Here is a 221,991-nt window from a genome sequence, read left to right on the forward strand (position 1 = left end):
CTTTCTTTCCCTCTCCTTCCTTCCTTCTTTCTCCCTTTCTATCTCTCCTGCTCCCTCTTTTCTTCCTTCCCATCTTTCTTCCTCTCCCTCATTCTTATTCTTCCTTTCTTCCTCATTCTTATTCTCCAAACCCCGGGATGTTCTAGCGCCCGTTTACTCAACGGGCTGAATTACACTAGTTATTAATAAAATGGTTGGTGTCACAGTGGCCGGAGCGGGCTACTTCAGAGTAACGACTCTACACAGCTCTGCATTTTATTCTTTTAATGGTGCTGCGTATTTACAGTGCTGAAGTCATTGCTATATACACGGAGCTAGGTGTTCAGTCGGGTTCAGAACCTCCGAATGGCTTTTGGCGCGTCTTTCTCCAACACAAAAGCTTTGGCAGACCCATCCTCTTTCCCCTCCTCTTTCTGCGTAATTCCGGAGTTGGGGGGATGGGTCTCCCCCCCTTATTTGCCCCTTCCTGTCCCACCTGGTACCCTGGCTCCTCTACCTTGCCTGAGCCTCGGACACGACTTCCTGCTTCCCCACTGGAATCGGAACTCTCTCTGCTTTCCCCTGTGCTCGGGGATGGGCTTGAACTCAGGAGGGGAGGGACTTCGCGATATCCCCTGTCCCTCACAGTTGGTGTTGTTGTTGTTGTTGTTGACTGTCAGGTCTTTGACCACAATAGAGACTGGTTGGTTGGTGGCGGTTGCCAAGGCTGAATTGGCAAAGTTAACAGTCAAAATAGGAGAACCAAACTGTAAGGGGGAGGGCTTATAGAGAACCTCCCCCCCTCATCAGAAGCAGCCCGTCTCCCAGTAGTCATGAGAGCGAAGGGTCTGATGGAGGGAGTCAGGAAGCGGAGAGGGAGTGCCAGGGCTCTGGCAACATCCAAGAGCCCCTGCTCCATAGGCAGGAAGAGAGGGAGGCGGAAAGAGAGGACAGGAATCGGTTAGACAGAAGACCCGTTCCCCCCCCACACACACACCGGAATTGAGGAGGAGGAGGAAAGGGAGGCGCTTCTCAGTCCCGAGGCTTTTATGTTGGTCCAGAACGCGAAAGGCGCCAGTGCAGGAATCTGACTCGAGCGGGTAGACATGGAATCAGCAGTTAGCTACACTGTAAATAATGTGCACCAATAAAAACGTCTGAAAGACAAGCATGTGGAAGGTTGTTACTCAAGAGTAGTCAATACTACCCTGACACAAACGATTATTGCCTTGTGGAAGGAGAGAAGCCTTTTTCGGTCTATTTAAGGAAATATTGCAGTTTGATTAACTCGCAGACAGGATTAGAAATGAGAGCAACAGAATAAATTTGAGATTATAGTATTGAGAAGGACGTGTGCAGCAGAGGGGAAGAAATTAAATCACTGTGGAAAATGGGGTGGGAGTCAGAAAAAAGATTAATTTATTATTTGGTGATAAATGTTAAATCTTTGAAAACTTAATTTAAAAATTATAAAAAATTAAACAAAATACTAAACATTGAAAACTTCCTTATACAGATCTGCCTTCAATGTCTTCGAAAAGTTGTGTAGTTATTTATTTCCTTGACTTCTGCTAGGAGGGTGCCACCACCGAGAAGGCCCTGATTCCTTGAAACCTGACTTCTGGCATGGCGAGAACCACCAGGAGAGCCTCAGAAAAAGGCAGCGTATAAATATAGATATAGCAAAAATGGTAAATACAGAGCACGATTTATTAGTAGTAGTATTTGTATTCATTGCTTGCCCAAGTTCCCAGGGCAGGTTGCAACATTTAAGAACGAAATTAAAACAATGGAAACAGCAGAGTCCAGGGACACACAAAACAATGAGATGTTTCATAGGTTGCTGGGTTAATCTCCTTTGGGTGAGTAAAATCCGGGTGCCTTCCCTCGAAATAAATCCCTGCCTGTGCCAGGATATTGACAGGGTGGCCCTGGGCATGTTCCCACCTCTCCTCCTTTCTCTCTCTCTGTCCTTTTTCACATGGTTATTGCAAGGAGAAAACAGACTCAGCTAATCCCAGGTGCCTAATCTGTAACCGCAAATTCTTCCAAAGGATGGGTGGTGATTTCCCAGTCAAGGCCCTCGTAGCAGGAAAGCAGGAAATTGGAACAAGGAGAAGGGTGGGGAGAAGCGCAACTTCCCTGTCGCTCCTTATCTCCCATGGAGCAACTCTAGCCTCTCTCCTTCCGCCTTGGCACATGTGCAGCAATTTGTAGGAATTTCAGGAAAGAGCCTGCAGCACCCGGATCAGGCCCGAATGAGTCCCATCGAATCCAGCATCCCCATCAACTGCATGCCTCTTCTAGGAAGCAGGCAAGCAGGACCATCTGAATGCAACAGCCATGGTCACCGGGGGGAGCAGGGTTTCCTCTGGGGTAGCCCCTCAATTGGTGGAAGCCACCTTTATATAGATATAGATCCAGCACCGATATAATAAGCAGATCCTGCTGGATCAGGCCAATGGCTTACTAGCAGTACATGTGAAAAGGATTGAGGGGTCTTGGTGGACCACAAGCCTAACAGTGTGATGCAGCAGCAAAAAAAGCTAACACTATTCTAGGCTGCATCAATAGAAGTTTAGCATCCACATCAAGGGAAGTCATAGTCCCGGTCTTTTCTGCCTTGGTCAGACCCCACCTGGAATCCTGTTTCCAATTCTGGGCACCACAATTTAAGAATGTTGATAAGCTGGAAGGTGGGCAGAGGAAGGCAACTAAGGTGATCAAGGGTCTGGAAGCCAAGTCTGATGAGGAACAGTTGAAGGAGATGGATCTGTTTAGCCTGGGAAAGAGGAAACTTCAAATGTATGAAGGGGTGTCACCTGGAGGATGGAGAAAGCTTGCTCCGGAGTGTAGTACTTGAACCCATGGCTTTTAGTTACAAGAAAGGAGAGTCTGACTAAACATCAGGAAGAACTTTCTGACATGAAGAGCTTTTCTACCACGGAAAGGAGGTGGTGGACTCCCCTTCCTTGGATATTTATAAGCAAAGGTTGGATGGCCATCTGTCACTAGATGACCCTCAGGTCCCTTTCAACTCTACAATTCTATGATTCTATGACTAGTCTCTTTGCCACTAAAAAAAAAACAGAGGCTCTGTGCAATGCATGCCTCCGTGGAGGAAAGCACCTCTGAGTTAAATAGGACTTACTCCTGAGTAAGCATGCAGAGGGTTTTGCAGCCTGTCTTCTTCTCTGCTCCCCCTCCCCTCCCTTCCACCATTTCCCAGGTGGTTTTTTTAAAAAACCTGGCTTTTGTGCTGCATACAGTATTTAAATTTCTTTCCTATCTCCAGGGCAATCTCCCCAAAGATTATGGATTGCATCGCTTATGCAAAAACACAGAAGAAAGCAAAACAAAGGGTGCTGTCATTAGTCTGACATGGAGCCAAATCTCCCAGAACAAAGGTTATGTTGCCTTTTTCATCTCCAAAGGTGTTCAGTGTCCCTTGCCACATCATTCTGCAGGGAAAAAGAGGTGGGGGGGGGCTTCCTTGATTGCTGCATCAGGCAGAAGGAGCACTTGGGGGCCAAATCAAACTCCTGAAATTTGCAGCCCTGAATTTCGGAAGCCCTGAAATTTGCAGAAGTGCAGTTAAAACAGAAAACACCTCTAAACCTTTCTCTCTGTCTCTCAACAACGAACAAAATCCCTCTGAACTGAACATGTCTGCTTATGATGGATTTGGAGCAGGATTTGCTCCCAGAGCAAGAAATTTGGTGGGGTTTTCTTGATTTATATATTTTTCCACATTATTATTTTTTATTAATTTTCCAAATTATTGCAAATCAAACCAATTTGATTTAATTTAATACAATTTCTTAAAATCGGGTTTCCTGATCCTGGTTCCAAACATATAATCCCCATTTATTCACATAGCTACATCGCTCAGAGTCCAGTTGACATCCTTCACTTGCCGTTAAACCATTCTTCTAGCTCGCCACTTTCCCCACCTTACAAACAGCACCTCCGTTGCATCTTATAAATAAGCAATCCATTTCATGTGTGTAGTCCTTCATATACATTGTTGTTCCAGACCTGGTGTGCTGGGAGAGTTAATGACTATCTTCCATTGTCCTATTCTTTGCAGTGTTTATCAGGATGGGACAAGGTCACATTCTGTTCCTTCTGCTGTTCACCAACTAGCGTACAGTGGTACCTCGCTAGACGAATGTTGTCAAGATTCTCATATGTGTGTGTGTATATATATATATATATATATATATATATATATATATATATAGGTTTTCTAATATTACAAAAAGAGATAACAAAAAACAGAAAAAAGAATACATAAAAAGGAATAATTCAAAACTTGAAGAAGAAGAAGAAGAAGAAGAAGAAGAAGAAGAAGAAGAAGAAGAAGAAAGAGAGAGGGGAAAAAAACAAAGAGTAATACACATCAAAATCTCATTTGGGGATCCTTATTCTTCTACCTTAACAATACCCCTTAACCAAATTTGCTCCCCTATGAATTCTTGACCCTGTTTGACTTCCTCCTCCCCCCCCACGTTTCTATTTATAACTAACATTGGCACTCTCTAATTCATTCCTCTATTCTTGATTCTAATCCACCTATTACATTACTATTCCAATTCTATTTTACATACAAATATAAAATAATTTTAAAAACTACTTAGAATCTAGAATCTATAATCACTATTTAACATATAATCATTTCTCTCCTTATATTTAACTTCTCGCCTCTTCAGCCTCTTATACTTCCCCCTCCCTTGTTTCTTTAACCTTATAATTTTTCTCTAAATATAACTTAAACTTCTTCCAATCGTCTTCCACTGTCTCCTCCACTGTCAAGATTCTCAAGCTTCGAAGAAAACATTCAGATCCCTTCAAAGAGCCAAGCCCAGTCCTTTCGGCAGCCTCTTAGCATATGCCAATCCAGGAGCGCCTCTTGATTAAGGTCAATTGTCCGAATTATGGAGGAACCAACCACAAATTATGTCGGAGATGGAGGGACACCCTCCCAGGTCGTACCCGCTGTGCCTTTCAAGTTGGCAGGTACGGACTTGAGTGGCACAGCGGGATGTCGCAAGCTCCCTAGACCCCACTGAGGAACATTGCCAGGGGTTTTGCCTCATAAATCCTGGCTTCCCCTGCCTGAACCTCCTCGCTGCCCAAGCTATCACCATTGAGTTCGTGACATGACCGGAAAGCCTCATTGATTTATATTTACTTGTTGTATATCATTATTGCATTGCCATCTGTTGTTGTTGTTTAGTCGTTTAGTTGTGTCCGACTCTTCGTGACCCCATGGACCATAGCACGCCAGGCGCTCCTGTCTTCCACTGCCTCCCGCAGTTTGGTCAAACTCATGTCCGTAGCTTCGAGAACACTGTCCAACCATCTCGTCCTCTGTTGTCCCCTTCTCCTAGTGCCCTCAATCTTTCCCAACATCAGGGTCTTTTCCAGGGAGTCTTCTCTTCTCATGAGGTGGCCAAAGTTTTGGAGCCTCAGCTTCACGATCTGTCCTTCCAGTGAGCACTCAGGGCTGATTTCCTTCAGAATGGAAAGGTTTGATCTTCTTGCAGTCCATGGGACTCTCAAGAGTCTCCTCCAGCACCATAATTCAAAAGCATCCATTCTTCGGCGATCAGCCTTCTTTATGGTCCAGCTCTCACTTCCATACATCACTACTAGGAAAACCATAGCTTTAACTACACGGACCTTTGTAGGCAAGGTGATGTCTCTGCTTTTTAAGATGCTGTCTAGGTTTGTCATTGCTTTTCTCCCAAGAAGCAGGCGTCTTTTAATTTCGTGACTGCTGTTATCATCTGCATTGTCATCTATATCACACTTTTCCCTTTTCTAAGGAGCTCAAGCGTGGTTCTCCCCCTCCTCATTTAATCGCCACAACAACCCAGAGACATCGGTTGGGCCGAGAGGCAGCGATCGGCCCCCAAGATCACATCCATCAGGAAGGATAATGGCCTCTTGGGGAAAGTCACATTATTCTTTTCTTAATTTTATTAAGTATCATGTCCCCAAATGCCTTTGCCTTAATGGAAGATCCACCACATGTGATATAATGACCCCTCAGTGGCCTTACATTTCCAATACTTATTTGATACTTTTTTGTACATTTTTGTACATTTCTTTGGGGGTAAATACCATTTATAAAGCGTCTTGTAATAGTTTTTTTAAAAGCCATAACACGCTATAAATTTCATTCCTATTTTCCCAAGCTTTTCCCAGGCAGCCATATCTATATACTTAGCTAACTTAACTATTACTATAATATTACTATTACTATACTTAGCTAACTTAACCATTGTTATTTCAAAATTGTCATGCTTCGTTTCCCATGCAAGCAGCAACTTGCACATTTCAGAAATTAATTTCTCATCCTTTTCACCTAAACCTGTTTCAGAGTTGGAACTTTGCTCAGCAAATCCATTCTTTAAATCCCCATTATCAATTTCATTTAACTGAGGATATTAGAACCACCAAGTTTTGCACTTCATCAAACTTTCTAAGCTTATGTTTGTTCCCCCCTTCCAAACTGACTCCGAAAATCACCCTTCAAAGGTTACGACAGAAAACATTTGTGACTAATCTGGGCAAACACATTCTTGTGTGACCCACTTCCATCATTCATCAGCCACCCAGAAATAATAAGAATAAGAATAATTTTATTTTCACCCCACTTATCTGACTGGGTTTAAAACCAAATGTCAGATTGTTCCAGCTTAATGGAGTTAGTTTGGGGAAAGTTTTTTTAAAAAAGAAGAAGCAAAAAGAACAAAACCCAAAATGATTTCTCGCCCACGTATCTTTCCCCATATGTTTTCAGTGTGGGATTAAGCACTCTTCCCCCTAGGATTTTTCCGGGGGAGTCCCCAGGACAGTTTTCTGCACGTTCCTTCCTTCTGCAGTCTTCAGACTGACATCTCTGGAGGTGGAGACGACTCCCACCTCGCTCAACTTGATGTCTCCCCAAGTAAAGGCTTATCCTTTTTCACACACTCTCTCTCTTTGTTTCCGCAAAGTTAAGGATGCAAAAGCAAACAGGGACTTTCGTCTGGAGATGTTGGCTTTTGCGGCCAACTCCCAAATGCCACCCATAGCTGCCAAGTTCTCCCTTTTTTTAAGGGAAATTCCCTTATGCTGAATAGGCTTCCTCGCGAGAAAAGGGAAAACTTGGCAGCTATGATGCCACCCCGGGGTGAAAACCTGCATGCAAAATGGGTAACTGGGTCAAAACAAAGGGGTTCTGTGGAGCAGCTGACAAGGGCCTCATCCTACTTCATCCTGAGGCCACAGCAACCGATACGCTGACAGCAAGCAGGCAACTCTCCAGAAGAAAATATCCCCCTCCCCAACCCAATGAGAAGTTTGGTGTCTATTTTCCAGCTTTGCCGAGTATGTTCATCTGGAGAGTATGGCGTCTGGGCAGTGGCATAGCAGGGGTTGCCAGAGCCTGGAGAAAGGAAATTATTCATAGAATCATAGAATGGTAGAGCTGGAAGGGACCCCGAGGGTCATCTAGTCCAACCCCCTGCAATGCAGGAATCCTGCCCACAGCCATCCCTGAGGTGGGCTCGAATCACCAACAGCTAGATGCACTTTCCACCAGCTCTGATGGGTGTTTCATTCCAAACTCCAGAGAGAGAGAGTCCCAGCTGTCAGGAGAGGAGACTGCTGTTCTAAGCAGCCCTTTAATTTTTATTTATTAGATTTATTAGATTCCAAGTGAGTGGCATACAAAAGGCAAACAGGTTAAGTTGCTAATGATATACAGTAACGGGCAAAGGACTTTGGACATAATATACAGATGGTAGATTGGGAAAGGTTATGGAAATCGGATTTCTTCTTCAATACCTTTATTGGCATACAGAAATCAGATTTGAAACTCATGGTGTGTTCTACATTGAAAGAAAATTACCGGTATATGAAAATGATGTACTGGTGGTATTTGACTCCTACAAAGTTAGTAAAAATGTATAAAGGTAAAGGACCCCTGACTGTTAAGTCCAGTCGCGAACGACTCTGGGGTTGTGGCACTCATCTCGCTTTACTGGCCGAGGGAACTGACGTTTGTCCACAGACAGTTTTTCTGGGTCATGTGGCCAGCAGGACTAAGCAGCTTCTGGCGAAACCAGAGCAGTGCACGGAAACACCGCTTACCTTCTGTCACGGTCCGGTCAGCGGGCGGTTGAAGCCCTGGCTGAGGACGTCAGGACCAGAGGCAAGATGGTGGTGTAGAAGCAGGAACAGGTGCAGGGCTGAGGGTCCAGCAGCCGGCAGTCGCGGGGTCAAGGAGCAAGGCGGAGGCAAAGGTCTGGGAGTCAAGGAGCAAGGCGGAGGCAAGGTGAAGGTCCAAGGAGCAAGGTGAAGGCTCAAGAAACAAGAAGCAAGGCGAAGGTCCAGGGGTCAAGGAGCAAGGCGGAGGCGAGGCAAGGGTCCAAGGAGCAAGGCATCGGCAAGGCAAGGATCCAAGGAGCAAGAGGCCAGATACAACAAGGCAGGGATAGCGTTGCTGTGGCAAAGAGCTGAAGGAAAATGCTGAGCTTTTATCCCTCCCAGCTCCTGCCACCAGGTGCAGTGAGGTATCAAGTGGCCTCACCTGAGTGGCCACTCCTTGCTTCTCCAGCACAAGCTGAGGCAGGCCCCAGTCCTGCAAAGCACTACAGGCCCCCGAGCCTGGCTCCTGCCCATACTCCTGACACCTTCCTGCTGACCTATTTATCTACTTGCACTTTGACGCGCTTTCGAACTGCTAGGTTGGCAGGAGCTGGGACCAAGCAACGGGAGCTCACCCCGTCGTGGGGATTCGAACCAACGACCTTCCAATTGGCAGCGCCACCCACATCCCAAAAATGTAGAAGACAAGTTCAAATATCTGTTGGAAATGTAAAGAAAAAGACCTTTTTCTTTTATCACATATGGTGGACCTTTTATCACATATGGTGGACCTGTAAGGTAATAAAAGCTGGTATATAATATGATATATTTGATATATGATACTGTATTTTTCGCTCCATAAGACGCACTTTTTTCCTCCTAAAAAGTAAGAGGAAATGTCTGTACATCTTATGGAGCGAATGCGTGGTCCCTGGAGCGGAATTGCCCAGGGGCAAAAGGCAGATCGTGCCTTTTTTTTTTAGAAAGAGCTAAAGGCTAACAAGAGGGAAAGAGAGTGTTGAAAGGACCCGCTCAGCAGCTGACTGCAAGAGATCGGGGAGGGAGATAAGGGAGTTAGCTCCCTTCCCGGCCCGCCCAGGCCCCTTGCCCAGGCCTCAATTGTTGTCTGCAGAGAGAGGCTGCTTGTTTTCCCAGCGACATGTGACTGGCTGATTAGATTATCTGTCTGGAAACTGTAAAAATGGGTCCCTTTCCTTTCCTAGAGAAGCTGCAGAACTGTGAGTTGAACCCCATAAAAACAGGATTTTTTCCCTTTGCAAGGTAAGCTCAACAACTTTGAGCTGATCCTCATACATGAAGCTTTCCCCCTTTGCAAAAAAGATGCACAACTGTGAGCTGACACCCCCCCCCCAAAAAAACGGGGCTTTTCCCATTTGCAAAAAGAGCTGCACAACTTTGAGCTGATCCTCAAAAAATGGAGGTTTCCCCCTTTGCAAAAGAAGCTTCCTCAAATATTTAGGGGGGGGGGGCAAAGGCACCTAGGCCTCTAGGAGTGGCTGCTATGCCTAGGACAATTCAAGAAAGCAAAATATTTTTTTCTTGTTTTCCTATTCTAAAAGAACTAGGTGCGTCCTATGGTCAGACACGTCCTACGGAGCGAAAAATACGATATATGATATATAATGAAATTAAGAAAATCTTTAAAGTAACTTTTGTTTAAAAAGCAGAAGCTTTTTTATTAGGAATTACAGGTACCGACATTCTAAAGGAGCAGGAAAGACTGTTATTGACCCAAAGTTGGAAAGAGGACAAGGTCCCTACCAGAGAAGAATGGCAAACCAAATTGATGGGCTACGCCAAGATGGCAAAGCTGACTGGAAAACTCAGAAACCAAGAGGATAAAAACTTTATAAAAAAGAATGGAAAAAAATTATAAATTATCTAGGAGACCACTGTAAGCAGATGGAAACAAGAGCAGAATGTTGACATACTTGTAGTGTAAAAAACATTATGGATAATGTGGTTTGATATAAAAACTGGAGTACAGACTAATATGCAGTTGTAGATGTTTAAAATAAGACTCCATGGATGGGGTGGGGGGAAGTCGTGAGATTCAGAGAATGTCCACATACAGTATGACTTTATTGATGTGTGTTTATTTGTATTCTTTATTTGTAAAACTAATGTAAAAAAAAAGAAAAGATTTATTAGATTCCAAGTGAGCAATAGTAATGTTTCTATCCCACTTTTGACCTATTGCATCCCCAACACAGCTGAGGTAGACTGCTCCTCAATGTGGAGGTTCTACTGCTCTCGGGCGGCTCTTGGTAGCTTGGCCTTCCTCCTTCCACACACCCCACGGGGGGCAAGCAAACCTTCTCCATCTGGCCAGAACATACCAGAGAGTAAATCCTATTAAACTCAGTGGGGCTAAGTTCTGAGTAAAAATGCTCTGGGTTGCAGTGTAAGGCTGCCCAGTTACTCGAGAGTAAGCTGCATTGAATGCAGTGGATAAATGCTGACATTGGTCATCTTGAGCCAAGAAAAAAGATGCAAGGGAAGGGACCAAATGAATTAAGATTTCAGCTTGAGTCCCTGTCTGGGGAAAAGGTGGGAAATAATAATAATAATAATAATAATAATAATAATAATAATAATAATAATAATAATAATACCAGAGAGTAAAAATGCTTCCGGTTGCAGTGTAAAGCTGCACAATCTTTATACCCAATTACTTGGTTGTAAGCTCCAATGACTACAGTGGGACTTACTTCTGAGTAGGCAGAGTGAGGCTCCATTTACAATAAAGGAATAAACCCTCCCCGTGCTTCCTAAGAAATGGCTGGCTGCAGAATGACTTGCAATGAAAGACTTTAAAGTGGATGGGTGAGCTTTTCCGTCACAATTATAGGAAACTTCACCATTTCCTTCATTTGGTGCAGGAATTTTATTTTCAGTATAAACAGGACTCCGTTTTAGCTCCTGCACACACCACTTTTAATTATTCTCCAAGATGGGGAGGGAAAAAGGAAAGCGGGACATTCCGGGATCAAATCAGGAACCGGGAGGTCTTCTGTAATTCTGGGACTGTCCCTGGAAAAGCAGGGCCCTTGAAGGGTCTGCATGAGACCCTATAACTTCAGTTTTGCTGATTAAAGCCCCACATTGGGTGAAACATTCCAGTGTTGCAGGGGGTTGGACTAGATGACCCTCATGACCCCTTCCAGCTATACAATTCTACGATTCTGTATGCTCTATTAGTACAGAACCTCCAGGCTGAGGGGCAGTCTATCTCTCTGTTGCGGGGTGCAAAAGTCAGAAGGCATCTGCTGATGTTCGGCGAGTTCATCTTCCGTTTCCATCATTCATTTCTCAGGTTAGAAATAAATAAAGAGATCTTCATCCTGCTGAGAGTCAGAGGGCCCTGCTCCTGCCTCTAACTACCTGGCCCAAGGCGGGCCCTGGCAGGCTTCATAAGGACTGCTGCCGCAGCTCAGCAAAAAGGACTCCTTGTTTTAAATGGTTTTTAAATGGTTTTTATATCCTTTTAAATTCTTCTCTCTCTCTCTCTCTCGCTCTCTCTATCTTTTCTTTTTGTCTTTCTTTTTTTTATAATCTATTTTTATTAATTTTCCAATTAAAACACGATTATATCACATTCATTATTTCAAATTATACAAATACATATCAATTAAACCGAATATTATGCCAAATCATATAATATTTTCTGGAGTTCCCATGCTTCAAAAATTTGGGGATTCCTCGCACCCGTCTACTGCCGTCTTTTTCTAAAGTCCAAATCTTCTCTCAAAATCCAAAATAATCCCGATCATTCCCCACCAGTCACTAAAATATTTTCTTCTTTCATCCGATTTTTTTCACAGCTGCTGAAATAAGTATCAAACGAGAGTTCACATATATTCTTTCTCCTGTGTGAGTTTTAATCGTCCTGCCCCCCCCCATATATCTTCTGTCCGGAATGTCCTGTTGCGTCAGCCTTTCAACACGGAGCAGCGCCATCTTAAAAAGCTTAGATCACTTTCACCCTCAGCAGCACAAATTCCTTGGCAGTAAACAGAGCTTCTTCCCCTCCTTCCGAAGCATGTCCATGAATACGCCTAATTATCTTCTTTAATCATGGAGATCCCGCTCTGCAAGTTGGCGTCCAGGAGATCCGACATTTCATGAGTGCTCTCAGCCCAGGCCCCCCCCCCCCACTCCTTGAACAGTCGGAGTGGGTTTGGGGGCATCGCGGGCCCGCGGGCCCTCTCCGTAACCCCCGGAGAGGTAAGGGGGTTGCCTTTAACTCCCCTGGCAACCGCCGAATTCCTCATGAAGGTCGGAGGGATGGAACAAGGGTCAGCCATTCCTGCAGGCGGAAGCGGAACTCTCTTTTCTTTTTGTCTTTCAACGGTTTTTAACTGGGTTGCAAGGGGACTTGGTGGCAGGGAATTGCAGTTGTCATATCAGCCAGTCCTCGGGTCTGCGACTGCTGCTGTTGAATGCCAGGTACGCCCAGAAGAAAATCTCCCTCATCCATGATCTGATTATGGATGAGGAGGCTGATCTGGCCTGTATCACTGAAACAGGGTGGAGTGTGGGTCTCACCCAGCTATGCCCACCTGGGTATTCACTCAGTGCAGCCGCAGGCCAGACTCGAGGGTCGAGGAGGGGGAGTTGCTGCGGTCTAGAGAGAATCTCTCTCTATCTCCTGGCTCTCTGTCCAGTTGGGGCTCCCCACCTGTGGAAACGCTCTCCCCAGGAAAGTTCACCTGTGCCTAGATTATAGGTAAAAAAAAAGGTAAAGGACCCCTGGATGGTTAAGTCCAGTCAAAGGCAACTATGGGATTGCGGCGCTCATCTCGCTTTCAGGCCGAGGGAGTCGCCGTTTGTCCACAGACAGTTTTCTGGGTCATGTGGCAAGCAGGATTAGCCCGCTTCTGGCGCAACGGGACGCCATGACGGAAACCAGAGCGCATGGAAATGTCATTTACCTTCCCGCTGTAGCAGTACCTATTTATCTACTTGCACTTCGTGCTTTCGAACTCCTAGGTTGGCAGGAGCTGGGACCGAGCAATGGGAGCTCACACCATGGCGGGGATTCGAACCGGCGCCGACCTTCCGATCGGCAAGCCCAAGGGGCTCAGTGGTTTGGACCACAGCGCCACTTGTCTTCATAGAATCATAGAGTTGGAAGAGACCACAAGGGCCATCCAGTCCAACCCCCTGCCAAGCAGGAAACACCATCAAAGCATTCTTGACATATGGCTGTCAAGCCTCTGCTTAAAGACCTCCAAAGAAGGAGACTCCACCACACTCCTTGGTAGCAAATTCCACTGCCGAACAGCTCTTACTGTCAGGAAGTTCTTCCTAATGTTTAGGTGGAATCTTCTTTCTTGAAGTTTGAATCCATTGTTCCGTGTCCGCTTCTCTGGAGCAGCAGAAAACAACCTTTCTCCCTCCTCCATATGACATCCTTTCATATATTTGAACATGGCTATCATATCACCCCTTAACCTTCTCTTCTCCAGGCTAAACATACCCAGCTCCCTAAGCCGTTCCTCATAAGGCATCGTTTCCAGGCCTTTGACCATTTTGGTTGCCCTCTTCTGGACACATTCCAGCTTGTCAGTATCCTTCTTGAACTGTGGTGCCCAGATCTTCATTATACACCTTTAAGTGCCAGGCTAAACTGTTCCTTTTTAACCAGGCCTTTGGTTGATCTGATTGACATCCTCTGCTCTGTTTAAAATGTGGCTCTTTTTTTTGCAAGGGGGGTGGGGATACTGGGTTGTTTTTATTTTGATTATATATATGTTGTGATTTTTATGTTGGTCTTTTCTGTGAACCGCCCTGAGACCTCTGGGTATAGGGCAGTATATAATTCAATAAAAGTATAATAATAATAATAATAATAATAATAATAATAATAATAATAATCTGCTCCTCCCCTCGCCCTTCCCTGCCTCGATTGTGGTCCTCAGCACCTTCTCTGGCAGCAGCGGCAGGAAATGGCTCACAGGCCTCTGAAATTCTCTGAAAACAGGAAATGGGGTCAGGTGCTTTTGACGTACCAGCAAATCTCATCTCCGAAACCAGACGTTCGGAGGTTGGCCTGCGCCATCTCTGAGCTCCCTCAAAGGAAGCTTAGCACCCAGCTCTGGCCCCAGACACTCCTGGGATCCCTGGGAGGACTTTCCTATGAGATCTCCCAGAAAGGTAAGAGGAAGAGACACCAACCAAAGAGAGATGGCAGTTATATAATGAATGGATTGTGCTGAAATGGCGAACTTGGCTGCTAAACAAATGGAAAATCACAGAATGGTAGAATTGGAAGGGCCCCCGAGGGTCATCTAGCCCAACCCCCTGTAATGCAGGAATTGCAGCCAAATCCTGGAAACTGTAGTTTGTATAGGGTGCTGAGAGTTGCCAGGAGACCCCATTCCTCCTCACAGAGCTACAAGAGTGGTTTGGCAGTCAAACCTTGCAGCTAACACATCTCTCAGCGCCCTGGACAAACTACACTTCCAGGATTATCTGGAGAGAAGACATGTAGGAGGTCCCAGGTTCGAATCTCCCATGCCATCTCCAGGTGGGACTGGGAATGTCCCCTCACCAGGACCCTCGAGAGTTGCCACTGCCAGTAAGTGCAGAGAGTACTGAGCTTGGCAGGTGAATAACCATAAGGACTAGCATTTTACTTTGGTTTTTGAAAGGACCAGTGCAGGACTGCACAAGGCTGTTCCAATACAAGTGGAAAGGTCTCTCTCGGGAGGTTGTGGACTTTCCTTCCTTGGGGGTCTTTAAGCAGAGGTTGGATGGCCATCTGTCCAGGATGAGATCCCTCCATTGCAGGGGATTGGACTAGATCAGGCTTCCCCAAACTCAGCCCTCCAGATGTTTAGGAACTACAATTCCCATCTTCCCTGACCACTGGTCCTATTAGCTAGGGATGGTGGGAGTTGTAGTCCCAAAACATCTGGAGGGCTGAGTTTGGGGAAGCCTGTACTGGCTGAGCCTTGGGGTCCACCATTCTAGGATTCTAAGGCAGCTCTTGAAGTGCCCAAACAGCAGACCTGCCGGCTTCTGCGCAAAATGATGATTTGTATCGCTGTTAGCAGAAAACAGCACTTGCCTTCTACCGGGGGCGGAGAGCAAGTGGGGGCATGGCTGGCGCCCCCTGGGGGGACTTGACGCATGCCCCGGGGGGCGTGGCACACCGCCCGTGAGGATGTGACACATTCTGGAGGCGTGTCGGGCTGCCTGTGGGGGCGGCACGTTTCCGGGGGGCGCCGCGATGGCACCCTACCGGACTAGTGATGCCAGGGGCGGTCCACTCCCTCCGCCCTCCTGTTTATCTGCCAGGGCAGCCAGCCCACCTTCCTCCCTTTTGCAACCTAGTGGCAATCAGAACAGGAACCAGTGATATCCTAGCTTTCTGTCGCTCGTGGGAATTTGTATTATTTCATTGGCATCCGTCTCCAGAGACCATAAAGTGGGTCTCCAAAGGTGATCCTTATTAGTTGTGTTTATCTCCTACCTTTGCATCAAATGTGCTCAAGGTGGTGGGTGTGGTTCTCCTCCCTCTCTTGCAGTGACCCTGCAAGGTAGGCTAGGCTGAGAGAAGCGGGGACCAGCCCCCAAGGTCATTCATGGGCATTGCGTTCTCCCTGCCTATGCCCTGTTTCGCCAGAGTCGCACATGTCCTAGTTATCTCCTCCTTGGACTACTGCCATGCACTCTACGTGGGGCCACCTTTGAAGACGACTCGGAAACAACAACTAATCCAGAATGTGGCTGCCAGACTGGAGACTGGAAGCAGCTGCCAGGATCCTATAACTCCAGTCCTAAAGGATCTTCACGGGCTCCCAGTACATTTCTGAGCTGCAAGAAGTAAGGTTACAGGGAACCAGGCAGAGGGCCTTCTCGGTAGTGGCACCCGCTCTGTGGAACGCCCTCCCATCACATGTCAAGGAGATGTGTTTTTATTACAGTATGTCAAAAGCCACCTAGAGTGGCTGGAACAACCTGTTCAGTTGGGTGGGGTATAAGTAATACAGTTGTTGTTGTTGTTGTTGTTGTTGTTGTTGTTGTTTTGAGGTGCTTCTTTGTGTGCCTCCTCCATGAGAGGGTGGCAACGCCAGAAGGAGCCTTTCCTACAGTGTCTCCCCCCTTGTGGAATGCTCTCCCCAGGGAAGCTTGCTTGGCACCAGTCAAAAATATTGCTCTGAAACCAGGCCTTGGGATGATCAATATTCGGTGTTTGGGGGCCGGGGGGCCGGGGGGCGGTAGTACAGTAGTTTGCTTTTGTTTTATTATGTTCCTATTTTGCGATTTTATGAACCACTCTGTGATCTTCGGATGCAAGGTGGTATTCTAATTTAAAAACAAACAAACAGACAAACAGATAATTGGGTTCCCTTTCTCAGTATATTTTGCCGTTCTTCCAAGCCACACCAATAAGAATCAGAACAAGAACTTCTTGTTTTGATTCTTATTTTTGTGTATAACAACAAGTTCTTCCAAGCCAAGCATCTGCTTCCAGTCTTAGCCCTTGGACAAAGTAGCAGAGATTTCATTTTATTGGCTTCCGGGTTCAGCGCCAGCGCCGATCGGCGGGGTTTCGTCTCGTCTCCGAGACGGCCCGTCTCTGCTAGGAGTGGGGAGGGCAGCGAGAGCGACGCTGCGCCCCTTAGAACCTCGGGAAGGGCGTCCCGGGGGCAATTTGCTCGGCACAGACCCAATCCGGACTCCCCAACTCTTCGGTTAGCTCTAATAAGAGCTCCGGAGCGAGGAGGGTAGAAGTCGCGGGGGCCATTTTGAGCGGCAACGTTATTCTAGCAGGGAGAAGCTTCAAGCCGAAGGCGGAGAGCGCTGGATTCTTCCGAAAATAAAACGATTGGAAAAGACTGTAAGTAACCTCACGATTTGGATCTGGGAGAGAGGGGAGAAAAGAGGAAGCCACCCCCCCCCACGGCAACAAAGAGACAGTAAATAGAAACCCGAAGCCATAAACAGAAGATTTGTAATTCAAAAGGATCCCTCAAAGGCATCAAAGAGAATCTCCCCTTTGATGCAGGGTGAAAAGGGGAGAGAGACTGTGGTTTATGACTGCCCTGCAGCAAGAGGTAAAGGCTAAGAAAAACCTTTCTTTCCCTCGGGAGCCGGCAGCCCAGACAACCCAGTGAGTTGATCAGGATTTATAAGTCAATTTTTATTTCACTTTGTATTTCTGGACTTTGTGGAATTTCTTTTTTGGTTTAAGTGCTTGGGAAATGTGAGTTCGAACTTTATTGTTAACAAGACTTGAAGAATGCAGCCAGCTTGCTAAAATGGAGTCGAGAAAATAAACTGTGATCATATTCCACCCCACGTGACAAGTTTTGACCTTGGCAGGATTGAATTATGTCAACAAAAAAGTGTTCCCCTGAGTTCCAGCGGTCTGTTTTGACCTTAATGTGGGAAACAAGAATAGAGCTATGTCAAGAGGAGACACGACGGCAAGAGTTACAGCAAAAATTTCAGATGGTGATGGCGGAATATGATTTTTTAGGAGATGAAGCTTTTGACACTGAAAAAGATGAATGTGAGAATGACAATGATGATGACTGTGATTTGGAAGGAAAAGATGAAGATGAGGACTGTGATGATTCAACACAAAATGAAACACACCACGAAAAAAATGATGACTCTACTCTACAAAAAGTTGGATGGAGTGCCCTGCTTTTGAGGGGGGCACGATTGGTATTATTGGAACTCCAGAACGCCCACAGGGAAGAAGGAAAAAATATGCAGAGAAGAGAAGAAATCCAGGGGTCCTGTATGGTGGCCTGGATGGCAAAAGACTGTAAACAGGGGGTGGGGTGAAGGGAAAGTGATGTTGTGATTATAAGGATGGATTAACAGGTTTATAACTGGTCTGCTGATTTTGGAATTTGCTGGATTGGGGGGGTGGAGCCGGTAATCGGGGATGTAAGGTTAAATTGAGAATAGTTATAGTTTTAAAAGTGAATGGATTTTGGAAATTGTGAAAATATGGAGGCTTATAGAGGGAGAAAAAATTAGGCACGGGAAGAGAAAATGGGAGTTTGATTTTTCAGTGATTTGAATATTAGATGAAAATGTTAACAATTGATTTATAAGTTGTATAAGATACAAAGGTGTATTTTTATAAAGTAAGAAACTGTTGCAGATGATAAAAAAGGGATGAAAACCGGGGAAGGGGGGGGAGGGGAAGCCCACAAAATATGGTTTTACAACTATGAATGTAAGAAAAAATTTTCTGTTTTGTATTGTTTTTTTTCTTTTTTTTGCCCTTTCTTTTTTCCCTTTTTTCCTATTTCTATTTTTCTCTTTTTTTGGTATGATAATAGATGGTTGGATGGATGTCCTCCTGCGTACTGCCCTGGTTTGCTGGAGCTCCCTGGTGGCAGGGGGGGGCTTTGGGGTCAGGGGAGGGGGAGGAGGACAGAAATCCAAGCATAAAATGGACCATCTCTGACTGTTCACATACATGGGATACTTCTGTGGCAGGGGAGGACCCATGTGGGTGGGTAGGAAGGAGGTGGAAAAGGGGTTTAAGTATGTACCGTTTTTTTGTTTTTTTGTATTTTGTAAAATTAATAAAAAGTATGTTCAAAAAAAAAAAGAGATTTCATTTTATTTTTTTATTTCATTAATATTCACGTATTTACTGCTTAATGACAGAACGGGCTTGAAAGTGATTTGCAACGATAAAATAAAATAAAATCACAAATGAAACATAAATATCCTGAATTAAACTACACAACAGAACAATCCTATTAGAATACCAAGATAAATCCACAGTTTTAAAAATGCAAGGAACGGCCCACCCCCAACCCATAAAAACCACACAGGAGGTAAAACTTGAGACACGTTTCAAGAGACGAAGGGAATGCCTGGGGGGTGCCAAGACAGAGAACCCCGCAGGCATTTCAGATCCCGTAAGGCTGGTGCCGCCTGGGAGATGTCATAGAATCATAGAATCGTAGAGTTGGAAGAGACCACAAGGGCCATCCAGTCCAACCCCCTGCCGAGCAGGAAACACCATCAAAGCGTTCTTGACATATGCCTATCAAGCCTCTGCTTAAAGACCTCCAAAGAAGGAGATTCCACCACACTCCTTGGTAGCAAATTCCACTGCCGAACAGCTCTTACTGTCAGGAAGTTCTTCCTAATGTTTAGGTGGAATCTTCTTTCTTGTAGTTTGAATCCATTGCTCCGTGTCCGCTTCTCTGGAGCAGCAGAAAACAACCTTTCTCCCTCCTCTATATGACATCCTTTTATATATTTGAACATGGCTATCATATCACCCCTTAACTTATGTTATGCTGCCTATTCCTTATTACAAAAACGAAAGCTCATACCAATGACAAACTTAGTTGGTCTCTAAGGTGCTACTGGAAGGATTTTATTTTATTGTTTCGACTACGTCAGACCAACACGGCTACCTACCTGTAACTAAAATCTTAGGGAGACTGTTGGTTCTTGCCAAGCCACATCATTCCAAGTTGGGATCCTGACGAAGACATTGCATGTACAGTATTTGAAAAGCTGGCATTAATGATTGAAGTTCGTCCGTTTCCCCAAATTAAGAGCTTGAAAGGAATTCTCAATAAATTGATTGCAAAAGTTTTGGGTTTGATTGTAGTATCCTCCTCAGTGGGTCGTGCAGACAGCTGTTCTGAATAATGCTTTTCATAGGGATGAGTTTATGGGAGCCGAAGAGAAAGTTGGGTGGAACACTGATTTCACTTCACCTCTGCACAGGATCTGAGCTTGAATTGTGACTGAGAACTGGGGGGGGGGGTTGTGTTGTCGCCTCCGACAGGTCTCAGCAATGCCTCCCGTCAAGGAAGAAGAAACCCCCTTGATCGGCAACAGAAGCAGCAACCTCTCCTTCTCCCAGACAGTAGGCCTCCAGGTATATCTCTACCACCAGCTGAACGTGGCACAATCGGCCTCGGATTCAGCCGGCACCCTAAACTTCACCTTAGGGGAGTACACGGCGGAGGAGCTCTGCATCGCAGCAGCCAAAGCATGTGGTGAGTTTGAAAACTTCTCACTTTCCACCAGCTCTGATGGGTGTCTCATTCCAAAACGCGGAGAGAGTCTCTCAGCCATCAGGAGACTATCTCTTAAACAGCCCCTTTATTGTTATTTTTTAGATTTATTAGATTCCGAGCGAGCAACAGTAATATTACTCTCCCACTTTGACATTTCCACATGCACCAGTATCAAAATCTGCGGGGAAACACAGATTCGGAAACCCACCCTTGCTAACACCTGCCTTCTTCTTCACCAGGAATCCTTCCCGTCTGCCATTCCCTCTTTGCGCTGGCCAGAGAGGACCTCTCGGGGTGGTATGCGCCCAGTCATGTCTTCACCGTGGACGAGTCCTTCACCCAAGCGCTCCTCTACCGGATCAGGTAAGGGACAGCTGTCGAAACTCAACTATGCTAACTGACCCACCAGCGTTGCTGCCCTCCTGATATTTCAGACTACAACTCCCATCACCCACCAACCCATATGGCCATATTGAACTACAACTCCCAACAGCCCCCAACCAATATGGCCACCTGGAACTACAACTCCCATCAGCCCTGGCCAAAACACCTTCCCAACCTCCCCACAAAAGATCCTTGTTTTCTCCATGCAGATTTTTCTTCCCCGACTGGTTTGGGTCCTGGAAATCCTTCCGCTGTGGGCTGGCCAGCGACCAAGTCAGTCCGGTGCTCGATTACCCAACCATAGACTACCTCTTTGCCCAAGTGAGTACAACTCCTTCTCCTAGATTCGGGGCGGGAGCGGCAACCTGTAGGGTCTCGAGGTGACAAATTTGCAGCAACCACTTTCCCCAAAGGCAAGGCAACTGGGATTCCTGGGAAATGGGCATGAAATTTACGGGGACCTTGGGAACGTTTCTTTCCCATGGACCCCTTCCTCCTCACAGTCCCGCAGCGATTTCATCAGCGGTCGAGAGGAGATATCCCTGACCATGGAGAACCAGGAGACCTGCCTCGGCCTTGCTGTGCTAGACATGTTGCGGATGTCCAAGGAGAGGAAACGGAGCCTGGAGGAGATCTTCCGAAGTATCAGGTAAGAAGGAGAGGAAGCTCTCCCAGCAACTAGACTGCGGCAGCTAGACTGGTGACTGGGAGCAGCCTCCAACATCACATCACACTGGTCTACATTGACCTACATTGGCTCCGAGCACAATTCAAAGTGTTGGTGCTGACCTTGAAAGCCCTAAACGGCCTTGGTCCAGTATACTTAAAGGAGTGTCTCCACCCCCACCGTTCTGCCCGGACACTGAGGTCCAGCGCCGAGGGCCTTCTGGCGGTTCCCTCACTGCGAGAAGCCAAGTTACAGGGAACCAGGCAGAGGGCCTTCTCGGTAGTGGCACCCGCCCTGTGGAACGCCCTCCCACCAGATGTCAAAGAGAAAAACAGCTACCAGACTTTTAGAAGACATCTGAAGGCAGCCCTTTTTAGTGAAGCTTTTAATGTTTAATGGATTGTATTTTAATATTCTGTTGGAAGCCGCCCAGAGTGGGTGGTGTATAAATAATATATTATTATTATTATTATTATTATTATTATTATTATTACCAGGTCAGGGGAGGAGGGATCCATAAAGAGTGGTGGACTGTTTCGCCCGTTGTGGCCAAACCTGGAAGAGGGGGGAAGCTGCCTCATTCTGAGCCAGACCACTAGAACCGTAGAGTTGTAGGGACATCTAGTCCAACCCCCTGCAAAGAATCCCTGACAGGGAGCCATCCAACCTCTGCTTAAAGACCTCCAATAAGGGAGAGTCCACCCCCTCCTGGGGGTGACCTTTCCCCTGTTGAACAGCTCTAAATGTCGGAAAGTTCTTCTTGATGTTGAGTTGGAATCTCCTTGGAACTTGAACCCAGTGATTCAGGTCCTTCCCTCCAGAGCAGCGGGAGAAAAGAAGCTAGATATTTGAAGATGGCTCTCCTATCTCCTCTCAGTCTCCTCTTTTCCAGGCTAAACATCCCCAATTCCTTCAACCGTTCCTCATCAGTCTTCGTTTCTAGGCCCTTGATCATCTTGATCGCTCTCCTCTGCACACCTTCCAGCTTGTCAATCTCCTTCTTAAACTGAGGTGCCCAGAACTGTACTCCACGTAAGGTCTGGCCAAGGCAGCATAGAGTAATATGATAATAGGATCGGGACATTAGACTTCAAGAAAGATGAACCCCGTGAGCTGAAGCTATGGCTTTGGATGTGTGCTGCTAGCGCTGAGCTGCCTGTTAAGCTGAGCTTTGCAAGAGGTCAGCTGCAAACCCAGCTCCTTCAGCCGTTTCTGGAGCATCTCCTCCAGTCAGCACCCACGCACCTGCCCCTCTCGTCTTTCTGTTCCAGCTATAAGTTGTGCCTCCCAGAACAGATGCGTCTCCAGCTCCAGGCGCAGAACTTTGTCACCCGGAAGCGGATCCGGCGCCAGTTTCGGCAGTTGCTGCACAAGGTCAGCAGCCTGCAGACCGAAGTCCACTTTCTCAAGCTGAAGTACCTCATGGAGCTGAAGGGCCTGCAGGGGGCCACCACCGAGGAGACCTTCCAGGCTTGGGTCCCTGCGCAGGCAGCGGCAGGATCTGCCTGGACCATCCACGTCTCCTGCGAAAAAGGGATCTTGACAAGTCACAGTGGTGCCAAGGTGAGGTCAGACTGAATTGGGTACCCTCAGAGGCCATCTAGTCTGACCCCAGGCTCCAAACAGGGTTCTCACAGCGACACCTTTCTCGACCCTGCCCCAACCCCCTTCCTAAGGCCTTCAGCGCTAAGCACACTCTACCTCCCAGCCCGATCCAAGGCAATAACTCCACTGACTGCACACAGATTTCCCACACTGTTGCTGCCAGGCGAAGGGAGGCCCAGCTTGTAGCCTGTAAGGCATAGTGGTTAGAGCGCTGCACTAGGACCCGAGAGAGCAGGGTTTGAATCCCCACTCAGTTACTCAGGGGACCTCTGGCCAATTGCTGGCTCTCGGCCCTACCTACCTCACAGGGGCGTCATGGGGGCTCAATGAGGACTAGGCTTCCCCCCCCCCAACTCATTTAGTCCCCACATCAGCCCTGCGAGGTGGGATAAGCCAAGGTGGGATAAGACCGGCGCTCAAACAAGCTTCAGGGGTGAGTTGGGGGATTCAAACCCTGGACTGCCCCAGGTTGTAGTCCAGTGCTCTAACCACTACACCATTCTGCCTCTCGATGGTGACAAACCCCATGCGCAGAGCCCACCTGTCTCCTCAAGGTGAGTGTAACCAGATATATCTCTCCTTTTTGGCGCATGTGCCCCCTTGCAATCCTTCAGGAAACCCACCTCTTCTGCGACTTCTCCGAAATCGCCGACATCACCATCAAGCAATCCGTCCGTGATGGGCAACCTGCAAAGAGCCGCCTGGTCAGCATGACGAAGACAGACAGCCGGGTGCTGGTAGGTGAACCACCATGTTGCTTTTACTCACCATGGAATTAGAATTGTGACATTGGAAGGGACCCCCAAAGGTCATCCAGCCCAACCCCCTGCACTATGTTCATCGTGGGCTCATTTATGACAGGGAAGGGGCGAGCTTCTCTAGCATGTAGAAGGTCCTGGGTTCAATCCCCAATGGCATCTCTGGACAGGAGTGGGAATATTGCTGCCAGTCAGTGCAGACAATACTGAATTAGATGAACTCTGCACAAGGAAGCTTCATTCAGCCTTATATTCAGATCATGAGGACTGCAATCTTGCTTCCTTGTTAAGGAAAGGACCATAGCTGAATGCCAGAGCACTCGCTTGGCATGCAGAAGGTTCACCATTCCTTATTCCTAAATTATTCCCCCCAAAAAAACATATTTTTAAGACCCCTTCCCTTATTTGCAAAAAAAAAAAGTTTGACCCACAAAATGGCCAGTGCATTTTGGAATGGCTTGCTTTGCCAGAGAAGTGGCAAAATCACAAATTTTATACTGAAAAATTTGGCTGCGTGGCATTTCAGGAAGCACAAAAAATCCATCTTGGAAATGCCAATGTGGCTGAACTTTCCTTTTGTCTGTCTGTCCGTTGAAAGGTGGACATTGTGATTTTGCCTCTTTTCCGGCAGGAGATGGAGTTTGGCAGCCTGGCAGATGCCTTGTCGTTTGTCTCCCTGGTCGACGGATACTTCCGCCTGACGGTCGATGCTCAGCACTATTTCTGCAGGGAGGTCGCCCCCGCGAGGCTTCTAGAAGACCTGGAAAACCAGTGCCACGGACCCATCACGTGAGCCACAGACAACCCGCAGAGTGGGGGGGGGGTGATCATAGAGTCATAGAATTGGAAGGAACCCTGAAGGGTCATCCAGTCCAACCCCCAGCAACGTGCGGCTCGAACCCACAACCCTGAGATGAGGAGTTTTCTGCTGTAACAACTGAGCTACCCCAGCTTAGAAGGAATAGATTTCAACCCCCAGTAGCAGGTGGGACTCTGCACCAACAGGAGGAGGAAGGACATGGCGTCAGGCAATGCTGGGCTGGCGATGTTTCAGGTCGTTCCTTCTAAGACGCAGACTGCAAACCGCATGACTCTCTTCCTTCCTCCGAGGGTGTCGTGAAAAAGTCTGTGGTCCACTCGCCCAGAATTATAAAGTCTTCCAAAAGGCACCTCAAGACTGGGGCCAAAATTGGGCAGGACCTGCTTTCGAATCAACTAGCAGGGCTATTAATAGAATTATAGAATGGTAGAGTCGGAAGGGGTCCCCACGGCCATCCAGTCCAACCCGCCGCACTGTCCTCTGAAACACCCCCTCGAGGCAATTTATTGCACTCATCATTTTATTTGTACACTGCCTTTCCACTGTTCAAACTGTGCTCAAGGCGGTTTACGAAACTGCAGTTATTCTTTATTAAATTTGCTATCCGCTCCTTCTTGCCCAGGGCGATCCAAAGCAAACTCCACATACAGACATTAAAACCAAGGAGGGGGGGGGAATGCATTTAAAAAATCGCTCCCACATCTCAAAAGCCACATATCGTTAAAGGTTTTTATTCATAAGAATGTCGGAAGAGCCTGCAAGATCAGGCCAATTGCACCCTATTCCCCAGTGGGATCCAGGTAGTCTGCTTCTGGGCCTAGAAGCTCCCTAAGAACCCCAGAATAGTCAAAGGAATTATAGAATTCGAATTATAGAATTGGGCTTGGCGATCTGAAGGTCGGTGGTTCGAATCTCTGCGACGGGGTGAGCTCCCGTTGTTCGGTCCCTGCTCCTGCCCACCTAGCAGTTCGAAAGCACGTCAAAGTGCAAATAGGGAAGGGAAGGTAAACGGGAAGGTAAACGGTGTTTCCATGTGCTGCTCTGGTTCGCCAGAAGCGGCTTTGTCTCGCTGGCCACATGACCCAGAAAAACTGTCTGCGGACAAACACTGGTTCCCTTGGCCTGTAAAGCGAGATGAGCGCCGCAACCCCAGAGTCATTCACGACTGGACTTAACTGTCAGGGGTCCTTTACCTTTACATTTACCTTTAGAGCTGCAAGGGACCCTGAGGATCCGGTAGTCCAACCTCCTGCAGACCAGGAATAGGCAGTTGTCCCTTTCGGGGATTAAACCCACAGCCCTGGCTCTCACCAATGGAGGCCCAACATCCTCTTCTTGCAGGGAGCAACTCGACGCTCCCAAGGGAATCCTGCCCCCAAAGGAAACCTGTAATGGGGTGGGGGCCACTGCACCCAAGTGCGGCTCTGCATTTGCCGCCTTGAAAAGGAAACACACACATATATATATACACACTCAATAAATGAATAAATAGAAACCCTGAATTTTGTGTCAAATGTGGGGAGGAGGTTTCGCCGCCCAGCTTTCAAACGGGCGAACCAACAGAATTTCCTGCCACTAGATCCCAGCTTCACATGATGCCGATTATTTTAATCTATGCCTACGTTGAATTTTGAATTGCAGGTCAGAATTCGCCCAAAACAGACTGAAAACGTCTCAGAACGAAGGCGTAGAACACGTCCTTCGACGGAGCCCAGAAGATTTTGACAGTTACCTGCTCACCATCTGCATCAAGGTTAGGAGCCCCGCTTGCTTAGCCTGCTCCCACGGGTGAGGTTTGGGGTGCATATATTGTTTGGCACTTAGCGGCACCCATAGAGGGGGCATGGGTGATGACCACAAGCCAGATAGCCTCTTTGTAAAGTTTGAAATAAAAAAAGGACTGGAAGAAACTTTTCCTTGTCCTTATACTTTCCTGGGCAACCAGCTGGGAGCCGCTGGCCACACCCTGACATGTTCACAATTACACTGACCTGCATGTGCAAGCTGCCTTTACACATCCACTTGTGTGAATTCATGCGTGCCAGTTGAGATCTACAGGTTAGAATCGTAGAATTGTGGCATTGGACCCCAAGGGTCATCTAGTCCAACCCGCTGCAATGCAGGTAGGAATCTTTCGCCCAATGTGGAGCTCGAACCCACAACCCTGAGATTAAGAGTCTCATATCGTGTGCACTGACCGTATGCTACTTGAGCACTACGTGCGCATAGCCATAAAAGTGTGCACAGCTCCAACGAGAACGCCCCTCTGAACATGGAGAGCATGGGGAAGGGCACTCTGCATATGCTCCATTGCAGCCCATCTGTAGAGGTGGGGGGGCCCCACTCTGCTCTGTCCTGAATGCACAACCCCAGAAGGGAGTCTGGGTCTGCCTCAGAGTACCCACTGAAATACAAGAGGGTTATCTGTCCCCCTGACCCATTCCTCAAAGGACAGAGACCTGCCTCCACTCTGACTCCCCCATCATTGGAGGCAGACTCAGAAAACTCTGGGGAGTCAACAGATGCATACTTTTTAAAAGCCTGCATCATTTGGAGCTTGGATCTAGTGGCAGAGAGTTCTGCTGGTTCACCCATCTGAAAGCTGAGTGACTTGGGTCACTTGCCATCAACGGGCATCACTTGCCATTGAAACTCATTCCAAAAAGTAACCCAAAGCAACATTTGCAAACATTGCAAATCCTTTTGCAACTTCTGTTGCACCCTAATTTTGGAAGCAATTACCGTTTTTACAAAAACCTTTTTTCTCCCCCTTGCTCCCCGCCCTGCCCTGCCCCACTGCCTGGGGTCACCCCGCTTCCCCAAACCCCACAGACGGACATCGGCAAGGACTTCAAAAGTCTCTTGATTCAGAAGGGCAGCGATGGCACCTTCTCCACTGCTGGGGTAGCCAAGAAATTCTGCAGCCTCCGGGAGATGCTGGGTGTCTGCCAGCGCTTTAGCCTCCAGGCCGACGGGGCCGCCATCCAGCTGGGCCCACAGCGCCCCCCACAGCCCAAAGGTAGGCCCTGCAAAGAGAAATCATGACATTGTACAGCCAGCAGCCCCATAGATCCTGCCCTCTTCCATTTTCCTGAGGCCCCATCCTGCCATAGGATGCCCCAAATCTTCCTGACCCCATGTTTTGTTCCTTCTGCCTCTGTTTCTCTGTAGAAAAATCCAACCTCTTGATCGTCCGGGGGGGCACCTGCCACCAGCTGCCCAGCTCGCCATCCGCCTCACGGAGGGCCGTCAACCAGATGGTGTTCCCAAAAATCCAGGCGGAGAATCTGGTGCAGGTAAGAGGGAGAAAGATGGACTTACGGGCCGTGTGTCTAAAACACATAAATCTGCCTGCAACTCTCCGCACAAAAAGCTCATACCAATGACAAACTTAGTTGGTCTCTAAGGTGCTACTGGAAGGAATTTTTAAATTTTGTTGCACAAAAAATAATAATCCTGGGAACTGCAAAGTTGGGAGGAACCCCAAGGGTCATCCAGCCCAACCCCCTGCAATGCAGGAACACACAGTCAGCTCAAGAATCTCTGGCAGGTGGCCAACTGACCTCAAACCTCTATTTTTGGGGTGCTGGTGGAAACCTGCCTGCCTGCTTTGTGATGGATCATTTCTCCCTTCATTAAAGTCACAAGCGCAGTCAAGGATAAGCTTTTCCTTGTCAGTTGGCAACCCCCAGCGGCCTTCTTTCTGCACCCTGGCAGTGCCCAATCTTCTTTCCCCCTCGGCAGTGTGAGAATCTGGGGCAAGGGACCTTCACCAGGATCTACCGGGGCTTCAAGCGAGATCCCAAGGAAAGCAGAGAGGAGGAGGAGGAAGAGGAAGAAGATGACTCGAGGAGTCGCCAGATGGAAGTGGCCATGAAAGTCTTGGATGCGGCCCACTGCAGCTGGGCTGAGGTGAGGCCAAGGTGGCGGAAGCGGTGGAGTCCTGGGAAGTCGGGAGGTGGAGAAGCTGAGCCAGACATACGAAGCTGCAGAGTCAGGTCCTCGGGTCCATCTAGTTCAGTATTGTCTGCACTGACCGGCAGCAACAGGGCATCAGGCTGGGGTCTCTCCTAGATGCCAGTGTGAATGTGAAATATCAAAAGGAGAGGTGAATTGGGGTTTCTTGGGAGGTCACATCCTGCACTTTCCAAAGCATATCCTGCACTACTGTCCAGAAGGGCAGAACAACTCCCAAACACGTGTTAAATCTGTAGTGATTCCGTCGCATTTCCAACAATGGATTTTTCTCTTTTGGGGGTAAAACACTTTGATTGAAAGTTGTTTTGTTTTAACATATTAAACACTGAAACAATCCTTACAGTTGTGCAGAAAAGAGAAAAGGGGAAAGGAATAGAGGAAGTGTAACTGAAAATACCCTTTACCACAATTAGGTCGTGCATCTCTCGTCATTTGTCTGAACAGTACATAGAAAGGCAGGCTTCCTTCTCTACCTCTCTTCCCAATCTCCCACCCTGAGAAAACCTTCTTGCAGGTACCTCCCACCTCTACCTGTGCCCTTCCTGTGCGTGTCCCTCCTTAATTCAAAATAAAGGAATCTTAATAAAAAAATAAAAATCACCCCCAAGGGTCATCTAGTCTGACCCCCTGCAAGGAAGGAATCACAGCTGAAGAATCCCTGCCCTGGTGGCCATCCAACCTCTGCTTAAAAACCTCCAAGGAAGGAGATCCTGTCACCTCCTTCGGAGGTAATAGAATCATAGGGTTGTGGGTTTGCAAGCAAGGGCACCCCAAGGGTCATCTAGCCCAACCCCCTGCAATGCAGCAGTCTCAACTAAATTGTCCGTGACGGGTAGCCATCTCAGGCTGGGGCCTTCTGTACGGACAGCAGCTGCTCTGTCCCTGAGCTGCACTCTGTCCTCAGGAGCAGAGCCACTCTGGCAAATCACATTCAGTGGGGAGCAGATGTCATTTCGCAAGTGTCCACGAGGTGGCGCTGCCTCTGCGGGGGGAAAAACCCTCCAGGTGCGCAAAGATCGCGGAGAGGCGCGGAGGGAGGGAGGGAGGGAGGGAGGGAGGGTGGATGGATGAGCAGCATCTGGTTTTGAGCGCGGTTGCTCTCCTCTCCGCAGCCCTTCCTCGAAGCGGCCAGCATGCTGGGCCAGCTGTCGCACAAGCACCTGGTTCTGCTCCATGGAGTCTGCGTGGGAGAAGAAAGTGAGTCTCCTGCACCCCTCCCCCCGACCCCATATCCCCACCCCACCCCACCCCACCCCAAGTCTGCACACAGGACTCCTCGACTTGCTTTGCACGTCTGTATTGGCCCTCCAATCTGTGTCACCAACCTCCACTTTTCCCCAAAGGTACAAAAGCTACGCAATTCAGAGGTGGGGTGGGGCTGGGGGTTGATTTGCATGCCGGATTGAAAGAATTAAAGGGGGGAAGAGTAGGATGGGCCTAGAAATCGCCTGGCGCCTGGATCAGGCCCGGGGGGGGGGCATCTAGCCCAGCCTCCTCACAGCAGTAAAATGCCCCATAGAACCTAGGAATTGAGATAGACTGCTTCTGAACCTGGAGGTTCCATAAGAGCCTAAGAAGAGACTGCTAGATGAGGCCGGCGGAGGCCCTCCTAGTGCAGCATCCAGGAGCCGACTAGGGGCCCTGTAAAGGGAAGAAGCCCACAAGGAGGACCTGAGCAAAACTCTTCCACTAGGGAGCCCCAAGAGTGGTGCACAGAGGTGTAGAAGTCGCAAGGGACTACGAGGGTCATCTAGTCCAACCCGCTAGAAGATAGCGAGCCATGGAGAGGAGAGCCCGTTTGTCATGCTGGCTTGTGGTCATCACTAGATCTTCAGGAGAGGGAGAGGATGTCAGTCTTCCCAGGCGGGCACCCTCAAGGTCAGGGGTAGGCAACCTAAGGCCCGGGGGCCGGATGCGGCCCAATCGCCTTCTCAATCCGGCCCACGGACAGTCTGGGAATCAGCGTGTTTTTACATGAGTAGAATGTGTGCTTTTATTTAAAATGCATCTCTGGGTTAAATGTGGGGCATAGGAATTTGTTCATCCCCCCCCCTATATATATATATATATATATATATATATATATATATATATATATATAGTCCGACCCACCACATGGTCTGAGGGATGGTGGACCGGCCCACGGCTGAAAAAGGTTGCTGACCCCCTGCTCAAACTCCCATCATCAGAACATTCGGAGCACATTCAACCAGCTGGTCAGCACTGGCTGGCAGCTGCTCTCTGGGGCTTTGGGGCAGGAGACATTCCCATGGGGACTGAAGCTGGTACCTTCCTCCATGATCCTCAGACATTCCTTTAAAAAATAAAGGTTCTAGTCCTCATGGGTTATTATAGTAAGGAGCGTAGGAAGCAGCCTTTTGCAATCTCAGACTCCTCGAGTGCAGTATAGTCCATACTGACTGACAGACGCTGGGACCTCCTGCATGCAGAGCAGGTGCTCTACCCACTAGTTGCCAGTTCCGCATAGCTCATCAGTTTTTCTTGCCATTGTTCTTTCGTTGGGACTTCCTCATTCTTCCATCCTTGTGCTAACGAGACTCTTGCCGCTGTTGTAGCATACATAAATAAATTCTTTGTTTTCCTTGGCAAGTCTTGTCCTAAAATCCCTAACAAAAATGCTTCTGGTTTTTTTTGCAAATGAATCAATAAAATCTTAAATAAATAAATAAAAAGTTTTTTTAAAAAAAAATATATGTCATTTTAAACATTTTTTTCAGTTCATTATATAGCATCTCCCTTTTTTTGGACTTCTCCACATTTCCACTACGTATGATAAAAAGTACCTTCTTTTTCTTTACATTTCCAACATTTATTTAACCCAGTTTTGTACATTTTTTTGCCATTTTTACTGGTGTAATGTACCACGATCTGACCGCTTTCCTTCCCCGCAGGTGTCATGGTGCAGGAGTATGTCAGGTGCGGTGCATTAGACAGCTACCTGCGCAGGAACCAGGCGAGTGGGAAAGTGACGGCCACCTGGAAGCTGCATGTCGCCAGGCAACTGGCCTATGTCCTCACCTTCCTGGTAGGTCCCTCGGTGGAGAAGAGGTGGCTCGGTGGGTAGAGAACGGGGCTCTGAATCTCGGGGTTGGGGGTTCAAATCCCACGTCGGGTGAAAGATTCCTGCCTTGCAGGGGGTTGGGCTAGATGTTCCCTGGGGTACCTCTCAACTCTACAAGTCTATGAATTTAGCCTGCCAGTCAGAGCTTAGGGTCCCTTTGCCGGACCAAACAGGGCTTTCCCCCTCCTGTGTCATTAAGAAGGCAGGAGTGGAGCATTCTGTTGGTCAGAGTGTGGCACTGATAATTCCAAGTTTGCAGGTTCAAATGGTTAAGAGTGGGCGCCGAAAAGAGGTGCTTTGAAGATGTCAAGAGGCAGGGAGTTCCACCGTTTGGGTGGTGGTTGCATGCATATCCTTGGTTTTTCTCTCCCGGCCCCAGGAGGACAAAGACATGGTGCACGGGAATGTCTCTGCCAAAAAGGTCCTGCTGGCAAGGGAGGGGGACGCTGCCAGCGGGTGCCTCCCCTTTATCAAACTCAGCGACCCAGGAGTCAATGTCGCCGTCCTCCCCAAAGACTGTGAGTGGCTGAGTCTCCTTCCTCCTGTCCGTCCTTCTCCCACTGCACTCACAAGAGACGTTGGGGCAGCGGCTCCCAAAAGTTGGGGGGGTGCCCTGTCTCCTTGGCCCCCTAACCCTACCCTAGAAAAAACATCATTCTGATTTAATTAAAAACACATTTATTTTAAATAATATTTAAACACTTTATTTAAGGGACGCGGGTGGCGCTGTGGGTTAAACCACAGAGTCTAGGGCTTGCCGATCAGAAGGTCGGCGGTTTGAATCCCTGCAACGGGGTGAGCTCCCATTGCTCGGTCCCAACTCCTGCCAACCTAACAGTTCGAAAGCACGTCAAAGTGCAAGTAGATAAATAGGTACTGCTCCGGCGGGAAGGTAAACGCCGTTTCCGTGTGCTGCTCTGTTTCGCCAGAAGCGGCTTTGTCATGCTGGCCACATGACCCGGAAGCTGTCTGCGGACAAACGCCAGCTCCCTCGGCCTATAGAGCGAGATGAGCGTCGCAACCCCAGAGTCAGTCACGACTGGACCTAATGGTCAGGGGTCCCTTTACCTTTACCTAAACACTTTAGTTATTTATTTCTCTGGTTTGCTTTTGCTTTAATTTTGCTTTTACTTTTAATTAAATAATAATAATAATTTTAAGTTGACATGCTGCTGGATTGCAGGGGAACCTCCAGGCTGTTGTAGAAAAAAGACAAAAGAAAATTTATGACGATTTCAAACATGCAGAAATTTTAAACTGCAGTAGACTGTAGACTGAAACAAATTGCCCGTTTCTGCTCGCCAAGGCTGGCCAGAGCACTTTCATGCGAGGAGACACCCTGAGATCTCTGAGGAACCTGTTCATTTCTCTCTTTCTCTATCTCCCATCCCAGTGCTGACCGACCGTATCCCATGGGTGGCCCCGGAATGCCTGGAGGATCCCAAGAACCTGGCGCCCGAGTCGGACAAGTGGGGCTTCGGCGCCACCTTGTGGGAGATCTTTAATGGCGGGAACATGCCCATGAGGCTGATGGAACCGGAACGGGTAAATTCCCCAAGTGACATCGCCACAATGTATTATTAATAATATCATCAATATTATTATTATTATTTGTACAGTGGTACCTCGGTTTATGAACACAATTGGTTCCGGAAGTCTGTTCATACACTGAAGCGTTCATAAACTGAAGCGAACTTTCCCATTGAAAGTAATGGAAAGTGGATTAATCCGTTCCAGACGGGTCCGCGGAGTACTCAACCTGAAGCGTACTTAACCCGAAGCATGGGTGTAATTGGTTCCGGAAGTCTGTTCATAAACTGAAGCGTTCATAAACTGAAGCGAACATTGAAAGTAATGGAAAGTGAATTAATCCGTTCCAGATGGGTCCACAGCATTCATAAACCGAAAATTTGTAAACCGAGGTGTTCATAAACCGAGGTTCTACTGTATACCACTTTATATTTATATAATATCTCAAAGCGGTTTTCAAAACATTAAAGTAAAACAATCCAGAATACAGTAAAACAAATTTAAGGAAAATCTTTCAGATTGTTCTCTAAGTGACATTTGGCTTTCCTCAGTCACCAATCCGGTATCCAGAGATTATATGCACTGCAGGGGTTGAACTAAATGACCCGTAGGGCCCCTTCAAATTCTACGATTCTATGGTAAATCGCTTCAGGGTTCAGTAAACCAATTGATATTTCGGCTCCTGCAGGAGGGGTTTAATATGTCTTCTTTGCGCCCTGCTCTGCAGCTGACCTCTTGCAAAGCTCGGCCTAATGGGCATCTGAGCTCTTGCAACACACATCCCAAGCAATAATTCTGGCTCAAAGGGGTCCACGGTAAGGAAGAAGGAACAGCACAGCAGCCACAGATTTAGCTGAATAAAATAGTTGTGCTTCCTGCAGTAATTTATACCCTACCCACCTGGCTGGGTTTCCCCAATCACTCTGGGCAGCTCCCAACAGACTAGTAAAAACACAATAAAACATCAAAAATAAAAACGTGGGGGGTAGGACTAGATGACCCTTGGGGTCTGTGGTTTGATGGCTCTATGAACTCCTCTTTCTTCTTGCAGAAGCTCAAGTTCTACCAGGACCGGCAGCAGCTCCCCGCTCTCAAATGGGCAGAGCTGGCCAACCTAGTGGCTCCATGCCTGGATTACGACCCTCGGAGGCGCCCCGCTTTCCGCAGCATCCTTCGCGACCTCAACGAGATCATCACTTCGGGTGAGTCCCAGCGGCTTAGAAGTGCTGTGCAAAAGTATGAAATGTTTTGTGAAGAAGTAAAAGTGGAATTGACTTAGGTGGTCTGGGTCTCAAAGCAGGGGTTACAGCAGCAAAATGGAGTCGGGTCCAGAGCTGCAATCACAATTACAAAAGTACAAAATCTAAATTCAAAAATGGTGTCTGTGTCGTCAACTTGGAAGCGTGGCAACGAGAGAGAGAGAGAGAGAGAGAGAGAGAGAGAGAGAGAGATGCCCAGGTAGGAAGGAAGGATGAAGCACTACAGCTTCCTGCCAAGGCAGACAAAGGAAGTGATCTCACAGAGTTGTCTCTCTAGCAATTTTGACTCTGTGAGCCTAGGCTCATCTGGCAAAACACGAATTGTTGGTTTGGCGGCAAGTAGTGACATACCAGAGGGACCCAGGTGGCGCTGTGGTTAAACCACTGAGCCTAGGGCTTGCTGATCAGAAGGTCGGCGGTTCGAATCCCTGTGACGGGGTGAGCTCCCATTGCTTGGTCCCAGCTCCTGCCAACCTAGCAGTTCGAAAGCACGTCAAAGTGCAAGTAGATAAATAGGAACCGCTACAGTGGGAAGGTAAACGGCGTTTCCATGTGCTGCTCTGGTTTGCCAGAAGCGGCTTTGTCATGCTGGCCACATGACCTGGAAGCTATACGCCGGCTCCCTCGGCCAATAATGCGAGATGAGCGCGCAACCCCAGAGTCGGTCACGACTGGACCTAATGGTCAGGGGTCCCTTTACCTTTACCTAGTGACATACCAAGCTACCTTTGGCCCCCTGTATCACCCACACTGACTGGCAGCAGCAGCTCCCTGCTGCCTTTTGCCCCACCTGGAGATGCTGCAGGGGGTTGAGGCCACGCAGCTGTCCGCCGCGGAGCAGTGGCCCTCAACTTCTCCTTCCCCCAGATTACGAGCTCCTTTCGGACCTCCCGACTGGCAACACCCCCGGAGGCTACGTGGATGTCTCGCTGTGGCAGGATCCCACCCTCTTTGAGGAGCGCCACCTGAAATACATCTCCGTGCTTGGCAAGGTAGGTGGGGTGCAGAGGGCGGGATCTGCAGTGCAGAGGCCTTTGGAGAAGACCGGGAGCTGAATCCCAAAATCATTGAATTGGAAGGAGTTCCCCCCCAAAGATCATCTAGCCCAACCCCCTGAAACTCAGGAATCCCAACATACAGCCATCCATCCTATTTGAAACCACACCAGACCCTAATGTGCTTTGCAAATGTGTGAGCAGTTTCATTGCCGCATGAATGGATTTGGGCAAAGACTTTGGGAGGAATGGATTTGTGAGTGAGTTGGAAGTCGACCTCCACACATCGACCCAATAAAACAATTACCTCCCCCCCTCTCCCCTTCCCCCTCCCATCCTTGTCTTTTTCTCCTTTCTCACCCATTTCCCCCCATCCCTTTCCCCTTTATTCCCATCGTTTTGGTTATATCATGTATTATGCTCTATTAAAAAGGGGGGGGGCAAGAGTAAATAAAGAAGAAAATAGTGAAAAAGAAAGAGGGCCTATCCATTTTTTCCTATATTAATTTCTTTTCCTAACAGACTTCCTGCCAATTCCTGATGTATTTCTTTAGACTTAGGCGAACGTATTTAACCCAGTATAGTTCTCTAATCTAATACGTTCTTCCCTCTTAATGTATCAAAGTTCATTGTTTGATTTTAAATTTTTTCCTTCCAAATCTTCAAATTCATTCGAATGTTACCAAATACAGTGCACCTTTACTGTATTTTTGAACGTATAATTTTCACTTTACCCATTTTTCTGAAAATGTTTGTTGCGATTTGCCTCTCAAGTTATTTGTTAATAGTGCCATTTCTGCCAATTCTTGCATTTTGCTCTGCCAATCAACTAGTGTGGGTGCCTCGGTCTCCTTCCATCCTTTACCAGGGGTGCTGCAGTCGCATATAGAAATAGTTCTTTCATGGAAGTTGGGATCTCTTTTCCAACAATACTTAATAGAAACGCCTCTGGCTTTTGGGGGAAAGTTGTTTCTAAAAAATTTTTAATTTCGTCATGAATTTGGTTCCAATATATTTTGATCTTCCTACAAGTCCACCTTTTAATTAAGAGCATTTGCACCCCGAAACAGCTCCCAAAGAGGCTTACATCCAATCACAGTTAAGGCGAGTCAGTCCCTGCCATCGAAAAATCGCACGACATGCAAGGAAAAAGGGAGGAGGAGGGAGGAGGGGGTGAATGAAACTCCAGTTCTCAGGCAGCATGATGAGAGTCTCTAAAACTAGGCATGGCCTGGAGACAGTGGCTAGAGGAAAGTTTTTTGGGGGGTGTTCTCTACAAACCCCGTATTTGATGTATCGATGGCTTGGTTTGTGGGGTGCTGCAAAGCGCGCAACAACATGCAAAACAACTGCAGAACTTTGGCACGCGTTTGGAGGGGACCCCGAATTTGGGGGTTCGGAGTTCGTTCTCCTGTTCTCGTATCCTTAAATCTGTGCGTTGCCGTGGGCAGGGGAATTTCGGGAGCGTGGAGCTGTGCCGGTACGACCCGCTGGGCGACAGCACCGGGGAGCTGGTGGCTGTCAAGCGGCTGCAGCAAAGCACCTCGGAGCACCGGGCCGACTTTGAGCGGGAGATCGCCATCCTGCGCTCGCTGCATCACGACTTCGTGGTCGCCTACCGGGGCGTCTGCTGCAACCGAGGTGACCCCTTGGGGTGGGTCTGGGAGGGAGAGGGACACCGGCTTGCTTGGGAAAGGTTCAGAAGAGGGCGGTGCAGTGCCACCCCTGCGAGGAAGTTGGCAGCACTTGGGGCTTTTGAGTTTGGAGGCAAAGTGAGGGAGAGGTGGCATGGTCTTAGAGGTATAATAGAATCATAGAACATAGACTGGGACCCGGGGGTCATCCAGTCTATCCCCCTCCAATGCAGGAATCTTTTGCCCAACACGGGGCTCAGTTCCACGACCCTGAGATTAAAATTAAGCCCCATGTTGGGCAAAAGATTCCTGAATTGCAGTGGGTTGGACTAGATTTCCTGCATGGTCCTTTCAAACTCTATGATTCTATGATTTAAGCGTATTGCGCTCTCCTGGCTGAGCTTTCATGAAATCATAGAATTAATGGGGCTCGAACCCATGACCCTGAGATTCAGAGTCTTGACCCACTGAGCCAGAAGGGTTTATAAAATGATGCCTGGCCTGGAGAAAGCAGAGAGGGGAAAGTTTCCTTGCCTCTCGTAACCCTGGATCCTGTCGATTCCCCCCTTTTCTTCCAAGGCCACAAGTGACATTGTTCGGCTCCCCCAAAATTAGCACAAACCTTTTGTGTCTCCCCCCCAACTTCAGGCCGAAATTCTCTCCGGTTGGTCATGGAGTACCTGCCCAACGGGTGCCTGCGGAACTACCTGCAGAAGAACAGAGAGAGGCTGGACTTCAGGAAACTCCTCCTCTATGCTTGGCAGGTCTGCAAGGTGAGACTTGGCTCCCTGCTGGGACGAGGGACCTCCTTTGCAATGTCGCCTTTTGACATCTTTGAGATAATATCCGCGTTCCCTGTTAATTCTGCTGCTTTGGATGCAAACTTGGCTTTCTTCATCAATGTGTTGCTCCGGGCTGTTTCATTTGATGTTTTAATGTAAGTTTGAGATTTTGTTCTTAAAATTATAAAGCGATAGAGAGGTGAAATGAATACTAATACTACAAATAATAATAATAGCATTTAACAAAGAGAAATGTAAAGTACTATGCTTGGGCAAAAAAAATGAAAGGCACAATTACAGGATGGGTGACACCTGGCTTGAGAGCAGTACATGTGAAAAGGATCTAGGAGTCTTGGTAGACCACAAAGTTGACATGAGTCAACAGTGTGATGCAGCAGCTTAAAAAGCCAATGCAATTCTGGGCTGCATCAATAGGAGTATAGCATCTAGATCTAGGGAAGTAATAGTACCACTGTATTCTGCTCTGGTCAGACTTCACCTGGAGTACTGTGTCCAGTTCTGGGCACCACAGTTCAAGAAGGATACTGACAAGCTGGAACGTGTCCAGAAGAGGGCAACCAAAATGGTCAAAGGCCTGGAAACAATGCCTTATGAGGAACGGCTTAGGGAGCTGGGTATGTTTAGCCTGGAGAAGAGAAGGTTAAGGGGTGATATGATAGCCATGTTCAAATATATAAAAGGATGTCATATAGAGGAGGGTGAAAGGTTGTTTTCTGCTGCTCCAGAGAAGCGGACACAGAGCAATGGATTCAAGCTACAAGAAAGAAGATTCCGCCTAAACATTAGGAAGAACTTCCTGACAGTAAGAGCTGTTAGGCAGTGGAATTTGCTACCAAGGAGTGTGGTGGAGTCTCCTTCTTTGGAGGTCTTTAAGCAGAGGCTTGACAGGCATATGTCAAGAATGCTTTGATGGTGTTTCCTGCTCGGCAGGGGGTTGGACTGGATGGCCCTTGTGGTCTCTTCCAACTCTATGAAGCTATGATTCTAACCCGTAGCCTTTCGAACATTAAAAAATAATAATTCTGGAGTGGAAAGGGGGTCATAGAGCTCATCTATCCTAACCCCGCTGCTGAACCACAACTTCCCTTGCAGGTGGGCTGTCCATGCCACCAGCAGAAGAGCCTACCCCTCCCCCTCCTGATGGTGCTCCTTCCACCACTGCCTTGCCGGGGTTGGACTAGATGACCCTCAGGGTCCCCTCCAACTCCACAATTCTCTGATTCTGTGATTGACTCCTGATTGATCTCGAGGAGCTTCTCAAAGTGAAATCCACTCGCTGGACGTTTCTACCTCTTAGCTGTCATCCGGCCTCTGAAGCCAAATTCATATTTATTTATTGTCTATTGTAGAATCGTACAGTTGGAAGGGACCCCCCAAGGGTCATCCAGCCCACCCCCCTGCAATGCAGGAACCGCAGCTAAAGAATGAGGGAAAGGCAGAGTTGGAAGGGAAACTGAGGGTCATCTAGCCCCCCCACACACACACACCGCCCAATGCACCTTTTTCTCCGAGGAGCTCAAGACAGCAAGCCTGGTTCTCCTACCCCTCCTCATTTTACCCCTGTGAGGTGGGTCAGGCTGAGAGGTGTGGCGACTGGCTCCCAAGGTGAGCTTGTGGCTGAGTGAGGATTTCAACCCAGGTCCCTCCCAGGTCCAAGTCCAGTACTATATAACCACTGCGCCAGACTTATAGACAAATTTTAAAAATATGTGTGCACTCACCGTCCTCTAAGCAGTTTGCAGAAATAACCCTTTTGCCAAAGGAAGATGCAGAGATGTTTGGGTGAGTGGGATGAATCCTGGGGAGCAGGGCCGAATCCTGACACTCACCTTTGTCCCTGCAGGGCATGGATTACCTGGGTTCTCAGCGCTATATCCACCGGGATTTGGCCACCCGGAATATCCTTGTGGAGAACGAGAACCACGTCAAGATCGGAGACTTTGGCTTGGCCAAGATCCTTCCGCAGGACAAGGAGTATTATGTTGTGCGGGAGCCGGGCCAAAGCCCCATCTTCTGGTACGGAGGGGCGGGAGATCAATGGGTCGGCATGTTGAAGGGCAGCGGGGATCAAAATGTTTTCATTCTCCTCCCAACAGTGGCCTGAGATGTGCTGCAGAGTTGGAAGAGACCCTGGGGGTCATCCAGACCAACCCCCTGTCCATGCTTTTCAATGGGTCCACCCTGAATAGGTCTTGGTCTGGGGAAATGGGGTTGGTGTCTCCACAGACGTCCCCTATGGCAATGCCAGGTAGGGCTGGGAATGCACCTCATCAGAAAACCCTGGAGAGGCACTGCTGCCAGTCAGTGTAGATCAGGCATCCCCAAAATGCGGCCCTCCAGATGTTTTGGCCTACAACTCCCATGATCCCTAGCTAACAGGACCAGTGGTCGGGGAAGATGGGAATTGTAGTCCAAAACATCTGGAGGGCCGAAGTTTGGGGGTGCCTGGTGTAGATGTCAGGAGTGAGGCACAAATCGTGCCAAGCCAGTTGGAGTGAACTGGTTTTTTTTTTTTTAGCAAAAAACGGCTCTGCAGGGGTGTCAGGCCTAATGAGCAGAGCAGCCTCATCTCTGGTAGGTCTTGCCCCATGAAATCAGTTGTCAAGTCCAAAAGTTCCCAACTCCCCACAGCCGTCTAAATCCACCCCCACCTCTGCCCCAGAGTTTCCCCCAAGCAATCGGAGACTAAGCCAACCTCTCCTTTGCCCTTTGCATGTCTCTCCTGGTTCTGGGAGACCAGCGGGGAGGGGAGCTGGTCGCAGCAGGAGGGGGAGACCCCCATCGCTCTTCCCCAGCCAGACTCCTCTCTGCCTCTTGGCCTCCCTCCTCTCCTGCTGCAGCTTCTGATTCTGCACTTCTCTCTGCCACAGACTCTCCCTGCTCACTAAACCTTGTTGCCACTTCCCTGGCTTCTCCCTCTGACCCCTCATTGTCATCCCACCACCACTCCCTGGGCTCTGTGCCTTCTTTCCCTGGAGGTTCCTCAGCCAGTTCCTCTCACCATACCTCTGCATCCAGCCAGTCCATGCAACTGCCTTAATGTCTTCCTCTCCCAGGTATTTCCCCAGCAATCTGAGACTGTGCCTGAGTGCAGCCAACCTCTCCTCTGCCCTCTTCATGCTTCTCCTGATTCTGGGTGACTAATGATCTGCCTCAATCCAAGGCAGCTTCCTCGGTGTAGATGAGTCCCTTGTCTATAATCATGAGGACCAGCCTCTGTTTTTAAGGCCCATGAATGGGTGTCTCCCCTGGTCTCCCCAGGTACGCACCAGAATCACTGTCCGACAACGTCTTCTCCCAGGAGTCGGACGTCTGGAGTTTTGGGGTTGTCCTTTATGAGCTTTTCACCTACGGGAGCAAAAGCTGCAGCCCCTCAGAGGTGAGTGTGTGTGTGTGTGTGTGTGTGTGTGCGCGCGCGCGCGCACGCAACTATTTAAGAACTCAAAAAGAGGTTGCTGGATTCGGCCAGTGGCTCGCCCAGCCCAGTCGTCTGTCCTTGCAATGGACAAATACATCTAATAACTTGGCAATCCAGATAGACTGCTCCTGGTCCTGGAGGCTCCATCAGAATGTTCCAGGTCATCGTTTTATCATATGTGGTAGACATGCCAATTGGCCAAGGGAAATTGGGAGGGGGTGTGTGTTTAAAGGTCTTTTGCAAAAAGACTGCAACCTTTCTTTTAGGTCCCCAGAGGTTTTATTTTTATTTTTTTAAGCCTGTTTCTTCATGCAACAAAACTGATGGAATATGCAGAAATGGCACGTTTTAACTAGTAAAATAAGAGATTTGCATATTATTTGAAGAAACATTGCAAGCAAATTGAAAGCTAGCAGGATTAGAGTAAATTCAGCAGCGTACAATTAAGTTGTGAGATAATGAGAAGGAATTAATATGGAGTAAATAGAACATCCAGCAGCTGAGCATAACTATAATGAACCATAGAAGGCATCTCTGCCTCCGGTGGCAATGAGTTCCATAGTTTAACGGAGGAGGGCTTTCTTTTAGCTGCCCTGAATCTCCCAGTGTTGAATGCCCACTACTTCTATATATATCATATCATACTACACGTGACCCTGGCCTTGTCCTCTGCCTTCTCCCACACCCTCCCACCTAGGAGTTTCTCCGAATGTTGGGGCACAGTAAACCCCCCATGATCGTTTGCCAACTCTTGGAGCTCCTGAAGCAGAGCAAGAGGCTCCCGTCGCCCCCCAACTGCCCGGCTGAGGTGAGTCCACAAGCAGAGGGCGATGGATCCGTTCTCATGCCTAAGGTTTGAGGAGGGGCTGGTCTAGATGTCCTCATGGGGTTCCTCCTTCAAGCCTGTGCCTTCTACCCGATTATCTCTGGGGTGGGATTTAGACCAAGTAGGGGCAGGCACTGAGTCCTTCAGTCTCCTTGAGTTAATGGCTCTAAGTGACGTCTCCCCTCCCCAAGAAGCCTGGGAACTAGGGTGATGACTTTTTTACAACCTCATTTCCCTGTATCATAATTTGCTGAGCTTTCATTAAAGATTAGATAAAATCTTACCAGTACTTTCAAAGAGATTTGATAAAAAACAAAACCTCACGCACAAAATGATTTAAAAAAAATTATCAGTTTTTTGACCATTTTTGAAGTCACTGTAAGCAGATATAAAATTGAACCCAAGCTTTAGAGCAGGCATCCCCAAATTGCGCCCCCCCCCAGATGTTTTGGCCTACAACTCCCATGATCCCTAGCTAACAGGACCAGGGGTCAGGGAAGATGGGAATTGTAGTCCAAAACATCTGGAGGGCCGAAGTTTGGGGATGCCTGCTTTAGAGTCACATATATACAACATTATATAGGCTCATCAAACACACAAGGAAGCTTTTTTTAGCTGCAGTAACAGTATAGACGCCGCTAGAGGATGATGTTTTGCTACCTCTCCTGTAGGTTCTTTTCCCAGCATGCCCGGCAGGGTCTGCTGGCTGAGTTTTGAGGTCCCAAAAAGGGGCTTTTACCTTGCGCAGGTGTGACATTTGTATAGCCTATGTTGCTAAGAACACTCCCCATTGTGGAATGTGGTGTTGTGTCCAAATTTGATACGAAATATATATATATATTTTGTATAAAAATATACGAGGGACCCAGGTGGCGCTGTGGGTTAAACCACTGAGCCTAGGGCTTGCTGATCAGAAGGTCAGTGGTTCGAATCCCTGTGGTGGGGTGAGCTCCCATTGCTCGGTCCCAGCTCCTGCCAACCTACTTGCAAAATGCAAGTAGATAAATAGGAACCGCTACAGCGGGAAGGTAAACGGCGTTTCCGTGTGCTGCTCTGGTTCGCCAGAAGTGGCTTTGTCATGCTGGCCACATGACCTGGAAGCTATACGCCGGCTCCCTCGGCCAATAATGCGAGATGAGCACGCAACCTCAGAGTTGGTCATGACTGGACCTAATGGTCAGGGGTCCCTTTACCTTTACCTTGTACTGCAGAGTTATTGAGATGAGGTTAGAGTTGTTGGAGTGAGTCTGGAGATTGTTACTGGTGAGAGAGCTGTACATGCGTTGCTTTGCTTTTTTGCTCTGCTGTACATAATAAAGCAACTATTTTAAGTTACTCTTCGTCAAATTTCTGTTCTTGATCCAGTGCACCGAGGCTGCACAGTCTTGCAGGGTGTCCGCTGCGGGGATCGGTATAAAGATCCACCAGTAGTGGTGACCTTCCTCTTCAGAAGGTCTGCTGAGAGACATCTCTAATGCCTTGGAGATTGGGGCACGTGTAAAGCGAGAGATCACGGAGAGGCAGCATGGCAGAGTGGTTAGAATTCTGGACTGGGGCCCGGAAGAGGCCAGGGTTCAAATCCCCCTGATGCCGCCATTAATGCTCACCAAGTGTGGCCGTGGGAGCCAATCGCCACATTCTCTTAGCCTGGTCTACCTCGCAGGGTCATTATGAGAATCAGGATGGGAGAAAGAGTAAAAGGCGAACAAGCTGGGTCCCTGGGCTTGACGCGGTGCGGCGCGGTGCGGCTGGGGCTGGGGCTGCTGCCAGCTCCTGCCGGCTGCTGCGGCTTCGCGCGCCGCCCGCTGAGCCCACTGCTGGGTCCCTGGGCTTGACGCGGTGCGGCGCGGCGCGGCTGGGTCTGCTGCCGGCTCCTGCCGGCTGCTGCGGCTTCGCGCGCCGCCCGCTGAGCCCACTGCTGGGTCCCTGGGCTTGACGCGGGGCGGGGCGGCTGGGGCTGGGGCTGCTGCCGGCTGCTGCCGGATGCTGCGGCTTCGCGCGCCGCCCACTGCTGGGTCCCTGGGCTTCGCGCACCGCCCGCTGAGCCCACTGCTGGGTCCCTGGGCTTGACGCGGCGCGGCGCGGCTGGGTCTGCTGCCGGCTCCTGCCGGCTGCTGCGGCTTCGCGCACCGCCCGCTGCCGGGTCCTGGGGCCCGTTCAGCCGGAGCTCGGCGCGTCGCTGTGCTGGGTCTCCTGGTGGGCTGGGGCTCGGCGCGGCACACGCTGCTGCATTTGCCGGCTCCCGCTGGGTCTGGTAGGTACCGGTACCCCCAAGACGTCTTATTTTCGGGGGATGTCTTATATTTTTTGCTTGTAAAAGATCGTGCCATGGCTTATTATAGAGGCACGTCTTATTTTAGGAGAAACACGGTAAATAAAGGATTTATGGAGCGGGGAGGAAAGCCACACCAAACATTGGCACAGAGTGGAATCACACCCGGTTCTGACCTCCGTCCTCCTCTCCCTCTTCCTTGAGGTTTATGCACTGATGCAATCCTGCTGGTCCTTCTCCCCGGCCCAGAGGCCTCCGTTCTGCAAGCTGGCACCCCAAATTGAAGCCCTGAGGAGCGGCCGCTGCAAAGTGCGGGGCTAGCAGGTGAGGAAGACTGGCCGGGAAATTGAATCTCTTAAAATCCAATTTCCGATGCACAAGCAAAACCACATGGCCAAAAGCCAAATGAAACTTTGGAGAGCCTGCCCCTTCTTCCGAGGGGCAGACGGCTCTTGCCCCTGAAGTTCTTCCCAATGTTGAGTCGGGATCTCTCTTCCTGTTGTTTGAATCCAGGGATCCTGTGTCCCAGGACTGACCTTCTCTTCTGCAGAGTCTGGACCTTGAACCCAGGACTTCATTCCACCCCGCTTCCCATGCTGGGCGCTTTGGGGGTGGCAAAAGGGGGGGCTTTCCTCCGCCTCTCCCTCTCATTGCTAAAGGATCTTTTTCTTTCCTTCTTTATGGCTGCAGAAATTAATAAAATTCTTTAAAAGTCAAAAATAAATAAACCCAAGCCTGCCGCATTTCTCTTTCCTCATCGTCTCCAGGACCGAAGAGCACGCAGAACTGAACGGCTGTGAGATTTTGTTTTAAAGAATAAATGAAAAAAATTACAGTGGTACCTCGGGTTAAGAACTTAATTTGTTCTTAACCTGAACCTGTTCTTAACCTGAGGTACCACTTTAGCTAATGGGGCCTCCCGCTGCCGCCGCCATGCAATTTCTGTTCTCATCCTGAAGCAAAGTTCTTAACCCGAGGTACCCTAACCTGGGTTAGCGGAGTCTGTAACCTGAAGTGTTTGTAACCTGAAGCGTTTGTAACCCGAGGTGCCACTGTAATTGAGGACAGACGCTGTCATTTCTTCAGTTGAAATGGAGACAGATTAAAGGGCGAGCAGGTGGATGTGGCCCTCAAATCTCACCAGAAGGCCCTCAGAATGATCCCCAGGCCACACACCCGCCTCCCTAGGCCACACACCTTCTCCATGGCCACACCTCTCTCCAGGGAAGTGAGTGGGGGTCGTCCACCTGGGAAAGGAGCCCATCTGGGAGAAGGAAAAGCCTTACCCTAAATGTCCACTGCCTTGCGGGATATTTCAGGAGAATAAAAGTGTAAACCCTGCAGAAATCTGGAGAGGAGTCCCTAAGGCATTTGGATGGTGCCTTGTACGCCCAACGTCTTGCTCTGCTTTCCTTTTTTACGCCATCAGTGAGGCCAGGGGGGGTCCTCATTGTCTGGGCAGCCCAGGACCCACAGACACACGACCCTGCGCCAAGGAGAGGTCACTTGGGTGCTGCTAGTGAAGCATTTTGACTTCACCCCCCGAAGGCACACTCCGTTGCACCTCAGAAAGAGAGCAATGGCCAAGATCAAACGAGTCTGTGGTACATATTGAGCAACAGAACCAGTGAAGGCGGTGAAGGTCCTGTGTGAGTGCCTGGAGGCGGTTGGAGGTTGGATGGCGGCTAACAGATTGAGGTTGAATCCTGACAAGACAGAAGTACTGTTTGTGGGAGACAGGAGGCGGGCAGGTGTGGGGGACTCCCTGGTCCTGAATGGGGTAACTGTGCCCCTGAAGGACCAGGTGCGCAGCCTGGGAGTCATTTTGGACTCACAGCTGTCCATGGAGGCGCAGGTCAATTCTGTGTCCAGGGCAGCTGTCTATCAGCTCCATCTGGTATGCAGGCTGAGACCCTACCTGCTGGCGGACTGTCTCGCCAGAGTGGTGCATGCTGTGGTTATCTCCCGCTTGGATTACTGCAATGCGCTCTATGTGGGGCTACCTTTGACCCAGAAACTGCAACTAATCCAGAATGCGGCAGCTAGACTGGTGACTGGGAGCGGCCGCTGGGACCACATAACTCCAGTCCTGAGAGATCTACATTGGCTCCCAGTACGTTTCCAAGCACAATTCAAAGTGTTGGTGTTGACCTTTAAAGCTCTAAACGCCCTTGGTCCTGTATACCTGAAGGAGCGTCTCCACCCCCACCGTTGAGCCCGGACACTGAGATCCAGCACCGAGGGCCTTCTGGCGGTTCCCTCATTGCGAGAAGTGAGGTTACAGGGAACCAGACAGAGGGCCTTCTCGGAGGCACCCACCTTGTGGAACGCCCTCCCACCAGATGTCAAAAAGAAAAACAACTACCAGACTTTTAGAGGACATCTGAAGGCAGCCCTGTTTAGGGAAGCTTTTAATCTTTAAGAAATTAGTGTATTTTAATATTTCTGTTGGAAGCCGCCCAGAGTGGCTGGGGAAACCCAGCCAGATGGGCGGGGTATAAATAATATATTATTATTATTATTATTATTATTATTATTATTATTATTATTATTATTATTATGTAAGGAAACTATGTGATGGTTTGCTCGTAATTATGACGATCATTCCTGGCTCTGGAACAATGGCAGTTCCTGTAAGGCATCGCACACCCTGCTTATCTGGCCTTTCCAAAGGCCGTCCTGCTTTAGCATCTGTCGATCAAGCAGGAGGATAAAGGCCAAAGGAAGCAATTATGTAAGCAAGGGTGAGCACAGCACCTGAATGCAAATCCAGGCAGGAACCGGTGCAAATCATAGCATTCTAGAGTTGGAAGGGGGTTCCCCACCCCAATCCTATGAGGAAGGCTAGGCTGAGAGAGAAAAGAGAGAGACTCCAACCACCTAGGAGGTCCTCACTGAGCGTCACAGCTGAGTGGTGGGATTCAAACCCTCGTCCCTCCTAGGTCCCGGTCCTACACACTAACCACTACACCGCCACTGCCTTTCTTCGTTTGCTGACATGGGAACAAAATATCACCCCCACCAGCCTTAGGGCTGCTCACCACCCCAATGCCACTTCACCAAGCCGGAACTCAAGGGCGCCATTTGCCCAACCCAAACCACAGCTGCCTCTTTTCCACAAGGAGGGCAGAATCATAGAATCTTAGAGTTGGAAGATAAAGGAGTTTTGGGGTTCCTGAGCGCAGCACGTCCTACCAGGAAGACCCCAGAGGAGTGTTGCATTGTGGGGCGTCAGGATTGTCAAAGCTGCTACAGTTTCAATGTTCAATTCTTTATTGCCATCCCTTTTGCAAAGGTTTTCCCCCTTCAAAGAAGTCAAGCCAGTCAAAGTGAAGCCAGCTGCACCGAGCCGTCTGTTTGGCTTACACTGAAGGGCTAAGGGCGAAGAATAAATTACCCCAACAAGCCCCCCACCCACCCACCCATAGCTGCCGCAGCCCCTCAAATACAGAAACACACACCCTTCCTGCGGTTCTCTGTCCAGGGGAGAAGAGTTTGAGAGAGTGGGAAATCCCTCCAGGAAACATTGCCCTCTGCTGCAGGAGACGAGTTCGAGAGAGGAGCAAATCCTGCAAGGAAAAGGGCATCCTCCATCACAGTTTCTCCCATTTGCACACACATCCAAAATCCCCACCCCCCACCCCAGGCCTCAGAGGTTTGGGAGAACAACTTTCTTCCCGCAGATCAAGTCCGGTTGATGAATGGCATCCCACATCACCAACATCTCATAAGGAACAAATCGGTGGACCAGGAGCAGCTCCTTGTAATAGCAGGGGTCGAAGGACTCGAGCTTGGAGGAGGGCACGCGCACCCCCACCGTGCGGATGCCCATGTGCGAGGCGGGCGCCAGTCCCGCCCTCTCCAAGCACATGCCCAGGTAGACGTCGTCGATGGGGAACAGCTCGATGCCCAGGGATTTTTGGTAGATGGTCCGCGAGGTGAAGCCGGACATGAGGAGCCCACCGCCGCCGCAATAGGGCGGGTACGACTTGGAGGTGGTCACCTGCTCGGGGACGTAATACTTGCTCCACTTCTCGCGGATGGGGCCCACATTGGTGATCAGCTGCCCCACAAAGAGATGCTCATCGCCCGCACCCGGGATGCCGAGAAGGTAGCGCACCATGTTGTCCGTGTTGGCGAAGACGTCGTCGTCCCCGTTGAAGACGAACCGCACGCCCGGGCAGCGAGCCTCCATCCAGGCGTGGAAGAGGACCTGCTTGAGTGTCAAGTTGAAGAAGCTGTCCTGGAAGCCCCACTGTAGGATGTCCCCATGCTCCTCCGTCTCCAGCTTCAGCAGCTGGCCAAGCTTGCGGGCATCGCGGGCATTCCCCGGGACCCCCGCCAGGAAGACCCTGCGGATGTGGACGCCCTCAAATGTCCGCTCACGGCCCCAGGTTTTGCGGATGATCTCACGGCGCTCATAGTTACCAGGAGAGGACTTGATGGCCAGCAGGAGGAAGACCTCGTGCGAGAACTCGGGGCGCCCGCATTTCTTCGGCAAGTCCAGGAGCAGCGGGAACGCCTTGCAGTGCTTGTAGCGCAAAAAGTCCTGGATGTGGCCCGGCAGCTCGGCAAAGCCAGGGACACTGGCCACGGAGACGTTCTCGCGGCACTCGGCAGCGGGGTTGCGCCAGGGCTGGGTGGTGGCAGCAGACGTGGATGGACTTGGGGTGGCGGCTCTGGGCTCCATCGAGACAGCAGGGTCCTCGTCTGTCTGGAGGAGAAAGAAGAGCCCCATGAAGCCCACCACACCCAAGACGGCAGCTTCCACCTTGTAGCACCAACGTCGCGACATTTCCACCTGGGAGAGAAGGGGAGAACAGAGTGGGTGAGAGGCACACGAGGTGTCAGAGGTGCTGATGTGGCTACTCTAGAGTAACGACTCCTCGCAGCATAGTCTTTTTAGACTTTTATTGAGTGCTGATTATTTACACTGGTCAGAACGATCTATATACATGCTTACGGTGAGGTGTCAGAACCTCCGAATGGAGATTGGCGTGTTTTCTTCCAGCAAAGAAGCTTTGGGAGACCCAACCTCTTCCCCCCACGTTTGCGTCTCAATTCCGGAGTTGGGGGAATTGGCCTTCCCCCCCGTGCTCACACCTTCCTGTCCCACCTGGGGCATGGGCTCCGCAACCTTGCCTGAGCCTCGGACACCACTTCCTGACTCTCCGCTGGAGGCAGAGCTCTCCCTGCTCTCCCCAGCGCTTGGGGATGGGCTGGAACTTAAGATGGGAGGGACTTCCCTGTATCCCTTGTCCCTCACACGAGGGATTCCTGTGTTTCAGGGGTTGGGCTGAATGACCCTGGGGGTCCCTTCCAACCCTACAGCTCAGGGAATGAGGTAGATTCTCTCTCACACACATACGCCCACCTAAGACTGATCCAGACATGAACCAGGAGTAAACCACACCATGCAAATAGGAGTTGACTCTTTTCTAGCCAAAACAGGATCTGCACAGGGTGTCAAGCCTAGTGAGCACAGCAACTATTCCCCAGTAGTTCTTACCCCCATGAAGCAGTCGCAGAGACTGAAAGTCCCCGCCTGCCCATAGCCAGCTAAGTCCCCTCCTCTCCAGGGTTTTCCCCAAGCAATTGGAGACTGCACCTACGAGCAGCCAACCTTTCCTCCACCCTTTTCATGCCTCTTCTGGTTCTGGGAGACAAAGAGGGGACACAGAAGGAAGAGACCCTTGTTCCTCTCCTGCCTCAGATTCTGGACTTCTCTCTGCCACCAACTCTCTCCGCTCACTAAGCTGTGTTACCTCTTCTGCTTCTCGTACCACACTCCTTTCCATCTTCTCCTTCCAGCCATTCATCATCGTCCCACCTCCAACCCCTTGTTCCTGAGCCTTCTTCCTATGGGGGTTCCTTTGGGTGTCCCCAGCCGTTTCCTCCCACCTCAGTCCCCTCCTCTTCAGGACTTTCCCCAAGCAATCTGAGGCTACGCCTGGGTGCAGCCAACCACGCTCTTTATCCCTCTTCTGGTTCTGGCAGACCAGCGGGGAGGGGAGTTGGTCACAACAGGAGGGGGCGATACCCGTGACTCTTCCCCAGCCAGACTCCTCTCAGCCTCTTGGCCTCCTTCCTCTCCAGAAACCTCTTCTGCCTCTGATTCTGGACTTCTCTCTGCCACAGCCTCTCCCTGCTCACTAAACCCTGTTGCCTCTTCAGCTTCCACCACCTCCTCCTCCCATTCTTCTCCCCCATCGTCTTCCCACCACCAATCCCCTGGCTGTGAGCCTCTTTCTCTGTGCCCAACCAGCCCATGAAAGCAGGACCATCCAAATGTCCTTATGGCTGGCTGCCTGCACTTTGTCTTAGGGACTCAGTGGCCCTATAGACGCTATGGGGTGCCAAACCCCAGCAGCCTTCATCACGGCCAATGCTCAGGGATGATGAATACCATCCAAAGATCCTAGTCCTCATGTTTACCATAAAAAGGGTGACCAGTGGGGAACTGCACCTGATGATCGGATTAAGTTGACAGTATTTCCTTGGACTTTGCTATTTTAACTCATGTGCAACTACTCATTCCACATGCTTATTTTACGGTTCTGCTTTTCCTCTTTTAATTTTTGCCTGTTAAAATTGAGATAGGGCTGAAAAGTGGAAACATAGCTGGATGGTACTGTGCTACAGTTAGAAAATTGGGGGGGGGGTCAGCAGGGGACAAAGAAGGGAGAGTGGTGGCCAGGTGGCGAAAGAGTGGGAATAGGGTGAGAAGCAACAATGGGTTATTTTCTGATTGATTAAGATGGTCCGAAACTGGAACGTTTTATGGAGCTGGTTGATACACCTGGGAGATCCGGAGTCCAGGGGAAGGGGGGTAGAATTAGATAAAAGTGGTTAAAGGTTATTATGATAGAAGAAATGGAAAAATGTTGATGAATGTATGGAAAAACTTTGGAGTATAAATTGTGAGGCTAAAGGAAAAATTAGAGATGGACGGGAAAATAAATTTAGATTTGGATTAATTAATGAATTATAGGTTGAGGACAGTCGATGTTGTTTTTTCCTTTGTGTAGATTAGAATTGGTTGTGAAATAATGGAAAAATTGTGTTAGAATGATTTAAGATGATAAAGGAAAATTGCTTAATTTAGATTTAATAAATGGATCCGGGGGGGGGGGGGAATCGAGGAAGTCCACAATGTCAAGTTAATGTAAGAATTTATTATGTTTTATTTTTGCTTTTTTGCGTTTGTTTTTGTATTGAAATGTTTGAAAATCAATAAATATTATTTGGGGTGGGAATTTAATTTTTGCCTGTTGTTGCAATCCTCCTCTCTGTTTTATATACATTATAAAAAGAAAATTGTAATAATAAACTTTACCCCAAAGGGTGTGTGTGTGTTCAGCAACACACAGAAGAGGACAGGCTGCTCACTATTGATGGAACCCATCCCAGTTTTGGAAGAGCAAACATTCGAAACTAGCACTAGCTTAACCCCGGGGCAGTTTCCATACAGTAAGGAGGAAATGCTGGGAAGGGAGCAGGAGGAGGAAGAAGTAGCCTATCGGTGTCCTGGAGCAACCAGGGCTCCATCCAGAGGGAAGACTCTGTGCAAATGGGAGCCTCGAGCACCTTGGTTTGTTGATCCTAGCAAAGCAACATAATAGTCTTATTTGTACCCCGCCCAACTGACTGCAGATGGTGACAGCAGTCACGAAATTAAAAGACGCCTGCTTCTTGGGAGAAAAGCAATGACAAACCTAGACAGCTTCTTAAAAAGCAGAGACATCACCTTGCCTACAAAGGTCCGTATAGTTAAAGCTATGGTTTTCCCAGTAGTGATGTATAGAAGTGAGAGCTGGACCATAAAGAAGGCTGATCACCGAAGAATGGATGCTTTTGAATTATGGTGCTGGAGGAGACTCTTGAGAGTCCCATGGACTGCTAGAAGATCAAATCTATCCATTCTTAAGGAAATCAGCCCTGAGTGCTCACTGGAAGGACAGATCGTGAAGCTGAGGCGCCAATGCTTTGGCCACCTCATGAGAAGAGAAGACTCCCTGGAAAAGACCCTGATGTTGGGAAAGAATGAGGGCCCAAGGAGAAGGGGATGACAGAGGACGAGATGGTTGGACAGTGTTCTCGAAGCTACCAACATGAGTTTGACCAAACTGCGGGAGGCAGTGCAAGACACGACTAAACGACTAAACAAACAAACAAAACAACTGACTGCATTGCCCCACCCACTCTGGACGGCTTCCAGCATATACAAATATATATATATATATATATATATATATATATATATATATATATATATATATATATATATAGGGTGCTTTTTGTTCCAACGAACCTTTCCCCACAACCGCTTACCCGATTGTCCTCAAATTTGCCCACAACATCGGGACCCCATTTCTGAAGAAGTGTGCATGCACACGAAAGCTCATACCTATGACAAACTTAGTTGGTCTCTAAGGTGCTACTGGAAGGATTTTTTGATTTTGATCGAGACCCCATGTGAGAGTGTCTCTATCCACTTACATTGTCCATACACACACCTAGGACAGGTAGAAACCTGGATTTGTATACCCCAAAATTGCCCCCTCCAGTGGACATCCTACAAACAACATCCAACATACTGCCAAAATCCCGCCCACTCCCCATCCACCCCGCCAAACGAAATCAAACATACATCCAAAATCCCGCCCACTGGCAAAATAACGGCCACTCTCCACCCCACCACAGCCCACCCCGGAGAACAGACCTCTGCCAGGGACCAGGCCACCCCAACAGTAGCCCACTCCCAAAGGACCCCCTCCCGCCATGGAGGTACCTACCCCAGAGATCCCCCCACTCCCCAGAGATGCCCCCCTAGGTCTTGGTCTTCACCATCCTACCCGATCCACAATCCGTGCCCTCCACTTATATCTCGCCCAATCCACGATCCCCACCCTCCACGGAGATCTCCCTACCGACACGAAACAGCCCAGTGGAGCCTACAGGGGAGTCTGAAGGGGGACTCTGAGGGCCCATTTCACAGACTGACCCACAGTGGGGCCTACAGGGGAGTCTGAAGGGGGACTTTGAGGGCCCATTTCACAGACTAAGCCAGGGGTCATCAAACTTTTTCAGCAGGGGGCCGGTCCACTGTCCCTCAGACCTTGTGGGGGGGGCGGATTATATTTTGGAAAAAAAATATTAACGAATTCCTATGCCCCACCAAATAACCCAGAGATGCATTTAAATAAAAGGACACATTCTACTCATGTAAAAACACCAGGCAGGCCCCACGAATACCCCTGAGATGCATTTTAAATAAAAGGACACATTCTACTCATGTAAAAACATGCTGATTCCCCGGGCCGGATTTAGAAGGCGAATGGGCCGCATCCGGCCCCCGGGCCTTAGTTTGGGCACCCCTGCACTAAGCCAAAGTGGGCCCTATAGGGGAGTCCGAAGGGGGACTCTGAGGTCCCATTTAGGACCTACAGGGACTCTGAGGGCCCATTTCACAGACTAAACCACAGTGGGGCCTCCAGGGGGTCTGAAGGGGGACTCTGAGGGCCCATTTAGGGCCTACAGGGGGGTCTGAAGGGAGACTCTGAGGGCCCATTTCACAGACTAATCCACAGCAACGCGTGGCAGGGTCAGCTAGTAATAATAATAATAATAATAATAATAATAATAATAATACATCACGCATTAACAAACCTTCCCCATACAGGGCTGCCTTCGGAAAGCCTCGTGCTCCACTTCCCACTCTGCATGTGAACAAAGGTGTTCTTGTGCAATTGAAGAAGTCCATCAAGGAAGGATGTGAAGCCGCAAGCAAATAAGTTGGCTTCCCTGACCTGCAGAGTGCAGAGGACACTCTAGCCTTTCGTGGCACGAAATAGGCAGACTGCGGAGGGGAGTCCTGTCCGTCTACTTAAAAGAATCATAATTTAAATCATTTTATTATTTCTACCCAGTCCATCTGGCTGGGTTGCCCCAGCTGCTCTCTATGTGAGATGCCTCCATGAAATGGCTTAGAGCAGGAGGTGCTCTTGTCAGGGGGGGGCCCTACACAACAAGGGACCAGGGTTGAGTGGGCAGAGCTTGGCGTGTAGAAAGGTCCCAGGCTCAATCCCAACTGGCAGCATCTCCAGGTGCTTTATTTTAAAATTATTTATTTAATAAAATTGTATAACAGCCTTCATCCAAAGATCATGGGGCAGATCACAACATAAAAATACAAAACAAGAACACAAAATACTGGGATATTAATCTGCCAAAGGCCTGGGAAAAGAGGAACGTCTTTGCCAGGCACCTTGTGGAGAACATTCCACAAGAAGAAGAAGAAGAGTTTGGATTTGATATACCGCTTTATCACTACCCGAAGGAGTCTCAAAGAGGCTAACATTCTCCTTTCCCTTCCTCTCCCACAACAAACACTCTGTGAGGTGAGTGGCGCTGACAGACTTCAAAGAAGTGTGACTAGCCCAAGGTCACCCAGCAGCTGCATGTGGAGGAGCGGAGACGCGAACCCGGTTCCCCAGATTACGAGTCTACCGCTCTTAACCACTACACCACACCGGAGCCGCTGCAGAAAAGGCCCTGTTCTCATGCTGCCACCCTCCAGACCTGTCTTGGAGGAGGCGCACAAACACTGCCCTTGGATAATGATCTCAGGATGGCTTATATGGGGAAAGGCAATCTAGTATTGCTCTCCTGAGCAAATGCCAGTATCCTGGAAGAAGCAAAGATCACCCGTGTCGAAGCAATGATTCTTCAACATCAACTTCGTTGAAATGGTCATGTTGTGTGGTTGCCTGATTATCGTCTTCCAAAGCAACTGCTCTATTCTGAACTCAAGAATGGAAAGCGAAATACCGGTGGACAACAAATGAGATTTAAAGATGCTCTCAAGGCAAATCTAAAAAAAATGTAGTATAAACACCGACAACTGGGAAACACTGGCCTGTGAGCACTCCAGTTGGAGAACAGCCTTTACCAAAGGTGTCCTGGGCTTTGAAGACAGTTGAACTCAGGACGCAAGGGAGAAACGTGCTAAGAGGAAGGCACGCTTGGCAAATCCACACCGTGATCAACTCTTGCCTGGAAACCAATGTCCCCACTGTGGAAGGACGCGTGGATCCAGAATTGGCCTCCACAGTCACTTGCGGACTCATTGTTAAAACCGTGTTTATGGAAGACAATCTTACTTGGCTATGAGGGAAAGAAGAAGAAGAAGAAGAAGAAGAAGAAGAAGAAGAAGAAGGAGGAGGAGGAGGAGGAGGAGGAGGAGGAGGAGGAGGAGGAGGAGGAGGAGGAGGAGGAGGAGGAGGAGGAGGAGGAGGAGGAGGCCGTCTTAAGGTCATCGGGCCCCCTTGCAGGGATCCCTTGGGTGCCTCCCCCACTCTTAAAAAAAGGAAACCTCTTACCTGGCATGCCGGGCAGCGGGGGCGGCGGGAGCCTCACGGCGGCCCCCGCACCTTACAGCGGGGCCGCGCTGTGCCATAGGCTGCCCACCTGTCCGATGCCGGATTGAATGGAGGAGGGGGCGCCGCTGCTCCGTGCGGCCTTCCTCCCTTCTCCCAGCGGGCCGGGGTCCCTGGGCAGGCGACTCCGGCGCTTGCTGGGTCCACGACCGTTTCCTTCCCGCCAACAGGGCGCTGGGTTTCATTGGTAGAGGTGATGCCATGTGGCGTCACCTCTACCAATGAAACACAGCGCCAGGGTGAGGGATGACCCTGGCGTTGCAGAGCGGAACAGGGTCCTAGTGCCCCCGTTCCGCTCGCTTACCTCCCTGCTCTCCCGGCGCGGCTGGTGGAGGGAAAAGGGAGGCCGCCGTGCAGCTCCCCCACTTGCCCCATAGGGCCCCCTGATCGCCCAGGCGCCCTGGCGCAATGCGCCACTAGAGTCAATGGGCGAGCTGGGCCTGAAGAAGATGAAGGAAGATGAAGAAGAGAAGACTTGGCTACGAGGGATAGAAGAAGAAGAAGAAGAAGAAGAAGAAGAAGAAGAAGAAGAAGAAGAAGAAGAAGAAGAAGAAGAAGAAGAAGAAGAAGAAGAAGAAGAAGAAGACGCTGTTCTGAGCCATTTTAGGTGTTACAGATCAAAAGCAGCACTTTGAATTAGGCAGCTCCTAATGTCAAGAGAAAATAACGGCAACATATCTGCAAAGGCAGAATATTAAAAGCATGATAAAACATCAGACATTAAAAACTTCCCTAAACAGAGTTGCCTTTAGATGTCTTCTAAAAGTCAAAGAGTTGTTCATTTACTTGACATCTGATGGGAGGGTGTTCCACAGGGCGAGCGCCACTACCGAGAAGGCCCTCTGCCTGGTTCCCTGCAACTTCACTTCTTGCAATGAGGGAATCGCCAGAAGAACCTTGGAGGTGGACCTCAGTGTCTGGACTGAACGATGGGGGTGGAGACACTCCTTCGCGTATACTGGGCCAAGGACGTTTACGGTTGTACAGGTTAGCACCAACACTTTGAATTGTGCTCAGAAACGTACTGGGAGCCAATGTAGGTCTTTCAGGACCGGTGTAATATGGTCCTGGCAGCCACTCCCAGTCACCAGTCTAGCTGCCACATTTTGGATTACAGTAGATGTAGTTTCCGGGTCACCTTCCAAGGTAGCCCCACGGAGATCGCATTGCAGTAGTCCAGAGCATGCACCACTCTGGCGAGACAGTCTACGGGCAAGGAGGGTCTCCACCTGCATACCAGATGAAGCTGGTAGACAGCCGCCCTGGACACAGAATTGACCTGCACCTCCATGGACAGCTGTGAGTCCAAAATGACTCCCAGGCTGCGCATCTTCAGGGGCACAGTTACCCCATTGAGGACCAGGGGAGTCTTCCACCCCCGCCCACCCCCGCCCACCCCCTGTCCCCCCAAAACGGTACTTCTGTCAGGATCCAACCTCAATCTGTTTGCCACATTCCATCCTCCAACCGCCTCCAGGCACCCACACAAGGGTCCCTCCCTCTATGAGCCTAACTCACAAACAAAATACAATAATGCTGTAATACTGATTGCAACACCATTCTTTGTAGCCCTGAACTGTGTGTTGATGGAGGGGGATAGCTTTAGCAGGAGACTCTTACTCTCAGGGTCATGGGTTTGAGCCCCACCTTGGCCACTGCAGGGGGTTGGTCTAGATGACACTCGGGGTCCTTTCCAACTCTACAATTAAATTTTTAAAAAACAACACCATCACAGCAGGCTTGTCCCTTTGCACCTTGAGGGTCTCTCCTCTTCATCTAGGCAAGCTCTGGCCTGTAAACACCCTGCCTGACTCTCAGGGCCGTCATAAGCATATCTGGCGCCCTGGCGCCATGGTGCGAAGGGCCCTCCGGTGCCCCCCCCTCGCCCCGTTTCCCAGCGCGGCTGTCTGGCAGGCACAGCACGGCTGCAGCAGGTGCAGCAGCGCGGCACCCCCTTGGCGGCCCGGCGCCCTGGCGCATTGCGCCACCCAGCCTTGCCTTAGGGCCGGCCCTGCTGACTCTCCAAGGCACCTGAAGGACTAAGTCAGTTTCGCACATGACAATGGTTAAGTCTCCCATCATTTCCTTTTCTCTGACCTGCGGTTATAATTATTCCCAGATCCTCTTCCTCCTTCCCAGCCAAGACTCGGTCTCTCTCTCTCTCTCTCTCTCTCTCTGTCTGTCTCTCTCTCTGCATCAATAGGAGTATAGCATCTAGATCTAGGGAAGTAATAGTACCACTGTATTCTGCTCTGGTCAGACCTCACCTGCAGTACTGTGTCCAGTTCTGGGCACCACAGTTCAAGAAGGATACTGACAAGCTGGAACGTGTCCAGAAGAGGGCAACCAAAATGGTCAAAGGCCTGGAAAGAATGCCTTATGAGGAACGGCTTAGGTAGCTGGGTATGTTTAGCCTGGAGAAGAGAAGGTTAAGGGGTGATATGATAGCCATGTTCAAATATATAAAAGGATGTCAGATAGAGGAGGGAGAAAGGTTGTTTTCTGCTGCTCCAGAGAAGCGGACACGGAGCAATGGATTCAAACTTCAAGAAAGAAGATTCCACCTAAACATTAGGAAGAACTTCCTGACAGTAAGAGCTGTTCGGCAGTGGAATTTGCTACCAAGGAGTGTGGTGGAGTCTCCTTCTTTGGAGGTCTTTAAGCAGAGGCTTGACAGACATATGTCAAGAATGCTTTGATGGTGTTTCCTGCTCGGCAGGGGGTTGGACTGGATGGTCCTTGTGGTCTCTTCCAACTCTATGATTCTATTATTCTATTATTCTCTTTGTCTCTCTCTCTGTGTGTGTGTGTGTGTGTGTGTGTGTGTGTGTGTGTGTGTGTTGTGGCAACAAGTCCCACAGAGCCACTGGTGCCAAGCGCTTGTTATCTCCCTGTTTGCTTTCTCCAAGCCACAGGCTCCAATTAAAGGAGTTCCCAACCTACCCCTTATCTGGCAGTACGCCTCAGCAAACAATTTGCGCAGCAAACCAGTCCAGAGACGTTTCAAAGTGCAAAGGCAGCAAGGAACAGATACCCAAAATGCAAAAGAAAAAAGAAAAGAAACTTTAAAAATCATTTCAGGGTGGTGAAATGGAGTCGTAGAATTGGAGGGTTGGAAGGGATCCCCGAGGGTCATCCAATCCAACCCTCTGCAGTGCAGGAAGCACAGCTAGAGAATCCCTGTCAGGTGCACCCCCCCCCCCCGATCTCTGCTTAGAAACCTCCCAACGCTGCCTTTCATGGGAGTCCACTCTGCCATTGAAGGACTCTTACCCTCAGGAACTTCTTCCTGATGAGAAGCCGGAATCTCCTTCCTCACCCTTTGAATCTGCCAGTTTGGATCCTGCCCTCTGGAGCAGCAGGAAACAAGCCAGTTGCATCTTTGACTTCAGCAGCTCTTTGGTCTGTTTTGGAGAAAGGAACTCCCTGCACCCTGCGGCAAATTTAATTCCTCGGTTCCAAATACTGTACTGAACCTTCCTCTTCTCGTCTGTCCTCCTGTTTTGCTCCAGAGTACAAAGTCCTACCTAGAGACTTGCACCTGGCCTCCGCTTGCACCCAAAGCCATTGCTTCCGCTCTCACTTCCCTTTCTAGCTATTTTGGGGTCTGTTTTGCAACCTCCTAGTCCAGTCTGACACTTTCCGGAAGCCATTAATAACTCGGTTTCCTGCATCGACTTTGCAAAGGCACAGACAGACCCCAGACCAGTTGGGAAATGCTCGCTTTGATATATTTATCCCAGCGTGCTTCACTGATCAAAACACAGGGAGCTGCGTCATTTACCAGTCGAGGGGGGGATGGACTAGATGACCCTGCAGTGGCTTCCCAGCAGGTTTTCGGGATTGCACCTGAGGATTTCTGCAGGAGCCAAGTTTCTAGACCTGAGTCAACAGTGTGATGTAGCAGCTAAAAAACCCAATGCAATTATGGGCTGCATCAATAGGAGTATAGCATCTAGATCAAGGGAAGTAATAGTACCACTGTATTCTGCTCTGGTCAGACCTCACCTGGAGTACTGTGTCCAGTTCTGGGCACCACACTTCAAGAAGGATACAGACAAGCTGGAACGTGTCCAGAAGAGGGCAACGAAAATGGTCAAAGGCCTGGAAACGATGCCTTATGAGGAACGGCTTAGGGAGCTGGGCATGTTTAGCCTGGAGAAGAGAAGGTTAAGGGGTGATATGATAGCCATGTTCAAATATATTAAAGGATGTCATATAGAGGAGGGAGAAAGGTTGTTTTCTGCTGCTCCAGAGAAGCGGACACGGAGCAATGGATTCAAACTACAAGAAAGAAGATTCCACCTAAACATTAGGAAGAACTTCCTGACAGTAAGAGCTGTTCGACAGTGGAATTTGCTGCCAGGAAGAGTGGTGGAGTCTCCTTCTTTGGAGGTCTTTAAGCAGAGGCTTGACAGCCATCTTTCAGGAATGCTTTGATGGTGTTTCCTGCTTGGCAGGGGGTTGGACTGGATGGCCCTTGTGGTCTCTTCCAACTCTATGATTCTATAGACCTCATGCTTTCGGGGGGAAAAGGATGGGTTTGAATGGAACGCCAGAAGTTGCTTTGCACTGAGTCAGACCAGCCTAATGAGCAGCTCTCCCCAGTAGGTCTTGCCCCAATGAGGCAGTTGGAGACCCTCCAAGGGTCCCAGTTTCCCAGGGATAGTTCTGGAACTACAGAAGCTGTCCCAGTTTCCCTCTTGACCCCAGAATGTCCCGCTTTCCCTCTTTCCTCCATGTCTCAGAGAACAATTAAAAGCTGTCTGCATGTAGGTGCATAAACAGAGCCCTGTTTATCCGGAAAATAAAATCCCTGCCTATAATTTTGAAGGCAATGGTCACCAATCTGCTTCAAAGTCTTTCCTTGTAATGCTTCCACAGCCAGCCATTTCTCAGAAACGCAGGTACTGTAGTGTCTCTTCCTTATTTATAATGTTATAAGAATTTTAAGGTCTTAGAAATGTTCATAAATGTACAAGGCAAACACGTACATAAATATATAAACCAATGACTGAAAACAGTACATTAAAAGTCCTGAAACCATTTTGTCCCTCCCAAATTAACCTCGTATTTCTCTGCGAGGTCGAAGGAAAATGGAAAGCCTCCCCATTGTTTTTTCCGTTCACAAATCCTGTCTTAAGGGCATGTCTGTGTATGAATAGGGTGAGCCTGTGACCTGGCTCAGTATTTATCATTACAAAAAGACTGGCCAGGCTCCCCAGGTAATCCAATAAAGTGACCATTAACAGGTACCGTAACCTGCTAGACAGGAGATAAACTACGCACTCAGATTTCTGTTGTAGGACGCCCCTTCTGTGATGTATGTATGATATATGGAGGGGTGGTCTTGCGCTCCAGGGCAGGGAATTTCAAAATGTCTATATAAGGGCAGGCACACCTTTGTTCTGGGTCCTCCTCTTTTCTCCTGCGTGAGAGGGGGCACCCTGTTGCATCAGTTCAATAAAGATCAAGCTTACTAGCTGCTTTGCTTCTCAGTTTTCTCCGGTTGGCCTCTGTTATTTTCTCCTACTGATGGAGAACCTACAAAGGACTCTATAAGGGCTCTTGTGTACCCCATAAGGGAATAAGGGCAAATTTTGTTTATTACAGTAACAGCAAGAGCTTATCGACAGTGGAGCAGACTCCCACGAGAAGAGGTGGGCTCTCCTTTCTTGGAGGCTGGGTGGCCATCTGTCTGAGATTCCTGCATTGCAGGGGGTTGGACTGGATGACCCTCAGGGTCCCTTCCAACTCCACATTTCTACGATTCTCCCTGTTAACAATTCCTGCATTGCAGGGGGTTGGATGAGATGATCCTCAGAGTTCCTTCCAACTCTACACTTGATTCAATACACCAGTCTTCTCAGGGGCTGAAGATCCCTAAGAACTGAGGAATCCAGATAGACTGTCACGGGACCTGGAGGTTCCGAAAGAAGAGCTGGATTGCTAGATCAGACCCAAAAATCAGCATTCTGTTCTCATCGGTGCCCTGCAAGAAGGATTCCAGCAAAAGTGCCCTCTCCCCTCCTGGGGATGCCAGGCACATTGCCACTGACTGTGGAGCACAGCCCCCCTGACTAGCAGCCATCAATAGCCCTCTCCTCCTCCATGAATTTGGCCAATCCTCTTTTAAAGCCATGCAAGTTGGTGGCCACTCCTGCGGCAGGGAGTTCCACAGCTTACTCTGAGCACCTGTGAGAGCAGGAGCTGGCCTGATCCCATCAGGTTCTTCTCCTGTCACCGGTGGAATGTTGCAGGGCTGCAACAAAACCAGAGCCCGCGTCAAGAAAGGGACCCCACCTCAAGTCACATTCCAAGCACACCCACCCCACAGCATTCGCCTTTGCATTGCACACAAAACTGGCCCCAATAAAAATACAGCCCAGGACATTCTGCTAGTTCAGAATGCAGCTAAGCTGGTTTCTTTGCAGGTGGAAATTGCCACAAGCCTCTTTGCACTCAACCCAAGGTGGCCAAACATGAGGCGAGGTCCACCCAGGGCAGTCCTGTGTGGAGAGGAGGCCAGCCGTTTCACACAGAATCGTCAAATTGGAAGGGGTCCCCGAGGGTCATCTAGCCCAACCCCCTGCAATGCAGGAATCTATCAGCCAACATGGGACTCAAACCCATGACCCTGTTGTATAGTTCTGATAATCTAGCTGTGAATCCTAGTTGTGAACTGGTTCTCAAAGTCACGCTCAGAGTGAGCGACTAGCCCCTAAGGCATCACCCAATGAGCTCTGTGGGGCTGAGCAGGGAGATTCGGACCCTGGTCCCTCCCTGGTCCTAGTCCAGCACTCTAACCACTGCGCCACCACTGCCTCCACAAATCTCAGCTAGATATGAACCATGGCAGGGGGTTGGGCTGGATGACCCCTGGGGTCCCTTCCATCTCTACTGTTCCACGAATGGTCTAGCTCAGCAGAAGGTAGCTTTGGCTACATCAACCTGTCCTGTTTAAATCTTTTGGGTAGCCAAATTCAGGGCGACCGCTATTCAGAGTAGACTCACCGAAACCAGAGCAAGCTCAGTGAGCCACACCAGCTGATTTTGGCAGGTTCTGCTCCGCGTGAGATGCCACCTCTGGAGGAAGAAGTGACTTTTTTATTTTGCAAACGGGACCAAAAAACCATTTCCAGAGAAAATACGAATAAATCTGTCCTCTGGGGAGGTTGCCAGAGCGCAGAGCCACGACTGGTTCTGCCACCCAGACAGTCCCCGGGAGACAACAGTTTCTCAACGGGGGACCAGAAATGCCTGTAGGGCGAGTCGCTCTTTTGCAAGCAGGCCCCAGGGCACGACAGGCCATAATAATTTGCCGAAATCTGCCCCAAATGAACAGTGAGTCACCGGAGGCTGAGCTTGGGTGCTCGATCTCCAGTGAACTTGGAGATCTCACAGGACCTGAAATCCAGGGGTCTGGGGGGACCCCAAGTTTAGCGGGAGCCAAAAAGGTGGTGAAGCAGCCCACCTAGTACAGCATCCTGTCCTCACAAGGACTGGGGAATTGAGATAGAACCCTGGAGGTTCTATAAGAGTACAAGAACACTGCTGGATCAGGGAAATGGCCCGTCTAGTCCAGCATTCTGTTCTCACAAATACCCATAAGGACCGAGGACTCACGATAGACTTCCTCTGGACCTGGAGGCTCCATTAGCACATACGAAGAGCCTGGCTGCTGGATCTGGCCAGTGACCCACTTAGTCCAGCATTCTGTTCTCATAGCAGCTGAATCATAGAATCATAGAATCGTAGAGTTGGAAGAGACCACAAGGGCCATCCAGTCCAACCCTGCCGAGCAGGAAACACCATCAAAGCATTCTTGACATATGCCTGTCAAGCCTCTGCTTAAAGACCTCCAAAGAAGGAGACTCCACCACACTCCTTGGTAGCAAATTCCACTGCCGAACAGCTCTTACTGTCAGGAAGTTCTTCCTAATGTTTAGGTGGAATCTTCTTTCTTGTAGTTTGAATCCATTGCTCCGTGTCCGCTTCTCTGGAGCAGCAGAAAACAACCTTTCTCCCTCCTCTATATGGTTGCCCTCTTCTGGACACGTTCCAGCTTGTCAGTATCCTTCTTGAACTGTGGTGCCCAGAACTGGACACAGTACTCCAGGTGAGGTCTGACCAGAGCAGAATACAGTGGTACTATTACTTCCCTTGATCTAGATGCTATACTCCTATTGATGCAGCCCAGAATTGCATTGGCTTCTTTAGCTGACCTATTGCCACTTTTCGGAAACCCCATAAGCAGGATTTGAGTGCAAGAGCAACTCCCCCCTCCTGCGGTTTCCTTCAACTGGTGTCCAGGAGCATTGATACCTCGGACTCCGGAGGGCAGAGGAGCATGAAAAATAAAACACGCCAATGCTATTCTGGGCTGTTGCAGCTTAGAAATTTGATTTATTCACGTATTTAGGCCTGGATTTAGATGGAGGGAGTGCAAACCTGACAGCCTGGTCGTCTCATGAGGGGTTTGTTCCCCACTAGAGACCAAAGCATCTCCAGAGGGGAAATGTCAGGTTCTGCACTTACACTTACACAAAAGCACCGCGACAACTCCCTGAAACGAGATGTAGTGTGAAGACTGTTGTATATTTTGGTGTTTTATATACCCTGTTTCTCATATTTTAAGACATACCCATAAAATAAGCCATAGCAGGATTTTTAAGCATTCAAGGAATATAAGCCATACCCCGAAAATAAGACATAGTGATAGGCGCAGCAGCAATGCCGGCCACGGCAGGAGGAGGAGGAGGAGGAAAAAAATAAGACATCCCTTGAAAATAAGCCATAGTGTGTTTTTTTGAGGAAAAAATAAATATAAGACATGTCTTATAATATGAGAAACACGGTATATATATATATATATATATATATATATATATATATATATATATATATATATAATATAATTGTTCATAAAGATCCACATGAATGTACAGGCACATGTCTGAAGCAGCACAGGAAGACAGGCCTGACTGACACCATTTTGACTCTCTCTGACCAGAATCTCACTCACATTTCCACATGGCTGTCAACCTGGGAGCCATAATCCTGTAAGCCGGAGGTTCTGCCAACTGGACATTTCCCCATAAATGGTGCCAGACTACTAGCCATCTCATTCACAATGGAAGACTCCTCCGAACAAAAGATAGTGATCAACTTTTAGGAAACTGTTAATTTCTCTTTGTGTTTAGGAATTCACACCTGGGAGGGGTAAGAGGAGGACTAGGAGAGGTGTCAAAGGTGCTCAGATCTCTACCTTGAACCCTCCCTTTTTGTGAGGTATTGATTATGTAGCTGTGATGTAGGAATGATGTATTTTGGGGGTGTTTCTTGGTGATGGGAAAACTGATAAAAGTGGAGGTTCTCTTTTGTTCTGGGTTCCTTCCTTGTTCTCCTGCGTGAGGAGAAGGACCCTGTTGCAGCAGCAAAAATAAAAGGCTTTGCTTCTCAAAATTCTCTGTTATATTCTCCGACCGATGGAGAACCCCATAAGGGCAGATTTTTGCTTATTTCAAAGACAACTTAAAACTAATGACTATTCAAAACTATATAAAAGTATCCCGCACTTAAGTAAATAAGAAAGAAAATAAACTTATTCTAAGTGACCTATAAATCAAATCACCTGACGAGATGCCGGCTATATACTGTACTCTCGTTTCCCTGGAAATATCTTCCTCAGAAGGAAAAAGCTTTTTAGTTTGGTTTTTTTTTTAAAAAAAAATATCTTAATGTTTAAACTAACTCAGACTAGAGTAATGAACTCCACAAAAGGTTGAATAAAACAGAGCAGTCGGGGAAATTTTCCCAAAGAAAGCTGAAATGGTTCGTTTCTCCCAGAGGATACATTGTATTTCCAAGTCGAAGACGAGCCGAAAATTCTGAATCCTTAGCAACTTGTGAGAGAAGCTGCAAAGGACAATGGCTTTACCCAGCAGGCTCCAGTACAGGAAAAGACTCAGGAGCTTGGTCTCTCAGTGAGACGACAATAAGCTAAAAACAAAAGGCTCAAATAAGATCTGGCTCTGGGAGGGAAAGAAGAAGAATGAGGGGAAAAGAAAAGGGGGACAGGAATGGGAACAATTGAAGGAGAGGGGAAGAGTGTGTTTGGTATTGGAGTGGGCAAGAGAAGGAGTGGGGTGAAAGACACATAGAATTATTAAATAAGGCTTGGAGAAAATGGTATGAAAATGGATTGTTACAAGGAACTGGTCGGGGTTTACAGGGGATTGCTAACCGGGGAAGGGAGGGGGTAGTAATAATAATAATAATAATAATAATAATAATAATAATAATAATAATAATAATAATTTCTTTTTGGCAGGTGAGTAATAAAGATTAAGGATAATTGGGAATTTTTTAAAGGAAATTTAAAGGCTATGGGGTTTTTATAGACAGAATATTTTCTTCTTCTTTTTTCTTTTTAAGGGAATTTGATATGATATAAAAAATTAGTTGATTACGTGAAGATTAAGACTGTATTATTAGAGAAATATGTTAAATTGTGAAGATTGCTAAAGCTGGGATTAAAACGGACTTGGGAAGGGAGGAACGGGGAAGTTGATGAAGATAGGAAGAATGTTTAGATAAGATTGAAATTTATTTTTCTTTTTTTCTTTTTCTTCTTCTTTATTTTGGTGGTGTGTTTTTTTTAAGCAACGCTTTCCTTTTTTTGTGCTCTATGTAAGATAAAAATCTATGTTATTAGATTATGAGAGATGTATAAAGCTGGAAAATCTTCAATAAAAATTATTTTAAAAAAGAAATAAAAAAGAAAGAAAGCTGAAATTGTTTTAACGGAAGGTTAGATAACCTCCAAAGATTATTAATCAACAAAAAACATCTTCTTGCAAGATTCAACTAATGGCTGTGCAAGTTTACTAAAGCCAAGGTGTTCTAATCTAGTGGACATATCTCAAAGTTTAAACCACAAGCTGCATCAGCCTTCTAAAGTAAAGGTGTTCAAACAAACCTAACTCTGACAAACATAATCTAAGAAGGATGTTGACAAGCTGGAAGGTGTGCAGAGGAGGGCGACCAAGATGATCAAGGTTCAGGAAACCAAGCCTTATGAGGAATGGTTGAAGGAGCTGGGTATGTTTATCTTGGGAAAGAGGAGGCTGGGAGGAGATATAAGAGCCATCTTCAAACATCTAAAGCAGGCATAGGCAACCTTGGCTCTCCAGATGTTTCGGAACTACAACTCCCATGATCCCTAGCTAACAGGGCCAGTGGTCAAGGATCATGGGAGTTATAGTTCCAAAACATCTGGAGAGCCAAGGTTGCCTATGCTTGATCTAAAGGGCTGTCATATGGAAGATGGAGCAAGCTTGGTTTCTCCTGCTCCAGAGAGTAGGACTTGAGCCCATGGCTTCGAGTGACAAGAAAGGAGCAGCTCTCCATGGTTTTAGTCCAACCTGGAGATGCCCTCAAAGGATTGACCTCGGGTCCCCCTGCATGCGGAGTGAATGTTCTGCTGAACTACAGTCCTCCCTAGAAATGAAGAAAGATTCTAGTCCTCTTGGTTCCCAACAAAAGGATGGCATAAATAGGAATACCGGACGCTGTTGAGTTTCCCAGCTTGGGAATGTCCACACCGACTGGCAGCAGATCTCTGGGGTTTGGGGAAGGGTGCCTCTTCCAGCCCTACCTGGAGACACTGTGGGGTTCAAATCCCCCCCCACTCAGCCATGAAAGGTCTGGCCTGGGGAGCCACCCATGTGGCCTCTCAGTCTAGCCTACCCCGAAGGATTGTTGTACAGTTCACATGTAGAGAGAGAGAGAGCCACATTCCCCCTTCTCGCTGGCTGGGATCTTTGGAACTCCCTGCCTCAGGAAAACAGCCCAGATCCTTCCTGGCTGAAGATTTCCTTGTTCCAACAGTCTTTGGGGAACTGACTCCTTTTAATGAAAAGGTTGCTGCTGTTTCTATCGTACATTTAAAACAGATTTTATAGATATATATAGTCTTATTTCTATCGATGTTTAACTGCTTTTCAATTACCCCCCCCAAAAAAATGTGGTTCTTGTTTTTATATGTCAGCTGCCTTGAGTCCCTTTCACGTGGGGTATAAATAAATACATAAGAATAAATGAAAGCTTCATCTGGAACAGTCTGCCTCTTCTAGCTCTTCCAAACTACAACTCCCAGAGGCCCCAGCGGCACGGAGGACATCAATCCCTGCAGGGCTGATCACGGCTGTGCCTGTTTACTGCTCAGTATAGCTCTTCATTATTATTATTTGATTATTTAATTTTTATACCATTTAACTCTTGCCGGTTCTTTATTCTTTTTATAAAAACACCTTCATCCAGAAATAGCGTTTAACGGCTGCAAAGATTTATAATAGCTAAAAAGCAAACACTAAGATTGTAAAGCAATAGCTAAATGCTAAGGTTATAATAGCTTAAAAGTGCGTAAGATTATAACAGATAAAAACTGGAAGGGGGGGGGGAAGCACATGCTCCACTACACCAGAATGGGTTGAGAAAAAATTGGAAACTTTGAGTAAGATACAGTAATTAATTACAACAAGCCCCACGTGTTAATGGGGAGGAAATAGATTTGATTATTATTATTATTTTGGCAATGTTTTGGATCAACAAGCTCAGGGACAAAGTTCAGCTTGATGCCGCATTGAAACTGCTGTGACCATATTACTTTATCATGGGTTGGTTGTGCTTATCTGAAGAATAATTCCATGCATGTACAGACACACATCCTAATTCTAATTGGGGGGGTTTGCCCACCCACCCCCCAATAAAAGCACCAACGCTTCTGAATGGACTCACTCACCCAGAGCCTGAGCCTTCTCTCCGCCTTGCAGGACTCCGGCAAAGAGTCCGTCTGCCTCGCGCACCTGGTAGCCTGACTCACCTGGGCAGGTAAGGGGGCGGGGCCAGGCACGGGCTTGAAGGCACACCCACGCCCAGAGCAAGGTCTGCTCCAAGTGCCCCCCAAAAGGAGGGGGGGAAGCAGAGCGAGGTCCTGCCTGGCTTTCTGGAAGGAGAGCCTGATAAGATTACAGGTGTGTGTTTGAGCGAGAGAGAAAAGAGGAATAATCTCAAGGGCGTGGAGGAAGGTAACCAAATCTCCTAGGCAACACCTGTGCGGCTTACCAGTAATTTTCCCTCGTTTGGACCCACAGGGTCCAATTTTGTCTTCTCCCCACCCCGTTTGGGAAAAATAATAGCATTGTAGTAGTAAATAAATGAATCAGAGAGTTGGAAGAGACCCCGAGGGTCATCTAGCCCAGGCATCGGCCCTGCAGATGTTTTGGGACTACAACACCCACCATCCCTATCTAACAGGACCAGTGGTCAGGGATGATGGGAATTGTAGTCCCAATCTAGTCCAACCCCCTGGAATGCAGGAATCTCAGATAAGGCAGCTGCTTAGAGCGCAGTGCTGACAACGGGCAAGGTTGCAGGTTGGATCCCCAGCGCATGGGAAAGCTGCCTATTCCTGCCTTGCAGGGGGTTGGACTGGATGACCCTCGGGTCCCTTCCAACTCTACAGTTCTACGATTCTCTGACAGTATTCATGTTTATCATGTTTTTTTAATCATGTTTTTATTACTGGTGCAAAGTGATGTACACCAGCATCTTTTGATAAAAGGGTACAGTATATAAATGGAATAAATAATAATAATGTTGCAACAATATGTAGCAAATAGTGTTATGCATCAAACATCATTGCTTCCCAGGCCAAAAAAAGGGGGGGATAAAGGGGGGAAAGAAACAGACTTTTTAAATGATTATTTCATACAATTAATCTGCCGGTTGGTTGTAAAGGGAAAGCGGTTTGCAAGGAAGATGAAATGATGATGTTATCACTAAAAATTTAATCTGGCTAATTAAACCATCTGTTGCCTTTTAGACGGGGTGGGGTGGAGTGTTGTCTTCATTTGTTACTTTGCTATGTAATTTACTGTTTTTATATTGTATGCCGCCCTGTGATCCTCAGATGAACAGCAGTATATAAATGTCATAAATAATAATAATTTAAAACCTGCAGAAAGTGTGCAAACCACAATAGATTAAAACTTTAGAAAGAACACATACTGTATTTTAATTGCTGCGAGAGTACAATTGGCAGGACATGGGGATCAGAATCATGACAAGGACTAACAATGGTACGATGCAATTTGGCAAACAGCATTATTGGGGAAAGTGACTAAAAAATCAGCAGCAGCAAGGAATTAAGATAAAATTGTGAGTGGTTAACTTCTACTCGGGAACAAAAGTCTGTAATTACGTGTCTGTTGGCAATTCATGGAGGCTTTGTAAAGAATCACAGAATCATAGAATTGCAGAGATGGTAGGAACCCTGAGGGTCATCCGGTCCACCCCCCTGCAATGCAGGAATCTTTGGCCCAAAGCGGGGCCCGAACCCATGACCCTGAGATTGAGCCTCCTGCTCTACCCACTGAGCTATCCCAGACTCTGTTCCACTTGCCTGCGCAGTGACTGAGCTCGGGTAACCACAATTACAAAATATATTATTTGAGCGACCTCAAGGCTGAGAAAGTCGAAGAGATGGCTATTCTTTGAAACTGATTTATGACTTGGCTCATCTGAGAATAAAATTGTATATGTTTAAAATGTTGAAACTTAATAAAAAAAAATTGGGGGGGGGAGAACTAGGAGGGGTCACAGCAGATTCACAATGACCATAACACATTGCAGACCTGGGTGCAAGCTAACAAAATGAATTTCAGTCGGGACAGATGTCAGGTTTGGCACATGGGCAGGAAGAACCAGATGCACAAATATAGGAAGGGGGACACCTGGCTTACTAGCAGGACCTGTGAAAAGGATCTCGAGGTCTTAGTGGAGCACAAGCTGAACATGAGTCTACAGGGTGATGCAGCAGCAGAAAAAGTGAGCGCTCTTCTAGGATGTATAAAGAGAAGCCTAGTGTTCAGATCAAGGGAAGAAACAGAACTAATCTCTTCTGCTTTAGCCAGACCACACCTGGAGTCCTGTGCCCAATTCTGGGTGCCACAATTTAAGAAGGGTGCTGGCAAACTGGAAATGTATGCAGAGGAGGTCTGTATGCCAGCAAGAGCTTTTCTACCATGTAAAAGAGGTGGCGGCGGACTCTCCTTCCTTTTATAAGCGGAGGTTGTTTGACCATCTGCCAGGGATGCTTTAGCGGAGATTCCTGTTTTGCAGGGGGTTGGACTGGATGACCCTTGGGGTCCCTCCCAACCCTACCCTATGATTCTATGACCTCAGAAGGTGTTGGACAGTTAATTGGAGAGTTTTGAAACTGGTAGGATGACCATGGTATAGTTGCGATTCTGGCCCTTCAGTGGGTTGGGCTAGATGACTCCCGGGTGCCCCTTCCAACGCTGTTTCTAGGAGAACAGCACCTGCAGCTATACCCAGTTTGCTGTTCCCCAGGCATGATGAACGCCTTCTGCAGCGGCCGTGTCCCCATCCCTGAGCAAACGGTCAGGGACTCTGACCAGACTTTCCTGTTCAACCTGCTGGCTTATTTGCAGACACCCTGTTTGCTTTGGATGCCCTCTCCATCTCTCTCTCTCTCACACACACACCCCTTTCTTCCTTCTCCCCTTCCACCATCGTCTTGCACAACCTGCAGACGTGCAATGAAGCTGAGCGTTGTGAAATTCAGGACAGATAAAAGGAAGCAACAGAGCTTGAACGGTACCCTGCCAAAGGATACAGCAATGGCCAGCAACTTCATAGCAAATTCATGGCTATGGGTGGCTGTGCTTTGCCTCCACAGTTGAAATGCTTCTGGGTGGCAGTTGCAGGAAACCACAGGAGAGGATGGTCTTGTGTTTGAATCCTGTTTGCAGGTTTCCCGTAATAGGAATCTGCTTGGCCACTGTGAGAACAGGATATTGGATGATGATGATGATGATTTACTAGGCATGATCCAGCTGTTGTTGTTTAGTCGTTTAGTCGTATCCGACTCTTCGTGACCCCATGGACCAGAGCACGCCAGGCACTCCTGTCTTCCACTGCCTCCCGCAGTTTGGTCAAACTCATGTTCGTAGCTTCGAGAACACTGTCCAACCATCTCGTCCTCTGTCGTCCCCTTCTCCTAGTGCCCTCAATCTTTCCCAACATTAGGGTCTTTTCCAGGGAGTCTTCTCTTCTCATGAGGTGGCCAAAGTATTGGAGCCTCAGCTTCACGATCTGTCCTTCCAGACAGATAAGCTATGAGCTATGCCATGCAGGGCCACCCAAGATGGACAGGTCATAGTGGAGAGTTTTGACTAAACGTGATCCACCTGGAGAAGGAACTGGCAAGCCACTCCAGTATCCCTGCCAAGAAAACTCCATGGACAAAGACAACAGGCATGATCCAGGAGCCCTTTCTTATGTTCCAACAATTTTAAAAAATGAAAAAGCACTGTTATATTACCAAGCATTAATATACAGTTGTGTATATTCTTATCCTAATGTGCATATAATTGTCAATAACCTGTTTTTCTTTTTTTCTATCCTCATTCACTCTTTTTCTTCTCTTTTTATACAGTAAATGAAATTCTTCTAATAAAATATTAATAATAAAAACATCCCAACTATCTATCTATCTATCTATCTATCTATCTATCTATCTATCTATCTATCATCTATCTATCTATCTATCTATCTATCTATCTATCTATCTATCTATCTATCTATCATCTATCTTTATTATTATTATTATTACGCCTGATCCACTGCCTCTTGTGGCAGAGTGTTCCAGTTTATCTAAGAAGCTCATCTTCTCCTGTCTCAAATATCCCAATGTTCAGCTTCACCTGCTTGTCCGAGAGTTCTAATGAGAAAAAGAAGAAAACTTCCAGTGGGAGGGAGTTCCGCAGTCCAGCTAAGCACCGGGTGACAAAGGAACTTCATTTTCTGCGTCCGGAATTTGCCAGCGTGGAATCTGCTTATGCTGTCAATGTGTTTCGGAGAAAGATTTTAGGAAACTTTAAAAACCAGCACACACAAAGTCGTTTTATTAGAAAAACAAGTGGTTTTTTATTATTAAAAGAGCAACTTTTCCAACAGCAATTGTCTCCCCCACCCTTATTTTTTTCTTCTTCAACCTTAGCAGCTTGGAAAATGAGAGAGCGCCCACCTCCCGACTTCTGGGCATCTGACGCAGCTTAGGAATGAAAGATGGAGCATACAAAATAACAATAAAAAATAATATGGAGAGATTTGTGGTGCAAAATCCCTTCCGCCTTGAACTGCGCACTCCTCGATTCTTCCATTCCCGGGGTGGCTGCTTCTCTCACCCCAACTCCAGTGTTTTAAAATCCAGGCAAAAAATAATAATTTAAAAACACGCAAACATCTCCTTCCTGTCGCAAGACACACTTTTGGAACAAACCGGAGGCGACTGCTGGGACGGGGTCTGATCAGGAGCCGGCAAGATAAATCCCTGGGAAAGGAGATAAAGGAGGGGACGTGGTTTCCTCGTGTTTTCATTCCCCCATTCCAGGGGCTTCTTGGAAGGCAGGAGGACTCTCCTTCGCTGGTGGCTTTTAAGCCGGCGTTGGGGGGGGGCTGTCTGTCAGGGTTCTCTAGCTGGGGGTCCTGTGCTGCAGGGGCTGGACTGGATGACCTCCATGGGCCCTCCCAGTTCTACAGCCCTGCTTCTCTAGCTGGGATTCCTGCCTTGCAGCGGGCCAGACTAGATGACCGCCAGTGCCCCCTCCCAACTCTGCCAGCCCCCCATTCCTACTACCTGTGGCGAACCTCTTCTTGACCAGCGACATGCGGTACCCGCTGCCCACCAGCTCCACATCTGCCCCGGAAAGGGTGCTCCCCTCGCTGGTGAACTGGGCTGCCACCGGGCTGGGCTTGCTGGGACCAGTCAGGGGTTCCCAGCTGGCCAGGAGGCGGCCGGATGCTGCAGAGAAAAGAGCAGAGAAGAGATGGACCCAAGGGAGGAGACGGTGCCCATCAGATTCCAGAGAGCTGCTGCTGCTGCTGCTTCCCCGCACAGGGGGGCGGGCAAGAGGAAGAAGAGCCATCCTAGCATCGGCGCCACCCCGTTGGCCACCTCACCTGGGTGCCCTTGGGTGCCAGGGAGGTCCAGGAGCCGCCACAGCAATCGCTTCTCCTCCAGGTTCCTGCAAGAGGGGAGAGAAAGAGAGAAGCTGGTTTGGCCATTTCTACATTTTGCTGCATCGCCTGCAGAAAGAACTCCGTTGGTGAGAGCCTGGTGTTGATGACGCCAGGGCCGCAGGTTCAATCCCCGTAAGGGACAACTGCCTATTCCTGCACTGCAGGGAGTTGGACTGGATGACCCTCAGGGCCCCTTCCAACTCTACCATTCTAGGATTTCTACCCCCTTAGGGACGTCCCTGGGAATGGCTTTGACTGGCCAGGTGAAGCAGGTGAGGGGAGCCGAAGGGTCTCAGACCCCCAGTGAGTTAGGGGCTTCCCCTGCGTGTGAAGACAGGCTCCAGCAGACGGAGTGGGCGAGACCAAGAGGGGGGGGGTCCCCAACGGTCAAGAAGGCGGTTTCTGTTTGTGCTGCTGTAATGGTGCTGGTTGCTTCCTCACGAGTAATCCTCTCCAAACTCTGTGGCTGGTTTTTACAGAGCTTTGTTATATACATATGTACAAGACAGAGCAACAAAAAGCATGACCGTTTTATCCCGAATCAGAATCCGGAAGCGCCGCCCTTCGGGACTTCCGCCAACAGAACATGCTCGGCGTTCTAAATCTCCTCCTCCTCTCTGTGCGCCTCTTTTCACCCCTCCGCTGTTGGGGTGATAGGGCTGGTGGAGAACCCTCCCCACTGGAACTGCCAAGCTGGGGAGCCAGTACTATCTCCTCTGGCACCTCCCCTTCCTCAGCTCTCTGGTCTGACCCTCCAATGCTCCCCTCTGAGGACCTTCCCTCCTCAGCATCCTCAAGGCTCTGCACCGCTTCCTGAGGGTCAGCACCACCTCCTGTGGACGGCTCCTAAGCCCTGCCCTCCTGGGCTCCTACTGCACCAGAGAGCCCCTGTCCCCACTTCCTGGAATCTCCGCTGACCCGCTGGTGGTCCCCTGACAGCTGTCCACCTGGGAAGGAAGGAAAACCTTGACCCTCAACCTCCGCAGAGACATCACCTTGCCGACAAAGGTCCGTGTAGTTAAAGCTATGGTTTTCCCAGTAGTGATGGATGGAAGTGAGAGCTGGACCATAAAGAAGGCTGATCGCCAAAGAATTGATGCTTTTGAATTGTGGTGCTGGAGGAGACTCTTGAGAGTCCCATGGACTGCAAGAAGATCAAACCTATCCATTCTTAAGGAAATCAGCCCTGAGTGCTCCCTGGAAGGACAGATCGTGAAGCTGAGGCTCCAATACTTTGGCCACCTCATGAGAAGAGAAGAATCCTTGGAAAAGACCCTGATGTTGGGAAAGATGGAGGGCACTAGGAGAAGGGGACGACAGAGGATGAGATGGTTGGACAGTGTTCTCGAAGCTACGAACATGAGTTTGACCAAACTGCGGGAGACAGGAGTGCCTGGCGTGCTCTGGTTCATGAGGTCACGAAGAGTCGGACACGACTAAATGACTAAACAACAACAACAAAACCTCCGCTGGCTTGTGGGAGAAGAAAAGGCTCAGGAGCAAATCTGGAGTGGAGTCCCTAACTCACCTTCCAGCAATTGCATCTCACCTTCCAGCAATTTCTGCAGCCAACATCTTGCTCTCACGGAATAAAAAAAAAATAGGAGAGTTGGGACCCCAACCCCTTGCAATGCAGGAATCTCCTGTAACCCAGGCCGAGAGGGGGCTCTTGCCCCCGGACACACAGCCCTGGCTTGCGCCCCAAGGAGGTTACTTGGGTGCTGCTAAGGCAGCTGTTTGCCTTCACCCCCGGAGGCGCACTCCGTTGCTTCTCGAGACAGGCGGATGCCAGCCACAAGACTCCCTTTCCTCTTGGGGAAATGCATCTGCTTGGTTTGGGGGCCAATGAACTGTGGGGGTGCAGAATCCTAGAAGTGCAAGCTTGGAAGGGATACCCAAGGGTCCTCTAGTCCAACGCCCTGCAAGGGAGGAATCTTTCTGCCCAACATGGCTTGAACCCACGACCCTGAGATTAAGCGTCTCATGCTCAAGCAAAAAAGCATGGTATCTGAAAAACGGTTAAAAGCCTTCTTAAAAACAGTGTTGCCTTTTAGCCCTTGTGCAGCTATGATTCCCGGCACCCTTAGCAAACTACAGTTCCCAGTATTCAGGGGCAGAGACTTCTGGTGGAATTGCATTTGCCTTTTTCATTGTGAGAACAGAATGCTGGACTAGACGGGCCATTTCCCTGATCCAGCAGTGTTATTCTACTCTTATAGAACCTCCAGGTCCAGAAGCAGTCTATCTCAATTCCCCAGTCCTTGTGAGGACAGGATGCTGGACTAGGTGGGCTGTTTCACCACCTTTTTGGCTCCCGCTAAACTTGGGGTCCCCCCCAGACCCCTGGATTTCAGGTCCCGTGAGATCTCCAAGTTCACCGGAGATCGAGCACCCAAGCTCAACCCTGCTCCCCAGGCTGCCTCCGGTGACTCACTGTTCATATGGCCTGTCGTGCCCTGGGGCCTGCTTGCAAAAGAGCGACTCGCCCAACAGGCATTTCTGGTCCCCCCTTGAGAAACTGTTGACTCCTGGGGACTGTCTGGGTGGCAGAACCAGTCGTGGCTCTGCGCTGAGATATGGCAACCTCCCCAGAGGACAGATTTATTCCTCCCCAGAGGACAGATTTATTCGTATTTTCTCTGGAAATTGTTTTTTGGTCCCGTTTGCAAAAAAAGTCACTTCTTCCTCCAGAGGTGGCATCTCACTCGGAGCAGAACCTGCCAAAATCAGCTGGCGTGGCTCACTGAGCTTGCTCTGGTTTCGGTGAGTCTACTCTGAATAGCGGTCACCCTGAATTTGGCTACCCAAAAGATTTAAACAGGACAGGTTGATGTAGCCAAAGCTACCTTCTGCTGAGCTAGACCATTCGTGGAACAGTAGAGATGGAAGGGACCCCAGGGGTCATCCAGCCCAACCCCCTGCCATGGTTCATATCTAGCTCAGATTTGTTGAGGCAGTGGTGGTGCAGTGGTTAGAGTGCTGGACTAGGACCAGGGAGGGACCAGGGTCCAAATCTCCCTGCTCAGCCCCATAGAGCTCATTGGGTGATGCCTTAGGGGCCAGTCGCTCACTTTCAGCCTGACTTTGAGAACCAGTTTACAACTAGGAATCGCAGCTAGATTATCAGACCTATACAACTGGAATCTCAGGGTCATGGGTTTGAGTCCCACGTTGGGTGATAGATTCCTGCATTGCAGGGGGTTGAGCTAGATGACCCTCGGGGACCCCTTCCAATTTGATGATTCTGTGTGAAACGGCTGACATCCTCTCCACACAGGACTGCCCTGGGTGGACCTTGCCTCATGTTTGGCCACCTTGGATTGAGTGCAAAGAGGTTTGTGGCAATTTCCACCTGCAAAGAAACCAGCTTAGATGGAAGGGACCCTAGGGGTCATCCAGCCCAACCCCCTGCCATGGTTCATATCTAGCTGAGATTTGTGGAGGCAGCGGTGGCGCAGTGGTTAGAGCGCTGGGCTAGGACCAGGGAGGGACCAGGGTCCGAATCTCATTGGGTGATGCCTTGGGGGCCCGTCGCTCACTCTCAGCCTAGAATACTTTGCAGGGGGGTTGCGACCAAGTGAAGAAGTTGCTCTCCCCTCCTTTACCTCCATATAATTAATTTAAGTACAGGTGAAACTCGGAAAATTAGAATATCGTCGAAAAGTGCATTCATTTCAGTAATGCAACTTATTATTTTTAATTTTTCTTTTAATTTTTACAAATGCTTTCTTTTGAAAATTCCACAGTAATAAAACAAATAGTTACAATAATACAAAAATAAACATTGCTATTACATTTCATTAATTACATTCCATTTATAATTGACCCGCCTAACGACAAATAATTACAATTACAACAAATAAAGGCTTGGCATATCTTGCTTTGCATGTCATGCATCTATCTCATAGATTGGTTTCACCTTTTAAGTTGCATTACTGAAATAAATGCACTTTTTGGCGATATTCTAATTTTCTGAGTTTCACCTGTATATAATTTAATACGAATTTAAAAGTTGGCCTGCTGCGCTTCCAGGATGTTTCTCTTTACTCCCTTACTCGGTGGTGGCGCCTGCCCTGTGGAACACCCTCCCGTCAGATGTCAAGGAAATAAAAGCACTATATGGCTTTTAGAAGACATCTGAAGGCAGCCCTGTTTAAGGAAGCTTTTTATGTTTCATGTTTTATTCTGTTTTTAATATGTTGGGAGCTGCCCAGAGTGACTAGGGAAACCCAGCCAGATGGGTGGGGTATAAATAAATTTGTTGTTGTTGTTGTTGTTGTTGTTGTTGTTACTCACTGCTCAATGTAACAATTAAATAATGATAATGATAAAATGTTAAAATGCACCAAAGTATTTCCTAATTCCATTTCCATACTTAAGATTTCCACTGTTAACATAGGAAATACTTCTCCCAATTCCATTTCAATATATTAACATATTTTAGAATTTTAGCATTCCCCCCCCTTTTTATCCCCTTCTTTGTTTCCCATTGACTTGAGACTTTTATTTAACTGTCACGTATTCCCAAATGTTAAGCAGGGTTCCCCTTCACTTGGTCAGCCCACAAAAATCACGCGTTATAAATCAATATTCCACAAACGCAGCAAGGGTGGAATATTAATTTAATAAATACCGTAGTAATCATGAACTTGTCCGTGAAGCTGGAGGTCTCCCTAAGACAACACCCCCCCCCTGTCCCTAAGAAAACCAGACCCGGATCTCACCATGAAGCGCTCGGCTGCGGCTGGACGTTGGCAGCCGGTTCTTCGATGGGCAGGAGGATCTGGACGTTGCCGAGGGCCGCAGCCGAGGCCAAAGCGCCCGTGTTGTAGCTGTAGTCGATGCGTACCCGCGTGGCCTCAGACCCACATGCCCAGTCCACGGAGAGCTGCAAGGGGGCCCAGCGTGGGCCTTGCTTGGAGTACTGGAGTCGAGGGGCCGGGGGTGGGGGGGGAGAGAGAGAGTCGGAAAGACAATCCTTTCTCTCTCCCTCTTTGGAGAAGGGTCATCCAGCCCACCCCCAGCCATGCAGGAGCCACGGGGGGATCATGGAAAGGTTGAACCAAAAGGGACCCCAGGGGTCATCCAGCCCACCCCCAGCCATGCAGGAGCCATGGGGGGATCATGGAAAGGTTGAACCAAAAGGGACCCCAGGGGTCATCCAGCCCACCCCCGGCCATGCAGGAGCCACGGCTGGTTCCGGACTCCCGGTGGTCTCGGGTTGCTTAGAGAGGATGGGGATCTGGAAGCACTGCAGGGGGGCGGTTCCTGGACGCCCTCCCCTTTCCTCAGCTCTTCCCTCCCCCAACCCAACGACCCGCAGGGCCCGTCTGTTCCACCTGGTATCTGAGGAGGGTGACGTTGTAGTACGGGGCGCCCGGCGCCTGCTCCGCCTGCTTCTGGAGGTGTGTAGTGAGGGCGGCCATGTTGAGCCAGAAGTCCTTGATGTGGGAGTCACTCTGCGAGGCGTCACTTGGGGGGGGGAGGCGGAAGAGAAATTCATCACCACCCAGGAGGTCAGCCTGGTTCTGTGGGGTGCCCCCCACAATCCGAGAGGAGAGGGACCCCCTCCTCTTTGCTCTCCCTCCCTTCTCCAACAAAGCCCTACTCAGAGTAGACCCGCTGGAACAACAGGCCAACTTGGCTCTCCACTGCTTTCGGGGGTCTGGCTCTCTGCCCCACGGATTGAGCTCCCCTCTCTTTCTCCCCCCCCCAACCATGTACAATTCTTGGGGGTCCGCATAGGCCCCCGCAGTGGGTTTGGCGGAGCCCCAGGGAGAAAGCAGAACAGGGCAGCTGGATCCAGCCCTCTGAGCGGAAGGGACAGAACCCTGCCTGGCTTTTCCTTCAGTCGTGCGAATCTGTTCTCTCTCGCACGAAGCTTTGTCTCTCTCTTTCTCACACACTCGCCACTCGCACGGTTTCTCACATGCACACCGTCTCCCACAGGGCACTCTCCGTCCGTCCGCCCTCCCCCACATGGTACCTGAAGAGGAGTTCGGTGTTGGGAAGGAACTGGTCGATGGCGGCCGTGTGGCGCAGGCGGAAGCTGAGGACGGGGGGCGCAGGGGCGCTGCTAAAGACGCGCAGGATCCCCGCCGGGAAGGACATGGTCAGCTCTCCCGTGATCTTGACCAGGCAGCTGCAGGAGAGGCGAGGAAGAGCGGGGCATTATCAGCCCCTGGCCCTATTTGCTCCCCCAAATCCAAGCGCTGTCCGTCCCCTCCCAGGAGCCCCCTTTAAGCTCAAGGAAGGACTACTGCTTGCTTCTGCAAAAGAGCGCCAGCTTGGCTAATGTATTGCAGTGGGAGATCCCACTTCCTCGTACCTACGGGACCGCCTCTCCTGGTATGCCTCGCGGAGGACCTTAAGGTCCACAAACAACAATACTCTGGAGATCCCGAGACATAAGGTGGCTAGATTGGCCTCTACTAGAGCCAGGGCCTTTTCAGTATTGGCCCCAACTTGGTGGAATGCTCTTTCCCAGGAGACCAGGGCCCTGCGGGATTTGTCATCTTTCCGCAGGGCCTGCAAGACAGAGCTGTTCCGCCTGGCCTTTGGGTTGGACTTAGCCTGACCCCTGTGTTTTCCTCCCTCATGGCCTGGATTTATGGACTACTTGAAATGAGGCTGCATTTTAAATTTTAATACTGTATTTTAATCTGTATTTTAATTAATTGTTTTTATGTTTTACTGTTGGTTGGTTTTGTTGGTGTGAGCCGCCCTGAGCCCGGTTTTTGACTGGGGAGGGCGGGGTATAAATAAAATATTATTATTATTATTATTATTATTATTATTATTATTATTCCCCACATCTGCTTGCAAGTCATAGAACAGTAGAGTTGGAAGGGACCCCTGAGGGCCTCGAACCCACGACCCTGAGATTCAGAGCCACATGCTCAACCAACTGAGCAGAGAGATCTGGGCAGAGGCGGAGGGAAGTTCAGCGAAGCTGGCTGGTGTTTCATTGCATTTTAAATATTTTGTTGGGAGCTGGGGAAACCCAGTCGGATGGGCGGCATGCAAATAATAAAATTGTTTTAAAAATTCCTTCCAGCAGCACCTTAAAGACCAACTAAGTTTTTTATTTTGGTATGAGCTTTCGTGTGCATGCACACTTCTTCAAATTGTTGTTGTTGCACGCAAACAGGAAAAGTTTACAGATCTGAATCCGTGGCTGTGCGAGAGAGAAACCACCCATATTCCCTGAGCCCGCGTGCCAAGTAGGACGGAGACCTTAAAAGTCTTGTTTTGCATCAGGTACCCAAGCTGACCTGTCATGAATAGAGGCTGCAAGCTCTCCACCTGGCTTGGGCATCAAGGTCAGGATTGGCTCTGGGAGCCGAGGGGTGATTGCAAAGGATCTTGCGGGAACCGGGACGACTCCGCACGACATCACATGGGGTTGTGGAACAGGTGCCCTGAGTGGCCGTGGCCCCTTCAAAGCTGTTTTGGCACCCCTCATTGGCCTCAGTGGCCACCAACGTCTTCCAAAACAAACCCAGAATTTGTGCCAAAGTTTCATACCCGTTCAGGGCAGTTTCACACCAGTTTGGTGCGAATCGGAAAGTGCCAGGTTTTGGGGTGTTAAGTACGAACACCAGTTTGGTGCGTCCATTACTCAGTTTGGGGGGGCGCGGCAAAAAAATGTGGGACTTGCAGTACAAAACAAGCCTGGAACTTTCGCATCGGTTTGGAGGCGATCCCAAATTTCGGTGCTTAACAGAGTGTTGGCATCGAGAAAAGGGCCCCTGGCCATCAGGTCCAGTCGTGTCCGACTCTGGGGTTGCGGCGCTCATCTTGCTCTATAGGCCGAGGGAGCCAGCGTTTGTCTGCAGACAGCTTCTGGGTCATGTGGCTCGCATGACAAAGCTGCTTCTGGCGAACCAGAGCAGCGCACGGAAACGCCGTTTACCTTCCCGCCGGAGCGGTCCCTATTTATCTACTTGCACTTTGATGTGCTTTCAAACTGCTAGGTGGGCCTAGCTGGGACCGAGCAACGGGAGCTCACCCCGTCGCGGGGATTCGAACCGCCGACCTTCTGATCAGCAAGCCCTAGACTCTGGTTTAACCCACAACGCCACCTGGGTCCCTTTGGCATCGAGAAACAGAGCCTAAAACATCCAGATCTGGTGTGAAAATGGCAATGAGGTGAGGAGTCCCCCCCCTCAAAGACACACCCCACAAACACACACTACTGCACTCCGTCCTTCATTTATTACCTATCTGGGCTGCGACCTTTGAAATAGGCGTGGATGTATTCCGTGAAGGCCGTCGCCACAGGGAGAGCACCCTGCGCACCCAGGACAACGGGAGATGGACCCCGTGAGACGCCTGGCGAGAGAAAGTCCAGCGATCAGGGGGGAAAGGTGACATGAAAGTAACTGCCGGGGAGTGGGAAGCGAGTCCCAAGAAGATCAGGGATATTTGGCTAGGAGGAGCATAGAATCATTGAATGGTAGAACAGGAGGGGACCCCAGGAGTCATCTAGCCCAACCCCCTGCAAGGCAGGTATCCTGGAATTGTAGAGCTGGAGGGTTGTCTAGTTCAACCCTCTGCAAGGCAGGAATCTTTTTGCCCAACCTGAGGCTCGAACCCACAACCCAGAGATTAACCCAGAGTCTCCTTCTCTACCAACTGAGCTATCCTGGGTTGGGTGGGGCAATTAATTGAACATTTTGTTCAAAACGCAGTTAAAACCATTTCGCCAGATTCAACAAAACAAAGGAACTTTATCCGAGGATATCGGCTTTCCAAAGTCAGACAGCCATTCGCACCTGCTGCCCCCTAGCACCCCCCAGGGAATCCCACCCACCCTGAGGGGCGCTAGCACCCACTTTGGCTTAACTGAAGGTGAAAGCACCCCTTTGCGTCAGTCACCCCTTTAGTAATTCTCGTTTTCTCTGTGGTAAGATATTTTGAAGAAGTCGGGTGCCCCCGAAGCATTTCCCATTCCTCCTCCTCCTCCCAGAAACACTCTGCGACTAGTTGTGCAATGGGGTGAGGCCTCCACAAAAGAAAGTCATGCGCCCACATGGACCCAAACCCCACAGCCTTTTCCGCCGGGCACCTACCGAGTCCCGGCTGTGTGGCCATGAAGAAGGCCCGCTCCGTCATTCCAGCCGAACTCTGCGGGGTCGACAAGGCCCAGAGACGCGAGGGGCTGAGCGAGCGGGGCTGAGGGCACAGCGAGAGAGAGGGGCGGCGTGTAAATGATTGAATTATTATGATGCTTATTATTCTTATTAATACTACTACTTCTGACTCTACTTCTGACTCACAATCGCTTCACCAACAACCTGTTCACAATTCTATAGGGCTTATGTTGCATTTGCAATGTTCTCTTTTTTTAAATCTTATTTATTAATTTTTCACAAACTCACACAAAAAAATCTTAACGTATTTTAACATAATCTGTAAATTCCTATCCTCTTCTTCCATGGTTTCCATATTTACCCTTAAATCACCCATGCTCTTCAATGTGTGCAATCTATCCTATTTATCTTAATATATTATTGCTGTTGCTCATAGTTCAAGTCCTGCTTGCGTTCTTATCTCGCTTTAGTAGTTCTTAGTTAATGTAGCCTTAGTTAATGTTTCTCAGCCTCTGGGAGCCAAAAGCAGAATGGACAAATTAGGCCTCAACTCAACTCTGAGAAGGCTTGGATCGTGACGGAACAAGACTTCTACCCCAAACCTCCCCAAATTAACCAACCTGCAGTTTGCTAAATTGGGGGGGGGGGCATTTCTGCACAACAGCACATCCCCCCCAATCGTACGAGGAAACACAAGCATGTGTGCACATGCGGGGTCAAGGGCGGGTGGGGCTCACCGTGTCGCTGCCGGTTGAGACTGCCGAGGGCCGTTTTGCACGGCATCGCCGAGGGGGGGCCACCATCGGGGTCAATCCAGGTGCAGCGGACAGAGGGAGAGAAGCTGCAAGCCAAAGGGGGAGAGAATAGGGGGTTGGTTGGGATAATCAAGGATTGGGATAATCAATGTAAATAAGTGTATCTGACGAAGTGTGCATGCACACGAAAGCTCATACCAAAATAAAAACTTAGTTGGTCTTTAAGGTGCTACTGAAGGAATTTTTTTATTTTGCTTCGACTCAGACCAACACGGCTACCTACCTGTAACAAGTATTTGAGAGAGAGAGAGAGAGAGAGAGAGAGGGGGGGGGGGAAGAGAGCGTTTTGTGGCCATGTGGGAGGATTCGCACCCAGATCTCTCCAGTGCTCTAAATACTGTCTCTCCATCCATCCATCCATTCATTCATCCATCTATCAATCAGTTCCTCCAGCCATCATTTATTACTGTCATCGGGCCATTAAGCAAAGCTCAGACCGCAAAAAAGAAAACGCAGAGGCCAATTGTTAATCGTTAACCATAACGAGGTTGAAAGAGCTGTGCAAGATTTGGCGATTCCGGAAATGAGATTTATTAAGGCCTTCAAGGGAGAAGACGCCCTGGAGGGATCAGCCAGGAAACCACATTGTCAAAGGGGATCAATGGCGGCTGCGCTGATCACCCCGGGGCAAAATCCACAGCAGGAGGAAGCGAGAGAATTTCAAGCTCTGGGCGTTTGCAAAGAGAGCAGCCACACCCTTGAGAGGAACTGAAGCACCTGTGAGGCCCAACCTCTGCTTGACAGCCTCCAAGGAATCCAAGACTCACAGAATTGTGGAATTGTAAGGGACCCCCAAGGGTCATCCAGCCCAACCCCCTGCAATGCAGGAATCACAGCCCCAGAGAGATGACCCTCCAACCTCTGCAGAGAAACCAGATTTTCCTGCACAATCTCCTTTGCTCTTAATGTTTTCCATAAAAATCATGTTTTTTATCATGGACGTTCTGCAATGTGTTTTTAATGTTGGGATCTCCTGATAAAAGGCAGTATCGAATTCAATGAATCAAATAAATGACAGTAATAACATTACAATAATACAGTGAGATGTGGAAAACTAATTTTTTAAACAATAGACAAAAACAGCCACAAAAAGAGAAGGAAAAGCAGGAAGAGAGTGAAGAAAAGGAAAAGAAGGAAAACGGGAAGAAGCAAGACAGAAAGAGAAAAGATTTTCCTTCTGCCGGTTACATAAAAAAAGGTTATTTAAGGCATTCAGTCCAGGGCAACATCCATCTTCTCCACTGTCAAACAACATTTCTTCTCAAACTTTTTCCCCACAAAGTCCAAAAGCAGTTCCCAAATTATTATTATTATTATTATTATTATTATTATTATTATTATTATTAACAACAATAATAAATATTATTATTTTTATTAATAATAACTATTATATTTATTATTAATAATAAATATTATTATTTTTAATAATAATAAAACTTTCCCTTTTTTCCGAGACTCTGGCCAACTTCTTATTTCTGTTGCCTGTAATAAAGCGGCCAATTGATTGATGGATTGACTGATAACCTGGACCTGTCGACCCAGACCTTTCATTCCCCACCTTCTTTTAACCAATTTCTTATCCAGTGATACAAAACGACAAGAAAAAGAGACAACGAAAGTGCAATATACACTAATAAATATATGGTTCTTATTTATACAAATGCATATAGGTTTTCATTCTCCGCTGCAGAGAAAGACGCGTCTCGCACCCAGACCCAAAGGCAACAGACGAGAAGGAACACAACCTGCAGCGTGGATCCTGGGAAGAGGAAATGGCAACTCACCGGGGTCCGATGGCATGTCTGGGGGGGCGCCCTCCAACTCTCTGCCCCGTGGCGCCCAAGGAGACGGGCTGGTGGAGTCTCCGCTGCTAGGGGGTGCTGGGGACGAGGAGGAGGAGGAGGCCGAGTTCGAGGAGAGGCAACTGTCGCGCTCGCCACCCTGCGGGGGACACTCCGCAGCCGACCAGCCCCGCCGACCCCCGGGTGCTGCAGCCTCCAAGAAGGGGTCGGTGAAGGGGGACTCGTGCCGGCCCGGGGGGTTGTTGGGGGGCGCCGGGGTGGGGGGCCAGGCCAAGACGGAGTCGGTCCACTCGGGGAGCTCCTGGGAGTCCGGCTGGGGGAGCCACGGGTCGGGGGTGTCGTCAGCTGGCTGGCAGCAACGGGGTCCATCCTTGGGGGGGCGCTTTCCAGGGGGGCTCTGTGGGGTGCCAGGCCGGGGGCTCCAGAGGCGGGCGTCCGGGGAGGGGCCGGTGGCCAGGTGAGACGGGGAGTCCAGGCCAGAGTCTTCCACGTTCTCGGGGGACGAGGAAGAGAAGGGGGATGGGCTGGAGGCCAAGAGGTAAGAGCGGGGGGCTGCTGGGGGGGGCAGAGAGGCCACAGAAGAACAATAAACAGAGATTGCTATAGCTATAAAAATGGACATAGACACCAATATTGATATAGATAGATAATGATATAGTTATCAATAAAGATAGAGATGTCAATATCAAAATCGATAGGCATCGATATTAGGGTGGGTCATAATTTTTTTAAAAAAATGTTTCCTCCCTTGATCTTATCTCAGTCGTATGGTGTAAACATAATCAAATTTCAAATTTGGGACAAATCGGTTAATATTTAGACCCTGCTCCTACAGATTGAAATTTTGCCTCACTACGAGCGATAAAAACATAGGAATTTGACTCATTTAATTCTCAGTATGTTAAATTGTGAACTAATAAACATAAATTTTAGGTTTTATGTCGAGCAACAATAGTTGCATACTATTATTTTCTGCAATATTTATTTATTTAAGATAAAACATGTTGATAATCTACATGAAAAACCAATGGTTTTGGGAAAAATTATATGGCAAACGGTGTACTAAACAAGTAAACATAAACAATAAAACGCCACTCATATTATGTGTTGCGTCAAAACATCACAGTATGCTTAATTACTTGGTATAAATTGTACTAAACGCTTACATTTTGTGTAGTTAATAAAATTATGCCTTATGCAACATATACATTGTACATGTACACCATATTACATCATGCTAAAAATATGCTTTTATGCATTACACTAAACGTCTATTTTGGTGCAAAGTGCGTCTTTGTCTCTTGTTTTGGGAATTTAGAGCGATTGTTCATTGTTGTTTTGATGGTAGCATCACGTCTTTTCTCTCCAATAACTATCCTAGATGCTCCAGTAACCTCCTTCACTGCACGTTCAACCATTTGCAAATGGCACTTGAATTTTGGAAGGTAATTCATTTTGGAAGGAAACATTTCCGGAAAAAAAAAATTATGACCCAGCCTAGTCGATATATCTATAGGTATATATCAATATTGATAGATAAATAAATAAATATGACATAAGATAGACATATCGATATATCAACATGCCGTAAATATCAGTATAAATCTAGCTATATCTCGCTCCGGATCCACATCACACCTTTAAAGGACATGGCTTTCTGGTCCCCACCCTGCTATTTGTCTACACTTTGGCCACATTTAAAGCCCTGTGACCTCACTTTCAACAGACAGGGCCTCCCACAAAGAATCCTGGGAGCTGTAGTATGTTCATGGCACCTTGCGTTGCTGGGAAAAACCTCTTCCTGCTCACGGAGCTACAATTCCCAAAGTTCTCTGGGCAGAGGGGTTGGCCACGTCCCCTTGATGCAAACTATGAGGACTAGAATCTTACTTTATTTGTAGACAAAGGCATTGCATGCAGAATGTCCCAGATTCATTCATCTGGGAAGGTTTGAGAAAGAGAAGCGGCTTCTCCAAAGAATCCTGGGAGTTATAGTTTGCTAAGGGTGCTGAGTGTCGCTAGGACCCTCTCCCAGAGTGACAACCCCCATTAAAAAGTCAATTCCTTTTCTCAGGGAACTCTGGGAGAGGGGGCAGGGGGTCTCCTGAGAAATATCAGCACTTCACAAACTACAGTGGTGCCTCGCTAGACGAATGCCCTGTAAGATGAATTTTTCGCTTAACGAAGAGATTTTTCGAGCGGAGGTTGCCTTGCTAGACGAATTCGTTTTACGAAAAATTCATCTAGCAAATCATGGTTTCCCATAGGAATGCATTGAAAATCAATTCATGTGTTCCTATGGGCAAAAAAAAATAAATTCAATGCATTCCTATGGGATTTGCTAGACGAATTTTTCGTTATACGAATTGACCCGTGGAACGAATTAAATTCGTCTAGCGAAGCACCACTGTATAGGATTCTTTGGGGGACGCTACAGCTGTTCATAGCATGAAATGAATGTGGCCTGAGTGACATGCAAATCAAGCCCACTGGGCTTCCCGGGAACCATAGTTTGATAAGGGCGCTGGGAGCCGTAGCTCTGCGAGGGTTAAACCGCAGCTGCCAGGATTCTTCACGGGAGGAAGCCAGTTCTTTAAAGTGGCATCACAGCGGTGCACATGTGGCCTTAGAGAGGACCCTGGGGGAATCGCAACATTGTAGAGTCGGAAGGGACCCTAGCGGTCATCTAGCCCACCCCCTTGCAATGCAGGGGTGCTGTCCATCCACTGGGGACCTTTTTTTACCTGAAAACTCCTCGTTTTCAAAGGCTGACTCCAGCGGGGGGCCAAACAGGGCGCTGGCAGGGAGAACATCGGTCTCAGGTTTGCTGTCACAGCTGCAGAAGAAGAAAACGCTGGACTTAAGAGACTCTGATCTGAACAAGGGCAACAAAATTGGCGGAACTGGCCATTTTACAGGTGCCACATCCTAAGTGAGGCCACCATCTTTCAGTGTGCCAGCACCGAGCCTGTGGAACTCCCTGCCTCTTGACACCAGCCAGGCACCTTCACTCCATTCTATTTGGCGCCTGCTGAAGACGCTCACATTTAGACAAGCTTAGAAAGTTTGAATTTGGAGTTTCAGTCCATTCCGTTGTGCCGTTTCCCTTTCTGTATGCCTTTGGATACGGTTGCAAATTTTTCAGCAATGGTATTGTTGTTTTCTCTCTTTTGCAAACTGCTTTCTGTAATCGAGCAGTAATAATAATAATAATAATAATAATAATAATAATAATAATAATAAATGATTTTAAGTTATTTTATGTCATGAACCGCCCTAAGATCTATGGGTATAGGGTGGTTTACAAGGTTAATTAATTAGTCAATTTAATTGTTTTTTGTACCTCCTACATCTGAACAGGGTACAAAAATATTTGTGGGTTTGTTTGTTTGTTTTGGTGTGTGGCAGCTGCCCAGAGTGGCTGGGGCAACTGAGTCAAATGGGCAGCACTGGCCTCAAGTGGAAGGGAGTTCCGCAGACGTTTGCACACAGACACAGATATCAGAGTGCAGAGTGGAGTCTGCTCTCCAAAGACCCCAGAGTTACCTTTTCATACGGGTGCCGAAGAGAGGTGCCTGCGGGTTGCCGGACTTATCACCTGTACAGAGCAAATTGGAAATAAATATTTAGAGAATCGTAGAATTGGAGGGTTGGAGGGCCCACCCCCTAGCCTTCCCCCCCATCTCCCCCTTTTTCTCACCTGGGGCAGGGGCCGTGTCAGAATCCGTCTCGGCTGAGGCCGAGGCAAGTGCTTTCAGGTGCCCTGGAAAAGAATCAAGGAAACCTAAGAATTGCCAGCCAGATGCCCCCAAAGAAAGCACCCACAAGCAGGATCCGAGTGCGAGAGCAACTCTCCTCTCCTGCGGCTCCCGGCAACTGGGATCCAGAAGCATCGCTGGCCCCTGACTGCGCAGGCAGAGCCATCGTGGCTAGGAGCCCTCAATGCCCCCACCCCCTCTTCCATGCACTGGTCCAACCTTCTTTTAAAGCCACGCAGTGGCAGGGAGTTCCGCAGCGGCAACCCTCTCTCCCAACCTCACCCAAAGTGTCCAAGACAGAGCACTCACTGGAAGAATGCCTCTTCATTGTGCACTGCAGAAAGAGGGGAGAAAGGGGAGAGGTCAGGAAGATGCTGTGGCCCCCAGCCCATGCTCATAACCATCGAGATCAGGGGGCAGGCCACCCTGCGCTCCCTACAGTTGGTTGGTTGGTTGCCTTCCTCCCCGGATGGTTTATTTATTCGTTCTGTAAAATTTACACTTAGAAGGCGGGGAGGTTCAAAGCCATTTGTGGAAAGGATAAAGCAATAAAATTCTAGATTACTCTGTTTGAAACCAGGGGACTCTGAGTCAGTTTCCATATCAGGACACCTGGGTCTTTTAGCTCTTCTCATTGCTAGATTCTTCTTAAATCAATGAGATCAGATTTCTAAACAGAGTGATAAAGTGATAAAGTTCTGAAGTCGCAATCTTATTCAGTCCTGGCTGGGCTGCTACAAAGAGGAGTTTCAGCAATAAAATTATCAATCAGGAGAATGGGCAGCCGTAAATCCAGACATTCCTATAGATCCAAACAAAGATTTATTTTTTTCACCCAGGCGTCAAGAAAAAGGGCGGCACCTCAACGACCGACAGAGTTCTTGCTCTGGTTATCTCCCGCTTGGACTACTGCAATGCGCTCTACGTGGGGCTACCTTTGAAGGTGACCCGGAAACTACAACTAATCCAGAATGCGGCAGCTAGACTGGTGACTGGGAGCGGCCGCCGAGACCACATAACACCGGTCTTGAAAGATCTACATTGGCTCCCAGTATGTTTCCGAGCACAATTCAAAGTGTTGGTGCTGACCTTTAAAGCCCTAAACGGCCTCGGTCCTGTATAGCTGAAGGAGCGTCCCCACCCCCACCGTTCAGCCCGGACACTGAGATCCAGCTCCAAGAGCCTTCTGGCGGTTCCCTCGTTGCAAGAAGCCAAGTTGCAGGGAACCAGGCAGAGGACCTTCTCGGTAGTGGCACCCGCCCTGTGGAACGCCCTCCCATCCCATGTCAAAGAGAAAAACAGCTACCAGATTTTTAGAAGAAATCTGAAGGCAGCCCTGTTTAGGGAGGCTTTTAATGTTTAATAGGGCCTTCTCGGTAGCAGCACTCGCCCTGTGGAACGCCCTTCCATCAGATGTCAAGAAAATAAGCAGCTATCCTAATTTTAAAAGACATCTGAAGGCAGCCCTGTTTAGGGAGGCTTTTAATATTTAATGCTGTATTGTTTTAATATTCAATTGGGAGCTGCCCAGAGTGGCTGGGGAGACTCTGCCAGATGGGCGGGGTATAAATAACAAATTATTATTATTATTATTATTATTATTATTATTAAGAGGCGTTACGCAGCAGATGGGGCTCTGGAGGGCGCCACGTTGGCAAGCCCTGATCTAGAAGAAAACCTTTGGCCTCCCAGACACTCTCCCTCAAGCAGGCAGACTTTGTCGACCGGGCGCCCAGCACTCAGTTCTTTAGACCATATCTCCCCATCAGTCCCAGTGAGACACTTGGAGGGCACAGATAACGGCCGCCTGGAAACCACAGTGTCCTGGGAACCATAGCGCACAGAATTCTGGTGCAGAAATTAAAGCTAAAATCTGGATTCAAGGGGAGATGGGCGCCAAGGTCTTTCCGCCAGGCCTGCCACTTCCCATTTCTCCCTCTCTCTCACCCCCACGCTGGGGGGCAGGATGAGGTTCCCCACGGAGGCCTTGAGCTGCTCCACAGCCGCGGCGCTGCTGGCCCGCTCCCGAGGCTGCACTGGCTTGATGCGGATGTAGAACTTGTGGGGCTCCTCATCATCGTAATCCGAGTCGCTGGAGGAGCAGAAGCGGGTGGGGTGTTCGCGTGGGGAGACTGAGTCAAGGGAAACGCCTCAAGGGGGTGGAGCAGGGGAGGGGGCCAAACGGGTGGAAACAGAATCGCAGAAGAGTTGGACGGGACCCTCAAGGGTCATCCAGCCCAACCCATTGCAATGAAGGAATCTTTTGGCCAATGTGGGGCCCTTGAGTTTTTTATTAGATTTTCATAACTTTAACCTATTACAGGTGAAACTCGGAAAATTAGAATATCGCCGAAAATTGCATTTATTTCAGTAATGCAACTTATTATTATTATTTTTATTTTTACAAATGCTTTCTTTTGGAAATTCCACAGTAATAAAACAAATAGTTACAATAATACAAAAATATACAAAAATAAACATTTTGAAAATAAACATTTCATTAATTACATTCCATTTATAATTGACCCGCCTAACAAGAAATAATTACAACAAATAAAGGCTTGACATATCTTGCTTTGCATGTCATGCATCTATCTCATATACTGTATTGGTTTCACCTTTTAAGTTGCATTACTGAAATAAATGCACTTTTCGGCGATATTCTAATTTTCCGAGTTTCACCTGTAATTTCAAATTTCAAATTTGTGATACATGTCTCATAATTTGGCTTCTCACTTTCCCTTATACACATCCCTTGTGCATACTGGATAATATCACACATATTTTGCCTAATACATGGAATCATAGAATTGGAGAGTTGGAAGCCCCCAGGGTCATCTAATCCAGCCCCTTGCAATGCAGGAATCTTTCGCCTAAGGTGGGACTCGAACACGTGGCCCTGAAATTAAGAGTCTCAAGCTCTACCGACTGAGCCATATCGCTCCATTTCATATATTGCCATGTTCCTCCTGTTGCTCAAATTTCAAATCCTGCCTGCAATTTCATTGGGTTATGGTATTTTTTTGCAAATAATCCAAAAATGGCTTCCACTTTTCTGTGAATTTATCGGAGCTATTATGTATATTGTCCCCACTGATGCTTCCCTGGAACAACAGGAACAGTCTTCACCATTGGTCTCTGGAAACCCCACCTCTCCCCCTATTTCTGAGACACTCCCCCCACTCCAAACTAAGGGGCGAACCCCACAAAATCTCATCCTCCCCCCTTATGAGTAAGAAGGCCCTGCAGCCACATATTCCAAAGGATATCGTTCTGATTTGTTTCGGGCCGGACGGTGAACCCTTCCTCGTCCACGTCGGGGAGCTGAGGAGAGAAGAGAAGGAGAAAAAGTTTGGGGTGGGAGCATCCCTTGGGGCAGCATCTCCCTTGGGGTTCAAATACCCCTACCCCCCCCCCCCAAAAAAAATGGAAGGAGAAACCAAGATGTGAAACTTCATGGATTATTTGCTTGCAAAAGATGCATCATTCTCTGATCCGTAAGACTGGAACCCAGGACCCTCTGACTCCCAGAGCCAGCTTGCTGCTCTTTCTTTTTTAAAAACAACAACACAATTCTATTGAAGGAAAAACATTTACTTCTGCTTCATTGACTACGCAAAAGCCTTTGACTGTGTCGACCACAGCAAACTATGGCAAGTTCTTAAAGAAATGGGAGTGCCTGATCACCTCATCTGTCTCCTGAGAAATCTCTATGTGGGACAAGAAGCTACGGTTAGAACTGGATATGGAACAACTGAGTGGTTCAAAATTGGGAAAGGAGTACGACAAGGTTGTATATTGTCTCCCTGCTTATTTAACTTATATGCAGAATTCATCATGCGAAAGGCTGGACTAGATGAATCCCAAGCCGGAATTAAGATTGCCGGAAGAAATATCAACAACCTCAGATATGCAGATGACGCAACCTTGATGGCAGAAAGTGAGGAGGAATTAAAGAACCTTTTAATGAGGGTAAAAGAGGAGAGCGCAAAATATGGTCTGAAGCTCAACATCAAAAAAACTAATATCATGGCCACTGGTCCCATCACCTCCTGGCAAATAGAAGGGGAAGAAATGGAGGCAGTGAGATATTTTACTTTCTTCTGCTCCTTGATCACTGCAGATGGTGACAGCAGTCCCGAAATTAAAAGACGCCTGCTTCTTGGAAGAAAAGCAATGACAAACCTAGACAGCATCTTAAAAAGCAGAGACATCACCTTGCCGATAAAGGTCCGTATAGTTAAAGCTATGGTTTTCCCAGTAGTGATGTATGGAAGTGAGAGCTGGACCATAAAGAAGGCTGATCGCCGAAGAATTGATGCTTTTGAATTATGGTGCTGGAGGAGACTCTTGAGAGTCCCATGGACTGCTAGAAGATCAAACCTATCCATTCTGAAGGAAATCAGCCCTGAGTGCTCCCTGGAAGGACAGATCGTGAAGCTGAGGCTCCAATACTTTGGCCACCTCATGAGAAGAGAAGACTCCCTGGAAAAGACCCTGATGTTGGGAAAGATGGAGGGCACAAGGAGAAGGGGACGACAGAGGACGAGATGGTTGGACAGTGTTCTCGAAGCTACGAACATGAGTTTGACCAAACTGCGGGAGGCAGTGCAAGACAGGAGTGCCTGGCCTGCTATGGTCCATGGGGTCACGAAGAGTCAGACATGACTAAACGACTAAACAACAACAATTTGAAGGCTTTCAACATATTGAGCTGAAACCCAAACACGTTTATTAAAAGGTCATAAAAAGCAATTTAAAAATAGAAGAACGAGAAAGAACCATTGTTTAACAACAACAACAACAACAACAACAACAACTATTATTATTATTATTATTATTATTATTATTATTATTATTATTATTATTCCTGCCAATCCAGCTGGGTTTCCTAAATTTATACCCTAACTGTATTTTTTTTAATATAAAAAAGGTTCTTTTCAAAATCCTTTTAAATAAACAGCAGTTATTCTTTAAGCTCAGTAGCAGTTTTTAGGACCTACCTAGTAAACTGTTTAAACTGATTTTAATTTCCTATAACGCTGCAATCTGCCCTGGGAATTATGGTGAAAGTCAGGTAAGGAACCCAATATATATTTCTCTTTTTATTAAATCAAAATTAATACAGTCTCCGCAAAACAACAACAACATAGCATTAAGGTTAGAAATCAAATAATAATTGAAATTTTTCATTAAATTCTCAAAATGGCCCAAGGTGACTTACAGAGAGATAAGATAGATAAATTTACTAGTTGCTTATTAATTGCCTTCCACAGATACCCCAAGGATTAACACCAAGGAACGAAATAGTGAATTTTGTATTTTTTTAATGGTGGGTAAAGAATCCAAATAAATGACAGCAATAATAATGATTAATTATAGCAAAATAGTGCAGCCCACTAAGGAATTAGCATTGCGATATTCAATTTATCCTGTGCCAATTTTCCAAATTGTTGATTTCTGTCATTTTTTAATTTACTAGCAAGCCCTGTATTTTATATATAAAATTAAATTTCAGAAATGCAGTGTTCTGTATTTCAATATGCTTTGGACGCAGCTCACTGCGGGAAAGCAGCATAGAAATGAACTCAGTCAATCCATCAATCAATTCTCAGGAGTGACAGAACATTCAGTGGCAAGAAAAAAGCAGGAAACGGAATGGAGTAGCTATGGGGAGGGATTGGCCGGCTGGCCGGCTCCTTGAATAGCCCGACACTTTCCTGTGGGTCCTGTTTGCTAATGATAAAAATTACTCACCCCTGACTCGGTGTCTGGAGACTCCCTGGGCAAAAGGAGAGAGGAAGAGAGAGAGAGAGATAAGAGCATGCGCAGACTTGGGGGGTGAGATCGGTCACTATGGTCGGGGAGCAGGAGGAGCAACTCACACAGAGTCCCGCTCCCGTTCTTTGCGGCTCAGGCCAGGGATGCGGAAGGCTTTGCTGCGAGTTCGCTTGGGTCCTGCAAGAAAAGAGAAAGTCCCTCCTTGATGAAGAGTGCTGTGAAACCCAAAAGCTTGCACTTAAAAAATTACAATAATAATAAATTGCCGCAAGCTTTCTAAAGTCCTTTATAAAAGGGTCTCTGGGTGTTATTACATGCCAAAAAATCTGGCGGTTCCTCCAGATCTGGATCTGGGGGGGCTGCCACCCCATGCTCAGACGTACTTGCCTTCCTGCGCAGGAATGATGCTCAGCTCCTCAAAATCCAGCGGTCCTACGTGGAGAGGAAAGAGGGGTCAATAAAGGGGAGGGCAAATGCTAAAGGCATTTAGGTTAAGGCAAGGCAAGCCAACGTTTTACAGGTGAAACTCGGAAAATTAGATATCGTCGAAAATTGCATTTATTTCAGTAATGCAACTTATTATTTTTAGTTTTACAAATGCTTTCTTTTGGAAATTTCACAGTAATAAAACAAATAGTTACAATAATACAAAAATAAACATCGCTATTACATTTCATTAATTACATTCCATTTATAATTGACCCGCCTAATGAGAAATAATTACAATTACAACAAATAAAGGCTTGACATATCTTGCTTTGCATGCCATGCATCTATCTCATATATTGGTTTCACCTTTTAAGTTGCGTTACTGAAATAAATGCACTTTTCGACGATATTCTAATTTTCCGAGTTTCACCTGTATGTTCCCCAAGCCGGAGAAATATCCTCATTTCCCTTTGTTCCCGGTTGCTGGATCTGGGCGAATCCATCTGTTGTGGATTTCCTGAACTGTGGCACCTACATTGCTGGGAGCTGGACTACATGACACTTGGGGGACCCTTCCAACTCCGCAATTCTATTATTCTCCCAGAAATTCAACCCACCCGGCGGATGCCGCCCGGTCCCTTTGCTCTCGGCGAAGTTCCGCAGGAGGGTCTCCACTCCGATGTTCTCCATGTTCTGCTTGAATTCCTCATGGACCTGCGGTTGGGGAGGGGAGACAAGGTTAAAATGAAGATATACACCACAAGGAGTGTGGTGGAGTCTCTTTCTTTGGAGGTCTTTAAGCAGAGGCTTGACAGCCATATGTGAGGAATGCTTTGATGGTGTTTCCTGCTTGGCAGGTGGTTGGACTGGATGGCCCTTGTGGTCTCTTCCAACTCTATGATTCTATGATTCTAAGCTGATAGAATTCATGGAACTGTCTGAGCTGACTGGGAGACCAGGGGGACCAGGGGGAAGAATCGGTGGAAGAAGATTGGAAGAAATTTAAAGTTTATTTAGAAAAGAATTGTGAGATTAGTAATTTTTAGCAAAGGATTTGGAAGTAAAAGGAGGTTGTAGAACAGAGTTAGTTTATTATGTAACCCAGGTGGCGCTGTGGTTAAACCACTGAGCCTAGGGCTTGCTGATCAGAAGGTCGGTGGTTCGAATCCCTGTGACGGGATGAGCTCCCGTTGCTTGGTCCCAGCTCCTGCCAACCTAGCAGTTCGAAAGCACGTCAAAATACATGTAGATAAATAGGAACCGCTACAGCGGGGAGGTAAACGGCGTTTCCGTGTGCTGCTCTGGTTTGCCAGAAGCGGCTTTGTCATGCTGGCCACATGACCTGGAAGCTATACGCCGGCTCCCTCGGCCAATAATGCGAGATGAGCGCGCAACCCCAGAGTCGGTCACGACTGGACCTAACGGTCAGGGGTCCCTTTACCTTTACCTTTAAGATTTAGTGAAGGGTTAATATTGTATTGAATTTTAAGATTTAACTAGAATAGAATTGTATTTTGAGATAGGTATAAGAGATTCACAGTATTGGTAGGGCATTAAGAGTATAAACAGGTTTAGATAATTGATAAATAGATTGGAATTAAGATTTGGTAGTAAAGGAAGTAAGATAATGAAACGTAGTTAGGAGGGAATGGAGGAAGTCGACAAAGATTTGTGATATAAGATTGATTTGATATCTTTTTTTATTGTAATGTTGGTGTTTTATTTTGTTGTGTATATTCTGTTTTCTTTTTCTGTTTTTCTGTTGTGTTTTTATAAAATCAATAAATATATATATATTTTTTAACAAAGAGCGGAGACAAGGTTGAGGTCAGGACGGACCCCCCCCCCACCCTCCCCCAAGCACCCGGGGGGGGGGGTCCCCTGGCCGACTGGCCTCTCACCTGCCCGATCTGGACGTGGGTGTCTTCCACTGAGTGGATGTAGGAGCCAATCAGGACCTTCATCTGCTCCAGATGCGATTCCTCCACCTCCTGCAGGCGCTGGGAGGGAGAGGGCAGAGAGGAGGGAAAGCAGCAATGGGGGGGATTGCAGAGGGGGGGCTAGATGACCCTCAGGGGTCCCTTTCAACTCTACCATTCTATGAGAAAGGTTCGGGAAAGGGCCCCCGAAACCATGCAGGGGACGCAGAGACAAGGAAAGTTGGGGGATTTTGCAAGGCCACAGCAGCGCCTGGCACGGACGTCTTCTGATAGCTCAAACATGGAGGGGAACCACGTAAGAACAGGACCATCTAGTCCAGCCTCCTGTTCTCACAAGGGCCAGATCCCCCAATGTGAAGCCCACAAGCAGGATTCGAACACAACTCTCCCCTCCTGTGGTTTCCAGCAACTGGGACTCAGACTGTGGAGGCAGATCATAGACATCCTGGCCAGGAGCCCTCCAGAGCCCTCTCCTCCTGCGTGAATTTGCCAGATCCTCTTTGAAAGCTATCCAAGCTGGCCATCCTTGCCTCCTCTGGGAGGGAGTTCCACAGTTTAACAGTCCTTCCTTTCACCCTTTCCCAAATCTTCCAACACTCAGCTTCGTTGGACGCACACAAGTTTTCACAGTGGACCCTACATACTTGCAAGAGAGGAGGCGCCCTCCGTACCGGGACTGCCTTCCAGGGACCCCGGGAATAGAAATTCACAGAAATAATTTCTGGTTTTTTCCCCCATAATATGAGAGAAGGGGGACAAGCTTTCTCCCCTCTGTCCATTCCATGCATGATTTCATCAACGTCCGTCTTCCGCGCCTTTTATCTAAACCGAAAAGTCCCCAGTGCTTTCGGAGGTGATTTCCTGAACCCTTTTTCCAACTCTGCAACATCCTTTTTGAGCCAAAGTGACCAGAACCTCACACACCATAGCTGCCAAGTCTCCCGTATTCCCCGGGAAATCCCCGTTTTTCCAGCTGTTCCTAGCTGAAAAAACGGATTTTTTTTGTTTCCCCCCGGTTTATTCTGACGCGGCGGCCATTTTGGAACTGGGCAAAGCAGCATCAAAAGTCACTTCTGAGCATGCTCCGCCCAGTTCCAAAATGGTGGCAGCGCTACTTCCGGTCTGCTACTTCCTCCCGGTCCCTTATTTCTCCGACAGCAACTTGGCAGGTATGTCACACACACACACACAAACACACACACGGCCCTCCAATTGCGGCTGCACCCGGGATCCGTGCGACGGCATCAATGGTGCATTTCCAAGCCCTTTCCAAAGATCTCCCGTCCCCCCTTTGCACCCCCCAAAGCCAGGCAGCCTGAGGCAAGGTGGCTGGTCCCATCCTGCAAGGACTCCGGGTGCAGCGAGAGGAGGAACAAACTGCTGGAAGGATTTGCACCCAGGGGGCCCAGGAGAGGGCCAATCTTGGAGTGGATCACCAGGGCCCATTCACACTCCTGGCCACATTGGGAGGACCCTGGGGTACCCTCCGCCCTCCACCGTCGCCCAGCCCAGCCCCCTATACCACGGCGGAGTCGAGCATCTTCTGCTGAAAGTCATTCCGTGCTTCATTGTACTTCTCCACGGCCCTCCGCAGGGCCTCCACCGCCTTCCGCGACTTCAGTTCAGCCTGCGGACACCATTATTATTATTATTATTATTATTATTATTATTATTATTATTAAAAATTGAACATCCCCTATCCCCCAAAGTCTCTCTTTTTTGGATTAAAAAAACTCTTTATTTATATTTAAATTAAAATACATTCAACACATGATCAAAAACACACGCATACCATACCAACACAAATATATAACTTATAATATTACAAAATCATAAAAGAAAATAATGGTAAAATAATAATACAATCATGAAGTTCTGAAGTTATAAGTAATAATAAACAAAACCATAAGAATTCTCAAAGTTATTTAAGTAGTTAAATAAAAAGAGAGAGGAGGAAAAAAAGGAAAAGGAAATAGAAAAGAGAAGAAGATAAAGAAAAGGAAAAAAGAGAAGAAAAAAAGACAGACAAACGTTCATTCACCTCATCATTCATAAATAAAATAAACCGATACCAATATCCTGTTGATTAATCAATAATCCCAATCCCGTATCTATATTCCTCCCACTAAAGACTTCCACTTAACTCTACCTCAGATTTCTTTAAATATTGTTTTATAATACTGCATTCCCATTAATATATAGCTAACTATATCCCCAAAAGTCTCAGGGTGGTTCACAGGATAAAATAACAATATAAAAATGCAAAATACACAATCAAAATAAAAAACCCAAAAAAACCATTTGCTCAAAAAAAATCGGAATTGGCTAGCGGAATGGGGGAGGGATGCTGCATTCTTTCCATGATTATCTCTGCACTTCTAATTAAATAGCTGAGATTCCTGCACAGCAGGGGGTTGGACTAGATGACCCTTAGGTCCCTTCCAACTCTATGGTTCTATGATCATTCAGCCCGGACACTGAGATCCAGCGCCGAGGGCCTTCTGGCGGTTCCCATACTGCGGGAAATGAGGTTACAGGGAACCAGGCGGAGGGCCGTCTCGGTGGTGGCGCCTGCCTTGTGGAACGCCCTCCCAGCAGATGTCAAGGCAATAAGCAACTATTTTACTTTTAGAAGACAACTGAAGGCAGCCCTGTTTAGGGAAGTTTTTAATGTTTGATGCTGTGCTGTTTTTAATATTCGGTTGGAAGTCGGCCAGATAGGCGGGGTATAAATAAATTATTATTATTATTATTATTATTATTATTAGATGATGATGATGATGATGATGATGATTCTATGGTTCTATGACTGTAACATCCTCAGACCGTGGGGCCTGGCCAGCGGCATCGTTGGAGGACCTTCCTTCTCTTCCCCACCCCATTGCAAAAAAGAATAATCCACATTTGCACCCCAAATTGGGGGGGTTCCCTCCCCACAGAGGGGCATCAGGCACCTTCATCAGGAGACTGAGCTTTTCGCCCTAGCCGTCAGCAAGAGAGATCAGCAGTTCTCCCCAAACTCCCCTTTCCTACCTGTGGACCCCCTGGAAATGGTGGTGGAGGGTGTTAGTGGATCCTCCCCAGCACCTGTTGTAGCAGTTGGCATGGTCTGTGCTGCGATTGTTAACTGTATTTTGGGTTCTTTTTTTAAAAAGTGTTTTCTATATGGGATTGTGGCCACGGCAGCTTCTAGGAGCCACAGGTGGAAGCTGAGTGCGGGGAGGGGGGGTGGGCAAGCTGGGGAAATCACCCCAAGAGGAACAGGAGCTGGCCCCCTCCCCTAAAACCCCAGATAGACAGAAAATTAGTAGAATAGTTCGACAGATGATTAAGAAAAAGAGATGACAGCTAATCAGTAAAGTAGATAATAATCAGTAAAGTAGATAATAGACAGATGATTAATAAGATCAATGACAATTAGTAAAACAGATGATTAATTAGATGAATGATAGATGGTTAGTAAAATACATAGGTGATTAATCAGTAAGAGAGACATATGATAGTAAACGAGGTAGTTAGATGAACATGATTTATTAGTAAGACAGTCTATAGCTAGACAGGCAGAAAGGCATCGATTGACACACAAAGAGAGAGGGATGGAGAGAGGAATCAGCCTCCGGACTGTAAATTGCTTTAACTGATTTTAACATATCAGTTAGAGCAGTGTTTCCCAACCTTGTGCCTCCAGATGTTTTGGGACTACAACTCCCATCATCCCTAGCTAGCAAGACCAGTGGTCAGGAATGATGGGAATTGTAGTCCGAAAACAGCTGGAGGCACAAGGTTGGGAAACACTGAGTTAGAGTGTGTATCTGAAGAAGTGTGCATGCACACAAAAGCTTATACCCAGAATAAACTTACTTAGTCTCTAAGGTGCTACTGGACAACTTTTTTATTTTCTTATTTTTTCAACTGCCTCAGACCAATACGGCTACCTACCTGATTTTAACATAATATTTTAACACTATAATCTGCCCGGGGAACTGAGTGCAAGGAAGGAGTGCCATTTCCCCCCCTTCTCCACACCCACATAGATCCCCTTCCGCAAAATCCACTCAAACGTCTCCGCTTCAGCCACCCAGAGAGCTGAGCCGAACATCCCTCACCTCTGACGACGACCTGGGTGTGCAGGCCCACTCCCCTGTTCACACACCATCTCCCCCCCCCACTTGTCCCCCCCCCCAGGGTCACCTTGTCGATCTCCTTCTGGCTGCCTCCTTCTCTCCGCAAGCGATCCAGCTCTTGGCAGCGGCTGCTGTAAGTCTCCTTGGCTTTTGGGAGGTGCTGAGCGGCTCCTTGCAGGATCTGGACCGCTTCCAGGGTCCCGGCCACCTCATCCTTGGACTGGCGATGGGATGACCAGGGTGGGGTGGGGTGGGGTACACAGAGAATACTTTTGTGGGTCTGCGGGGGGTGGGGTGGGGGTCTGTCAGGGTGATGCCCCGGGGTCCCTTTCCAATTCTTGGGGGTCTTTACCCGGGATCATATTGCACTGAACTGGTCAGGCAGGTTTACCCGCGAGACGTTAGCCGGCCCCCACATCCCCCCAACACGGCCCCCGTTACCTTCTTGTGTGCCCGCAGCTGCTCGTCCCCATAGCGCCCGATCTCCTTGATCAAATCCTGCAGCTTCTTCACCAGCTCCGCGTGGCACAGCGCCAGCTTATCCGATGAGATGCGGAAGACCTCCCAGAGCGGGGCAAAAGTCCTGGGTGGGTTTTGGGGGTGGGGTGGGGGGCGCAGGGGAGAGAAAGGAGGCCAACCGGAAATGTTAATCCACACCCCTGGATTCTGCTTCACTTGCCTTGAGAAAAAACCGCCATCCGGTTCGTTGCCCCCCCCCCCATTTCCGCAATTTTTAGCCGTTTCTGCCCCTTGCATATTTTGTTTTGCTCTGTTCCCCTGCTCCAGGAATGGAAAACATTCTGTGTAAGGAGCTATAAAATACTGCAAATCAAGAAGAAGAAGAAGAAGAAGAAGAAGAAGAAGAAGAAGAAGAAGAAGAAGAAGAAGAAGAAGAAGAAGAAGAAGAAGAAGAAGAAGAAGAAGAAGAAGAAGAAGAAGAAGAAGTTGTTTTACTGTTCTTATATTTTGTTGGAAGCTGCCCAGAATTCCCGGGGCAATTAATTAATTGATTGATTAAATTCATATGCTGCCCATCTGACTGGGTTGCCTCAGCCACTCTGGGCAGCTCCCAACAAAATATTAAGAACACAGCAAAAATTATAGTTATGTACTGCTCTTCATCCTAAAATCTCAGGGCGGTTCACAGAATAAAATACAGGGCAAAAACAAAAAAAATTGGTAATTGGAAGCAAAACAGCAAAACAATACCACCTCCCCCCGGTCAGATGGGCGGCGTACAAATAATAAAACTGTTGTTGTTGTTGTGAATGCTTTTTTTTGGGGGGGGGTCCCTCCCGACTCTGTTTTCTAGGGCTCACCCCAGCTGAGTGCTGTTTCCGGCCATCTTGGACATCTTGGCCATAGACTTGGCATAGGTCTCCTCTACAGCCGCCCTGCAGAGAAGAAAGGAGCAGAAGAGGGAAATGTAAAAATCTTGAAATTGTTGGCCGCAATTTTCTCCGTAACCACTTGACCGATCGTCCTGAAATTTTGACACAAAGATCCAGGCCACTCCCCGAGCGTTGTTGGGGACAAAAAACCCTCAAATTTTGCATCTGGGCAGGTAGAAACCTGGTTTTCCACCAAGTCAAACAGCGCCCTCAAGTGGTGTTATACCCTCCTCCCACCCCCTCCCTTCCTGTGAAATCTAAGCCACACCCACAAAACAAATGACATCATCAACCAAGCAACTGAAACCACCAAGTCGGCCATTATCACAGGCCGCAGCACGCCCTCTGTTTTATGTAGGCCCCTGACAGGCCCGGGGGGGGGGGAAATAACCCGCAGCAACGCACTTGGGGGCACGGCAAGGGGTTTTTACTTTACCATTTAGCACCACTACCCCCCCCCAAATCCACAAGACAAAAATAAATACCATCCTTCAAAACGTCATGAGATATGCCGGTCATGGAGAGGGGGGGCGGACAAACTGAATAGATCATGGATCGGGACACGTGGGGCAGTCACAGGGATCAGCCACAACAACGCGCCACACCCACAAACCCCACCTCCGCCACGAGATCCTGTAAAACAGGAGCCCTTGCAACCACCAAAACAGCCATTCCACCCCAACCCCAAAGCCTCTCCCGGCGGCTGCAGCATTAGGCAGTCGTTCATCATTTCTCCTAACACACACTTGGGGGCACAGCGAGGGGTTTTCGCTTTATAATTTAGTGGGCGTTGTGTCACATGCGAGGCTCCGGCGGCCATTTTAAGTAAGGGCAGTCGTGCCCCTTTTAACCTAGGCTTTACCGTGCTTCTCCGAAAATAAGACACTGTCTTATATTTATTTTTCCTTAACCCCCCCCCCACAGTGGCTTATTTTCAGGGGATGTCTTATTTTTTATTACGCGTCCAGCCTTGCCTCTTCCTTCGGGCCCTCCAGAAATGCACCTATCACTATGTCTTATTTTCGAGGTATGGCTTATATTGCGCAAATGCTTAGAAATCCTGCTATGGCTTATTTTTTAAAAAACAACAACCATGCACTTTCTCTCCCCAGTTTAAGTCCTCAGATATTTGCAGTGGCCACCCCGCACCCCATTTACAATCCCTTACCTTCCCCTTGCCACTTCCTGGGTTTTTTATGGAACTGAACAACTCGGGTGCTTCAGAACGCGCCTTCTGTTGCCAGGCCCTTATAGGGCCTGGGCCAGGTAGATAATGTGGCCCTGTTTTTAACCCTTTTGTTACTTTTTTCATTTTAATGATTGTAAATATGCTGACCGAGGCCCCGTTTAGATCCGGAGGCCCGCGCCAAGTGGCCCATATGACCCCCCTCCTTCTGTCTCGGCCTGTCTGTTGCTACGGGGCTGTGGGGCTTCGCTATTTGACGCCCCCCCCAGTCAGGATTTTTAAAGTAGTTCTCTGTGTCCCAGGGCACATCATCACCCCCGATCCTTAATCTAAATATATAGAAATGTTCACGATGCGTGCGCAGGGGCCAATGTATGGAGATACAGGGGGGAGGGGACAACAGAGGGCTCAGACAAAAGTAAATACTGGGAAATGGAACCCAGAAACTGACATTTCCTTCTCCAAGGGTGGGGGCCAATGTAGGAAGATACCAGGGGTAGGGGCCAACACTCCCCAGGGACAACAGAAGGCTCAGACAAAAGTGCATGCTGGGAAATAGAACCTAGAAGCTGACAGTTCCTTTTCGAAGGGTGGGGGCCAAGGTATGGAGATACAGGGGGGAGGGGCCAACACTCCCCAGGGACAACAGAGGGAAGGGTATCCTACCGAAACACAGGGATGAGCCGGGGTGGAGGGAGGAGGGGCAGGATACGTCATGGATTGGGACAGGGGGGGATCACAGGAAAGAACCACAGCAACGCGTGGCCGGGTCAGCTAGTCATTTATAAAAATTCTACCTCTTCCTCGCTTTTTCGCTGAACCAAAAAGCCCCAACCCTCCCTCCTGGAAGAATTGCTCCCACCATCCCTTGACCATTTATGGCTATTTTCATCTTGACCGCTTCCCCAAAAAGGAACAGGATCGAGTTCTTACAGGGAATCCGATTTTGCTCCTCCGGGAAAACAGAGAACGGGTGGGATTACCTGACATAGCATTGGAGAGCAAAAAATGAAGGGCCTGGTGGGATTTTTTGGCATGCAATTGAAGATGCTTGATGCTGCTTAAAAGGAGAGAGAAACACTGCACAGGCCAGATTCTGCACTCAGAAGCTACCCGCTTATAAACATAACTGGCCATTGATTTGGGTGATTCACCTGTCCAGCTGGCACCTGGGATCAAGAGAGGTGCAGCTCTGCCCCCCAGTGGCCACCGGAGGAGACGAAAAGCCACTTCCTTCCCTCCTGCAAACACACTTTTGCAGATTTAGAAACCCCATCCATTAGGAACAGAGGCTTGCCAAACACAGATTTGGGGTGCTGGTCGGTTAGAAAAAGAGCAAGACCTGAGATTTTTCTCGCTTTGCAATATTTCTCCCCCTTAAAAGAAATCGCATGGGTATGAACAAGCACCTGGCATGAATTTTGCAAAGCTTTCTTTGCTTCTGTTGATTCAGCCCAAGGAAACTTTTATAAATCCGCAACTAGGCTTGGTAAATCCAATGACACTAATATTCTTTTCTCGGGCTAATATTCTTTTCTCGGGCTTATGACGGTTTGCAGGCTGCAGGGGCACGCGAGGGGGAATTGGACAGAGCCCTGCCCCAAGCCATCAGTACCTCTCCCGCACAAAGTCCGCTAGCTCCTTCGCTGAGATCTGGCCATGCTTCATGTTGTGATAGAGGACGTCAAAGCCATGGTTCTTCTCGCCCTGCAGTGAAAAGCAAGAAGGCAAAAATGAGGTGTGGCTCCAAAATAACCAGGGCTGACCTGCCAGGAACCAACATTTCAGGAACCCAAAATACGGCGTTTGATCTGTCTCCCCCCCCCCATCCACACACACACACACACCCCGCAATGGCAACTGTAACCTTGGTTTGAGGAGCCATTTGGCACCTGGCTTATATACCTGAGTTTCTCACCCTGAAACCAGGCGGATTAAATCTGCGGCTTTTAAAACTGTGCATTGCAAAGCTATTGTTTTGTTTGTTATTCTGTGGTGCATTTTTGTAGCACACCATCCAGCAAAGGGCAGCGCAGAAACGTAATTAATAAATGCTCTGTGTTTTCCAACTCCCATCGGCACAGCCACACCCAGAGGGGCGCATCCCTGCACCCGATGCTCAGGAAATGCCAACAAGAGGTTTTTGTCCTTTCTTGGGTAAGAAGCCTCTGCACGGACAGCTGCCCCATTGCCATCCAATGATGTCTGCATGCACATTTTGAAACAGGATAGGGCCCTTTTTTATCGTGAAGTCATGTGGTGAGATGGGGTTGAGCCCAGTCCATACCTGCCAAGTTCCTCTCTGGAAAAAAAAGGGACGGGACCGGAAGTAGCATACCGGAAGTAGCGCGGCGGCCATTTTGGAACTGGGCGGAGCATGCTCAGAAGTGACTTTTGATGCTGCTGTGCCCAGTTCCAAAATGGCCACCGCACCAGAAGTCGCGCTGCAGCCATTTTGGAACTGGGCAGAGCAGCATCAAAAGTCGCTTCTGAGCATGCTCCGCCCAGTTCCAAAATGGCCGCCGCGCCAGAATAAACCGGGGAAAAACAAAAGAAATCCGTTTTTTCGGCTGGGGGCAGCCGGAAAAACGGGGGTTTCCCGGGGGAAACGGGAGACTTGGCAGCTATGGCCCAGTCTTGAGTTGGCTTGTGAGGGAGCAGCAGCCAAAAAAAGCTCATGTCATTTATTAAATCTGTGTGCCACCCTTCATGGGAAGAGCTCAGGGAGGTGCATATTCTAGGCTGCATCCGCAGAAGGATAACGTCCAGGTCAGGGATGTTAACCAGCTGGAATGTGTGCAGAGCTGAGATATCTGCATGCCAAGGGGTTGGACTGGATGACCCTCAGGGTCCCCCACAACTCTATGACTCTATGATATACAGGTGAAACTCGGAAAATTAGAACATTGTCAAAAAGTGCATTTATTTCAGTAACGCAATTTAAAAGGTGAAACCAACATATGAGATGGATGCATGACATGCAAAGCAAGATATGTCAAGCCTTTATTTGTTGTAATTGTAATTATTTGTCATTAGGCGGGTCAATTATAAATGGAATGTAATTACAGTACAGTGGTACCTCGGTTTACAAACACAATTGGTTCCAGAAGTCTGTACTTAACCTGAAGCGTACTTAACCTGAAGCGAACTTTCCCACTGAAAGTAATGGAAAGTGGATTAATCCGTTCCAGACGGTCCGTGGAGTACTTAAACTGAAAGTACTCAAACCGAGGCGTACTTAAACCGAAGTATAACGGTCATGAAATGTAATAGCAATGTTTTGTTGTTGTTGTTTAGTCGTGTCCGACTCTTCGTGACCCCATGGACCATAGCACGCCAGGCACTCCTGTCTTCCACTGCCTCCCGCAGTTGGTCAGACTCATGTTTGTAGCTTCAAGAACACTGTCCAGCCATCTCCTCCTCTGTCGTCCCCTTCTCCTTGTGCCCTCAATCTTTCCCAACATCAGGGTCTTTTCCAGGGAGTCTTCTCTTCTCATGAGGTGGCCAAAGTATTGGAGTCTCAGCTTTAGGATCTGTCCTTCCACTGAGCACTCAGGGCTGATTTCCTTAAGAATGGAGAGGTCTGATCTTCTTGCAGTTCATGGGACTCTCAAGAGTCTCCTCCAGCACCATAATTCAAAAGCATCCATTCTTCGGCGATCAGCCTTCTTTATGGTCCAGCTCTCACTTCCATACATCACTACTGGGAAAAGTAGATGGACCTTTGTCGGCAAGGTGATGTCTCTGCTTTTTAAGATGATGTCTAGGTTTGTCATTGCTTTTCTCCCAAGAAGCAGTTGTCTTTTAATTTCGTGACTGCTGTCACCATCTGTAGTGATCAAGGAGCCCAAGAAAGTAAAATCTCTCACTGCCTCCATTTCTTCCCCTTCTATTTGCCAGGAGGTGATGGGACCAGTGGCCATGATGTTAGTTTTTTTGATGTTGAGCTTCAGACCATATTTTGCACTCTCCTCTTTAAGCCTCATTAAAAGGTTCTTTAATTCCTCCTCACTTTCTGCCATCAAGGTTGTGTCATCTGCATATCTAAGGTTGTTGATATTTCGCAATCTTAATTCTGACTTGGGATTCATCTAGTCCAGCCTTTCGCATGATGAATTCTGCATATAAGTTAAATAAGCAGGGAGACAATATACAACCTTGTCGTACTCCTTTCCCAATTTTGAACCAATCAGTTGTTCCATATCCATTTCTTACTGTAGCTTCTTGTCCCACATAGAGATTTCTCAGGAGACAGATGAGGTGATCAGGCACTCCCATTTCTTTAAGAACTTGCCATAGTTTGCTGTGGTCGACACAGTCAAAGGCTTTTGCATAGTTGATGAAGCAGAAGTAGATGTCTTTCTGGAACTCTCTAGCTTTCTCCATAATCCAGCACAATGTTTATTTTTGTATTATTGTAACTATTTGTTTTATTACTGTGGAATTTCCAAAATAAAGCACTTGTAAAAATTAAAAGGGGGAAAAAAGGTGCGTTCCTGAAATAAATGCAATTTTCGACGATATTCTAATTTTCCGAGTTTCATCTGTACATATAGGGAGAGAGAGAGCTCCCCCAAATCTACCCTCCCTCTCCTTTTAATGCCTAGCTGCCCAACCGGCCTTCTCTCCCCACCCCTCCCCCCCACCCCGGCTCTGTGCGTGGAGCCTGGGTCTCTGGGGGTGGGCTTCCGCTCCCCCCCACCCGTCCCTCGCCAATCACAACCCTTCCCCACCCACCCCCTTGCAGAGCAAATCTCCCTCCTTTGCATTCCTCCTGGGGAGATGGCAAGGTGTGCGTGTCCGCAGTCGCTAGGCAACCCGCCTCCCTGCAGAGGCGGCTTTGGCGTTGATGGCTGAGTGACAAAACAGGTCCTATGCATTCTCTTTCTGCCTCCTTCCATGCCTTTCTGAGCTCTGCAAGGTGGTTGCAAGGCCACGCCCTGCGGCAGGGAGTTCTGGAGGGCACAGAAAGAGAGAAGGCAGGGCGGAAGCCTTCCCAGGATCATGCGAGCGGGACCACTGCTCCGTCGCAACGTGGTGCTGTCGGCGCTGAGCGGTTTAGGCTCAGGGGGACAGCCCCAGCGGCCTTTCCCCTTTAAAAATAAAGCAAGAGCCTAGTCCTCATGGCTTAAAGAGAAGAATCAGAACCTGCCTCGGACTCAGCCAGACCTCTGGGTCTGTTCAGCACAGCAAAGCGGACCTTGACCACCAACAGCAGGTTGTCAGCGTCAGTCATGGATGATTTACTTGAGATACCAGGGGGTTGGACTAGATAGCCCTTGGGGGTCCCTCCCAACTATATCATTCTATGACCCACAGTGGAGATACTGTTGGGGATCGAACCAGGGACCTTCTGCACTCAAAGCAGCTGAGCTGCAATCCATCCCCTTAAAAAACAGAGCGAGTCTCCAGGGCAGAGAAGAGACTGGTTGAAACAGGGAAAGTTTATAGTCCTCATGAATCTGAACAAAGGACTGCAGAGCTGCTGCCGGTCAGTGTAGTCACTACTGGCCTTCCTATTTGAAATCTGCACTTTTATTCAGGCACCCTGGTCTTCCTTTTTAAGGGGAGGGGTGCGACTCAGTGGTTTTGCATAGACGTTGCTGAGCCGGGCAGCTTAGATAACCCAAGCTTTGCTTTCGTTTTGTTCAAATTAAGTGAGGCAGTGTTGCGTAGTGGTTAGAGTGCCGGACTATCACCTGGGAGAGGCCAGAGCTCAAATTACCCCCGCCTGGCTGCAAAGCCTCTCCCAGCCTCTCCTACCTCGCAGGGTCGTCGTGGGGCTCCACAGAGACCTACGAGAAGCCAGGGTTTGGCTTGCTGGGGGAGGGGGGCTGCCCCTGCACCTCTCAGCCTGACCCACCTTGTGGGGTTAGGATCACCGAATCATAGCATCGTGGGGTGGGAAGGGACCCCAGGGATCATCTAGCCCACCCCCTGCCATGTTCTGAGGAATGAATGAGGGAGAGGGGGCCACTTCTGCCCCCTGGGGCTCATTGGGGAGGAGAAAAAGGGGGAAAAGAAAGGCTAGTTTTTAGAAATCCCCTTGAGGCGCAGAAGGAGAGATTTGCTGCCTGTTCCTCCAGCTGTTTTGGAATCTCTCAGCTGCATCTGCGGACAATGGGGCCTGCCACCCTCCCCCCCCCAGGGTGGCATCACCCTGACACCCGCTCTGTTTACTTGCGGCTGGCACTGGGTGTCCCCGGGAGTCACAGAGAGGAGTTGTTGTTTTGTTTTGTTTTGTTTTGCTCACGTTGCTTGGAGGGCCTTTGACCCGTAACACGCCTGAACTCAAACCCAGAGCTTTCGAGTCGGCACGTGGCTTTACTCTGGACGCAGATCCTGCTAAGCAGCAAACAGAGCACCCCCTAGCCCAGTATCCTGCTGCCAATAGGGGACAGGCGCAGGGGAGCTTTCGAGCGGAACAGAAGCTGGGTTTTTTTACTTACTTTTATCTTGTATTTTATTCTATGAACTGCCCCGAGATCTTAGGATGAAGAGCAGCATAGGAAATGAATTAAATAAAATTCAAAAATAAAAGAACCTCCTTCCTTTTCCTGATGCTTAGTCAAAATCTCCTTTCTTGTAAGTTGAAGCCATGGGTTCCAATCCTACCCTCCAGAGCAGGAAGAAGAAGAGAAGAAGAAGAAGAAGAAGAAGAAGAAGAAGAAGAAGAAGAAGAAGAAGAAGAAGAAGAAGAAGGGGAGTAGTAGTAGTAGTTTGGATTTGATATCCCGCTTTATCACTACCTGAAGGAGTCTCAAAGTGGCTCACAATCTCCTTTCCCTTCCTCCCCACAACAAACACTCTGTGAGGTGAGTGGGGCTGAGAGACTTCAGAGAAGTGTGACTAGCCCAAGGTCACCCAGCAGCTGCGTGTGGAGGAGCGGAGACGCGAACCCAGTTCCCCAGATTACGAGCCTACCGCTCTTAACCACTACACCACACTGGCTTGCTCCCTCTTCCATGTGGCAGCCCTTCAGATATTCGAAGATGGCTCTCTCAGCTGCCTCTTTTCCAGGCTAAACATCCCCAGCTCCTTCAACCGTTCCTCATCAGGCTTGGTTTCCAGACCCTGGATCATCTTCCACGGCTGCTGTTGCTGCTCCTGTGAGTTTGGGAAGACCGCTCCCTCCTCCAGCCAACTCCATCAGGCCCAAGGGGCAGGGCCCACGCTCACACATACTCTGAGCAGCTCTCTGCAGCAAGTGGCAAAAATGGTTTAAAATGTTTTAAGTGTTCTTGATCTGCTGCGCCTCGAATGGTGGTTGGTTTTGGGTTTTTTAAAAAAATATTATATTATCTTATTATTTTATTTCTGTTTGGGGTGGGACAAATGTTTAGTCGGGGCGGGGAGTAGTTTAATTTTAGCATAATTGTTTCTTGCTTTCTTTTTACTTTCATTGTTTTGTTACGTTATTGTATAGTTTGTATTTTGCTTTTTAAGGGGAAAGAGTCAGGGCTGCCTGGGAGTGGGTCCCAGCCAACAGAATGGCTGGGACGGGTTCCCGGGGGGGGGTGTGTGTATTGGGACACCCGATCTCAGTGATCACGGGCAGGAGGAGGAGTTACGCTAAGACCAGACCACGTCATGACCAAGGAGGCAGTCTTAGTCGTTGTTTGAGAACTATCCCTGCCTCCGGGTCTTGTCTTGACCGGATGGATACTGGAATCAACAAGGGAAATCCACATGACCTGAAGGTGTTGCTGTGCAATGCCAGGTCAATGATTCATAAGACCACTGCCATCCACGACTTGATCGTGGATGGAGGACTTGACCTGGCATGTGTAACAGAGACTTGGTTGGAAGAAGCAGATGGGCCTGTCCTTGCTGCTGCTTGTCCACCGGGTTTCTCTTACGCACAGCAACCCAGGCCTTGTGAGCGGGGAGGGGGGGCTGCAGTGATTTTTAGGAAGTCATTAGTTTGCACCAGGCGTCCTATTGGGAAGACCCAGTTCTCTCAGTGCATGTTGGGCAATAGGGGCAGTACAGGATTCCTTTTGGTGTACCGACCTCCCCGCTGCACCAAGGATTCCCTGCCTGAGCTGCTTCAGGTCATGGCGGATGTTCTCCTGGAGACACCTAGTTTGGTTGTCTTGGGGAATTTTAACATCCACGCTGACACAAATTTACAAGGGGCCGCTCGGGACTTCATGGAAAGCATGGCCGCCATGGGGCTGTCCCTGAATAAGTTTGGCCCAACTCATAGCCACGGACATGCCTTAGACCTGGTGTTTACCTCTACGGATGTTGGTGATCTGACACTAAGTAAAAGTGAAACAAAATAAGTGCCATGGTCAGATCACTTCCTGGTGCAACTTGACTTCCCCGCGACTCTTCCCCTCTGCAGGGAGGTGGGACCGATTCGGATGGTCCGCCCCTGCCACTTAATGGATCTAATTGGCTTCCAGAGAGTGGTAGGGGATGTTTTATCCCATGTTGATGGCCTTTCAGCCGATTCCCTGGTGGCCCGCTGGAATGCGGAGTTAACCAGGACTATCGACTGTCTGATTCCAAAGCACCCTCTCAGATTGCATGGAGCCCGGACAGCCCCGTGGTTTTCCACGGATCTGAGGGCAATGAAACAACCACTGAGACGGCTAGAGCGCCGGTGGCGGAAAACTCATTCTGAATCAGACCGGACACAGGCTAGAGCTCAACGTCAAGCCTACCAAGTGGCAATGGCGACGGCGAAGAGGACCCTCTTCACCACCTCTATTGCATCTGCAGAAAACAGCAGCAGGAGACTCTTTCAGGTGGTTCGCAATCTATCGGAACCACCTTCGTCACCAGTGCCTGGTAGGGACCCTAAGATCTCCTGCAATGCTTTTGCAAGTTTTTTGCAGATAAAGTCGCTCAGATTCGGAAGGAGGTAGACTCCACCGTGGGAGCAGGGCCGGGGCAGAAGAGTACTAGAGTCCTGTCTAGTCATGTTACATGGGATCAATTCCAATCTGTTACCTCCGAGGATGTGGACAGGCTGCTTGGACGAGTGAAACCGACCATCTGTCTCCTTGACCCTTGCCCATCCTGGCTTATAAAAGCTAGCCGGGAAGGGATGGGCGATGGGCTCCGCGGGGTGGTGAATGCTTCTCTCTATGAGGGAGCCTTCCCACACCCGCTGAAAGAGGCGGTCATTAAACCGCTTCTTAAACAAACATCTTTAGACCCGGCCAATATGGCCAACTATTGCCCAGGCTCAAATCTTCCATTTTTGGGCAAGGTGATCGAGTGGGTGGTTGCTGAACAACTCCAAGCATGCCTGGAGGATGCGGACCATTTGAATCCCTTCCAATTGGGATTCAGGCCTCATCATGGAACTGAAACTGCCTTGGTCGCACTGGTCAATGATCTCTGGCAGGCTAGGGACAAAGGTGAGAGCTGTTTCCTTGTTCTGCTGGCTCTCTCAGCAGCTTTTGACACCATCGACCATAACATCCTTCTGGACCAGGGGTTCCCAACAAAATTTTCTCGAGGACCCCTCATCGAGCCACTATTGTGACAAGGACCCCCATTAATTCCTAATCCTAAAATTAAAAAGTGAGAGCCAAATTAAGAGTCTTTTTATATTTTATATTTATACGTTTTTTACACTTCTTCCTCTTCATCTGTAGACCTTTGTCGTTTTAACGAACCACTTTTTAAACAACGGTCCATTTTTAACTACGCGAACTGTAGCTTCCGCGAAAAACAACGCTTTGTTTACAAACACTACTGTTTTGCAAAGAGGCAGCGCGCGCCAGGGAGGAGGGAGGGAAATGGAGAAGACAGGGTACCTGCGCAGTAGCGCACAAATGAAGCCGATGCGCGCAAAGCATCTTGGGTAGGTGAGCGTTAGTAGAATGCGCGCACTGCCTCTTTGCAAAACAGTAGTGTTTGTAAAGTGCCACCTAACGGCATACAGCAGAACTTCTAGTTTTCTAGTTTTGCGCTAGACTCTGCTCATGCAGGAAGCGGCCAAAACAAAAAATCTGTTATCATACGAAATATATTTAATATATTTTTTATTCTAATAGCATCTTGCGGACCCCTCTGGCATAGCTCGCGGACCCCTGGGGGTCCCCGGACCACCTGTTGGGAACCACTGTTCTGGACCATCTAGAGGGGTTGGGAGCCGGGGGCACTGTCATACAGTGGTTCCGGCTCCTTCCTCCTGGGCCGGGTCCAAAAAGTGGTGGTGGGGGATGAGTGTTCAGACCCCTGGGCTGTCACTTGTGGGGTGCCTCAGGGTTCCGTCCTCTCCCCCATGCTTTTTAATATCTATATGAAGCCACTGGGAGAGATCATCAGGGGGTTTGGGCTGGGTGTTCATCAGTATGCGGACGATACCCATTTCTATCTCTCTCTCAAATCAGAACCAGTGAAGGCAGTGAAGGTCGTGTGTCTGGAGGCGGTTGGAGGATGGATGGCGGCTAACAGATTGAGGTTGAATCCTGACAAGACAGAAGTACTGTTTTGGGGGGACAGGGTGGGCGGGCAGGGGGGGGTTCCCTGGTCCGGAATGGGATAACTGTGCCCCTGAAGGACCAGGTGTGCAGCCTGGAAGTCAATTTGGACTCACAGCTTTCCATGGAGGCTCAGGTCAATTCTGTGTCCAGGGCAGCTGTTTACCAGCTTCATCTGGTATGCAGGCTGAGACCCTATCTGCCTGCAGACTGTCTTGCCAGTGGTGCATGCTCTGGTTATCTCCCGCTTGGACTACTGCAATGCACTCTACGTGGGGCTACCTTTGAAGGTGACCCGGAAACTGCAATTAATCCAGAATGCGGCAGCTAGACTGGTGACTGGGAGCAGCCGCCAGGACCACATAACACTGGTCCTGAGAGATCTACATTGGCTCCCAGTACGTTTCCGAGCATAATTCAAAGTGTTTGGTGCTGACCTTTAAAGCCCTAAACGGCCTCGGTCCTGTATACCTGAAGGAGCGTCTCCACCCCCATCATTCTGCTCGGACACTGAGGTCCAGCGGCGAGGGCCTTCTGGCGGTTCCCTCACTGCGAGAAGTGAGGTTATAGGTAACCAGGCAGAGGGCCTTCTCGGTAGTGGCACCTGCCCTGTGGAATGCCCTTCCAACAGATGTCAAGGAAATAAGCAGCTATCCGATTTTTAAAAGACATCTGAAGGCAGCCCTGTTTAGGGGAGTTTTTAATATTTAATGCTGTATTGCTTTTAACACTCAATTGGGAGCCGCCCAGAGTAGCTGGGGAAACCCAGCCAGATGGGCTGGGTATAAATATATTATTATTATTATTATTATTATTATTATTATTATTATTATTATTATTATTGCACCTAGACATCATTGGATGGCAATGGGGCCAGTCTCTGTGCCATGGCAGCTTTCCCTCAGTGGCAAACAGGATGTCAGAGCTGTCTCCTCCTCCCGTTCTCATTCACCAATCTAAGGTAGACTGGCTCTGTCCATGGAGGCTCCATTTAAGAAACGTAAGGAGAGGCTCCCCAGGAGCAGGACACAGCGTTCCCCCCACAAGTGCCACCCCTCCCCAAACACCCCACACACCCAGGGGTTGTATATGACAATTCCCCCTGAGAAAATATCCCCAGATGCAGAAGTGTGCCTCGACCTCCCTGGACGCAAAAAGCCTGTAGCGTTATTCCCTCTGCTCTACGCCGTGACTCAGATGCATGTTGCTCATTTTCTTCATTTTTGCAGCTCGCTATTTCGCTGTGCTGCTATGACCGGCTCATTCGCCTCCCTTTGGTTGCCCCAGTGTGCAAATAAAAAAATCTGAATTATTTGCACGACGCATTTATCCTGGGAAGGCGTCAATAATTGCAGAGAGAGACGGAAAGAGAAACCGCCTGGGGAAAAGGCACCGGTGTAAACAGATCAGGAGAGAGTTGGCAAAATGAGTTTTCCATGCACATCAGGGAGATTTTCTTACCCAGAAATGCTCCGCGAAATAAGACATGCTGCCAGCCCGGGATGGAAGCCCCCTTCGCCTCAGCTTTTGTAAACCTAGAATGCAAAAGAGATTGGAGGTAACCAGGAAAAATGACACACACAGAGAGAGCACTGGGATGAAGTGGAGATGATGGGAATCGTGGTCCAAAACAACCTCAGGTTGACGAAGGCTGGAATTGGGAGGAAGGCGTGCGAGGAAGGCTCGGGGCATGACAACCCCACCGGCAGCTGCCTCTGCCTTCCCCAGCTCCGCCTCGCTTTGAGCGCCAGAGACAAGCCCCTAGTCCTCGGCAAGGTCTGGGCCTGGAGGCTCCACAAGAAGCTAAGGAGAGCCTGACGGATGTATCAGACCCTTCAAGCTCAGCGTCCTGACCTCGCAGCGGCCAAATACCCCAAGGAACCTGGGGATCCAGATAGACTGCCTCTGGGCCTGGAGCCCCACAAGGAACGAGGCTGCTGAATCAGGTCACTTAGCCCAGCATCCTGTCCTCACTGTGGCCATCCAGGTGCTGCAAAGGGAAACTGAGCAAGCAGGATTCGAACGCAAGAGCATCTCTCCCTTCCTGGGGTTTCCAGCAAGGAAGAAACAGTGGAGGCAGAACAGAACTATTGTGGCTAACAGCCATCAATGGCCTTCTCTGGCTCCATGGATTTGTCCCATCGAATCGTAGAGTTGGAAGGGACTCTGAGGGTCATCCAGCCCAACCCTCTGGAGTGCAGGAATATGCAGCTGTCCCTTACAGGAAACGAACCTGCAACCTTGGGATTATTAACGCCACCCTATCCTCTTTTATCAGGGAGCGTGCAGAGATCTCTCGTGCAAGCTGGGCGGAAGTTCCCTCAGCAAGAGGGCAGGGGGGGGAACATTGCTCCACATTCTCTGCATGCTCAGGCGGGTTGGGCTAGATGACCCTTGGGGCCCCTTCCAACTCTATGATTCTATATTACACTACATTACATTGTATTAATTTCTATTCCGCCCTTTCCCCCAGGCTGGTTCTCAGGGCGGCTTATGACAAATTAAATCAAACATGAATAAGACGGGGGAAAAAACAACCCATGAAAGATCACCATTTAAAAGTAATGTTCTGTTCCATTATTGTTCGCAGTTTGTGATCTATGCAAATGAAAAGCAGCTTGGGAAAATGAAATGAAATGAAATGTGAGAGAATCAAAACAATACTGAACCCCCCCCCCCACAAATCTTTTAAAATCCAGATATTAAAAATGCCACAGCCCTACGAAAAGCCCTTTCCTTAACTGACCTATTGATGGCGTTTCTCCGAGGGGGGGGTTTCCTCCTCCCCCCTCTCCTCATTGGACCCCTACAACAACAACCCAGCGGGGTGAGCAGGGCGGATTCGAACCCTGGTCTCTCCCAGGTCTGACACCCCGAACTGTGACACCCGGGCTGGCTCTCTCGGGAACCCTGGGCTTCCTTACCCACCTTTGGAGAGACAGCACAACTTCTCCTCCCCTCCCTGAAATGCAGACATCCTGCAAAGGCAGTTTCACCCTCCACCGCCGGAGGGAAACAGAAAATAAAGCACAGGAAACGGAAGAATTGCAAGAGAAAATGGCCGTGTTTGTTGTTGCCCTTTAGCAAACTGAGGTTTGAACCTGGGTGCCGGAACCTGAACCCAGTACCCACCCTAGATTTTAAACAGCTGACATTTGCAAACCAGACCACGTGTCACCCCTCCTCTCATGCTAAAAGAGAGAGGACCCAGGCATCCCGCTCTAACCACTCATCTCCCCTCCCCAGTACTGCCAACCTCCATGAGGACCGGTCTCCCGCAAAGTCGGCCCAGGAGTGTGCATTTTGCACAGAAAATCGTCCTGCCACTCACCCTTTGTCGGAGGGAAGTATGGACTCTCCAAAGGCTCATATTCTCAGTTCCTGCACACCAAGGATCTCGCGGGAAAGCACCCTGGGGTGGGGAACACAAGCAAATAAAGGGAGAGCGGAGAGCAGGTGATTTGAACCTAGTTTCAGTTCTGTTTCTGTAATTCTGCAACACCGAAAGCAGAGCAACAGAAAAATCCCTGTGGCGGTTCCAATCTGCCGCCACGCTCCACAACCTCCCTTGCAAATGCAGCTAATTTGTGTGTTTTAACGGCTTCTTGCTAATTACCTTTTTTGCAACAGTGACAAATATCAGCCGCCAGACCCTCAGATAAGCTGGAAAGGGAACTCCCCGGAGGGTGTCCAGAGATTAAATTTAAAAAATGAATAAATGCACATCCTGCAACTGGGTTTCTTTTTTGTTTATGGCATGGGTTAGGGCAATTTAATTTTGGAATTGAAGGATGGTAGAGTTAGAAGGTATCCCCAGGGGTCATCCAGTCCAACCCGCTGCAATGCAGGAATCGCAGCTGAAGAACCCCTGGCAGATGGCCTCCCCCAACCTCTGCTTGAAAACCTCCAAGAAAAGAGAGCCCACTACCTTCTGAAAAAATCCGCCCAACAGATTTTTCTGCCAGGAAGTTCTTCCAAAGCACTGGAAGGGACACCCAAGGGCCATCTAGCCCAACCCTCTCCAAGGCAGGAGTCTGACTGCTGGGATCAGGTCAAAGGGGGACTATCTAGTCCAGTGGCCAAATCCCCTCGGCTGTGCCCCCTTTGGCTCTGATCCCTCTACAGGTGAAACTCGGAAAATTAGAATATCGTCGAAAAGTGCATTTGCTTCAGTAATGCAACTTGTTATTTTTTTTTTATTTTAATTTTTACAAATGCTTTCTTTTGGAAATTCGACAGTAATAAAACAAATAGTTACAATAATAGAAAAATGAACAAAAATAAACATCGCTCTTACATTTCATTAATTACACTCCATTTATAAACTGACCTGCCTAACGACAAATAATTACAATTACAACAAATAAAGACTTGACATATCTTGCTTTGCATGTCATGCATCTATTCAGGCATCCCCAAACTGCGGCCCTCCAGATGTTTTGGCCTGCAACTCCCATGAACCCTAGCTAACAGGACCAGTGGTCAGGGAATATGGGAATTGTAGTCCAAAATATCTGGAGGGCCGCAGTTTGGGGATGCATATATTGGTTTCACCTTTTAAGTTGCATTACTGGAAAAAATGCACTTTTCGACGATATTCTAATTTGCCAAGTTTCACCTGCATCTGGCACTTCTCATGGATCTTCCAGGTTCACAGGCAGTCTATCTGGATTCCTAGGTTCTTAGCGGCATTTGAGCAGGAGGCTGGGCTAGGTGGGCCCCCTTCGAGTCCGATCCAGCAGGCTCTTTCTTATGTGACCCCAGGCCGGTCGCAGAGGTCGCCGCACAAGGAGAAGGAATCGCCCCGGGTGACTCACTTGGCCTTATTGAAATGCCCAAGCGGGTGCCAAACAGGAAGGAGGAAGGAAGGAGGGGTGTTTGTCAATGCCATTTGCTGGAAACCGCAGGAGGGGAGAGCGGCTCTCATGCTCGGATCCGGCATGTGGGTTTCATAGAATCATAGCTGGAAGGGACCCAAGGGCCACCTAGTCCAGGCATCCCCAAACTGCGGCCCTCCAGATGTTTTGGCCTACAACTCCCATGATCCCTAGCTATCAGGACCAGCGGTCGGGGAAGATGGGAATTGTAGTCCAAAACATCTGGAGGGCCGAAGTTTGGGGGTGCCTGATCTAGTCCAACCCCCTGCAAAGGGGCCCCTGGTCGGCCGCTGTGAATCATAGAATCATAGAGTTGGAAGAGACCACAAGGGCCATCCAGTCCAACCCCCTGCCGAGCAGGAAACACCATCAAAGCATTCTTGACATATGCCTGTCAAGCCTCTGCTTAAAGACCTCCAAAGAAGGAGACTCCACCACACTCCTTGGTAGCAAATTCCACTGCCGAACAGCTCTTACTGTCAGGAAGTTCTTCCTAATGTTTAGGTGGAATCTTCTTTCTTGAAGTTTGAATCCATTGCTCCGTGTCCGCTTCTCTGGAGCAGCAGAAAACAACCTTTCTTCCTCCTCTATATGACATCCTTTTATATATTTGAACATGGCTATCATATCACCCCTTAACCTTCTCTTCTCCAGGCTAAACATACCCAGCTCCCTAAGCCGTTCCTCATAAGGCATCGTTTTCAGGCCTTTGACCATTTTGGTTGACCATTTTGGTTGCCCAGTGAGAAGTGGGTGCTGGGCTGGACCCAACTGGGTCTGATCCACCAGTCCAGCTCTTATTATGTCCTCATGGAACCTCCAGGCCTAGAGACAGTCTATCTGCATTCCCAGGTCATATGGGGCATTTCGCCACTATGAGGACAGGAGGCTGAGCTGAGTGGGTCTCCTTTGGGTCTGATCCAGCAGCCTGCCTCTTATTATGGAACTTCCAGGCCCAGAGGCAGTCTATCTGGATCCCTAGGTTTAGTGGGGTATTTGGCCACTGTGAGGCGGACATGATAGGGGTCCCCTTGGGCCTGATCCCACCCCCTCAGCCTCCACATAGGAGTGAGGGTCTGATCCAGTTCCCAATCTGCGATGACGGCGTCTTCAAAAAATGTATTTTAATATGCAGTTTTATTTCACTATCTCGGAGGCGTTGCCATGGAAATGAACAACAGGATCTGTTCCATCAGATCCTCAGGATGCAGATCCGTTTAAAGCAAAGCCATGAAACAAGCAACCCCCAAATGCTCCAGTGACCGTCACCCCAAAGAGAGCGACCCCAAAATAACTACTGGCGCCACCAAGTCCCTCAATTTCGCTGTGATTCCTGCATTGCCGGGGGTTGGACTGGATGACCCTTGGGGTCCCTTCCCACTCTACAATCCTATGTCACTTGTGGTAAGAATGTAAGTTGGTGCGAGATTTCAGGGGTTCAATTTCCACAGGAATGATCATCCTAGAAACTATCATTTGTTGCCCAGAATTAACAGATTGTTTTTTAATCAGGGGTCATCAACCATTTTCAGCTGTGGGTCTACCGTCCCTCAGGGTCTACCGTCCCTCAGACCATTTGGTGGGCCGGACTATATTTTTTTTGGGGGGGGGGGGAATTCCTATGCCCCGCAAATAACCCAGAGATGCATTTTAAATGAAAGCACGCATTCTACTCATGTAAAAACACGCTGATTCCCAGACCATCCGCGGGCCGGATTTAGAAGGCGATTGGGCCACATCCGGCCCCCGGGTCTTAGGTTTTGCCTACCCCTGTTTTTTAATGATACCAATTATCAAAATAATTGGTCTCATCTTCGATCTTGACAGCTCAAAAAGTAATTGCAACTCAGGGGGAAAGAAGCCCAAAATCTTACACAGGACACTTGGTCCCAGTCACTCACAGAGAAAATTAGGCGTAATTTGAGATTTCTATGAGGACTAGAACCCCCCAGGCACTTTCTATATGGTTTTGCATTTCTTTATTACATTGGATAACGCTAATAAAAAGGAATTGGTTGTTTTAACCGATGTGCAATTGGACTTATTCTGCACGCCAGTTTTACAGTTTCCAGTTCAGTTTTCACCTGCGATTACAACAGCTTTATAAAGCGAAATAAGAAAATCCTTACCAATAAAAGAATAGAGGTTGGCACAGTTTAAAAATATATATGTACATTTACTCCAGCCTGTGCTTCTGCAGAGGCAAGACCAGACCTTTGACCGCCCCACTGCAGACAGGGCCTAGCAAACATTGCGCACCTGGGGGGGACAGGTTAAAAAGCCACCTGTTCACACACAAAAAAGATATATATCTGCAGAAATATATTCCATCCAGGTGGCAGAGAGATAAAGAAGACAAAGGTTTCTTCCTTGCAGCAAATTCGGCCTGGGAGAGGTTCCTGCAAAAAATTACCTGTCCAGGTAAGGAGCAGGGAAGGAAAAGAGGTTCGAGGATGCACCTGCGCTCATTTTAAGGTTTGATGTTTTATGGATGCTTTTATATTTTGCAGGAAGCCACCCAGAGTGGCTGGGGAAACTATTATTATTATTATTATTATTATTTCCCCCATTTTGTTCCCCAGAAAGAAGCAACTGGTGCTTGGGCCCCTGGCAGGATGGCTAGCAGAAAATGCACCCCCACCTCTGTCCTCCTGACACCAGTTTTGGCATTTGCAAAGGGCCAAAAGGTGGGCAGGATGAGAAGCCAGTCCTGACCGGGCGCTGCTCATCTCGTGCAATGGAGAAAGGCAGACAAGTTGGCACAGGTCCAAAAACAGAGCAGCAGCATCGTGACCATTTCAGGCCTTTGCAAATGGGATCCTGACCCAGCCTGAACTGCCCCCTCCACACACCCCTTTCTCAGGTGCAGTTGGCCCTCCATCGCTGCCTTATTTTTGCAGGATCTCAACCCATCTGGCTACGCAGCCAGACATGGCTTGGCCACAGACAGCACCCACAGACATTTTTTTTTACACGCACACATACATATATAATTTACACACACACACACACACACACACACACACACACACAAACACTACTCAGGAAAAGCACCTTCCAAAATATTGTTGTTGTTATTATTATCATTATTAAGCTTCCTTCTCCATTATTCATGAGAATGGATACAACACCTTCGCCCAAGCCACAACAACGCATCAGGCAAGTTCATGCAATGCCCTGCAAACATGCAATGGAAAATATATATTACCGTAATTGTTTTTCTCCCAGGGTGGGATTCTGTTTTTTTGCGCTGTGTGTGCTGGGTCATAATCAGAACCAAGAAATTTGGGCGCAGCTTCCCCCACCCCCCAAAAATTAACCCACAGCGTCCGCCTCTTGATAAGGCTAATTAGGGTTTTTCTTTATCTCCCCCACCCCAATTAAATATTGCAAAGAGGGGTCTTGGGGTGTGGTGGCCGGATCCACCCCCGCCACCTCCCAGATCTTTGAAATTCTTGCCTGGGCAGTTTTATTGCAAAGCTGCAGGGCTCCCCCCCCCCCAAAAAATTGCATGGGTGTGCAAAAGGTGGTTGATAATAATACCAGGCGGGGGAGGGTGGGGGGTAAATGCACTGACCTGTTTCCACCCCTCGGCACCCCCGGCACCTGCTCCGCTCCCCTCTTTCGTTTTTGCAAAAAAAAGGGGGGGAGGGAAAAGGGGGGGAGGAGAAAAGGCTGCCCCCCCCGCACTGCAAGGAGGAGTAGGAAAGGGGCGGGGCTCCGATGAAAGGAAAGTGGCTCCTGATTGGCTGCCCCGCCCGCCAGCAAACGCTGCTTCTGGGCTAGCCTCTCCCCCCCATCCCAGCCAACCCGGGCCCAGGAAGCTCATTTGCATATTTAAAGAGGCCGCATCCCTATTCACTGGCTTGTAAACTGTCATTTTTCGGACAGCGGGTAGCGTAGGGAGAGAGGCAAAAAATGCATCTCTGTCCAACTGCACAAAGCCAACAATACAAAAACCCCTCCCCAAGAACTACAAAATAATAGGGACTTAGAAGCATAGAATTGTAGGGTTGGGAGGAACCCTGAGAGTCATGTAGCCCAAACCCCTGCAAGGCAGGAATCTCAGCAATTGTATTGAACCTGACCTATGTGCGAGAGAGGAGGAGCCACCCCATTACAGGCCCTCCAGGAACCACCAAGAAATCATAGAATTGTACAGTTGGAAGGGGTCCCCAAGGGTCATCCAGCCCAACCCCCTGCAATGCATAGCTGTCCCATGTGGGGATCGAACCTGCAACCTTGGTATTGACAGCACCAGGCTCCAACTGAGCTAGCCAGGCTCATAACATGATGGATCTCTCCATCCACACCAGTGGCATAACAACCTATGTGGCTTGCACTTCAGTCCCACATGCAAACACACACACCCCAGTTGGCCTAAGCCAGGACTGAGCCTCGTCTTCCAGAGCTGCATCCCCAAGATAGCAGGTAGCATCCTGCATCCTTGCGAGGCTCAACTCAGCACTGCAGGCCTCGGTTTCAGAAGACGGAAAAGGCCCAAGTTGCAAAAAGCAGGCCAGAAGGAGGAAGCTCAGAAAAACAGCAGGTGCGATTAAAAAAAAGAAACCAACCCACAAAACAAAGAACTTGCTTGGCAGAGGAAGGCAGTTCGTCATCTCCTGTGTGAAACCAGAACTTGTTCTGCTAGGACAATGAATGCCTGTGATGGTCAACAGTGATGCAGTGAAAAGCCCTGGTTTAGATCACAGAATAGAATTGTAGAATTGCAGAATTGAAAGGGACCCCAAGGGCCATCCAGTCGAACCCCCTGCAAGGCAGGAATCTCAGCTAACACATCCCTGACAGATGGCCATTCAACCTCTTCTTAAAGACCTCCAAGGAAGGAGAGTCCTCAACCTTCCACTCTTGAACAGCTCTTACTGTCAGAAAGTTCTTCCTGATGTGGAGCCAGAATCTCTTTTCTTGTACAGTAACTTGAAGCCATAGGTTCAAGTCCTGCCCTCCAGAGCAGCAGAAAACAAGCTTGTTCCCTCTTCCATGTGACAGCCCTCGAGATTAACATACCCAACTCCCTCAACTGCTCATCAGGCTTCGCAATCATCCTCTGCTCACATTCCAGCATGTTAGTTTGGCAATCTCCTCCTTAAATCGTGGTGCCCAGAACTGGACACAGTATTCCAGGTGTGGTCTGATCAAGGCAGAATAGAGTGGCACTATGACTTCCTTTGATGTGGACACTAGACTTCTGTTGATGCAGCCTGGAATAGTGTTAGCTTTTTTTTGCTGCTGCATCGCACTGTTGACTCATGTTCAGCTTGTGGTTCACCAAGACCTCTAGATCCTTTCCCCATGTACTACTGGCAAGCCAGGTGTCCCCCTTCCTATATTTGTGCATCTGGTTCTTCCGGCCCAAGTGCCAAACCTGACATTTGTCCCTACGAAAATTTGTTAGTTTGAGCCCAGGTCTCCAATCATTTTGAATTTTGATTCTGTCTTTTGCAGCATTCCCTCCCCGTTTGGAGCTGTCTGCAGATTCGATGACCATCCTCTCGATTCCTTTGCCCAGGTTGTTTGTAAAGATGACACAATCAAGATCGAGGCAAAGCAGAATTAAATGGGGCAACCTGAAGGCTCCATCGATTAATGGGTTAGATCCGCCTTCTTTCTTTCAGGGTTTTTTATATCTCCAAAGGGCTACCTCCAACTTTTAAAGCTAGCTGGTCTGGAATCAAACACAAGCACACACACCTCCCCAAAGCATTGCTTCTGAACCTGATCCATTTACTCCCGAGGAAGTCCCTATCAATGAACTCAAGAAGCTCCCCCTTCCTTTGCTTAAGCCGGCCTACACAGACAGTAAAGAAGGTAGCGTAGGATGTCTGCACAGGTATGGCAGGTGAGGCAAGTCCCTGGTGGTCCAGCCTGGGGATGCTCTGAAACAGCATCTCTTCCACCCAGGCAGTTGCCATGGCAACAAACTCTCTCCCCCCTCCATCCCTTCTTCCTGCGCAACCAATAGCAACAGAGCTATTAAAGGACACAAATGGGGAAGGGAGAGCCATGGACTCAGTCCAGAGCATCTTCCCTTGGTAGCGGTGGGTGGATTTGATGCCACTTGCAGCTCCCCCTCCCTTGGCAAGAGGTGCAAGAATCATAGGACTGTAGATGGAAGAGACCTCAAGGGTCATCCAGTCCAACCCCCTGCAAGGCAGGAATATTTCTGTCCAACATGGGGCTCCAACCCACCACCCTAAAATTGAGAGCAAGCACCAAAAGAGCCTGCTGGATCAGGCTAATGGTCCATTTTGCCCAGCATCCTGTCTTCACATTGGCCAACAAGCAGGATTCGAACACAAGAGCAGCTCTGCCCTCCTCCAGTTTCCAGCAACTGGGATTCAGAAGAATCGCAAACAGAGCCACCCTGGCTAGTAGCCATCTGCTCCTCCATGAATTTGCCCAAGTTGTGTGTGGCAGAGTGTTCCACAGTTTGATACTGCGCTGAGGGAAGGACTTGATTGTAAGCATCCTGAAAAAAAGAATGCATCAAGAATAAAGTTGTACCAGTAAAGATTGGCTATTAGCTGTGGATAGCTCTCTTTCATGAATTTGGCCAATCCTCTTTTAAAGCCACCCAGGTTGGTAGTCATCACTACTACTACTTCCAAATGGCTACTAACCTCCAAATACCAAAAACCACAGGAGGGGGGGGGAAGAGAAGAGTTGCTATTTTATTCACGGCTGGCTTGTGGGCTTCCCTTTGGGAGCATGTGGGTGGCCAATGTGAGGACAGGATGCCGGACCAGGAGGACCCCCCAATTTTGCCTGATCCAGCTACATCCAGGCCCTTCTAGTGGAACCTCCAGGTCCAGAGGCAATCTACCTCAATTCCCAGGTTCTGAGAGGCATTTGGCCCTGAAAATGTGCAATCAGGCTTTTTCCCTAGGGACACCCGAGCCGCATTCCCCGCTCTCCCACCTCAAAAGCGAATGTTAATTGCAGCTTTGCCCCTTTTCACTCATCCCTTTTTATTATGGGGGCACTGTGGGTTAAACCACAGAGCCTAGGGCTTGCCGATCAGAAGGTCGGTGGTTCGAATCCCTGTGATGGGGTGAGCTCCCATTGTTCGGTCCCTGCTCCTGCCAACCTAGCAGTTCAAAAGCACATCAAAGTGCAAGTAGATAGATACCGCTCCAGCGGGAAAGCAAACAGCGTTTCCGTGTGCTGCTCTGGTTCACCAGAAACAGCTTTGTCATGCTGGCCACGTGACCTGGAAGCTATATACCGGCTCCCTCGGCCAATAATGCGAGATAAGTGCCGCAACCCTAGAGTCGGTCATTACTGGACCTAATGGTCAGGGCTCCCTTTACCTTTAGAATTTTGATGAAATCCTTTTATTGTATATTTTATGTCCACAGGCTGCTATGTCATTATATTTATTGATACGCCAAGGTTGGATGGGCTCCCTGTAGGTTCGCAGGACCTGTCAATTCCAGAAAATGACCAAAACGATTAGACCTGCCCTGCATCCCCACCTTTCGATACTGGGAATCCCCCAAACCTTTTTTCCCATTTGAAGGCAGAGGCGGTATTAGGGAAATGCCAATTACTGCTGTCACATTGATCACCCAATGTGGCCATTGATCACCAAGAGCTGTGCAGGCCTCGGAAAGACAGGGAGAAGGGGGCGGGCCTTGCTGATCTCAACTCCCAGGTCTGCAGGGAAGGAGGTGGCCTTTCTGGTATTTGGGACCTGGGACATTTAAGGCTCCGGACACTTCCACCCTTCCCCTCAGGTTGCATCAGCGGGAGAGAGGTGGGAAGCAGCAAGACTGCCTCCATCGGCTGGGTCAAAGTACCTGCTAGAAACCTAGAGCTGGAAGGGACCCCAAGGGTCATCTAGCCCAACCCCCCCTGAAACGTAGGGACTTCCTGCCCCTGGACTGTGCCAGCCGGCCGTTATCAGAACAAACCCTGTGCCCGAGTTCTGGTTTTTGTTTTCTAGTTTTCATTTTCCTCTTCCCTCCCACTCTTTCCTTGTGGTGCAAAGGATTTGTTTAAAGATGGCAAGCCTGTGAAATGGACCCTTCTCTGCCTGAAGAGCGGAGCTCAAACACCCCAAAGCACTGGTTTCCAATTAGCTACGGTAAGTACTGCAGACCCCGTTTTTCAAATGCCAGGCCACGGACCCCTTACTTTTAAACACTTCAATCTCCCTATGGTCCTTTTTGTTATGTGAATGGTGGTGCAGACCACGCTGGGTGGACTCCCGGGTCTGCAGACCACCTATTGAGAACCGCTGCCCTAAATGAATAAATAAATCCAGCTGCTGTCATTTGGGGCTTTTCCAAGCCGCTGATTAGCTGGCGCTCAGAGGGATCTGCTGCCGAGAGGGACGTGAGCCCACCCTGCAAGGTCCAGAGGAGGATGACAGTCGGAGTTTGACTTGGGGGACACAAACCCACACAGCAGAAGAAAGACACAGCGGCCAGAAAGAAGTCTTAACACCTTTTATCTCTTTTAACCACTAGGGCTTTGCTTTTTCTCAAGAGGTTCCAACACAGTGTTTTGTTTTCTTCACTTCTGCATTCTCGGGTGTGGATGGACACGGCAACTCGTGAGCGGGTCACATGGCTTCGGAGTGTGTCAACGGCTACAAAGGTGAGGGTGAGAGAGAGAAGAGCAGAGAAAAGGGCTCAGCCCCCCCCCAAGTGATGCCCTCCTAAGAGTTGGGGGGCCGGTCGGGCGCTGGCTGCCTCTTCCATCCCATGACCTTTCTGCTCTTCCCAACGGGTTTCCAACTAAGCAGAATATATATATATATATATATATATACATATATAGATATATATGTACGTATAAAGCACTAAAGGTGGTGAAAAACATTCTCAACTTATCCCGCTCCCCACAAAAAACACATTTCATCTAAACCAACCTTGGCCCCCAACCCAGGGTCTTGGGGAGACCCTATAAAACCCCATCAGTGCCCCAAAATATCCCATCAGGGGCACCAGGGTTGGCAAAGACAGTCCTATACACACACCACACAGGATTTGAACACAGTGCCCATCCTGGTTGGGGGGCAGGAGGAGAAAAGGGGGTTTCCTTCTGCTACACTGCACCCCTTGACAGCCTGCTGCTGTGCCTAGCCAGGAAGATGTAAATGTGATCCTATAAATTATGGGGTGGGGTGGGGAGGACGACAAAAAACTTTCAATACATTAACTGTTTTGTATATGGTTGTTTTTTTGTTTGCTTTTTTGTCTTTTTTATAGAAAAAATGCACATTTAAAGGGGGGTGGAGAACCCGCACCTTTTCCTTCCTTTAAAAAAAGAAAAAAGAAACAGAAGTTTAGTGTCACATTTTGCAAGGAGAGAGGGGGCACATTCTGCCACCCCCACCCTGGCGCTCCTTCATACATTAAGGGAGTGAGAAAAACGGAGGTGGTATTTTTAGGGGGGAGAGAGAAGGTTTTTTGGAAAGGGGTGTGCTTTGGCTGGATTTTACAGAGTAGTCTTTGTGGATTAAAGCATCCCGAGATGAACAAGACAGGCCTCGGGATGAAATGCAACACAACACACTGCTGGCTTTCAACATAAAGAGGTAGAAGAAATGGGGGGTGTTTTGAGAGGCGTAAGGGGAAGGTGATCCTCAAGAGAGAGAGAGAGATCAATTCCCGGGGGAATTTTGGCTCCGGACCCCCCAAGAGGAAGCATTGGCTATGGGCCCAACCAGATTTTAAAAGGGTAGGATGGAGAATCGGCCCCAAGGAGGAGATGGGATATTTTTAAGGGAAGGGAGGGCGCTGTTGCAGGGAGCGACCTCAGAAAGCCAAGCAACACAACGCGCGCTCCCCACCCCAGTGGAAATAAGCAGCTCCCTGCCAGGACCCCAAACTGTCGGGAATCGGAGCTGCCTCTTAAAATAAGCAGACACACGCACCACCCCCAAAGACCCTGTTTCACTCTTTAAAAAATGTTTTTTTAAAAAAAGGTCCTGCAGGTAAACTGACCAAGCCTTTCAGAGACCACCCCCCAGGCAGATTTTTCATGGGATCTGCTAGACTTGGCCCTCGTGGCAAGGGGCAAGTTGCATTTTGAGGAGGGGGCCCTGCACTCTGCCCCTTGTCAGAGCAGACTCCACCACCCACCCCAGGCCAGGAATGCTTGGCCATTGGCCTTTTGGGGTGGGGCTGCTGGCCAAACACCACATCTCCCCAAATCCTAAATCTCTGCGCTTGACCAGGGTTAGAAGCTTGGGGGGGTGAGGGGGCGAAACATGCAAACAAACCAGACACAAAGCAGTGTGGGTAAGGTTTGCTGGGGGGGGGGGCTTTGGAAGTGTCTCAGTGTAGGGTGGGGAGTCTCTACCCCTGCCCCCCTCCAGCACCCAGGGAGGTCCCTCTCGTCTCCCATTCCCCCCACAGATGCGCCCCAAGGCGGAGAGGGAGGCTTCAGAACTCCACTTTGCAGGCTGGGAAGGTCTCATCCTGCATGGCCACCATGCTGTTGCTGCCCAGGACGGTGACGCCCAGCGCCTGCTGCCGCTCCAGTGTCTCTGCGTACCACTCATGCATCACCAGGGAGTCAAAGGTGGGGATCAGGGTCACCTGGCAGGGAGGAGGAAGGAAGGAAGGAAGAGGGGTGAGCGTCCGTTGGCCACAGGAGTCTTGGCAAGGCAGCTTCAAACACTCAACCACCCTCCCAAGGCAACAACGCGGCAGTTGCCAAGCATCGGCTTTTGTGTGCAAGCAAGGTTGTAGACCTCGGCGTCGTTGGAAGGGAGCAGTGCTGGAAATCTGCCAGGCACCAGTGCAGAATGAAGCCAATTCAAGCTTCAAGGGAAATATTTCAGATCCTTCTCTCAAAGCACATTTTGCTTTCCCTATATTTGTCTTCCTGTTTAATTTATACAGCTGCCCCAGAGCAGGAGGATTCTAGGAAGGCAGTGAGGGGTGAAAATGTCAGAGTAGGAGCTGGGAGATCAGGGTTCAAATCCCACCTCAACTGTGACCCTGCAAAGATCTCTGGGCATTCAGGTTGGCAACCGACGTCTCCGTCTGGCTGGCCCCTCTGGCTTTCTTAAACGGGTTAGCGGAAGGGCTTATTTCTTGCATTTCTATCCCAAGGAGTCCATGGTTCACCCCCCACCCTCGTCCATTGATCCCTACAACGACCCTATGAGGTAGGTGAACAGGCTGTGACTGACTCCAAGGTCAGTCGCAGCTTCATGATGGAGTGGGGATTCAAACCCTCATCTCCCACATCCTCATCCGACACTCTTAACCACTACAACACACTGCCTTCCTAGAGTCCTTCTTCTATGGGGCAGCTCTATAAATTAAGTCAGTAAATAAATATGGGGAAAGCAAAATTCCCCTTAGAGATCCGAAATATTTCCCTGAAGCTTGAATTTATTTTATTACGGGTTGTTTTATTTTATGTTCCAATGTGTTGTGAATAGCGCTGGCCAATATATTGACATATCGTCCAAAACTGGTTGCAAGTCAATACTGTGTTATTGGTTTCATAATTTTTGACCTGGCAATATATCGTGAATCTTGTGCGTGTTTGCTATACAAAAATCACAATGTAGGGAAAAACGTGAAGCCAGCCGGGCCTCTGCATAGCTCCATCCTTATTTCAGACATTGGGATCTATCAGTATATTGTGATGTTTAGCTGGTGATGTATCCCGATGTTGAAAACCAGATATCGCCCAGCCCTAGTTGTAAACTGCTTTTAGGTTTTTCCTTTAAAATATAAACTGATAAAGAAATGAAAAATGATGTAACAATAATTTTCACTGTTAAAAAAAAGAGAGTCTGGACATTCTGTGGTGGAGAGCACCACCTCAGTTTAAGGTGCCATTTTGCAATTCACTTATATTTCTGAGTTTCTAACCCTAATCCTGAGCCTTGCCCAGCAAGCAAGAGTCGCTGTGTATCCACTGCAGGAGAAAAAAAAGGTTTGCCTTCCCTGGCACAAAAAGAGAAGGCAGCTGCTCTCACCCTGGAGACCAAGAAGGGAGCAGGCAGTGCCTAGCTGCCTCCTGGCACCCTGCATGCCATATTATTAATTCTCTAACCCTGCCAGTGGATGCCGCCCTGGTTTCAGCGGGCATTAAACGAGTCCCGCTAGAGAGCATCCTCGGCATGAGAGGGCCTCGATCCCAGGGAGGTTCCTGGCCGGCAGCACAAGACCCCAGCGGGATCTCCAAGTGTCGAGATGGTCTATGGCGAGCAACCCGCTGGCCCTAACCACCCTGCCCACCTGGGTGTCATGTGCCCAGTGCTGCTTCCCGGTCAGGAGGGCGTCCAAGATCCTCCGCATGACGCCCTCCTTGATGTGGTCCTCGCCGCTGATGACGTAGCACTGTGCCCGAATGTGACGGAAGAAGTCCTCGTCCACCCACTGGGCACTCGCCGAGCCTGGGATGTAGGCCAGCTCCAGGTAGACAGGGGGCCGCACGAAACTGGGTCTGGCACCTGGAGGTGGGAGAAAAATGGGGAATGTTGGCTGCAAGATGGGCATGGAGGGGAGACGCCGGCTGGGAGACACCCCCACCCTCCATTGGATGCAGCACAAACGCAAAGGAACGGCTGCAAAGACAGAATTTAACCCTGCTATTTGCAGACGGGAAAAATGTCTTTTCTTCTCTGCTGCCCATGTGCATCACAACACGGAGCACATGCAGAAAGGGAGAGGACCACTCTGGGGCTCCCACAAGGTCCAAAACACCGAGGTGCTGCTAGGCACTTGCAGAGAACACCGAGATCGAGAACCACTCAAGAGGCCAGGCAGGCTATTTGGCTCCTCACCAAGTACACAGTACACAGTGTACACAGATTTAAAACAATTTGGGTGGGGAGAAAACCTGCCTGATCCGGGCACCCTCCTGGCACTGTGCTTGGGGCTGATGAGATCCATCCCTTCCCTTCCCGTCCCTTCCTCTTCCTACCTGCAGGGCATGCTCTGCCTGCCCCCAAGGATGGCCTGCTGCTTCCCGCCCGCTGTCCGAGGGATGCCCGGTGGTCCCCACTGGCACGGGAGGCAGACAGCTCACTTCGGCTCAGAGCGGGTGTCCGGACTCTCTCCCCGATGCTGGTCGAGGAAGGCTTGATGCGGCTGCTGTTGTGGGCCGCGCCTCTGGGGGCTGAGTCTGCTTTGGGAGGAGCGGAGCCCACCCGGGCCGCTGGCCTCTTGCCCTTGGCTGCCCCTTCTCGGTCAGGGTCCACCATGCAGATGCCCGGCTGAGCGGGGAGCGGGAGGGGGTCCTTCAGGGCGGCCGGAAGAGGGTCGCGAGCCCGCGCCAGGCTCTCGGGGTCGTCGTCCGAGTCCAGCCCACCATCCGCTGTGATGGAAGGGCACTCCTCTGTGGCGGGCGGGATGTCAGAGTCTGAGAGGGTGGGCAGCGACTCGCTGAGTGACGTGGGCGGGGTCTCGTCGGCCAGGGGGTGGGGCTTGCGGCTCCGCAGTCCCTTTTGCTGGCCCCCTAGCGGCTTGGTCAGCTCCTGGGAGAAGTCACTGCTGTTCGACATATCCCGGGGGCTGAAGTTGGCTGAGGGCGAGCGCTCCGACTTGGGGTGCTCAAACTCGCACGGGGACACCAGGCAGAGGTCCACATCATGGGGCGAGTCAGAGCGGCGGGCGCGCCGTGCCAGGGAGTGGCCGTCCAAGCGCTGGGCGTGATGCGGGTGGCAGGGCCGGATGGGCAAGGATAGGCCACCTTTGCCCACGTCCGGCTCTGGGGTGAGTCCCCCCGGGCGGGCGTTTTCTGCTTCCTCCTGGAACTCGCTCACCGGTGGCAGGACCTGCTCAAAGGACATGGAGAGGGACTCATCCACCTCGGTGGAGTGCGGTGAGCCCACTTCGGCCGGCAGTGAGGGTGTGGTGATGGTGGGTGAGACATCCGGGAGGTCATCGCGGTAGAGGCTGGGCGACAGGCATCCTGATGGCTTCTCCTGCGAGGAGCTGGAGTTGTCCCGCGAAACACGGAGCCCGGTGGCAGAACCGTCCGGGCGCCAAGAGTTGGTCAGGGCCACCGGCTCCTCAGCCATGATGATGTCCTCGACGGGAGACTGGTGGAAAGGAGTGTGCCTGGCGCTGGCCGGGCCTGAGCTGGCCGGAGACATCATTTCCAGGGTCTTCTCTTCGGAGCTGCCGCAAGCCTCCTCGCCCTCGGGGTGGAGCCCTGCCTGCGTGCCCGTGGGGGTCTGCTCAAAGTTGACGCTCCGCTCACTCTTGGGGGTCTTAGCCAGTGGCGATGGGGGGCCTGCACCCCTCAGCGGAGAGCTGGCCTCCAGGTGCCGGAAGGGCTGGGGGCTCTCAGGGTCTCCGCCCGTGCACAGCCCGTTCTGGGTTGCCAGCACCCCATTCCCAGGACACTCCAGTGGCGATGGCTCCAGCTCGCTCTCTGCTGTAGTGATGCCCTCGTCTGTCGACTCAGCCCCCAGCGCCTCTGGCCGAGAGCTCTCCCTCGTCCCGTTCTCCGTTGATGACTTGGACCCGTCTGAGAGGCCACCTGCTGCCCCCTTGGCACTGCTGGGCATCTTGACGGGAGCCTCTTTCAAAGTCTGGGCTTTCGGCTTATCCGCCTCCTTCTTGAGGCTGGGTAGGGTCTTTTTGAAGCTGCCCATCTTGGTGGGGGGCCTCTTGACTTCCGCGCTGGCTGACCTCCTCAGCTCCCGACTCGGCTGCCTCACTGCTGCCTTCTCCTCTGCCTTCTCCTCCTTCTTGGCCGATGTCTCCCTCCTGGGGGGATCCGCCTTCGCCTCCCGTTTGGGCACCTTCCCCGGGAGGGCAGCGTCATTCTTTGGCAAGAGTTTTTTTGTGTCCTTCTTGGCCACCGGCTTCTCCTTCAGCTGCTTGGGCCTCACAGCGGAAGATGGCTCCACCTTGGTACGAGTCTCCTTGGCCTGCTCCTCCTCCAGGCTGCCCTTTGAGGTCTCGCTGGGCGCCATGGGGCGCTCTCTGGCACCAGCCGCCTTCGCCTCCCTCCTTTCCTTGGGCTCTGGGAGGCTCAGCTTGGAGCCGGACTTGAGGCTCTCCTGGCTGGCGGTCCTCTTCTGCTGGCTTTGCTTGAGGCTCTCCTGGCTGGCGGTCCTCTTCTGCTGGCTTTGCGGGGTACTGCTTGAGGAGGACCCTGACTCCAGGTCCTTCTGGGTGACCACCGGATGTTTGAGGAACTCCAAGTGCCGGACTTTCTCCAGCCCCTCCAGGATCTTGCTCTGGGGCGTGCAGCCAGGAAACAAGACCCGGACAATCTTCTCTGTGGGGCTGACGGGGTGCCAGACCAGGAGGGCGCAGATGGAGGTCACACAGTGCAGAGGCAGCTCCAGCCCCTGGGGGCAGCCGTTGCCACACCAGTGCTGCATCAGGACCTCCAACTCCTTGCTGCCTTTCACTGGGTTCAGGATGTACATATCTAAGCGCCCGACGCCCATCTTCTGGAAGAGGACAGTGGGCTCCACCTTGGGGCCGCCGTCCCTGCAGAGTGGGCTGGGCTGGATGCCCAGCTTGTCCAGGTAGTGGAGCGCCAAGCGGGCCTCGTCGCAGCTCTTCAGGACGCCCGAGTCACCCGCAATGGCCTTCAGCTTCTTGGAGGCGTTGAGGAAGACGACGCCCAGCTCTGGGGAGATGAGGTTCTTCACAGAGTCCTCGTTTGGCGAACCCTGCGAGGAGGGATCCTCTTCCATCTCGGCCAGCTTCCTCTGCAGCAGGCTGTTGACGCCGGGTAGGCTGTCAGTGCCCACGTGCGTCACCAAGATGGAGTCGATGCGGTCGAGGTGGCACACCAGCTTCCAGAAGGACGAGCGGGGGTTGGAGCCGCCATTGACCAGGATGTTGAAGCCGTTGACGGCAAAGAAGGCCGAGTCGCCCCTGCCGCCAGGGAAGATATAGCAGCATGGGCGGGACAGCTTCAGGAAGCCGACGGTGCTGGGTGGCTCCAGGAGGTCAAAGGGCGACGGGGGGTCTAGCGACTCCGAGAGGTACTCCAGGAACTCCTGCAGGCCCTCCATCTCGGGCAGCACAGGGCCCGGGTTGAAGCGAAGGTCAATGAAGTCCAACAGGTTGTGCTGACCCAGCTGGGAAGCTTTCCATTCCCCAAAGTCCGGGCAAATGACCGTCAGGCTGGTCCTGGCAGATGGGTCTGCAGAGCTGAGCAACTCTCCAACCTGGCAAAAGAGAGAGAGAGAGGTGTCAGTGCACTATGCACCATATACTGTAGTGACCACATAACACTGGTACTAGGATCTTCACTCGCTCCCAATATGTTTCCAAGAACAATTCAAAGTGTTGGTGCTGACTGTTAAAAGTCCTAAATGGCTTCCGCCCTGTATACCTGAGGGAGTGTCTCCATCCCAAATGTCCACCCTGGACACAGAGGTCCAGCTCTGAGGGTTTTCTGGGGGTTCCCTCATTGCAATTATGTGAAGCAACAGGGAGCCAGGCAGAGGGCCATGTCGGTGGTGGCACCCTTCCATCAAACATCAGATGAACAACCATGAAACTTTTTGAAGACATCTGAAGGCAGCCCTATACAGGGAAGTTTTTAATGGTTGATGTTACATTTTATATGTGCTGGAATCCACCCAGAGTGGCTGGGGAAACCCAGGCAGATGGGTGGGGTTAAATAAACAAATAATAGCAGCAACAACAACACCAATCATTTGGGGTCCCTTTTCCAGTCGGCAGAGTCACACAGAAAATTTCTCCATTCAGCTCTTCTATTGGTGAATTCCCACATTGAAATAAACACCTTGCCCCTTCCTGTAGCGTCTCTACCCCCATCATTCAGCCCAGACACTAGGTCCTCCTCCAAGGGTCTTCTGCTGGCTCCCTCACTGTGAGAAGTGAAGTTACAAGGAACCAGGCAGAGAGCCTTCTCAGTAGTCAGTAGTAGCGCCCGCCCTGTGCAACGTTTTCCTGTCAGATGTCAAGGAAATAACTATCTGACTTTTAGAAGACATCTGAAGGCAGCCCTGTATAGGAAGGTTTTTAATGTTTTGCTGTGTTTTTACTATTCTGCTGGGAGCTGCCCAGAGTGGCTGTGGAAATCCAGCCAGATGGACATGGTATAACAACAACAACTACTACTACTACTACTACTATTGTAAGGGGGTGGGCTTACAGGGAGCAGCCACCCCCCATCAAATCCAGCTCCTCGGACAGCTCGGACAGCAGCGGAAGGACAGGAGAAAGGAAGCAGGAAGTGAGCGGAAGGGGCCAGGGCTCAGGCAGCATACAAGAGCCCTTCCTGCAGCCTGGGATATCAGCAAGGAAGGAGGGCCAGTAGAAAGTTCAAGCGGGGAAACAGCAGAGGAGCGTCCTTTCAAATTCACCCCGGCAAACGCAGGGGGAGGAGATTTGGGGTCCCCAAACTACTCTGCTGGGGGAGGAGCCGAAAAGCGCCATTGGGAGAATCTGACAGCAATGAGTAGACATGTTTTCCTGAAGCTCTTGCTTTGCAAATACCGGTAGCTTGCATAATAAAAGCACTAAAGACAAGATGGTTTGGAGTGTCGTTGCTTGAGGGTAGCCAGCAACCTCCGTGACAACTATTAACATCACAACTTATAATAATGATGACTGGGTTGCCCCAGTCACTCTGGGTGGATTCCAGCATACACAAAGGCATAATAAAGCATTGAAAGTAGAAACTTCAGATGTCTTCTAAAGGTTGCATAGTTACTTCTAACGGAAAAGGAAATAAAATGAGCCCCAGAGCATCCTTCTTCCTCTCTGGTCTTCAGGTGTCTGGCCAGAGTAACAGCCTCCACACCAACTGCTTCCTACCCAGTCTGGAAGGATTCATTTAGGGGAGGGTCTTTGCCAGCCCTTTTCCGCTTTTGCCACCCTAACTCATTCAGCACCACTGGCTAACTCCTCCCTGCTGCTCCAGGCTGCTGCTGGGGAGACGTACCTCTTTGTCGGCGAAGATCTGGATGAAGTCTCGCAAGGAGAAAGTGCCCGTCTGCAGGACCAGCTCCCCCGTCTCCTCGATGCAGGGCCCAGCAAAGATCAGCAGCTTATGGCGCGAAGGGTCCGTGACCAGGTTGCAGAGCTGCAGGGCAAGAGAGAAAGTCAGGCCTTGGAGGGAAGGCCCTGGAACCTCAGATTTCCAGCCGCTTGGGGCTTATTTCCAGCCAACCCTCAGTCAACAGAATCATAGAATTGTAGAGTTGGAAGGGACCCTGAGAGTCATCCAGTCCAACCCCCTGCAGTGCCGGAAAAGAGTCTAGAGCCGTATGTTGGGTTTTCCTATTTCCAGGCCCTGGGAATAGTCCACGGACTCTCCAGTGCCATGCAAAGCGGGCCGTTTCGTACAACTGGCGTGGGTGTACCATGTAGGCCCCAAGACCATGAGACCTGTTTCAGAAGCAGGATTTTACCCATTCACGGTCTCTGGAGTTGGGATCTCCACCCCAATTCGCCCAAAGGGGGCCCACCCTCCTCTTCGTGCAATGGCCAAATACCCTCTTAAGAACCCAGGGATCCAGATAGACTGCCTCTGGACCTGGAGGTTCCACAAAAGCCTGGCTGCTGGATCAGGTCAAAGCATCTAGCCCAGCATCCTGTTCTCACAGTGATCAACCCAATGCCCCAAGGGGAGGAAAGCGTAAGCAGGACCCCAGCCCAAGAGCCTTCTGCCCTCCCGCTGCCTCTTCCGGCAACTCGCCTCGTTGTAGATGGATTTGTCGGAAGGGTTCAGCAGCACCAGCGTCTCCAGGAGGTCTCCGCGATGGTGCAGAGCCCGCTGACCTGGGGAGGGAAGACGAGGCGAAAGAGTTGAAAGACCACAGTGTCGTGGTGCTGGAAGGGACCCCCAAGAGCCATCTAGCCCAACCTCCTGCAAGGCATCACAGATTCACATAGCAGCATTGATAGTCACAGCCTGGCTCTCAATGCTTTTCCAAATGAACCCTAGCAATACCATTTGCAGTTGGGTTCCTATTTAGCATATTGGGCAAGCCAACATGACAGCGATGTGGGAAGGAGGATTGGAGTGATCATTCTGTGATATTAGGGCAGTGGACAAAGCTGCATTGTAACTTTTGAATCTGTGTGTGTGTGTGTGTGCGCGCGCGCGTGCATAATGGGATAAATATAATCATATATATATGATTTGCCTTTACGTTAAGGGTTCTTTACATAGATTTGTAGGGGATTGGAAGGGTCCGGAGGGTCATCTAGCCCAACCCGAATCTCAGTTATAGCACCCAGGACACCATATCTCTAGGGAGGGGTCCATCCTGCTACTGAACGGTCCTCACCCTCAGAAAGTTCTTCCTGATGTTTAATGGCGAAGAAAGCAGTGGTTCTGGAGAAGAGGGCTCCCCACTGCGAGGCTCCATCCCCCCAGAAGGTGGCAGTGCAGCACTGCCAGATTCCAGCAAGCCTGGCTGCTGGGTTCTCTCTCTTCCTGCTCCCAATCCTGTGAGATCTCTGGCCGAGAGGCTTCCAAGAAACCCTAACCCTCACAGCACCTGAAGAGGGTTTGTCTGATCCCACAAAGGTCACAGCACAACTATTAAGAGGAGTTTAAAATGGCCCTGGGGGCCATTTTAAGGCTGCTTGAGGCGAGCAATCAATTTGTGGGGCGGCAGTGGCTGAAACTGCAGATGTGGCTCGTCTACCAGGGAAGGGAGTCCATCTCAGAGAAGCAAAACTCTGACCCTAAATCTCTGCTACCTTGCAGGGTATCTTCAGGAGAAGATAAGACTCAAGAGCAAACCCTACACAAATCCGGAATGGAGTCCCTAAGACAGCTGGGATGGCGCCTTGTCCACCTCCTTCCGGCAACTCCTGCAGCCAAGTTGGTGCCCAATGCTCTGCTCTGCCTTCCTTTGGACACCATCAGCCGGGCCGAGATGGGGGTCTTCTCTGGACCCCCAGACACATGGGCCAGGCTCGCGCCTCGGAGAGGTCCTTTCAGTGCTGCTCATGCAGCTGTTGGACTTCACCCCCAGAGACACACTCCACTGTCTCTCGAGACAGACGACCATGTGGCTGCAACTCAGACGCCTGCCTGCAGTATCCCAAAGTGTGGAACTGGAGCCCTGAGATATTTGGCGATCCTGCCAGCTGGGAACTCCAAAAACATTAAACTGTCCCTTGCTGTGAAGGAGGGGAAGGGTCCCATCAGGGTGCTGGGCACTTGGCTGAGAAGCCGCTGGCTCTCTCGATGGACAAAATATCAGGGGCAGCCAAAGGAGCAGGCCCTCGAGGTGATGCTGGGCAACAGCCACTATTGTCCAGAGGGCACCACACCAGAGGTCAGCTGGCAACTTGAGGGGCCTCCACACCCAGAGATTTTTTTCTTTAAAATATTAAACGGCATAAAAATGAAATGAAAAATAATGGTAAACATTCCGTGGTGGCAACAGTTTATGGTGCCATTTGGCAATCAGCTTATATATCAGAGTTTCTGACATTGATACCTGAGCCTTGCCCTGCGAGCAAGGGCCGTTGTGTCTCCAGTGCAGGAGAAAAGCAAGGAGAAAGGAGGCGGATGCTCTTGCCCTGGGGACCAAGAACGGAACAGGTGCTTCCCAGCAGCCCCTGCCAGCCTCCCTGGCCCAGCATTCCAATGTTAATTCAGCATCGGGCGGAGTGGGTGGGCAGAGTCATCTGAGGACACAGCCAGCTCATTCTTGGGGGGGGGGAAGATGCCCACGGGTACTGGCTGAGCCTGCTGTCGACACGCTTGCCTGCCCAAGAGCTCCTTGCTGCCTCCGCAAGAGCAGGGAAGGCATTTGCAGGTGGGGAGGCACTAGTCCACATTGTCCGAGGGACGGGGGAGGTGCCTCTGCTACCTCCTTACCTTTCACAATATCGGAGAAGGTGGCTGAGTGACGGGAGACAAAGAGCTTCAGCTGCTGGTCAAGGTTGCAGGCAGTCAAGTCGATGTCCCAAGAACGGATCCCTGGAGGAGGGGGGGGGAGAGAGAGAAGCAGTGGTGTTAAGCAGACTGCCAAGTGCGGGAGGGCCACTGCAGCCGGAGCCCTTGGCTCCCAAGAGCCAGGGAAGGTGGCTGCCAATGTGCTCCCTCTGGCTAGTCCCTCCAAAATTATGAGCAGGAGAACTTGTTTACTGCATTTATCTCCCACCATTTTCTCCAAGGACTCCATGGTTCGCTCCCCCCTCCGTTAATTCCTACAACGGCCTTGTGAGGTAGGTGAAGAGGCCATGAGTGACTCCAAGGTCACCCAGTGAGCTTCACGACAAGACTGGGGATTCGAACCCTGATCTCCCAGGTCCTCGTCCAACACTCTAACCACTACACCCACTGGCTCCCTAGAGTCCTTCTGCTATGGGGCAGCTCTATAAACTATGTTGGTAAATAAATATGGAGAAAGCCAAATGTCACTTAGAGAAAGACCTGAAATACTCTCCTTGATGCTTGAATTGGTTTGATTCCAGATTGTTTTATTTCATGGTCTAATGTGTTGTCAACCACTTTGAGATTATTTCTTTAAAATATAAAGCCATACAGAAAATAAATGAATAGCAAGAATAATTCCCATTGCAAATAAAGGCGCTCAGGCATTCCATTGTGGCGACTGCAACTGAGGTCTAAGGTGCCATTTGGCAATTAGCTTATGTATCTTGAGGTTCTATCACTGCTCCTTCCCCCGATTTTTACTCCTCTACCGCTTTCCAGATGCCTTGGTTCCTACCTCCTGGGATCTCTTCCCAGTCATCGGAGAACTACTCTTGCTGCTCCATGATAATAAACAGCAGCAACAACAATAACACAGTGGTACCTCGGGTTACGTTACCTTCGGGTAACGTAATTTCGAGTTACGAACACGGCAAATATACTATATACTTCCGGGTTTCAACGCGCACATGCGCTGAAGCGCTCTGGCGCGCCGCGCACGTGCGCAGAAGCAGCACCTCCGGATACGGACTTTTCAGGGCAAGTATGGATCCCCGGGACGAATCAAATTCGTATCTGGAGTGTTCACTGTTATAATAATAATTTATTATTTATACCCCACCCATCTGGCTGGGTTTCCCCAGCCACTGTGGGCTTCCAACAAAAGATTAAAATACAATAATACCATAACCCCCACGTGTTTAGCTGCCGGCCAGAGCTGACAGCTCCCCCTTCCCTCACAGGGACCAGACGGCAAACATCCCAACAGCTTTCTCCCAGTATGGCACAGACATCACATCAGCTCAATTTTGCAAGAGACAGCCGTAAGCATGACGGCAAAGAGGATCTTTCTCCCTCTCCAAAGCGCCTACGGCAGCAAGGCAAAATGAGAAGATCAAGGACCGGCCACAAGAAACCACAAGTTCATTCTTCAGCCCACAGAACAAGGAGGCGAGTTTTGCTTCGCTTGCACTGAGGCCCCCAAATGTCTCTGCCCCCCCCCACAATGACCCGCTAGCTTACATAAGACCAGCGCAGGTGGCGTCAGCTGAGATGCAAGACTGCAGCTCTCAGAAACTGGCCTGGTGCGGCACGTGGGTGTTTGCGCGTCTTCACTGCGGCTGCATGATGCTCGCCGCCTAAGCAGAGTCCAGCACCACCAGCGTGGGGGTTCCTGAGGGCAGAGGCAGCAATGGAGCGAGATCCCAAACGGGGGTGGGGGGGAACCAGAAATGCCGCTGCTGCTGTTTCAAGGGGGCTGGGAAAGACTGAGAATGAGGAGCCCACATACAAAGAGGCCTGTGGGATTCCCCAGCTAGGCAGCAGCAGGAGGAGGTGGTGATTTAAGACTCCGGATAAGTGGCAGTGGGAAACTGGAATCATTTCATCAAGCTCCCCATGGCAGAGTTTTCTGAACACTGAAGTAGTTACTAAGTGTGGTAGGAAAGAGCCCTGCTAAGCACCGGTAACTTGGAAAAGCAGTGCCTCAGTCTTGCTAAATTAAACTAAAATGAATTTAACTGGGTTTTGAATAACTGTGCAATTGTTACTGTATCATTTTATTGGGGTACAGTGGTACCTCCAGTTACGAACTCAATTCGTTCCAGAGGTCCGTTCTTAACCTGAAACTGTTCTTAACTAGAGGTGTGCTTTCGCTAATGGGGCCTCTTGCTGCTGTTGCGCCGCCGGCACACGATTTCTGTTTTCAACTCGAGGTAACTCTTCCAGGTTAGCGGAGTTTGTAACATGAAGCGTTTGTAACTTGAGGTACCACTGTATAATCTTCCTCAGTGGTTTGTGGAAACCGCTACTCTGAATAATGCTTTTTATGGGTTAGGGTAGGTGGCCAAGGGGAGGATCTTTTAGCCTCAAAGGGTTTTGGAACCAGTGTTCAAAACTCCCCAGGTGCCAAACACATTTTGCTACTAGCATGGGTCCAATTGGGACCCCCGTGGAGATCTCTGGGCACCAGACTAACAGATGACATCTCCAGCAGCTCAGCAGAAGAGCTTATTCACTGCACTGATCTCCCATCTTTTTCTCCCAGGAGTCCAAGGTTCACTCCCCCCCCCTCCGTTAATTGAAGATGAAGAGGCTGCAACAGACTCCAAGATCGCCCAGTGAATTTCCTGATGGAGTGGGGATTAGAACTCTGATTGCTCTCACCACTATACCAACCTGCCTTCCTAGAGTCATTCTGCTGTGGGGCAGCTCTATAAATTAAGCTGACTTCAGAGGGCAAAGACAAGTGTTGCAAGCTTATCGCAGAGGGTTACGTGGCAAAGAGACAGGGCGTGCGTTCCTCCAACATCAGCTTCCGTCTGGAGACGGGATCCACGAGTCAGAAAGCCACCAGCTCAGAGTATTATTAGCAAATACTCCTTTGACCAGCCAGTACTGTATTTAAATTAAGCAACTGTTCAGGAAAAAGAGGTTTCCGCTCTCAAAGGTCCCCAATTATCCGCAGCAAGAGGAGCAGCTCAAGTTCCCAGGAAATGTCCCAGTTTCTCAACCTCCTGGAGGTCGGCCTGCAGCTGCTGCATGAGCAGCCAGGAAGAGAGAGCTCTGCTTGCAGACGGGAAGGGCTGCTGCAGGAAGCAACACAACCTCCAACTTCATAAAGCAGGAGACAGTGGAGACCCACTGATCTGATTTTTACCCCACCTTCCTTCCATTAATGCCCCCAACCAAGGCAGGTTAGCCCTTTGGCATACGAGTCTGGCTTTAGCAGAGAGGCGCATCCAGAGCTTGCAGAGCATGGTGCTGATGACACCGAGGTTGTAGGTTTGATCCCTGGTGCATGGGACAGCTGCATATTCCTGCCTTGCAGGGGGTTCGGCTAGATGACCCTCAGGGTTCCTTCCAACTCTACAGTTCTCTTATTCTACTACAAATATGATTTGAAAACTGCATAAGCACTGGAGGCATACCAGTTGCTGGAAGCCACAGGAGGGGAGAGTGCTCTTGTGCTCAGATCCTGCTTATGGGCTTGCAGGAAGAGGTGTCAGGCTGGCTTCTGTTGAGGATAGGATGCTCGACTTGATGGGCCCCCCTTTGGCCTGGTCCAGCAGGCCCTTCTTGCATTCTTAGGACAGATCCACCCTCCACCACAAACACTCTTCCAACTCTATGTTTCTATGATTCACTGTCCCAGAAGGCTGCTGCCTTTAGCCCCTATGGTCAGGGAGCCTCCAACCCGTCAGAGGGTGGGCCTGAGTTCCCCCATTTCTGCTGAAACCATCACCATGTTTCTGCCCTGCCTCCATTATTGGGTTTCACATGGGTGCTGCTTACAGAGGCTCCTTTGGATCAAAGCTGCAGGGTTTTTTTGCAGCTCTGAGCTCTTAAAATGGAAAGAAAGTGAGTGAGACAAAGGATGACCACTCCTATCCCTAACAGCAGGGAGGAGGAGGAGGAGGAGGAGGAGGAGGAGGAGGAGGAGGAGGAGGAGGAGAGTCTGAGGCTCTCTTGAAGTGTCCCCCTTCCACACCAACTGGGACTCTTTTCCTTTATTAAAAAGGGGAAGGGAAAAAAGCACCACTGATCTCAGAGGTCAGCTGCAGCTGCTTCCTGTTTGGTGTCCGGTCAGAGGAAGCCTGGCAACGCAGCAGAGAAGGCCGAGGTGGCCCCTGCAGGGTTTTTCAAACAGAGCACGGGGCAGGCAGCCTCTCGTCTGAACAGAGGCCACATTCCCCAGGGAACATCTACCAGCGGCCACATGCTGGTGGTGGACCTGGCTGAACCAACTATGGGGGTGGGGTGCACCCTTTTATCTCTTTCTTCAGCTGCCCCCTTTCCTTAAGGACATCAAGAGCTGCCTTATACTGGGATGCTTTAGATGTAATCCCTGCATTGCAGGGGGTTGGGCTAGATGACCCTTGGGAACGCTTCCAACTCTTCAATTCTAGGTTCGTGCAGCTCCGTGCAGTCTGCCCTGACTGGCAGCAGCTCTGCAGGCTTCGAAATGAGGCCAAAGGTAGTCCTAGGCTCTCTATCCAGCAAAAACCAGGGCTTGAGTATGGGACCAGGCTGGCCCCATAGGTGTTGGAACAGCGCTAGACAGTGGCATGTTAAAGGTTTAAATAAAACCTTCTTTCATTAAAATGCTGATTTGTAAAACAATGATCCACTCCAGTTAAAAGAAATGGGGGCAGGCCCACAAATTTTCCACAGAACCAAGGAGTCCACTTCCCAAACTCTGATTCCCTCCTACCCTGCGGACATAGAGCAACTTTTTTTATTAAAAATTTTTTAAATTTGTATACCGTTCTTCATTCGCAGACCTCAGGGCGGTTCACCACATAAAAATATAATGTAAAAGCACAAAACACATTATTATTATCCTTGCTCATTGCACACACACAGTTGGCGAAGAGCGACTCCAACTACCAATGTCCACTTTGGGCAACTTTTCCCTGTAGCTGTTTTGGACTACAATTCCCATCAGCATCCAGGCTCATGGAGAGCAGTGTGGTGTAGTGGTTAGGAGACTGGGAGACACCTGGCAGACTGGGGTTTGAATCCCCAAAAAATATGGAGAAAGCTGAATGTCACCTAGGGAAGGATCTGAAATATTTTCCTTGAAGCTTGAATTTGTTTTGTTGTGGACTGTTTCATTTGATGCTTTAATGTGTTGTAAACCGCTTTGAGATTCTTTTCTTAAAAATAGAAAGCAGTATAGAACAACAACAACATTAATAATAATATCCTGCTTGTGGGGTAGGGATTGTGGCTAGACATTCCATTATGGCGGCCATAACCTAGGTTTAAGGTGCCATTTGGCAATTAACGTATACAGTATCTGAGTTTCTCACACTGCACTCTGGTCCTGCTTCCCATGAGGGGGTGGGGCGTCTCTGGTTGTCCACTGGGGGGGCAGGAGGCTGTCTGCATGGGCTCCCTTTGGTCTGACCCTGCTGCACCCAGGTTATTCTTACATTCACATAGCTCTGAATTCAGGAAGGCAGCCTTCACCAACACATCCCTTGGAGCAGAATTGAGCTGGGCACAACCCTGGCAAATGGAACGTTTCTGTCCATGGCCAGAGCTTCTCGGGGACCCAATCCCTCCATGCGACCAGACACGGAGCCACTGCAGCAAACAGCGCCTTTCATCCCAGCAGCCTAACAGGTGTGCTTGGCTCCCACCCTACAATGCACCTTGCAGAAGAGGCTGGGCCACACCCTTGAACAAAATGCAGGCCCTGCAGGTATGGCGAGGCACAGCAGGAGCAATTAAGAGCAATTAGCACTCGGAGGGCAATTAGGAGAAGGGATCCTGCCAGGATCCTTCAAATGCCACTTGCCTTTCTGCCTGGGTTTCACTTGCCAACTGGAACTCTGCCCCCCTGAACCCCAGGGCACAGCGACGCAGCATCCGTTGCAAAGACTTGAGTGACTCCAGTGACAAAGGCATGACACTTCTTCGCCTGGAACCCTCCAGCGGGGGGGGGGGGGGAGCCAGTCTTTTGGGGCAAAGGGGCCACATTCTGAATTTTTAGCTACTTACAAGGGCAGCACTGGTCCCAGAACAACTGCAGCCTCACACAACAAAGAGTGTGGAGTCCCGGTGAAGCTTTCCTCATCATTGGGTCATTGGTAGAGGGAATGGTGCCTAGATCCTCTGTGGTAACCGTAATCTGGGTTTAAGGTACTTTATGATCCAGAGCAGAGGAGGAAGGCCAAACAGAGATGGGGAAGGCTTGCTCTGCCTTCTGGGCCAGGGGGTGGCCCAGAGGTCTTGTGCTTTTGAAGGGGGTGCCACACACCCAAAACAGCTATTTTAGAGCCATGTTCTCGTCCGTCCTCACTTTGCTACCTCCCCCGCACAGCCCTCCCCAGACCAAGCCACCCCACATGCTTCAGATTCCTCTCCCCATTTCACTCCCGGCTCCTTCGCTCTCTTCCCGGCTCCCTCAACCAAGCAACAAATCAACCCTGCTCCCTTTGCAAACACACACAGCTTCTTAGCTCTGCCCCCCCCCCCCAAAAAAGTGCAATTTCTTAGGAGCCAAATATACACTCCTTTTTTTAAAAAAGAGAAAACTGACAAAAGCTGCACTCTCTCTCTCTGGGTTTTTACGCTCCTACAAAGTCCCCTGAGGTATTTAAATCCAAGCACAACTCATGCTCAAACATCTGTTATGTTCTCCTTGCTGCATGGAATGAGCCCTGAATGGAAAGTGCTCAAATCAAACGCTTTCAAAATGGAAGAAGCATCAACAGAGAGCAACATAACATTCACATGTGGCTGCGCGCTCGCATCTTATTTTTCATTTCACTCACTCCCGCCCATGTTTACTTGGAAGCAAGTTCCACCAATCCCAAAGGGACCTACCCTCAAGCGTGAACACAAGAGGACAACCTTATTTTTTTACATGGGCAATATGGAAGAAAGCTCTTGAAAAACCAACAAGAAGATACGGGAATTGTGGTAAGCCTGGATGGACAATTGTCTTCCTACATGAAATTATTTTAATTTTAAAACAAAAACACACACAACTTGCCAGTCTAGCCTAGCAAACCCCACATTCTGCTTTTACAGACAGCATATGATGAGGATACAATTAATTTCATTTTTGATTGCTGCAAGCCTCTTGCTTGGGAAAACTTTGCTACCTAACGTGAATTGGGGAGGAGGAGGTTTTGTAAGCGAATAAAAATCCATCTCAAACAGAGAAAGAGGGAGAGCTTATGTACAAGACATAATAAAAATCTGAACAGAACTGCCTTCCGCTGCTCTTCTGTTTTATGTTTTCAGCTTATTTTGCTTGTTGACTTTTGCATTAAGTTTATAAAGGCAGAGCTCAGTGGCAGAGAGACTGCCTTGGAAGCAGGAGGCCCCACATTCAAGCCCCAGTGGCATCTACAGGAAGGGATGGGAGGGATTCCTGCCTGAATCCCTGATGATACAATACTGCCAGTCAGTGCAGGCAATACTAATTTATGTGGACTAAGGGTATGACTCCATAGAAATCAGCTCCCCATCTAGCCCTCTCTCCCTCCAAGGAGCGCAAGGTAGTGGATATAGTTCTCGCCCTGCCCCTTTCATCCACACAACAACCCTGTGAGGTAGGTCAGGCTGAGAGATGGGGTGACTGGGCCAAGGTCATCATTTCAGGCTGAGCAGCTATTTGAACTGTGGTTTCCACGTCCTGGTCCAGCACTCTTTACTGCTCTGAAGTTACCACAGAGCTCTAGCTACATGCCTGTGAGCCAGCATTGTTAGAAACTCATATATATAAACTACTCTCCAAAGGGCATCTCAAACAGAGGTTGCAGTTGCTGCAACAGAATGTCTAGGGCTCTAGGCACCATCTTTTTGCAATGGCAAAAATGGAAGATCAGGGTTCAAATCCCCTCTCCATCCTGAAGCTCCCTGGGGGACCTTAGGTTGGTCACAGCCTCTTCACCTACCTTGCAGGGTCGTTGTAGGGATTAAGGGAGGTGGGGGTGAACCATGCACTCCTTGCAGAAAAAGGTGGGAGAGCAATGCAGTAGATAAGCTTTTCTGCTGACCTGCTTAAGAAAATTGAAGTGGCAGCCAGATTGAAATGCCAGGATACAAATTCAATAAATACTTAACAAAACACTAAGTTGCATCCAACAAATCAGTCCTACTCAAATGGGCCAAGTCAGTCACCTCCATTCTTCCCAATGGGCCTCCTCTTTATCCTCCTTCTCCCTGTATGGCTAACTTTAGATATAAAAAATAAATAATAAAATAATAAATAATTAAAAAATCCTTCCAGTAGCACCTTTGAGATCATCTAAGTTTGTCATAGGTATGAGCTTTCGTGTGCATAAAAAGCAGAGACATCACCTTGCCGACAAAGGTCCGTATAGTTAAAGCTATGGTTTTCCCAGTAGTGATGTATGGAAGTGAGAGTTGGACCATAAAGAAGGCTGATCGCCGAAGAATTGATGCTTTTGAATTATGGTGCTGGAGGAGACTCTTGAGAGTCCCATGGACTGCAAGAAGATCAAACCTATCCATTCTTAAGGAAATCAGCCCTGAGTGCTCCCTGGAAGGACGGATCGTGAAGCTGAGGCTTCAATACTTTGCCCACCTCATGAGAAGAGAAGAATCCTTGGAAAAGACCCTGATGTTGGGAAAGATGGAGGGCACTAGGAGAAGGGGACGACAGAGGACAAGATGGTTGGACAGTGTTCTCGAAGCTACGAACATGTGTTTGACCAAACTGCGGGAGGCAGTGCAAGACAGGAGTGCCTGGCGTGCTATGGTCCATGGGGTCACGAAGAGTCGGACACGACTAAACGACTAAACAACAACAACAACAAGTTTGTCATAGGTATGAGCTTTCGTGTGCATGCACACTTCTTCAGATAACAAAAGCTCATACCTATGACAAACTTAGTTGGTCTCTAAGGTGCTACTGGAAGGATTTTTTAATTTTGTTTTGACTGCGTCAGACCAACACGGCTACCTATCTGTATTTAGATATACAGTACAACCCTTAATGTCAAAACCTTTCCAATAAGTAAGTGTCAGTGTTATGCTGAGAGGAACGAGAATCATACTGGTATTATGATGATCCAATATTGCTTTACTTTCTGTATATGTATATACTGCCCGAGACAGAAAATGCATTTGTAGAAAACTATATCTATACCTACACACACACACACACACACACACACACACACACACACACATATATATATATATATATATATATATATATATACTTGGCTGAAGAGAAAACAAATGTATAAACATACACACAAATAAATACAAATACTAATAAACACACAAGTTCAGATACATAACAGCAGGGAGACCCAGTTATCTGATGGAAAAAGGCGGTACACATATCACACACACCCCAAATTGGTTTAGGAGAGAATATGGATTGGGGCCCCTCCCCCCACTTCCCGGCCCCTCCCCCCACTTCCGCTTCCCCCTCACCGTCTCGCACGGCCCTCAGGACCGCCGTGCGGAGCCCCTCTCGTCCTCCGCCGGCGCCGAAGACGACCACGAGGGAGAAGCGGGCCTCGGCTGTGGCTGAGGCGGCGGCAGCAGCGGGGGTCGCCAGAGGGGCTCCCCCCCCTCCTCCTCCAACGGCCGCTGCTCCCGCCGCCATCTTGTAAGGCGCCCCTCGGAGGCGACCGTTAGCGACGCCCACCGACGCCCCACCCTCGAAGGCGCACGCCGCGCCTACCAGGTCCCGCCAATGAGAGGAGCGCAGAGGCGTGGCCTGGAGGGAGGGGGCGGGGACGGCGGGAGCCCCGGGGCTGCACTGAACATGCGCGGAAGGGTCACATCTGCGCTGAGTGTGGGAAGGAGGGGCGCCTCCTGAGCATGTGCAGAGTGCAGGAGAGAGCAACCAAAGGAACGCAGGTGTGGGGAAGAAGAGGGCAGCATCTGAGCATATGCAAAGTATAATGCATCGCCTGAGCATGTACAGAGTGCATTGCTTTCCCTTGAGCTCGTGAAGAGCTGCCAAATGGGGGTGAATATTCCTTTCCACGCTGAGAGGGGACTAGGGAAAGGAAGAGCCCCTGAACATATATGAAGCTGCCAAGGGCATGGAGCGCTTTCTGAGCATATGCAGAGTGCTTTCTTAATTGAAAAGAGTGTTCTTTTTTAAAGGAAGGTGCCGTGGTGTAAAATGACAAAAGTTGCATCCTACATTGGTCATACTCAGAGTAGAACCACTGAACTCAACAGCTATGACTCACTTCAATCCACTAATTTCAATAGGTCTACTCTGAGTAAACTGACTGTAACCCACCGACTACTTCTAGGAACCCTGATCTCCTAAACACGTGCAGAGAATGGGTGCCCCTGAGCATGTGCAGAGGCCCTAACAATGGAGCAGACCCAAATTGCTTTTCTGCAAAGTGGACCGAAGAAAAACTTCCTCGCCGAGCTGAGTGTGCTGTAGGATCAGGCCCTTTCTCTCTGCAGGAGACCACCCAGACTCCCTGCCTTTAGGGCCTCGCCCAATCAGATTCCTCCTCAGGCTATTAAAACCCTCCCTAGTGAGTAGCAGCTGAGAGGAGCATTTGGTTTTGTGAAATCCCCTGGAAAATGTCTTTTTGGGGTTTGGGGGTTTTGCTCCTCCTTTTGGGGGGGTCCCTGGTGGGTCCCTCTGATGCTGCGGGGTCTTTTTGGGAAGTCACTTTGCCCACCTGCGACGAGAAGAGCCTCACTTTCCTCCTGCTGCCCCAACCGAAGGTTTCCTCATCTCTAATAAGGCTGCTGGGTAAGTAAGGGGGCGGGAATTCAGCTTTTTTTCAAATAAAGAAGAATTTTAAGCCCACTTTTTCAAGAATCCCACAAACTGGGGGCGGGACCTACCTGGTTGGTCTGAGCTTCTTGCAAGGTCTGGACTCTGGACAACAACAATGGTGTAAAAATGTATTTATTGGTATTATATATTAGTGATTATAGAGCAGTGGTTCCCAAACCTTTTGGAGACCTCCTGTCCCCTTACTCCCCTAATTCCCCCCCCCCAGGGCCCTCCTCCCTATAAAAAAAGCATTATCCCAATAGTACTATGTGCCACAAAGTGCAAAATGGTAACCATTAACTAAAAAATCCAACTGAAACTGCTTAGTCTAATTCACCAAAAATTAGGGGTCCTTAGCTGTGATTCCTGCGCTGCAGGGGGTTGGGATGGATGACCCTTGGGGTCCTGGCTCTCCAACAAGTTATTAGTTTGGTACTGTGTCCTTTGCTTTCCCATCCTTCAGGGCTTTTTAAAGCCTCCTTGGGAACTAGCCGCTTCACTGCGATTGGGGACAGATGGAGGCAATATTTGGCTTGCTCAGAGGAGCATCACTGGAACCAATGGTCCTAAATTGGTTGTTCCCGTTTTCCAAATATTTGAGGAGGTTCTCTGTGCATCTGCATGCAGGAGCGAGTGTCTGTTAATTCCAGTGGGGTTGCTCTTGAGTAGGGCTTGGTTTGCACATTTATGACTTGAATGTAATAAATATCAGCAATGCAAATAAAACACCTGGAGGGAAAGAGTCCCAGGTGTCTACTCAGAAGTAAATCCTGCTAAGCTTAGTGGTGCTTTCTCCCAAGTAAGTTGGGTTTGCAACCTGACCATGAGGACTAGAACCCAGGAACCTATTTAAAATAATAATAATAATAATTAATATATTACTTATACCCCGCCCATCTGGCTGGGTTTCCCCAGCCACTCTGGGCGGCTTCCAACCAAATATTAAAAACAATACAGCATCAAACATTAAAAACGTCCCTAAACAGGGCTGCCTTCAGTTGTCTTTTAAAAGTAAAATAGTTGCTTATTGCCTTGACATCCACTGGGAGGGCATTCCACAGGGTGGGCACCACTACCAAGAAGGCCCTCTGCCTGGTTCCCTGTAACCTCACTTCTCACAGCGAGGGAACCGCCAGAAGGCCCTCGGCACTGGATCTCAGTGGATCTCAGTAGAAAAACAACAACTGTCCCTTTGAACCTCCGTTGAAGCATTTATTCTCTACAGTAAATTATTTCTCATATATTATTATTATTATTATTATTAAATCTTAATGAGAGGACCACTCTCTTCCTCGCCGTGGGAGGGTCTGTATTTCTCTAGGGACCCCCACCCCAAGAAATACAGGACCCCCCCTACCCTGGGCAACAAAGCTAAGGAAGCAACACCCCCCCATTGGCCACTAGGAAATCCCAAAATCCACTCATTTGTTATTTCCTGTTTTGGGGTATCTTAAAATAAGCTAGCAAGCTTCTGGGTTCTGCAGAGTTCATCAGGCTCGATTGTAAAGCAAACCTATAGATTGCGGGTTGGGGTAATAATTTGTGAAACGACAACCTGTTTGGCGAAAGCTTCTTCTCTCCTCCCCCAAATAAGATCCCAAAGGTAACCCCCATCTCCTGAAGAACGACTCTACCTGTGGGACATCTGCCTTCCCCAACCCGGATGGCTCTGTAGTGGTGAGGGTGGCCTTTGATGGGTGTTACACCAGAGCGCAGGTAAGGTATCGGCTTGCACGCCTGCCCTCGCCCCACCATCCATCTAGTAACGTGTACAGTACATAATTATTTGGCCCCGAACAACAACCCTGCGAAGTAGGACAGACTGAGAAAGGGGGACCTGTGTTGTGATTGCCCAGTGAGCTTTGTGGCTGGGCAGGAGGAGTGCTTGATTAAGTAACTCTACTCCGTTTAAAGCACATTCCTTCCCCGCCCCCGCCCCCCACCCCAACGAAAATACTGGGAACTGTAGTTTGAGGGCACTGGGAACTGTAACTCTCTGGGGGTAAACAATACAGCTGGGAAACAATACAGCATGGTTCTTCTGCTTGATGGTTGGTAAAGCGTTAAGACTCTTAATCTCAGGGTTGTGGGTTCAAGGCCCACGTTGGGCAAAAGGTTCCTGGATGACCCTCCGGGGACCCCTTCTAACTCTGATTCTATAAAGCTAGAAAAAATGAAATCGTGACGCCAACATCTTCTCCCAACTAGGATTCCCGCTACCGGACGACAGTCCACATTGAAGGCCTTGCGGTGGATGGACGGATGACCTCCTACAAAGAGGAGCTGAGCTGCCCCGAACCTCTCCTAGGTACCCCCTGAAAGGGCTTTCTTTCTTTGGGGTCTCTGGGGGCGAGTCCTCCTGGGGGCCAGAGGCTTCCTGACCCTGCTGGAGCTGCAGTGCCGGGGGGTCATTCCCCTGCCTTCAGGCAGAAGACCGTGCCACGGACGTAAAGTGTCACAGTTCCTGCCCCCAAAGAATCCTGGGAACTGTAGTTCATAGAATCATAGAGTTGGAAGAGACCACAAGGGCCATCCAGCCCAACCCCCTGCCAAGCAGGAAACACCATCAAAGCATTCTTGACATATGGCTGTCAAGCCTCTGCTTAAAGACCTCCAAAGGAGGAGACTCCACCACACTCCTTGGTAGCAAATTCCACTGCCGAACAGCTCTTACTGTCAGGAAGTTCTTCCTAATGTTTAGATGGAAGGGTTCAAGGGTGCTGAACATTGCCAGGACCTATTCCCCGCCCTGAGGGGTTCAGCAGTCAGGCCCTCTTTGTGGGGAGCTCTGGGAATGGTGTTCTAGGAGGAGGCGAGAGGCCTCCTAACAAATCTCAGCACCCTGAAGGAGCTACAGCTCCCAGGATTATTTCAGGGAAGCCTGGAAACTCCTAAAAACCGTACTACGTATTCAGTCAGGCCTGTGCCACGTGATTTTTTTTTGGGGGGGGGTATTTTGCTGGTGCTTCTACTACGTTTTCTGTTGTTTTTTTGTACACAACACAAAGTGCCGCTTGATAATATTCAAAATAACACACACAACCCTCACTCTATTCTTCCAAGGAGTGTGGTGGAGTCTCCTTCTTTCGAGGTCTTTAAGCAGAGGCTTGACAGGCATATGTCAAGAATGCTTTGATGGTGTTTCCTGCTTGGCACGGGGTTGGACTGGATGGCCCTTGTAGTCTCTTCCAACTCTACGATTCTATGATTCTATGATTCTCAAAGTGCAGCTTTCAAATATCCAAACAAACCAAATGGCTGGCTCCCTTTCCCCCTCAACCTGGTGCCCTATGGATGCTGTGCTACTCCCAGCAGCCGCCCCCTGCCCCAGCCGTGGGTCCTCGTGCTCCTCCTCCACCGGCCTCCAGCTGCGCTGACTGCCGGGCCCACCGTCCAGTCTATTGCGCCGCCTGTGGCTTTGTAGTCCACTGCCTCTGCAGTCTGCTGCCTGAGGCTGGGCTGAGTTCCCGTGGGGCAGGTGAGCTCATAAAGGGGGCCAGGGGTTGCCGTGGGAGAAGCCTGCCCTGATTGGGGGCCAGGGGGTGACTTGCTAGAGGAAAAGCCCCCTGGCCCCATTCCTCCCTTGTGGTCTTGGCCAGGATGTTCCTCCTGGACCTCTTGGCTACTGTCCTGCTGGCCCAGGGGCCTTGGGGGGCTCTGGCCTTTGCTCCAAAGATGGGATACATGGACAAGTGGGGAACCCTTGCAGACCGCCAGGTGCTGGATTGGGGTAAGGCTTCGCCCACAGAATCACCCGCCTGCCAGGTTGGCAAAAGCCGCCAAGCGAAAAACTAGCTGGGGAGTTTTCAAGTTTCTAGTCCTTTGTGAGTTCAGGAGTGCCATCGTTTGCCTTGAAGGCGCCCCAAAAGAGCTGGAGAGAGGGACTTTGGGTTTGGCATGGGGTCGCCACCAAAAGCAACAACCCTGTCTCCTTGAAACGAGGCTCTGAATCTCCAGGTCACAGGTTTGAGCGAAAGATTGGGCGAAAGATTCCTGCGTTGCAGGGGTTGAATTGGGTGGCCCTCAGGGTCCCTTCCAACTCAACAGTTCTGTGATAATGGGATTGTGCTGTAAATAAGCCATCCTGTGCCCCACCATAGCTTGGAGTTTAATGAAATATTTCTCCTTATTGCTAATTATTTTTTTTATTGATTTTCCGTAATTTTAAACAAATTATCACCAGATTAGTAAAAATGTAATACAAATTTAAGAGCTGACTTCTCCCCAGTTTTTTGTTCTTTTTTTCCTTCCTTCTGTTGCTGCTCCAGATCCAACAGCTTTTGCAACTTCCATTTCAAAATCCACTCATCCCTTCTCCCTGCGCATTGCCTGTAACGTGCCATTTTCTGCCAACTTTCATATCCTGCCCTCAAAATAGTTGAGTCAATCCTCTTTTATCTATCTGTAGTAGTCATGTAATAGACGCGGGTGGCGCTGCGGTCTAAACCACTGAGCTAAGGGTGGCGGGGTGAGCTCCCATTGCTCTGTCCCTGCTCCTGCCAACCTAGCAGTTCGAAAGCACATCAAAGTACAAGTAGATAAATAGGTACCGCTCCGGCGGGAAGGTAAATGGCGTTTCTGTGCGCTGCTCTGGTTCGCCAGAAGCGGCTTTGTCATGCTGGCCACATGACCTGGAAGCTATACGCCGGCTCCCTCAGCCAGTAAAGCGAGATGAGCACCGCAACCCCAGAGTCGTTTGCGACTGGACTTAACTGTCAGGGGGTCCTTTACCTTTACCTTTTTAATAGTCATTACGTCCATTTTAAATCATTTGCCTCCCACACCTCTGTCTGGGGCACCGCTCTGCCTGAGAAAGCCAGATCCTTCGGAGTTTAATGAAATATATTGAGTTTTGTTTTTTAGGTTCTGCCAAATGCATCCAGTAGGCAGGGGTGGATGGTGTCTTTCTCATTTTATTTTATTTTATTTTATTTTTTGCAAGAGAGACTCTGGGGGTCTTTGTGGAAGCAATTGTAAGAGACAAACTCTGTTTGCCTCGCTGGCTTTGAGCTGCAAGACGCCCCGAGATGGCGAAACCCAAACGGCTGCCAATTGCCGCTGGAGCCTTGCGAAATGAGCAAGCTTTTTCAAAAGGGCGCCCCAGATCCGGGAAACGCAGCATGGCTGCAGCACCTGGTTTAGCCACCTGCCCCTTGGGTAGGGGGCACACATTCTCCTCAAATGCCCTTTTAAGATATGTTGTCGGGGGAATTGTGGGTTGGTTCTTATATTTTATTTTTTATTAATCAATTCATTGAATTCGTATCGCACCCTGTACCTGCAGGTCTCATTTTATGCATTTTACTCTTTTATCTTGTGGTTTTATCGTATGAACCACCCGAGACCTGCAGGGATAAAGCAGTGTACAAATTTAATTAATAAATAACAACAACCAAACTCATCTTAAAAATAAAATAAAAAACCCAGAAGGTTGACCTTTCACCTGTAATGCCACCTGCCTCGACTTAGCGAAATCTCCCTCTCTCCTTCCAGCTCTGGATACCCCAAGCGCCAGCCACTGCTCGTCCGTCCCGGCCCCCGACAGGCTCCCCTGCGGCCCCCGCCAAGTGCAGCAGGCGGAGTGTGTGGGCCTGGGCTGCTGCTACAACCCGACAGAGTGGAGGGTGCCTTGCTATTATGCCAACAAAGGTGCGTTGGGTTTGGGGGTCCTGCTGAGTTGGGAAAGCTTTCCCCTCTCTCTTGCGACACTTGAACTTGCAGCTGTGCAAGGAGGAGGAATTTCCTGGTGGCCATCGCAGCCTCCTGTGGCAGGGAGTTTCACAGTTCAACTTTGTGCTGCTTGAATAAGTCCTTTCTTTTACCTGTCCCGAATCTTCCTTGGACGTCCCTCTCGTCTTTGCTCCAAGGCCTTTCCCTCCTCCAGCAATTTATCCAGCTGCTGGGGAGGGGAGAGTCCTGCTCTTACACTCTGGTCCTTATAGCCCATTTTTCATCGGGGCATCAGGCTGACCCATGTGGGGGCAGGAGGCAGTACTAGATGGCCCCCCTTGGGCCTGATCCAGCAGTGGCTCTTCTTCCCTTAAGCTTGGCAACCATCGTTTCCTCCTGTGGCAGTGAGTTCCACAGTTTGCGTTGCTTGAAGAAGACCTTTGAATCTTCCAGCGTCCAGCTTCCTTGTCCAGCCACGAGTTCTAGTGTTGCAATAGAAAGGGAGGAAATATATTCTCTGTCTGCTGCATAAATGTATAATGTTTTGTCGTTGTATAAACTGGTGGTGCTGTGGGCTAAACCACTGAGCCTAGGGCTTGCTGATCAAAAGGTCGGCGGTTCGAATCCCTGTGACAGGGTGAGCTCCCGTTGCTTGGTCCCAGCTCCTGCCAACCTAGCAGTTCGAAAGCACATCAAAATGCAAGTAGATAAATAGGAACCGCTATAGCGGGAAGGTAAACGGCGTTTCCATGTGCTGCTCTGGTTTGCCAGAAGTGGCTTTGTCATGCTGGCCACATGACCTGGAAGTTATACGCTGGCTCCCTCGGCCAATAACGCGAGATGAGCGCGCAACCCCAGAGTCGGTCACGACTGGACCTAATGGTCAGGGGTCCCTTTACCTTTACCTTTTACCTCCCTTTTGCTTACATTTCCAGCAAGGGCCTGATTCTGATTGATTCTGAACGTTCCCTTCCTCTCTCTTACTGTTCTGCCCGCCAGTGACTGCCCACTGCACCCCGGACGGCCACTTCTCAATTGTGCTCTCCCGCAATGTCACAAGCCCCCCCCTCCGCTTGGACTCTGTGCGCCTGGCCAGCGGTCAGGGGGAGCGCTGCGCCCCGGCCTCCAGGAACAACGGCTTCGTCTTCTTCCAGTTCCCGCTGTCTGCCTGCGGGACCACCTTCAAGGTAACGGGGTGGGGAGACACACGGGTGTTGCCACCCAGCCAGGATAACCTTGCGTGGATTGCTCCTCCGCTTCTCTGTGTGGGCAGAGATGCTTTGGGGAGCAGGGGAAGGCGCTGCTGCGCTGCTTCCCTAAAACGAAAGGAAGCTTCTAGTCCTCATGGATTTGGGGGGGGGAGAGATTTAAACAGGGACTTGGGAGGCTGTGGGGTACAGAATCAGACCCTTGGCTCACCTGGCCAATGAAGCCACTATTTTGCAAAGTTACAAATCCAGCCGCTAATTATAATAATAATTTATTAAGTGTACCCCACCAATCTAACTGGCTTATTCTTATGCATTTAATTTCTATACTGCTTTATATATTAAAGAGAAAAATCTCGAAGCGGTTTACAACACATGAAAACATCAAAAAGGAACAACCCAGAACGAAACAAACTCATGTTGTTCACCACCCTGAGATCTATGGGTTTAGGGCGGTATACAAATGTATATAATACTGAAATTCCCACTTGCCCCGGCCACTCGGGGCAGCTTCCAACAGAATAGAATAGGCATCCCCAAACTGCGGCCCTCCAGATGTTTTGGCCTACAACTCCCATGATCCCTAGCTAGCAGGACTAGTGGTCGGGGAAGATGGGAATTGTAGTCCAAAACATCTGGAGGGCCGAAGTAAGAAACCTCACAGATTGAAAGCCTCCCTGCCCAGGGCTGCCTTCCGATGTTTTCTGAATGTCCTATGGCTGTTCATCTCTGATAAAACAGGAGGGTGACCGCAGGAAAGCAGGCGTGTCTATAGGCGGCCGGATCTTTTTTGGCGGCTGGGGAAAGGGCTGTGTTTATATGTAGTCCCTACCCTGCAGGGAGGGTTTCCCCCCACGAATGGCGTTCCTTTCTCTGCCCAGGAATCTGGCAGCCGGCATGTGTACGAGAATGAGCTGGTGGCAGATAGGCAGGTCCTGGCGTCCCCGTCTGGCTCCATCACCCGCGACAGCAACTTCAGGTAAGAGGCGGGGAAGCCGGTGCGGCAGAACAATCGGGAGGGCAAGGGCCGGAGTCGAGGGCCAGAGGGCCTGCCTGGCATGCAGAACGCTTGGCGCTCCTTATTCCTGCATCCTTCCTTTGGAGCAATGAGGACTAGAGCCTTCAATAATAATAAATAAATAAAAATACGAAAACACCAATAACTTCCTTGCCCTCTGGCAGGCTGACCGTGCGCTGCAGCTACTCTGCAGAGGATTCTCTCCCGGTTAGCATCCAGATTGCCACTCCGCCTGCGCCAGCCGGGGTCGCCGAGCAAGGACCCCTCACCCTGGAGATGAGGCTGGCTCGAGGTGAGTGGGCTGGTTTTGGGGGGCTGGAGTGGGGAGCCCCAATAAAGCACCATTGGCTCTCATGAGGTCTCTGCTGCCCCTGTGCCGGGAGAGGGTCTTGGCTCAGAGATGTGGCGGCAAACTCAGAAGTTTTCCTCTTCCCTCCCTCTCCCTCTTTCCTTGTGTGCTGCACTTTGGGGGCGGGTGAGATCATAAGCTTGCAAGTAGGGACTATCTTGATCTTATGGCATACCTGTTTTTATTTTTATTTCTATTCCACCTTTCCACAGTTCAAACCATGCTCCAGGTGGCTTAGAATGTGAGACAAATAACTGCAGCATAACAAAAGTAGTCATAATTGATAAATCAAAAAATGCACAACCAAGCTGAACAATTTCTAGCAGCCCTGGGAGGCTTTTTGGCTGAAGAATGGGGTGTGTAAATATATTCAAAAGGGCAGGGTCTTGCTTCTAAAACTGCACCACCTTCTAAGATTATACCAGAATCTAATAATTATGGAATTATCCAGCCAGTTTTTAAAGCCTCCAAACAGATAGGCACAATACAATCTCAGATAAAATCTGTGAAACTTTAAAATCAATTTCTTACCCCTGCCATAAATTTAAAGTCAGGAGGAAAGGGTTGACCCCTGGTTGGCTGGGGAGCAGAGTGCCCTATCTGCCCTCTGCTGGTGGGACAGGATCCTTCCTCCTGGTCTTGAAAGTAAAGTGCACATAAGAGCTGGATCAGGCCCAAGGGGGCCCATCCTGTTCCCTCAGGGACCAAATGCCCCAGAGAACTTGGGAGTCTAGATAGACTGTCTCTGGAGCTGGACTTCCTGAAACTTCCATCTTCCCTGGATGCCCATGAGTTCGGGTCTCTCCAGAGGAGGAGAAGGAAACCTTTTCTCCATCCAGTAATTTTTCCAACTTCTCTTTCCCTCCCCAGATGCCAAGTATTCCTCCTATTACTCCGGCCCAGACTACCCCGTGGTGAAGGTCCTGCGAGCCCCGGTCCACGTCGAAGTGCGTCTCCTTGCCAGGAGGGATCCAGCCCTAGTCCTGGTCTTGCATGACTGCTGGGCCACCCCCAGCACAAACCCCTTGCAGAAACCACAGTGGCTACTGCTGCAGGATGGGTCAGTGCTGGCTGGGCACAGGGGTGGAGACTTGCAGGGTAACGGAAATGGGCGCAGGGGTGTTTGTGGCGAGCCAGCTTGGTTTTCCAGAAAGACTCCAGCTTCTAGTTAATAATAACAACAACAACAACAACATTTTATTATTTATACCCCACCCATCCATCTGGGTTTCCCCAGTCACTCTGGGCAGCTCCCAAAAGATTAAAAGCAGAATAAAATATGACACCTTAAAAAACGTCCCTAAACAGGGCTGCCTTCAGATGTCTTCTAAAAGTCAGATACAGGTGAAACTTGGAAAATTAGAATATCGTCGAAAATTGCATTTATTTCAGTAATGCAACTTTTTATTTTTTATTTTTCTTTGATTTTTTTTTTTACAGATGCTTTCTTTTGGAAATTCCACAGCAATAAAACAAATAGTTACAATAATACAAAAATAAACATTGCTATTACATTTCATTAATTACATTCCATTTATAATTGGCCCGCCTCACAACAAATAATTACAATAACAACAAATAAAGGCTTGACATATCTTGCTTTGCATGTCATGCATCTATCTCATATATTGGTTTCACCTTTTAAATTGCGTTACCGAAATAAATGCACTTTTCGACGATATTCTAATTTTCCGAGTTTCACCTGTACTTGCTTAATTCCTTGACATCTGGTGGGAGGGCAGGCACCACTACTGAGAAGACCCTCTGCCTGGTTCCCTGTAACCTCATTTCTCGCAGTGAGGGAATCAGCAGAAGACCCTCAGAGGAGGACCTCAGTGTCTGGGCTGAACAAAGCGGGTGGAGGCGCTCCTTCAGGTATACTGGGCCAAGGACTTTTAGAGCAGGCATAGGCAAACTTGGCCCTCCATATGTTTTGGGACTACAACTCCCATCATCCCTGACCACTGGGCCTGTTAGCTAGGGATGATGGGAGTTGTAGTCCCAAAACATCTGGAGGGCCGAGTTTGCCTATGCCTGGTTTAGGGCTTTAAAGGTCAGCATCAACACTTTGAGAACTAGCAGCTCAGCTTCCTTTCCATGAAACCTCAGGCCAAAAGGGTCTCATGGTGGCCTATCCAGCGGCTTTCTGGTTGTGCTGACTACCCAACCCTCTTGCTAAGTATAATTTTTATACTTATTGTTTTATTTTAGTATTGTTTGATTCCCTCTGAAATGGAGAATGCCTGGCTGTGCATTGCTGGAGACTTTTCCATGGGGCAATATTAAGGTCTCTGAGCTCCTAAATGGGTTGATAATCAGCTTTGGTTGTTCTCGGCAGGCTAATCCCTGAGTGTTTAACCTTTGATCGCAGGGGAGGCTGTGGATCAGCGCTAGAAACTCAGATATATAAGCTAATCACCAAACGGCACCTGAAACATAAGTTGTGGTCACCACAGCGGAATGTCTACGCACCTTTTTTCCTGTGGAATTTATTATTATTTAGAAAACTTGCTATTTATCTCTTTGCCCAGTTTTCTAGTCTTCTGCTGGTAGTACCACATAAAGATGGCCTAGTTGTTCATACTGAATCCTTACATTGCGTCTCCAAAACCCATTGTAGTGTTCTGGCGGTTCCCTCATTGCGAGAAGTGAGGTTACAGGGAACCAGGCAGAGGGCCTTCTCGGTAGTGGCACCCGTCCTGTGGAACGCCCTCCCAGCAGATGTCAAGGCAATAAGTAACTATTTTACTTTTAGAAGACAACTGAAGGGGGCCCTGTTTAGGGAAGTTTTTAATGTTTGATGCTGTACTGTTTTTAATATTCGGTTGGAAGTCGGCCAGAGTGGTTGGGGAAACCCAGCCAGATGGGCGGGGTATAAATAATAAATTGTTGTTGTTGTTGTTGTTGTTATATTGCAAATTCATAATCTATTATGATTCTTAATCCTGTTTTATATTTTAAAGGGGAAAAAATCTCAAAGTGATTTGCAGCACACTAGATCATCATATAAAACTATCCAGAATGAAACAAATTCAGGCTTCAAGGAAAATATTTCAGATCCTTCTCTCAGGGACATTTTGCTTTCCCCATATTTATTTACTGACTTAATTTATAGAACTCCCCCCCCCTAGCAGAAGGACTCTAGGAAGCCAGTGTGGTGTAGTGGTTAGAGTGTTGGATGAGGACCTGGGAGATCAGGGTTCGAATCCCCACTCCGACATGTAGCTCACTGGGGGAACTTGGCCTCAGTTGTGGCCTGTTCACCTCCTTTGCAGGGTCCTTATAGGGATTAACTGAGTGAACCAGGGACTCCCTGGAGGAACAAAATGGGATATAAATGCAATCAGTGAGCTCTTCTGTTGATCTGCTTAAGAAAGCCGGAGGAGCCAACCAGAGGGAGATGCCAGTCGCCAACCTGGCGCCCAGAGATCTCCACAGGGTCGCAATTGGACCCACATCAGTTGCAAAACGCGCCTTGCGCCTGGGGGGTTTTCTAGCACTGCTGGAAGTGTGGTACCTGGAATCTTTTCCGCCAGGCTGCAACGAAGGCGAGACAAAAGTTTTGACCTCAGTCCTGTTGGAAAGTTATTTCTGAGGAGATGCTGAGCCGATGTCTGACGGAACGACAGTATTGCGATGCACTTTGGGGGTTTCTGCTCAAAAGTTCTGCGAGGAAAGTTTTGGGCGACGTCCGATGGGCCTCGAGGCGGAAGGAGTCCCCGTTCTGATGTGACCAGTCTCTTCCAGCCACGCAATCTTAAGACCGCCAATCCCTCTTGCTCTGCTTCAGGTGCCCCTACAAGGGAGACAACTACCGGACGCGGGTGGTGCCCATCAGGGAGGACTCTGGGCTGCCCTTTCCGACGCACTACCAGCGCTTTGTGGTCAGCACTTTCACCTTTGTGGAAGGAGCTTCCCAGCAGATTCTCTCTGGGCAGGTAAGGTCTTCCACAGTGGCGCCGGGTTGGGGGTGGTGGAGCTGACTGTCCCTGCAAGGCGAGATCTAGGGTTTGGTGTGTGTATGTATGTATGTATGTATGTACGTGTATGTATGTATGCACACACACACACACACATGTGAGAAATCTGAGGCAATTTGCACTTAAAGCCCAGCCTGCTGGAGTGGCATTCCCTGGCCACTCTGTTGAACTTTGGATCTTTCCAGATCCTGCAATGCACTTTTCTGGCCAAAGATGCCAAATTGCAAAAAGTGGGGGTGAAGTGTGTTACCGCCAAATGATTTCTCAGAGGGTGTGGAGGGCCCCACCCTTGGTTAATTTTGGCAGGAGAAGATGGTCAGTGTAGTGGGGAAAGGAGGGCAATAATAAGATTTCCTTTTCATTTTTATTCCGCCCATCTGACAGCTGCCCCAGCCACTCTGGGCAGCTCCCAACAATACAGTGCATCAAAAACACAATCTGAGGAGCATTTAAACATTTCAGTATAGTATAAAAAAAATTAATGTATTTGCACAATATGGAAAGATATCTTTTTGGAATGAGAGCAAGAGCAATCGAGATACCGAGGGCAATCCTGGCTGTGTTTCCTAATGCATTTCTTGTCGGCAAAAAAAGAAAAAGTGTAAATTTATATTCTTAAAGTGTCGCCAGAGGAAAGACATTTGGGAACCGCTGCATTAAGGGGAAGCAGTTTTGCAAAACTGCGTCCATTAGGAGATGGTTACAGGTAGGTAGCCGTGTTGGTCTGGATCGAAGTAAAATAAAAAAAATTCCTTCAGTAGCACCTTAAAGACCAACTAAGTTTTTATTTTGGTATGAGCTTTCGTGTGCATGCACACTCATGCACACGAAAGCTCATACCAAAATAAAAACTTAGTTGGTCTTTAAGGTGCTACTGAAGGAATTTTTTTAATTTTACTTCCATTAGGAGAATTTTGCTTTCTAAAATACTCTGTTTTAAGTTGTTGGAAGCTGCCCAAAATTATCATTATTAATATGCCCCAAAATGGAAATTTATTTTCCTTTTGCTGGGGGGGGGGATGTGCCTCTGCACCTCAGAACTGAACTGCTCAACAGAAAACTTTGTGCAGGTGTTTATGAGGCTTCTAAAAATGGGTGTGGGCCACACTTGGAGCTCTCTTGCAGTTGCCCCATTTGCCAAGGGTCTGTGGGGCAGAGGTGTGGGGTCTGGTGTTTTTGCAGGAGTCGTTCAGCTCTGCACACGACCCCAAGAGGGGGGGCCGGGAGACTCGTTTGGAACTTGCCTCAGTTTCCCCCTGGAGCTGCCCCTAAACCATCTCTCTCTCTCTCTCTCCCTCTCCCCCCCCCCTTCCCCAATCTAGGTCTACTTCCACTGCAGCGTTTCTGCTTGTGCCCCATCCGCCCTTGAGAGCTGCAACATTTCTTGCAACACAAATCCTCCTGGCAGGAGTGAGTCCCCGTTTATTTCTGAGGCTGTGGGGGGATTTGGGGGGGGGGCAGTGCCAGGCCACGTAGTGGGGGATCTTTGCATGGCTGTCATTCAGGTGCTTTCCCCCACCCTGAAACACCCCCCCCCCAAAATGTGTTTCTCCCACCTCCAGGTCGCAGAGCATCGTCTGGGGAGCACCGTTCCCCTGAGAAGTGGCTGACCCTTGTGACATCGGATGGCCCAGTGGACTTCTTTCACAAGGACGCAAACATGGTCATTCACGAAGGTAACACGGGAGGCAGGTTTTTTTGGAGGGGTGCTACAAAAAGCTTTTACTTGGATAGGCTATCAGCAGCCCCTCTGGGAAAAAGAATAAAATAATATTCTATATAAAAAAGGACACGAGATCTCAGGGGAGAGATCTCAGAAGTGGAGTCTCCAGCCCTATAAACCGCCTCGGGTCATGTCGAGGCATTCCTAGCCTTCGCTTTGCATGTGCTCAGGAATTAAGTGACATTCTCTGTGGGGCTAGATGCCCAATTCAGCAAGAAGAACAGGGTGTCTCTATCCGGAGGCTGCGTTTTTCCTGCGCAAACGTCACATGAGTAAGCAGATTCCTCTTAAAACATCCTTTCACACACCCCTAGTTGACATCATTTCACGTAGAGACCACTGATCAATAGCATTGATCCACGATAGTGTTCTCAAAGCTACCAACATGAGTTTGACCAAACTGCGGGAGGCAGTGGAAGACAGGAGCGCCTGGCGTGCCATGGTCCATGGGGTCACGAAGAGGCGGACACGACTAAACGACTAAACAACACAACAACGACATTACAGGAGAGTAAAATTTTTATTTTATAAGGAATCATTCTCCCAACGCAGGGCTCAAACCAACAATCTGGAGTATTCTGTTTTGAATCTTCTATTTCGTCATTATTCTTTTTGACGTACTTCTTTTTATCATGAATGTGTTTGTATTTTGGTGCTCAATATGTTAAAAACCTCCAATGAACTTTTTATAAAGAAAAAAATTGTTTGCCCAACACATGACTCGAACCCACAACCCTGGGATTAAGAGCCTTGCACCCTACCAACTGAAGTTTTTAAGCTGCTGAATGTGTCTGCAGCCTGAATCTCTCTCTTAACCCTGCCTCTTTGGGGTACCTGTTAATTCTACATTTCTCTTGTTTCTCTTAGCATCCCCCAAATCCCTCTACCCTTCAGCCTTGATGCAGTGGGACAACATCCTCTTCCTGGTGGCTGGCCTGGTGGCCGTTCTGACCGTGGGGATGTTCTCAGTCATCGCCCTGAAGAAGCACCAGGCGGCGCAGGGAGGCCAAAACCTTCCTTATGCATGAGAAGAAATAAAATTGAGAGAGAAAAGGTAGCAACCCAGCTTGGCTTCTGTCTTCCTTGGGCATTGGCCAGCAAGCCTCCCTGCCTGTCCCACTTGACCCCACAGCGTCTGGGCAGCCTATCCGCCTCTTCAGCCTTTTGCCTTACAGGCTATTTTGTCATAAGAATCAAGGGACCCCCAGGGGTCATCCAGTCCAACCCCCTGCAATGCAGGAATCTCAACTAAAGCATCCAAGATAGATGGCCATCCAACCTCTGCTTCAAAGGAGAGGCCACAAGCTTTGTTTTTTGGCAGAACTACCTCTGGCCTTTATAACTCTCACCCTTTTAGATATCAGTCCTTTTTTGCCTTCTTCAAATGGGGACCCCCAAATTGTCTGCTCCCCACCCCACCAGCACAGAAAACAAATAAACCAGCACTGCCTGAAACTCTTTTTTTTATTATTTTCTCAGGCTATTAAAAAGAAACAACACCCCATTTTTTGCCCTGAACTCAGCAGGTCACAATTGTGCTTGGAGGATGGGGAAATCTTTGGCTGTTCCCTGCTGGGGGGATTGGAGATGCTCCCCAAAATTTCCACCCCTTGGAGCAGGGGGAGAGAAGCTTTTAATGCAGATAAATCGCTTCATCCCTGGAATGGATGCATAAAGAGTCGGCCTCGTTTTTTGATGCCCTCTCTCGTTTGCATCCGAATCCGCAGCAGACTTTGTCACTCTGAGAGCAGAAGATTTTCAGGGGAAGCTGATCCCGGCAATTAGAAGTACTGTATTCCTAATTGGGACATTTGCTCCTCAGGTTCTGTGTTGCCCGCACTGGCTGGCACCAGCTCTCTGGCATTGCCCTGGCCTGCCTGGAGATGCTGCTGTTGGGCATGGAAGCTGGAAACCTTCTGCATGCAGAGCAGCTGTTCTAGCACAGAACTATGCTCCTGAAATAAGTGAAATGGGATTCTAGTCCTCATGACGACAAAGGGATGGTCTAAACTGGAGCTGAGGAAGTGGCCTTATGGGCTGGATGACCCCAGTGGGTCCCTTCCAGCTCTACGATTCTATTTAAGTGGCATTTGGGTGGCCTACCCTTCAGGGATGTTGTTGCTGTCCCCTCCTGCATTGAGCTTTATTTTTAAGGGGAGGGGTTCAGTCCAGCAGGGGGGTAGCATCTGTCTTGCCTACAGAAGGTCTCGGGTTCAACTCTCTACAGCATTGTCAGGTTAGGCCCACAGCACCCCTAGTCTGAAACCCCGGAGAGCTGCTGCTGCTGCCAGTCAGTGTAAGCCAGGGGTGGCCAACTTCCAAGAGACTGCGATCTACTCACAGAGTTTAAAAAGTGGCAGTGATCTACCCCCCTTTTTGGGGTTCAGGTCAAAGTTGTGGAGCTTTTTTCTAAGAAGGAAAGCCCTGGTTTTTTTGGGGGGGGGGGTTTCACGTAAAAGTTGTTGAGCTTCTTTAGGGAAGAAAGTGACGTTGAGCTTTTCAGACGTCCAGTGATCTACCGGTAGATCACGATCTACCTGTTGGACATGCCTAGTGTAGGCAATAGCTAAATGGACTCCCCCAACGGCCTTTCTCTGTGTAATGAACCTTTCTGACTTTCCACATTCCATTCATGGGTCACATCAAGACTCGAGTGCTGCAGTTGCCCCAGCTGCTGGTTTGGCTTATGGGGGGAGCAAAGGCTTCCTTTCCTCCAAAAACTTTTCTCCCCACCCCACCCCGCCCCCGTTCCGTTTCCTCTTCGTCACAAGCACTTCAGGATGTGCAGATTGCACGATGTCCCCCAAGGGCAGCTGCACAGCCGGCCAATGCGTGCCCCTTTCCGGACGGCACAGGACTCCCCGGCATCACACTGCAAGGTAGGAGAAAGAGAGAGAGGCGGAATCAGAGTTGGAAGGGACCCTGAGGGTCCTCTAGTCCAACCCCCTGCAATGCAGGGATATGCAGCTGTTCCTGGAAAAGTCTGGGTGATGTTGGGGGGTAGGTGTGTTGTGGCACGAGAGGGGTGTCCCCCACCCACTGCATCAATGGGGCTGGGGAATATCTGGTTTATTCTGGCATTGCAGGGGGTTGGACTAGGTGACCTGCAGGCTCCCTTCCAACATCAGCAGCTGATGGTGGACCTGCAGAAAGGCGAAAGGCTATTAGGAAATGATTTATAATGAGTTTTTTAAAATGTTAAAGTGGTGATTCCCAAGAAACCTGAGGCTTCTTTTTTGTTAGACCAGAGCTTCCAATGGAATTCTTTAATAATAATAATAATAATAATGATAATAATAATAATAATAATAATAATAATAATAATAATAATTTATTATTTATACCCTGCCCATCTGGCTGAGTTTCCCCAGCCACTCTGAGCAGCTTCCAACAGAAAAATAAAATAAAATAATCGATTAAACATTAAAAGCCTCCGATTAAACATTAAAAGCCTCCCTAAACAGGGCTGCCTTTAGATGTCTTCTAAAAATCTGGTAGCTGTTTTTCTCTTTGACATCTGGTGGGAGGATATTCCACAGGGCGGGCGCCACTACCAAGAAGGCCCTCTGCCTGGTTCCCTGCAACTTGGCCTCTCGCAACGAGGGAACCGCCAGAAGGCCTTCAGTACTGGACCTCAATGTCCGGGGAGAACGATGGGAGACGCTCCATTAATCTTTAATCTGTTTATGTACCATGTTACGATGGCAGTAAGGATACATGCAAAAATGGAAAGGAGGCAGTCCCAACAAAAGAAAATTGGCTTATGAAGCGGATAGAATATGCTGAGATGGCTACTAGACTAACTCTGAGAATTAAAGAATGAGAAAAAATTCCTTGAAGAATGGAAATATTTTGTAGAATATTTGAAAAAAAATATGGTTATGTTAAAACATATGCAGGATTTAAAGTATAGCAACAGATGAGAATTGGTGGTTAAATGATTTAGAATTAACACATATAAGGGGTAAAATAGAAGTAGTATAGGAGCATAAAGCTTCTAAATTACATTTTACCCATCATATATATTATAGAAAAAAAACACCATGGAAAGCTGGATCTTCTCCCAAAGATGTCCAGCAGGGCAGTGGAGGCATAATAATTCAGGACAATTCATAATGCAAGGGGGAAGTATGCAAGTCTGAGAATACTTACGGAGGGCACCCAGCCCAGCTTTTTCTCGATGGACGGCAGCTGGTGGTTCTTCAGCTTTTCCAGAACCTCTTTCAGGGCTCCGATCTGCAGAGCGAAAGGGGGGCAGCATCACTCAGAGAAGGGTAAAACAGGCCCCCCCCACCCGACCCCTAAGGAGCTGAAGGGGTGCAGAGGAGCTGAAGATTCGGAAGGGACATCCAAAAATTGCAGAGTGGGAAGGGACTTCCAAGGGTCATCCAGCCCAACCCCCTGCAATGCCGGAATCTTTTGCCCAACACGGGACTGGAACCTGCAACCCTGAGATTCGGGGTCTCTTGCTCTCCCAGCTGAGCCCCCCTACTCTGAGCAACTTACCCTCCCTCTTCCTCCCCACCACCAAGGATCACTTTCCCAACTTACCATCTCCCTTTCCTCCTGGCTCTCCTCGGCACCCACACCGGCCCCCCGGAGTCCCACAGCCTCTTCTCTGGCCCCCAAAAGCAAGAGGATGGAGAACCCTATGCAGAGGATGGGGAGCTTGGAGCTGGCCATAGTGCTGAATCAGGACCCGACTGCCTTCTCCTCCTGGCCAGCAGAGAAGGTTTTATAACCCTGGCTGAGATTTCCATGCCTCTTGCAAAAAAAACCCATTGGTGTGTCTGGTTCTGTATTCCCACCCCCCTACATTTTTTGGGGGGGGGCTTGTCTTGGGAAGAGGTGTGGGTGGACCTTGCATTTTGGAGACAGACCTCAATGCCAACCCCATGTCACCCAATTTGCACCCACAGGAGAATTGCCCCTGCGGGTGCCATGAATTTTTCAAGCAGCCGTGTTGACTCAAAGGAGATAATTACAAAAGTTTCCCCCAGGAGGTTTGGCAGGGTGTAATTGAAAGCCAAGAGGCACCCTCTTCCTCCACCCCCAAACACGCACACAATGGGGTCATTTTGAAGGGTTTCCAACTGCGTCATGGCCGGGTCACCCAATATCCTAAAGTAAATAAATATCCATCAAGGGGAATTAGAGTCCACAGAGAAATGGGATCGTGGTGAGGTTTTTTCTCCACCCACCCCAAATGCAATAAATTAGATCGTGCTGTGAGTTTGAAGGAGGCCTAAAAACCTCCAGCCTCACTCAGGGGCCAAGCCAGTCCATTTTAATCACTCCAGCGGTATTTGTCTGCCACGGGTCCACTAAAATCAGGAAGCACCGTATAAATGTGTTAAAGTAGTAAAATTAAGGATCGAAAAACAGGATCAAAAAATATTCTTATACGCAACTGCAGCCACAAGAATATTAATAGCCACATATTGGAAGAGACAAGATATACCAAAAATTGATGAGTGGCAGGGAAAATTATTTGGGTATGTAGATTTAGCAAAATTAACCAATTCGATTAGAGGCGGCAGTAAACAAAATGTTGAACAAAATTAAATGGTTGTAAAGTGATGAAGCGAAACAAAATTAGGTAGGGCGATGGCAAATAATCCGTTGTTTACCACACTGAAATGGTGTAAAAACCGAGAAGTATCTAGAGGCATCCCCAAACTTTGGCCCTCCAGATGTTTTGGACTACAATTCCCATCAGCCCTGACCACTGGTCCTGTTAGCTAGGGATCATGGGAGTTGTAGGCCAAAACATCTGGAGGGCCGCAGTTTGGGGATGCCTGCTTTAGTTGAATTAGGGGACACCTAGCGGGCTCTAGCCGAGAGAAGAGGGAATCTTCTAAAGGGGTCTAGTGAGTTCCGCGTCACTAAACTGAGCCGCCCACTATTAGTTTACCTTCTTATTTACATTTAGAAGACATTGAGGGCTGCCTAAATGGATATAAGAAACTGGTTCCAAAAAGGTAAGTTAAGTGATTTCTGTAGAAAATTAAATTTTAAAGGGTAAAGACCTGACTCAGAAGTACAATGGGAGAGGACAGACTGACTGGGTTGTGTTTGATGAGCGTCCATCGGAAATTCTTCAAGGAAAATCAGGACCGGATTGAAACGAAAGTTTTGAACACGTTTTCTTCAAACCCAAGAAAAATGATATTAGTATAAGACATGTAACTAGAATATATATATATATAATTCAAGCAAATAATTGTAATAACTACCGTAATAAAGCACTGCTATGATTATATATAATTTTCTTAAAATTTTGGTTTCATTCGCCTTTTCCGTGCTGAAATGTCACAACCTGAATGACCATGGCTTGCCTCCCCCCCCCCCCCGCCTAGTTTTGATCCTGGGTACACCCCTGAATAAAACATCAAACATTAAAAAACTTCCCTATAAAACTTTCCTTCGCATAACTCCAGACCCTCCAATATTTCTCCAATGAAAATAGGAACGTCAGCCACATGCTCTTGAATCCCAGGAATTGCCGGGGGGGGGGGGATTAATGTCTCCTGACTGCATGCAAAGTTTAATCCCTGAGCAGGTTAAACCCTGAAGGGGCGGCTGAGCAGCAGGAAAAGAGTGAGGAGTGATCTTAGAGGATTTCTCTCCATTCGGAAGGCTTCATAGAATCACAAAATTGTAGAGTTGGAAGGGACCTCAAGGGTCATCCAGCCCAACCCCCTTGCCATGCAGGAATCTCAGCTAAAGCATTCAGGACAGAGGGACATCTGCTTAAAAACCTCCAGGTAAGGAGAGCCCAAAACTTCCCTTCATCCTGGCTCAGGTTGTCGGGGCAGCGGCAGGATGGCTGGCTGCCCACGGTGGCGTGTGCGAGTCCAGACTGAGGGCATGAGGCAAACGGAAGGGCAGGCAGGTGACTGGTAGAGGGGGTGCTGCATGTACGAACATGAGCAGGGCTTGCTGGATCAGGCCAAAGGGGACCTATCTGGCCCAGCCTCCTGCTCTCACAGGGACCAAATGCACCAAAGGACTGAGGAATGTGGATAGATTGCCTCTGGACCTGGAGGCTCCATAAGTGCCTGGCTGCTGGCAGTGTGATGCTGCAGCAAAAAAAGGTGAATATTGTGTGTCCAGTAACTGGCTGACTGACTGAACCCAAAGGGTGCTCATCAATGGCTCCTCTTCATCCTGGAGAGTAGTGACTAGTGGGGTGCCACAGGGTTCTGTCTTGGGCCCAGTCTTATTCAACATCTTTATAAATGACTTGGATGATGGGCTTGAGGGCATCCTGAGCAAGTTTGCAGATGACTCCAAATTGGGAGGGGTGGCTAATACCCCAGAGGACAGGATCACACTTCAAAATGACCTTAACAGATTAGACAACTGGGCCAAAGCAAACAAGATGAATTTTAACAAGGAGAAATGTAAAGTACTACACTTGGGCAAAAAAAAAAAAAATGAAAGGCACAAATACAGGATGGGTGACACCTGGCTTGAGAGCAGTACATGTGAAAAGGATCTAGGAGTCTTGGTAGACCACAAACTTGACATGAGTCAGCAGTGTGATGCAGCAGCTAAAAAAGCCAATGCAATTCTGGGCTGCATCAATAGGAGTACAGCATCTAGATCAAGGGAAGGAATAGTACCACTGTATTCTGCTCTGGTCAGACCTCACCTGGAGTACTGTGTCCAGTTCTGGGCACCACAGTTCAAGAAGGATACTGACAAGCTGGAACGTGTCTAGAAGAGGGCAACCAAAATGGTCAAAGGCCTGGAAATGATGCCTTATGAGGAACGGCTTAGGGAGCTGGGTATGTTTAGCCTGGAGAAGAGAAGGTTAAGGGGTGATATGATAGCCATGTTCAAATATATGAAGGGATGTCATATGGAGGAAGGAGAAAAATTGTTTTCTGCTGCTCCAGAGAAGCGGACACGGAGCAATGGATTCAAACTTCAAGAAAGAAGATTCCACCTAAACATTAGGAAGAACTTCCTGACAGTAAGAGCTGTTCGGCAGTGGAATTTGCTACCAAGGAGTGTGGTGGAGTCTCCTTCTTTGGAGGTCTTTAAGCAGAGGCTTGACAGGCATATGTCAAGAATGCTTTGATGGTTTCCTGCTCGGCAGGGGGTTGGACTGGATGGCCCTTGTGGTCTCTTCCAACTCTATGATTCTATGATTCAGTTATGGCTGCCACAATGGAAGAAGGATGTTGACAACCTGGAAACATGTGAAGAGGAGGATGACCTACCTGTAGATGATCAAGGGTCTAGAAACCAGGCCTTATGAGGAACGGTTGAAGGAGCTGAGGAGAATGAAAGGAGATATGGCAGCCATCTTCAAATATCTCAAGGGCTGTCACATGGAAGAGGAAGCAAGCTTGCTTTCTCCTGCTCTGAAGGGTAGGACTCGAACCCATGGCTTCAAGTGTCAAGAAAAGGGATTCTGTCTAAACATTCGGAAGAAACTTTCTGAATTTATGAGCTGTTTGACAGTGGGGAGGTTGTGGGCTCTCCTTCCTTGGAGGTTTTTGAACAGAGGTTGGGTAGGCATCTGTCATGGATGCTTGAGCTGAGATTCTTGCATTGTAGGGGGTTGGACTGGATGACCCTCAGGGTGCCTTCTAGCTCTACGATTCTACGAAAAACAGGATACTGAGATTGTGTATGCATGCACACACTGTACATTCAAAGCAGACGCCTTCTCCCAAAGAATCCTGGCAACTTATTACCACACCACAACCTTCTGCAAAGTCCCTGGAAATCTAGACCCAAAATATATGCACTCACCAAGACTATGTCTACCTGAAGCCCAGATGTGGCAGAGGGAGGCCAATGAAGACTTGCTTTGATGTAAATTTTATGTTGATTTTTTTATGGGGTGATGTCTCTCATGGATTCACTGTCACCAATAGATATATTTCTAGAAATAGTTGCAATTCCTGCATTGCAGGGGGTTGGACTAGATGGCCCTTGGGGATCCCTTCCAACTCTACAATCCTAAGATTCTATAATTTTTTAAATATGGATTTTTTAAAGCCATTGATGTCTTTACTCTGAAGTCTCTTCAAGAGATCACACAGGAAGCAATTCGCAAATGGAATCAGATTAACAGTGCTTCTTTTTTAAGAATGGCAACTTAAGCAATTTAAACTGATTTATTAACGAACAAACATGGGCTGTTCGAGACTCGTGCCTTACATGGAAAAAAACACCAGGCATACATTGTACATTTAAAATGGCTGGGCCAAAAGAGGCTAAGAGGGCAGGATCAGGCCTCCCTGATTCAAATGCCAAGCGCAAACACTTTGCTACTGCCAAGACATTTATTTGGTTCTGTTTGAAGGAACTGGCACCCTGCTTTTCAGAGATAAAAATCCTCAGAATTTACCCTTTCCTTCAATATATTTTTTAAAATATATATATATGTAAAAACAGTAACTCGGGGGGGGCAGTTACAGGTGCTGCTTTATATTAAACTACAGCAATGCAGCTGCATCTTCAGAGGGTGCAGGATCTGGATCCTCCCCACGCCACAGGTGAGGATGCTGGGGCCGTTGCTGTGGCAACCAGCATCTTCACTCCACAGGGGAGCCTTGCCCTGTCTCTTCTGGTTGCCATAGCAACCAGGGAGGAGAGCATCATTTGAGCCATAGCAGTGACAGCGAAGGACAGAGAGGGCAACCGTTGCTTCTCTTTCCGGGAGCTGCCAGTAGCACAAGGTCGCAGTCCGTTCACAAGGGCAACCCAGGCCAGGAGTAGGGAAAAGGGCCTTTGCACTCAAATCCTGTTAGTGGCTTTCCCTGTGGGGCATCTGGGCAGCCCCAGCGAGAAGGGGATCCTGGCCTGATGCAGCAGCCGGGCTCTTCTTATGGAACCTCCAGGTCCAGAGGCAGTCTATCTGGACCCCCTTGGTTTTCATTGATCTATGTGGGGTTTTTTGTCTGTTTGGCTGGCTGGTTCTTTGGATTGCCCTGGCCAAGAGAAAGCAACTAGCTGGTTCAATTAACAACAACAACCACAACAACTGCCTGGCTTTAATAATTATTTTGACTGCGTATTGTAGTTTATTCTGCCTCCTGCATTTCGTTTTTTCACAGAATCGTAGAACGATAGAGTTGGGAGGGAACCCTGGTGGTCATCTAGTCCAACCCCCTGCAATGCAGGAACCTCAACTAAAGCATCCATTTGCACTCCTGTCTGTTTGTATATCAAGTAGGTTATGCTTAAAATACGTTTGCAAGTTGCAAATGGGTGGGGTGGGGGGGGTACTATTATCTATAATGCATGTTAAATCTTGCTCCATCTGAGGAAACTGTTTGCTGCTAGAGAATCTCGTGAGCTTGTCATGCCGATGTGGTGGACTTGCCCACTAGTAAGGGATTTCTGGGGAAATATTTATAATGAATTAAAGAGAGTGTTGAAAAACACATTTGTTAAGAAACCAGAATCCTTTCTATTGGGTATACTTGGAAAAGAAATTCCCAAGAAAGATGTAAGCTTTTTTCTGTATGCCACGACAGCGGCAAGAGTATTATTAGCTAAGAACTGGAAAACTCAAGAGATGGCAACAGTGGAAGATTGGCAAATGAAAATGATGGATTATATGGAACTTGCTGAGCTGACCGGGAGACTGCGTGACCGGGGAGAAGGAGCGGCAGAAGAAGATTTGAAAGATTTTAAAGTGTATTTTTAAAAGTATGGTAAAATTGAATATTGAGAGTAGATTTAGAAGTGTATAGAAACTGCAGGTTTGAGAACTATGTTAAATAAGTTGTTAGAGTGAGAGAGTTGAAATCGGAAGGAGTTTAAAATAATGAATTGGAAATTGCTAAAGATGAAGAGAAATGAACTGCAGATAGGGGGAATTCGGGGAAGTCCCCTTTTAGAATGTTAAAAGAAAATGATTTATTGTATCTTAGTATTCTTTGTTTTTATTTTCTTTGTATTGTCTATTTTATAGTGTTTTATGTTTGTCTTATGTATTGTTGGTTGTGTTTAATTGTAAAATGAATAAAAGTCATTTTTAAAAAAAATGTAATGCCAATTTTAAACAGCGAGGTGGCAGCAGCCGGCTATTTTTCCAGCCCTTGGGCTCTTGAGAACAATCATCCCATGGAGGTCTTGATCTTGAAGGTTCCCCAGTAATCAACCTTCAGTAAATCTGAGAATAAGGACGTCCGAAGAGCCTGGAGCAGCTGGATCAGGTCAAGGGGGGCCCAGCACCCTGTTCTCGTTTCTTAGACCAGATGGGGCGGGAGATTGCCTGCTCTGGATGGGGCTACACTTCCTCTGAAAGAGCAGGTTCGTAGCTTGGCAGTCCTCCTGGATCCGTTCCTGTCGCTCGAGACTCAGGTGGCCTCCGTGGCCCGGCGTGCCTTCCATCACCTTCGGCTGGTGGCCCAGCTACGCCCCTATCTGGACAGTATTTTTTATTAAAGATCTCTTGAATTACAAAGGTGTGTGCAGTGTCTCTCATATTTTTGCAAATCAGTTTCATTTGTTAAGAAGAAAGAGGGAAAACGAGGTAGATAGGGGGTGGGAGGGTGGATGGGGGTGGGATTAGGTGACGATGTTTCTGTTTTGCTTAATATATGTAGGGCTTGATGTCAGCTTTGTTTGTGTTGGTACTCCTTTATTCGCTTGTGTTCTTTTGGTGGCGAGAGAGATTGGGGTTGGCCAAGGGTGTGGTTGTTCATTTGTGATTGGCTATGATGGTCTTTGTTTTCATGTGTGAGTGGGGTGGGTGGGTATTTGGGGGTCAGCTCAGGTTAGCCATACTGATTTGTATGCTGGTGGTAAATTTTTGTCCTTATCTTGTTGGGCTGTTTACAGGTAGGTAGCCGTGTTGGTCTGAGTTGAAACAAAATAAAAAAATTCCTTCAGTAGCACCTTAAAGACCAACTAAGTTTTTATTTTGGTATGAGCTTTCGTGTACATGCACACTTCATCAGATACCAAATATCATCAGATACCAAATGATGAAGTGTGCATGCACACGAAAGCTCATACCAAAATAAAAACTTAGTTGGTCTTTAAGGTGCTACTGAAGGAATTTTTTTATTTTGTTGGGCTGTGTGTGTGATAAAGGGGAACTATACCGGGGTGAAGGCATCCTCTTCCCATTTGCCCCCGTGCCAGTTTCAGCTTGTTGGTTAGTTTTTCTAGTAAGGCTGTTTCCCCTACTATTTGGTACCATTGGTCCATGCTTACTCCTGACAGGTCTCTCCAATGTCTGGTTATGACGTTTCTGGTTGCTGAAAGTAGGTGGGTTATGAGGTCTTTGTGGTATAAATGAGCATTATCACCTTGGAAGATGTTTAGTAGGGCCAATTCTGGGGTAATTTCTATTACTTGTTCGGTTATTTTACATATTTCTCGTATGGTTGTTGTCCAGAACAATTGGATTTGGAGGCATTCCCACCACATGTGGAGGTATGTACCTATGGAAGTGCACCCTCTCCAGCATTTTGGTGAGGTTCCTGGGCGTATCAGCGCTAGCTTTATTGGTGTTAGGTACCACCTGTAGGCGAGTTTTAGGGTGAGTTCTTTCCTTTTCATTGATATGGATTTAAAGGGGGGTTTAGACCACATTCTGGTCCATTGGGTAGGGTTGATTTCATATCCTGTGTCATCCTCCCATTGTCTTTTTATTGTGTCTAGTGGGTTACGTAGGGCTTCCTCTGAAGATGGTTCGGAAACTTCAGCTAGTGCAGAATTCAGCAGCCAGGTTGCTCACCGGGACAAGACTGTTTGCTGTTTGAGCATATTACACCCATCCTGGTCCGACTGCACTGGCTGCCAATTAGTTTCCTGATTCAAAGTGCTAGTTTTGACCTCTGAAGCCTTAAGAGGTTCAAGACCACAATACCTCAAGGAGTGTCTCTCCCCATATAAACAGACACTGAGATCATTTTCTGAGGCCCTTCTTAATGTGCATCCTCCATGAGAGGTCCAGAGGGTGGCATTTGAGAACGGGTCCTTTCCTGTGGTGGCTCCCTGTTTGTGGAACACTCTCCCCAAGGCACCAGCTGAAATGATTCCTCTTCTTCCAGGGTTTTGGCTGATTAACATCCGGTGCCTTTTTAAAATGTGTTTGGGGGGGGGGCTTATTGGTTGTTCTTGTTTTTATTATTTCTGTAGGTTTTTTTTTAACCTTGTATTTTCATGTTGTGACTGAGGCACCCTGAGATCTTCAGAGGGTGGTATACAAATTTAATAAATAATTATAACAATAGGTAAAGGTAAAAGGACCCCTGACAGTTAAGTCCAGTCACAGATGACTCTGGGGTTGCGGCGTTCATTTCGCTTTACAGGCCGAGGGAGCCAGCGTTTGTCTGCAGACAGTTTTTCCGGGTCACATGGCCAGCAGGACTAAGCCACTTCTGGCGCAACGGAACACCGGAACCAGAGCAGTGCATGGAAACGCCGTTTACCTTCCCGCTGGAGCAGTACATATTTAGCTACTTGCACTAGCGTGCTTTCGAACTGCTAGGTTGGCAGGAGCTGGGACATAGCAAGGGAGCTCACTCTGTTGCGGGGATTCGAACCACTGACCTTCTGATCGGCAAGCCCAAGAGGCTCAGAGTGGTTTAGACCACAGCGCCACCCGCGTCCCACAATTATATTATATATAATTTTTATATTATATGTAATAATAATAGTGCGGCACAATTCCTGACGGGAACCCAGCACTCAGAGATATGTTGCTGTTTAGTCGTTTAGTCATGTCCGACTCTTCGTGACCCCATGGACCAGAGCACGCCAGGCACTCCTGTCTTCCACTGCCTCCCGCAGTTTGGTCAAACTCATGTTCGTAGCTTCGAGAAAACTGTCCAACCATCTCGTCCTCTGTCGCTCCCTTCTCCTTGTGCCCTCCATCTTTCCCAACATCAGGGTCTTTTCCAGGGAATCTTCTCTTCTCATGATGTGGCCAAAGTCTTGGAGCCTCAGCTTCAGGATCTGTCCTTCCAGTGAGCACTCACTCAGGGCTGATTTCCTTCAGAATGGATAGATTTGATCTTCTTGCAGTCCATGGGACTCTCAAGAGTCTCCTCCACATATCTCCCTCCAGAGATATGTACTGCTTGCCAATTTGCCAAGTTCAAGGCACTGTTAGTAACACCTTAACAGTTTGTGACCCATCTGGCCATTAATTCAGTTCAAATTATTATTGTTATTAATATATACATTTAGAGAAGGTGATAGAATTTATGGAACTGTCTGAGTTGACCGGGAGACTCTGGGATCGGAGTGAAGTAGCGGTGGAAGAAGATTGGAAGAAATTTGAAATTTATTTAAAGAATAAGCGTATAATAGATTAGAATCAATGGAAGTGAGGGAGATACAAAGAGGCTGTAGATAATACAATGGTGTGAAGTATTGTTAGAAGATAGTTATAATTCAATTAAGAGGAAAGATATAAGTGTAAAATGGTAAGATATAAAAGATAGAGAAATAAGGTAATATTAAAGTAAAATCTCTAAATCTTATATAAACTCTAGTTTATATAAGATTTAGAGATTACTAAGGATGATCTGTAAAGGAACGCAGAAGGAGGTGGAATGAGGTAGATTAGTCAGTAGATTAGAAATAAGGGTTATAAATTAGAATTTTTGTTTTTGTATTTTTTGTATTACGTATTTTTTGTGTTTTTTATTTTTGTATGTTTTTGTGGTTTGTTAAAAAAAATTAATAAATACATTTTAAAAAATAATAATACTGTATATACATTTAGTTGTCTCAAATCAGCTTGCAACTTGAAGTTTAAGAGAATAAAACATTATTTACTAAATGTGCTTATTATGCAGCATTAGAACAAGGACAAAAGGCTTCCCCAACCCTGGGAACCTCAAGCCTTCTCAAGAGACTAGTCCTTATTGACTAGGAAAGCCAAGATGATCAAGGGCCTGGAAACCAAGCCCTATGAGGAACAGTTGAAGGAGCTGGGTATGTTTAGCCTGGAAAATAGGTGACTGAGAGCCATCTTCAAATATCTCAAGGGCTGCCACATGGAAAAGGGAACACGCTTGTTCTCTCCTGCTCTGGAGAGTAGGACTCTAACCCATGGCTTCAAGTGACAAGGAAGGAGATTCTGACTCAACATCAGGAAGAAGAGCTGATCGTCTGTGGAACGGTCTCCCTCAGGAGATTCAGGACTCTTCTTCCTTGGAGGTTTTTAAGCAGAGGTTGGATGGCATCTGTCCTGGATGCTTTAGCTGAGATTCCTGCATCGCAGGGGGGTGGATTGGATAACCCGCAATTCTATTATTCTATACTACTATAAGGGACATGCAGGTGGCGCTGTGGGTTAAACCACTGAGCCTAGGGCTTGCCGATCAGAAGGTCGGGGGTTTCAATCCCTGCAACGGATGAGCTCCTGTTGCTTGGTCCCAGCTCCTCCCAACCAAGCAGTTTGAAAACACATCAAAATGCAAGTAGATAAATAGGTACCACGCTGGCGGGAAGGTAAACAGCGTTTCCGTGTGCTGCTCTGGTTTGCCAGAAGCGGCTTTGTCATGCTGGCCACATGACCTGGAAGCTGTACGCCGGCTCCCTCGGCCAATAATGCGAGATGAGCACCGCAACCCCAGAGTTGGTCACAACTGGACCTAATGGTCAGGGTTCCCTTTACTTTTATACTGCTGGAAGAGGGTTGCAGAAGAGGGAATTATTAATCTGCCCCCTAGCAGTGGCTGCTACTCCTGCATTTGGCCATCAGAGGGTGGGCTCGCTCCTCTGGAGTTAGCAAGAAAGGCTTTTGCAGACGCTCCTCCCCAGAGCTGGAGCACCCCAGGGTGCTGTGTGCTTCCCTTCAGCCTGTGGGTCCACAACAAAGCTTCTCTCTTGTCTCCATCATGTGCACAGCTGAACCTCGCTACCCCCCAGCTGCACAGGCATTCACAAAAATTTGAGCCATTGTACCCACCTCAAAATTGTTCCCATAAATAAATACATACTGCAAATCTGCTCAATTAAATGTGTTCCATATAATTTAATTTGCATGTCTAGTTAGCTTCATTGCTGAATAGGGGTTCCAACCACTTTGTCCTCCCAACCACCCTGTGAGGTAGGTCAGGCCAGGAAATAATAACTGGTCGTTCAATGAACAATGTGGTAGAAGGGATTCAAACCCAGAACCATACTGCTTCTCACTTGCCTTCATTTAATTTATTTTAAAGTTGCAATCTCAGATATGTAAATACGTCATAAAATCTGTGAGAGACATCAGAGAGATCAATTTCTCTATTTTGTGTAACCCTAGAAATTTCTTTATGGGGGTGTGTGTGTGTGAATTAGACGATTACATGGAGCGGCAGCAGGTTCAAAGCGCACAATGTCTTTGGGCAGGGTATAAATAATAACATTATCATTATTATTAATAATAAGCTGCCTGCAACAAATGTAAAAGGGACCCAGGTGGCGCTGTGGGTTAAACCACAGAGTCTAGGGCTCGCTGATCAGAAGGTCGGCGGTTCGAATCCCTGCAATGGGGTGAGTTCCTGTTGCTCGGTCCCAGCTCCTGCCTACCTAGCAGTTCGAAAGCACATCAAAGTGCAAGTAGATAAATAGGGACCGATCCGGCGGGAAGGTAAACGGCGTTTCCGTGCGCTGCTCTGGTTCGCCAGAAGCAGCTTTGTCATGCTGGCCATATGACCCGGAAGCTGTCTGCGGACAAACGCCGGCTCCCTCGGCCTATAGAGCGAGATGAGCGCCGCAACCCCAGAGTCGGACACGACTGGACCTGATGGTCAGGGGCCCCTTTACCTTTTCCTTTACAACAAATGTATGGAGCTCACTGCCACAAAATGTGTGGCTACCAGTTTTTAGGTGGTTTTACATAAGGGGGGGATGGGACGCGGGTGGCGCTGTGGGTTAAACCACGGAGCCTAGGGCTTGCCGCTAAGAAGGTCGGCGGTTCAAATCCCTGTGACGGGGTGAGCTCCCGTTGCTTGGTCCCAGCTCCTGCCAACCTAGCAGTTCGAAAGCACATCAAAGTGCAAGTAGATAAATAGGTACCGCTAAAGCAGGAAGGTAAACGGCGTTTCCGTGTGCTGCTCTGGTTCGCCAGAAGCGGCTTTGTCATGCTGGCCACATGACCTAGAAGCTGTACGCTGGCTCCCTCGGCCACCGTCCTTTTACCTTTTACATCAGGGGCACCTTAAGGCAATTTCATGGTGTGAGAGGGAGAATCCTGCCAACAGCCATTAGTCAACAGAGCCTCCAGGCTCAGGGAGAGTCAACTTCTCCAAACCTGGAGGTGCCAGATGGTTCTTGGCCTGTTATGTTCTTAGAGCAAGCCTTACTCTTAGAGCAAATCCTCCAGCTCCAGGAGCAATCTACCTTACCATGTCAACAGGAGAGGTTGTTTTCCTCCTGACCTTTGGAACTCCCTGCCTATTGACATCAGGCAGACTCATTCACTGGACTCTTTTTGGTGCCTGCTAAAAGCACCCTTGCCCACCGGTTCAGAAAGCTAATGCACGTTTTAATCTGCTTTTCATCTTATGTTGCTTTAACTTATTATTGCTGCCTTAATAAGTCTAGTTCCTTCAGTTTCTAGAATGGTAGTCGGAAGGGACCCTGAGGGTCATCCAGTCCAACCCCCTGCAATGTGCAACATGAGGATCGAACCCCAAACCCTCAGATTGAGTCTCATGCTCTTTTAACTGAGTGATCCAGTTTACTAATTCTTCTTATTAATAATTTTATGGTTTTGTCTTTCTTGTAAACGACTTTGAGGTATGTTTTTATTTTTTGCAGTGCATAAATTTCATGAAATAAAGAAATAGAGGTCTCTGGTGGTGGTGAGGGGCGGTAGGGGGGGGGGAGTCGTCTGACCGTCCCCTCTTGGAGACAGGGAGTTGGGTTGGATGGGTCTGATCCCGGCCGGTCCTGGTTCCTCCTCCTCCATCACATCTCCTCCTGCTCATAGTCATAATTCACTCTCGAAAACAGCACTTTTTGTCCCCATCCGAACCGGGCTGGGTTTGCTGAGTCGGGACTGAATCATCTCTCCTGAGTGGCGCGGTTGTAGAACCGGATCCCTCTCTGGGTGCAAGCAGGGTCAAGCCGCGTGCCAGACCGATGGCTGACCCGTCACCCACTTTTGCAGGGGGAATCGACTCGCCGCGGAGGCGCCCCAACCCTCTGCCCAAAAAAAAACCAACACACACACAAAAAAACATCTGCGCCTTTATTTCCTGAGTCGGAGAGTTGCACAGATCCTGCGTCTCGCCAGCTCGGTCGCGTTTGCTCCGGAGCAAAACTGACACTGTGGGATTTTTGCAATTCCCCAGTGAAATTAGTGCGGCGTTTATCTGTTTTTGAGGGTGGGTGGGTGCTGAGAGAGAGAGAGAATGGGGTTTTGCAGAAAAATGTGCAATTTGCAAAGTGCAGGAATGGACTTCAGGCCTGGGGTGGCGCGGGGTTGTGTGTGTGTGTGTGTGTGTGTGTGTGTGTGTGTGTGTGTGTGTTGGGGGGTTATATTAGGGAGAGGTTTTTTGAGGGGTGGATTGAGCTCGCAAGCTGCATGCGTGGCTTTTCTTCTCCCCACACACACGAGAAAAAATGTGCAAGCTCCAGCGAGTGAGTCAGAAGAGTGTGAAACCACGAGTGATATTTGCACAGCCCACGCGCCAGCCCACGCCACGCGACCGGCTGCTCCTCCTCCTCCTCCTCTTGCACAGTGGGGATATTTGGGGGGGGGCACAGCGCCCCCAACTACCCCACTACCCTCATAAAAGCCCACTTTTATTTTCTCTCTCTCCGTTGCATGCAAACACGTCTCTTTTCTTTGAATGCAACAGGTTTGCAATTTTTTTTTAATAAAAAAATAAAATCCCAATGATTTTGAAGAAAGAAAAGCAACCCCAAAGGTTTTGTAGGGAAAGCCTTCCCGTGCATGCTGACCCAATCGCCTTGCGTAGTTTATTATTGCAATTACTATAAATCTGGCGCTGTGTGTTGCATTGCCTTGGCTTGCTTATTTTTACGCGATTGTTGCTGTTATTATTAATTCATATTTCGCCCTGGCGATCGGGTCCTTGTCTTGCAACGCCACCGCCTCCCTCCTATTGCAACGTGTCGGGAGAATTCTGCAAAACAGGGACGCGCACCCAGAAAGCTCGCCATTGCGCCCTGCCCTATTTTCTGTGGAAATCTTTTCCTAAGCAGGAACTGCTGCTGCTGCTGCTGCTGCTGCTGGGGAAAATAAACCGAAACTCGCTTCTTCTTTTTTTTAAGGGGGTGGAAAAAACACACACACACACACAATTCTTTGAAGCAGCAGAAAAACAGACGCCAAGAGAGAAAAGCCCCTCCTTTTTTTCCCGAAGTTGCAACATCTCCTTCCCCACGTGGTGACTCCTGCGCACCTCCGCCAATCCGGGGGCTTCCCGAGTCGACCTTTGTGGCCCGAGAGCCAATCAGAAGGAGGAAAAGACCAGTTGGAGCCCCGCCCCTCCTGGGGAGGTTATAAAAGCGCCGTCAGCTGCTCTGGCCGAGTCAGAAACGGATCAGCTTCTTCTCGGAAACGGATCAGCTGCAGAAGAAGCGTTAGCGCCGGACTGGATCTTAATTTCTCTTTTTGTGCATTGTTATTTCTCATCCCCTCCACTTTGGGAATCGCCTTGTCCTTCCGCTGGGATTTATTCGCAGGGACCTTCTGGATTTGTGGGGAAACGTTGCTTTGCTGGAAGAAAAGAAGGAAAAACCCAATTTTTCTGGCATCACCTGGGCTGGTTTTTTCCCCTTTTGTGCCACTGTGGATTATAATTGCAACATGACTCTGGAAGAGCTAGTGTCTTGCGATAACACAGAAAACAAGTAAGTGTGTGTCTGCAAAAAAACAACAACCGGGATCCTTCTTTATAGGGAGGAGGGAAGTTTCTGATCTGGATGGTTGTTGTTTTTGCTCCTGGTGCCAAAATCTCATTTTCTCTCCCTTCTTCTCCCCCAAAAGGATGAAGTCAGTAAGTGAAGCTGTGGAACAGCTCCTGGTGGCCGCCCAGAGGCAGGGGGCCTTGACAGTTGGAGTCTACGAGTCTGCCAAACTCATGAATGTGTAAGTCTTTTTTTTATTGCATTTTTTCTGGCTCCAGTAAGTGACTCTTGTGGTTTGTGCGTGTGTGTTTTTCAAAAGCAAGGCTTTGTCTGTGCCGCCAGTTTAGTTTGAATTCACAGGGCACGTGAATCATGGCTTTTTTGAAACATACAAGCAACTATATTCATTTATTTTCAGAAACGAATAAATGACGTTGCAAAAGAGGGGGGAGGGGAGGCAACTTTGATTTGCAACTAGGAAAACCAAACCTTGCAACAATAAAAAATAACTTTAAAAAACAGAAAACATAAAGTAACTTATAAAAATAGATGGAAACAGGTAACTTATACACTTTTGTAACTAAAAGATAAAGCATGTAGCTTTTTAATGGACAACTAAAATGCACATCTTCTTAATAGGTAGCTAAGATTGTGTAACTTTTTTTAAATAAGTAGCTAAAATAAAATAAAGTATATAACATTTTAGTAGGTAGATAAAATTAAAAGTGTGTAACTTTTTAATAGGTGGCTAAAATGAAGCCCAATTTACAAATTGGCTAAAAGGAGCGATAGAGGCAGGGAATGACCCTGATATGGACCCTGATATTAACTCTCCTGCCCCTTCCTCTCCCCAGGGACCCAGACAGCGTGGTCCTCTGCTTGCTCGCCATTGATGAAGAAGACGAGGATGACATTGCCTTGCAGATCCACTTCACGCTCATCCAGGCCTTTTGCTGCGACAACGACATCAACATCCTGCGCGTGTCCGGCATGGAGCGGCTGGCAGCCGTGCTGGGAGACGGTTCCCAGGACACCGGGGAGCCACAGGACCTGCATTGCATCCTGGTGACGGTGAGTTGAGCTGGCAACAACACCCACGTGGCCCTGGCATGCCCGGCTTTCCCCGAGACTGTGTGCCAGGAGAGGAGCCTCGCCAAGTGCAGGCCGGCCGGGCGCAAGGAGCCTTTTGTTTTTGTTTGAGGAACATCGGGATCAATGGAGTGCACCTCGGGGGGGGGGGGGTGTGAAGCCAAACGGCTGCATTAGCACCACCAAAGTGACCCCTCTGGGACACAAGCCTGGGCAGTGTTTCTGGTGGTCCACAAGCAGGGGGGAAATGCCCAGCATGCAAGCTTTAGGCTTGCTACAGAGCTCTTCGGCAGGAGAGAGATGGGTGCTTTCACTCTGCATCCTGCTCTGAGCACTTTAATACAGTAGTGTTGTTGTTTTTTTATAAGAGAGAGAGAGAGAGAGAGAGAGAGAGAGAGAGAGAGAGAGAGAGAGAGAGAAGATTTGGAGGTAGACAAGTGGCGAACAGCTTTTGGGGAGGTTGAACATCATGTCCTGGCCAGCCGTCATGTATGGCCCTTGGGAGGCCCTCCCTGCTATGGGAAGGGGCCATATCACCCCAACATGTCTGGGGGGAGGGGAGGGAATAGTCTGTTGTCTCAGCGACATTTGGGAAACTGACAAGCTAACCTGACTGGCCCAGATCGGAATGTCCTTCCTCCTCCAGGGAGAGGAGGAATTCCTGACATGTTATTTTTGCTCCTGTGTGTGTGTGTGAGAGAGAGAGAGAGAGAGAGAGGGAGCGCACATGCGCAATTTAGCCCAGCCAGATGTGAGCTGTGTAAACAGAGCACCTCCGGAGCTGACTTCTGGGTTGCAAGTCGGGGGCAGGATACCTTTCTTATAATCTATTTGCCACATTTATATCCCCTCCAAGAAGATACAGGCCCCTCAAGGGGTCATATGCAGTTTTCCTCCGCTCCCTTGCTCAGTCCCCACAACACCCCTGCGAGGTAGGCTAGGCAGAGAGGTATAGTAACTGCCCCCCCCCTCGATCTCACCCACTGAGCTCAAATGCAGGGATTTGAACCCTGGGCTCTCCTGGATTCCTTGTATTCTGACATTCTGACACATTCTTGTTTTTTTGCAACTGGAGGTTTCATGTCTCTTCCCTCCCCCCCTCTCTCCCGCAGAATCCGCACACAGATTCCTGCAAGACCCAGGGCCTGGCAGAGGTTGCCAGCTACTGCGAAGAGAGCCGCTGCAACAATGAGTGGGTGCCTTATGTCACCCTCCAGGCTCGCTGAGCCGCCCCACGATGCCACCTTGCGTGTCGACCCGGGAAAAATAAACCGAGAAGGGAAGAGAAAAGCGTTCTCTTTTGTTGTTGTTGTTAAGAAAAAAAAACTAACCGAAACCACGACTGGGCCGCCCCAGCAGAAGCAGAGCGGTGGGTGGTGAGTCAGAGAGGCGAGGAGATGGTGACGGAGATGATCTCTGAGGAGGCGGAGGAGGAGGCTGCCTGGTGACCTGCTGACTTGCAAGCTCCTGCATCAGCTGACTGCTCAGCAAGAGGAGGAAGAGGAAGAGGAGGGCCACGCCTTCCTTTGTGCTGCTAGGAAAGGGATCTGCTGCCTTTGGGAGGATTGATTTTTTGCAAAGTGCACAGATGCCCTCTTGCCGAGAGAAAAGCACAGTGGAGGTCAGCTTCGCAGCCGCCTCTCCAAGCTCAGGAACGGGAGGAGAGGGCGGGACTCTTGGAACCGAGAAGCAGGATCCTTAGCGTCTGCTGGACAGCTTTACAAAAAAAGACAGTTTGCAAATGAACTCCTTTTAAAAAAAATGAACTGGATGCAGAGAAGTTCTTATTTATCTATTTAAGAGAAAAAAACACACAAAAGGACTCTTTTTTTTGCACTGACAGAGAATCAAATACTTCTATATATATTCTTATATCTGATTTTAAAAGCTGCAATAAAAAATTTGTTACCTTCTGAAAGCAAAGTGTGACCTGTTTCTTGAATGTGCTGTGCCCGGAGGCTTTTTTTTGAGTTGCAGGGGTTGGTGGGTGTTTGCAGCCTTGGAGCGCGCAAGCTTTGCAAAGGCAGACTGTTTTTTTCCCATAGAGTTGGGAGGGACCCCTGAGGGTCATCTCGCCCAACCCAGCAATGCAGTCCTCAACAGGGATGTGAGGTCATTGCCCTGCAAACAGCTGGTCACCTGAATTCTTTGTGGTTGAACAAAGGACTTCAAAGTAATGCATTGATTGATTGATTGATATTTGACTTATATTTTTTTAATGCCGCTTTTCATTCAAATGAGTTGCAGAGTGGCTTACGGATAATGAATAACAAAGATAGATCATGATAGAAATATAGCATAAATCAAATGGAATCATATAGGATAATTAACAAATCATCACTGAAACAATCGCAATCTATAAAACACAGTTAGCAAAGGAACAGTGGAAAAAATCAGCTAAGCATCACAATTACTCATTTAGCATTGAGGAATACACTATGTAGGAACTGTCCAATTACTCCAGCAAGGCCTGCATGTCCCTCCTGTTTATAGAAAGCCCTTTCTGGTGGGTTAAAACCTTTGCAGCTTTAAAATGGTTTTGCCTGAGCTCAAAACTTTCGGCTATTGGATCATTCTTGATCTCACACCATTTGGTGCTCATGAAACAAAGACTCCTTATACCTAGCAGTTCCAAAGGGGGGGGGGGTCAAATGGTGAATGAAAATCAATTGGAAAGTATTGTTTTGTTTTGAATTTGTAAACCATTGAAAATTTTTAATATATATCTTTAAAGGAACTTTAAGGCAAGGGAGATGGGGGCTGGAGAAGAACTCTCCATTGGCCTTGACCACTAGCCATGCTGGCTGCTGGGAGATTTGAGTTCAGGAACCTCTGGAAGTCCCTGGATATTCCCAGCCCCCTGAGTTATAAAAAGGCAAGCAAGTGAGCAAGCCAGGATGACAAGAACTGCAAGCTCAGAACCTTAGAATTGTATTTTATATTCTTTATTGAAAAATAAAAAGTACAAAATTACAAGTGCACAGAGCAAGATAAGACACAAAACCAAAGAAACTATAGTACCCATGTAGAAAACTAAACAGAACAGAACAACGACAATATTGTGTACATTGCAAAAATAAAAAGTATTTTTATTGTAATTAACCAGACCGTAACCTATTATGGTATTTATAAAAATGAATTCCAAATATTGACAAATTTGTCCATGACAGGTCTATGTTTGTGTATGCAACTTGTTCATGTGTAGCAGGTTTGTGCTGCTACTACTACTACTAATTTTATTATTTGTATGCTGCCCATCTGACTGGGTTGCCCCAGCAACTCTGGGAGGCTCCCAACAAAAATTTAAACCCACAATAAAACATCAACCATGGAAAAACTTCCCTGAATTTATCCAATCCAATTGTTAAAGGGAGTCGTGTTTGCCCTTACTACAGCAAAAAGACAGATACTGATGACCTGGAAAAATAGAATCATACGGTAGAATTGTAGAGCTGCAAGGGACCCCCAAAGGTCATCTAGTCCAACTGCCACAACACAGGGGTGGCAGACATAGAATCCCTGCCGGATTCTTTAAAAACCTCTTTAAAAACTTCCAGCGAAAGAGAGTCCACCCCCACCAGAATGCTGTGTTTGCAACAAGATGCAGATTTCCTGCATTGCAGGGGCTTTGGTGAGATGACCCTCAGTCTCCCTTCCAACACTACAATTCTGTGATTTTGTAATCCGTGAAATCTATGCTGGCCAGAGAATAGTCCTTATTGCTTTATGATGGTGCAAAGACTCTCTTGCTGCCGTTGCAGCAAAACACTTAACAAAGTGGTGGTGTTTTCGTTGTGAACTCTCTTGCACAAGCCGTTAGTCCTCAAGATGGCTTAGATTTAGAACTAAAGGCCTGGCCTGGCAGCATCTCAAGAGGCAGGTGTTCCCTCAAACCAGAGAGAAGTCTTAGCAACCAGCAAAGGCTTTTGCCCCTCCTTAAGAAACCACAGGAGAGAGGATTATGTAAAGAAGATGCACCCCAATATACAAAAGAATGAAACATTTGCATGCTTATTCTCTCTCCATCCACTTCTCATGCTCTCCTCTTTTAAGCTTGTCTCTGCAGACGCCAACACAGCGGGAAGTTTTTTGCTGCAAGGTGGGTTCCCCCCCCCTTTTTCTGTCTTTCTCTCTTTCAAAAACCCATTTTCCTTAATATTTTCTATTAGATTATTTCAAATGCAAAGCAGCAAGGTAAAATAGCCCAGAAGCAAGGAACAAATTTCCGAACCTTTCCTCGAGCCGTGAATTCTGGGGTGGGCTTGCTCAGTGTGCGCCCAAAAAAGGAGTCACCGAAACATGGGTCTTTCCAGATGCAGCAGCACCCTTGGGTGCTCACCCAGGCTGGGGGGGGGCGTTCTGTTCCCACTGATCACGCAGTTTCTGGCTTTTCAGCGTCACTTGGGGGGATTTCCTTTCCCCTTTGCAATGCTGTTGTAGGTGAAAAGGCCATTTTTCCTTTCCCTTGAGGTGTGACACACTCACAAACACACACAGCCTTCTCAACCGCAGGCCAGCTCTCTCTAGGCGTGTTTTCCTGTAAGCTGCAGATGTGATCTGGGCCGGCAACCGACACAGTGTGTGGGGGGGCATGGTCCCCCTCCCACCCACCACCCACTGGGTGCCCAGGGTGGGGAAGCCCCTGGTTCAGGGGGAGTTTCTGAACTTTGAAGTCTGTTTGTTGTTGTTTTTACTTGTTCCACTACTGAGCAGAAAAAGGGCTGGTGCAAAAGGACGGATGCAGCGGAAGGCTTGCTTAGCATGCAAAACAGGGTTGGGCTGGATGGCCCCTGGGTACCTCACTCAACTCTACAATTCTAGGATGCTATGGGTCTGGTGGTTTGGGAGAGGGGAAGGGCAGGTTCTGGAGCGGGGGGGGGGAGGATTAAGGGAAATGGTTGTCTAAATTTGCAAAAGGTGAACCTCAGTCAGGAAGGAGCCCCTGCAGAAAAGGCCCTTCCTCCTCAGAGCAAGTTTACTCAGAAGTAAATCTCACTGGTTGGGGGAGCGTCCAGGCTTAAAGTCAGCTTTTTGCAAAAGTTGGAGCCTGTGAGCTGCTCGTGTTTGGCTCTAAGGGGGGTTGACAACTTCACTGTCTGGTTGCTGTTAGAAGTGCAGGATCACAGCAGTAGGAAGCATGCATTGCCATGGGCAGCTCAAGTGACTTTGCATCCCCCCCCCCGCAGTTTCGGATTTTGCAAAGGGCTCAGCACAGAAACACACACACACAGTTTCTACCCTTTGCAGAAAACTCAGGCACACCAAAATCGGTGGCCTATCTTGGACCCATCTGGTTTCTGGTCCTGGCTGGCCTCCCTGCAGAAGTGGGAAACAGCCAGGGGTTTCCCCCTGGAAGGAAGAGATTTCGAGTGCACAGAGGAAATAGGGCAAAGTTTAAAAACATCAGAGAGGGAGAGAGAGCTATGCAAATACAGCCATCAGGCCAAAAAAAGAGCAAAAACCCGATCTTCAGAAAGCCTCCAGTTTCTGAGGAGGCTGTTTGTCATGGCCAGATGGAGCCTCCACACCCAAGGAAGTCTATCTCTAAATGCCAGGTGCCAGGGATGGAACACACACTTCTCAAATGTTTAGCTCCTGGCATGTCCTTCCTCTGTCTGTGCCTTTCGGGAGTCTCAAAGTGAGAATACTCTCTTCCTCACAATTAAAGCAAGGTGGCAGGTGAAAAAGCCCCCCCCTCCTCCTCCTCCTTCCCTCTCTTCCTTCCTCCCTCCCTCTCTCTCTCTCAGCTGGAAAGTGTGCAATGCTTTGGACTTGCGAAATGAGCATGTGCTGCAGCTCAGCTCTGGCACAGCGTACACCCCCCACACTCAATTTCAATTGTGTCAATAGGCAGACACTATGCAATATGAAAATGATCTCTAGGCAAGGCACCTTGGTCAATGGAAGCTCAGTTCTTGCACATCATGGCTTTGGCTTTGTGGGAGGGTGCTTTGATCCTTCCTAGTAATCTATCCGTGGAAAATTATGCAATGCAAAATTAGCATGCACTGCAGATGAGCTCTTGCAAAGCACTGGGGGCGGGGTGTGTGGAGCGGCTCAGCTCTTGCAATGCATGACTTTGGCTAACATATAGGTGCGTTTGCACACTCATTCTCAATTGTGTTAGAATCATAGAATTGTAGAACTGGGAGGGACCACAAGGGTCATCTAGCCCCCAACCTCCTGCAATGCAGGAATCTTCTTGCCCAGTGTGGGGCTCGAACCCAGGACCTTGAGATGATGATGATGATTAATTAATTTTATTATTTATACGCCACCCATCTGACTGGGTTACAACCCAGCCACTCTGGGTGGTTCCCAACAAAATATTAAGAACACAATAAAACATCAAACATTGAAAACTTCCCCAAACAGGGCTGTCTTCCAAAAATGAAAGAGTTGCTTATTTCCTGGACATCTGATGAGATATAAGAGTCTCATGCTCCGCCGACTGTGTTCTCTCTAATAACATGCACCTTGAGGGTTTTTTTAAAAAGTGACTGCCGTAGAAAGTTTGATAAATGACAGCCATCAGTCTCCGTGGGGTGTGTGGGGTTTAACCTTTATATTAATCCGACAGCAGTGCAAAATCAACAAGAACGGCACCCTGGTATGATGGAGCAGCTCAGCTCTTGCACAGTGCAGCTTTGGCTAGGCTGAATCCCGAACCAGCAGCCCTCTGCTCCCAGTGCTGCACTGACCTAGATACCGTAGCTCTTGCTCCTCCGGCTCTGCCCTCCAGGAGGGAGAGCAGCTTCTTCCCTCCTTGGCCTCTTGACCAACCTCTCGCAAAGAGCTGGTGCAATTACCTAAAGAGGCTTTTAGAGGAGAGGCAGCACCTCACCCTTTTATTGCTTGGAAGGTGCCTGCCATAGAGACTCCCCGCTTTTCCAGGGTGCTCCCCACTATCTTGAAAGGGGGTTGGACTAGATGACCCTGGGGGTACCTTCCAATGTTACAATATATGGTTCTGCTTCTTTCCCCCTAAGAATCCTGGGAACTGCAGGTCTTTTTTGAAATGTTATTCCTAACATTTTTTTTATTTCATCGTAAATTAAGAGGGCAACGAAAATGGTCAAAGGCCTGGAAACGATGCCTTATGAGGAACAGCTTAGGGAGCTGGGTATGTTTAGCCTGGAGAAGAGAAAGTTAAGGGGTGATATGATAGCCATGTTCAAATATATAAAAGGATGTCATATAGAGGAGGGAGAAAGGTTGTTTTCTGCTGCTCCAGAGAAGCGGACACGGAGCAATGGATTCAAACTTCAAGAAAGAAGATTCCACCTAAACATTAGGAAGAACTTCCTGACAGTAAGAGCTGTTCGGCAGTGGAATTTGCTACCAAGGTGTGTGGTGGAGTCTCCTTCTTTGGAGGTCTTTAAGCAGAGGCTTGACAGGCATATGTCAAGAATGCTTTGATGGTGTTTCCTGCTCAACAGGGGGTTGGACTGGATGGTCCTTGTGGTCTCTTCCAACTCTATGATTCTATGATTAATCCCCAATTTTTTAAATCTTCTCACATGTCCACCTCATGTGGTATAGGTCGCCCTTACTCCCCCCCCCCAGCACAAATCTGACATATTTTTATATATCTTTGAAAGTCTGGAGGGGGTTAGGTACCGGTACCATCGATGTTGTATTTTTAACATGTTTTCTCTAATGCTATAACTCGCGGTAAAGTTTATATCTATTTTCCATTGGTGTTCCCACTCATCCATCACGATGGGGCGTCCAATGTCTTGCGCCCATCTTACCATATTGACTTTAGTTGCTTCCTCCATTACCTCAAAATCCGGGAGAAGCCTGTACATCTTTGATATTATTTTTGTTTTGTTGTTTCTTAATTCTCTTTCCAATCTTGTTGGTTCTTTTTCAAATCCTACTTTCCTATCTTCTTTAAATATGTCGTATGTTTGGTAGTATTCTAGCCAGGTTGAGAAATAGGTTTTCGCATCTTCATATTTTTTTAATCTTTATTTGGCCGCCTTCTTCCATCAACAAGTTATTATACGTAGCAACAACAAAACCTGCTAGCACATTTACAAAGCTCAGCAGGATCAGGCAGGCTCTCAAATTGGATGGAAAACCAGAGGTTTGATTCCTGCATTGTGGGGGGTTGGACTAGATGACCCTCTGGGGTCCTTGCAACTCTAGGATTCTGTACACTGAATTTTCCTCAAAGGCCTTAGGGAGGTTTAGAACATAGGCTGAGTACATGCCATAAATTTAAAGGACATAAACCTCCTCTGATGACTCCTGGGAACTGCGGTTCTATGGTGAGCAAACTACAGTTCCCAGGGTTCTTTGGGGGAAGCAATGCACTTTAATTGCATGTTGTGCACAGAACCTGTAATCAGCTTCCTTCCTTCCTCCTCAGCAGCTCATTATTTCTCCCTCACTTGAGGAACAATAATTTTGGGTTGCCTACGGCCACAGTCTACTCAAAAGTAGACCCACTGAAATTCAATGGGCCTAATCTGGTTGTGCATGCTCATTTCAGCGGGATGTAGCCCATAATACTGTTATCATGTGCAGCACAAGTAATGTCCAGTATACCTGAAGGAGCGTCTCCACCCCCATCATTCTGCCCGGACACTGAGGTCCAGCACCGAGAGCCTTCTGGCGGTTCCCTCGCTGCGAGAAGCCAAGTTACAGGGAACCAGGCAGAGGGCCTTCTTGGTAGTGGCACCCACCCTGTGGAATGCCCTCGCACCAGAGGTCAAAGAGAACAACAATTACCAGACCTTTAGAAGGCATCTCAAGGCAGCCCTGTTTAGGGAAGCTTTTAATGTTTGATGGATTTATGTATTTTAATATTTTGTTGGAAGCCGCCCAGAGTGGCTGGGGGAACCTGGCCAGATGGGCGGGGTATAAATAATAATAATAATAATAATATTATTATTATTATTATTATTATTATTATTATTATTTCTAGGAAAAAGTGTCTTTGCCCCAAGGTGCTTACAATCTAAAATTGGAGAGGGGACAGCAAGAGACAATAGAGGAAGACAATAGGGCATTTCCACCTCTGTAATACGCTTAACAGTTTTCTTCTCGTCCGGATAACTTGATCCAAAAACATCTATGAGGCTCCATTTGTTTGTTTGTTTATCCTTTATTTATTTTCCAGAATAATATTTAGGTTCTAAATAACAAAAAGTCCAGATATTTGTCATTTATGAGTCCGAAGCAGCGATCACAGGCCGACAAATGCAATTCCTCCAGCAACCATAGAACCAATAACCACGGACAACTGAGCTGGGAAAAAGCAAACAAGGACACTATGCAAAAGGAGGTTCATTCTCTGTCCATTTGAAGAGATAAGCTTGGCAAGAGTGAGATAAGCTTGGCAGGAGGTCAGCTGCCAGGTGTTGGGCTCTGGAAACAAGCCAGATGCCAAACAGTCTTGGAACCACTGAATCGTAGAGTTGGAAGGGGCCCCGAGGCTCAACTGGTCCAGCGCGCTGCAAGGCAGGAATTATTTGTCCACCTCTGGTTTCCTTCCAGCTATACAGTTCTACGGTACAGCTCTACGGTTCTAGAGATAGATAGTTTTTTTTTAAAAAAAACCCTGGTTCATAAGAAGAGACTCCTATCCCCTATGGAACCTACCGAGACTTGAGCTAGGGAAGCTGGAGGCATGCAGGAAATCCAGTCCGGCTTCCACTAACACGCTTTCACCTCCACCCTCACAGCCTTGAGGACTAGCTCCTTGCTTTTGCATTATCCTTTTTAACAAGGCAATGTGTTTTGTATCCAACACACACACACACACACACACACACACACACACACACACAATCTTGCCATGAGGGCCTCCAGTAGAATCAAAGGTGGCTTTCTTGCACGGCGGTGTGTGTGTTGTGTGTGTGTCAATGCAGAGACCTCCCATGACCCCCTAAAAAAGGGACACCCCACCATCCCATGCTTTCAGAGATGAAGCTACAAGATGCAACCATTTGGACAGGGGGACCCCTCAGATCTCCCAAGGATATTCCAGATTCCTCTCCTGAAATTTTGACTTTCTAAAATAAAATATTAAAAAGCTGTGTGTGTGTGTGTGTTCATAATTTTACAAGTGTCTGTCATGGCGCCTCTTCCTCGCCATTTAAAGCAGGGTTTATATGAGATCTGAATAGAACCGTCTGAAGTTCCTGCATCATCTCCAAGGGGCAGCCCCACAGAAGGCGCATTGCAGTAGTCCAGCCCGGAAGACCCTGGAGTCCAGTATTAACTGACATTATTCCCCTGCTGGATTTACAGGGTTTCTAACACACACACACACACACAGAGAGAGAGAGAGCCATAAGCCCATTATGGGCCAGGTATTCACTTCCAGAAATAGCCTACACCTCTCCCCAGTGCAAGTGGAGCATAGCCCCATGACACACTCCTCGCACTCAGCTCCTGGCAACAACAGCAGCAAGACTGCTTTAATGAGGCCCACTTCCTGGAGGGTGGAGGAAAAACTGAGGCAGGCAGGGAGAGCTGGATTCTCTCCCTCCCCCCCCCCCCGCACGTGGCCAGCACCAGGAGCAGGATTCTGGGAGAAGGGAACCCAGGCGTCCTGCTGGGGCAGACACCTCCCTTTAATGAGCAGAGGTGAAAACAGAGCCAGGAAAACAGGAAGAGCCTGTGGCAATTGCAGAGGGAGGACTCTTCTGCCAAGGTGGCAGGAGCAGAAAGGAGGGGGGGAGGGCAGGACAGCTGCTCTGCTTGCAGAAGTCGCCCACAGTTGGGGGTTGCCCCCACCTCTAGAACTGACCTGAAGTCCTCAAGGTTTGCCTGGCCATCTCTGGGGTTGCAAGGGATTGAATCTCCAGGAGGACGAGAGGCTGTTTATTCTGTATATTAAGAAGACTCTGCCTGCTGTCATTGCAAGATTCAGCCTGGCATTATTGCAGGGAGTCTTCCCTTCTTCCTGCTTGTGATGGAGGCAGATGCCTTATTCCCAGTTCCATTTAGCGGAGTACTGATTCCACTGTCTGGCAGCCACAGCTCTCCAGGGTCTCAGACTCAGGGGGTTCTCCCAGCCCTGCCTGGAGAGACGCCCACATAATTTCCGTGCGTGATTTTAAAACACGTCCTTCTCCCCTGAAATAAGCCTGGGTGCTGCAATTGCTGGGAACAGTGGCTCTGTGAGAGGTGAACTACAGTTCCCAGGATTCTTAGGCTGGGTAGGGAATGTGCTTTAGATGTGCTCTGGGTGCATAGGGCCCAGGCTCAGGCCGCATTAAGCCGTATATCAGGAGCAGGGACTGCAGATAAGCCATGAGGGCAGCTGAGAACACAGCCCACCTTGTCCCTCCGCCGTGTTCCTCCTCGCAGGCCTATTTATCAGCGTTGACTGTCTGGCCTTTTGGCAGGCGCCTGACCTGCGCACAGTTCTTGATGTTCCTGCCCTGGAACGGCCTCTCCTTCCTCCCCCCTCCCCTGCAAAGGGACAATCCTCACCTTGTGCTCACCAGGGGCTTTGGGGAGAGGGCAGGTGAGGGGTGAAGGGGTGGTGCATTTGTGGGGGACATGTAGCACACAGCAGGGACTAGCAACTTGCACCTTATCTGTGTCTTTTAAATAAATTGCCATTTATTTTAACCTCTTTCCTTCCTCTTTCCCCAGACCGGCCTTATTTCCTATCTCGGCTGCAAGAAGAGTCACATGAGCAGTTCCTAGGAAAAGTTCGTTCTGTACAGCTGGGGAAGAGAAAGCAAAGTCACTCTTGGGCTTTTCCAAAACAAGTCCAGGTTGGATTGGGGCCAGGCTCTGAAAGATGTTGAAAGAACAGCTCTGGGAAAACATGAGCAGCTCTTTGAGCTTCTAAACCAGAAACCTCAAATGTCAGGCAGTTCAGCGCTTGTTTTGCAACAGGAAGGGAAAAATGCAATTTTATTCCTGGTGCATTTAGGGAAGGCAGTTTTTCTGTAATTTCAGATGGTTGCATCCTGCTCAGAGTAAACACACTGAAACTAATGGATCTCAGTGAGTTATCTACAGTCCTTCCAGCATGTCTACTCTGAGTAGGGCTAACATTGGATGCAGCCCCTCTTTGCTCCCATTAAGGTTTGCAAGAGGAGAATCCTCTGAGCAGTTAGAATCATAGAATCATAGAGTTGGAAGAGACCACAAGGGCCATCCAGTCCAACCCCCTGCCAAGCAGGAAACACCATCAAAGCATTCTTGACATATGCCTGTCAAGCCTCTGTTTAAAGACCTCCAAAGAAGGAGACTCCACCACACTCCTTGGTAGCAAATTCCACTGTCGAACAGCTCTTACTGTCAGGAAGTTCTTCCTAATGTTTAGGTGGAATCTTCTTTCTTGAAGTTTGAATCCATTGCTCCGTGTCCGCTTCTCTGGAGCAGCAGAAAACAACCTTTCTCCCTCCTCCATATGACATCCTTTCATATATTTGAACATGGCTATCATATCACCCCTTAACCTTGTTGTTGTTGTTGTTGTTGTTGTTGTTGTTGTTGTTGTTGTTGTTGTTGTTGTTTGCAGGCCTCTCCCTGCCTCTCCTCTGCCTGGACATAAGAGCTCAACCCTGTTTTGCTCCAATTAATGGGGCCAAATCTTTGCACAGGCCCCTGTTGGCCTGGCTTAACAGCCACCACCTTCTTCTGTCCTTGCAGAACCTCCAGCTCCAGGGGCAGTCTATCTCAATTCCTGGGTTCTCATGGCTGTTTGGCCACTGTGAGAGAAAGCTAGATGGGCCTTTTGGGGGCCTGATCCAGCTGCAAGGCAAGGCAACCCTGATGCCCTGGAAGTGACAGGCTCATCCAAGACCTCCTGACCTGGCAGGTGGCAGGACCTTGGGAACTGATGGAATTGGTGGAATATGACAAATTGGCAAGTTTAGCAAATACAATCAGAAACCAAGATGAGGCAGGAGTCAAGGAGGATTTGTAAAATATTTGTAAAATATTTTTTTAAAAAACCTTGTAAACGTGTTAAAATGCAAGTAACACTGTGGGAAAGGTATAGTTAGAATGACTATAATATGTAGCTCTATTTGGAAAATTGGGGAAAGCATGGAGGGATGGGGGGATAGTCCAAGGTTAATGGATTGTAAACCAGAAAATGTTGTAAATTCATTGGAAAGAATTATTATTATTATTATTATTATTATTATTATTATTATTATTATTTTAAAAGAAAAGAATGTTTTGCTGATGTTCCTGTAAACCTGTCGAGAGATGCAGGGAGGAAGCTTGCTGCCGGGAGTCAGGTGTGCGTCCAGGTGAGCTGAGGATGAGCAGGCGGGGCAGGAAACACAAGTGAAGCCACATCGTCTTCCTGGCCTGGACATGGGCGGGTCTGGAGTGGCGGAAGCCAGAGTCACCTGGAGTTGTTTTGCACCTGAACCTGCGCTGCAAACTATCACCTGTAGTCACCTGCCCAGAGATGAACTCCAACTCCCAAGAATCAGGGGATCATAGAACCACAGAATCGGAAGGGTCCCCCAGGGGCCATCCAGCCCAACCCCCTGTGCAATAGTTACAGGTAGGTAGCCGTGTTGGTCTGACGCAGTCAAAATAAAAATAAAAAATCCTTCCAGGAGCACCTTAGAGACCAACTAAATTTGTCCTAGGTGTGAGCTTTCATGTGCATGCACACTTCTTCAGATACCTGTGCAATATTATCTCAGAAAACCAAATTGAAACAATAATGCGCAATGGTGCACCTGTGCATGCACAGAGTGCATTTTTCGCTTGCAACAAATGCTTCCATTTCTCAGAGACCGAGGGAAAATCCCACCCTGCATCTAAATGTAGCCAAAAGCATTTGAGGATAATTCCCTGGTTCCCCACCCCTCCTATCTCTCCATTCTGCTCCTAAAGGAAGGCCTTTTTCTCCAGGCAGACTCCAAATCAACAAAAGAGGCCAGATTGACAGGCCCTAAAAGCCTCAGAGAAGAAGCGTCTGGGAGGCTCTTGGCGACTGTCTGGGGACCAGCAAGATAAACCCCAAAAGGGCACAAATGTGGGTCCTCCGCAGCCACCAGGAATGTGCTCTGCAGGCCTTATCGCTGCCCTTCCGGGAAGTCCTCTCTGCTTGCTAGGGGGGAGCAGAATCTTCACTGCAAAAACGAAAATGCAAAAATTACACCCGCCCTGTTTGTGGGAATTTCGTGCCGTTTGGTGGTGGTGGTAGTAATAATTATGAGGCTGAGGCTTCAACAGTTTCCAGTCCATTCCTGGTGGTCCCAATTCCAGGTGCTCACATGAGTGCTTAAAACCCAAGGACCCTCCTGGGTGTTAAGACTGGCAGAAGGAGGTTCTGCAATGCAGGAATGGCGCTCAAGAATCCCCAACAGGTGGCCACCCAACCTCTGCTTAAAAGCCTCTGATGAAGGAGAGCCCTTGGAATCACAGATCTGTAGCATTTGATGGGACCCCCAGCAGTCATCCAGCCCAACCCCCTGCAATGCAGGAAAATCGCACTTCAAGACTCCCTGACGGATGGCCAGCCAGCCTCTAGACTAGGCATCCCCAACCTGTGGCCCTCCAGATGTTTTGGCCTACAACTCCTTTGATCCCTAGCTAAGAGGACCAGTGGTCAGGGATTATGGGAATTGTAGTCCCAAAACATCTGGAGGGCTGAAGGTTGGGGGGTACCTGCTCTAGACCCCCCCCCAGCAAGGCTTCCTTTATCATCTTTTTAAGAAGAGCTTTGCCAAACTCATGAAAGAGGAGAAGCCTTCTTTGCTTTTAGCCATGACCACTAAAAATTGAGCCTCCACCTCAAAGAGCAGTCTACCTCTGAGCTATGGTTTCCCAGGTTGGGCAACTGGTTAGCCAGCCCTAGAAACAGGATGTTATGCTGAATGGAGCCTTGCTGCCATGTGAATATATTTTTGCAAAGTATGCTCACACACACACACCCCACAGCGTCAATTCATAATAATAATAATAATAATAATAATAATAATAATAATAATAATAACAACCCATTTCTGATTGTGAAGGGAAAGTCTCTTCCTGAAATGCTTAGTCAAATGGGCAGTAGCAAAAAACATCAGGCAGCTCCCATGCAAATGTCCCCAGAGGAAATTGGCACTGTGGCTCCATCTCTCCACCCAGCACACATCCAGGATCCAGGATCTGTGCATGAGAGAGGGATCAATTAGCTGGGAGGTTGTTGGTTCGTTTGATCTGGACAGGCGCAAAGGAAGTTGTGTCCTTCATGAGCAATTGCACAGAGGGAATCCTGGTGCAAATTCTCCTGCAGAGATCAGGAAAATCCCTTCTCTGCATAACCATGGGAACAATCGGGGTGCAGAGTGAAGCTGAAGGTCTTGGCTTCCTCCCACCTCTGATTTCATAGAATCATAGAGTCTTAGAGTTGGAAGGGACCCCAAGGGTCATCTAGTCTAGTCCAACCCCCTGCAATGCAGGATTCTCAGCTAAAGCATCCCTGAGAGATGGCAATTCAGCCTCTGTTTAGAAACCTCCAAGGAAGGAGTGTCAACCACCTCCCAAGGGAGACCATTCCCCCGTTGAACAGCTCAGAAAGGTCAGAAAGTTTTCCCTGATGTTGATTCAGAATCTCCTTTCTTGTCACTTGAAGCCATGGGTTTGAGTCCTGGCCTCCAGAGCAGGAGAAGCTTGTTCCCTCTTCCATGTGGCAGCCCTTGAGCTATTGGAAGATGGCTCTCGTATCTCCTCTCAGTCTCCTCTTTCCCAGGCTAAACACACCCAGCTCCTTCAAGCACTCCTCTTCAGGCTTGGTTTCCAGAACCGTGATCATCTTGGTCACCCTCCTCTGCCCACCTTCCTGCTTGTCAACATCCTTCCTAAATTGTGGCACCCAGAATTGGACACAGGTGTTTGTCTGACCAAGGCAGGATAGAGTGGGACTATGACTTCCCTTGATCTGGACACTAGACTTCTGTGGATGCAGCTTAGAGTAGCATCACCCAGTGGACTCATGTTCAGCTTGTGGCCCACCAAGACCCCGAGATCCTTTTCACATGTCCTGCTAGTGAGCCAGGTGTCCCTCATCCTATATTTGTGCATCTGGTTATTCCTGCCTAATTGCCATGCACCAGGGGGGGGGGGCGTTGCTATGTAACGACGCATGCATGTGTGTTACGTAACGACGCATGCGTTGTTACGTGGTGGGGTTTTGCCGCCCCCGTGCCTCCAAAGCCGCGCACCTCCAGCTGAGCGGGCTTTCTACCTGGAGTTTGTAGCTGGAGGCGCGCGGCTTTGGAGGCGCGGAGGGCGGGGATACCCTGCCACGTAACAACGCATGCGCAGCACTTTTTACCGGGAGGCTGGAGGCTCGGCTTGGGAGTCGCGGGGGTGGGGGCACCAAGTGGCACCCCCCCAGAGTGGAACCTGGGGCAGACTGCCCCCATCGCCCCCCCCATTGTGACGCCCCTGTGCCTAAGTGCAGGAGCCTTACATTTGTCCTTATAAAATTTTGTTTTGTTAGCTTGTGCCTAGGTCTCCAACCTGTTAAGGTGATTTATTCACATTCAAAACAACAGAAAAGGAACGTGCAAAAGTCAAGGACTCATTAAATGTGTCTTATACTCTCTCTGTGTGTGTGTGTGTGTGTGTGTGTGTCCTGTGCAACACAGATGACACCCCCCCCCGGCCATAGCTGCCAAGTTCTCCCTTTTTTTAAGGGAAATTCCCTTATGCTGAATAGGCTTCCTCGCGAGAAAGGGGAAAACTTGGCAGCTATGCCCCCGGCTCCCTACCTATAAAGCAAACTTTGCCAACTGTAATGGGAGTTGTAATTCAAATCATGTGTGTGTGTGTGTGTCTGTCTGTCTGTCTGTCTGTCTGTCTGTCTGTCTATCATCTATATCTATCTATCTATCTATCTATCTATCATCTATCTATCCATCCATCCTTCGTGGTACCTCGGTTTATTGAACACAATTGGTTCCGGAAGTCTGTTCATAAACTGAAGCGTTCATAAACTGAAGCGAACTTTCCCATTGAAAGTAATGGAAAGTGGATTAATCTGTTCCAGACGGTCCGCGGAGTACTTAAACTGAAGCGTTCATAAACTGAAGCGAACTTTCCCATTGAAAGTAATGGAAAGAGGATTAATCCGTTCCAGATGGGTCCACTGCGTTCGTAAACCGAAAATTCATAAACCAAGGTGTTCATAAACCGAGGTTCCACTCTATCTATCTATCTATCTATCTATCTATCTATCTATCTATCTATCTATCTATCTATCTATCTATCTAATCTAATCTATATCTATCTATCTATCTATCTATCTATCTATCTATCTATCTATCTATCTATCTATCTATCTATCTAATCTATCTATCACCACTCTACTTTCTCCTCCTGCAGTCATAGAACCAGAGCCACAATGCAGCTCTGGGAGAGTTGCTGGCTTTCCAGTTCAAAACAGCCACCACAACCTAAGCTGCTAGTCCTCATGCCTACCCAGAGAGACTTGGAAGCGTGCAGACAGAAACGTGCAGTGAGAGATCAGAAGCCAGGTGGGCAGCTGAGTAAGCAAAAGGTTTCACTCCTCTCCTTGCCGTGAGTAACAGAAGGCAGAGGGAATTATGCAGACCGTATGCAAACCTGTTTGACTCGCCTGGTGTCTATAGCTTGCCAAATTATGGTCATTAATTTAATAGTGTGTGGGGGTTTTTTGTTTGTTTTTTTTAAAGGGGTTCGCGGAAAAGAAAGGCAGCAACAAAACAGGAGACAGACAGTATATTTCTAAATTTCATTTCATACCCTTGAGGAAGCGCTTCCTGTGATTGCATTGCAGGGGGTTGGGCTGGATGACCCTTGGGAGTCCCTGCAATTCTATGGATCTATGAAAAAGGCCAAGTTTTAAAAGAACCACCTTACGTTTGTCCAGAAAGTTTGTTTACATGGTTGTTTTTTAAAAGTACAGCTGCACTTGTTGTTTAGGAGAAAAGAAAACACTATGCTTATACAGATGCAGCCAGGCCTGAAATGCCTCATTCCAGCGTGCTATAAATAAATCCCATTTTGCAAGGCGTTTCTCTGGGTGTGACGCTGCTCCCTGGTTTCTTGCAACATGTTGGTTTGGGTAAGAAGGGCACGCTCCGAATATGTTTACTCCGCAACCTCTGGAGGAACTGGGCATCTCAAGTCCCGGGGAAGGCATTGAGAAAATGACAAATCTGATGGTATTTCATAAACAAGGAAAGATAGCAGGTGGCTGTATGCTGAGTCAGCTAAGTGTTTTCGGCTCCGGCCGGCAGCGTGAAGGCCCTCTGGGGTGTCAGACTCAGGACGCTGGACCACCGAGCTCCAGTGCTTCGTGTAAAAACAAGCCAAGGCTCCAAACCTCCTGCTTCTGCACAAAAGAGTGGCGTCAATAGTCACCACGGTGAGTTAGACGCTTGGTCCATGTAGCTCAGGGCTGCTCCGCACTGGCTGGCAGCAACAGTTCTCCCAAGGTTTCAGACCCAGGAGGAGCCTCTCTTAGCCCTCCCTGGTGATGCTGCCAGCGGCGATCATAGAATCATAGAGTTGGAAGAGACCACAAGGGCCATCCAGTCCAACCCCCTGCCAAGCAGGAAACACCATGAAAGCATTCTTGGCATATGCCTTTCAAGCCTCTGCTTAAAGACCTCCAAAGAAGGAGACTCCACCACACTCCTTGGCAGCAAATTCCACTGCCGAACAGCTCTTACTGTTAGGAAGTTCTTCTTGGGATGGAGCATGCCAAGCAGGCACTCTGCCAAGGAGATCTGCTCCTGCACAAAGAACCTTTCAAAGCAGAGGTTGGGCTCATGGGTGCTTGAATTGAGATTCCTGCCTTGCAGGGGTTGGAGTAGATGACCCTCAGGGTCCCTTACATATATAATTCTATGATTCCTGCAATGGAAGCCATTAGAATATATATATATATATATATATATATATATATATATATATATATATATATGCATAAGACAGAAGAAAATAAACTGATTAGAACCAGGGCCATTCCCTGAGGGGTGAGGCTCTCTTGCGGAGGCACCCAAAGGCCTCAAAAACACATCTCAGGCCTTCTCCCTTGGCACCGCCAAACCTCCTCCAGTGAAAGGGTTGTGTGTGGAAACACTGGGATTGGGGCCAAGAGGCCTGCTCATCCTCCCCTGCCAAGCCGGTTGGGCAGCCTGGTTCTCTCGGCGAAGGGCAGCAACAGCGGCTCTGCGGCACGATACCGGATTTCCGCCTGGGTGTCGGCAAGGGTGACTTGCCGGGAGACGTGTGAGGTGCAGGGCGGGGCCCCAGAAAAACAAGCACAGTTTGGCAGCCACAGGCGACTGGTCAGCCTCAGGGAGGACTGGGCTGGCCCTTCGCCTCGGCCTTGGTCAGCTGAGCAAAGGAACAGACCTCCCCGGGGCAGAAGGAAGGCAGTGGATCTTGCTGCGGGTTAATGGGTGCCCGATGGGGCCCACTCTTCTTCTTTCGCAGGAGCATGAGGTCCGGAACCTTATTTATCTGTTGCTATCCAACCAATGTTTGCATCTCACAAAGCCGAAGAAGGTCAGAAGATTCCTGCATCGCAGGGGGTTGAACTAGAGGACCTCCGGGTTCTCTTCCAAGTCTACAATTCTACAGTTCTATTAAAGAAAGTGATTCTTCACAGGGCACATAGTTAACCCGTGGAACTCCCTCCCCCCAGGAGGCAGTTGATGACCACTGACTTGGGGAGGCTCAGAAAGGGCTCAATTTATGGAGCATCGTGAGGTGATTTGATGGCCACTAGCCAGGATAGATCTTCTCTGCCTCCACAGCTGGAAGGGGTAATGCTTCTGCGTAGCTCAGCTGGTGAGAGCCTGATGCTGATAACACCAAGCTTGCAGGTTCGATCCCTCTATGGGGCAGCTGCATGTCCCTGCATGGCAGGGGGTTGGACTAGATGACCCCCAGGGTTCCTCCCAACTCCACCATTCTAGAATTCTAGGATTACCAGTTGCTGGAAACTGCAGGAGGGGAGAGTTGCTCTTGTACTCAAATCCTGCTTGTGGGTTTCTCATAATAAGCATCTGATCAGCCAATGTGAGAACAGGATGCTAGACTGGATAGGGATAGACCCTTTGGGTCTGGTTTGAAGCCAGGCTCTTCCCATCTTCCTATGGAACCTCTAGGTTCAGAGGCAGTCTATCTCGATTCCTAGATCCTTAGGACTCTTTGGCCGCTGTGAGGACAGGATGCCGGGCTACATGGGCCATTGTTTTTATATGTGCTGGAAGACATCCAGTGTGGCTGGGGAAATTCAGCCAGATGTGCAGGGTATTATTATTATTATTATTATTATTATTATTAGCCCAGGAGGCTCTTTTTCAGGGGTTGGAGAGGGGGTTATGAAATTATTAGGTAAAGGTAAAGGGGCCCCTGACCATCAGGTCCAGTCGTGTCCGACTCTGGGGTTGCGGCGCTCATCTCGCTCTACAGGCCGAGGGAGCAGGCGTTTGTCCGCAGACAGCTTCCGGGTCATGTGGCCAGCATGGCAAAGCTGCTTCTGGCGAACCAGAGCAGCGCACGGAAACGCCGTTTACCTTCCCGCCGGAGCGGTCCCTATTTATCTACTTGCACTTTGATGTGCTTTCGAACTGCTAGGTGGGCAGGAGCTGGGACCGAGCAACGGGAGCTCACCCCGTTGCAGGGATTCGAACCGCCGACCTTCTGATCAGCAAGCCCTAGACTCTGTGGTTTAACCCACAGTGCCACCTGGGTCCCTATGCAATTATTAAGGGAATTTAAAAGCATGCTTAGAAAGACCCCCCTGCCCCCGCCCCCGCAGGGTTCTGAGATGTCAGGAACTGAGGGTTAGGAAGAACCTCAAAGCAGTAACGCAGATGGAGAGACATGACTAGCACTGGGGCCCCGAAGACTAGACAAAGTCCACGCCTGCTTTGAAGATTCGGCTCTTCTGAATCTGCAGAGTCACCTTATCAGCTCAGAAGGCAGGCCTGTAAATGAGCCTCCTACCCAAGGGAGGACTAGACTGGTGGGCTTTCCCCTGCTGCCCCTCCCCACCCGGGGGTGTATTTTCTGCAACATGCAGTTGTTGCAACAGTAAGTGCATCGGTGGTGGATTTGCACCAGACCACCCAAAGCAGACCACCCATGCAAGCGCTTGGGACCCTCGAGTCTTGTGTGCAGAGACCCCACCCACCCAGGTCTCAGGTTCAGGCCCTGAAATCTTAGGGTTTGGGATGCTGCTGGGAGTGGTGAGTTCTGCCCCGCTGGAAGCTTTTAAGCAGAATCTGGGAGGCCCACCTGTCAAGAAGTCTTTCACTGCAATCCTTGCATTTCACGGGGTTGGGCTGAACGACCTCTGGGGTGCCTCCCAACCCTACAATTCTACGACATTAGGAGATGCTGCTGGACTCTCCTTCATCGGAGGCTTTCAAACAGATGGCCGTCCTTTGGGTCCCTTCCAGCTCTATGATCCCTGTATCACAAGGGGTTCGGCTGGATGACCCCTGGGTTGCCCCCAACCCTACAATTCCATGACCTGGCAACCCGGGCGCATATTGCCTGCAAAGCATGGCTGCCTATATGCATTCAGTGAACTGCCCTGAGATCCTCGGATGAAGGGCAGTATAAGTAAACGAAAGAAAGAGAAATGAATGAAGCTGGTTGCAAAGGGTCCTTGTGCACCCTCAAAAAGACGACCCCCCCCCGGGAACTCAGCTGGAGCCGCTGCCGGATGGGTCCAGGCACACAGGCCGCCTGAGCTGGGGTCTTTCCCTGGGATGGGAGGGGAGGGAACTCTGGAACACCTGGAACTCTTTCCCCATGTTCCGGGAACCAACTCCCTCTCTTCCCCTGTTTTCTTCCTTAAGGCTGGTGCTGAGTCAACACTTCCCAGACACGGGGGGGGGGGGGGGGGGAAACGCTGAGCAACGTCTCCAGGAAAGGGGCCTCCTCCTTCCGGAGAGAGCCGGGAGCAGGTTCCCGCAGAGCCAGGCCTGGTTGGCAGCCAAGCAGCCTCTGCCCTGGCAAAGCCCACTGCCCCCGGGCCCGATCCTGGGCACATTGCCTCCCCAGACGCTGCTTCTCACCAGCAGATGTTCAGAGTCCTAAATAAAACAAATAAGGTTGGATGGCTGTCTGAGATTCCTGCCTTGCAGCAGGTTGGGCTAGATGATCCTTGGGGTTCCCTTCCAACTCCAACTCTGTGATTCCATGGTATGTTTTTTTTTTAAAAGTTTGATGTTTTATTCTGTTTTTAATATTCTATTGGGGGCCTCCCAGAGTGGCTGGGGCAACCCAGTCAGATGGGCAGCATAATAATAATAATAATAATAATAATAATAATAATAATAATAATAATAATAATGGACCCTTTAGGTTTGATCCAGCAGCCAGCTTCTTCTGATGCCCTACTGGAACCTCCCGGTCCAGAGGCAGTCTATCTGGATCCCCAGGCTATTATGAGAACTTAGCCCCTGGGAAGACAGGAGGCTGGACTGCATAGGGCCCCTTTGGGGCCTGATCCTGCAGCCAGGCTCTTCTGTCTTCAACCCTGAGATCCCACAAGGTGTCATGATGGCCACCAACTTAAGTGGTTTTAAAAGAGGACGAGAGGAATTCATGGAGGGAGGCAGAGCTGTCAGCGGCTACCGGCCTTCTGCTAGATTTAGCTTCCTACTAGAAACAAGGTGCTAGACCTCATGTTTTATGGAACTGCAGTTAAATCTGGTCGCCCTCTCCTCATCTCAGGATGCAGCTGCCTTGGGGTGCACTTTGGCTCTGCTGCGCTGGCCCCCATCCCAGACAGAGGAGCCATCCTGACTGGCCAGGGTGCCTGTTTACTTGGTGGGGCGGGTGGCGAATATGAGAGGCCTGGAGGGCAGGAAGGCTCCTTCTGGCACCCAGAAAGTGCTCCGGCTGTGAAGGAGGGGGGGGCAATGAGTTCTGAGGCTCTGGCTTCCTGGGAGAGGATCTGTGCAGCCATCCAGAGAGGGGGCAGGGAACGCACCCAGGCCGCATGTGCGGAAGCACCTGAGTCAGGGGTGACGGGTTCTGACACGCACCTGCGCAGGTGTGTTGCGGAGAGGTAAGCAAGGCACCAAACGCTCCCCTCTGGCAGGGGCTCCTGTGCTGCTCAGCAGGCAGAAATGCAAGAGGCTTCTTCTGCACACAGACACAGTGGCAGAAGCTGCACCTGTTGGGTTTCTGCCTGCTGCAAGCAAATCCCGGGCTGGGGGTGGTTGGGAAAGCAATTGGAAATGAAACCAACAGAATCATAATTAAATGACACAAATTATTCCAGGATGCAAAAGAGCACCAGACTCTGAGTCTCAGGATTGTGGGTTCGAGCCTCACCTTGGGCAAAAGATTCCTATATTACAGGGGGCTGGACTAGATGACCCTTGGGGTCCCTTCCAACTTTACTATTCTATGGAAAGGCCTGGCACATTTGCAAATCCAACCTGATGCTAGATTGTGGGAAGGGCTGCAAAGCTCAGTGGGTGGAATACCTGCTTGGCATGCAGAAAGGTACTGGTTCAATATGGTTCATATGACCGGGACCACCTACACCTGCTGCTGCCAGTCAGTGTAAGCAATGCTGAGCGAGATGCACTCGCTCTAAGACAACTCCCTGCGTTTCTAAATCCATCCTAGCTCCATTAATGTGTGACCCCAAAATTTTGGATCGCCCCAAACTGAGGCCAACATTTTGGGCAAGCTTTGTACCGTTTTGTGCCTCCCCCAAACTGAGCAATTGACATTCAAACTTGGGGTCACAAGCTGGTTTGATTGGCTCCAAACTGGTGCCCAAGTGCTGTGCTGATTTTGTGCCATTTTGTGTTGTGAACCCTGCTTTCTGCATCGCCTACAAAACTGAGTCATTGACATTCACACCAGGGGCCATAAGGACACCCCAAAACCCAACCTTGTCCAATTGACTGCAAAGGGGGGCATGAAACATGGGGTTCACGGCACAAAATTAGCACTAAACTTTGGCACCAGTTTGGGGGGATCCGAAATTCCAGGGTGACTAATGCTCTTCATCCTTTGCTCAAAACAGTGAGGACTAGCATCTTGGTATATTTTAAGAAAGACAGTGGCCAGAAGCTCCCAGGTCCCACTTCCACGTAGACCTGTGAGTTGGAAGCCCCTGCAAGCCGCAGCTGCCAGGCAGTGTGGGCAACCCTGGGTTTAAATGGCCATGCATGAGTTCCGCTCTTCCTCGTGGGGGGCTGCCAGTGTGAAACCAGCTTTCCTAGGGAGCTGTCCTGCAAGGGATGGGGGAAAGCTGGCACAAACCCTCAAGGGACGGGTGCCAGGTGACCTTTCACCCCTCACCGGGCTGCAAATCCACATTCCCGTGCAAAAGGCGCAGGCTGACGTCAATCTCCGAGGAGAGCAGATCCCACGTCAGGGCCAGGCCGAGAGCCTTTCTGTCATGTGGGGCGGTCACGTCAACGCTGCCCCCTCCCTCCTCTGTCCTTTGGGTCCAGAGGAGGCCTAAGCTGGCTGCTGCTCATCTGCAAGACACCCCCCCCTTTGCCAATTATTCTTATTAGCTTGCCAAATTATTACAAATCAAGCTGAATGAATTCAATTTAATACCATTTCCCAAACCGGTTTCCTGCTCTCCTTCCAAGACCCCTTTGCTCTGGGGTCACTTCTCCCTCCGGGACCCAGCAACCATCGGGAAAACACCCCCCCCACCTGAGACCCCCAGGCTGACCCACGATACACACACCCTAATTCTTACTGACTCGCTGCGGCATAAACAGTGCCTTGGCGGCTTCTCCCAGCGTGGGAAGATGGGCAGGCTCCTCTAAACTGCCTTGGCTTCCTCCCAGGGAAATCAAAGAACTCCCAGAAGTCCAACCTCCTGCAATGCAGGAATAGGTAGTGGTCCCATGCAGGGATCGAACCTGCAACCTTGGCGTTATCCGCACCAGGGTCTCACCAAGGGAGCTAGAGAAGGAAGGGAGGGGGGAGAGAAAGTACAGAGCTGAGCTGAACTCTCCTTGCAGCCAAGGCATGGAGATGTGGGGAAGTGCCTCACAGAACAGTGGAGTTGGGAGGGGACCCCCAAAGGCCATCCAGCCCAACCCCATTTTGCCCAATGTTGGAATCGAACCCACAACCCAGAGATCACTGAGGTAGGATGTGCCTCCTGATCAGGCCAAAGGGCTCCTGTCCTCACAGTGGCCAACCAGATGCCGTGATTGAAATCCTGGAATGGTAGAGTTGGAAGGGATCCTGAGGGTCATCTAGCCCAACCCCCTGAGATTCCTGCATTGCAGGGGGTTGGACTAGAGGACCCTCAGGGGTCCCTCCCAACAATTCTAACGTTCTGTGATTCTATCTCCTCATGTGTGTTTGTGAGTCACAGCTCAAGGCAGTGTCAGCTCTCTAGGTTCCCAGGCTCAGTGGCCAATTTTATAAATAGCAGCCGGGAATTCCTGGAAGGCACTTGTGAGTTTAATTGGGGAGGCAGGTGCTTCTCCCACACCTGTGAGGAACCGAGTGGCGGGTGGAAAGAGACCCCGGGGGAAGTTGGCAAGGCGCCCGCTTCTCCCCTTTGCGCAGCACCTCACCAGGGGTCCTGATGGAAACACCCTGAAGCCATTAGTAGAGCCTCCATGTTCAAGAGCTGCCTGCTGCAGAATGCCAGCTTGCAGGGGGCAGAGGAAAGGCGGCAGACGGTCTTGCTCATGGGCTTCCTGCTGCTTTGGCTCAGCCCCTGATCTGTGAAATGGGCATGAAAGTGGGGCAGCCCTGTAGAACAACAACAACAACAACAAATTATTATTATTATTATTATTATTATTATTATTATTATTAGCCAAATCCTGGCATTCCCTGTCGCTCTCAGGGTTTGGGACAAGGTGGTCTCCAAATCACTGCCCTGCAACATTTGCTTTTGAGTCTCCGTTGCTGCACAGAATGCAGAATCGAAGCTGCCTTGTTCCAATGGTCCATGTAGAGCAGTGCTGTCTGCACTGGCCGGCAGCATTGGCTATCCAGGGTTTCCGAACGGGGACAAATCCCAGTCCTGCCTGCAGATGCTACCAGGGATTGAACCTGAGGCCTTCTGCATGCCAAGCAGCCGCTCTGCAGCCCTTCCCTTAAAAACAAAGCAATGCTCCAGACCTCATGCTCCCAAACAATTTTTGATTTAAACAGAGACGCAAGAAGCTCAGAACATCTCTACACTGGCGGGCAGCAGCTCTTTGGTATTTCTGCCATAGCTGCCAAGTTCTCCCTTTTTTTAAGGGAAATTCCCTTATGCTGAATAGGCTTCCTTGCGAGAAAAGGGAAAACTTGGCAGCTATGATTTCTTCCTGGGGGAAATTCCAAGCCTTGCCAGGGATTGAACCGAAGACGTACGGCATGCCAAGCAGGTGCTCTGCCCACTGGACTTTGTGACTGTCTCTGCCCCAAAGAAAAGGCAATCTGCCCTTGCAGTTCCCACCATGTTGCAGAGCCCAGTCAGGTGATTCACTGCAAAGGATTCCTCCTCGTCTTCTTTAGGGATCCCGTGCCCAGGAGATCTGGGAGCCTCAGGCTCCCTCCATAAATTACGTAAAGCCCCGAGCACACACACGCAAGCAAGCAGGGGTGACGAAGGCCAGCCGGCATGAATCCTGCGGCTGACTTGCCGCGGAAGCTCTCAGCCCTGCAGCAGCAGCAGCAAGGAAGAGGCAGTGGATCGTGGGAAACTAGATCCAGTGCAGATCCCGGACGTCCTGACAGGGTTGCGTCAGGGTATGATCCCACATGTTCTGGACAGATGCCAGAGCTAGGACAACGCAGAGGGGAACTGCACACTGCACGGGCTGAGGACACGCCATTCCTTTGGAGCATGTCCAAAGCGCATTCTTTCTTTCTCTCCAAAGAATCCTGTGTGCTGAGTGAACAACAACAACAACAACAACTGCTAGCAACCTGATCTCGAAGAGGCCTAGCCCCCTGCAAGGCAGGAACCTGCAATACAAATCAAGTAAAGTTCTAGTCCTCATGCTTCTGATAAAGGGTGGGTTTAAATGAAGTCAACTGCTCATTGCCCCTTTTAGAACCGTAGAATTGCAGCATTAGAAGGGACCCCCAAGGGACATCTAGTCCAACCTCCTGCAATGCAGGAATCTCAGCCAAAGCATCCAGCTCAGCAATATCTCTCACATTGCATTCCTTCAGGGTTGCAGGTGTGTGTGTGGGGGGGGGGGTTTCTTCCAAGCCCTGCCAGGAGGTGCCCCAAGGCATCGAAACTTCTGCATGCCAAGCAGCTGCTCTGCTCTCCTCCGCTGCCGGAGGATCAGCCGCTGCAACAGAGCTGCTTGTGTCTAAACAGAACCAGATGTGTGTTTTCCTCTCCGCCGGTTTCTCATGAGACGGTTGGCGAGGAGGAATGGCTGTCTGGGCCTCTCGCTCACTGACCACGCAGCCTCCCAGCTCAGCCGCGGGACAGAGAGGCCGCATAGTAGCCCACGCAGCGGGCTCTCCCGAATTCACTGCCACCCCACCCCACTGCTGTCTGAGTCAGGGCGTCTAGCCGGCTGGGGATGTCCAGGTCTAGCTGTGGTCAGAGGAATGGATTCCTTGGCATGATAAGCTCAGACAACAGTCATCGCTGCTGGCTGTCTTTCTCTCAACTTCAATCAAATGACCAAAGGAAGTCCTCCTTCATTTTGCACAGAGTTAAACCATGGAACTCCCCCCCACAGGAGGCAGGGAAGGCTGCCAACTTGGGTGGCTTTCAAAGGAGGATTGGAGGAGGAGAGGGCTATTAGCCATTGTTGTTGTTGTTGTTGTTGTTGTTGTTGTACTGCCCTCCATCAAACAATCTCAGGGAGGTTCACAATGGCTATGCTGTAACCTCCACTGTCTGAATCCTGGTTGCTGGAAACCACAGGGGGGAAGATGTGCTCGGATCCTGCTCACACTTTCCCCATGATGCGCATCTGATTGGCCGTGGTGAGAAGGGGAGGCTGGGATAGATGTCCCTCAAGCCCAGAGGCAGTCTATCTGGATTCCTGGGTTCTATGGGGTATTTGGCCACTGTGAGCCCAGGAGGATGGACTAGATGGGTCCAGGCTTTCCCCGATGTTCTCCTGCTCTTGACCTGCCCTGGGGGTGAGGAGGCTTCCCTGCTTCCACCAGCTGAGCCTCTGGGCTCTGACAAGTGTCTCTGCCAGCTCTCTTCTTCTTCTCCGCCGCCCACCCAGTCTGGCTGCAGCCGAACCCCAGACATCTCCCAGGCCAGAGACTCTGGAGCACCAAGCAAAACCCTCACCGTCGCCGCCTGCCAGAGTGTCTCCACTGCAGACAAGCACCTTCCTCTGGGGAGGCTGCAAAGAGAGCCCCCAACACCACTGCAGCCAGGCCCCCTTTTGGGGCTCCTCCAGCCCCACTCCAGACTTGGCACGTGGAGAGCGAGAGGGTGGGATCCAGACAGCTGTCTAGGAACAGGCTGCCTCATAAAACCCTCGGCTTGTCTGAGCTTTGGCGGCCACTGGCTCCCAGCCGAGAAGACCCAAAGGCAGGCAGGCAGGCTTCGCACAACGCAGGAGTGTGGGGTTTGTGGGTGGGGTGGGAGTGCAATGGACACAACTCTGGCCCTGTGGGCAGTGCAGGGAACTGTGCCGAGTCTTCCATGCAACAAGGACATTGCTGAGAGATTCCTGCCTTGCAGGGGGTTGGACTAGAGCAGGCACGGCCAACAGGTAGATCATGATCTACTGGTCGATCACTGGACGCCTGTGGTAGTAGATCACTGGTAGATCACCGGCTCCCCCCATAGAAGCTCAACAACAACTTTGGCTTGCCTAAAAAAAGCTCAACATTTTCTCCCTGCAACCCCCCCCCCCAAATGGGGCTTTTCTCCTCCCTAAAAAAGAGCTCAACAACTCTTCCACCTGAAACCCCCAAAACAGGGCTTTCGTTCCTAAAAAAAGCTCAACAACTTTGACCTGAATCCCAAAAAAGGGGGTAGGGATGACTGTCAGTTTTTAACTCTGTGAGTAGATCACAGTCACTTGGGAGTTGGCCACCCCTGGACTAGAGGACCCTTGGGTACCCCTCCCAACCCTACAATTCTATGATGAGGCAGCCCTAGCATCTCCTCCTTCCCTCTTCCTGCTTGCATTTTCTGCCTGTTTTTCCTCTTTATTCTGTACAGGCTCCTTGTGCTCCCTCTCTGCTCTTCTTCCACATGTGAGAGCATTCCTTGGATTGAAGGCCGTCACTCAGAGTTCCTGGATGAACTGCAGGCGTTTCAGGTGGTTGAGTACCGTAATATGCCCAGTCTTCAAAATCCTTTGCGTGAGTAACAGCCAAGTGACTGCATTCTGCCTGCTATCAGGTGACGCAGACCATGGAATGCAGAAATTGCATCGCATCAGACCATCCGCTCATCTGCACCAGCATTGCCTGCACTGGCTGGCAGCAGCTCTCTGGGATTTCAGACGGGGTATCACACGCTATTCCCAGCACTGTACTAGAATCATAGAATCATAGAGTCGGAAGAGACCACAAGGGCCATCCAGTCCAACCACCTGCCAAGCAGGAAACACCATCAAAGCATTCTTGGCATATGGCTGTCAAGCCTCTGCTTAAAGACCTCCAAAGAAGGAGACTCCACCACACTTCTTGGCAGCAAATTCCACTGTCGAACAGCTCTTACTGTCAGGAAGTTCTTCCTAATGTTTAGGTGGAATCTTCTTTCTTATAGTTTGAATCCATTGCTCCGTGTCCGCTTCTCTGGAGCAGCAGAAAACAACCTTTCACCCTCCTCTATATGACATCCTTTTATATATTTGAACATGGCTATCATATCACCCCTACTGGAGACCTCCGACCTCTCTGTTTCCCAGCTTCAGATTAAATCAGTCCACAGGAGTGCAAGAAAAGGATGCCATATCCCGAGTGGGTGGGTGGCCTGGCTTGAAGCAATTCAGCCTATGTTCTTATTCATTCTGAACAGTGAGGACTAGACTATTTATGCCCTTGCTCAATGTTTTGCGCTGCATCGTATTGGAGGTAGCAGGAGTGAATTCTCCATTTGCATTCTTGCTTCGCCCACAAGCCTCTGCAAATTAGGAAGAGCTTTCTGGCAGCCAAATCTTTCAGCTCTCAAATTCCCGAAATGAGGGGGCTAAAAAGTCATAATGTTAAATGAATAATTGAGAAATTTTGCAGGGTACAGTAGAGTTCGGCTGATCAAGACCTGGACAAACTCTTGGGTCTCGCCTGGGATCCAGAATCTGCCCCATCACCCGGGACGAAGAAGAGGAGGAGGATGGCAAGCCTCTCTGCCGGCCTGCAGATCCTGCTAGGCCGAAACCAGACAGCAGCCGGAGGACTGAGTCAGCAGTTGGCAGGATCCCAGGATGGGCAGGGAGGGACAAAGGAAGGAGGCAACTTCCTCTGCTCTCTGCTTTGGGCTCCAAAATCTGGGCAGGTGGGAGGTTGTGGGTGAGGCTGGCCTGGGTGCAAATGCTGCAGGCAACCGGCTCCGCCCTTAACCTGCACAGCCTCTGCAGGGAAGCGGGTCCCCTGGAAATGCAGGCGAATCCTGTGCACGACTGGCTTAGCCAGGCCCTCTCTGGCCATGACAGGTTTGGGAAAGGGTCAGGAAAGGACCCCCCAAATGACCGAGGGGAAGATGGAGAGACTCCTTGAGAGGAATGGGGTGCAGCGTTAGGGGAACAGGCGAGGGAGAGGTGAGCGGATTGAAGTTTATAAAATGATGCCAGGCATGGAAAGGGTGGACGGGGAAAATGTTGGCCTCTGAGAGGACAGGATGTTAGATGGAACCCCTTTGAACTTGACCCGTAGACACCTGGCATGGTATTTTTGGAAGCAATTTGCAGAACACACCCACCCACCTTGATCTGCCCATCAAGTCCAGAGTCCGAAAGGGCCCCAGCTGCCCCACTGTGGGAACTCCTGGCAGAGGATCAGGGCATGCGGAGAGGCAGGTGCCTGGCCAGTGTTTGCAGAGCGCTGGAGGGAAGAGTGCGTGCCCAGGAGGGAAGGGAGCGTCCCAACCGACCTCTGCCTGGCCACCTGTGCCCACCCTGGCCCCCAGCCACTGGGGGGTGTGTGTATGCTCCCAGGAGGGCAGGCCAGAGGGGGAGGAATCCTAGAATCCTGGATTTGGAAGGGATACCTGGGGGTCATCTAGTCCAACCCGCTGCATGGAGGACCATCTGAGGAGGAAGCACCCATAAATGTTAGGGGGGGGCCCTTTGAGCAAAAGAAGAAGGCAGGGGGGTGGTGCCAGTTTGCATATGGGAATTTATAGGGATGGATGCATTGCTGGGGGTTTTAGGGGGGTGGTGGTGAATGCATTTTGCAGAATGAGGACCCATCCTGGCCAGCATCCTGTCCTCACAGGACCAGACAACTCAAAGGGAAACCCACCAGTGCGGTTGTGAGAGAAGCAGGCTCCTCCTGCTCTTGTTCTCCAGCATTGTAAGGTAGACCATCTCTGTCCATGGAGGCTCTGTAGAGGAATCGCAAGAAACTAAGGAGAATCCTGCAGCAGCAGCAACTGGATCAGGCCAAAGGGGACATGTCCAGTCTGGCATCCTGTCCTCCGTGGCCAAACACCCCTAAGGACCAAGGAATTAGGATAGATTGCCTCTGGGCCTGGAGGTTCCATAAGGACAGAAGAAGGGCCAGGCTGCTGGATGAAACCCAAAGGGAAACCTACAAGCAGGACTCGAGAGCAACAGTGCTCCTCTCACCTGGCATTCAGGGGCACTTCTTCCCAAGGATTAATATTTCAAAATGCTTTTTGAAATATATGTTTAATAATAATAATAATAATAATTCATACCCTGCCCATCTGGCTGGGTTTTGTAGGCTGCAAATGACAAGCAGGAGAAACCCCCCGATTTGCAAGAAAGGTGCATAAAACAGCCCTAAAACTGTGCTTATTTCGATTACCCCAAGTCTCATAGTGTGTGGCAGAGAGTTTCCAAGTTGCTGCTCAGTGATCTTCCTGCATTCCAAGGGGTTGGACTTTTAGCAGTTCTCAGTGGTGAATTGGGGGCCTCTTCTCCCTCCTTTCTCTCTTTCATAGCCCAGTCTGGGGGGGGGGAGTGTCTAGTTTTTGTCTCCCTCCATGGAAGCAGACCTTGGGGAGTCTAGTGTGTATGTGTTGGGGGACACAGGCTCAGAAACCAGATGAAGTAGTTTCAGCACAATCAAGTGGGGCTTTCAATGCCCTTTGCTGAATCCTTCCAAAACAGCTTGCAATTCCTCTTTCTGTTTTTACTATGCCAGGGATCATAGACTCATAGAAACGTAGAGTGAGAAGGGACCCTGAGGGTCATCTAGTCCAACCCCCTGCAGTGCAAGAATATGCAGCTGTCCCTTACGGGGGTTGAACCTGCAATCTTGGTGTTATCAGCACCACGTTCTAACCAACGGAGCTATGGATTTGCTGCTGCAGTTCCCTGTCCCTTTTCCCCAGAGCGCACAGCTGGGCTTGCTTCCTCGAGTCGTCTGGGCTGCTTTCTGCAGCGGCCAGTGGGCAGCCGCTCTCACCTGTGACCCCAGGCTGGCCTTTGCAGCAGGTGACTCGGTCTGGTGACTCTCGGGGCAACGGCCAGCTTTTAGAGGATTTCGGGCGGGGTGAACTTCCTCTCTGGGTCTCTCCCATCTCCTGACTTCACATTCTTCTCCCCCCAGGTGACGTCCTGCCCAGCCCCACTTGCTGACGAATAGTGGAGGGGTGTGGGTCAGGCCATTCCCTGCCAGTAGCTTTCCGAGGAAATGGCTCCAGCGAAGGGGGTCCCAGACAGTGGCGTTGGGGGGGGGGGAAGTGTGTGGCTTGGCCTCCCTGCCCAGGGAGGGAAAGGGTGGGGACTTCGCCTCCAGCTGTCCTGCAGGGCTGAGCTGCCCAGAGTGCAGAGGCGGCAACCCCACAGGGACCGCCCATTGCTGGCTTCCAAGGCACATGCAGAGTTGAGCTTGGGGGGGGGGCATGTTCCTGGTCCGAGTGCTCAACCCAGGGGGATAGGACATAACTTCAGTGTGGCCAAAGAGGCCTGTCTAGCATTCTGTCCTCGCAGTGGCCAAATACACCGAAGGACCTAGGAATCCAGATAGACTGCCTCTGGCCCTGGAGGATCCGCAAGAGCCTAAGGAGAGCCTGCTGGATCAGGCCAAGCAGGGCCCATTTTGCCCGGGCTCCTGCCCTCATAGTGGCTGACCAGATGCCCACAAAGGGAAACCCTCAAGAGGAGATGGGAGAGCAGCAGTCTCCTCCCACTCTTGTCCTATAGCATTCTAAGGTAGACTGCCTCTGTCTGTGGAGGCTCAATTTAGGGATTAAAGTGGGCCTGTCTAGCCCAGCCATCCTTCCTCACAGCGACCAGGCAGACCCCCCAAAGGGAATTCCACAAGCAGGATTTGAGCACAAGAGCCACTCTTCCCACCTGCAGCTCCAGCAAGAGCAGCAGCCTCCTCTTGCTCTTGTTCTCTGGCATTCAAAGATAGACTGGCTCTGCCCATGGAGGCTCCATTTAGCCTACCTAATATGCAGCACAATCCCACCTGCACCCCTACTCAGACGTAAGCCCCCTCCCAAACTCACTTACTTTCCTAGGTGGGTGGGAAGATGTTTTGTCGGCTCCTCTTTTTTGCGTTTGTGATTCCTGAGTAGCAGGGGGTTGGGCTGGATGTCCCCTGGGGGTCCCTTCAAACTCTAAAGCTCTGTGATTTATCTTAAATTAAAGGGGGGGGGGAATCTACAGTTTTGCAATAGCTTTTGTTAGGAGTACAAACCCCAAATGTCACAAATGTTCTGAAAAGTTTTTGGCAGGTTGAGATCTGTTTTATAAATAGCCAGGAATCTGGCAGGACAGATTCTTCCAACTGCATATAAAAACAGTTTTGAACTTTTAAGGGAAAACAGGATCAGCTGATTAGAAAAAACACAAGGTGGATCCAATAAATGGAGTCGTTTGTTTGTTTATTATAATGTTTTTTAAAAAAGAAGCAATGAACATTGAAAGGAAAAAGGGAAACCAAGTGCTGCCTATTATAGTGGATGGAATATTCTGCTTAATGGGAAGTTCTTAATCCTATTTATAGAATGCGTTGCGCTTTGGAGAAATGCAAGGCAAACACTGAATCACTGTTCAAGCAGGGTGCGTGTGTGTGTTAATTTATATTTGTGTTTTAATCCGTATTACTTTTGCAATACGGGGGAGTGTTATAAAGAAATGAAGCTGTGAGGGTCGTGAGCCAAGATGCAGAACAAAACTTTTCTCTGCTTCCAGGAACATGAGGAGTTTGGGGGAAAATTTGGAGCAGCTGAGCTGGGAGGAAGACGGGGAATTTTTCCTCTGCATTCCTGGAATAATTCTAATAGTTTGGTGCTTGTCTCTCTCCCCTTCCAATGCTGTCTGTGTTGAGGTTTTAATCTGGAAACATTAGGGGAAAGCCAGCATGTTTTGGCCCAAATAAGGCAAGGCATTGCCAGGCAGACCTGCCCTGAATCTTTGCAGAACAGCTGCCAGCCTGTGCAGGCAGCGCTGAGCTAAGTCACGGCTCCCTGAGCAGGGGCGCCAAGTGGTGAGGGGGAAGCAGAGGGGCAAATGGCTGTCAGACTTTGGAAAGCCTGGACCTTGCTCCTCCATTTTCATGGCATTGGGTGGGACCCCCAAAGGCCATCCAGCCTAACCCACAACTAAAGAACCCTTAATTTTGCCACATTAAAAAGGTAAAGGTAAAGGGACCCCTGACCATTAGGTCCAGTCGTGACCGACTCTGGGCTTGCGCGCTCATCTCGCATTATTGGCTGAGGGAGCCGGCGTACAGCTTCCAGGTCATGTGGCCAGCATGACAAAGCCGCTTCTGGCAAACCAGAGCAGCACATGGAAACGCCGTTTACCTTCCCGCTATAGCGGTTCCTATTTATCTACTTGCATTTTGATGTGCTTTCGAACTGCTAGGTTGGCAGGAGCTGGGACCAAGCAAGTGGGAGCTCACCCCGTCACAGGGATTCGAACCGCCGACCTTCTGATCAGCAAGCCCTAGGCTCAGTGGTTTAGCCCACAGCACCACCTGGGTCCCTTGTAATTTTGCCACATTAAAGAGTTCTAATTGGATGTATGAATAAATGTGCAACTTTGCATTTTGTGGTGTTTTCTTCCTTAGCAAGGGTGCAGAGAACGACCTTGACGACCAAGGGTTTGGAAACCAAGCCTGATAAGGAACGGTTGCAGGAGCTGGGTTCTGAGAGGAGAGTCATCTTCAAAGATCTCAATGAGGGCTGTCACGTGGAAGATGGAACAAGGTTGTTTCCTCCTGCACTGGAGGGTAGGACTCGAACCCATGGCTTCAAGTGACAAGAAAGGAGATTCTGACTCAACATCAGGAAGAATTTTCTGAAAGTAAGAGCTATTCAAGAATGGAACAGTCTCCCTCACGAGGTACAGGATTCTCCTTCCTTGGAGGTTTTTAAACAGAGGTTGGATACTGTCCAGAATGCTTTAGTTGCAGGGCGGTAGCGGTGGTGATGGGGGGGGGGCAGATGACCCTTGGGGCTGCCTTCCAACTCTATCGTTCTATGACTTTTGTTCCCAGGAGCTCAAAGTGGTACACACAGGTCTCCCGCTCTTCATTTAATCCCTACGACGACCCTGTGAGGTAGATCAGCCCGAGAAACAGCGACTGGCCCCAAAGATTTGCAGTGGGCTTTGTGGCTGAGTGGTGGGATTCAAACCCTTGTCATCTTCCCCAGGCCTCCTTTAATCTTCACAACAGCAGCCCTGCAAAGTAGGCCAGGCTGAGAGAGAGGCTCTAATTCCTCCCCCCCCAACTGCATTGCAGGACTCTGCTCCTCTCCCTGCGTGGAATTAGGCTGGGGGTGTATGCAGGGGGGGGCTGCCTTATATCCTGCAGAGGCCTCATCCTGCCTGCGTTGCCTTGGGCGCCTGCCTTCTCCTGCCTCCCCGAGTGAGGAGCTGCTGGAGAAACCCAGTTCAGAGCGGCTCCTATAAATAGCCCTGCCGGGTTCCCGCTGGAGCTATTTCTGGCTCTTCTGGAGCTATAATTAACTTGCCTCCGCCGTCTGCCTGGCACCACAGCCAGCCGGGGGGTGGGGGTAGAAGAGCGGGCCAGAGCAAGCGGCAGCCGCACAGGGCTGGCGTTGCAAGGCCCACTGCGTGGGAAGGGGGAAGGGGAGCCTGCCAGCAAGGCCTCAGCTAACCCTGGG

General features: G+C 49.0%; 7 protein-coding genes and 1 long non-coding RNA gene across 16 annotated transcripts; 3 read left to right on the forward strand and 5 right to left on the reverse strand.

Annotated features, from left to right (window-relative positions):
* The first annotated feature begins 14,185 nt into the window (after positions 1 to 14,185).
* JAK3 (Janus kinase 3) lies at positions 14,186 to 44,950 on the forward strand. 3 transcript variants are annotated; one of them, XM_035120212.2, is made up of 25 exons: positions 14,186 to 14,301; positions 19,934 to 20,147; positions 20,408 to 20,531; positions 20,762 to 20,873; positions 21,056 to 21,201; positions 22,491 to 22,782; positions 23,439 to 23,561; positions 24,214 to 24,371; positions 26,044 to 26,155; positions 27,235 to 27,421; positions 27,574 to 27,698; positions 28,147 to 28,314; positions 29,493 to 29,577; positions 31,293 to 31,426; positions 31,842 to 31,980; positions 32,856 to 33,007; positions 34,044 to 34,194; positions 35,119 to 35,243; positions 36,698 to 36,887; positions 37,529 to 37,653; positions 39,527 to 39,699; positions 40,945 to 41,062; positions 41,799 to 41,909; positions 44,404 to 44,523; positions 44,713 to 44,950. In XM_035120212.2, exons 1-24 carry the CDS (start codon positions 14,284 to 14,286, stop codon positions 44,518 to 44,520), a joined length of 3,399 nt encoding a protein of 1,132 aa, XP_034976103.1. In that variant the 5' UTR covers positions 14,186 to 14,283; the 3' UTR covers positions 44,521 to 44,523; positions 44,713 to 44,950. The 3 variants fall into 3 exon arrangements, with proteins under 3 accessions (XP_034976103.1, XP_034976102.1, XP_034976104.1); XM_035120211.2 differs by having other exon boundaries at positions 44,404 to 44,950; XM_035120213.2 differs by lacking the exon at positions 14,186 to 14,301 and adding an exon at positions 15,062 to 15,975 and having other exon boundaries at positions 44,404 to 44,950.
* LOC118087505 (uncharacterized) lies at positions 34,113 to 39,428 on the reverse strand. Its single transcript, XR_004692831.2, has 3 exons — positions 39,183 to 39,428; positions 37,503 to 37,587; positions 34,113 to 34,218 (listed from the first exon to the last, which is right to left on the reverse strand). It is a non-coding gene; the product is annotated as an uncharacterized LOC118087505 (long non-coding RNA).
* A 2,655-nt stretch (positions 44,951 to 47,605) lies between the features above and the next one.
* Positions 47,606 to 68,476, reverse strand: B3GNT3 (UDP-GlcNAc:betaGal beta-1,3-N-acetylglucosaminyltransferase 3). Of its 4 annotated transcripts, XM_035120803.2 has the most exons (3): positions 68,443 to 68,476; positions 53,869 to 54,081; positions 47,606 to 49,000 (listed from the first exon to the last, which is right to left on the reverse strand). In XM_035120803.2, the coding sequence occupies exons 2-3, from the start codon at positions 53,875 to 53,877 to the stop codon at positions 47,849 to 47,851; spliced, it is 1,161 nt and encodes a 386-aa protein (XP_034976694.1). In that variant the 5' UTR covers positions 53,878 to 54,081; positions 68,443 to 68,476; the 3' UTR covers positions 47,606 to 47,848. The 4 variants fall into 4 exon arrangements, with proteins under 4 accessions (XP_034976694.1, XP_034976697.1, XP_060131415.1 ...); XM_035120806.2 differs by lacking the exons at positions 53,869 to 54,081; positions 68,443 to 68,476 and adding an exon at positions 58,911 to 63,541; XM_060275432.1 differs by lacking the exons at positions 53,869 to 54,081; positions 68,443 to 68,476 and adding an exon at positions 57,735 to 63,541.
* Positions 68,477 to 72,630: 4,154 nt separating this feature from the next.
* FCHO1 (FCH and mu domain containing endocytic adaptor 1) lies at positions 72,631 to 123,034 on the reverse strand. Of its 4 annotated transcripts, none has more exons than XM_035119339.2 (29): positions 122,969 to 123,034; positions 117,846 to 117,926; positions 115,976 to 116,049; positions 105,685 to 105,776; positions 102,812 to 102,886; positions 101,934 to 102,075; positions 101,560 to 101,712; positions 98,891 to 98,995; positions 97,330 to 97,428; positions 96,046 to 96,142; positions 95,387 to 95,431; positions 95,104 to 95,176; positions 94,976 to 95,000; positions 92,488 to 92,542; positions 91,166 to 91,341; positions 89,528 to 89,552; positions 89,161 to 89,223; positions 89,007 to 89,058; positions 88,205 to 88,296; positions 85,443 to 85,538; positions 83,581 to 83,684; positions 82,823 to 82,925; positions 81,971 to 82,082; positions 79,735 to 79,890; positions 79,088 to 79,220; positions 78,473 to 78,672; positions 73,689 to 73,753; positions 73,366 to 73,530; positions 72,631 to 73,059 (listed from the first exon to the last, which is right to left on the reverse strand). In XM_035119339.2, the coding sequence occupies exons 3-29, from the start codon at positions 116,000 to 116,002 to the stop codon at positions 73,037 to 73,039; spliced, it is 2,553 nt and encodes an 850-aa protein (XP_034975230.1). In that variant the 5' UTR covers positions 116,003 to 116,049; positions 117,846 to 117,926; positions 122,969 to 123,034; the 3' UTR covers positions 72,631 to 73,036. The 4 variants fall into 4 exon arrangements, with proteins under 4 accessions (XP_034975230.1, XP_034975229.1, XP_034975223.1 ...); XM_035119338.2 differs by having other exon boundaries at positions 85,443 to 86,012; XM_035119332.2 differs by having other exon boundaries at positions 85,443 to 86,015.
* Positions 123,035 to 127,847: 4,813 nt separating this feature from the next.
* Positions 127,848 to 149,887, reverse strand: MAP1S (microtubule associated protein 1S). Its single transcript, XM_035119725.2, has 7 exons — positions 149,665 to 149,887; positions 140,179 to 140,280; positions 138,034 to 138,116; positions 137,278 to 137,418; positions 132,313 to 135,529; positions 131,625 to 131,839; positions 127,848 to 129,962 (listed from the first exon to the last, which is right to left on the reverse strand). The coding sequence occupies exons 1-7, from the start codon at positions 149,837 to 149,839 to the stop codon at positions 129,807 to 129,809; spliced, it is 4,089 nt and encodes a 1,362-aa protein (XP_034975616.2). The 5' UTR covers positions 149,840 to 149,887; the 3' UTR covers positions 127,848 to 129,806.
* Positions 149,888 to 151,258: 1,371 nt separating this feature from the next.
* LOC118086117 (zona pellucida sperm-binding protein 4-like) lies at positions 151,259 to 165,967 on the forward strand. Its single transcript, XM_035117391.1, has 14 exons — positions 151,259 to 151,280; positions 152,586 to 152,707; positions 153,200 to 153,299; positions 154,360 to 154,411; positions 154,591 to 154,721; positions 156,461 to 156,640; positions 157,661 to 157,848; positions 158,751 to 158,848; positions 159,052 to 159,179; positions 160,107 to 160,296; positions 163,027 to 163,174; positions 164,539 to 164,626; positions 164,779 to 164,892; positions 165,807 to 165,967. The coding sequence occupies exons 1-14, from the start codon at positions 151,259 to 151,261 to the stop codon at positions 165,965 to 165,967; spliced, it is 1,722 nt and encodes a 573-aa protein (XP_034973282.1).
* A 1,736-nt stretch (positions 165,968 to 167,703) lies between these two features.
* LOC118086340 (cocaine- and amphetamine-regulated transcript protein-like) lies at positions 167,704 to 169,622 on the reverse strand. The gene is made up of 3 exons (XM_035117837.1): positions 169,491 to 169,622; positions 169,092 to 169,175; positions 167,704 to 167,811 (listed from the first exon to the last, which is right to left on the reverse strand). Exons 1-3 carry the CDS (start codon positions 169,620 to 169,622, stop codon positions 167,704 to 167,706), a joined length of 324 nt encoding a protein of 107 aa, XP_034973728.1.
* A 14,810-nt stretch (positions 169,623 to 184,432) lies between these two features.
* Positions 184,433 to 189,678, forward strand: GADD45B (growth arrest and DNA damage inducible beta). Its single transcript, XM_035120841.2, has 4 exons — positions 184,433 to 184,745; positions 184,882 to 184,983; positions 185,597 to 185,813; positions 186,944 to 189,678. The coding sequence occupies exons 1-4, from the start codon at positions 184,702 to 184,704 to the stop codon at positions 187,055 to 187,057; spliced, it is 477 nt and encodes a 158-aa protein (XP_034976732.1). The 5' UTR covers positions 184,433 to 184,701; the 3' UTR covers positions 187,058 to 189,678.
* Positions 189,679 to 221,991: the final 32,313 nt, after the last annotated feature.

Source organism: Zootoca vivipara, chromosome 6, assembly GCF_963506605.1.
Source record: "Zootoca vivipara chromosome 6, rZooViv1.1, whole genome shotgun sequence".
NCBI classification, from domain to species: domain Eukaryota; kingdom Metazoa; phylum Chordata; class Lepidosauria; order Squamata; family Lacertidae; genus Zootoca; species Zootoca vivipara.

What these genes read in the sequence shown, in the direction of transcription:
- JAK3 (XM_035120211.2), top strand. An exon ending in CCTATGTCCTCACCTTCCTG is followed by an intron (nt 31,427 to 31,841) that starts GTAGGTCCCTCG and finishes TCCCGGCCCCAG; the next exon opens with GAGGACAAAGACATGGTGCA. An exon ending in CCCCCAACTGCCCGGCTGAG is followed by an intron (nt 41,910 to 44,403) that starts GTGAGTCCACAA and finishes CTCTTCCTTGAG; the next exon opens with GTTTATGCACTGATGCAATC.
- FCHO1 (XM_035119332.2), bottom strand. Translation starts at nt 116,002, where the DNA reads ATGTCTTATTTCGCGGAGCATTTCTGG. An exon ending in AGATGCTCGACTCCGCCGTG is followed by an intron (nt 97,429 to 98,890) that starts GTATAGGGGGCT and finishes TCTCCCTCCCAG; the next exon opens with CGCCTGCAGGAGGTGGAGGA. An exon ending in CTCCAGACACCGAGTCAGGG is followed by an intron (nt 92,543 to 94,975) that starts GTGAGTAATTTT and finishes TTCTCTCCTCAG; the next exon opens with CTCCCCGACGTGGACGAGGA.
- MAP1S (XM_035119725.2), bottom strand. Translation starts at nt 149,839, where the DNA reads ATGGCGGCGGGAGCAGCGGCCGTTGGAGGAGGAGGGGGGGGAGCCCCT. An exon ending in CCTGAGGGCCGTGCGAGACG is followed by an intron (nt 140,281 to 149,664) that starts GTGAGGGGGAAG and finishes CCCCTCCTCCAG; the next exon opens with GGATCCGTTCTTGGGACATC. An exon ending in AGATCTTCGCCGACAAAGAG is followed by an intron (nt 135,530 to 137,277) that starts GTACGTCTCCCC and finishes CTCTTTTGCCAG; the next exon opens with GTTGGAGAGTTGCTCAGCTC.
- LOC118086117 (XM_035117391.1), top strand. Translation starts at nt 151,259, where the DNA reads ATGTGCCACAAAGTGCAAAATG. An exon ending in TTGCTATTATGCCAACAAAG is followed by an intron (nt 156,641 to 157,660) that starts GTGCGTTGGGTT and finishes TCTGCCCGCCAG; the next exon opens with TGACTGCCCACTGCACCCCG. An exon ending in ACCCGCGACAGCAACTTCAG is followed by an intron (nt 158,849 to 159,051) that starts GTAAGAGGCGGG and finishes GCCCTCTGGCAG; the next exon opens with GCTGACCGTGCGCTGCAGCT.
- LOC118086340 (XM_035117837.1), bottom strand. Translation starts at nt 169,622, where the DNA reads ATGGCCAGCTCCAAGCTCCCCATCCTCTGCATAGGGTTCTCCATCCTC. An exon ending in GCCAGGAGGAAAGGGAGATG is followed by an intron (nt 169,176 to 169,490) that starts GTAAGTTGGGAA and finishes TTCGCTCTGCAG; the next exon opens with ATCGGAGCCCTGAAAGAGGT. An exon ending in AGCTGGGCTGGGTGCCCTCC is followed by an intron (nt 167,812 to 169,091) that starts GTAAGTATTCTC and finishes CCTACCTTGCAG; the next exon opens with TGTGATGCCGGGGAGTCCTG.
- GADD45B (XM_035120841.2), top strand. Translation starts at nt 184,702, where the DNA reads ATGACTCTGGAAGAGCTAGTGTCTTGCGATAACACAGAAAACAA. An exon ending in TCTGCCAAACTCATGAATGT is followed by an intron (nt 184,984 to 185,596) that starts GTAAGTCTTTTT and finishes TCCTCTCCCCAG; the next exon opens with GGACCCAGACAGCGTGGTCC. An exon ending in TGCATTGCATCCTGGTGACG is followed by an intron (nt 185,814 to 186,943) that starts GTGAGTTGAGCT and finishes TCTCTCCCGCAG; the next exon opens with AATCCGCACACAGATTCCTG.